We start from the raw sequence: 288358 nt of genomic DNA on the forward strand, positions 1-288358 counted from the left end.
CGTCGCAAAATATGATTCTATTTCACATAATAATGCTATTTAAGACTTTTTTTCACCTGTCGTACGCACTTTATTGAATCATAAATGACAGCCCTACAAGGGTCTCGTTCCCCAACAAAGTTGGGAATAAAATGTACGAGGTATTCCTTTGTATAGTCAGTGCTGTGTATTTTTCCATCAGGCTTCAGCTATTCTTTTCCCTTAGGTCAGCAAATGAGCGGGTCCACTGAGTTATTCATGTCCAAGGGGTTGTTGATGGCCGACCCGCTCCACAAATCTTATTGGTCGAATCAGGCCGTGGAGAAAGCTACTTTGTCTGAGACCTGCCATGACGCACGGGTTGAGCTGGGAACTCAGGTAAGAGAGTGCGTGCCGTTTTGCCTTTGCATGAGGTCTTCCGCATTCATGTGCATTGTGCAGTTTGCTTACTCACGCACCTGTTCACCTCTGCCGAGTTCCCGCCAGGTGTCACGGCAGACTCTCGACCCCTAATGTACAGTAATTATACATAATTAGCGTCATTTCGTGACCTGGCTAACAGCTGGAAGGTATTGACACAGTGTGTGGTTTAGAGTGCACAGTGGGTCACACATGTTGTAACGGTCATTAAAGGGTCCCACGTTTTGTCATTTCTCACATGGCCTAACAACTACTGATAAAGTTATTTTTAGGGGGAAGAACATTAGGAAAAGTTCTATTTTGGTCCCCCCGTGCTGGAACATCATTGTTATTTGCTTTTCCTGCTTAGCCTATTTCTGCACCTGTATTCCTACTCCTTAACCCTGCATAAAATCTGTACAGTGGTACCTTTACTTACGAAATTAATTGGTTATGGACTGTGTTGTTTTGCAGCCCTTTTAATTTTTGTCAGTCTGTTGTACGGAGGCCTTAAATAGACATCGACAGAAAAAAAAATAATTTAAGCAATCTAGTGTGCCAAGTTAGCCAATTGTTGCATTGTTGCAATTGGCTAACTTGCACAGCAAACGTCCGCTATCTTGAATTCAATATACTGCTAATTTTTACAACAATTGGCTAACTTACATAGCAAAAGTCCGCTAGCTTAAATTCAATATAATGCTAATATTTACAACAATTTGCTAACTTGCATAGCAAAGGTCCGCTAGCTTAAATGCTATATACTGCTAATGTTTACAACAATTGGCTAACTTGCATAGCAAAAGTCCGCTAGCTTAAATGCAATACAATACTAATGTCACCAGATAGTTTCTTGTGCGCACCAGAAAACCAGAAACTATCTGGTAAATATTAGCATCATATACCATTTGAGCTAGCATTAGCTTAGTGTGCACAAAAAGATAGACAAAGAAAATATAATACTGTATATTAATTCCAAATATCGATACTTTTGCTTAGGGATCGATACCCAAAACTTAACGCGCTGGATCGAAATATCGATATTTTGGTATCGATCCGCCCATCATTAACGCACAGGCACTAGGGAAACTAACTTTAATCAGATTACTGGCTTGGAAAAATGAACGCGTTAGATGACTCGTTACTGAAGAAAGTAATCAGATTAAACGCGTTACTGACAACACTGAAAATAATGAAATAAATAAATGAAATTTCTGTCTCCGTGGCGACCTTCACGTCAAAGAGTTCCGGCAAGAAATTCTAGCCACTTTCATCCCTGTTGACCACCACAATGTGTTTTTTATTTATTTCTTTTAGTGTTTCTGAATGCTAAAGAGTTGCACTTTTGAACTAACAGTATTCCTTTCAAGCTTTTTATCTGAGATTTTTCTACATGATAAAATGTCTGAGTGAGTGCTCGTCCGAGACTGGGGATTCCATACTTTTTGCTAGCCGTTGTACATTTCGAGAAATATGTGCCACCTAAAGGGCATGGAAATAAAGATGGCTTCTCCTGCCCTCCATTAATCCCACTGTCTTTACAAGAATAGTCTTCGAACATAGGCAGTTTAAGCACAAATAACACAATCCTAACCGTGGAAAATTGTACTGAACGTCAAATTGCAGTGCTTTGTATTATTGGTCTAATTAGCCAACAGTTTGAATTGAACCTGTTTCCAGGAAAAAAAATAGGCTGTTTTCACTTTTTACCGGAATTCACCCAAGTGGTATGTGCTTGATCAAAACAAAAACATTTTCGTCACATCATTCACCGTCGCGACCTCAAATTATCAGCACTAGTGCTAACAAAATGAAAATGATAAATGTGCATCACAACCAGAGGTGGGTAGGTTTGCCAAAGGTTTTACTCAAGTAAGACTAGAGTAGCGTTACTTCAATGGGGCTGTGAGTGCTTTGTGATGTTGAGGCGTTCAGTTGCACCCGTTGCTCGGTTGGGAAAGAAACTAGAGTGCCAGAGGTCAAGTCTCCAATCATAAAGCAGCTACATAAAAAATAAAATAAAATAAAATAAAAATAAAAAAGATTTTAAAAAGCAAAGTTGCTAGGATGATTAACTTGATGATTAACTTCGATTCAACTCCAATGAAAATTTAAAATGTCTCCTGTGGATGTGAATATGACAAGTTCACTGATTGGCTCATTTTGCTGTCAATCAAAAAGGGATTCAGTCTCAGACAGATTAGAGCTGATGGATTAACTCGAGTAATTAAATCAAATTTTGCTACTTCGAGTATTTGTTTATTTAGAGTGCCGTTGTAATGGTTTGTTTTGAAAGTGTTTGCATTTATTTTGTTTTATTAATTTCAGTGGATACACTGCCCTCTTTTGGTAACAGTGACTCATTTACTCTCATTTACAACTCATTTAACATGGCTGAATCCAGCCACTCCCTGTTAAGACCAACATAAGTAGGTTTTTGTTTGAGTTACTATGTTTGTTTATGCATTCCTAATTAATTCAGAAGTATATATCGCCGTTCTTTAATGTGTGAACGGTTTGATAAAGGCATTGTGTAAAAAAAAAAAAGAAGCATTTTATAGCATTTACAGTGGTATGAAAAAGTATGAACATTTGAAATTTCTCACATTTCTGCATAAAATCACCATCAAATGCAATCTAATCTTTGTCAAAATCAAACAGATGAAAAAACTGTCTGCTTTAACTAAAAACACCTAAACATTTGTATGTTTTCATATTTTAATGAGGATAGCATGCAAACAATAAGAGAAGGAGCAATTGAAAGCAACTTTTACCAAACAATTTAAGTCAGGTGTGTGCCCAATCACTAATGAGTGGTTTAAAGCTGTCCTGCCCACTATAAAACTCACACCTGGTAAGAAATGTCATGATGAGAAGCATTGTCTGATGTGCATCATGGCTCGGTCAAAAGAGCTGTCTGAAGACCTGCAATCAAGGACTGTTGATTTGTATAAAGCTGGGAAAGGATACAAAACCATCTCTAAAAGTCAATCGACAGTCAAAGAATTTTTCTACAAATGGAGGGTTTGGCACTGTTGCTTCTTTCCCAAAGAGTGGCCATCCACCAAAGATGACGCCAAGAGTTCAGCGCAGAATACTCAGAGAGGTAAAAAAGAACCCAAGAGTATCTGCTAAAGACTTACTGAAATCACTGGCACAGTCCAAAATCTCTGTGCACACATCAACTATATGGAAAATTATGATCAAGAATGGTGTTCATGGGAGGACTCCACAGAGGAAGCCACTGCTTTCTAAAAAAAAAAAAAAAAAAAAAACATTGTTGCTTGTTTAATGTTCGCAAAAAGACACTCGGACACCCCACATAAGTTTTGGCAAATTTTTTGTGGACTGATGTAATCAAAGTTGGATTGTTTTGGAGTAACACGCAATGTCATGCGTAGAGGAAAAATGGAACAGCTCACCAACATCCCCTCATCCCCACCGTGAAGCATGTTGGAAGGAGCATCATGATTTGGGGCTGTTTTGCTCACTCAGGGCCTGGACAACTTGCAACCATTAATGGAAGAATGAATTCAAAAATTTGTCAGGATGTTTTGCAGGAAACCCTGAGGACGTCTGTCAGATAGTTGAAGCTAAAAAGAGGAGGGATGCTGCAACAAGACAACGATCCATAACACAGAAGTAAATCAACTTCAGAATGGTTTCAGAAGAAAAAAAAAACACGTTCTGGAGTGGCCAAGTCAAAGTCCAGACGTGAACCCACTGAGATGCTGTCACATGACCTACAGACAGCGATTCATGCCAGACATTCCAGGAATCTGACTGAATTACAGCGGTTTTGCAGAGAAGAATGGGCCAACATTAGTCCTGATCGATGTCCCAGACTGATCTGCAGCTACAGGGACCGTCTGTTCGAAGTTATTCCTGCCAAAGGCGGTGCACAAAATATTACATGTGATGGTTCACTTATTTATTTTCCCCCCTTCTCTTATTGTTTGAATAGTATCCTCATTAAAATATGAAAACCTATAAATAATTGGGTGGTTTTAGTTAAAGCAGACACTGTTTTTTTCATCTGTGTGATTTTGACAAAGATCAGATAACATTTCATGGTGATTTTATGCAGATATGTGAGAAATTCCTGAAGGTTCAGATACATTTTCATACTAATGTAAACTAGCGGACTTCCGCTATGGAAGTTAACACCACACAATTGAACAGGCCGGTGTGATCGTGGGACTTCCGACTGCAAGCTTTTGTGTGGTCATGTGACTGTATCTCTTTGTTCTCATATCGACATTACCTTTAAGTGCAGTTTTATGTTGCAAATTTGCATAAAAAGTAGCAGGACTGATGCAGATTGTAGATTTTGTCCAAGAGTGATGATATGAAAACATTTCCCTACTGACCTTTACCGAGTTTCTGTTTGTGCTTAGCAAAGACTATTAGATAAGATTGAGGCAATATCGCTTTATGGGGAGGCTTCTATCATCAAGGTACAACGTTGAAAAGTCTGGCTGTGAACAGCAGGATGTCAGGTCTCCTTTCTGTCGACTAATTGCCTTGACAGCTACTGAGAGCTTACAGCAGTGTTACGACAGACTACTAGAGGTCGACCGATATAGGATTTTCAAATGCCGATACTAATATCTAAAAAAGATTTCAGCCGATTGAGGGTATCCAAAGCCAATTAGATATTTCAGGCCGATATACTTTTTTTGAAAGCATGTAGATTATAAAGGCAATTTTGTAAAAATGTGCTTCAACAGCTTCATATTTATAATGACCTGAAACTTGAAGGATTCATTTGGTCTAGTGCTACCAAACCAACGAACACAGCACTTCTTTGTATGATTATACACACTCAAGAACAGTACATGCTCACCATACTAAAGCTAATGCTAACACGACAAGTTACATTTAGAGTGAAAGAATCACTCAATAAACACCTTAAAAGGCTAAAGCAACATTGCATATTCTCTCATGCAAGAGTCTTATATCTTAAATCTTACAATATTTCCAACCCAGGCAAGCTTGAAACATCCTGGAGCAGCCTGCTGCAGGGTCCTTCGGGGGTCCTACTTTTGGTTAGAGGAGGCCAGTTTCGCACACAGATGCCGAAGTCAGTATGCATCTTGCCTAATGCAATCAAATGGAGTTGTTTTCCACAGAAAGTGCTGACAGTTAGTTTTGCCTCAGATAATCATGGACTTTTAACTGCCAACCAGCAAGACTCATGACCTAATAACCAAACGTTCCAGACACACCTCCTTATCTGTACCTACAGCATATAAGCAACGCCGAGCAATCTGTCTGGCGTGCATTTCTCTACACAGCTTTTGTTCTGTCATTGAATGCACCCAGAAATTGATGATCGCTTGCTTCCAGTCTTTCATTTAGCAATCCAGTCTAGCCGTCTCACCTGAATTGAAAATGAACACGCGGAGGTCCTGAAAGACTGCCTCCAACAATGCCAAAACAAAATCCTTTTTTTAATCGGCTTACTTTTTTTTGTTAATCGGCCAATGGCCGATGTTGGAAGAAAGTCCATATATCTGCCCGATATATCTGTCGACCTCTACAGACTACCAACAGAAAATGTATATTTTGTCCATAGACTTCATAATATTTTGAGGGGGCGCGGGGCCTATTAATAGGGGGCCTATCGCCGTCAAAGCTGACCGAGTGGAAACACAAAGAGCTTCTTCCGTTGAAAATTCTTGAGAATAAATGCTTAAATCTCTGAATTTTTTATAAATATGGACGTAAAACCATCTCGATTCCTGGTTGAAAGCAAAAAAACCAACTGGCGTAAATACGTAAATATGTCGAATGTGTTGCTGTCAGGGAAACGCGGGCAGGCAGGTGGTGTGAACCCAAATGCAGGGAAACAAAAGCAGCCAGGCAGGTGGCGGTGATCTCAAAAAACTTGTAATAGTAACTAACACAAACACAAAGTACAACCAAAAGCACTGGGGATCAAAAAGGCAAGGTTCAAACAAAACTTACTTTATCAGAGGGACTACTACACGAGGGCTTGGACAGGACTTCGACAATGACATTGACAATGACGCAACAAGGAGTGAAAAGAAAATGGGAGGTTATATACACATGTAGACAAGGGGTAACGAGACAACGAGGAACAGCTGGGTAACACAGGAGGATGCAGATTGGGGGATACACTAGGAGCAGGTACAACAGGTGAAATCAATGGGCAATCACAGGGACAAGTCACACTAGGAGAAAACCAACACAAAACCTAACAGCTGTGGTGCCGTTTCATCACCATAAAGAGCTTTTTACGTTGAAAATTCTTGTGAATAAATGCTTAAATCCCTGAATGTCTCATAGATATGGACATAAAACAGTCTGTATTCCTTGTTAAAAGAGCATAGAACCGGGCAGTTAGCATTTATTTTACGTAAATACGTCGAATTTGCTGCTAGTCTTTCAGCCACTGTGGCGCCGACTTATCACCACAAAGAGCTTTTACGTTGAAAATTCTTGTGAATAAATGCGTAAATTCCTGAAATCTTTATAGATATGGACGTAAAACAGTCTTGATTCTTTGTTAAAAGAGCAAAGAACCAGGCGGTTAGCTTTTATTTCACGTAAATTTGTCGACTGTGCTGCTAATCTTTAAGCCACTGTCGCGCCGCATCATCACCACAAAGAGCTTTTTACGTTGAAAATTCTTGTAAATAAATGCTTAAATCCCTGAATTCTTTATAGATATTAAAGGGGAAAAGATATCGTCATCGCACACACCATATAATTGTCTGCATTAGTCTAACACATATATAGTCTAACACATACATATGGTACAGGTTGGCACCGTCTAACTGTTTGCATTACTCTAACACACGTAATATAATTAATCAGGAAATAGTATCATTTTCATATTTACGGTAGGACTACACTACTAATATAAAATAAATACCACACCATAGTTTAATGAGAAGAAATAGAAGAGATACACAATGCCGTCTTATCACAAGATTGACGCACCAACTCGTGCAATCAGCTCTCCCAGCAAACTCCAAGGACAAAGCGCTTTGTCCTAAAACAAGTACAAGCAGCCTGGACAGCAAAGTTGATAGCGGGCGTCCCAATCCGCGCGCGATCCTAAGCCGCCCAAAACCGACCACCAAGGGGAAGACCCAAAAGCAACGCCCAGACCCACCTTCGGACACGCCTTCGACATGACCCGCGTCAGCAAAGACTTTAAAAAGACTGGACACTGAGATAACACAGATTTTTTTCTGCTCGGAAACATGTAGCCTTGTTTTGGATCCAGAATTGTCCCTCCGTCGTCTGTTTTTGCCTTGTTTTTACCATTGTCGACGAATAAATTGTCAACCTGTTTTCGGTGAGTGTTCTTCAAGCTTTTGAAAGATGGAGTCAGTACAAAGGGTTAAAATAAGAGGACGCGCGAGATTCGGCCTTCCCGGCTGGCGCACGCGGGGCAGCGTCAGCCGAGCGGCACTTGTTTTGGTTGGTGCTGTCCCCGGGTGCGTCTGGGCCAGGGGGGCGAATTTCAACAATATGAAGGTAAAACAGTCTCGATTCCTGGTTAAAAGCAAAAAAACGGGCAGTTAGCCTTTATTTTACGTAAATATTGCGAATTATGACGCCAATGCTTGAGTGATTTATTTCTCCCATTGATTTTTTCACATTTCAAAATGCATGCATGGTACGAAAAATATAATATTTACCTTGAATCCTCGAACAAATCACTCCTGAGACGATTCTTCCTGTTTGTCTGCGGTACAGCTTTTTCAACCTAAATCCGGCGTTGGATCGCTGCATGTGTTTGAGAATAAATGCGACCGACTTGGAGTGTGAGACGGCCCCCTACTTGAAGGCGTGGCGCAGTGTCTGGGAAATGTGTCCCGTCAATGTCATTATGAAGTCTATGTTTTGTCATATATAGGAACAATATTGTGTAGGTTTTACCTTGTTTTGTGCTTGTGGACAAGTGACAGACTTTAAGATTTGGTCAATGTTTATCTGAGGTATTATTTGCTAGTCTCAAAATGTCATGATCATCATCACGAAGGCTTTGCAGCTTGACCCCTACTGCATGACTGTGCACGACACCAGATCATTATCTGTATTTTCACGTCTGGCTGATTAATAGAACAGTAGGAATGACCGTGGCGGCCAATGAGGACTGATGAGTCACGCTGAGTCGGGACCGGGTAATCATTATGTGCAGCAGATGTAAACAAAAACAAGAGGAAGTCAAGTCGGTGTCTGCGCATATGATTTACTCAGGCCAATCTTGAGTAATAATAACACAGTAGTACCTCTACTTATGAACGTCTCTACATACAGAAGTTTAAAGAGCATACGAGATGAGAAAAAAAGTCTTAAATAGCATTATTATGTGAATTAGAATCATATTTTGAGACGATTCCACTATATACAACAATTTGGCAAAGCGCAGATGACGAGAAATTAGTCTTTTAATTTGCCGTTTTGCCCCTGCCTGTCATTATAGCGCTCCAGCGTCCCTAACAGGTTGATAATGTAAGCAGGGTCACGGTTTCATCTGATTTAGAATTCAGCCCATTGAGGGGGAAGATTCAGAGCGAGCAAAATGCGACGAAGAGAGCCGCAAAATGTCACTGTTTCTGTCTCTTTACTTCAATATTTTTACAGGATATTCTTTTTATCCAAGTATTTTCCCAATTGCAAAATAAATGGCATGGTCATGACAAATAACAGTCTTGTGCTAAATGGAATATGAAATCATAAAAATGCACTTATTCAGGACGACATGGCAAAATTACTCCATAATCGTCAAAACTGTCGACTTCACCTTTACTGTTGTACCTCCCGAACGATATTTTATGACACCTAAATCGGACATATGTCATTTCCCTTCTCCGGCTTCGGAGAATATAAACAAACCAAGAGGCGTGACAGCTAGCCGACATGCTAACCTGAACCGAGTGATGTTTCAAAGTCTTCGAAGCGGAAAATCACACATAACTAGGGATGGGAATCGAAATCCGATTCCAATTCGGAACCGGTTCCGAGTGTTTCGAGGCCTCGACATCACAATGAAAAAGCCTTAACGATCCCTTTAACAATCCCTAAAGACGCGTATTGCGTCGTGACGTGTCTTGTTGTCCAGACGCATCAAACAAGCATGGCGGCAAGAACCACTCGCTCCAAAGTTTGGCTACACTTCACCAGGAAAAAGGGTGAAAATGAAAGGTTACGATTAAAGATGCACCGATACCGATACTAGTATCGGCAGGGGGCGCCGATCCGGCCCGAAATGGTGGTATCGGTATCGGCGAGTACCAACAAAGACGGCGCCGATACCATTTACCGGTCCATTATTATAACATTTGACCACAGCCTTTTTCTCCTCCTGGCGCTCACTACACTCTGTCTCTGTGTTGTGTGATGACACGTGAACACCAAGCAGCTATCGCTATTGGCCTGCTCCAGACCAATGAGAGCGGGCCAATAGCCACTCCTGACCAATCAAAAGGGGGCTTTTTCATATGGACGAAAAACAAACCAGGATATATAGCGGCGCCGCGGCGGTCGGGAATATTTCCAAATAGAAATCCCGTCGATTAAAATCAATGGCTGCATGCAAGATTTGCGGCCTGAAAGTTTGGAGATGTGGAGTTAAATCGGCCAGTTTCAATACCTCGAACTTGATAAAACATTTGAAGACGAAACGTGAACGAACACAACGAGTTTGAGCCTGCAAGAGCAGGACTGCTATCCAGAGGAAGAAGGCCGCTGGACCGGAGCAACAATCTCTGGTCAGTTCACTTCGTCCACTTTACTTTTATTGTCTTTTACTGAAAGAAATGCCGCAGTAATTTGGGAAGTGTTTCCAAAGTATTGTTGCCACCTTTCAGAAATAGAAATAAGGGACTCCCACCTCCCGAAAAAACAGGAGAGACGGGATGCTGTGGTCAATTATTATTACTTAGAATTGTTAGCGTCCGCAAATGCGGAAACAAGGTTGAACCTCGAAGCAGACAACAAGCGGGGGATACATAAAAGGGTTTAATGATTGCAAACAAAAAATAACACGCGATCGCGGGACAGTAGAAATAACAAAAGGAGTCCGTGACAGCAGGTCGATGGACAAACGAAGACGATAGGCAGCGGTTACAAACGAGAGCAGCACACTAACAGAAAAACCCAATGCAGGGGCATAACAAGCAAATGTAGCGAGATTATTGTGCCAGATGTCAAATAGCGATCAGCAAGGCAAATATCTCGGCAGCCTTCTCTGAGATCACCCGTGCTTAAATGCTGGGTTGATGAGCCTGCATTGGATTCAAGTCCCATGCCCCCACGCCCAGCAACAAAACACAATCTAACCAGCAGCAGAATGTGACAATAAGTCATGAAAGTTGCACTGTTTGGACTTTGAGAGGTTTAAAAAAGTTTATTCAGTTCATTCAGAGTTTATTATTATGAATTTATTTTTACTTTCTTACTGTTGGGCTAGTATTATACATGTTTTATTAATTTCACAAATTTAGCACTATTTTGGCCTTTGAGAGCGGAAGGTTTATTCAACTATTGTCTACTAGGGTTTAGTGTACTTTTTCCTATTTTGCAAAGGTAAGCAACCGCCTGACAAAGCCTTGATAGCACATCCACTTGATTTCACATCCAATTATGTAGCTCTTTGGAAAAAAAAAAAAAAATTAAGAAAAAAAAAAAAAAAATATATATATATATATATATATATATATATATATATATATATATATATATATATATATATATATATATATAATCGGGGTGGTATCGGTATGGTATCGGTATCGGCCGATACTGCACAGACAGGTATCGGTATCGGGGCCAAAAAAGGGTATCGGTGCAACACTAGTTACGATAGTTTAGCACGAGCATTGCCGCCGTAAACATAACAATGACAGCACGTAGGTTCGAACGCTCGAAAGTGTGTCTTCACTTCACGAGGAAAAATTACAACAAAGCGACTTGCAGTCATTGCGAGATGGGAATAACTGCATCGGGAGGGAATAGACTGCACTGTCCTCACCGAGACACTCAGGCGCAGTCCTGGCTATACAGCTAGCTAAACTCCCAAATGACGATGCAGAAGACATTGGTATATTTTGCTGACTTTAGTCAACCATCACTTGAAACTAAAAATAGAAATGAAACAAATCAATTTCGTCCCCAATAACAAACAGGTTTGCATCAACGTAAATCAGCGATGATTAGCTGCTAACACAGTAATAACAACAGTTAGCATGCGTTCGCTAGCATTAGCACATCGTTTAAACCACTACACAACTGGATTTAAATGTCCGATCGCGAGTGGAAACACACAACAACAACACAGAAGATGATACATACAGGCGTTGGCTCTGTAGATATTTTACAGACATTAACAAAGAACATAGGCTCGTGGCAGTGTTTCCTTTTCTCACTAACTCGCTCACTCGCTTGGATGCGGCATTTCTTCTTCTTCGCGTGCAAGCGCGCTCTTTTTCGCGTGAGGAAGCGCAAGGGCGCCACCACTTGAGCGTGAAAGCACCATAAAAACTAAAAGGCATGCATGTCAATATACTGGTAAATAAAAACAGGGGTTCCCAAACTACGGCCCGCGGCTCCATATTTGGTCCCGCCCCCTGAACAATTCCAGAGAGCATTTTGAATTATTTTTTGTTTTTTTTCTCCATCAGTGGTGTTGTTTATTTCCTGGGCTTTTTTCAGTGAATAACTCAGAGAGGGTTATTTGGTTATTATCTATTTAATTAATAGTGCTATTATTATTTATTATTATTATTATATTATATTATATTATTATTTTTATTTTATTCACTTTTGTTCCGTGAAGAATCCACAGAGGGTTATTTGATTGTGGCTCTCTGAAAAACAATAATTTTTTTACATTTACGCTATCGTCACACTTTTTCTGTTACAAACTGACCCCGGCCTCTCATCAGAGAAGGGAAAAGTTATTTGGCCCTCACAGGAAAAAGTTTGGGGACATTGCCAAAGGCAGAACAACGACCTATATGCCAAAATATACCAATATTTTTTATTTCTATTAGAAAAATGTTTCAGTAAAATGTTACACATTCTGGTGCATTTGCCACTTATTGCCGCAGTTAACATTGAGGCTTTGGGCCTCTTTTGACCTCGTTGTGAGTTTGTAAGGTTGTGACTTCTGATTAAACAAACATGATGCCAAGCAAAATGTTTGTTCTTCTTTTTCCCGAAATTAGAATCGATAAGAGAATCGATAAAGAATCGAATCGTTAAGCAATATCGATAATGGAATCGAAATCGTAAAAATCGGATCAATTCCCATCCCTACACATAACTAGCCCGGATTATTTGACATGACGACTGGGTTGTCGATTGTCTTCGCGGATCGGCAAACCGTCTAGCGGAGAGCAATTTACAGCTCGTTCCCCAGAGGAGGGCGGCTGCAGTTGTTGTGCAGCTAACGTGCAGCTAATGTGCATGAGGAAAGCTTTTTACATGCCTATCAATGATCGAACGTAAGTAGTCCTTTATTTAAAGAAAGTTTGTAGTGTTTACTTTGTAATCGCTGTATTAATATTTGACATAATACAAAACAAGACGTTTACTCACTTCCTCGTAAGTCCAATGGTCCCACAGCTTGGCCAATATCCACGGTGAATGGAAACCTTTTGAAACTCCAAAAAGGCACAAGCCTCTCCCTCATAAAGCAAGATTTTTCTGCAGCCGTTTGGCTGGCGTGATGCGAAAAATAAACGTATTAATACGCAAAATCAGCTGAATCTTTAGTCCTCATACACAACAGTACTGCTGTATAGTGAAGAGGACTCCTTCTCTTGTACACGTCACAGCGCCGTCCTCCTCAATGCAAGACCGAAGGCGGAAGTCACTCGTTTTCATGGCGCGGGATTCAAAAAACTAAATAAATATAGCGATGGCTTCCACACACATCCAAGCGGTCCATATCATTCAGGAGCATAAAATACCGCGTGTATTATGAAATAAACATGCTTTTCCGTGTCACATGCACTTTAAGGTTACGACACGCCTCAACGGGAAAATATTGCCTCTTGTTATGAAAGAAATTTCAGGATACGAAAGGCAAAAATACAGTATGGCTGGTGTCAAGTTCAAACTCAAATCCTTAGGCTCACATTTATCAATATAACTATAATATTACATATTATATTAAAACAGACTTCATAATGATATTGACGGGCCGCGGGGCTGATTAAAAGGGGGCCTGCATTGTTGGCGTGACCCTCAAAGCTGACCGAGTGGAATCACAAAGAGCTTTTTTCGCTTAAAATACTTGTGAATAAATGCTTAAATCCTTGAATTCTTTATAGATATGGACGTAAAACAGTCTCGATTCTTGGTTAAAAGCAACAACAACAAAAAAAACGTGCAGTTAGCATTTACAGTGCCCTCCATAATTATTGGCACCCCTGCTTAAGATGTGTTTTTTAGCTTCTAATATATATATATTTTAAAAATAATATAGGACCTTAATGGAAAAAAGAAAAATCCAACCTCCAATACAAGTGCATTTATTCAGTGGGGAAAAAAATCCCACATAAAGAAATAATTATTTAAAAGACTTATGTCTGAATTTTGGGGGGCTTGGAACGATTTACGGCATTTATAGGAAAACGCGTCTCTACTTCCAGAATTTTCAAGTAACGAAACTATTTCCAGAACCAATTAATTTCGAAAGTAAATGTACCACTGTAATAATAATAATAATAATAAAATAAGACAAAATACAGTGGGGCAAATAAGTATTTAGTCAACCACTAATTGTGCAAGTTCTCCCACTTGAAAATATTAGAGAGGCCTGTAATTGTCAACATGGGTAAACTTCAACCATAAGAGACAGAATGTGGAGAAAAAGAAAAAAAAACAGAAAATCACATTGTTTGATTTTTAAAGAATTTATTTGCAAATCATGGTGGAAATTTGGTCAATACCAAAAATTCATCTCAATACTTTGTCATGTACCCTTTGTTGGCAATAACGGAGGCCAAACGTTTTCTGCAACTCTTCACAAGCTTTTCACACACTGTTGCCGGTATTTTGGCCCATTCCTCCATGCAGATCTCCTCTGGAGCAGTGATGTTTTGGGGATGTCGTTGGGCAACACGGACTTTCAACTCCCTCCGCAGATTTTCTATGGGGTTGAAACCTGGAGACTGGCTAGGCCACTCCAGGACCTTGAAATGCTTCTTACGAAGCCACTCCTTTGTTGCCCTGGCTGTGTGTTTGGGATCATTGTCATGCTGAAAGACCCAGCCACGTCTCATCTTCATTGCCCTTGCTGATGGAAGGAGATTTTCACTCAAAATCTCTCGATACATGGCCCCATTCATTCTTTCCTTTACACAGATCAGTCGTCCTGGTCCCTTTGCAGAAAAACAGCCCCAAAGCATGATGTTTCCACTCCCATGCTTCACAGTGGGTATGGTGCAATTCAGTATTCTTTTCCCCCCAAACAAGAGAACCTATGTTTCTACCAAAAAGTTCTATTTTGGTTTCATCTGACCATAACACATTCTCCCAGTCCTCTTCTGGATCATCCGAATGCTCCCTAGCGAACCGCAAACAGGCCTGGACGTGTATTGGCTTCAGCAGGGGGACACGTCTGGCAGTGCAGGATTTGAGTCCCTGGCGGCACATTGTGTTACTGATAGTAGCCTTTGTTATTGTGGTCCCAGCTCTCTGTAGGTCATTCACTAGGTCCCCCGGTGTGGTTCTGGGATTTTCGCTCCCCGTTCTTGTTATCATTTTGACGCCAAGGGGTGAGGAGGGAGTTGAAAGTCCGTGTTGCCCAAAACATCACTGCTCCAGAGGAGATCTGCATGGAGGAATGGGCCAAAATACCAGCAACAGTGTGTGAAAAGCTTGTGAAGAGTTACAGAAAACGTTTGGCCAACAAAGGGTACATAACAAAGTATTGAGATTAACTTTTGGTATAGACCAAATAGTTATTTTCCACCACGATTTGCAATTAAATTCTTTAAAAATCAAACAATATGATTTTCTGGGTTTTTTTCCACATTCTGTCTCTCATGGTTGAGGTTTACCCATGTTGACAATTACAGGCCTCTCTAATATTTTCAAGTGGGAGAACTTGCACAATTAGTGGTTGAATAAAAACTTATTTGCCCCACTGTATATGCAAAGCCTCAGGCTTGTACCAAAAAGTGCATGCTGTTGTGCCAGGTTGACGCCACACAGATCACGTACCTGGTTGGGTGGTTATGTAACACTGGCTTCCCAGGGTGCAATCGAGGTTTTAATATTTGACATTCAAGGTCTGCATATCGGTGTGTGGGATTCAAACATCTCATGATGCACCTTTCATTTTGTTCCCTGGCTTCCTTTTTAATCTCAGCATGGTGCTGCCAGAGTTGCGTAATTAATAATGATTTGGGCGGCAGGTGACGAAACATCAGACGCACTTCGTTTTTCATTTTATCACTTTCGCAAACCATACACTCCTGTTTAGATGAGCATTTTAACACCACTTTTTAGTGTGCCGGCTCAGGTCTAAATTAAAGACCATGCTGACTCTTTCACGAGAAGGAATGGCACAATGAATAGAATCGATGTATTAAAACATGGCACACAAACTCTTAATGATTATACGTCAATCACAGCACCTCCGTCGCGGCCAATGAAGCGTACCAACTCTCTCAATAACAGAGAGGTGTCCCAACAACTAGCACAAACGGAGCACGATTGAATGGCACCGCTTTAGGCCCATTTTGCAGTAAATTGTGGGCTGCGACATGTCCAGTGGCGCCACCAGGGGGTGGCCTGGGGTGGCCATGGCCACCCCTATAAATTGGTTGGCCACCCCGCTTGCCAGTATATCGTTAGATTGTTGAAGCATCAGTTATGCATTTCATCCCAAATGAATGCATTTATTTTGTTTTGTTAAATATAGGGCTGTCAAATTTATCGCCTTAACAGGCGGTAATTTTTTATTATTTTTTTATTTATCACGTGAAAATATTTATCGCAATTAATGCTTTCGCAGTACGACTCATTCACGCATTGCCGCAAACAGCCTACAATGGCACCATTTTACTTCTATACAGAGATAATTGGCAAAAGCTTTGTCATCTCTCCCACAGCAACTATGAATATTGTAGGAAGCGACGTGGGGAAGAATGACATGAGTTGATCTTTTTCTTAACACCCTGTAGTGTACGCAACGCAGAGAAGATATAGCATTTGCAGCCACCACACAGTCATGGTTGCACCACACCCATCATGCATTTGGGCAGAACAGTTAAGTCGCTACAGTATCAATTACTGAAAGCTCAACAAATACACTAGATGGCAATATTTAGTCACAATATACTAACTCACATTTATCCTTTAAGAATTACAAGTCTTTCTATCCGAGGATCCCTTTAACAGAAAGAATGTTAATAATGTTAATGCCATCTTGTGGATTTATTGTTATAATAAACAAATAAAGTACGTATGTACAGTATGTTAAATGTATATATCCGTCTTGTCTGAGCTTTCCATTCCAAATATAATTTACAGAAAAATGTGGCATATTTTAGAGATGGTTTGAATTGCGATTCACTACGATTAATTAATTTTTAAGCTGTGATTAACTCGATTAAAAATGTTAATCGTTTGAGAGCCCTAGTTAAATGTACACCTTATGCCTAATATATACATAACACAATAAAACAGAATTGTAGTGGAACTCAAAATGTTGACTGGACAGTTATGGACTATGCACATTAAATCATTAGTAACATCAAATATTACACAATACACCAAAGTATATCAGCAGCCGTGTCCTTAAGTCTTTCTGATAGTTCTCCCCTGACCTTTTTACTGCAATAATACAATGGAAATCTGAAATTATGGCTTTTAGTTTTGGCCACCCCAAGATTTTAAGTGGCCCCATCTGGCCACCCCTATGAAAAATTTCTGGTGGCGCCACTGGACATGTCATCACTCGAAATTAATACCTCAAAAGCGATAGCAACACAAACGAAAATGTTTACAGCACAAACGATTGACACCAATTTTAGCCATTTTTAATCAAAATGGGAGGCTGGTTGATCTCAGATTGACCTATAGCAGTACTTCTCAAATAGTGGGGTGCGCCCCCTTATGATTTGTCATCCAAGACTCTGGGTGCGTTCAAGTTTGAGAATAGCGCACGTACTTCTGACTCCAAGCTGTTTGTCCCTGCTCATTCAATTCGGCTACGTTCATAATACAGGTCTTAATGCACAAATCCGATTTTTTTGTCATATCCGTTTTTTTGGCGTGCCCGTTCTGACTGCTTTTGTCCATTGAGACCATTCATGTATTACGCATGTGCTCTAATTCGCAGTCCGAAATGTGCCGGTGCGCAGAAGCATCAAAACAAATGACAAGTCATCCGTCATTCCAGGGATATCATATTTTGCTTTTCAAAAGGAGGAGACAAATAACAGACATAAATAATCCCCCGTTTAGTTTATATGGATCGATAGCATGCACGCACTGTCCGTACATGTCACACACACACATACGGGCAGTTTGCCCCGACTCTCCAAGACGGGCTGCAGCCAGACCCCTCTCCCGACTCTCGGCCGTGTAGGAAATGTTGAAATATAGCTCACATAGAGCAGAGAGAAAACCGATCATTCTCATGCTCATCCTCAACCCATTTTTATTTTTTTATGACTGTTGTCAAGCCCGGCCCTTCCCCAAAAGCCGTGTTCTCTGCAAGCTGGTGCTAATAACGCACTGCTGAAATCGGATTTGGGACACTGGACGGTACAGACCGCCGCGACAGTCTGGAAAAATGTGGCCCAGATCGGATTTGAACCACATACAAAAATGACCCAGATCGGATTTGAAATGGTCCACTTCTATGCGACTTGTCCCGTTCAGACCGTCAAGTTAATGCCTGACTCGAGTTGGAAAAACACGAAAAAATTGGATTCGTGCATTAAGACCTGTAGAATGAACTTAGCCTTAGACAATGCTCTCCAAAGCTTCCTAACGTTTCCGTGTTTGCTACACCTGAATGCTAGTTCGGACATTTTTCCGAGTAAGGCCAACGACGTCATGCATCAAGAGAGACAATAGCTAATTAATATGCTCACTCGCCATCCTGTGGTCTGGGGTGTGAATTGCAACCTGTCAAAATGACGGATGGACTTCAGTTTTTTCCGTCACTGTTTTAAAAAAAACGGTCAACGACGGAAAATATTCAGTTAACGCGACCCCTGGCGCGTAGTATTTTTGAACCAAGAAAAAGCACACAGAAAAGAGATATGAAGAGCTGTGCGCCGTTTTCGAAAGCCGTTTTCCGGCCGGACTCACGCAGCGACCCACTGTTTTCTCCGGTTCACACGTATCCGCCCGAGAAGTGCCATTTTCGGCTTGGGATCGTCACGACGACCGCCCTCACCTACGGTTCCTCCTCGGCCGCCGAGAATGCGCTTTTTTCGGGCCGTTTGCCTTTTGGCTTTGACTTTTAATACAGTGGGAGATGAGGAAACATCACTGTTTACTGTGTCTATAAATGATTATACCCCAATCTCATTGATAAGTGATTGTTTTTCATTGAAAACGTACCGAATATTGCCAACAATCGTCCCGTTTTGTCAGTGTTATATCAGTAAACCAGTGAGCACTGTTAGCATGCTCAGTGCAAAATAACCCCACACCATTGCAAAGGTAGTGATTCTGTGAGCAGCAAAAATAAAAACTGTCCTTTGTCCAAAGACACTCTTTTTTTCTTCTATTCAGTTTTGTTTTTTCGGTCAAATTTTTTGGCATATTGTCCTCATGAGTTAATGTTTGTAATCTATTTGAATTTGTTATTATTTACTGATTTTATTACATTTTATTTTTCAGTATCAAATGGTCAAAAATGTACCTCGAGTGTATTTTTACAGTTTGGACGTGACTTTTTTTTTTTTTTTTTTTTTTTTTTAATTCAGGCAAATTGATGCACGTTAAGTCATTTCTGTTACAAACAAAACAATGTTAAATAAGTTATACTTTATTATTTGTTTTTTTTCCCTTTAATAGAAAAAAATCACACAATGTTAGGCAGAGGCGTACTTATAATTGTATTTTTATGGACAAAAATTTTTATAGTGGCGGCAGAGAGTTTGGGGAGGCGCGAAACATTTACGTCTTTCTTGGGGGGGCGTAATAGAAAATAATTGAGAAGCACTGACCTATAGTATAAGTTTCTGAACAAAATATGGGCGGCGCCATCTTTGACATTTTCTGCTACCGACTTCCGGTTTAGACAGAACAACATGAAGTGCAGTTGAAGTAAACAGCGTGTAGACAAAGTTAAAACAGCAAAATCACGGAATCTCCAAAAATGGATTCAGCACGATGTAGATGAGGCTTTGTTGTCTCAAGGAAATACTACAAGGTATTTTTCATCTGGTTAGATTATAAATATGGTATTATGAGCTCATCACACACGTACATATAAATACAGTGTATCACAAAATTGAGTACACCCCTCGCATTTCTGCAGATATTTAAGTATATCTTTTCATGGGACAACACTGACAAAATGACACTTTGACACAATGAAAAGTAGTCTTTGTGCAGCTTATATAATACAGTTAATTTCTTTTCCCCTCAAAATAACTCAAAATATAGCCATTGATATCTAAACCCCTGGCAACAAAAGTGAGTACACCCCTTTGAAAAAACATACATCCCTAAATGTCCAAATTGAGTACTGCTTGTCATTTTCCGTCCAAAATGTCATGTGACTCGTTACAGGAGTGCTGTCAGCATTGCTGCAGAGGTTGAAGAGGTGGGGGGGTCAATCTGTTAGTGCTCAGACCATACACCGTACTCTACATCAAATCGGTGTGCATGGCTGTCACCCCAGGAGGAAGCCTTTCCTGAAGACGGTACAAAAGAAAGCCCGCCCGTCTCATCAGACCATAGGACATGGTTCCATTAATCCATGTGCTTTACTTGGTCTCATCTGACCAAAGAACACGGTCCCAGTTGAAGCCTGGGAGAGCCTGGGAGACCAAGATTGAGCTTTTTGGCAACAAACACTCTAAGGCTACGTTCATACTACAGGTCTTAATGCACGAATCCGATTTTTTCGTGTTTTTCCGACTCGAGTGAGGCATTAACTTGACGGTCTGAACGTGACAAGTCGCATAGAACTGGACCATTTCAAATCCGATCTGGGTCACTTTCTTATGTGGTTCAAATCCGATCTGGGCCACATTTTTCCAGACTGTCGCGGCGGTCTGTACTGTCCACTCTCCCAAATCGGATTTCATGCAGCAATTACGTCATCAAATAGCGAGAGAGACGCTTACCGTAGCGTTGCCGCTGTGCGTTATTAGCGCCTAGCTTGCAGTGAACACGGCTTTTGGGGAAGGACTGGGCTTGACAACAGTCATAAAAAATAAAAATGGGTTGAGGATAAGCCTGAGAATGCTCAGTTTTCTCTCTGCTCCAAGTGAGCAATATTTCAACATTGCCTACACGGCCGAGGTCGGGGCAAATTCCCCGTATGTGTGCGTGACGTGCACGGACCGTGCGTGCATGCTATCGATCCATATAAACTTTGAATATAAGCCTAAACGGGGATTATTTATGTCTGTTATTTGTGTCCTCCTTTTGAAAAGCAAAATATGATATCCCTGGAATGATGGATGACATGTGTCATTTGTTTTGATGCTTCTGCGCATGTGGGTCGTCTTGCTCAGCGCGTGTCGGACTGCGAATTAGTGCGCATGCGTAATACTTGAATGGTCTCAATGGACAAAGGCAGTTTGAATGGGCACGCCAAAAACAGGCATGAAAATCTCTCACCTTTCGGCGAAATTCGCCGTTTTGAAGTCAAAAAGGATGACCTACGTGAATTGTGTAGAGAAAAATTTTTAAGGGGGGGGGGGGGGGGGGGGGTCGTTTGTAGGCATGTGCCAGTTACCTTCACGGATTACCATGCTATGAAAACGTCGCGGTTACAAAACCACTCAAATTTTCCGTCATACAGTACTACGTATTCGTTATTTTTCATGTGTCGAAAATGCAGCCAGAATTAGCTTGGCGCGGCAGCGCTTACCCCTCCCCTGTTTGATGCTGCGTGTGTCAGTGACGCTATTCCAGCAAACCCAAAAACAAGCACTCCAAACGCAAGGCGTAAATTCTTCAATTTATTGATCTCTCAAATCGTGGTAACTGAAATATACCAAATGAATACATTTAAAACGTTGTACACTCGTATTTTTCCACATGTGAGTAGCTTCAACAGTTTAGCTTCATGAAAAAGTTCGTCAAAAACAAAACATTTTCCTTTCAAATTCAATACACAAAGTTACTAAAAACTTACAAAGACGAATGATAGGCAAGGCTTAGCTATGACAGCAACTTCATTGAGGTTAATCACAGCCGCTGAGAGAGAAACAAGTTTGTATGCGGGGAGGAAAAAAAAAAAAAAGAGCGTCAAAGATCGCTAATTGCGAGAGATGATCTTGTACTAAGCACAAATTCACATTCGCTGGAGGAGGTAAAGTATCACTCCCAATTGTTTTTAGATGAATGCATTTGCCAGCATATTGAATTTAGTGAGTAATGGTTTTCGTTTTCATATTTTGTGGTATGACAAAGTTACTGCCGTTCGTTGCAGCTTGCGTTGAACACTGCTGGAGCGTCCGGTGAAAAAATAGCTCCCGTTAAGGTAGCGTCAAGCTTGTGTATTTAACGGTAATATAAAAGCAGTGTTGTCAATAACGCGGTATCGTAATGCGTAACTAATCTGATTACTTTCTTTCAGTAAAGAACAATCTAACGCGTTCATTTTTCTAAATCAGTAATCTGAGTAAAATTACTTTCCTTGATGCCTGTGAGTTACTATTTTGTTATTGCCCCATAATGTGTGTAGAATGAAGAATACTGTAGTCATGGGAGTGACATCACATGTCACATTTTTTAATCGGGGATGGAACAAAAAGGGTCTCGTGTATTACCATGATGCGTGAGCGCTGGGAGTTTGCGGCCAAAACAACATAGCCTTGCTACATCACCAGGATGCAATGAAATAGGCAGGAGATATACTACAAACGCCTGCATTTGCACACTGGAAACACAGCCGTTACTTCACATTTTTGTCCAGTAAAGATAACAAAAATATCCCCGTGCGCTGCAGACTTTGCGCTGGCTCAAAAAGACTGTCCACCGCTATAAGCATCCAATTCAAGCACCACTTGGAATTACAGCACAACAGGTTACACGACAGCCAGGGCTTTTTGATACTGCTCGTGCTCAATCCTCGGTTCAAGCTCAGTTGTTGTTGAGGGTTTTGAAAGCTTAGGTTTAAAGAAATTCTAAATATCCATCTTGCCTCCTCAGCTGTAGTTTTGGCTAAGCAATGCAAACGGCTGTCTCTCAGGTTCTATAGTCACATGATCTGTTCGAAAAATAATTTGGACCCATTATGAAATACTTTGAAGGATTCCTGTTCATTTTATTCATTTGTTTTGTTTGTTTTATTGCTCTAAAACTTTTATAGACAACATTTTAAGGGCCATATTCAATGGTCTTTATTTTAAAGGGGAAGTTCAGAATTTTTTACATTACACTGTAAAATATTAAAAGTTGACTTTACTAAAAAAATATATGCAAACTTGCTGCCTTAAAAAAATTAATTTATGTTGACTTAGATGAATTAGATTTGATTAACTTAATTATTGTGAGTTGGCAGTACTCAAATTAACTTAAAACATTTGGATTATAGTCACTTGTTTTTATTGAGTTGGCAGTACTCAAACTAACTAAAATAACTGGATTACAGTAACTTGTTTATTTTGAGTGTACAGTACTCCCATCATATTCAGGTCAACTTAATTTTCTTGACCTAAAAGAATTCCACAATAGAAATTACATCTGCACATACTAATTTCATTAAAAACACATTATCTAACAGTAATGACCCCCAAAACACAATAAATGGAGAACACTCATTGGATTAATTCAATGGAATTAAAATTTACTTTAAAATGCTCAAAAGTGCATTTAATGAGAGACACAGGCTCCTGGCAGGCTGAACGGTGTTTGGTTAATGCTCAGTATCAATGAACAATCAGTGGATTAATTATAAACCTACTTTTGCAAACATTTTGCACCTCATACAAAGTATAAGTACCTAAAATAACCTTTTGCTACAGAAATTACTGAATAATACCTGAACTGCATCAATGTCCACTCCTATCCTGTAATTTCCAAAGACTAACAGGCGAGATCCTATTATCATAATTTCAGGACATTAACTCAGCATTGAAGACATGGCGTCAAACTAGTTTCCCATTACAACATGAGCTTGAGCTCTGGTAAAGCTAACAGTTCTGATTTCTCCAACAATATTAGTGATCAAAACTGGAACTACAATCAACATTGTGCCATGGTTTAAACTGTGCAGCAGTGATAAAATAAACATAAAAATACAGAACTCCTTTTAAAACACACAACTCAGTTCAAATTCAAATTTCACTTTAACACCTGATACAGTAAACAAGATACTTTGTTTTTTTCACATCACTAAAAGAGTAAATGCAAAACGTGTACTGGAGTTATACACCTGAGAAACCTAAAATCTTACCAAGAATATGTGTCATATTTTTATTCAAATTCTAATTTCATATTAAGCTTTTTCCTCAAAAAAAAAAAAAAAGTAAAAGTAAAAGTAAAAGTAATTTCTATTCAAAAATATTTCATTAGTATATATATATTTTTTTTTCAATCAAAGAAAAAGTCATGTCAATCAAAAAAATTTGTTTGAATGCAAAAATAAATTTGTAAGTCAAAAAATATGTTTGAAAACTATTTTTCTTTGATTGAAAATTTTTTTAAAAATTTTCATTCTTTTTTTTTTTTTTTTTTTTGAAACAACTTTTGTGATTGATTTAATTCTGCGTTTGGACCACATTTTGGCTAGGACATTTGTGTCTTTATTATTCAATCCAAAAATAAGTTGCTTCAAACAAAAAATGTATATTTTCAAAATAAAATCACTTCAATTAAAAAAAACAAAAAAAAACAATTGTAGAAAAAAAGGTTTGAATGTGAAAAAATATTTGAGACAAATGGGTAAAGAAGTCTGCTTCTGAGCAGGGCTCCACAAAGTTGCACAACTGATGGTCAAATGCAGTTTCTCCACTTTTGCCTGCATCTTTTTGAGAGTGCCATGTCGATAGGTGTACTTTGAGTGCATCAAAAGATTTAAATGTGCAGAGGCAGTCCTTATGAAGACATGGGAGTTGGGATGTCCGAGTGTGGTATCCATGTTTTAAGCGGTAATGCTTAAGCAAGTAGGCTCTTTTCAGCAGAAAATGTGCAGTACTTGCAAGTCCACTGCATTAGAGAATACTGCTTTGGTTGACCTGAAAAGACATGATAATTTCAGCATTGAGAACTTGTTAGAAAAAAAAAAAGTTAAATTTTTTCTTAACAGTCACAAATTAAAATGTCCAATTATTTTTAACCACAAATTAAAATCTGCAATAAATTATTTTAATATTCACAAACTAAAATGTTTAACAATGAGTTATTGATTATTTTTGAACATTCAAATTGAGATGTACAATTAATTTCTTAATCCATCTGTAAAAACATTAATGCATGTTTGTTATCCCAACCCATGAAACAAATACAAATATTAAATGATTCATTGATCAGTGTATGAAACATACCTGTAATTGCTGAGACTGAGGTATGTGTGGACTTTTGACCATTTGCTTCAGCCTGATTGGGGGATGGTGAAAAAGAACACAAAATTAAGGCAACAATGTCAAAATATAGGCACATAAATGACCAACCTTAAACACACCAGGTTGTTATGGCGTCGAGTGTGATCTCTGCACTCTTTCTATCTGTATTCCTATATTAGGTTAGACCAAAGTTAAAGTGGTGAAATAACAGGGGGAAATGTGATCTAGTCCTCTGATTTTTGCGATTAATGCATTTTAAAACAATTTCAAATTATCAGTGCAGTTTGATCAAACATGGAGGGGGGGCACTGCACATGAAGAAAAGCAAATGGAAGGGCAGATGACAAACACTCTAAAGCAGGGGTCCCCAAACCTTTTCCTGTGAAGGCCACATGACTTTTCCCTTCTCTGATGAGGGGCCGGGTCAGTTTGTAACAGAAAAAGTGTGACGATTGCAGCAGTGCCTAAATGTAAAAAAATTATTGTTTTTCAGAAAGCCATAATTGAATAACCCTTTCTGAATTCTTCTTGGAACAAAATAAAATAAAAATAATTATAACATAATATAATATCATATAATAATGAATAATAATAACACAATTAATTAAATAGATAATAACCAAATAACCCTGTCTGGGTTCTTCACAGAAAAAAGCCAGGAAATAATAACACTATTTTCAGGGGGCCGGACCAATTGTGGAGGCGGGCCGTATCCGGCCGGCCCGCGGGCCGTAGTTTGGGGACCCCTGCTCCAACGCAAGAACCGATTACGTTGGCGCACATAAGGTCTGACTGTGCATTTAGCTCTTACCTGAGCCGAAATAGACAGGCTGAAGCTGACTTAATTCTAGCACTAACTCTGTAAATAAATCACTTTATCGACATTTCTAACATTTTTACGCGAGAAAGTAGCCGTTTAGATCCACAACGTGCAAATTCGGCGCTACTCAAGCTAGCCGTAGTGATTAAGGCACTTCCTGTTAGTTTCACAAAATAAAAGACCCGCTAACGATAGAATTAGTGTTTTTATTTTTAAAACAGGAAGCGAACCTCCCCTCGGTCTAGCTAACTTAAAACCGCTCGGTAACTGTTTTAAATCGGTTTTAAAAACCTCTCCCATCGCCTAAAAACGTTACGAGCCCCGTCTGTCAAGAATTCAAAACGCCGGCCGGCATAAAATGGGAGTCTACCATAAACTGTAGTCTACATTTGTTTCTGAAAATGATGAGGTTACTGTCACGGTCATATAGCATGCTTGCTAGCGGTGATATTTGATGTAATTGACACTTCTCCTCCCTGGCAGCACACAGGCTACTACACTACAACAAGACAAATCGACGGTTTACAAAAGAGTAAAATATGTTCTTACCAAATCAGTGTGCTGAGGACAAGTAAACCCACAATGGCGAAAATAACTGAGAAAGGTGTTGGAAAGAGCGCGAAAGTGGGCAGGGCAGATCTGCGCATGTCTGATAGAACGCCCAAAGGACACTGGGTACAAGAAATTATTTTTTCTAATTTGACTTAACTGGGATATATCAAGTTAAGCAAGTTCTCCAACCCCAAATTACTACTTACTTATTTAAAAGTAGTGTTCACAACAGGTTGATGAAAATTGAGTTTAGTTCATGTAAGAGCCATATTCCTGATTTGTCTTATTATCTGTAATTTTACTCCTCGCCACTAGAGGCTGTCAATCGCGTCTTTCCACTGACCTCGAATCAGCCCAGGTATGTTTAAAATGACAGCTAATCATGTCACAGGTGTTGGCAGTTAGGAGGGCAAACAGTTTTTGACTGTGGCTTAGTAGCAGCATGCAGGAAGGAATGTACTCATTTTGGTTGTTTGTTGTAAATACGTTTTGAGTCTTTTGGTTTGTTACTTTTATTTGGACAAAGTGCTTTTGAGTTAACTTATTAAACGCCACCAGAATAAACTAGTTGAACTGAGAAATGGACTCGCTGGTGTTTGCTTCGCGTCTCCAACTGCATTGAGCGCACGTCATCACTACAATCCCCTAACTATCATCCAGTACTAGACTGAGAACAGGGATCAGTCAGTACATTTAAGGTCAAAAACTTGCTTTTTTGATGTGGACACCGATCGTTAATTGGGACAACGATCATCAAGAGGACGCGGAGCTGCACGCAGCGTGTAGATTTTTACCAGCTCGTTTGGGAGCAGCGGATGTCAGCTGGGCAGCGTTTGACATCGCCGATTGCTGACTGGAGCCGTACGGGAGCTTCCTACGAGACCAGCGGCGGATCATCATCGCGAAGGAGCACCATTCATCAAGCCGGCCAACGCTCGATTGGGGTATGTGGAGACCAGCGCTTATTTGAATGGCCATTTTAATTTGTGTGCACACATTCGCATAAATCCAATGCATTGGTGACGTCACGAACTCGCGATCGTCTAAAAACTTTGCGTCGAGACGAGTTGCACAACACTTCTTTGCGGGCTAATTAAAAGCTATCTAAACATTCGTGGTCATAATGGCCGAAGAGGAAAAAGGAAAGCTTCGTCATGAGACCGAACTTACTGAAGGTGCGGGTGTACGGGAAAAGCGTGTGATTAAAATTACACCGAAGGTTTTAATGGAAAAAATAAGTAGCTTAGAAAAACAAAGGAAGTCTGGGTTTGTTAAACTGTCAAAAGTAAAGGAAAATATTGCAAAATTGATGTGCGATAAAAGGCACGTAAATGAGGTTGAAAATGAATTTAACACGTTTAATGAGTTGTGTGACAATATACAAATGGTTCATACATCTATATTAGGGTTGCTACCTGCTGACGAGGCAGGCAAACATGATATATGGTACCAAGCCAAAATGTTGAATGTTAATGATTTTATTGAGTATACAAATCAGTGGTTAGCTGACAATAGGACTGGTTCAGTGCGTGATTACCATGGTGTTGGTTATGAAATGGGAACACAACGTGGGCAAACACAAACGGTACAAATTGGAAATGAAATGGGACCAACAGAAACACAAAGCACTGTGGACAATGGCAATGAAAATAAAGTTGCGGATGTCAAGGATGAAGAGGAGGAAAATCAAATAAAACCACAAGACAGCATTTCAAATGTGCAGTCACAGCACCATGGCTCAAGCCGTCGATCATCAAGTGGCAGATCATCGAGCAGCAGATCCTCCACTTCTTCAGCTAGGCTCAGGGCAGAGGCAGAACAAGCTGCTCTCTTGGCTCGAGCTGCTGTTTTAAGGGACCAGCATGCGTTAGAGGAGCAAGAGCTTGCAGTGAAGAGAGCATTAGAGGAGCAGGAGCTTGCATTGAGGAGAAAAAGGGAGCAGCTTCAGCTGGAGGCTGAAATCGCTGCAACCTCGGCTAAGCTAGCGGTGCTTCAGGAAGGGAGCAGCGTCCATTCAAGGCGATCTGATGGAATGGCTTCCTACATTAAAAAGGGGGCTAGACCTAAGATCGACCTCGCCTCCCTCAATCCAGAGGCTGCGACATATGTGCCTCCACCACCGCAGCAGCAAGCTTTTCTACCTCTACAAAGAGATGTGTCATCAATGGTCATGCCCACAACCATATCCAACTCAAGGAAACCACAAGTTGATCCTTCAACATTGTATCCCACCTATTCTCAATCACAGGCAAAGCCAATTGTCAGTCAAGCCTCTCAAACACTTCAATTAAAACCAAATGCAACCTTCACTCAAGGAATTCCATCACAGCAAGGCCAACACTTGTTTCAACCCCTACAAGAACAAAATCCAACAATAGGCCTCTACAGTCTGCTGCAGCAACAAAATGACATAACGGCTCACCTTGTGCAAATGCAAACAGCACAACTACTCCCACGAAGAGAAATTCCAACTTACGATGGTGATCCTCTACAATACAACTCATTCATCAGGGCATTCGAGCACTGTGTTGAAGCAAAGACCACCTGCAAAGGAGACTGTTTATACTACCTCGAACAATTCACCAAAGGGCAGCCAAGGGATATTGTTCGCAGTTGCCTGCACATGACTGCAGATAGAGGATTCGCTCTGGCCAAAACATTACTCAAAGAACATTTTGGAAATGAATACAGGATAACCGCAGCCTACATGGAGAAGGTCACAGTATGGCCAAGTATCAAGCCGGAAGACCCCAAAGCACTCCAAGCATATGGACTTTTTCTCCGTGAATGTTCCAATGCTATGGCTGATCTTCAGCACTTGGAAGAACTTAACATGCCGACAAATATAAAACTTTTGGTCCAAAAACTTCCTTACAAACTGAGAGACAAGTGGAGAACAAAGGCATGTGAAATACTGGAGAAAACAAACAGGAGAGCACAATTTACAGATTTAGTCAAATTCGTCGAGCAACAGGTCAGAATAATTTCTGATCCAGTTTTTGGAGACATACAAGATACATCACCTGCCATCAAAGGGGTTACAAAGGCAATTAAGTTACCGTTGAAACCACAATTGAAAAGCAGTTTTTCTACACAGGTGGTCATTGATGAACAAACCCAACCAGGTGATGACCAAAAGGAAAAGGCACAGAACAAAGGGACTTCTAATATAACTACTTCCACATCCTGCCTGTATTGTAGCACGGGTGGTCATGTGTTGGCGCAATGTTTTAAGTTGGGAAAAAAGACCCACGGGGAGAAATTGGACTTTCTAAAGGAGAAAGGTCTTTGTTTTAGTTGTTTAACCACAGGACACTTGAGCAAGAGCTGTGATAGGCGCATCACTTGCAACAAGTGCAACCGAATGCATCCCAGCATACTGCATATAGAACAAAAGGAAATGGTGAATCATAATGATGGTCAACAAAGCACAAGTGAACAACCAAATACTTCTGACAGTTGTACAATATCCTCCACATGTGGTCTTACAGGGGCCGGAGACTGCAATAAAATTCTTCCAATTTTGCCTGTTAAAGTGAAGTGCTCAAAAGGGAACAAGGTGGTTAAAACCTATGCCTTTCTGGACCCAGGGAGTACAGGAACCTTCTGCACCAGGAGCCTCATTGAAAAGCTGAACACCAAAGGACGGAAAGCTAAAATCAAAATCCGCACCTTGGGGCATTACAACATAGTGGAAAGTTCTCTGGTTGATGGTCTTGAGATTTCAGGAATTTCTCCTGAGCAATTTTATTCGCTTCCCACAGTTTGCACCCATGATCAGATGCCAGTTTCGATCACCAACATAATCAGTGAGAGGGAGCTGAGAAAATGGCCTTATTTAAATAACGTAAAGATTCCCTACCTAAATGCCTCTGTTGACTTGTTGATTGGCACAAATGCATCCAAGTTGTTAGAACCCTGGGATGTGATTAACAGTCGTGAAGATGGACCCTACGCGATTAGAACCCTATTGGGGTGGGTGATAAATGGTCCGTTATGGGGCAGTAGCGACTGTGAACAAGAGCATCCTTCAGTTTACGCCAACACAATTTCACATCATGCCATATACCATCCAGGGAAAGGAAAATTGAAAAGGTCTGCTAAAAGGTGGCGGAAAAAGCAAGAGCTTCCAGAGGGAGAGGGGGTCCATGTGGGGATGGTCAATAGAAAATGCCAGGACAAGCGGGAGCTGATCAGGGCTCAGCCGGAGAACCAGAGGGAATGGGTGGTGAAGAAGTCTACAGTCCAAGCCGAATGGTTCAAGAGCACTGGCTCTGCCCCCTGCATGATGTCGCTGTCGCCTCTTTGCATTCCCCAGAAGTTGGGCAAGCTACCAGGTGCTTTTACCCGGCGCCGGAGCTCGCACTACGGCAGCGGTCGGAAGGATGGGCCGCTCTCAGCTCAGGGCTTTGTGAGGACGCTTCCTGGCCGCATCCATCCCCAAGAAGCCAATACCATCCCCCTCTCCTCTGAGTCCCAGGAACTTCACAATGGACGTGGTGTCGGGCAACAAGCCAACACCGCAAATGACTGCGAGCGGCCTATGCCGTGCGACAGAATGCAAACTTGTCGTGCTGTCAGTCCATGTCTTATGGATCCAGTGAAGATGGAGCATCCGGATGACATGAAAATGCTGGTCTTCAGAGGTGGTACCAGATGGAAAATCAACAGGACAGATGAAAAGAAAAGGGGCATCCAATCAGGAAATTTAATTGAGAATTCACCAGGCATAAAAGTCCGCCAGGTTTCTCTGGACGCCTCCCCTACCAGAAGGAAACAAAGGTTCTCCTGACATTTCTCCTCCGATGAAGCAACGCCACAAACCTTCTGACTTGCCACCACAGGCAGCAGTTGAAGTCTGAAAAGGAGCAAAACACTCCCTCTACTGAACGAATGTTTGACAACCTGTCAAATAGGAGAAAGCATGGAACTGGGACAGAAATTACAGGAAGCTCAAATACATCCCGCAACGCTCAGTTTCGAGACGAGCGTTAAAATATGTTCAAAAATAAACACCGTTTGGTGGTCTATGATCATGGTATGACTACAATATGGGATTGGGAGCAATCAATCTTTTTTTTTTTTTTTGTGCATGTGTATATCTATGGCTCATTTTGAATGGTAATGTAATTGCTTTAAAAGGAGCAATTAGGGGCCGGTGTGTAAGAGCCATATTCCTGATTTGTCTTATTATCTGTAATTTTACTCCTCGCCACTAGAGGCTGTCAATCGCGTCTTTCCACTGACCTCGAATCAGCCCAGGTATGTTTAAAATGACAGCTAATCATGTCACAGGTGTTGGCAGTTAGGAGGGCAAACAGTTTTTGACTGTGGCTTAGTAGCAGCATGCAGGAAGGAATGTACTCATTTTGGTTGTTTGTTGTAAATACGTTTTGAGTCTTTTGGTTTGTTACTTTTATTTGGACAAAGTGCTTTTGAGTTAACTTATTAAACGCCACCAGAATAAACTAGTTGAACTGAGAAATGGACTCGCTGGTGTTTGCTTCGCGTCTCCAACTGCATTGAGCGCACGTCATCACTACAATCCCCTAACTATCATCCAGTACTAGACTGAGAACAGGGATCAGTCAGTACAGTTCACTTATCACATTTAATTAATTTGAATGTTAGCATTTACAGTGTAGGCTTAATCTTTGAGTTAGCCGGGGTTTAATTAGTCGTTGGAAATGATTTGAACAAATTCTGTGCAGTTTGACAGTTATTTGTTAGTTTCAGGGCTCCGGAGTGGCTAAGCTAGCGTGAGTCAATGGTGGTTGAAATCAACTCCTTCAACTAATTAAACCCCCGTTAACTCGAATATTAAGCCTTATGTGAAAAATTAAAATGGTCAAATTCGCCACATGTAGGACGTTTTGCCGACGGCGGACATTTTGTGCAGAACGCCGGAACATATTTCCTCCACACCTTTCTCACCTTTTTAACCCCTGACCCATTTTCATGCCTGCAAAAAAACAGATATGACAAAAAATCGAATTCGTGCCTGCAGTATGAACGTAGCCTAAGTGGGTCTGACGTGCCACGAAAGATGCGCATGCTGAAAAGCACCTCATACCCACTGTGAAGTATGGGGGTGGGTCAGTGATGCTCTGGGGCTGTTTCGCTTCCAAAGGCCCTGGGAACCTTGTTAGGGTGCATGACGTCATGACTGCTTTGAAATACCAGGACATTTTAAATCAAAATCTGTTGCTGGGTGAGCTGAAGAGGGGAGTACAGAGGAGAGGACCCAGGTCTCTTGATGATTTAGAGAGATTCTGCAAAGAGGAATGGCTGAAGGTCCTCTTTCGGTTTCGGACATTTTAATGGTCCTTCGAGCCGGATTGCAACATATGCAGAGTTCCCAAAGGCTGAGTCGACATCCAGTCAAGTCGGTGCAGAGCCTCGGTTTCATGGTTACATGGTATTTTGAAAGCACTTGTATTGAAGGTTGGATTTTTCTCTTTTTTCCATTAAGGTCCCATATTACTTGAAAAAAAAAATATTAGACGCTAAAAAACACATCTTTTTCAGGGGTGCCAATAATTATGGAGGGCACTGTAAATCCATCTACATACACACACATAGCTTCCTCAATTTCCTTTCAGGGCCGAATCCGTTGCTCGGGCCAACCCAAATTAAAAAAAAGGTCACAGGAGGGGTAGGTTTAGAACAATCTTGGAAACTGTATTATGTAGTCTTGTATTGCGTTGTATAATTCCCTCCCATTCGCCTTGCAAGTTTCACAAAAAGAGTATCTTCTCTCCTTATTTTGGTTAATATTAATAAATGTCAGCCTAAGAATTTGTGTTTGAACTTGACATTTTAATGGTGCTTCGAACCGGATTGCAACATATGCAGAATTCCCAAAGGCTGAGTCGACATCCAGTCAAGTCGGTGCACAGCCTCGGTTTCATGGTTACATGGTATTTTGAAAGCACTTGTATTGAAGGTTTGTTTTTTTAATCTTTTTTTCCATTAAGGTCCCATATTATTTGAATAAAAACAAATATTAGTAGCTAAAAAACACATCTTTTTCAGGGGTGCCAATAATTATGGAGGGCACTGTCAATCCATCTACATACACACACATGGCTTCCTCAAATTCCTTTCAGGGCCGAACACCCATCCGTTGCTCAGGCCAACCCAAGTTAAAAAAAAGGTCACAGGAGACGTAGGTTTAGAACAATCTTGGAAACTGTATTATGTAGTCTTGTATTGCGTTGTATAATTCCCTCCCATTTGCCTTGCAAGTTTCACAAAAAGAGTATCTTCTCTCCTTATTTTGGCTAATATTAATAAATGTCAGCCTAAGAATTTGTGTTTGAACTTGACATTTTAATGGTCCTTCGAACCGGATTGCAACATATGCAGAATTCCCAAAGGCTGAGTCGACATCCAGTCAAGTCAGTGCACAGCCTCGGTTTCATGGTTACATGGTATTTTGAAAGAACTTGTATTGAAGGTTGGATTTTTCTCTTTTTTTCCATTAAGGTCCCATATTATTTGAATTTTAAAAAATTATTAGAAGCTAAAAAAAAAACATATCTTAACCAGGGGTGCCAATATTTATGGAATGCACTGTTTTTGATCTTTCCAGAGTCACTAACTTCTGAAGCGCTGCATGCGTCAATCATCTTTAACTTGTTAAACAGTTGCTGTGGCAACTCATTGTGTGTAAGTGAGCAGCTCCCAGCAGATTTGATTTGATTTCTCTCAGTGAAGCATTTAATAAAGCCAAGCATTTTTCTACCAGTACTTTATTCTTGTTTAAAAATAATTTGGTGGGACAGTAACATGTTTAAAACCTATCGTAATTATTAAAATTGAAGTGCTTAAAAAAGACATTTATTAAGATATATGCACATAATTTTTTAAATTATACTTTGGGGGAAAAAGTGAAAAAACATGTATATTATACAGTATATCTCTTTTGAATGCTAACTCTAAATAAATTGAACACACATAAAAAAATAAAAATAAATTTTCAAAAATCGGGGAGGGACAACTTTGTGGTTTTTCACTTATGGCGGCTTCCGGCTTCCCACCCCACATGAGATCTCATCATCATAATTTTTGGCCCACGTACCAGAATGAGATTGACACCCCTCCTCTAACTTGTTGTGGCTAAGTGTTTACCCACGTATTTTAATGTGGGTAACATCAAAGCAATCACGCCCCTCAGATTCAGATGTGACTCTGGCCTGAACCTCGCTGAAACAGGTCATCGACATAAAACGGCAAACGCACGAGTGTCACCCGACTTATGCGTCGCTGATAGAACACGTTCAATGAAATTCACGTCACGTAATTTCAACCTCTGGCCTCGACGTCACGAATCCAGATCGACATCAGCTTGCCTGTCAGCGGCGGTAGCAAGCATCAAAACATGCGTGTGGCCAGGCAAAACAGCTGGAGATCTGCCAGACTCGAGTGTATTGGAAAGTGCGGGGACCCGAGCCTCATTCAACAGATTGGCCTTGCTTGACACGCGACTCCCGCCACACTGTTCGCATCAGATGGCCTCTCATGCAACCACACAAACACATTTATCAACATGCAGATATTATCTCTCTGAATGAGTAAGAGTGGAAGCCAACAGTCAGTTGTTGTTGTACTGTTGCTGGTTACAGCTGCCTGGAACTGAGCAGTGGCTGTCACGCTTGCCTTTATTGCATTTGGGTTGTATTACATCACCCAAAACAATGATCAAATTTCAAGTCTTTATTAACTCATTCACTACCATCAATAGCGATTAGAGTTGAAACGAATACTCGAGCAACTCGAGTTTAATAACTGATCCGAGTAATTTTATTCACCTCGAGTATTCGTTTATTTTGACAGCTCTAAGCATCACGTTTTGCTCGGACTACTTTTATTGCGGGACAACGCGCTGATGTTACGTGCGTAGAGGACGAAGCAAAAAAACAACAACAAAACTTACTGCAGCAGACAGCCGCTACACATGACGCCGACGTTGCTAAATACTTCCCCGCACGATGCTAGTTGGTAGCAGGTAGCGTCTGATGCGTCTCATAGAGATCACATGTATGGTGAACCAGATGCGAAATGACAGACTCGGCAGCGTTAGTAAACCGCCGCCATCTTAAAGCAGTAGAGCGCTAAGCACTAATAAAGAGCGCTATGTGCTAATAAATAAGATTAACGTTACTGTCACAAGCTCACATAACGTTAGCCCTGCGGAGGGCTAGGTTTCTATTAATTATGACCACTGTCGATGCGTGGCTAACGTGTCTTACATACAGGCTTTAACATAACATAGCGTTGTGGAGTGATGAGGGTGTAAAATAAAAACTCAATAATGCTAACTGTCAATTTTAGCTCAGTAGTCATTGCTGGATAAAACACCAAGTAGCACTGGTCCCTAATGTGCTCCAATACAGCCTGTATCATACATTTATTTTGAGCCCAGACGCGGCCCAGTCTGTCATTGCGCATCTAGTTCAACATACATGTGATCTCGATGAGACTTATCAGACGCTACCTGTACCAACGTAGCATCGTGCGGGCTAGTATTTAGCAACGTCGGCGTCGTTTGTGGCGGCTGTCGGCTGCAGTAAGTTTTTTTTTTTTTCCCCCTTCTTCCTCTCTGCACGTGACAGCGCGTTGCCCCACATTAAAAGTAGTCCGAGCAAAACATGATGCTTAGAGCTGTCAAAATAAACGATTACTCGAGGTGTATAAAATTAATCGGATCAGTTTTGTGTTGCTCGAGTACTCGTTTCAGCTCTAATCGAGTCAAACCTGCGCAACAAAGAGTTCCGTTCCGGAGCACAACATTCCCCACATTAGTTCCTAGGACGAATTATGTACAGAGGATGTCGGGTCACTACAACTGCCCCGATACTCACCCATTCCAGTCCTCTAGAAGGCGGTAACACACTTTGCTGAAACTTTCAGAGTCAGCAAAAATCTTGTTGTCTGCTAGTTGTGGTGGTTACAAAAGGAAAGGAACATATTGCATCAATGGATCTTATTTGTTTTACAGTATTTCATCAATTATATAATGAAACAGCTTGCACCTCCCTCCACATGTAAATACACACATAATCACAGGCCTGTAACTACGTCAGGAAAGCGAATCCCTTCGTATTCACGCACACTGCACGCATATGTTGTTGGCAACTATTAATTAGACTTGACACAAATTCAGAATGTGTCACTGCTTACGTGTCTTTTCAACTCGCACGTGTGTGTCATCGTTGCGTATGAAAATCTGTTTTTACATCTGCTGCTTTTCGCGCCACGTTCCTGTTTCATCTCTAGAACTGTAAATGAGACTGATAGCACCAAGTGATATTAAAAACCTCCAAAGGTCCTTTTGGCTGCTATGGCAGCTGCGTCATCCTCCTTTGTCATGTGTTTTTAATTCATTTCAGTCCACAGCTTTTTACCAGTGTTTTCAAGTCAATGGCGTCCTTCACATTATGCATCTCTTTCACCGTGAAAGTGACTTTCAGACTTTTGGCCAATTAGTTGTCACCTCAAATCCATTGGTGAGATGAAACCTGACTGATATACAGTGCCTTGCAAAAGTATTCGGCCCCCTTGAACCTTGCAACCTTTCGCCTCATTTCAGGCTTCAAACATAAAGATATAAAATGTTGATTTTTTTTTGTCAAGAATCAACAACAAGTGGGACACAATCGTGAAGTGGAACAAAATGTATTGGATAATTTCAACTTTTTTAACAAATAAAAAACTGAAAAGTGGGGCGTGCAATATTATTTGGCCCCCTTGCGTTAATACTTTGCAGCGCCACCTTTTGCTCCAATTACAGCTGCAAGTCGCTTGGGGTATGTTTCTATCGGTTTTGCACATCGAGAGACTGACATTCTTGCCCATTCTTCCTTGCAAAACAGCTCGAGCTCAGTGAGGTTGGATGGAGAGTGTTTGTGAACAGCAGTCTTCAGCTCTTTCCACAGATTCTCGATTGGATTCAGGTCTGGACTTTGACTTGGCCATTCTAACACCTGGATACGTTTGTTTTTGAACCATTCTATTGTAGATTTGGCTTTATGTTTTGGCTCATTGTCCTGTTGGAAGACAAATCTCCGTCCCAGTCTCAGGTCTTGTGCAGATACCAACAGGTTTTCTTCCAGAATGTTCCTGTATTTGGCTGCATCCATCTTCCCCTCGATTTTAACCATCTTCCCTGTCCCTGCTGAAGAAAGGCAGGCCCAAACCATGATGCTGCCACCACCATGTTTGACAGTGGGGATGGTGTGTTCAGGGTGATGAGCTGTGTTGCTTTTACGCCAAACATATCATTTTGCATTGTGGCCAAAAAGTTCAATTTTGGTCTCATCTGACCAGAGCACCTTCTTCCACATGTTTGGTGTGTCTCCCAGGTGGCTTGTGGCAAACTTTAAACGAGACTTTTTATGGATATCTTTGAGAAATGGCTTTCTCTTGCCACTCTTCCATAAAGGCCAGATTTGTGCAGTGTACGACTGATTGTTGTCCTATGGACAGACTCTCCCACCTTAGCTGTAGATCTCTGCAGTTCATCCAGAGTGATCATGGGCCTCTTGGCTGCATCTCTGATCAGTTTTCTCCTTGTTTGAGAAGAAAGTTTGGAAGGACGGCCGGGTCTTGGTAGATTTGCAGTGGTCTGATGCTCCTTCCATTTCAATATGATGGCTTGCACAGTGCTCCTTTAGATGTTTAAAGCTTGGGAAATCTTTTTGTATCCAAATCCGGCTTTAAATTTCTCCACAACAGTATCTCGGACCTGCCTGGTGTGTTCCTTGGTTTTCATAATGCTCTCTGCACTTTAAACAGAACCCTGAGACTATCACAGAGCAGGTGCATTTATACGGAGACTTGATTACACACAGTTGGATTCTATTTATCATCATCGGTCATTTAGGACAACATTGGATCATTCAGAGATCCTCACTGAACTTCTGGAGTGAGTTTGCTGCACTGAAAGTAAAGGGGCCGAATAGTATTGCACTCCCCACTTTTCAGTTTTTTATTTGTTAAAAAAAGTTTAAATTATCCAATAAATTTTCTTCCACTTCACGATTGTGTCCCACTTGTTGTTGATTCTTGACAAAAAATTAAAATTTTATATCTTTATGTTTGAAGCCTGAAATGTGGCGAAAGGTTGCAAGATTCAAGGGGGCCGAATACTTTTGCAAGGTACTGTATATATATTTTTTATTAAATTGTTTTCTAATTGTATTTAACGTTACAGACATAATATATTACACTTATCCAGAGTCTTTAGGCTTAAGGTAGGGTTATTAAATTTATCCCATTAACGGCGGTATTTAATTTTTTAAAAAATGTATCACGCTAAAATATTTAATGCAATTAATGGGTGCGCTGCACGACCCACTCATGCATTGTTGCGCTCCATCTGTAATGCCGCCGTTTTGCCTATATAAAGAGCTAAAAGGCAGCATAAAATGAGTAGAGTGAATTATGGCAGTCTTTGGAACCTTATTTTAATTGGCTAAAGCCTTACAATTCCTCCCACTCTGATTAGACATATCATGGGAAGAAATGGGGGGAAGCAGGTAGCAACTGATCTTTTTCTTTACACCTTAAGTTATATCCTATCGCAGAGAAGGTATATGAATTGGTAGCACTACGAACAGTCGTGGTTTCACTTGTCATGGTTCCACTTCCCATCATGCATTGGGCATGGCCTTCAGTATCATTTACTGAAAGCTCAACAAATACACTAGATTGCAATATTTAGTCACAATATACAAAGTCACAAGTCTTTCTATCCGTGGATCCCTCTCATAGAAAGAATGTTAATAATGTAAATGCCATGTTGAGGATTTATTGTCATAATAAACAAATACAGTACTTATGTACTGTATGTTGAATGTATATATTTGTGCGAGTTTTATTAATTTTTTTCTTAATGCATTGCCAAAATGTATATGATCGGGAAAAATTATCGGGAATGATTGGAATCGGATCGGGAAATATCGGGATCGGCAGATACTCAAACTAAAACGATCGGGATCGGATCGGGAGCAAAAAAAATGTTCGGAACAACCCTACTTTTAAGAACTACAAGTCTTTCTATCCGTGGATGCCTTTAACGGAATGAATGTTAATAATGTTAATGCCATCTTGTGGATTTATTGTTATAATAAACAAATACAGTACTTATGTACAGTTTGTTGAATGTTTTTGTCCGTCTTGTGTCTTATCTTTCCATTCCAACAATAATTTACAGAAAAATAAGGCATATTTTAGAGATGGTTTGAATTGCGATTAATTACGATTAATTAATTTAATCGTTTGACAGCCCGAGTAAAAACCCGTTCCTTTTCACCCAATTCCGATCCTCTGAAAAATGGCGTGATTTGAGATCACGTGATTGGATCGGGACATCCCTAGTTAAGACATGATTGGTATTGGTTCCAAAATTTCCAAACTCTCTGTTTGTGCGTATAAATTTTGTTCATTTTAAATAAATTGCTATGAGAACGGCATAGCGATGTTTTCCAAGCTTATGGGTCCATGTGGACAAACACAGCAGATTAATGAGACATAATGTGATGTTGACCGTGGCCTGGGTGGGCTCGTAGCAGAGGCGTGTTTACTCTGCTCCAAGGCCGTGTTAGTATGTCGGTGCATGTGTTGAGAGCTTGTTTTTTTCCTCCCTCACTTTCAAGATGTGCTAGGATAATAGCGCTGACCCTCCATTGGTTTTCAGGTGAGAAATGCCCTTCAAATTCAAGAGATTTCTATGAAAATGTTCTTTTATTTCTCACTCGAATAGCAAGACCTTCAACAGTCGGATTGTACTGCCGTGCCGGTCACGCACTTCCTCGGCACATTGGAACAGATTATTGCTATTCGTTTTATCCATCCATGTCCTGCAGAGGCGTTTGCACTCAGACTGAAAGGAAAGATCATCTTCCCCCAAAATGTCAAAAAATATGTGATCAAATTTATGCTGTTTTGTGTACATATCATTGACTAAATGTGAGCTACAAAGTAGGGTTGTTCCGATCATTTTTTTTTGCTCCCGATTAAATTCCAATCGATAATTTTTCCCGATCATATACATTTTGGCAATGCATTAAGAAAAAAATGAATAAAACTCGGACGAATATATACATTCAACATACAGTACATAAGTACTGTATTTGTTTATTATGACAATAAATCCTCAACATGGCATTTACATTATTAACATTCTTTCTGTGAGAGGGATCCACAGATAGAAAGACGTGTAATTCTTAAAGGATAAATGTGACTTTGTATATTGTGACTAAATATTGCCATCTAGTGTAATTGTTGAGCTTTCAGTAAATCATACTGTAGTCATTTAACTGTTCTGCCCAAATGCATTATGGGAAGTGCAACCATGACTGTGAGTAGTGGTACCAATTGATATATCTTCTCTGGGTTGGGAAATAACATAGGGTGTTAAGAAAAAGAACAACTACTACTTTTCTTCCCCACATTGCTTTCCACGATATTTCTAATCGTAGGGAGAGGCATTGTAAGGCTTTAGCCAATTAAAAAAAGGCTCCAAAGGCTGCCAAAATTCACTCTACTCATTTTACGCTGCCTTTTAGCTCTATACAGTGCCTTGCAAAAGTATTCGGCCCCCTTGAATCTTGCAACCTTTCGCCACATTCCAGGCTTCAAACATAAAGATATGAAATTTAGTTTTTTTGTCAAGAATCAACAACAAGTGGGACACAATCGTGAAGTGGAACAACATTTATTGGATACTTTAAACTTTTTTAACAAATAAAAAACTGAAAAGTGGGGCGTGCAATATTATTCGGCCCCTTTACTTTCAGTGCAGCAAACTCACTCCAGAAGTTCAGTGAGTATCTCTGAATGATCCAATGTTGTCCTAAATGACCGATGATGATGAATAGAATCCACCGGTGTGTAATCAAGTCTCCGTATAAATGCACCTGCTCTATGATAGTCTCAGGGTTCTGTTTAAAGTGCAGAGAGCATTATGAAAACCAAGGAACACACCAGGCAGGTCCGAGATACTGTTGTGGAGAAGTTTAAAGCCGGATTTGGATACAAAAAGATTTCCCAAGCTTTAAACATCTCAAGGAGCACTGTGCAAGCCATCATATTGAAATGGAAGGAGCATCAGACCACTGCAAATCTACCAAGACCCGGCCGTCCTTCCAAACTTTCTTCTCAAACAAGGAGAAAACTGATCAGAGATGCAGCCAAGAGGCCCATGATCACTCTGGATGAACTGCAGAGATCTACAGCTGAGGTGGGAGAGTCTGTCCATAGGACAACAATCAGTCGTACACTGCACAAATCTGGCCTTTATGGAAGAGTGGCAAGAAGAAAGCCATTTCTCAAAGATATCCATAAAAAGTTTCGTTTAAAGTTTGCCACAAGCCACCTGGGAGACACACCAAACATGTGGAAGAAGGTGCTCTGGTCAGATGAAACCAAAATTGAACTTTTTGCCCACAATGCAAAACGATATGTTTGGCGTAAAAGCAACACAGCTCATCACCCTGAACACACCATCCCCACTGTCAAACATGGTGGTGGCAGCATCATGGTTTGGGCCTGCTTTTCTTCAGCAGGGACAGTGAAGATGGTTAAAATTGACGGGAAGATGGATGCAGCCAAATACAGGAACATTCTGGAAGAAAACCTGTTGGTATCTGCACAAGACCTGAGACTGGGACGGAGATTTATCTTCCAACAGGACAATGATCCAAAACATAAAGCCAAATCTACAATGGAATGGTTCAAAAATAAACGTATCCAGGTGTTAGAATGGCCAAGTCAAAGTCCAGACCTGAATCCAATCGAGAATCTGTGGAAAGAGCTGAAGACTGCTGTTCACAAACACTCTCCATCCAACCTCACTGAGCTCGAGCTGTTTTGCAAGGAAGAATGGGCAAGAATGTCAGTCTCTCGATGTGCAAAACTGATAGAAACATACCCCAAGCGACTTGCAGCTGTAATTGGAGCAAAAGGTGGCGCTACAAAGTATTAACGCAAGGGGGCCGAATAATATTGCACGCCCCACTTTTCAGTTTTTTATTTGTTAAAAAAGTTTAAATTATCCAATAGATTTTGTTCCACTTCACGATTGTGTCCCACTTGTTGTTGATTCTTGACAAAAAATTAAAATTTTATATCTTTATGTTTGAAGCCTGATATGTGGCAAAAGGTTGCAAGGTTCAAGGGGGCCGAATACTTTTGCGAGGCACTGTATATAGGTAAAACGGCGCCATTACAGATTGAACGCGACAATGCATGAGTGGGTAGTGCAGCGCATGCGGTAATTGCGTTAAAAATTGTAACGTGATAAATGTAAAAAATATTATTTCTCGCCGTTATCGGATAAATTTGATAACCCTACCTTAAGCTTAAACTAAAGACTCTGGAAGAGTGTAACACACTATGTCCGTAACGTTAAATACAATTAGAAAACGATTTAATTAAAATATATATATATATTAAAAAAAGGCACGTCCGATATTTTTTTGCCGATTCCGATACTTTGACATTGACGTGATCGGACCCGATCGATCAGCATCTCTACTACAAAGCGCTCAAATTTTGTTCAGAATTAGCTTCTTATCACTTGTTATGACGCGACTTGATTTTTTAGCACTAACACTGCTGGCCAAAAGTATTGGCACCCCTGCAATTCTGTCAGGTAATGCTCGATTTTTCTTCCATAAATGATTGCAATTACAAAAGCTTAATATCTTCATTTGTTAATATTTGTTAATATATCTTCATTCATAATGTCTTCATGCTTAACTTCTATCATTTCTTTTGCTTGCAATGATAAAACACAAAAGAGAATGAAAAAAAATTAAATCATTATCATTTCACACAAAACTCCAAAAATGGGCCGGACAAAAGTATTGGCACCCTCAGCCTTATACTTGGTAGCACAACCTTTAGACAAAATAACAGTGAGCAAACACTTCCGGTATCCATCGATGAGTTTCTTACAATGCTCTGCTGGAATTTTAGACCATTGTTCTTTGGCCAACTGATCCAGGTCTCTGAGATTTGAAGGGTGCCATTTTCAGATCTCTCCACAGGTCTTCTACGTGATTCAGGTCTGGACTCATTGCTGGCCACTTTAGAAGTCTCCAGGGCTTTCTCTCAAACCATGTTCTAGTGCTTTTTAAATGTGTTTTGGGTCATTGTCCTGTTGGAAGACCCATGACCACTGAGGGAGACCCATTTTTCTCACACTGGGCCCTGCATTATGCTGCAAAATGTGTTGGTAGACTTCAGACTTCATAATACCATTCACACATTCAAGCAGTCCAGTGCCAGAAAGAGCAAAGCAACCCTAAAACATCAGGGAACCTCTGCCACGTTTGAGTGTTGGGACCGTGTTCTTTTCTTTGAAGATCTGTTGTTGTTTTTCCGGTAAACTCTTATGTTGATGTCTTTTCCCAAAAAGCTTTACTTTTGTGTCATCTGACCAGAGAACATTCTTCCAAAATGTTTTTGGCTTTCTCAGGTAAGTTTTGGCAAACTCCAGCCCGGCTTTTTTATGTCTCTGGGTCAGAAGTGGGGTCTTGTTGGATATCTCTTGTACCCTCGGGCTGCAGGACCGCTTGAACTTGCTTGGATATTAGTCGAGGTTCTTTATCCACCATCCGCACAACCTTTCATTGAAATCTGAATGAATGTGAATTTCGAAGTTTTAACTCAAGAGTTAGCCATGTTCAATGGGGTATTGGCAGGTGCACTAGCCTTAGCATGGATAAACCGGAGTCGTAGATCCACCATCACCCTAAGATACACAACACGGTTGACACTATTATTGGAACGAGTGCGGGGTAACATTAATCTGAATAACATGGCATGGTGATGGTAATGTAGGTGATAGTTAAACACCTCCTGGTATATTTAAATGTTTTTCTTGATTGAATTAGAGTATGGATTTTCTCTATCTGATAAAAAGAAATGTCTTCAATAGCTAACAAAGGATTAACATGTGTTTTGTATACTTCTTGTAATGTGATTAGAAAAAAAAACAGGGGAAATGGTCATGTGTAGCTTTTATATTTTGTGGTAATTAATGGTAAACTACTGCCATTTAGTGGCTGTTTTTTAAACTTTCACTGCCAATTGCAAGATTTTCCCAAGCACTTTACAGTTATGCTGACCAACTTGACAATCACCAGTTAAGGTGACCAACTTGACAATCACCAACCTACCACCTTGACTAGGTCCTCTTAAAAGGGAAACCTGTTGTATTGCAAATGTAATTTCTGAAGTTACATTACAAAAATAGTGTAAAATCCATTTTATCCTGGGAAAACAAATCTGAAAGACCTTATATTTAAATGTGTTTTAATTGTATCTTCAGTAAATGTGCATTCTTTTATCAAACACACTTAGTAATTGACGTTAAATTTGATGTTCAGTGCTTTATTTTTTGAAAATGATTCAATATTGTCTAAATAATGAGTGCGAGAAAAGTATTAATTTTCAGTTGAAATGGCATTAAAAAGGTCTTAAAAGTCTTGAATTTAGATTTATCAATCCTGGGGGGACCCTGTAAAACGAAAACATTAAGAGGGGTTTTGATATCAAATTACTGTAACGCGTACTAACATTGATTATTATTCATTATGATATGAATAACAACTACATGTCTTTCTATCCGTGGTTCCCTTTAACTCACAACTTTGCTTGTGACTGATAACGCAGCATGTGCGTCCACTGGAGGCAATAGAGCGACTATATTAGAAAGCAGCGGCAGCGGACAGCCTACGCGATGGTTACACAAACCCATCGCACTGAGGCAAGAACAGCCGGGCTTAAGTACACCTATCTGATTTCATCCCTCGGAGCCTGCAGAGGGCCAAAAAAGGTCAGGGTGCTTAGTACGTTGTGCTTCAAGGTAAATACCGCTGCGCACAACTGTGTTTGACTTGCATAAATGTATATTTAAGTGTGTGGAAACAGTGTCGATCTAACAAATAATGGGAAAAAAAAAGGAACCCCCAAGCATCAAGACAATCTGCTAAAATCAATAGTATTTACTAGGGCTGTCAAACGATTAAAATTTTTAATCGAGTTAATTACAGCTTAAAAATTAATTAATCGTAATTAATGGCAATTCAAACCATCTAAAAAATATGCCATATTTTTCTGTAAATTATTGCTGGAATGGAAAGATAAGACACACGACGGATATATACATTCAACATACGTTACATAAGTACTGTATTTGTTTATTATAACAATAAATCAACAAGATGGCATTAACATTATTAACATTCTCTTAAAGCGATCCATGGATAGAAAGACTTGTAGTTCTTAAAAGATAAATGTTACCACAAGTTATAGACATTTTATATTAAAACCCCTCTTAATGTTTTCGTTTTATCAAAATTTGTAAAATTTTCAATCAAAAAATAAACTAGAAGCTCGCCATTGTTGATGTCACCCTAAGATACACAACACGGTTGACACTATGCTCACTCATGGTGTAACACATAAAATTAGTTGGACCCAGACGCCAGCAGTGGGCGCCAAACACCAAAAAACAAGTAACAAGCGAACATTAAACTGTACTGTCATTTTAATCTGTTTGAGCGGGGCATGTGCGTTAATTGCGTCAAATATTTTAACGTGATTAATTTTAAAAATGCATTAACCCCCCGTTAACGCGATAATTTTGACAGCCCTAGTATTTACTGTATGTCATAGACTTCATCATACAGTGCCTTGCAAAAGTATTCGGCCCCCTTGAACCTTGCAACCTTTCGCCACATTTCAGGCTTCAAACATAAAGATATAAAATTTTAATTTTTTGTCAAGAATCAACAACAAGTGGGACACAATCGTGAAGTGGAACAAAATTTATTGGATAATTTAAACTTTTTTAACAAATAAAAAACTGAAAAGTGGGGCGTGCAATATTATTCGGCCCCCTTGCGTTAATACTTTGTAGCGCCACCTTTTGCTCCAATTACAGCTGCAAGTCGCTTGGGGTATATTTCTATCAGTTTTGCACATCAAGAGACTGACATTCTTGCCCATTCTTCCTTGCAAAACAGCTCGAGCTCAGTGAGGTTGGATGGAGAGTGTTTGTGAACAGCAGTCTTCAGCTCTTTCCACAGATTCTCAATTGGATTCAGGTCTGGACTTTGACTTGGCCATTCTAACACCTGGATACGTTTATTTTTGAACCACTCCATTGTAAATTTGGCTTTATGTTTTGGCTCATTGTCCTGTTGGAAGATAAATCTCCGTCCCAGTCTCAGGTCTTGTGCAGATACCAACAGGTTTTCTTCCAGAATGTTCCTGTATTTGGCTGCATCCATCTTCCCGTCAATTTTAACCATCTTCCCTGTCCCTGCTGAAGAAAAGCAGGCCCAAACCATGATGCTGCCACCACCATGTTTGACAGTGGGGATGGTGTGTTCAGGGTGATGAGCTGTGTTGCTTTTACGCCAAACATATCGTTTTGCATTGTGGCCAAAAAGTTCAATTTTGGTTTCATCTGACCAGAGCACCTTCTTCCACATGTTTGGTGTGTCTCCCAGGTGGTTTGTGGCAAACTTTAAACGAGACTTTTTATGGATATCTTTGAGAAATGGCTTTCTTCTTGCCACTCTTCCATAAAGGCCAGATTTGTGCAGTGTACGACTGATTGTTGTCCTATGGACAGACTCTCTCACCTCAGCTGTAGATCTCTGCAGTTCATCCAGAGTGATCATGGGCCTCTTGGCTGCATCTCTGATCAGTTTTCTCCTTGTTTGAGAAGAAAGTTTGGAAGGACGGCCGGGTCTTGGTAGATTTGCAGTGGTCTGATGCTCCTTCCATTTCAATATGATGGCTTGCACAGTGCTCCTTGAGATGTTTAAAGCTTGGGAAATCTTTTTGTATCCAAATCCGGCTTTAAACTTCTCCACAACAGTATCTCGGACCTGCCTGGTGTGTTCCTTGGTTTTCATAATGCTCTCTGCACTTTAAACACAACCCTGAGACTATCACAGAGCAGGTGCATTTATACGGAGACTTGATTACACACATTTGGATTCTATTTATCATCATCGGTCATTTAGGACAACATTGGATCATTCAGAGATCCTCACTGAACTTCTGGAGTGAGTTTGCTGCACTGAAAGTAAAGGGGCCGAATAATATTGCACGCCCCAATTTTCTGTTTTTTATTTGTTAAAAAAGTTTAAATTATCCAATAAATGTTGTTCCACTTCACGATTGTGTCCCACTTGTTGTTGATTCTTGACAAAAAAAAATAAATTTCATATCTTTATGTTTGAAGCCTGAAATGTGGCGAAAGGTTGCAAGATTCAAGGGGGCCGAATACTTTTGCAAGGCACTGTATATTGACGTGACACATTCCCCATTCACTGCGTCACGCCTTCCTGAAGGGGGCCGTCCCACACTAGGCTTCATTTATTAGCAGTCGGTCACACGCAGCGATCTAACGCCGGATTTAGGTTGAAAAAGTACGAAAGCCGTACTGCATACAAACAGGACTGATGTCTCAGGAGTGATTTGTTCAAGAATTCAAGGTAATTATTATATTTTTTGTATTTAATGCTGGGAGGCATGACAGTGTTGACATCTGGTGGCAAGGAAGTGAGAGGTAACTGAGCAGTCATAGACTTCATAATGATATTGACGGGTCGCTCCGTCACTGCACCACGCCTTCAAGTAGGGGGCCTGCCCACATACGGAGGAGTTATTCTAAAACACTCTCGGGCAGTGATCTAACGCCGGATTTAGGTTGAAAAAGTACGAAAGCTGTACTGCATACAAAAAAGATGGATGTTCTTCAGGAGTGATTTGTTCGAGGATTCAAGGTAATTATTATATTTTTTGTACGATGCATGCATTTTGAGATGTTGTGAAAATAATCAATGAGAGAAATTAGTCGTTACGACATTGGCGTCATAGTTCGCAATATTTACGTAAAATCAATGCTAACATCACCTTTTTTTTTTTTTTTTTTGCTTTTAACCAAGAATCGAGACTGTTTTACGTCCATATCTATGAAGAATTCAGGGATTTAAGCATTTATTAACAATAATTTTCACCGGAAAAGCTCTGTTTACATCAGGCGGCCGCTAGCTACTAGCACTAACAGACTAGCATTGTACAAATAAACGCTAACTGCATGTTTTTTTTTTTTTTTTTACTTTTAACCAAGAATCAAGATTGGTTTACTTCGATATCTATGAAGAATTCAGGGATTTAAGCATTTATTAACAATAATTTTCAGGCGGCCGCTAGCTACTAGCACTAACAGACTAGCATTGTACAAATAAACGCTAACTGCATGTTTTTTTTTTTTTTTTTTTTACTTTTAACCAAGAATCAAGACTGTTTTACTTCCATATCTATAAAGAATTTGGGGATTTAAGCATTTATTCACAAGAATTTTCACTGGAAAAGCTCTGTTTACATCAGGCGGCTGCTAGCTACTTTCACTAACAGTCTAGCATTGTACTTTTACATATTTACGTACAATAAACGCTTTGCAGCCAATTGATTCAAGGCACCATGATGGTTAATTTGCTCTCTGGCGCTACCATGTGGTCATGAAATCCAAGAGGCGAACAGTGTTAGCAGTTCAAAGAATTTGTATAAGAAAATGATAAGAACGTGCTTGTGTGAACAAAATGTATGAAAACAAGTGCTATAAGGATAATTTGCTATTGTTATTTAAAAACAGTAGATTTTCCACAGTGTTTTGGCAAACAAAATATTAAAATATATATAGACTATACATATGAATAAATGAAAAAAAATATATATATATATTGTTATTAGCGCTGCAGCTATCAATTATTTTAGTAGTTAATTAATCGATGAACTAATTAGTTCAAATAATCGAGTAATCGGATAAGGAACACAAAAAAATTACAAAGTACAACAAAAGAACAATCAGCTAACTTACATAACAAAAGTCCGCTAGCTTAAATGCTATAAAATGCTAACGTTTTTTTGTTTTGTTTTTTACAATGCTCTTAAAAAATGGTTCAAACACATATTCCCACAAAAAATATACTAATAACCTAAATTACGAATGCATAAAAATAAAAAAAAACATTAGCTTAAACAAAAACTTATAAAAACTTAGCTTATGTTAGTTTTAACAGGGAGCAGCTGGATTCAGGCATGTGAAATGAGTTATGTCAAATTAACTGTTGCCACTAGAGGGCAGTGTCCCAAATCCCAAATAAATAAAACAAGGCAAACACTTTCAAAACAAACCCTTACAACGCCACTTTAATAAAACGAATACTCGAAGCAGCAAAATTTAATTCGAATATTTTTTTCCTAATCGAATTACTCGAGTAATCGATTAATCGTAGTAGCACTAATTGTTATACCAAGTCACCCAACTTAGAGATTTTCTAAAAATGAGCTGTTTTACCAGTGACCACATAGTAACATTGGCATATTACTAAAACCTAATCATTTAATACCAGGGAACCCTGTTCAAATGGACTTGATGTCTGCTGCTGTCAATGGCAGTGAATTGTACAGCATCCATAAAATCCATCTTATTGGAGTGACAATTCTGATGTTATTTATTGACAACAAAACAAAAGCTCACGCCGAAATAAAATGTCACGAGGGGCACGTACATTTCTCTGAAGGTGTTGCGACAAAACTAGCGACACCTGCAACACGTGGCTTGAGCACGGACTCACACGTCGAAATGAGGAATTAAAAGTTGTCGAGTGGCAACAATAATGGCAGCCTGCTTGGGCATGTACCACAGTATTCAATATTGTCACCTATGCACCCCATATTCAGTCAAGCAGTTACTCACAATGTTACTCACTACTTGAGTATTCTTTTCACCAAAGACTTATTATAAACATGTATTTAAGTACATTTTTGGATGACTATTTTTACTCTTACTTAAAAAATATTATTTTGAAGTAATGCTACTCTTATGTGAGTAAAATTTTTGGCTACTCTACACACCTCTGGACAATGCATCAGGAGCAATTAGGGGTTCAGTTTCTCACTCAAAGATACAGTGGGGCAAAAAAGTACTTAGTCAGCCACCAATTGTGGCAGGTTTTCCCACTTAAAAAGATGACAGAGGCCTGTAATTTTCTTCATAGGTGTACCTCAACGATGAGAGACAAAATGAGAAAAAAAAAAAATCAGAAAATCAATTTGTCTGATTTTTAAAGAATTTATTTGCAAATTATGGTGTAAAATAAGTATTTGGTCACTTCCAAACAAGCAGGATTTCTGGCTCTTACAGAGCTGTAACTTCTTTGAAGGGATCCTCTGTTTTTAAGACAAGTAATTCTTAAAAGATACATGTTAGTATGGGTTATAATAATTTGACATTAAAACCCCTCTTAAAGTTTTTGTTTTAAGAAAGTTTGTAAAATTATTTTGAGTGATAGGTCGCCGTTCTTGTTACGTCGCAGTGCGTGACGTCACTGGTCCCGTTGCCGAAATTCCAGCGTGTCACTCATTAGCTTTCTCAACATGTCGTCAGTTCTACCCTTCCTATTTGAACCAGATCTGAAAATTGAAGAGCAGGACAGCACTGTCGGTCGTTCACAAGACGAGCTTCAGGGAAAAATGCGTGCAGCAAATACCTGATAAGACAAAAGTTGGGCAAAACTGGTGATGCGAGACAGTCCTGTTGGGAAGTCCGGTTGGGAGCGAGAGTGTATGCTGTCCGGTTTTATTAGTAGATATTCAAGGTAAGCATATTGCGTTTTCAAACTTATCTCAATATAATTATGTAGATTGTTAGCATCCAGAGCTGTCGTGTGCTTACTGTACAGGCCAAAGAGCACACCTTGTGTAATCCATGTCTTGTACATTGTAACGCGTGGTAGCTAGGATACGTGTACCAAAAAGGGGAGAAGCTTCCACTTATGCACGTTTATTCACAAAAAAATAATATCTCCACCTTGACCAGTCTTCACACGGGAGCTCAGCAGTACGCAAACACGCGTTCCCTGACGAACTCCCAACATTGTTGTAAGGTCCACGTCAGAGTCACTGTCGTCACTGTAACGTGCCATAGTGCTTTAATTATTTAGTATGATTTGGGGAAAACTCCCACGAAGAATAGTCAACAAAAAAGATAGCAATAGTAATCCAAATCCGCGTTTTTTACTCACTCGAAGATCCAGGAATTAGTCCGATACCATGGCAATGTCGCAGCCGCGATTAGGCCGTCGATTCCACAAAATAGACTGATCCGAAAAGCCGCTGTGGGACCGACGAATAAAAAAAATGGACAGATCCGAAACCAATATTGCAGACGCGGTGGGACCGTCGGATCCAGAAAATAGACGGATCCCTTACTTGACTGAGGATCCAGGAAAAATGTTTGGGCGCTAGTTGTAAAGCGTGGTGGGTAGGATATGTGCATACAGGGACCAAAAAGGGGGAGAAGCTTCCGCTTATGCACATTTATTCACTAAAAATAATAATTCCACCTTGACCACTCACTTTGTTTCCATTTGACTGGAAATTGCATCCAAAAGCAGCACATCGTGGCATTTTACTTCGAGTTTAGGCAGCAATAAGCAATTGTTAAACACGAAAGATGCCAATGACGTCATCACTGCGAGCCTGCAAACCATGGCGCCAACTAACGGTCAAAATATGGACTAAATATTATAAATTATTGCCATTGATTTAACATTTTATGTGTTTCTAACAACATATTTTAGTACAAGAGAACAATTGTGGTTTATTAGAGCCTACATGTATTTAAGTTAGAGGATCACTTTAAGAGGCTCCTCTGTCCTTCACTCGTTACCTCTATTAATGGCACGTGTTTGAACTTATTCTCTGTACAAAAGACAACTGTCCGCAACCTCAAACAGTCACACTCCAACCTCACCGTTGCCAAGACCGAAGAGCTGTTAAAGGACATACCAGAAACAAAATTCTAGACCTGAATCTTGCTGGGAAGACTTCATCTGCAAAAGGTAAGCAATTTGGTGTGACGAAATCAACTGTGGGAGCAATTATTAGAAAATGGAAAACATGCAAGACCACTAATCATCTGCCTTGATCTGGCACTCCCCGCAAAATGTCACCCTGTGGGGTCAAAATAATCCCAAGAACAGTGAGCAAAAATCACAGAATCACACAGGGGGAGCTCGTGAATGACCTGGGGAGAGCTGGGACCAAAGTAATAAAGGCTACTTTCAATACCACACTCTGACACCAGGAGCTCAAATCCTGCAGTGCCAGATGTGTCCCCCTGCTTAAGCCAGTACACGTCCAGGCCCATCTGAAGATTGCTAGAGAGCATTTGGATGATCCAGAAGAGGACTGGGAGAATGTCATATAGTCAGATGAAACAAAAAATTAAACTTTTTGGCAACCCCTTGTGTTTGAAAGGTGAAAGAATGCTGAATTGTATCCATACCTACGATGATGCATGGTGGTGGAAACATCATGCTTTACCACATTTTTTCTGCAAAAGGACCAGGACACCTGATTCGTGTAAAGGAAAGGATAAATGGGACCATGTATTGTGAGATTTTGAGCCGCTGGGAGGGGTAAAGACACACCCCACACCACATGTACAGTGGGGCAAATAAGTATTTATCAACCACTAATTGTGCAAGTTCTCCCACTTGAAAATATTACAGAGGCCTGTAATTGTCAACCTGGGTAAACCTCAACCATGAGACACAGAATGTGGAGAGAGAAAAAAAAAAACTGAAAATCACATTGTTTGATTTTTAATGAATTTATTTGCAAATCATGGTGGAAAATAAGTATTTGGTTTTACCAAAAGTTCATCTCAATACTTTGTTATGTACCCTTTGTTGGAGGCCAAACGTTTTCTGTAACTCTTCACAAGCTTTTCACACACTGTTGCTGGTATTTTGGCCCATTCCTCCATGCAAATCTCCTCTAGAGCAGTGATGTTTTGGGGCTGTCCTTGGGCAACACGGACTTTCAACTCCCTCCTCACCCCATGGTGTCAAAATGATAACAAGAACGGGGAGCAAAAATCCCAGAACCACACGGGGGTACCCAGTGAATGACCTATGGAGAGCTGGGACAACAGTAACAAAGGCTACTATCAGTAACACAATGCGCCGCCAGGGACTCAAATCCTGCACTGCCAGACGTGTCCCCCTGCTGAAGAAAGTACACGTCCAGGCCTTTCTGCGGTTCGCTAGAGAGCATTTGGATGATCCAGAAGAGGACTGGGAGAATGTGTTATGGTCAGATGAATCCAAAATAGAACTTTTTGGTAGAAACCCAGGTTCTCTTGCTTGGAGGAAAAAGAATACTGAATTGCACTATACCCACTGTGAAGCATGGGGGTGGAAACATCATGCTTTGGGGCTGTTTTTCTGCAAAGGGACTAGGACGACTGATCTGTGTAAAGCAGGGGTGTCCAAACTTTTTGCAAAGGGGGCCAGATTTGGTGTGGTAAAAATGTGGGGGGCCGACCTTGGCTGACGTCCTTTACGTAGAACAATATATCTAAGCAAATTTTATCTCTCAACTAGCCTTTGTGGTGTTCTCTTTCGACTCTAGGGCTCTTGCAAAATACTGCTGCTGTGAAGTCAAACTACCTTCAGTTTCTCGCTGCGTATCTTCCCTGTAATCTTGTCGTACATGTCAATGTATCTTGTTTGGTAATATCGCCTCACATTGAACTATTTAAAAACAGCGACTGTCTCTTTGCAAATGAGGCAGACACAGTTGTTGCGTATTTTAGTGAAGAAATAGTCCAATTTCCATCTATCCTTGAAGCGCTGGCCGTCGCAGTGAACTTTCCTTTTTTGTTGATTGTCGCCATTTTAGAAAATTGGAAGTAAAGGGTCACACTGGGTAATGTTCCTTAGAGTGGTGCTGCCTTTTAGTGGGTAAATGAGGAGCAGCATTTAGTGTGTAAGCTACTTCATACGTATGCTGGTAGCAGTACTGTTGACCAATTTATTAAGTCTGTGTACGGGCCAGACGTTATTGATTTTATGACAGGCTGGGGGCCGGATGAAATTTGACTACGGGCCACATTTGGCCCCCCGGCCGCACTTTGGACATATCTGGTGTAAAAGAAAGAATGAATGGGGCCATGTATCGATAGATTTTGAGTGAAAATCTCCTTCCATCAGCAAAGGCATTGAAGATGAGACGTGGCTGGGTCTTTCACAATGACAATGATCCCAAACACACAGCCAGGGCAACAAAGGAGTGGCTTCGAAAGAAGCATTTCAAGGTCCTGGAGTGGCCTAGCCGGTCTCCAGGTCTCAACCCCATAGAAAATCTGCGGAGGGATTCGAAAGTCCTTGTTGCCCAAGGTCAGCCCCAAAACATCACTGCTCTAGAGGAGATCTGCATGGGGGAATGGGCCAAAATACCAGCAACAGTGTGTGAAAAGCTTGTGAAGAGTTACAGCAAACATTTGGCCTCCGTTATTGCCAACAAAGTGTACATAACAAAGCGTTGAGATGAACTTTTGGTATTGACCAAATACTTATTTTCCACCATGATTTGCTTTAAAAATCAAACAATGTGATTTTCTGGGGGGTTTTCCACATTTTGTCTCTCATGTTTGAGCTTTAACCATGTTGACAATTACAGGCCTCTTAAATATTTTCAAGTGGGAGAAGTTGCACAATTAGTGGTTGACTAAATACTTATTTGCCCCACTGTAACTATATAATTATAAAGCAGTTTCTGCTCTTGCATCCCTCTTTAAAAGAAACTGCTGTATTTTAAGCCAAAAGAACTGTTGTATTTGATAGAAAAATATGTCTATATGCTGCCATAGCAGATTCATGACACATTAAGTCCCCAAACTATTTTTCATTTGTCCGTTTTACCCTGGAAACCCCTGTTTATAGACGTCGCGCAACTGCTTTTGCTTAAACTTACCCATAAAACGAAGGTACGTACCGTAATTTTCGCACTATAAGGCGCACCTGATTATAAGCCGCCACCCCCCAAATGTGACAGGAAAACGGCATTTGTTCACAGATAAGCCGCACTGGACTATAAGCCGCAGCTGTCCTCACTGTATTATGGGATATTTACACCAAAAGATAATAACCGGTAACACTTCATTAGATAGCGGCATCGTACGACGGTCAGAAGATCAAATGAACCACCATGAAGCTTTGAACCAATTGTTTGCAAAGCTTCATTGCTTCAAGAAGCTTCATTTGGCCATCACTGCTCCCTTGGGAGACAGTCAATCTTTTATGCCACCTGCTGTCAACACTGTTGTTGTCCAACATGCCTCCTAGCATGCATTGCAGCGCAACCGATGTAAATAACAGTTAAATACTTTCTTAAATGTTCTGTACTAATTATTTTTCAATCACTGTTCCTGTTGTTTAATCAATTGCTAGTTACGGTATTTGGTAACACTTTGTTTGACAGTGGCGCCATAAGACTGTCATGAGACAATTAGATATAATTATGACATGACACTGTCATGAGCATCAACAAATGCTTATAAGAGATATCATTTAGTTTTATCTGGCAAATTATCTCACTTTGAATGGATTTAAAAGATCCAAGCTGGACATAAATGGAGTTGGTAACATAATTTGCTGGATGACACTTAATGACATCTGTCATAAGCATTCAGTAATGCCCATGATAGTCTCATGTCATAACTATGACGGTGTTATGACAGTCTTATGATGCCGTTGTCAAATAAAGTGTTACCAAATACCATAACAAGCAATTAATGAAACTGGAACAGTAAATGCATAAATAATTAGTACAGAACATGAATTTTGATTGTTACTTACATCTGTAGTGCTGCAATGCATAGTAGGAGGCATGTGTTGCCAATTAACCGAAATCTACAAATAAGCCGCACTGGACTATAAGACGCAGGATTAAAAATGAACGAAAAAAGTAGCGGTTTATAGTCCGGAAATTACGGTAATTATATTTATTATTCGAATTGTCTGACATGTTTAGTTTAGAATCATTATTGATGTCTAATATTTAGTTTATAACAAAAAAAAAAAGAAAAAAAACGACTTTAAAAAATGATTCACTCGCATATTCTAAACTTATTAAAAAATTACGTCACAATGAAAAAAATGGTGTCTGTAAAAAAGTCACGGATATTTACCTCATAACTCGTTTAATGGTATTTTTTTTGTTACTGTCGCATTTTCTCCGATATTTTAGATGATAAATAATCGATCCAAACAAATAAAATTTAAAAATAAAAATCTTTAAAAGGGTAAATACAGTGCCCTCCATAATTATTAGATTTATAATAATTATGTGTTTTTTAGCTTCTAATATTTTTTTTTTCTCTAAATAATATGGGACCTTAATTGAAAAACGAAAAGTCCAACCTTCAATACAAGTGCATTTATTCAGTGGGGGAAAAATCCCACATAAAGAAATAATTATTTAACATCAAACAATTATTAGCACCCCTGGTGTAAATACTTTGTACAACCCCCTTTTGCCAACAAAACAACACCTAATCTTCTCCTATAATGTTTCACAAGATGGGCAAAGACAGAAAGAGGGCTCTTCAGCCATTCCTTTATGCAAATTCTCTCTAAATCATCCAGAGACCTGGGTCATCTCCTCTGTATTCTCCTCTTCAGCTCACCCCACAGGTTTTCAATGGGGTTGAGGTCTGGGGACTGAGATGGCCATAGGAGGAGCTTGATTTTGTGTTTGGTGAACCATTTCTGTGTAGATTTGGCCATATGTTTAGGGTCATTGTCTTGCTGAAAGACCCAGTGACGACCCATCTTCAGCTTTTGGGCAAAGGGCAACAGATGTTGATTTAAAATGTCCTGGTATTTCAAAGCATTCATGATGCCATGCACCCTAACAAGGTTCCCAGGGCCTTTGGAAGCAAAACAGCCCCACAGCATCACAGACCCGTCTCCACACCTCGGCAGTGCCACAGACTGATTGCCGCCATCCCACGCCGCATTGAAGCAGTCATTTCTGCCAAAGGATTCCCGACCAAGTATTGAGTGCATAGCTGATATAATTAATTGAAAGTTGACTTTTTTTGTAGTAAAAAAACACCTTTTTTTGTATTGGTTGGATGGAATATGCAAATTTCTGGATTTTTTGTTTTTTCTTGACTTTTTTTTGTCAAAATCGTCAATATTAAAACTAGAGATGTCCCGATCGAACGATCGGGATGCCGATCGATCGGGTCCGATCACGTCATTTTCAAAGTATCGGAATCGGCAAAAAAATATCGGCCATGCGCTTTTTTAATATATACAGTATATATTTAATGTTATAGACATAACATGTTACACTCATCCAGAGTCTTTAGTTTAGGCTTAAGCAGGGCAGGCCCAGCCTATACGCAGACTATGCAGCTGCTTAGGGCCCCTGACCACTAGGGGGCCCCCGATCTGGCAATTGTTTAATTTATATTCTGTTTTGTTTACTACAGTTTGCTTTATTTTACTTTTGTCAGTTTTGATACTTGATTACAAGCTTAAAAAAATTAAAAGTTCTTCCTTAACTTCTTTCTTTCCTCTTTTAGAAAAAGGTTTAGCGCTATCTACTGTAAGTACTTACAATCATTTGGGGTGAGAAGTTTGAAGTATGCAGTGCAACAAAATCTGATTAATATACAAAATATGGACGTATGGGTTGGATTGCATGTATGGGTTTCACAGTACACTGTGACAAAATGGTGGGCCAAAAATATGGGCCCCTTTGCATTGTTTTGCTTAGGGCCTCCAAATGGCCTGGGCCGGCCCTGGGCTTAAGGTAGGGTTATCAAATTTGTCCTGGTAATGGCGGAAATGAATTTATTAAAAAATGTGTCACGTTAAAATATTCAACGCAATTAATGTATGCGCTGCACGACCGTCTCACTCATTGTCGCGCTCAATCTGTAATGACGCTGTTTTACCTATATAGAGAGATAAAAGGCAGCGCAAAATGAGTAGAAATTGGCTAAAGCCTTGCAATCCCTCTCCCTATGATTAGAAAGCAAGGTGGCAATTGATCTTTGTCTGAACACCTAAAGTTATTTCCCAACGCAGAGAAGATATATAAATTGGTAGCATGATGCACAGTCATGGTTCCACTTCCCATCATGCATTTGGGATGGCCACAGTATCATTTACTGAAAGCTCAACAAATACACCAGATGGCAATATTTAGTCACAATATACAAAGTCACAAGTCTTTCTATCCCTGGATCCCTCTCACAGAAAGAATGTTAACCCTTGAGAGTCGAAGGAAGCGCCGGCGCGTCCTCAGCGCACGTCGTCTTTGAAGCGCCCTCACGTTTTAATTACGTCACCCACATGCCGTTGGTTGGTCTCGTTTTAAAGTGCGGAAGTTGCCGTTTACTCTCGTTATTATTTTAAGTCAATCGACCAACTAAAACGTGAGATATTGTCATTTAAGTTTTATAGTTTTATTGTCCTCTCAAAAAAACATTAAAACGCTGCATGGATCATTTAAGTCTATATTTCCATCATTTCTTGTCCTTTTTCAAAACGGAAGCTCCATGAAAAAAACACAAATCAAACGAACCCTTTCGAAGTCACAGTGGAAGCACAAAATGCGTTTTTTTTTTTCTAATAAATATAACTGCCATGCGAGGTTCGACCGAACGAGAGGAAGGAGTGTTCTGAAGCAGCGAGGTGGCGAGCGACGGCCGTTTGGATGAGCGAGCGACTTTGTGTGACTTTGAGAATGAACGGAAAACTAAATTTAGCGCAAGCAATTGTGCTTTTTGATCAACTTGAGGAAGAGGATGGTCCAAATTCGTCATCATCGTCTTCTTCGGAAGAGTCCTCTAGTGAAAATAGTGACGGATTTGAACACGTGGGTGACGCCATCGACGAGCAGAGGTAAGCCAACTCACTTTTTTTTTTTAATGCTGAAAAAGTTTCTTTTGAAAGTTTCTTCTGATATTGCAAGACAAAGTTAATTTTGATGCAATATAAGTGTGTGTTTATGTATATAATAATAAAATGTGCATATCAGACCAAAATCGTACGTGCACTGTGTGTATCCCAGGCAGGAATTTATAATTTGTGGTGTTCTTCTTTCTATATGAAGATTAGGGATGTAGCACATATTCAGCTATGATATTCTTTCTATTGTCATACATATAGATTTCCATTATTATTTATTGCTGTATATATTTTTATTTTATACTTTATTATTTTCATAAATACTGACTTTTTTTTCATGTACATTTATAGTGACAATGAAAAATCTACATTCACTGCCCGAATGGAAAGAGGACGAGGGAGAAGGGGTCATCACGGTAGAGCAATGAAATGTCAGCGGAGGAGAGGCTGGAGAAGTCAGCGCGGCAGAAGCCGATCACCACTGGCTCAGCCTGCACCTGTGCCATGGAGCACAGAACAAGACCCAGACACTGCCCCACAGTGCAGCCGGTTCACACCCCGGAGACCACCAGGACCTCAGGTGAATCGTGACCATGCATACACCCCAAAAGAACTTTTTGACCTGTTCTTCACCTCATCGACAATGATGAATATGTGCAAACACACAAACCAGTATGGCAGAGTCCGAAAAGAGATTGGGAAAAAGTTTATGTGGACAGACACTACAGTGGAGGAGCTTGAAACATTTATTGGACTCCTCTTGTACATGTCTTTGGTTTCACTTCCAATTGTGCAAGATTATTGGAAGGCAAGGAATTCCAGGCCGAAACTGCTTTTTGGAGTGGCATGCCTGAAAAAAAATTAACTTGTTTATTGTAAATATTTTTGAAAATACTTTTTTTCCCAATGTTATTTTTTTTTTCCCCACAATCAGTCTTCTCAATTTGTGTATATAAATGTGTGTTCAAGAAGCTTGATTGCGTGTACATAGTTTTCATCAGGTGATGGGCCGCAATACCTAAACTCATAAAGAGATGGCCTCTAAACACTTTTTGTGTTAGATGGTATATATTTTTTCACTGTTCTTCACTGTTTGGTCTGCTGTATATAACCTGTTTTGACGAGAGCATGTATCAAGGCAAAAAACGCCTATGGCTATACCTGTTGTTTATGTTGAATTGTCAAATATAAGACTATTTATTCTAAATTTTTTTGGTTGAATGTTCATCCTAACATGTTGAATAAATATTACAAAGTTTCAAAATGGTTCGTTACGCATGTTTGGTTGTCAATTGGACATCCATCCATCCATCCATCCATCCATCCATTATCTTCCGCTTAGTCCGGGGTCGGGTCGCGGGGGCAGCAGCTTTAGCAGGGAAGCCCAGACTTCCCTCTCCCCAGCCACTTCAGCCAGCTCCTCCGGCAGGATTCCAAGGCGTTCCCAGGCCAGCCGAGCGACATAGTCTCTCCAGCGTGTCCTGGGTCGACCCCGGGGCCTCCTGCCGGTGGGGTATGCCCGGAACACCTCTCCAGGGAGGCGTCCAGGAGGCATCCGAACCAGATGCCCGAGCCACCTCAACTGGCTCCTCTCAACGCGGAGGAGTAGCGGCTCGACACCAAGCCCCTCCCGGATGACTGAGCTTCTCACCCTATCTCTAAGGGAGAGCCCGGACACCCTGCGGAGGAAACTCATTTCGGCCGCTTGTATCCGGGATCTTGTTCTTTCGGTCACGACCCACAGCTCGTGACCATAGGTGAGGGTAGGAACGTAGATCGACCGGTAAATCGAGAGCTTCGCCTTTTGGCTCAGCTCCTTCTTCACCACAACGGACCGGTGCAGAGTCCGCATCACTGCAGACGCTGCACCGATCCGCCTGTCAATCTCAATTGGACATCAATATTAAAAATTTTGACAAAACGATTTTGGAATTTTTGGTCTTTTTGGGCCCAAAATGATGATTTATATTTGGTCAGTGAAGGAAACAACAGTTTGGACATGAAGTTCAAGGTGTCACAAAAAAAGGGACCAAACCAGGCCATCGTAAACAATTCTTTCTTTGAAATATAAAGGCAACTTCAAAGGCATGCAAAATCAGACAAAATAGGCCCAGACCTTAAAGGGTTAATAATGTAAATGCCATCTTGAGGATTTATTGTCATAATAAACAAATACAGTACTTATGTATTGTATGTTGAATGTATACAGTGCCTTGCAAAAGTATTCGCCCCCCTTGAATCTTGCAACCTTTCGCCACATTTCAGGCTTCAAACATAAAGATATGAAATTTAATTTTTTTTGTCAAGAATCAACAACAAGTGGGACACAATCGTGAAATGGAACAACATTTATTGGATAATTTAAACTTTTTTAACAAATAAAAAACTGAAAAGTGGGGCGTGCAATATTATTCGGCCCCTTTACTTTCAGTGCAGCAAACTCACTCCAGAAGTTCAGTGAGGATCTCTGAATGATCCAATGTTGTCCTAAATGACCGATGATGATAAATAGAATCCACCTGTGTGTAATCAAGTCTCCGTATAAATGCACCTGCTCTGTGATAGTCTCAGGGTTCTGTTTAAAGTGCAGAGAGCATTATGAAAACCAAAGAACACACCAGGCAGGTCCGAGATACTGTTGTGGAGAAGTTTAAAGCCGGATTTGGATACAAAAAGATTTCCCAAGCTTTAAACATCTCAAGGAGCACTGTGCAAGTCATCATATTGAAATTGAAGGAGCATCAGACCACTGCAAATCTACCAAGACCCGGCCGTTCTTCCAAACTTTCTTCTCAAACAAGGAGAAAACTGATCAGAGATGCAGCCAAGAGGCCCATGATCACTCTGGATGAACTGCAGAGATCTACAGCTGAGGTGGGAGAGTCTGTCCATAGGACAACAATCAGTCGTACACTGCACAAATCTGGCCTTTATGGAAGAGTGGCAAGAAGAAAGCCATTTCTCAAAGATATCCATGAAAAGTCTCGTTTAAAGTTTGCCACAAGCCACCTCGGAGACACACCAAACATGTGGAAGAAGGTGCTCTGGTCAGATGAAACCAAAATTGAACTTTTTGGCCACAATGAAAAACGATATGTTTGGTGTAAAAGCAACACAGCTCATCACCCTGAACACACCATCCCCACTGTCAAACATGGTGGTGGCAGCATCATGGTTTGGGCCTGCTTTTCTTCAGCAGGGACAGGGAAGATGGTTAAAATTGACGGGAAGATGGATGCAGCCAAATACAGGAACATTCTGGAAGAAAACCTGTTGGTGTCTGCACAAGACCTGAGACTGGGACGGAGATTTATCTTCCAACAGGACAATGATCCGAAATATAAAGCCAAATCTACAATGGAATGGTTCAAAAAGTCCAGACCTGAATCCAATGGAGAATCTGTGGAAAGAGCTGAAGACTGCTGTTCACAAACACTCTCCATCCAACCTCACTGAGCTCGAGCTGTTTTGCAAGGAAGAATGGGCAAGAATGTCAGTCTCTCGATGTGCAAAACTGATAGAAACATACCCCAAGAGACTTGCAGCTGTAATTGGAGCAAAAGGTGGCGCTACAAAGTATTAACGCAAGGGGGCCGAATAATATTGCATGCCCCACTTTTCAGTTTTTTATTTGTTAAAAAAGTTTCAATTATCCAATAAATTTTGTTCCACTTCACGATTGTGTCCCACTTGTTGATTCTTGACAAAAAATTAAAATTTTATATCTTTATGTTTGAAGCCTGAAATGTGGCGAAAGGTTGCAAGGTTCAAGGGGGCCGAATACTTTTGCAAGGCACTGTATATTCGTCCGAGTTTTATTCATTTCTTAATGCATTGCCAAAATGTATATGATTGGGAAAAATTATCGGGAATGATTGGAATTGAATCGGGAGCAAAAAAAACAATCGGAACAACCCTAATTAAAACAATAAAAGGCTTGAACTACTTCAGTTGTGTGTAATGAATCCAAAATATATGAAAGTCTGATGTTTATCAGTACATTACAGAAAATAATAAACTTAATCACAATATGCTAATTTTTTTAGAAGGACTAGTATATACTACCTGTTGCCATTCATACAACAGAAAAACTTGATACATATCAGCTTTGTATTCAATTAAATGGGCCCACATTTCACACACGAGATGACCATTATTTCACTTTTTTTGCGTGTGTGTGCCATTTTTAGCTTTTTTGTTCATTTTCTGAAGAAAACAAAAATGGCACAGTATGTTCTCCAGCTGCAAAACTGAACGACCAGAGTACAAACGCAGTTTCTTTTGATCCACTGGTCGCTGGTTGTTGTATTTCGAAGGTTTTGCGCCCCCTTCTGTTGTAGCCTTATACTCCAGCAAAGAATAAGTGCAGTGTAAAATATTGAATGAGTCTACACGAGAATTACACGAGGACTGTAGACAGTCACATGTGTGTTGGTTTTCTTTTTTTTCTTTTTTTTCTTTTTTTTTTTTTTTAAAATTTTGATACATGATTTTAATGTAGAGACCTGAGTCATTTTCAGCCTTTACGTTGCGAGGACTGATGTCACTCACACGCACACACAAATCCAGCATAGTAGCAATTATCGGAGGGTCTGTCTGTTCCATCTGTCTTGGAAGGGAGCGGGGTCGGGGGAGGCGTGACGCACACGGGAGGCGCGGCCATCTCCCCGTATAAAGTGGCCTCCCTGGACCACTCGTGGCATCAGTGACAGCTTCGGTTTGCGTCTCACTCGTAGCACCGCACACGCACTCGCCCAAAGTGGATTTTTCATCTCGCACCCACCATGATCAAGAAGATGAACCCATCCGAGAAAGAGTTGAACATCCCGGCCAAGAACTGCCGCAGGATGGTCATCCTGGGCTCCACCAAAGTGGGCAAGACGGCCATCATCTCCCGCTTTTTGAACGCCCGCGTGGACGAACAGTACACGCCGACCATCGAGGACTTTCACAGGAAGTTCTACAGCATCCGCGGTAGCATTTACCAGTTGGACATTTTGGACACGTCGGGGAATCATCCTTTCCCCGCTATGAGGAGGCTCTCTATTCTAACAGGTGAGGATTTGGCATTTTACGTTTATAAAGTGGACATGATATGCAAAATTGACTTTCTCTGCATGCAATGTAGTGTGTTTTTAATGAAATTCAATGCAATTTAGTTTATTAATCATCTCCTAATTGTATTTAAATTCAAGGTTATGCAAGAAATGTGCATACAAGGAATCATTATATTTCAAATGAAGTTAAGGCAACGCATTTTAAGGAGAAACTTGCCATATTAAGTGAAACACATTGCGGTGTATTGAGAATAAAGTGTGGAGAAGTGTAATTTTCAGATAAAATAGAAATCATAGTTTCATTTTTTTCCAAAAAATGAGGGGAATAATCATTTGTAATGTTATGAGGGAGAAATTTGTTCCAAAAGGGAGGAAAAACAAATAATCAAATATTATTACGACAACAAAGTAGCATTATTGCAAGATTTTTTCTTTTAATATTGTGAGGAACAAAATTTTAATAAGAATATTTCTTTTTTTTCTTTTTTTTAAGCAATATGCAACATTATAAGCAGAAAATGTCATTTTCACATGCAAGACTAAAGATGAATCATTTATTATGAGGGGGAAAGTGTTTAAAAAAATAATGTCCATTCAGATTTTCATTTACCAATAAACATGTCATCCTAATACAATACCAAAAAAAAAAGTTCACCCATTCATCAACATCACTCAGTAGAATTTCCAAATCATCATCATTCATTCACATATCAAAAAATGACTTCAGTCTCCAGCATAGAAAATTCAAGTCAGTTTAATTTGTATATTTTATAATGCAGTTTAGTCACTCTTGGTTTAAAGTCAAAGTCCTACTTGTTTACTCAATTATTAACCATCCCATTCCTCTTTTTTTGTCTCTGGTAGGCGACGTATTCATTCTGGTCTTCAGCCTGGACAACCGAGACTCCTTCCAGGAGGTGCAGCGCCTCAAGCGTCAGATCTACGAAACCAAGTCGTGCCTGAGGAACAAGACCAAGGAGAGCGACGAAGTGCCGCTGGTCATCTGCGGCAACAAATGCGACCGCGAGTTCCACCGCGAGGTGCAGGAGGACGAGATCCAGCGGCTGCTGGGCGGCGAGGACGGCCGCCGCTGCGCCTACTTCGAGATCTCGGCCAAGAAAAACACCAACGTGGACCGCATGTTCCACACGCTCTTCGCCGCCGCCAAGCTGCCGGACGAGATGAGCCCCGACCGCCACTGCAAGGTGTCGCTGCAGTCCTCCGAGCTGCTACGCCGAAAGTCCTTCCGCGCCAAGAAGTGCAAGGACGCCTACGGCATCGTGGCGCCGTTCGCGCGCAGGCCTAGCGTCCACAGTGACTTGATGTACATCAAGGAGAAGGCCGTGGGAGGAGCTCAGGCCAAGGAGAAAGGCTGCGTCATTTGCTGACCCTGTTCAGAAAGAAAAGACTTTGGGACTAAGCGAGCGAGGCCTCCGCTACCTTTGTTTACAGACTTGAATATACAAGCTTGAATGTACTGAACGAACAAATCTGAATGTGTATTTATTTTGTCTGTCCACTTTTGCATCAAATAAATAACTTGGTACTTTCATAATCTTGCCTCCCTTTTATAGTTGCCATTTTGTTTTTGGCGTTACGCTTTAACACTCAGGCCAAAGAAACACGAAAATTATTGAACGAATATTCATCCACCGTAGCTTAGCGCTAACACACAATGTAAAACGCCATACACTGGCTTCTGAGATAGCATCAACAAAGTCACACAACCAAAGGTCACAAAAATGGTCAACTCTAATGCTGCATTTGAGGAAGGTGGGAAGTTGGACTTATCCAATTTCAAAGTATCGGAATCGGCAAAAAAATATCGGCCATGCCTTTTTTTTTTATATATATATATGTTTTTAATTAAATCGTTTTCTAATTGTATTTAACGTTACAAACATAATATGTTACACTCATCCAGAGTCTTTAGTTTAGGCTTAAGGTAGAATTATCAAATTTATCCCGATAACGGCAGTAATTACATTTTTTAAAAATGTATCACGTTAAAATATTTAACGCAATTCATGCATGCGCTGCACGACCCACTCACTCATTGTCGCGCTCAATCTGTAATGGCGCCGTTTTACCTATATAGAGAGATAAAAGGCAGCGTATAATGAGTAGAGTGAATTTTGGCAGCCTTTTGAGCTTTATTTTATTTGGCTAAAGCCTTACAATTAGAGTTGTTCCGATCATGTTTTTTTGCTCCCGATCCGATCTCGATCGTTTTAGTTTGAGTATCTGTCGATCCCGATATTTCCCGATCCGATTGCTTTTTTTTTTCTGCTCCCAATTCAATTCCAATCATTCCCGATAATTTTTCCCGATCATATACATTTTGGCAATGCATTAAGACAAAAAATGAATAAAACTTGGACGAATATATACATTCAACATACAGTACATAAGTACTGTATTTGTTTATTATGACAATAAATTCTCAAGATTGCATTTACATTATTAACATTCTTCTGTGAGACGGATCCACAGATAGAAAGACGTGTAATTCTTAAAGGATGAATGTGACTTTGTATATTGTGACTAAATATTGCCATCTAGTGTATTTGTTGAGCTGTCAGTAAATTATACTGTAGCCATTTAACTGTTCTGCCCAAATGCATGATGGGAAGTGCAACCATGACTGTGAATAGTGGCACCAATTGATATATCTTCTCTGCGTTGGGAAATAACATAGGGTCTTAAGAAAAAGATCAAGTACTACATTTCTTCCCCACATTACTTCCCACGATAATTCTATTTGTTGAGAGAGGGATTTTAATTTAGACTTTAGCCAGCTAAAAAAATGCTCCAAAATTCACTCTACTCATTTGACGCTGCCTTTTAGCTCTATATATAGGTAAAACGGCACCATTATAGATTGAACGCGACAATGCGTAAGTGGGTCTTGAAGCGTATCTGTTAATTGCGTAAATTACCGCCATTAACGCGATAAATTTGATAGCCCTACTTTAAGCCAAGACTAAAGACTCTGGATGAGTGTAAGAGATTTTGTCTGTAACGTTAAATACAATTAGAAAATGATTTAATAAAAAAATATACATATATATATATATATATATATATATATATATATATATATATATATATATATATATATATATATTGAAAAAGGCATGCCCGATATTTTTTTGCCGATTCCGATACTTTGAAAATGACGTGATCGGCATCGATCGATCGGGACATCTTTAGCTAGTGTTTTTTTAATGCATTCGTAATTTAGTTTTAAGGTATATTTAGCCAATTTTTGTGGGAACATGTGTCTGAACCATTTGTTAAGAGCACTGCAAAAAAAAAAAAAAAATGTTAGTATTTTATAGCATTTAAGCTAGCGGACTTTTGCTATGTAAGTTAGACAATTGTTATCTTGTTGTATATAGATCCTTATTCATACCGTTTGAGGCTCGGCTCAGGTATTTTAATTTTTTTATGTTTATCCGATCACTCATTATTCAAACTAACTAGTTCATCAATTAATCGACTACTAATATAATCGATAGCTGCAGTCCTAGATGTATTTATAGTAGAACTGAAACGAATACTCGAGTAACTCGTTGCCAGCTCTAAGCATCACGTTTTGCCCGGACTACTTTTAATGCGGGACGACGCGCTGACGTAACGTGCGAAGAGGAAGAAGCAATTAACAAAAAAAAACAACAAAAAAAACTTACCGCAGCTGACAGCCGCTACAAAATACGCCGACGTTGCTAAAAACTACGCCCGCAGGATGCTAGTGTGGTAGCAGGTAATGTCCGATGCGTCTCATAGATATCGCATGCATTTAGGACTAGATGCGAAATGACAGACTCAGCCGCGTATGGGCAGCGTTAGTAAACAGCTGCCATCTTTAAGCATTAGCCTTCTCATCGCTAATATATATAACGTTACTGTCACTCGCTCACGTAACGTTAGCCCTTCGGAAGGCTAGGTTTCTAATGATTATGACCACTGTCGATGCGTGGCTAACGCGTCTTACATACAGGCTTTATTTAATCTGTAAAAACACAGCGCTGTAGAGTGATGAGGGTGTAAAATTCAAACATAATAAAGCTAACTGTCAGTTTTAGCTCAGTAGTCATTGCTGAATAAAACCCCAAGTAGCACTGGTCCCTAATGTGCTCCAATACAGCAGGTATCATACATCTACTTTGAACACTGCAAAAACTCAAAATCCTGTCAGTACTTACAATTTAGACTAACTTAAAACTTAACTAGAACTTAAAAATAGCTTGACACAAATGGAAATTAAATTGAAACACGTGGGGAAAACACGCAGCTTTCAAGCGATGTGTGTTATCAAGCGTAATTACATTTTTAGGTATGAAATATGTTTTGTTTTGTTTTTATAAGATTTAGAAGTTTTTTGAGTGAAAGCAGTCAATTTTTTTTTCTAGTCACATCTTAGATTCAATTGTTGGCTGTTTTCAACAATGTAGATCGAAAATAAAGACATTGATTGACTGAAAATGGTTCAATATTGGATTAAATGTCTTTTTTTCCTCAAGTATATTTATAATTGCTCTTTACCTAAAAAAAAATGTTTTATCCGATTACTCGATTAATCGATAGAATTTTCAGTCGATTACTCGATTGCTAAAATATTCGATAGCTGCAGCCCTAATTTATATTCCCAAAAAAATTTTAAATCAATTTATCACCTGGGCCTAGTGTGCGCTGAAATTTTGACACCCTCCCCCCAGGGTAGTTTGACAAAAGCCAATCATATCTGTTTTCGGAACAAAAAAAATCATACATTTCAACCAGAATAAAATAATAATAATGATGTGTTGTTGTTTTTTTACAGCATGTTTAGCCTTGTCTGATCTCTGTCGGAAAAAAAATCAAGACTGTTGTTGCTTAACATGATTTTATTGCAAAATATGCTACTGAAATGTAAATGCTAAACAGTATATACAAAATTACACAGGTCGTTGAAATTTACCTGGCAAAAACCCGTAGTCGGGCTTTATTACAGTCCATTTGTCATCCTCCATCGTGGAAAAAAAATGTCTCGTTGGCCACTTTAGCCGTTAGCCTTTAGCTCATAATGCAAACCAAGTGTCCCGGGCCACTCGCATGTCTGTTATTTTTCCAGTCAGATTAGTCCTCTATTTCTGTCTTCATGATGCTTTGGGTACATCGAACATACACAGGCTCTTGTATTTCTGCAGCAACTGGTTCTTGGTGCGGACCTGCTCCCGCAGCGTCGCCAGCTGCTGCTGCTGCTCCACTGGGCTGCTTTCGATTCCGGGCATGGTGGAGATCTGCTCCCGGGCTTCTTGGATCTTGGCTTTCAGCTTGCTAAGCTCCTGGTGCACGTCCTGGCTCTCTTTGTCCATGCTGAAAACACAACAGAAGCTGATGGTTTAATTCTTGTTAGCCTAGTTGAGTGTTAGCTGTGGCTAGCAAATCAACACCGAATGTTGTTTTAAGAGGAAAACAGAGTTTACGACACGGTAAGACTTTTCGTTTAACTTACCACTTGATAATGTCGTGAACCAAAGGCAGAAGAGAGCAGTCTTCGTCCTCTTTTGCCTGCTTTGGCTGGGGTACCGCCATCATTGTTTTCTGGTTTGTCGTCGCAGAGAGCCTACGTCATGCATGCTTTGTTTGCGCTCCCTGATGACGTCAACTTTTTTTCTTTTTGTAATGTTAGCTTCAGAGCAATATTGCTTGAATCATACGTCGGCGGTTTTGGAAAACAAGAAAAACATATTTGTCTGAAACAAATTAGCCTTTTTTATTGATATTGTTTTGGTTTCTAAAAAATGTGATTGACCAGGGTTATAAACAGAAAAACAGCATTATGTAGAATTGAAAGAAGCATAAAGTTAGGCAGATATCACAATTTGGCCCCTAAAAAAAGATTTAGGCGGTTATATATTTCTTGAACCTAACAAAATACAAACCCTTGACGATGATACAAACAGATGATACATCACAATGAAGTTATAAAATTTAAACACAAATCATGAGAGATCTTCAGAGTGCTTTACAACACAGAAAAATTATAGTTCATAATATATAAAAAGCGGGAAAATATGACACAATAAAATTGAGGGGAAAAAAAGAATGTGTCATGCTAAAAGTCATTACGAAAAATAAAATAAAACATAAAATCAGAACACATTAGTTTCTCAAGTCCCCCCCAAAAAATTCAGGACGACAGTGATCCCTCCTTTTTCGCGGTTAATGGGGACCAGAACCACATATATATACTCCGCGTCATTTAGTAGTAGTAGGTCGGAGTCAGCACATGCAGCAAAGATTTAAGCCGGATTTTTAAAAAAGGTACGAAATCTGTACCGCATACAAACAGGAAGGATTGTCTCGGGAGTGATTTGTTCGAAGATTCAAGGTAATTATTGTAGTTTTCGTACCATTCATGCATTTTGAAACGTTGTGGAAAAAATATTTCCGCAATATTTACGTAAAATAACCGCCAACTGCCCGTTTTTTTGCTTTTAACCAAGAATCGAGACTGTTTTACGTCCATAAAGAATTCAGTGATTTAAGCATTTAGTCGCAAGAATTTTCAACTGATAAAGCTCTTTCTTTAAACGTGGAGGGGGCTAATTTTCGTAATTGACTAGCCTCATAGTTCTCAATATTTACGCAAAATAAATTCTACCTGCACGTTTTTTTGCTTTTAACTTATGAATCAAGAATGTTTTACCTCCATATCTATACAGAATTCAGGGATTTAAGCATTTATTGATGTCAAGTTCAAAAATAGATCCTTAGGTAGACATTCGTAAAATTACCCAAAAATAAGGAGAGAAGACACTCGGTTTTCTTGGCCAAGGAGAGCAAAAGAGTGACCAGACAGAGAAATGCTGGATTACGCTGTATGGTCACCAAAATTGATCTAAAGAAAAACCCTCCATGCTATTTTTATTTAGGGGTTTGTCCGAACACAGAAAGGGTGTTGCCCTGAGGGAGGGGAGAGCAAGCTGGAGAAACCCATGTGAATTTGGTTGGATATGTGTGAGCATGTAGGTGGAACTAAGTAAGTACACGTATGTAAGCAAAGGCTCATGTAAACAATGGTCAAAATGACCCAGACACTTCAGTTATGCAACGCTGCGGCCATGGAAGATGTCCTCGGATGGAAAATTGTCCTTGAAAGTCTAGACGAAAGTCTAGACGTAAGACGCTGAAAATGTCCTAGAAGGTCTAGTTACGCAATGTTGCAGCCATGAAGCAAGGCAGTTGTCATCCCGACCCTCTTTACTCTTTGTAACACTTAAACATTATACTACACCCTAGTATAGCAAGCAATAATCATTTACTGGTTATATCAATAAGAAAAATACGTATTATGCATGTATTAGGTATGTATGAGCACAACCAGATATTCAATCACTCAAGCAAATATTCAATCAATACTCGATAATTAACTCAACAATTGACAATAATTTTCAATAGAAAAAGCTCTGTTTTGGTACGCCGGGGGCTAATTTTCGTAACTGACTAGCCTCATAGTTCGCAATATTTACGCAAAATAAATGCTACCTGCATGGTTTGTTTGCTTTTAACCAAGAATTGAGACTGTTTTACGTCCATATCTATATAGAATTCAGTGATTTAAGCATTTATTCACATGAATTTTCAACAGAAAAAGCTCACTGTTTTGCTACGGCAGCCATGTTGGATTTTGTATCTCTAAATTTTATTTTAGACATTTCCGCGTCCATATTAAAAAACAATCAGCTTTTACGTGTTTTATTTTATGTAACATTTCAATCTAATAACTTTCAGTTAAACACCATGGTCCTGCACCAACCTCTACGCCGACGGCAACAAGCAGCTCTTCGTCTACTTTGACCCCGTGCACCTTTGGAAGAACATCCAAAGCAGCTTCCACAACAACGGTTGCATGGTGCTGCCTAGGTGTCCTGGGGCTGAACTTTATATGGCTAAGGTAGGTGCCTTTTTCAGTTTTAGGTCGGTAGCAGCTTTGGTTTTGAAAATATTTGTATTAGAAGTTTTTTAACATAGGCCCCCTACGGAGCGAGACGCGCCCCGTTTCCCATTAACTGATAGTGACGTCTATGTGTTGACAACCTTCATTGCCTTATGAAGGGTTAAGTTAAACTCTAAAGTTGACTCTTTTATGATGCAGACAAATGTCTGGAAGTCATTTCAAATTACAAGAATAGGAACAAAGGTGGAACCGATATTATCACTTAAGGGATCGTGTCCATTGAACATGTCGTGTGTTTGCCGAATGACCACGCATACTACATTATAGAATAGGCTCTATTTATCCAATCTAGCTAACACACGCATTAGGTTTGTTTTCTTGAATTGGATTTGCTCTACTGACCTTCAAAGGCATACTGACCTATATTTTGGCATTACTATTCACTCACCTGCCAGATAGGGGGAAGACACCCCTCATGTGTAGTGATGTTAATTAAACATAATGCTGCTAAGCCCGCTCCAGGTAACACATACAGAACACATATATGTAGAACATGTTCTTTGATGATGACCCACATTAGAGTTTGTAGGCCATAATTGTAATATGGTGGTCTCCTTGCATTTATAACCCAGTGAAAAGTGGGTCAACATCCAACTGTACCCCGTCAGGCTCTACTCAAATATGCGGTTTTGTATTTTGAAGAAATTGACACGTGCCGACAGTAAAGGCCGCGGAATATCCGGTTGGGTCGCCTTGCATTCATTAATGTCACGATGACCCGGGGAGGACAGAACTACATAAACCGTCAATCATTTTCATTCTGTTCTCTTTCAGTTTGAGCCCTAATTTCTGAATGGTTTTGGTGTCATAGTTTTGAGACCGTGTGACATATCAGATGAAATTAACCCTTTAACACCTAAGCCTATTTTGGCCGAATTTGCATGCATTTGATGTTGCCTTTATATTTCAAAGAAAAAATTGTTTACAATGGCCAAATTGGGTTCCTTTTTTCAGGACACCTTGAACTTCATGTCTAAACTGTTGTTTTCTTCACTGACCAATTATAATCCACATTTTGGACCCAAAAAGACAAAAAAAATCCCAAAATCTTTTTTCAAAATTTGTAATGTTGACGTCCCATTGACAACCAAACATGCTCGACCAACCGTTTTGAAGCTTGATAATATTTATTCAACTTGTTAGGATAAACATTCAATAGAAAAAAATAAGATTGAATAGTTTTATGTTTGACAATTCAACACAAACAGCAGGTATGGTCATAGGCGTTTTTGGCCTTTACACATACTATGGTCAAAACAGGCTATATAGTGTGCAAAATAGTGAGAAAAAAAATGTATATATATCATCTAACACAAAAAGGGTTTGAAAGATATCTCTTTGTGAAGTTAGGTGTTGTACCCATCACCTTATCAAAAGTATATACGTACATGCAATCAAGCTTCTGGCACACACATCTACATAAAAATTGAAAAGATTATAGTGAAGGAAAAATATATATAACATTGAAAAAAAGTATTTTAAAAAATATTGACAAGTAGTTAAATTTCTTGGATTTTTCAGGCATGCGACCCAATAAAGGTTTTTTTTTTTTTTTTTTTTTTTGCGCACTCAATAAAGCTTCTTCTTGAACAGGTCACGGAGCTGCGTCACACACAACGTCACACAGCCTACTCAGAGCGCCGTTTGCGCTCTGCTGTCACTTCTACTCGCCGAGACGCCGATTCATCAGAGGAAAACGACAAATACGACTCATCTTCTTCCTTGAGTTAATGAAATAATGCATTAGCTTGTGCTAAATGTAGTTTTAGATTCATTCTGCACGTTTCAAAGTCGCTCGCTCAAACCAACCAGGGTTGTGCATTTTTCGGCACGACACCGGCCGCTGCTTGCTTCGCATGCCTCCCTTTCAATAGTTGGCGCCTCGCTCGGAAATATATTAAAAATGATCACATTCGGTTCGTCCTTCCTGACATCACAACGACTCTTGGAATAAGTAGTCTTTTGTGCTGCTTTCGCTTTTGAAAAAGGACAAGAAATGATGACAATATGGAGATGGATACATGGTCCATGCAGCGTTTTAATGCATATTTATGAGTGCAATAAAACTATAAAACTCAAATGACATTATCTCCCGTTTTTCTCGGCCGATTGACTTCAAATAAAAACTAGTGTGGACATCAACTTCCGCACTTTCAAACGAGACCAACCAGCAGCACGTGGGTGATGCAGTTACAGCGTGACGAAGCTTCAAAGACGATATGCGTAAACGCGTCGCTGCCGACACGTTCGGCGTTAAAGGGTTAAAGATCGGGATGCCGATCGATCACGTCATTTTCAAAGTATCGGAATCAGCAAAAAAATATCGGACATGCCTTTTTTTAATATATATATAATCTATATTTTTTATTTAAATAGTTTTCAAATTGTATTTAACGTTACAGACAGTCTTGCACTCATCCAGAGTTGTTTTGGCTTAAAGTAGGGCTATCAAATTTATTGCGTTAACAGCGGTAATTAATTTTTTAAAATTAATCATGTTAAATAATTAACGCATGCGCTGCACGACGCACTCACGCATTGTCGCGTTCAATTTATAGATGCCGTTTTACCTATAGATAGCGCTAAAAGGCAGCATATAATGAGTAGAGAGAATTTTGACAGCCTTTGGAGCCATTTTTTATGTGGCTAAAGCCTTACAATACCTCTCTCAGCAACTAAAAATAACGTGGGAGGCAATGTGGGGAAGAAAGGTAATAGTTGATCATTTTCTTAACACCCTATGTCCTTTCCCAACGCAGAGAAGATATATGAATTGGTGCCCCTACGCACAGTCATGGTTACACTTCCCATCATGCATTTGGGCAGAAGTTAAATGGCTGCAGTATCATTTACTGAAAGCTCAACAAATACACTAGATGGCAATATTTAGTCACAATATACAAAGTCACATTTATCATTTAAGAATTACAAGTCTTTCTATCCGTGGATTCCTCTCACAGAAAGAAAATAATGTAAATGCCATGTTGAGGATTTATTGTCATAATAAACAAATACAGTACTTATGTACTGTATGTTGAATGTATATATTCGTCCGAGTTTTATTCATTTTTTTCTTAATGCATTGCCAAAATGTATATGATCGGGAAAAATTATCGGGAATGATTGGAATTGAATCGGGAGCAAAAAAAAAAAAGCAATCCGATCGGGAAATATTGGGATCGGCAGATACTCAAACTAAAACGATCGGGATCGGGTCGGGAGCAAAAAAACATGATCGAAACAACCCTAGCTGAAATGCCTGTGCAATAAACAAACAAACAAAAAAACAATAAGTTAGAAATTTGATCGACATCAACAATTAAAGCTGTACAATAAATTCCAAAGAACAGTAGCGGAACAAGTATGAATAGGCCCGCGTGCAATAAGTATAAACGGGCCCCCCAAGGTGAACCTCCAACGGGTGTGAGTCCTAGTGGATAATTATTCCTGGGCCCCTCCAAACCTTCGCAAGTTAATCATCCAATGCGTGGGGTGGGGGCGGTGAAAGTGGAAAATTTTCACATTTCACATCGTTGCACATAATCATTCTTTGTTCTCATAACTGTGTGTTTATCTACGGTATTGCTTGCATACAAGGACTTCTTCTTCCATTGTTTTATCTAGGTAGGGGCTGGCACTAGGCTGCCTTGTTTTTTTCCACTGTTTGTGTAGACGGCATACAGTGTATCACAAAAGTGAGTACACCCCTCGCATTTCTGCAGATATTTAAGTTTATCTTTTCGTGGGACAACACTGACAAAATGACACTTTGACACAATGAAAAGTAGTCTGTGTGCAGGTTATATAATAGAGTTCATTTATTTTCCCCTCAAAATATAGCCATTAATATCTAAACCCCTGGCAACAAAAGTGAGTACACCCCTTTGAAAAAACGTACATCCCTAAATGTTCAAATTGAGTACTGCTTGTCATTTTCCCTCCAAAATGTCATGTGACTTGTTACAGGAGTGCTGTCAGCATTTCTGCAGAGATTGAAGAGGTGGTGGTGGTGGGGGGGTCAGCCTGTTAGTGCTCAAACCATACGCCACACTCTACATTAAATTGGTGTGCATGGCTGTCATCCCAGGAGGAAGCCTCCTCTGAAGACGGTACACAAGAAAGCCCGCAAACAGTTTGCTGAAGACATGTCAACAAAGCACATGGATTACTGGAATGCTGTCCCATGGCTTTCTTGTGTACCGTCTTGTGTACCGTCTTCAGAAGAGGCTTCCTCCTGGGGTGACAGCCATGCACACCAATTTGATGTAGCGTACAGTGTATGGTCTGAGGCAAGGCAAGGCAAGGCAAATTTATTTATATAGCACAATTCAACACAAGGCAATTCAAAGTGCTTTACATCACATGAAGATCATAAAAATCACATCACTAACATGCTGATCCCCCACCTCTTCAATCTCTGCAGCAATGCTGACAGCACTGCTGTAACGAGTCACATGACATTTTGGAGGGAAAATGACAAGCAGTACTCAATTGGACATTTAGGGATGTACGTAGTTTCTATGCGGTGTACTCACTTTTGTTGCCAGGGGTTTACATATTAATGGCTATATTTTGAGTTATTTTGAGGGGAAAATAAATTAACTCTATTATATAAGCTGCACACAGACTACTTTTCATTGTGTCATTGTCTCATTTTGTCAGTGTTGTCCCATGAAAAGATATACTTAAATATCTGCAGAAATGGGATGTACTCACTTTTGTGATACACTGTATCTATCTTAGGTGATTATTGCTTTCTTTTTGCTCCTGAATTGTGGGTTGTCATCCCCTGTTCATTAAGAGAATAAAAGAACCTGTAAAAAGAAAAAAAACAATTACTTTTTTTCCCCTTCAAGTAAACGCCGACAAAAACTAGGCGAAATTAGTCTGCGTTTTCGTCAACAAAAACTTGACGAAGACACATTTTGAAATGACTAATATGACTAATGACTAAGAAGTATTATCGTCCAAAAGACTACGACTGAGAGGAAAATTAAAAGGGCTGCAAAAAACAATGCTGTAAGACAACAAAACCCAACGCCAAAGTTTAGCGCTATAGTGCCATATGTCCATACCCGGAGATCAAGCAGGGTGTCCAAAAATGTCATTGCATGTAATTGACTTTCCAGTATATGAATTAAAATTAAGACTTTGCCAGTAAAATGTTGTCTAAAAAGTTGTAAAGCAATAAAACAACAAAAATGAATGAAATTAACAAAAAAATATTTTTATAATGGGTCAAAATTAATTTTCGAACAGATAATGTGACTTGCACCTTAGAGACGGTCATTTGCTTTGCTTAGCCAAAACCACCTGAGGACAGAAGAAATAACATCGACATTTTTTTCAAACTAAGCTTTCAAAAGCGACAACAACTACCGAGCTAGAACCAAGGATTGAAGATGCGGACCATGAAACGCCGGAGAGCACCGCCAAAATGGTGAGCGGAGTTTCAGTTTGTCCCACTAATTGTACAACAGAGCCTGCGACGGCCCCTGGCTGTTTAATTGTTATTTTTTGAGACTCTTCCAGTCAGCCGATCGTCTCCTCCACCAGCTGGCTGCTTCCCCTCCCACGGTGACGAAAGCTGATTGACGCCCGACGGACTGACGACGTCGACGCCGCTGATTGGCCAAGAAAAAGGTGCCAAGCTTCATAAACCTGCCGCTGTCAACGCTCTATGAGGTCACATTTGACAGCATTCTGCCGTGGTCCTCCTCGCCAGCTGTTTGCTCGCCATTCACTCTCGTTTGCATTTGATGGCTACTTTGATACACTCCCGCTTTTTTGGTGAGGTCTTTTGTGTTTATTCGTTATTGGATCGTTTTTGTCCACCACTGTAAATAAGAGCACTGAAGCAAGTACGGGTAAGTCGCCATTTCTGTTCAACCCATTTTCTCCTGTTTTGTATAGAGTTGAAGTTAGGTTAGAAGCTGTCTTTTCTTTGTTCCTTTTACATGATCAGGGTTTAGTTACCTTTGCTTAGCCAAAACCACAACTTTGATTGTTGTAAATAAATTTCTGTCCACTTGTGAATTTGTGTGGCTCATTTTATGTTGCTCCCTTCGCAAGCCGTCCTTGGGACGTAACAGAGCCACAACCAGGTATACCACATTCAATGGACGACATCCTTTGCAAAAAGCATAGCTGTCCTAAGCAGCCTGATTTAGAATTCCCCTAAAAATGATGGGAAACAAAAAAAAATGCTCATTTTCAATGTATGATTATAAATGTTCCTAGCTGAAATATTCAGTCAAAAAGGATGCCTGCCGCCATTTTCAACTTCACCACGGTGAGGATTCGTTTCAAAAGGGTGTGAGTGATTGGAAAAACTTGGCATTAAATTTGATATCTCCGCAGAAGGCAAAATTCGGTGTTTACTTCACAGAAAAATGCGCGCGCTCGCACACGCTCGCACACTCCTACACACATAGCTGGGATGCCTGTATTCACGAGCATGGGCTAAGCTACTAACCGAGCATATATCTTGTAAGTTAATTTTATTGCTGACACCGCGTTTCGGGGTCATCAGCATGTTTTGCCCCCCCACCCCTGCCACAACAGTCAAACTCCACCTGTGCATATGTCCATGCTTATCTTGATGAATAGGATCTTTTTTTAAGCAAATATAATAGTCTCATAATAGGACTCAATTTGCAGAGGAAGAATACAACATCCGTGTGTGGTTCTGTTCTCAGTTATACTTTTAGTTTCTCCTATTTTGTGTGAGAAATGGGACGTTTGAGGTTACTATTCCTCATTATCTGACAAATTATGTCTGAATGCAAGGACCCATGGGCTCGCATCTCAGTTGTAATGTCGAGGTAGTCACCCATGTAACAAGTTTGTTCATTATACACGGGTCATTCAAGTTTAACGTGAGGATCCACACCTAATCATCCCCATTTGTCTCTATTTATGCAGCCACTACATCATGACAACGAGGTCTTGGTAATAGAGATTTTGCACGGCTCATTTCAGCGCGGGGCACTACATATTCTTATCACCTATGACAAATGGCCACTAGATGGCAGACTTGAATTAAGTTTTAACCAAGAACGTAAGGACGTTATGTTCACGTTAGAATATTGTGGATGTTACAAACGTATTAACGTGATGTATTAACATGTGTCATGCTACTTATCTATTTAAATATGATATGACAGTAATGAGACTTAAATTATGGTGACAAGTTTTAAATATTTAATGGTTTTTAAAATGTATATTTCCAATTCCCTTGTAAATATATTTGTATTTTCTGTTTCTTTATTATTCTTAAATGGTTGTTATTAATTATCATCATCAAAATAGCTACACAAATGTAAGGCAACTCTCGTCCGGCGCGACGCGGAAATCGAAACGAGCGTATCCAAAACACTCGTCGAGTTTAGCGTAGTGACGTCATCCTTTGTTTTGGCCAATCACGGCGCGCGTCGGCCGGGGCATTGTGAAGCAGTGAGTTGACGCGTTAGCAGCCAGGCTAAAGTGGAGAAAGAAAGCTAACTAGCCGTGAGAGTGGAAGTGGCGTTGGCTTAAAAAAAAAAAAAAATTAAAAAAAAAAACGCTCATGGAAAATTAAGTTGTCAACACAGCAGCGGCTATTCCACTCCGAGAGGACTCGGTGACAATGTTTCTACGGTGCTAACGTGCGAAACGGAGCTTGTCAAATGCCAGAGGAGAGCGTTTTTGGATACTACATCGCTTGTCCCGTTTCCAAGCGGAAACCATTTCTGGACAGGATAGTTTGGGGGGTGGGGGGGCACCGAGAGCTAGCTGGCTAGCCCAAGCGAATCATTCCCGGAGACTTATTGACGCTGTCACCCGGCAGACTCCGACACGAATGTTTTGTCTGTCATGAGTCCGGCCGGGTGCTCCCATGTGAACGGTTATAAGGTGGACAACTGGAAGCAAAATCTCCGCGTCATCTACCAATGCTTTGTTTGGAGTAGCACTGCTGAAACCAGGAGACGGAAGGTAAACAACAACAACGGAAATCATGTTTGCACCCTTTTCTGTCATTTCCTGTGAAGTTACCGTGACACAAAGGGGGTGCGAAATGATGCGCCGCCACTACGAAAGAATCAGTGCACTATTATGTTGTTGAGGTCACTTAGCTGCAAGGCTATAAACTCCCAGGGCCAGTGGCTGAACATTAACATATCAAATGGAGCTCATTGTGTTGTTCGCGCATGCAAAAGAGACAATGCAGCGGCGGTCACAACGTGTATCCGTCCGGCCACTCACTTTCCCTCCATTTATTTGCTGCCTATGAATGATGTTTTTATGCCTTGAGTTGTACCTGTGCTGCGTTTTAAGTGTCACACGTTTGTATTTTGTTGTGATAAAATAGGTGCTTCAGGGTGATGCAGGATGGACGGAGCTGGTGAGTTGATGCTTTATCCTCCTCTTCCTCCAACTCATCCTCTTTTCCTATCCTTCTCTTCCCCTCGCTTTTTGGTATCTTAAATGACTACAGAGTTGGATTGCTTGCTCTCTCATTCCTACTTGTGTGCCTCTGGGTATTTATCATGTGTAGTAATCATCACGAAACTAACACATGTACTACAAGCCCTAGCAAAAAGTATGGAATCACCAGTCTGGGACGAGCACTCACTCAGACATTTTATCGTGAAGAACAAACTTGGATAAAAAGCTTGAAAAAATAATGAATTAGTTCAAAAGTGCAACTCTTTAGCAATCAGAAATACTAAAAGAAATGAATAAAAAACATTGTGGTGGTCAGTACATGTTACTTTTATAGAGCAAGTGCAGGGGAAAATATATGGAATCACTCCATTCTGAGGAAAAAAAATATGGAATCACGAGAAACAAAGAAATAACAATCAAAACTAGGGTTGTTCCGATCATGTTTTTTTGCTCCCGATCCGATCCCGATCGTTTTAGTTTGAGTATCTGCATATCCCGATATTTCCCGATCCGATTGCTTTTTTTTTTTTTGCTCCCGATTCAATTCCAATCATTCCCGATAATTTTTCCCGATCATATACATTTTGGCAATGCTTTAAGAAAAAAATGAATAAAACTCGGACGAATATGTACATTCAACATTCAGTACATAAGTACTGTATTTGTTTATTATGACAATAAATCCTCAAGATGGCATTTACATTATTAACATTCTTTCTGTGAGAGTGATCCACGGATAGAAAGACTTGTGACTTTGTATATTGTGACTAAATATTGCCATCTAGTGTATTTGTTGAGCTTTCAGTAAATGATACTGAAGGCCATGCCCGATGCATGATGGAAAGTGGAACCATGACAAGTGAAACCACGACTGTGCGTAGTGCTACCAATTCATATAGCTTCTCTGCGATGGGATATAATTCAAGGTGTTAAGAAAAAGATCAATTGTTACCTTGCTTCCCCACATTGCTTCTCATGATATTTCTAATCGTAGGGAGAGGGATTGTACGGCTTTAGCCAATTAAAATAAGGATCTAAAGGCTGCCAAAATTCACTCTACTCAATTTACGCTGCCTTTTAGCTCTCTATATTAGCAAAACGGCGCCATTACAGATGGAGCGCGACAATGCGTGAGTGGGTCGAGCAGCAAGTGGGACGTGCAGCGCATGCGTTAATTGCGTTAAATATTTTAACGTGATACATTTTTTTAAAAATTAATTACCGCCGTTACTGGGATAAATGCAGCCCCATATCACCAAGGACTGAGGGAATTTTGATGTTTTCTTCAGTCACTCATCTTTGTAAATCTCACTGGAACAGCACCAAACCAAAGTTCCAGCATCATCACCTTGTCAAGAATCAAGAATCTGCATTGGACAAGGTGTCAAGAGTCAAGAATCTGCATTAACTAAATACTAGAGATGTGTTTTGATTGTTATTTCTTTGTTTGTTTCTCATGATTCCATATTTTTTTCCTCAGAATGGAGATTTACTGACCACCACAATGTTTTTTATTCATTTCTTTTAGTGTTTATGAATGCTAAAGAGTTGCACTTTTGAAGTACAGTGGGGCAAATAAGTATTTAGTCAACCACAATTTTGCAAGTTTTCCTACTTGAAAAGATTAGAGAGGCCTGTAATTGTCAACATAGGTAAACCTCAACCATGAGAGACAGAATGTGGAAAAAAACCCAGAAAATCACATTGTTTGATTTTTGAAGAATTTATTTCCAAGTTAGAGTGGAAAATAAGTATTTGGTCACCTACAAACAAGCAAGATTTCTGGCTGTCAAAGAGGTCTAACTTCTTCTAACGAGGCTCCACTCGCTACCTGTATTAATGGCACCTGTTTTAACTCATTATCATAATAAAAGACACCTGTCCACAAATTCAGTCAGTCACACTCCAAACTCCACTATGGCCAAGACCAAAGAGCTGTCGAAGGACACCAGAGACAAAATTGGAGACCTGCGCCAGGCTGGGAAGACTGAATCCACAATAGGTAAAACGCTTGGTGTAAAGAAATTAACTGTGGGAGCAATTATTAGAAAATGGAAGACATACAAGACCACTGATAATCCCCCTCGATCTGGGCCTACATGCAAGATCTCTCCCCGTGGCGTCAAAATGATAACAAGAATGGTGAGCAAAAATCCCAGAACCACACGGGGGGACCAAGTGAATGACCTACAGAGAGCTGGGACCACAGTAATTAAGGCTACTATCAGTAACACAATGCGCCGCCTGGGACTCAAATCCTGCACTGCCAGACGTGTCCCCATGCTGAAGAAAGTACACGTCCAGGCCCGTCTGCAGTTCTCTAGAGAGCATTTGGATGATTCAGAAGAGGACTGGGAGAATGTGTTATGGTCAGATGAAACCAAAATAGAACTTTTTAGTAGAAACACAGGTTCTCTTGTTCGGAGGAGAAAGAAAACTGAATTGCATCTGAAGAACACCATACCCACTGTGAAGCATGTGGGTGTAAACATCAGGCTTTGGGGCTCTTTTTCTGCAAAGGGACCAAGACGACTGATCTGTGTAAGGGAAAGAATGAATGGGGTCATGTATCGAGAGATTTTGAGTGAAAATCTCCTTCCGTCAGCAAGGGCATTGAAGATGAGACGTGGCTGGGTCTTTCAGCATGACAATGATCTCAAACACAAAGCCAGGGCAACAAAGGAGTGGCTTCGTAAGAAGCATTTCAAGGTCCTGGAGTGGCCTAGCCTGTCTCCAGATCAACAACAACAATCAAAAGAGATTTGGCACAGAATCGATGAAGAATTCTCATCAAGTCCATGCCTCAGACACTGCTAGCTGTCTTAAAAGCCAGAGGTGGTGCTACTAAATACTAGAGATGTGTTTCATTGTTATTTCTTTGTTTCTTTCTCATGATTCCATGTTTTGTTTTCCTCAGAATGGAGTGATTCCATATATATTTCCCTGCACTTGCTCTATAAAGTAACATTTACTGACCACCACAATGTTTTTTATTCATTTCTTTTAGTGTTTTTGAATGCTAAAGAGTTGCACTTTTGAAATAATTATTTTTTCCAAGCTTTTTATCATAGTTCTACATGATAAAATGTCTGAGTGAGTGCTCATCCGAGACTGGTGATTCCATACTTTTTTGCTAGGTGTTGTACATATGCAAGGTACTTCAACTTATGTGATCTAATGTCGGAGGCAAGAGTCAGCGTGTACTAATACAGGTAGTCCCCGATTTACGAACGAGTTCCGTTCCTGCGCTGGTGATGTAACCCAGATTTCCGCGTAAGTCGGAACTAATCCTTGAAATACCTCAAAACACACTCTAAATAAAAAAAAAAAAAAAAAACTATCCGAAATAGGTATGTGTTAGTATGATATTCTGATGGTATGATAACCTTAAGCCAAAATATCACGATATCACGGTTTTGCAATTACAGGGTGCAGTTCACCTGCGGCCTGGACAAATGCTGTACAGTTATCAAAGCTTTCCCCAGATACAAAATAACATGGATCAACTTAACTAGGTCCTTAATGGACTGTCATTGACTGTGATAGAAACAAAACAAACCATTACAATGCCACTCCAATTAAACGAATCTTCAAAGCAGCAATATTTGACTCAAAGCTTTTTTCTAATCGAATTTCTCGAGTTAATTGATTAATCGTTGCAGCACTAGTATGTTTTGAAAGTGTTGCATTTAGTTGTATGGATTTGAGGGGATACACTGGCCTCTAGTGACAACAGTGAATATGCCATAACTTGGCGAACATGGCTGAATCCAGCTGCTCCCTGTTAAGACCAACATAATGTGTTTTTGTTTGCGCCAATATTTTTGTTTATGCATTCTTTATTTACTTTTGAAATACAGTATTAACATAACCTGACTTTTAATTATTCAGTTGGTTTCAGAAATGGCTCATATGAAAGCTAAGACCCTCCCAAATAATGTTGAATGTACAAAAATATACTTGTTTCACTGAAAAAAAGATTTATCATTTAATGAAGACATAAAGGTCAAATTTTGGCCAAAAGTCCGCCAGCTTAAATGCTATAAAATGCTAACTTTTTTTTTAGCAATGCTCTTAATAAATGGTTCAGACACATTTTCCCACAAAAAAACAGCTGAATATACCTATAAACTAAATTACGAATGCATTTAAAAAAACAGCTCAAACAAACACTTTTGTTGGTCTTAACTTGGAGCAGCTGCATTCACCCATGTGAAACGAGGCAGAAAAGAGGGCGGTGTATCCACCCAAATCAATAAAACTAAATCCAAACACTTCAAAATAAACCATTACAACGCCACTTTAAGTAAACAAATACTCGAAGCAGCAAAATTTAATTCGAATCTTTTTTTCTAATCGATTACTCGAGTTAATCGATTAATCGTTTCACCACTAATGTAGTCCTTCAAGCCCATGGAAGTCATACAAAATATTACATTTGGATCTCACAGCACCACTACTTAATTCGCTTATGTTATGTAACATGTTTTGCATTTGAATGTTTTCCGAAATTTCCAAGTTCGCGGTGAATCAGTAACAGGCACACTTTTGCAAAATAGACAATGTTGATTAGAAAATGCAGAATAAATGAGATTTATTGATTACAATCCCACAAGAGCAAGCAAACAAGTATCAACAAATGTCAACGATGACGCTAGATTTGAGTTTGTCAACCCCTGAATCCCCGCGTTACCATTACAGCAAAACGAAACGTCCCTTAGCAATGAAAATCGCTTACCGTGACAAATGAGCGGGGAGCCAACACATTCCGGTAAGGCGGCGAAGGAACAAAGCCAGGCGATCCGTACGTGACCCGCTGACGGACTTCACGGGTCGCCCGGAAATGTCCGGTTTTTGTAGGGACGCGCCCCGCGGAGGCAGAGAGGCCAACCTCCGTCTCCGAGCGGCGCGGCCCTACCCAATGACAAACATTAAAGCTACTTTTGGTTCAGCCCCCTTGAAAAAGGCCTTTTCACATGGGACAAATGAGCTGTGCTGCAACAGATGCAACAAATGGTAAATATTATGGGTGCAAAACAAGTCATCTCGTGAAATTCCCTTCTAGCTATGGGATACTGTGGTGCAAAACAAGTTATCTCGTGAGATTCACTACCCAAGCGCGTCTCCTAACTATGAGAACAAGGTGAAAAACAATAGAAGTTGTTCACAGACATAAAAACAATAGAAGTTGTTACAATCTATGTCACAGAAGCAATCATACATCACAAAAGCATATTGTAATATTTTCCCCCATCATTCCGCCCTTTGACCCGGATTGAATTTATCATAAGGCATAATGTGCTAATTCACTTCTGGTCACATATTTTCTCCATCACACCGCCCTTTGACCCGGATTGAATATTTTCTCCATCATTGAAGTACATTTTTTGTTCAATTTTCACACTACTTTCTGTAAGCCACAGAACTTTTGTCTTGCCAAAATTTGACCTTTATGTCTTCATTAAATAATAAATCTTTTTTCCGTGAAACAAGTATATTATTGTAAATTCAACATCATTTGGGAGGGTCTTAGCTTTCATAAGAACCATTTCTGAAACCAATTGAATAATTAAAATTCAGGTTATTAGCATTTGTTTCTACAAAATTGATAAACGACAAGACTTTTGTCCAGGACTGTATCTTTATGTTGCCAACTGCACTGCTCCTCACATATTGTCCTTGACAGTCATAGCAACTGCACTGCAAGCAGTGGAGTCCAAGACGCAGTCACTCCCCGCCTTGCTGACTGTTGACGACTTTGTTAGTCATGCACAAGGCAGTACAACAGAAGTGTTGTATGTCTTTGTACTCTCATTAATCCTGATTTGTTGTTTTTCTGGTGTTCCTTTTCAACATCCACTCATTTGTGTTGTCTGTCTCAGCAGCGAAGCTCTCCACCTCAAAGTCAAATAATTTCCCAGGCTGCATTGTCAAATAGGTAGAAAAGCTGTCACCTGTTCTGCCTGCACAATCGCTAACTCCCTCGGGGTGAAATCGAATGTCGGAACAAATGCCAGGTTGGACTGCGGCCCACTGTGGGATTTTAATATTGCCTCATATCGCCTCGTTTACCTTGACATGCTTTTCCATGCTCGGTAAACTGAGAAATATAGTAGCCATAACATCAGCGTAATGCTCGTTTCATGTTCGCGATTCATGGTCCACACGTTCTTTTTAACTGGTGAGTTCTTCCCTCGCCGAGCTCCATTACCTCGGTCGTATTAATAATGTATACATATTGTGAATGGAGATGCCGGTGGAGCGTTAGCATGAATATTCACAAGGTCATGGTTATTTATCGAGCATGTGCTCTCGCATACGACGTATAGAGAGCTATAGAAGGAAATATAGGAGTGCCATGCACTTGTAAAAACAGAATATTCTAGCATGTAGCCATTGCATGCAGCCGTGACAGAGATTTCACTGTCAACAAGATGAAAGGACTTCCAAGTTTTGTGAATGCTCCATTTTTGCTAGTTTTTAATGAATTGATTATCACAAGAGCCTAAAAAAAACTCCCGCTGGTTCCTAAATCGATCCAATTTTAATGACGGAACTTCATTGTGACTCTCCCTTGTATCAGTTTTCACTGAGGAAAACTTACTGACAAGATGCAGATTTTTTTTCATCTTTTGTGCTCATTTTTATGTAATATGTGACCTCTGGTTCCCACATAATATTGAGTGTTTTTGCCTGGGTTTCCTCCTTCACTACCCAGTTATCCATTAGAACATGGTTAAACGGTAATAAGCCTGATTCACAATGATGTCACTCAACGTCCGGGTTAGCAATAGGAGTGTACAGTGGGGCAAATAAGTATTTAGTCAACCACCAATTGTGCAAGTTCTCCTACTTGAAAAGATTAGAGAGGCCTGCAGTTGTCAACATGGGTAAACCTCAACCATGAGAGACAGAATATGGAAAAAAAAAAAACAGAAAATCACGTTGTTTGAATTTTTAAGAATTGATTTTCAAATTAGAGTGGAAAATAAGTATTTGGTCACCTACAAACAAGCAAGATTTCTGGCTGTCAAAGAGGTCTAACTTCTCACGAGGCTCCACTCGTTACCTGTATTAATGGCACCTGTTTTAACTCATTATCGGTATAAAAGACACCTGTCCACATCCTCAGTCAGTCACACTCCAAACTCCACTATGGCCAAGACCAAAGAGCTGTTGAAGGACACCGGAGACAAAATTGTAGACCTGCACCAGGCTGGGAAGACTGAATCTGCAATTGGTAAAACGCTTGGTGTAAAGAAATCAACTGTGGGAGCAATTATTAGAAACTGGAAGACATACAAGACCACTGATAATCTCCCTCGATCTGGAGCTTCATGCAAGATCTCACCCCGTGGCGTCAAAATGATAACAAGAACGGTGAGCAAAAATCCCAGAACCACACGGGGGGACCTAGTGAATGATCTACAGAGACCTGGGACCACAGAAACAAAGGCTACTATCAGGAACACAATGATTCAAATCCTGCACTGCCAGACATGTCCCCCTGCTGAAGAAAGTACACATCCAGGCTCGTCTGCGGTTCGCTACAGAGCATTTGGATGATCCAGAAGAGGACTGGGAGAATGTGTTATGGTCAGATGAAACTAAAATAGAACTTTTTGGTAGAAACACAGATTCTCGTGTTTGGAGGAGAAAGAATACTGAATTGCATCCGAAGAACACCATACCCACTGTGAAGCATGGGGGTGGAAACATCATGCTTTGGGGCTGTTTTTCTGCAAAGGGACTAGGACGACTGATCTGTGTAATGGAAAGAATGAAAAGGCCATGTATCGAGAGATTTTGAGTGAAAATCTCCATCAGCAAGGGCATTAAAGTGCCTTTGACACGAAAAAGCATGTTTATTTCATAATACACGCGTTATTTTATGCTTCTGAATGATATGGACCGCTTGGATGTGTGTGGAAGCGATCGCTATATTTATTTAGTTTTTTTAATCCCGCGCCAGGAAAATGAGTGACTTACGGCTTCGGTCTTGCATTGAGGAGGAGGGCGCTGTGACGTGTACGGTAGAAGACGTCCTCTTCACGCTACAGTGTGCTGTTGTGTATGAGGACGAAGGATTCAGCTGATTTTGCGGATTAATACGTTTATTTTTCGCATCACGCCAGCCAAACGGCTGCAGAAAAATTATTCTGTATGAGGGAGAGGCGTATGCTCCTTTTTGGAGTTTCAAAAGGTTCCCATTCACCGTGGATATTGACTGTGGGACCATTGGACTTACGAGGAAGTGAGTAAACATCTTGTTTTGTATTATGTCAAATACGAATACAGCGATTACAAAGTAAACACTACAAACTTCCTTTAAATGAAGGACTACTTACGTTTGATCATTGATAGGCATGTAAAAAGCTGTCCTAATGCATTAGCAGCAGCACGTTAGCTGCTCAACAACTCCAGCCACCCTCCTCCGGGGAACGAACTGTAAATTGCTCTCCGCCGGGCGGTTTGCCGATCCGCTAAGACATTCGACAACCGGGTCGTCATGTCAAATAATCCAGGATAGCTATGTGTGATTTTCCGCTTTGAAGACTTTGAAACATCACTCGGTTCGGGTTAGCATGTCGGCTAGCTGTCACGCCTTCTGGTTTGTTTACATTCTCCGAAGCCGGGGAAGGGAAATGACATATGTCCGATTTAGGTGTCATAAAATATCGTTCGGGAGGTGCGACAGTAAAGGTGAAGTCGACAGTTTTGACCATTATGGAGTCATTTTGCCATGTCGTCCTGAATAAATGCATTTTTATTATTTCATATTCCATTCAGCACAAGACTGTTATTTGTCATGACCATGCCATTTATTTTGCAATTGGGGGAAATACTTGGATAAAAAGAGTATCCTGTAAAAATATTGAAGTAAAGAGACAGAAACAATGACATTTTGCCGCTCTCTTCGTCGCGTTTTCCTCGTTGTGAATAGTTCCCCCTCAACGGGCTGACTGGTCCTTCTCAAGCCATTTATATAGCTATTGGGGAAAAATACTTGGGTAAAAAGAATATCCTGTAAAAATATTGGAGTAGAGAGACTGAAACAATGACATTTTGCGGCTTTCTTCGTCGCGTTTTCTTCGTTCTGAATCATTTCCCCTCAATGGGGTGAATAGTAAAATCGATGAGCCAAGTCTACCGCTGACGTCATCCACCTGTTGGGGACGCTAAAGCCCTATAATGGTAGGCGTTAGAGCTGGGAATCTTTGGGCACCTAACGATTCGATTACGATTACGATTCAGAGGCTACGATTCGATTATAAAACGATTATTGATGCATCCCCCTTCTTTTTTTTTTTTTTTTTTTTTTTTTAAATAAAGTTTTGTACATTAGTTCCAAAATTGTTCAAAAATACTCTCAGGCTAAACCAAACTACTATTTCAGTATCAAGTTAACATATAGCAGTAAACAAATATACAAAAATAACATTAAATAAAAAAAACTCCAGTCCCCATTCTGTATCAGCAGCTTTAAACTACATTCAATTAATTTAATGTTGTGAATCAACCGTTAAAGTTGTTAAAATTGCTCCCGTTATTCCATAATTTCCCTTTTGTCTACTTTTGACATGTGAAAGTTTTAAAACTATTTTAAAGATAGATTCAAGTCAATATTTTACCGATTTAGGAGTATTTTAGATAAAAAGTTAATTAGGTTTGCTTGGAAGGTTCGCTACAACAGCATTGCAGGGAAGTTTACTGCTTTAAGATGGCGGCCGTTTACTAACGCCCGTATCTAGCTTTTTGCAGATGTGCTGCTACCGCTACCGAGTCTATAATCCATCTAGTCCCATAAAAATGATATCTACCGTAACATTATGTAGCTTAGCTGTACTTGTAGCAGCTTTTCGGCAGCAGGCAGGTATGTTGTTGTGTGTTTTTATCTCGTGGAATGAGTTGAGCTAGAGCCGTGAGTTGAGCGTTGGCATTACCCGAGGGGCCGGTTAATGAGAAGCATAATGTTTAGCTACTCCCGCTCCGTTCCGTCCCGAAGCCCGCGCGGCGCGCTGAGTGTGTTGTACTTCCACTTTACTTGGCATATTTCAATAATCGGAATTTGGATGTTTGTGAATCGTTCTCGAATCTTCCACGGCCGAATCGCGAATAATCTAAGAATCGGAAATTTTGCACACCTCTAGTAGGCGTGGCTAACCGGCAGATTAAAAGACTCATTTCTCGTCATCCGTGCTTTGCTAAATTGTTGTATATAGTCGAATCGTCTCAAAATATGATTCTAATTCACATAATAATGCCATTTTAGACTTTTTTTCTCGTGTCATATGCTCTTTAAAGATGAGACGTGGCTGGGTCTTTCAGCATGACGATAATCCCAGACACACAGCCAGGGCAACAAAGGAGTGACTTCGTAAGAAGCATTTCAAGGTCCTGGAGTGGCCTAGCCAGTCTCTAGATCACAACCCCATAGAAAATCTTTGGAGGGAGTTTAAAGTCCGTGTTGCCCAACGACAGCCCCAAAACATCACTGCTCTAGAGGAGTTCTGCTTGGAGGAATGGGCCAAAATACCAGCAACAGTGTGTGAAAAGCTTGTGAAGAGTTACAGAAAACGTTTGTCCTCCGTTATGGCCCAAAAAAATAGTACATAACAAAGTATTGAGATGAACTTTTGGTACTGACCAAATACTTATTTTCCACCATAATTGGCAAATAAATTCTTTAAAAATCAAACAATGTTCTGTTTTTTTTCCATAATGTGTCTCTCGTGGTTGAGGTTTATCCATTTTGACAATTACTGGCCTCTCTAATATTTTCAAGTGGGAGAACTTGTACAATTAGTAGTTGACTAAATACTTATTTACCCCACTGTATGTATGTGCAGTATTTCTTCAATGGTCATTGTGCTCACTGCTCTATAATCCATTAAAAGTTATTTAAATTTGAAATAAATAAGCTGATAAAAAAAAAAGATTGTCATCAGGCAATTGTGCCCACCGTTGACTGATGGTCTGATCCCAGACTTGAGTAAGTACCTGAGTACTTGAGTAAAAATTTTTTGCTACTCTACCCACCTCCGGTCCTTATATACTCAATGGAGTTTCACAGAGCGATACACTCCTACCACCAAACTCGGAAGAGGGGATGACGTCATGTGAATTACCCCCATTTTGACTCGGCAAGCTCAACAGCAACACTCATCTTTTTTTCTGATTTGATGTGAGCCTGATAAGCTGAGCTGTTTGTATTTCCCGTTTCCTTTCATCCCACTGCCTTACAGATATAACACATACTGGGTTTGGTCATGTAGGACTTTGGTCTCTGGCCCTTATCCAACCCTTTTTCTTTCAACTAATGTTATGTGTAGCTATAGCATCAGGAGTAAAGTGACTTGGACTTCTGCTCTGGACGGTTTTATAATTGAGTGGTACCTCAACATACGATGACCTTGACATACGATCCTTTCGTCATCTGACATAAAATTTAACTTTTCATTTGTCTCGACATATGACGACATGCTTGACATACGATGATTTACAACAGTGTCACAAAGATTTTTAAGATGGAATATGTATACGATCCTGATGGTCATCCTCTGACCTCTGTTCGCCTGTATTTATTAGCTAAGGTGACACTTATTATTACTGTAACATCGGTAAGGAAGTTGCCAGCTTTTTTAATCATTTACTTCAGAACTTGTGTAACACAACACATCTACTGTCCGTCGTAGCCAACGCTAACAACAACAGAACATGAATAATGAAAGTAAAAACTCTTCCGCGCATCTCTCACTCTCTCGTCAGTCTGTTCAGGAACAGCATGCAAAACACAACAACCACTTTAGAACTCGATTTGTTAGATTATTAATTTTGAAATGTGTATTTCTAGTCTATTTGTTTTGCTATGTGTACCGTATTGGCCCGAATATAAGACGGCCCTGATTATAAGACGACCCCTCTTTTTCAAGACTCAAGTTTAAAAAAAGACTTGGAACACCAAATTGATTATCATACAGAAAATAATTACTGTACATCCGAAACAAATGATTATAACAATATATTTGAGAGAAAAAGTATGTTTTTTTGCCTCGTTTAAATCTTAATATCTGAACATTTAAATATGTAAACTAGAGCTGCAACGATTAATCGATTAACTCGAGTATTCGATTAGAAAAAAGATTCGAATTAAATTTTGCTGCTTTGAGTATTTGTTTAGTTAAAGTGGCGTTGTAATGGTTTGTTTTGAAAGTGTTTGCACTTAGTTTTATTGACTTAGGTGGATACACTGCCCTCTAGTCTGCTTCATTTCACGGGGCTGAATCCAGCTGCTCCCTGTTAAGACCAACATAAGCTAAGTTTTTGTTTGAGCTAATGTTTTTTTAAGGCATTCGTAATTTAGTTCATAGGTATATTTGGCCGTTTTTTTTTTGGGGGGGGGGGATATGTGTCTGGACCATTTGTTAAGAGCATTGTAAAAAAAAACAAAAAAAAAAACAAAACGTATTATAGCATTTAAGCTAGCGGACTTTAGCGAATTGTTCTTTTGTTGTACATAGATCCTCATTTATTTATTTTTCTGACTGAGGCTCAGCTCAGGTATTTTTATTTTTTTATGTTCCTTATCCGATTACTCGATTATTCGAACTACTTCATCGATTAATCGACTACTAAAATAATTTTAATAATTAAAATTGCAATAACTGCAGTAACCATCAAAGTGAAGTCTAACTGTAACTGTAGTCTTGAAACAAATATGAATAAGGAAAAACATTGCAATAAAAAATTGCAAACTGGTTAAACTTGAGAGAAACTGAGATCTGTCATGACAGATTATCGCTTTAATGATATCTGGTGAAGGGCTGGGCGATTTGGCCTTAAGTACGTATCACGATAAATTGAGCGGATTTACCTCGATAACGATAAATGACAGCTTTAACAGTACACTTCAGACAACTTATTGGTAATGGCTGCTGTGACATAATTATTCAACACAAGTGTTTATGTCAAGGTTTCAGGTTTTTTTTTCCAGAGCATTTTTTAATACATGCAACCCCCACACAGACACAACCAGATTAAAGCTGTATTGCTCTGATGCCAATGAAACATTTAAGATTTTATGATGGCAGAATAAAGCAAACACATACAGAAAAATAGCTGTGGCCATTAAACTGTTTTATATATATATAAGCTTCACTGTTGGATTATATCAATCAATCAATCAACTTTATTTGTATAGCACTTTTAAAAAATCCGCCAAGGAGTCCAAAGTGCTTTACATACCATAAAACAGCAAAATAAGTTAACTGTCAAAGATAAAACAAACACATAAAAATAAAATAAACAGTCATTCCACATTAAAAGCTGAAGAATAATAAAATGTTTTAAGGCGTGATTTAAAATCCGTAAATGAAGGGGCCTGTCTAATAGTAAGTGGTAATTGGTTCCACAGCCTGGGCGCCATCACGGCAAATGCACTGTTTATATACTTTATTATTATTATATTATTATTATAACTATACTAGGTTATACTTTATGCTGAGTGCTTTATCATCATGAAAGATTTCAGAGAAAATCACAGAGATACCAAATAATGCAACATAATGATTGCTACATGAAGTCCGTGCCCAGTCCACTCATTAATTTCAGCCGTTTCAACAAGGTTAGAGCCGCTACCCGACTCCATCACATTCATTTGTACCGTTAGCCGCTAGCGTTAGCCTGTGGATTGGCTACCAGAAGAAAGCACTGAAAGCATCCTCTCCTGAAATCGTGAGAACCAGGGAGGACAGCGGGTGAAAGCCCGTCTGGAACCCGCCAAGTGTATACTTAATGTTGGGTGACGGTTTGGCGAAGCTCCCTTAAGCCCGACTCCATCATGTTTACTTGTAGCGTTAGCCGCTAGCGTTAGGCTACCAGGCTTCTGTTTGTTTGGCTTCCTGAAAACCACGTGACTCCATACGTAAGCACACTGACTGCTTTCTTAAAGGGGAATGAACATAGCCGAACAACACAGTGTCAAAGCGGGATGAAAAGACTATTTTTTCTTGTTTTATTAAATTACCGAATTTACCGACATGGTCAAAATTATGTCGGTCATCGTGAAGAATTTTGGTAACGGTAAATTTTCGGTTTACCGCCCTGCTCTAATCTGGCGCCATCTAGCGTCGTGAATGAGTATAATGTCTAGACCGCGAATATAAGACGACCCCCTCTTTTTCAGTCTTATTTCAATGCAAAAAACAGTCTTATATTCGGGCCAATACAGTAATCCCTATTTGTAATTGCACCTGCAGTATATATTAAGGATTTAACGTAGGTTTTTGGGCTGTGGAACGTAATAATCCAATTATGAGGTATCCTTATGGAAAAATTCCACTCGACATACCACCATTTCGACTTAGAATCTAGGTCCTGGAACGAATTAAATTCGTATGTAGAGGTACCACTGTATTTCTGCCTTTGATGGATTAATTATTTAGCATGTGGAAAAATTCAGAAATAGTTCTATTTACGCGCTCATGCAGCCAATAACTTTGGAGGACCTTTGAACGAGAGAGAAGATTTGAAGAAGCTGAGAGTGAAAGCCGTTTCTGCCTCATAAAAGAGAGTCCTTTGATTGATTCTGTCCTTCACCTCCCACCCACCGGTCCACATTTCTTCCTGGCCTCTCCTCCAGCTGCTACTACTCATTTGACGGGCCAGCAGACGCCGCACTCCGAGCACGCATGCTGCTTGTGGCCCAAGTCGCCCATCGCGCGTTCCTTTTGTACCGCCATCTGGCTAATGACCTGTCAATCTTTCTCAAGGGTCCGGCCAATACCAAAAAAACCCAAGAGGCAATCAATCTCCCTTCGCACGGACGCTCAATTATTCTCTTTTGTTCAAATCTGGGATCCCAGGTGCCATCTATGGTTGGGAAATGGGTCTTTGTCCTTGTGAAAATCACAAAATGTGAGAATTAAGTGTTAGGCAATGGATTGATGCAGGTCTGCTCGCGAATGAAATGACCAGGCTAAAGATGAAACCTGATTAAAGAGAGTGAGTCTTTGGTGAAAACTGGACGGAGTCATAAGTTCCTATGATGCTGACGATATACCGGTCTTTGTTGGAAATCGAATGATGGTCACAAGTAGAGGTGGGAACTTCACAATATGATACTATTTTTACAAGGCTCACGATAATGATGATCTCACAATATGGCGATACAACAATTGCTCAGGAAATAATTCTAGCATATTGTACAAAACAACTAATAAACAGAAAAACAAGGTCTGAATTGGAATGAATTTATCACTCCCGTGTGAAGTGAGAGGGTGGCATCCCGTCCACTTCAAATGGATTGGACGTCTATGGCCGTCAGTGGCAGCCAATGCTAGACACCACCGCCTGGTGGTTTGTTGGGTCCGATGGCAGGGGAAGATGCTGGTAAGACCTGGCAGGCCCAAACGTATTGTGAGGGTCTGCTGGGAACGTCTGGCAGAATCCACTGTCAGAAAGACCTTCAACAACCACCTCCGGGAGAACTTCTCCATTGTCCCTGGGGATGTGGGGGACATTGAGTCCGAGTGGGCCATGTTCCGCACCTCCATTGTTGAGGCGGCCGATTGGAGCTGTGGCCGTAAGGTGGTTGGTGCCTGCCGTGGCAACAATCCCTGAACCCGCTGGTGTAAGGTATGCCGTCAAGCTGAAGAAGGCCTACCGGGCCTTTCTGGCCTGTGGGACTTCGGAGACAGCTGACAGGTACCGGCTGGCCAAGTGGACTGCAGCTTCGGCGGTCGCTGAGGCAAAAACTCAGATATGGGAGGAGTTTGGCGAGGACATGGAAAACGGGAAATTCTGGTCCACCATCGGACGTCTGAGGAGAGGAAAGCAGTGCACCATCAACACTGGGGGGTACTGCTGACCTCGACTTGGAACATCATGAGTCGGTGGGGAGAATATTTCGAAGATCTCCCCAATTCCACTGACACGCCTTCCTTTGAGGAAGCAGAGTCTGGGAACTCCAAGCTGGGCTCTCCTATCTCTGGGGTCGAAGTCACTGAGGTGGTTGGAACGCTTCTCGGTGGCAAGGCCGGGGGTTGATGAGATCCGCCCGGAGTTCCTAAAGGCTCTGGATGTTGTGGGGCTGTTGTGGCTGACACGAGTCACACGACCTGACCCCGGATTAAGCGGCAAATGATGGATGGAAATGTCGCGGGGGCAGAAGCTTCAGCAGGGATTCCCAGACTTCCCTCTCCCCAGCCACCTCAACCAGCTCCTCCTGTGGGATCTCAGGCCGTTCCCAAGCCAGCCGAGAGACATAGTCTCTCCAGCGTGTCCTGGGTCATCTCCGGGGCCTCCTGCCAGCGGGACATTCCCCAGGGAAGCGTCCAGGAGGCATCCGACCAGATGCCTGAGCCACATCAGCTGGCTCCTCTCAATGCGGAGGAGTCCTCGCTCGACCCTAAGAATACTCCCTCTTGGAGTGAGTTTAACAAGATCTTGCCACAACCAGCGTGACTGTTGGCATCATGTTGCTGAAATGGCAATTCTGTGCAAAACCTGTTATTAAGGTCATGTTCAACTTGTCTGTCTGCCTCATCTGCCTTGCTTGCCTACCTACTTGTGGAGGTTATTGTGTTGTTTTCTGCAGCATTAATCAGCTTGAATTACGTTCATTTGGGCTTGTGCTCTTGTATGGTGAGGTTTTCTTCTTTACGAGGCGGTTGGACCTGTTTCTTAGAGGGTTTTCCTGGGTGTTGTTGTTTTTTGAATAGCCACATTCTTACTTCCGACTTTTGGGTCAAAGATTGGATTCCCCTAAATTTAGTCATATTTAATTGCACAGTTAAGACTATGGAGCTTTTGAATAAATTGACAGAAAAACCTTGAAATAACTGCAGCCGACTAAAATCAATTTCAGTTAGTACGTTGTAATACACGTGTATTTTGCATGCATCTCTGCCATTATTTCAGTATGTGTTATAGATGCATGTGAAAAATTATGCGCTAGCTGAATACAGTGTGAGTCACTGCTCTCATATATCCGCGGTCTGCACTGTATTGACTTTATCCTCCCCTCCCCGGTCTGTTCTTTGCGGCAGAAGAAGTGTGCGCTATTGATACAGACCTTTGTCCGCATCTTTTATAGTTGTTGTCATCCAATCGCCTCTAGCCGGCTCTCATTGCAAACATGAATGCATTTGAAGAAATGCGGAAATTCACAAGGTCTACAGTTAGATATGAAGTATGCGGCTGGCTTGATCCCTTGACCTAACTATTCATCCTGGTAATTACCGGCCTACATCTGCTCTTCAATCAGCCGGCAGTGTTTTTTTTCACTGTGCTGTGGTCATCGCTTTGGACACTGGCCAAAGAGCGCATGAAAGAGCGCGCTCCAGATGGAAGATGCGGTCCAGCAGCTTGCAAACATGAGCCCCCGCTACCTGGCTGACGCTTGTTACAGTCATTTGAGCCACTGGCTGATCAATAGCTTCTCTAATAGAACATTAAAAGCCCAGGGTAGCGCGCGGCTCACGGCTGCTGATATTGAGGAGTTACATCGCCTGGGAACTGTGAGAGTAAATCAACCCGAGTGAGGGACCAGGAACATGAAATGAAAGCCTGTCTGTTCATTGAGAATTTAAAATGTCGCGCTTTTAGCACAGGTGACGCAGCCATTGCCATCACCTTTACGCAGTTCCTCAGTGAAAAAAGCGACTGGAACATGGTGAACCCAACACAACTGGACAACTTGGTAGAAAAGTGAAGCTAAAGTTGCTGATGTGTACTGAGAATTGTGTTGTTTTTGGGAGCCCTTTTAATTTTCTTCTTAGTTTTTGGAAGAAAATAGTCATACTTTAGTCATTTCATTTTCGTAAATGAAAATTCAGCCTAATTTCGTCTAACTTTAGTCGCCGATTACTCGAAATGCCTTCATCTGTCAAATTCTAAATAAAGGTTTCCAACAATTTTGAATGAACATTGACAGACAAGCGCAAATTGTAGTGTCTACAAGGACAACGACAACTTTGTGATGATAATACGCACTAAGCAGGAAAACAATACATTTAAAAAAAAAAAAAAAAACAATAATACCCACCTGGAACCCACGGACTTTATGTAAAAAAAGTGGTCTGAGAGTTTATGATGACGCTCACCATGCTGAATGCTAATGCTAAAGCTAACGCAATTAGTTACATTTAGTATTTGAAAATCACTCCGCACAGACCTTTAAAGGCTAAAGCAACATTGCACATTGCGTATTCTTTCTTGCAAAGAAAAGAAAACAAATCCAACCATATGTATAAAAACATACAAGCATGTGTGTGTGTGTGCAGCACATCACATGAGTGACACGACCGAAACATAGCTAAGATGCAGGCTAACTACATACAATAAGAAAATTACACACATTGTGAACATATGACAGAAACTATGGCACATTTTCGCATTGTTGTCTTCTCGTCAGACAACAACTGCCAATTGTCTCATTGTGTTTTAGTCTCCCAAGACACGTTTTTAGCTGGTTATTGTCCCGTCATCGTCATGAAAAAAATGATCGTTGACGAAAACAACAATGACTGAGAATTAATAGATTTTCATTTTCATTCAACGGAACGATAAAGTGACCGTTTACTGGTCAGTTGAATTGAATCTTGTTTTTATCATTAACCTTTTAAACATTTAATTTACATTCTCTTCGCTGTTTTTCCTACACCCGAAAGCTACCCATGCGTAAGCGTCATCCTTTCCTTCCCAAACCAGTCACAGCCAGTTGGCTATCTACCTTTTCAATAGAATATACAGAGCTTAGTGTCTGCTAGCTGGAATACCCTCTGTACTGCATTGTCATCACTATTGAGCCCACCAAGGCTCAGTCAACGCACTAACTGGTGTGAGTTTTATGCCGCATTCTGCCAGTTCATCTGGAAACGCACCCACTTACTGGACTCTCTGTCCACTGTCATTATAGATATGCATAGGACTGTTTTTCACACCTAACCACTTGTGCAGAATTTCCAATTTCCAATCCGCCCACTTGCATAGATCAGCCGTTCCAACGCACGGGTATTTTTGTTTCAAGCATGTTGGTGTCAGTCCATGTCTTTCTTTAAGCAATTTAAGATAATCTGCTTGTTCACCCTGTTGGTTTTTAATCTTCACGGGAATGAGAGCCTGCCCTCAGTGGAGGAGTTCAAGTATCTTGGGGTCCTGTTCTGGGGTGAGGGTAGGAGAGAGCGAGAGATCGACAGGCGGATTGGTGCAGCGTCTGCTGTGATGCGAACGCTGTACAGGTCCGTTGTGGTGAAGAAGGAGCTGAGCCAAAAGACGAAGCTCTTGATTTACCAGTTTATAAATGTTACTACCCTCACCTATGGTCACAAGCTGTGAGTCGTGACCGAAAGAACAAGATCCCGGATACAATCGGCTGAAATGAGTTTCCTCCGCAGGGTGTCCAGGCTCTTCTTAAGAGATAGGGTGAGAAGCTCGGTCATCCGGGAGGGACTCAGGTTCAAGCCGTGATTCCTCACTACATTTAATTCGAATGCCTCCTGGACACCTCCCTGTGGAGGTGTTCTGGGCATGTACCAATGGTGGGAGGCCCCGGGGACGACCCAGGACACGCTGGAGAGACTATGTCTCTCAGCTGGCTTGGGAACGCCTTGGGATGCCGCCGCTGGAGGTGGTTGAAGTGGCTGGGGAGATGGAAGTCTGGGCTTCCCTGCTAAAGCTGCTGCCTCCATGACCCGACCCTGGATTAAGTGGTAGATAATGGATTGATGGATGGATGGATGGATGGATAGATATTTTCTCTATCTCCTTCTTTGGTGTTAAAGTATTGCTTTTTAACTCGATAAAGTGATCGACTACTTTTTGTAAGTGAAAAAGTAGTGCTGTCAAGCGAATACATTTTTTTAAATCATGTTTAATTGTCGATAGTTAACATGTAATTCATCACAATTTTTTTGTGTGTGTGTGTGTGAATGTGTTTCAAATAAACAAGATAGTATACTTTACTAAAATAGAAGTAGACCAATGTGTTTACTAGAGGTGGGAATCTTTGGGCACCTAATGATTCGATTACGATTCAGAGGCAACGATTCGATTATAAATCGATTATTGATGACACCCACAGATCCCCCAAGCTATTCGCTGCTTTCAATGTTTCGTACATTAGTTACAAAAATTGTACAAAAAGCCTCTCAGGCTTAAATAAACAACTATTTCAATATCAAATTAACAATTCAAAGCAGTAAATAAAATACTCAAGTCCCCATTCTGTATCAGCAGCTTTAAACTACATTCAATTAATTTAATTGTGAATCAACCGTTAAATTTGTTAAAATTGCTCTCGTTATTCCATAATTTCCCCTCTGTCTTCTTTAGACATGTGAAAGTTTAAAACTGTTTTAAAGATAGATTCAAGTCAAGATTTTGCCGATTTAGGAGTATTTTAGATAAAAAGTTAATTAGGTTCGCTACAAAGAGCCTTCCAGAGAAGTCTCCTGCTTTAAGATGGCGGCCGTTTACTAACGCCGGCAAGTCTGTCATTTTGCATCTAGTTTTCAATACATGTGCTGCTAACTTCATTGAGAATCTCATTTTGCATCTAGTTCTATATACATATGATATCTATTACCCACCGTTGCATGATGTGGACGTAGTTTGTAGCGGCTCTCGGCAGCAGTCAGGTATTGTTGTATTTTCATCTAGCGGCATGAGTTGAGCCAGAGCCGTGAGTTGAGCATTGTCATTACCCGGGTAATGACAAGCATGAAGTTTACTCTCGGGACGCAATGTGGTCCATTCCTCATTGCGTCCCGAAGACCGCGCTGTCTGTGTTTTAGTTCCGCTTTACATGACATATTTCAATAATCGGAATTTGGATGTTTGTGAATCGTCCTCGAATCTTGCACGGCCGAATCGCGAATAATCTAAGAATCGGAAATTTCGCACACCTCTAGTGTTTACCTTATGCAAATAAAACAAATTCACAAATTTTACTTTTAAGCCTCATAAGAAACAAGCGTCTCTTCATCTGGGCAGTGGGTTGCGGGGCTCCCGATCCTGCGCAGCCCCTTACCGGCGTCTTGTCAGTCTCCTGCTTAAGGCCGAGTTATACTTCCGCGTCAGACCTACAGCGTCAAGGATGAATCGAGTTACGACCCTACGCCGTAGGCTTACGCGCGCCTCTCGAATTTTCTAACCTTCGCGTCACCTAGACGTGTATGACGTGATGAAAACGGACTGTGATTGGTCCGCTCAGACTGTTGTTTCCGGTTTACCGCGAAAACACCGCCATTGTAGAATAGAATCAAACATTATTTTCTACACGCAAAAATGCACCAAGCCGACGGGAGTATCATCGAAGAGCAAGTCTCGTCAAGACATTATTATTGTGATTGCCAAATGGCAAGGTCGGCGATTGGAAAAAAAAAAAAAAATGGAAGAACCACCGAGACGTGGGTGTTCGGAATCGAGTGGCCACACGAAGCGGTGACCCAGTCGGCCAAAAACTGCCAACTTTTTATCACTTTATGTCGTATTTTTGGTTGGTGTACTTCATCATTTACTGTGTATGTTTCAAGTATATGAAGAATAAAGCACAGATTTGGTGTCAAAAGAGTTGTTTTGATCTTTAATTTTCAATAACAAACAGTTCACACACACAATACATCATCACTGATTGAGAGTGCCTCGGTGCTTTTTATGATAACGTTAAAATCAAGCCTCCCAACGCAGTTTGGGAAGTTCCCTAGACGCCAGAAATCTGCTATGGCTTCCCACTGGCTGGTTGTAGGACACGGCAAACAAATCAGGCTGGAGGGCTTTGCAGACCTTGAACACAGTGCTCGACGCCAGTTTGAAGCTAGCCGCCACAGCTAGCTCTCTCTACCCGAGTCTAAAACTCTCTGTGCGGCATCAAAAGTCGGCCTGACCGCCTCGAAACCGTCTTCTGCGTCGCCTGCCCGTCAACATTTGTATGTTCCATATTTATTCATTGTTGATGAGCAGAATATTTACTTTCAAGAGTTCCATCTTGCATTGTTTATTTTTTTCTCTGACTAGCGGAAGTAAACAAGCATGCCCCAAAACCGTACAAACATAACGCCACATCCCTCTAGTGGCTTGGCGGTGAATTACAGAGCAACGCGTTCCCTCACCGCAGAACTATCGAATGTTGATGACGCCGTAGTCGCTACGCCGTCATCGCAACGCGGGAGTATAACTCAGGCTTTACGCATTCCTCTCTCTTTTCTACCCGGGCATCCTCCTTGGGCATGGATTGCTGGCTGGGTGCCAGCAGTTTGGCGGGGTTTTGCCCCCTCCGGGTAGGGATCCTGTCCTGCCCTTGGCCTAGTGGGCCGTGGCAGTCCCGCTGTGTGCTGCGTCGGTTGGGGGGTCGCGGTGGTGGCTGGGTGTCCGGGTGGGCGCTCAGTGGTGGGACGAGGAGCGGTGGCGCATCCCCTTTTCCCTTCCCCGAGGGCTGTTAATGGGGGTGCGGGTGGTCTGGGGGACCGCCCTGGTTCCTGGTGGGATGCGCTCGCTCGACCCTCCCGATTGGATGGGGCGGTGCCAGGGTCCTGGGGCCCTTTTTCTGCAGGACTGTCACACAGTGGATTCACGCATGACTGGATGCAATTAGACACACTTAGGTGGAGAGATTGTCAGTAGTGGTGTGCGAAATTTCCGATTCTTAGATTATTCGCGATTCGGCCGTGGAAGATTTGAGAACGATTCACAAACATCCAAATTCCGATTATTGAAATATGCCAAGTAAAGCGGAAGTAAAACACACTCAGCGCGCCGTGTGGTCTTCGGGACGCAATGAGGAATGGAGCGAGAGTAGCTAAACATCATGCTTGTCATTACCCGGCCCCTCGGGTAATGCCAATGCTCAACTCACAGCTCTAGCTCAACTCATGCCACGAGATAAAAAACACAACAACATACCTGACTGCTGCAGACAGCTGCTACAAAGTACGTCCACATAATGGTACGGTAGATATCATATTTATATAGGACTAGATGCAAAATAGACTCGGTGGCGTTAGCAGCATATGTGCAAAAAGCTATATGCGGGCGTTAGTAATCGGCCGCCAGCTTAAGGCAGTAGACTTCCCTGCAAGGCTGTTTTAGTGAACATTCCAAGCGAACCCTAATTAACTTTTTATCTAAAATACTCCTAAATCGGTAAAATATTGACTTGAATCTATCTTTAAAATAATTTTAAAACTTTCACATGTCGAAAGTAGACAAAAGGGAAATAATGGAATAACGGGAGCAATTTTAACAACTTTAACTGTTGATTCACAGCATTAAATTAATTGAATGTGTAGTTATTTATTTAAGCGTGCGAGGCTTCTTTATTTTTTTTTATTATTTATTTTTTTTTTTTACAGTTTTTGTAACTAATGTACAAACATGAAAAGCAGATAATAGCTGGGGGGGGGGGGGGTGTCATCAATAATCGATTTATAATCGAATCATAGCCTCTGAATTGTAATCGAATCATTAGGTGCCCAAAGATTCCCACCTCTAATTGTTGGTGCCAGGATTAGCGGTCAGGTAGCATAGAATAGGATGTCAACGTATCCACACTTACATGTAATTCACACCTCGCTTTTCTGATTTGTGTGCACTCCACCCCGCCTAATCACCTCCCCGTTAACTTACCTCCCCTCCTCTTTATCCTCGGTTATCAGGCCCCCCCACGATGTCCACAGGTAAATATAATTAGCTAACGACAGCACCAATATGTTCATCGGTAGTATCGGCGTGTAAAAATATATTTCTTGCTGTTGTTCGTTATTCCCCTCTTCTGTCTGCTTCCCTAATTTCTGTCCCCCCCATAATCCCTTCCCGTTCGCCGTTTTCTCCTCATAAATAAAACCTCATGAACAACCACAATGGGAGGATATCAGACTCCCATGTGATACATTAAAGTGATCCTCTAACTTAAATACATGTAGGCTCTAATAAAATATGTTGTCAGAAACACATAAAATGTTAAATTAATGGCAATATTTTATAATATTTAGTCCATATTTTGACCGTTAGTTGGCGTCATGGTTTGCGGGCCGGCAGTGATGGCGTCATTGGGATCTTTCCAAATGTGTAGCATGTTCAACAATTGCTTATTGCTGCCTAAACTCGCGAAGTAAATTGCCACGATGTGCTGCTTTTGGATGCAATTTCCAGTCAAATAGAAACAAGGGGAGTGAAGTGAGTGGCCAAGGTGGAATTATTATTTTTAGGGAATAAATTTGCATTAGTGGAAGCTTCTCCCCCTTTTTGGTCCCTGCATGCACGTATCCTACCCACCACGCGTTACAACTGGCGCCCGAACATTTTTCCTGGATCCTCAGTCGAGTAAGGGATCCGTCTATTTTCTGGATCCAACGGTCCCACTGCGTCTGCAATATTGGTTTCGGATCTGTCGATTTTTTTTGATTCGTCGGTCCCACAGCGCTTTTCGGATCAGTCTGTTTTGTGGAATCGATGGCCTGATCGCGGCTGCGACATTGCCATGGGATCGGTCTCATTCCTGGATCTTCGAGTGAGTAAAAAAACAGGGATTTGGATTACTATTGCTATCTTTTTTGTTGACTATTCATCGTGGGAGTTTTCCCCAAATCATACTAAATAATTAAAGCACTATGGCACGCTACAGTGACGGCAGTGACTCTGACGTGGACCTTACAACAATGTTGGAGTTCATCAGGAAACGCGTGTTTGCGTACTGCTGAGCTCCCGAGTGAAGAGTGGTCAAGGTGGAAATATTTTTTGTGAATAAATATGCCTAAGTGGAAGCTTCTCCCCTTTTTGGTACTTTTATACACGTATCCTAGCTACCATGCCTTACAATGTACAAGACCTGGATTACACAAGGTGTGCTCTTTTGCCTGTACTGTACATAATGCACATGACAGCTCTGGATGCAAACAATCCACATAATTATATTGGGATAAGTTTGAAAACGCAATATGCTTACCTTGAATATCTGCTAATAAAACCGGAGTTCCAAACAGCATACACTCTCGCTCCCAACCGGAGTTCCAAACAGCATACACTCTCGCATCACCAGTTTTGCCCAACTTTTGTCTTATCAGGTATTTGCTGCACGCATTTTTCCCTGAAACTCGTCTTGTGAACGACCGACAGTGCTGTCCTGCTCTTCACTTTTCAGATCTGGTTCAAATAGGAAGGGTAGAACTGACGACATGTTGGGAAAGCTAACGAGTGACACGCTGGAATTTCGGCTACGGGACCGGTGACGTCAAGCACTGCGATGTAACAAGAATGGCGACCTATCACTTAAAATAATTTTACAAACTTTATTAAAACAAAAACATTAAGAGGGGTTTTAATACCAAATTATTATAGCTCATAGTATAATTTATCTTTTAAGAATTACTTGTCTTAAAAAGAGAGGATCCCTTTGAAACTGTTCAGACCATAAGGACACTCAGTTGGACTGGTTTAAAAAAAAAAAAAAAAAAAAAAGAAATGAAACAAGCGCCTGGTGGTCCGAAGGTGTATTTCCATCAAACTGCGGGGTGTGTGAAGGGCCATAATTAATTGCGTGTGAAAAATAATTTACAGCGTCAAAGGGAATTTGAGTTAACAGCATTATTAACCTGTTAAATTGACAGCTTTTTGAAAAAACAACCCTATAAAGATCTGGCACAAATTTTGGGTCATAAAGGTTTCAAATTCAAAAACCCTGCTATTGTTGTTTATTTGTCTTCGTGTTCTTTTTCAGCCTTCAATCTTGATTTTTACGGTGCTTCAACCTGGTTGAGGGAAGTGAAACCAACTTCCATATTAACAGCCGTCGACGTCGGCATGCTGTGGCTCAGTTCTCCTGTCAAACCATAGCAAAATGCAGACAATACAGCACGGGGTTGTCGAGTTCGTGTCCATTAGCTTTTTCTGTGTTGCGGGGGAGTGTGCGTCTGTGTTATGATCTAGTTTCTTTCACACAGCCCACCAGAAACTGAAACCTTGTAAAAGTCTGCTGCCACGCACGCCCTCCTTCCTCCATCGCTGCTGTTATTGTTCCGAATTCTCTTCCTCAAACGAGAATACACCTGGAGCTCTTACAGTAGATGCCCCAGATTTGGCATAATGGCCTTTTGTTTACCCGGCATTTGCTAAAACGCGGTGTATTTATGGGAGCACGTTTGTTTTACAGGCGTCATCATACAAATATAGCTCCGATTTCACTGGAAGAACGGAAAACACATTGTATAGGTAGTCCCCGGGTTAGGACGTACCCGACTTTCTCGATTTCGACTTTTCGACACATTAGTCTCGTCCGCCATTCTGTCTAATATCGTGTTTTTCCCCAATTCAAAGGAATTGGACGTCTACAAGTGATTAAGTCACAGCAGAAGGATGAAAATAGCTTGTTTTTCTGTTTATTACCGTAATTTTCGGACTATAGACGCACTTGACTATAAGCCGCCACCCGCCAAATTTGACACGAAAACTGCATTTATTCATAGATAAGCCATACTGGAAAGCAGCAGTTGTCCTAACTGTATCATGGGATATTTACACCAAAAGATATGAACTCATACACTCCCAGTCATTTTCACCGGTGCAACCCCCTTCGCTCCCGGCCGTTTTACTGGATTTTGACTGATTTTGCAAGGCCCACAGAAAATTCTGTTCTATTGGTATATAAACATGGAACCCACCAAAAGAAAAATTACTCTCTTCTTTCAGCGGAAAAGTTAGTTCATATCTTTTTCCATTCTTTAGAAATCAGCATTAGAAAATTAGAAAATAGTAGTTTGAGCAATTTTCCAATTTCTGATGAAAAAACAGAAATTGAGCTTTTTTTAAACGCATACATTTCAAACATAACTTTGACTTTAACACAGCTATTTTTTGCTTTTGTGACATCCCAAACATCTGAATAATGTTTTCCTTCGACAAAATAACATAAACAACAAGACAAATAGAGCTTTGATAGCAAAGTAACAATTTATTTACACATAACTAAACTATTGAACTGAGAGATGACGCTGTTGTGGCTGCGACAGCCGGGGTAAACTTTTCCCTCATCGCCGCCTGTCTCATCAAGATGGATTTTTTTTAGTCTTTCTTTTGTGGTGACCATTGCCTCGTGGCGGAGTTTGCCTGGGAAACTTCTGTGGGGCATGTTGTGTGCCAGGGGGGGGACTGGTTTGGCCGTGCGCGTTTCCGGCTGAGTCGCGGGACACTGTAGGGTGCGGGGCACGTGAGCGGCCGAGCAAGGCGGCGCGGGCTCTGCTCAGCGAGCAGCATGTACTAAACGGCATCGTCCGCTGCACTGGTGGTCCCGGTCGTTCTGTTTGGTCGCCAGCGCCTGGCATCCCGTGCGTCCTCCTGGTTGTTCTGCTTGGTCGTCCGCCGCCTGGTATCCTGGACGTCCTCCTGGTCGTCTTACTTGGTCGTTCGTCGCCTGGCGTCCCGGACGTTCTCCCGGTCATCCTGCTCGAACTTCCCGCGCCTGGCGTCCTGGACGTCCATTCGGTCATCTTCCGCCGGCGCCCTGGCTGTGCAGCCCGGCCGTTCGTTCCGTTGAATTGGGTTGCAGGTCTTACCAAATGCGCTACTGCCCTCCAGTGGCCAGTTTTATTGCTTTAAAATGGATTTTCAGCATTGTGCTTTGGAGTTGCATCAGATCCTAGAGATGTCTCTTGTGAAAAAAAACGTAAAAGACGTATAAATATGTCTTTGGGACATTAAAACAATTAAAAATAGAACGTATTTATACGTTTTTGGGAGCAAATGAGTTAATTGGTAACACTTAATTTCACAGCAGCATCATAAGACTGTCATAAGACCAAATGAACCCATGACGCTTTGAACCAATTAACTGGAAAGCTTCATTGCTTCAAGAAGCTTCATTTGGCCATCACTGCTCCCTTGGGGGGGACAGTCAACCTCTGCTGCCACCTGCTGTCAACACTGTTGTCGTCCAACATGCCTCCTAGCTAGCATTGCAGTGCTACAGATGTGAATTACAATCAAAATTCATTTTCTGAGCTAAAAAGTTCTTCAATTACTGTTCTAGTTGTTTCATTAATTGCTAGTTATGGTATTTGGTTACGCTTTATTTGACAGTGGCACCATAAGACTGTCATAAGACCATCATAACTTTGACATGACACTGCCATGAATGCTTATGACAGATGTCATTTCCTGTCATCTGGCAAATTATCTCACTTTTGAATAGATGTAAAAGAACCAAAAAATAGAGTTAATGACATAATTTGCCAGATGACACTAAACGACAACCGTCATAAGCATTCATTAATGCCCATTATAGTGTCACTTTATCTCTCTTATGACACCGCTGTCAAATAAAGTGTTACCTACTAACCCAAATAAATCAACAAACAAGCAAACCAAACTTGACTATATGCCGCAGGATGCAAAATGAGGGAAAAAAGTAGCGGCTTATAGTCCGAAAATTATGGTAGTTGTTTTGTTGAATATCCTATAATGAGTTCCTGACCCATTGCCATATCCTACGTCAGCACACATCAGACAAATTGCGTTCCGTTTTGTGGTCGGTCCTGCCTGTGATCTCGCAAACTGCAGTGGCTCAAGACCTGAGTCCACTGGTGCCTGCCAAGCATTAAATCCCATCTTGCCTCACTTGTGCAAGAGAGTTCAGAGAGGAAATATGTTGCCATTGGGCCGCATCGGGTTTTGCGCCAGGGTAATCTTGGGCTGTCTCCGGACGAGCGGTGTGCTGAAGAATACGACTTCAAATTCACATGGCAGGCTGTTCCGCTGCTCTCGCTTGAATTTTTTCCCCCTGTAGAGAGTCCCCTCACATTTGGCCTAACTGAAATCCCTCTCTTTCTCCCATGTATCTGTCTCCTTTTCCTCAGGCCAAGTCCTGTATCTGTCACATGTGCGGTGCCCACCTGAACAGACTGCATTCTTGTCTGTACTGTGTTTTTTTCGGCTGCTTTAGCAAGAAACACATCCACGAGCACGCCAAAAGCAAGAGGCACAATTTAGGTAAGGACTTCACTTCATACATGTATTAATGGGTGGATTGATTTTATGCTTCGTATGTTGTTATTCATTAGAATGGAACATTCATATACTGCAAAAGTAAAAGCTAGATTGAGGCTTTGGTGGCATTTCAGTTTATCTAATCATCAGTTTCTCCAGATCAGATCTGTAGACAATTGGACTGGAGTCACAAATTTGATGACTCGCAACCCGGACTTGAAGAAAAAAAAAAAACAGACTCGGACTTGACTCGCTTGAATTGGGATGGTCCAAGACTGGAGACCCGACTCGACTTGTTAGCCAATAACTCGAGACTCGACTTGTGAGACAATGACTCAAGACTTGACAAGCTGATTCAAAACACTTGGATTGTAGATTTGTTTTGGGTCTCTTTGGCTGCTCTCACCACACCCTCACAGAACATCATGGCAATCAAAAATTAATCAATTTCCCGGCAGACTATACTGCATAGTTTTTTTTCTACATTGACTTACTTTGACAGTAAGGTTTCCCTCAAAGATAAACCTGAGTGCTCAGTGGGTGGGCTAGGAAACAGTGGTGAAGGCCTTGACTAACCTGTGGCCCGACTTGACACCCTTTTGACTTAACATGACTCGTCTTTACAGCATTGTGACTCGAATCGGCTTGATTCGACCTGAACTAGAGATTCAGCTTGACTCCACTCAGCTTGACTCGACCTGATTTTGAGAATAGACTCGACCTGACTTCAAGACTAGACTTGGCCTGACCTCGAGACTCTACTTGACCTGACCTCGAGACTAAACTCGATTCGACCTGACCTCGAGACTCGACTCGGCTGTACGAGTCCCAACCAGACCTTGAGACTCGCCTCGACTCGACCTGACCTCGAGACTCAACTTGACCTGAGGTAGACTCAACTTGAACTGACCTCGAAAACTCGACTTGACCTGACCTCGAGACTCAACTTGTCCTGACCTCGAGACTCGACTCGACCTGACCTTGAGACTCGACTCGACTCGACCTGATCTCGATACTCGACTCTGCTTGACTCTACCAGACCTCAAGACTCAATTCGTCTCGCTCGACCTGACCTCGAGACTCGACTTGGCTCGACCTGGCCTTGAAACTCGACTCTACTTGACCTCGAGACTCTACTTGACCTGACCTCGAGACTAAACTCGACTCGATTTGACCTCGAGACTCGATTCGGCTGGACGAGACCCAACCAAACCTTGAGACTCAGCTCGACTCTATCTGACCCCGAGACTCAGCTCGACTCAACCTGACCCCGAGACTCAACTTGACCTGAGGTAGACTCAACTTGACCTGACTTCGAGACTAGACTCGACCTGACCTTGAGACTCGACTCGACTCAACTTGACCTGAGGTAGACTCAACTTGACCTGACTTCGAGACTAGACTCAACCTTACCTTGAGACTAGACTCAACCTGACCTCGAGACTCGACTCGACCTGACCGACTCAATCTGTCCTCGAGACTCGACTCAGCTCGACTTGACCTGACCTCAAGACTCGACTTGACCTGACCTCAAGACTCGACTTGACCTGACCTCAAGACTCGACTTGACCTGACCTCAAGACTCGACTTGACCTGACCTCGAGACTCGACTCGACCTGACTTCGAGACTCAACTGGACCTGACTTCGAGACTCGACTCGACTCGACCTGATCGACCTCTCGACTCGACCTGATCAACCTGATCTCGATACTCGACTCGGCTTGACTCTACCTGACCTCAAGACTCAATTCGTCTCGCTCGACCTGACCTCGAAACTCGACTCCACCTGACCTCGAGACTAAACTCGACTCGACCTGACCTCGAGACTCGACTCGGCTGGATGAGACCCAACCAGACCTCGAGACTTGGCTCGACTTGACCTAACCCCGAGACTCAACTTAACCTGAGGTAGACTCAACTTGACCTGACTTCGAGACTAGACTCAACCTTACTTAGACTAGACTCAACCTTACCTTGAGACTAGACTCGATCTGACCTTGAGACTCGACTCGACTCAACTTGACCTCGAGACTCGACTCGACCTGACCTCGAGACTCGACTCGACCTGACCCCGAGACCTGACTTGACCTGACCTTGAGACTCTGCTCGACTCGACTCGACCTGACCTCGAGACTCGACTTGACCTGACCTCAAGACTCGACTTGACCTGACCTCGAAACTCGACCTGACCTCAAGACTCGACCTGACCTGACCTCAAGACTCGACTTGACCTGACCTCGAGACTCAACTCAACCTGACTTCGAGACTCAACTGGACCTGACTTCGAGACTCGACTCGACTCGACCTGATCGACCTGATCTCGATACTCGACTCGGCTTGACACTTCCTGACCTCAAGACTCAATTCGTCTCGCTCGACCTGACCTCGAGACTCGACTCGGCTCGACCTGACCTTGAAACTCGACTCTACCTGACCTCGAGACGCAATTTGGCTTGACTCCACCTGACCTCGAGACTCTGCTCGACTCGACCTGACCTCAAGACTCGACTAGGCTCGACTCGATCTGACCTTAAGACTCGGCTCGGCTTGGCTCAACTTGCCCACAAAAGGTAAGACTCAGGACTTACTCGTAACTCGGATCGTATTGACTCACGTAATTGTCTCCAGATCTGAGCCCCCAAAATTTTGGGTAATGACAGTCCCATAAACCTGCTTAGGTGAGCCTGTATCAAATGTACTCTCGGGCTGTATTTGGCCCTCGGGCTAATGCTTTCCCACCCTTGAATAACAGTGTTATTCTGTGTTACTGGAATATGAGCCCCTCTCCAACAACAGCTTGCCTACCATTTCAATTTGAACTCCATAACTGATAAAACTGCAATTAGACCTACGACTTATTGTGATTTCCAGACATTTTCACATCCAAAAAGTCCACACTAGAATACAGGACATTCTCCAGTGGAACAACCATATCATGCAACATCATACATTAGCTCATTTTCCCCAGTGTGGACAATGCCAAAAATGTAAAGATTGCTGTCGACTAAAAATAGGTCGTCATGGCAACAGAGCTAGAGAGGTATTGTTTGAGAATGGAGGAGGCTGGTCGTCAGCGGCTGCAAACAGGTGCCGAGAATTCTGTTTCCGTCCTCGGCGGTGATTGTCAAGACGGGAAAGATCGGGCCTAGTGGGAAATCCAGGCCAAGGGACGGCGCTCGTTTCCACGTCCGACTGCCAAGTAAAGCCCATTGTGTTGCCGTGTTGTAATTATGGCGCAATCTCTCTCTTTCTCTCCCTCCTGTTTCTAGCTATAGACTTATTGTACGGCGGAATATATTGTTTTGTGTGTCAAGACTACATATACGACAAAGATATGGAACAGATTGCCAAAGAGGAACAGAGGAAAGCCTGGAAATTACAAGGTATAGCCATGGTTGCTTACACAATTTGTGATTTGTTGTCATGCTAACATTAAAGAAGTCAGGTAATTAAAGACTGGTATGACCCCCCTCCCCATTTCTTTTCAAATGATAACTTTATCATATCAAATGTTGATTTTTGTCTCATGCAACTGATAAAAGAAAGCTCTATTGTATTATCACTTAAAAAAAAGAAACCTTTCACCCTTTATAGTGCAAGTGACTTTTTTTCTTCATATAATAAAAATACTTAACCTCATAAAGAGTGGTGTCCGCATACATGCACATCATAAATTGGGTTGTTTTTCAACCTTTTCTGAGTCATGGTACGTTTTTACGTTGGAAAAAAATCTCACCGCACACCACAAACCAAAAATCGTCCATCATTACTTTCTGTACAGTATATCAAATTATAAAATAATGCCTCGGCATTTATACTTGCTGACTGTGAAACATGAGCCTGTTTAGATGAACACAAAGCAGATAACCTGGCGGGAATCTTCTTCAACAGCTCTGAGTCGCTCTCTGCTTTTATTTTTCTATACCGGTTAGGCTTGAAAAGCTCAGAATTATCAGATGGGGGACTTTGGCAATGTCTTTAACCACGTCAGGGCCGCGTATCTTGCTTACAATGGCTTTACAGGCAGGTACAGTGGGGCAAATAAGTATTTAGTCAACCACCAATTGTGTAAATTCTCCTACTTGAAAAGATTAGAGAGGCTTGTAATTGTCAGCATAGCTAAACCTCAACCATGAGAGACAGAAAACCCCAGAAAATCACATTGTTTGATTTTTAAAGAATTTATTTCCAAATTACAGTGGAAATTAAGTATTTGGTCACCTACAAACAAGCAAGATTTCTGGCTGTCAAGGAGGTCTAACTTTTAACTCATTATCGGTATAAAAGACACCTGTCCACAACCTCAGTCAGTCACACTCTAAACTCCACTATGGCCAAGACCAAAGAGCTGTGGAAGTACACTAAAGACAAAATTGTAGACCTGCACCAGCCTGGGAAGACTGAATCTGCTATAGGTAAATGCTTGGTGTAAAGAAATCAACTGTGGGAGCAATTATTAGAAAATAAAAGACGTACAAGACCACTGATAATCTCCCTCGATCTAGGGTTCCATGCAAGATCTCACCCCGTGGCATCAAAAATGATAACAAGAACGGTGAGCAAAAATCCCAGAACCACACGGGGGGACCTAATGAATGACCTACAGAGAGCTGGGACCACAGTAACAAAGGCGACTATCAGTACCACAATGCGCCGCCAGGGACTCATCCTGCACTGCCAGACGTGTCCCCCTGCTGAAGAAAGTACACGTCCAGGCCCGTCTGCGGTTCGCTATAGAGCATTAGGATGATCCAGAAGAGGACTGGTACAATGTGTTATGGTCAGATGAAACCAAAATGGAACTTTTTGGTAGAAACACAGGTTCTCGCGTTTGGAGGAGAAAGAATACTGAATTGCATCTGAAGAACACCATACCCACCCTGAAGCATGGGGGTGGAAACATCATGCTTTGGGGCTGTTTTTCTGCAAAGGGACCAGGACGACTGATCTGTGTAAAGGAAAGAATGAATGGGGCCATGTATCGAGATATTTTGAGTGAAAATCTACTTCCATCAGAATGGGCATTGAAGATGAGACGCTACTGGGTCTTTCAGCATGACAATGATCCCAAACACACAGCCAGGGTAACAAAGGAGTGGCTTCGTAAGAAGCATTTCAAGGTCCTGGAGTGGCCTAGCCAGTCTCCAGATCTCAACCCCATAGAAAATCTGTGGAGGGAGTTGAATGTCCGTGTTGCCCAACGACAGCCCCAAAACATCACTGCTCTAGAGGAGATTTGCATGGAGGAATGGGTAAAAATACCAGCAACAGTGTGTGAAAAGCTTGTGAAAAACGTTTGGCCTCCGTTATTGCCAACAAAGGGTACATAACAAAGTATTAAGATGAACTTTTGGTATCGACCAAATACTTATTTTCCACCATGATTTGCAAATAAATTCTTTAAAAATCAAACAATGTGATTTTCTGTGTTTTTTTTTTTACCACATTCTGTCTCCCATGTTTGAGGTTTACCCATGTTGACAATTACAGGCCTCTCTAATATTTTCAAGTGGGAGAACTTGCACAATTACTGGTTGACTAAATACTTATTTGCCCCACTGTATTATTAATGTTTCTGCCACTGTGTGGGACTTTTTGGCTTTAGCATCCAGTTCAGCTACAAGGTAACTAGCTTTAAGTGAACGAAAGTTCATTCGCTGCCACCCTCCCAGTTCAAATGGATTGGACGTCTACTAGTGATAAACTCATTTCAAATCACAGCAGAAGCTTGTTTTTCTGTTGATTAGTTGTTTGTAGAACATCCTCAAATGATTTCCTGACCAATGTATCAATAATCATTGTATCGCCATATCCTCAGATCATCGTTGTCGTGAGCTTTTTATCGCAAATCGTATCGTATCGTGAGGTAACAACAGGTTCCCACCCCTATTAAATACATTACAAAACTCTTTGCTTTCTCCTTCCACAGGAATAGGTGAGAAATACACCACGTGGGAGCCCACCAAGCGAGAGCTGGAGTTATTACGACACAATCCAAAGCGGAGAAAAATCACTATGAACTGTACCATAGGTGGGCAGTGTTTAAACGTCTCTTAATTATATTGTTCGCATTTACGCGCGTGGTGGTACTGAATGCACTGCAAAGCTATTAAAAGCTTACTACCACCCCCGAAAAATATACCCCAACACCTACTCCTTTGGATTCTCCCCAAAACCTGGCTGCGTCTCACCTGCTCTATTGGCGGGCGCGAGAAGACAGCAGCTCCGTAAACGAATCCATTCACAGCTTTGGCTCGTCCTCCAGGGTTCCCACAGTTCATCTGGCAAACCCGCCCCATCAGTACCGTAGCGCATTCTTCCAAAAGAACCATTCCCTCCTCGTAGCTAGGCCGTCGAGATAAATGCCGCGTGATGGATGGCGTGCTTAATTCGAAGGATCTAAATTGTGCGTGTGGCTTGTTTTGTCTCACACCCCCGCTTTTGTGTCCCGGCAGGTTTACGAGGGTTAATAAATCTGGGCAACACGTGTTTCATGAACTGCATCGTGCAAGCCCTCACGCACACGCCGCTGCTGCGGGACTTCTTCCTCTCTGACAGGCACAAGTGCGAGATGCAATCCAACTCTTGTCTGGTGTGCGAGATGTCGCAGCTTTTTCAGGAGGTAGGACAACGCCCGGATATTACACCTTACCAGTGTTGTCACAGATTACCTGAGAAAGTAATTTAATTACTGATTACACCTCAAAAAAGTAATCTAGTTACTTTACTGAACTTAATTACCAGAGTAACTAAGTTACTTTAAAAGTCATTTATCAGTTACTTTTTACCATTGTTTCTCCCTTTACTAACGCCCGCATCTAGCTTTCTGTACATGTGCTGCTAACGCCACCGAGTCTGTTATTTTGCATCTAGTCCCATATAAATATGATATCTACCGTACCATTATGTGGATGTAGTTTGTACAGTGCCTTGCAAAAGTATTCGGCCCCCTTGAACCTTGCAACCTTTCGCCACATTTCAGGCTTCAAACATAAAGATATAAAATTTTAATTTTTTGTCAAGAATCAACAACAACTGGGACACAATCGTGAAGTGGAACAAAATTTATTGGATAATTTAAACTTTTTTAACAAATAAAAAACTGAAAAGTGGGGCGTGCAATATTATTCGGCCCCCTTGAGTTAATACTTTGTAGCGCCACCTTTTGCTCCAATTACAACTGCAAGTCGCTTGGGGTATGTTTCTATCAGTTTTGCACATCGAGAGACTGACATTCTTGCCCATTCTTCCTTGCAAAACAGCTCGAGCTCAGTGAGGTTGGATGGAGAGTGTTTGTGAACAGCAGTCTTCAGCTCTTTCCACAGATTCTTGATTGGATTCAGGTCTGGACTTTGACTTGGCCATTCTAACACCTGGATACGTTTATTTTTTAACCATTCCATTGTAGATTTGGCTTTACTTTTTGGATCATTGTCCTGTTGGAAGATAACTCTCCGTCCCAGTCTCAGGTCTTGGGCAGATACCAACAGGTTTTCTTCCAGAATGTTCCTGTATTTGGCTGCATCCATCTTCCCGTCAATTTTAACCATCTTCCCTGTCCCTACTGAAGAAAAGCAGGCCCAAACCATGATGCTGCCACCACCATGTTTGACAGTGGGGATGGTGTGTTCAGGGAAATGAGCTGTGTTGCTTTTACGCCAAACATATCGTTTTGCATTGTGGCCAAAAAGTTCAATTTTGGCTTGCACAGTGCCCCTTGAGATGTTTAAAGCTTGGGAAATCTTTTTGTATCCAAATCCGGCTTTAAACTTCTCCACAACAGTATCTCGGACCTGCCTGGTGTGTTCCTTGGTTTTCATAATGCTCTCTGCACTTTAAACAGAACCCTGAGACTATCACAGAGCAGGTGCATTTATACGGAGAATTGATTACACACAGGTGGATTCTATTTATCATCATCGGTCATTTAGGACAGCATTGGATCATTCAGAGATCCTCACTGAACTTCTGGAGTGCGTTTTCTGCACTGAAAGTAAAGGGGCCGAATAATATTGCACGCCCCACTTTTCAGTTTTTTATTTGTTAAAAAAGTTTAAAATATCCAATAAATGTTGTTCCACTTCACGATTGTGTCCCACTTGCTGTTGATTCTTGACAAAAAAATTAAATTTCATATCTTTATGTTTGAAGCCTGAAATGTGGCGAAAGGTTGCAAGATTCAAGGGGGCCGAATACTTTTGCAAGGCACTGTAGCAGCTGTCGGCAGCAGTCAGGTATGTTGAGTTGAGCTAGAGCCGTGAGTTGAGCATTGTCATTACCCGGCCCCTCGGGTAACAAGCATGATGTTTAGCTTCTCTCGCTCCGTTCGTCATTGCGTCCCGAAGACCTCGCGGCGCACTGAGTGTGTTTTACTTCCGCTTTACTTGACATATTTCAATAATCAGAATTTGGATGTTTGTGAATCGTTCTCGAATCTTCCACGGGCGAATCGTGAATAATCTAAGAATCGGAAATTTCGCAAACCTCTAGTCACCACCTGTTATGTGTGCCATGACATGATTTTTCAAAGGGTGAAAATTCTTTTGTCCGGCCCATTTTTGGAGTTTTGTGTAAAATGATATAAATAGATGATGATGATTTAATTTTTTTAACCCATTCTCTTTTGTGTTTTTTTTTTTTTTATTGCAAGCAAAATAAATGAAGATATTACTACAAAAGCATTTGTAATTGCAATCATTTTCAGGGAGAAATTGAGCATTATCTGACAGAATTGCAGGAGTGCCAATAATTTTGGCCTGCAGTTTATTGTAGCATCTATAAGGACAACATACAAAGTTGTGAACAGCCATTCCGTATTTTTTCGTTTCTTATCCTGAAATTACATTCTTAACAAGCGGCAATAGTTTCCTATTGAGGCGTGTCTTAACCTGAAAATGCTGTATGTAGAGACTTTCTTAAGTAGAGGTACCTTTGTATCTCAATATCTCCAAAAATGATAGCAGCACAAACGAAGCATAAACAATTTACCCCATTTTTAGCCATTTATAATCAAAAGGGGCAGCTTGTTGACCCCAGGTAACCTATAAATGAATTATATTTATCTTAAAAAGGGTAGCAACACAAACGAAACTTTTTACAGCACAAACGTAGCACAAACGATTGACATCATTTTTATATAAAATTGCATCTTATGGCGGGCCAACTTCAGGGAGCTGCAACTGCAATATTTCAACTTACAAGTCACAATTTCTCACCGTTACGTAATCGCTGCCTGTTTCGCTCCCACACTGCCTCCTCATTTTTTTTCTCGCTGCACTGTATATACGGCCTCACAGATGGCAAGTGTCGCTAGAATGATTTGAGTCATCACTCGCTCCTCTTCCTCAGCTCGCACACACATAAGCAATCCCCTGCCCGGTCTCACTCGGCTGAGCCGTAATCGCTCACCGCCCTCGTCATCGCCCGGGGCGTGCGGCGGACACTGATTGAGTATTTAGCTGCGCCTGTGTGACAGAAAATACACGCTCATTCACACCTTTAATAAATACAGTAGAGTAGAACCTCTAAAGTCAAAACTGTGCCAAAAGTCAACTAAAACTTGGTCACATGAGAAAGCAGCAAATGCTGTCTTAACATCCATGTGATAATTTCTTTCTTCCTCCTCCGCAGTTTTACTCGGGCCACCGTTCGCCTCACATTCCTTTCCGGTTGCTGCATCTGGTGTGGACGCACGCACGTCACCTCGCCGGCTACGAGCAGCAGGACGCCCACGAGTTCCTCATCGCCGCGCTGGATGTTCTACATCGGCACTGCAAAGGAGACACCCTGAGTAAGCTTGGCCTTCTCACTTTGGTAGCGAGGTGGTCTCTCATTGGACAATTTTACCTGGGTGTATTGGTTTGTTTGTGCTAATAAGTTACTTGTAAAGTGAAGCTACTTTGGTGCAGAAATTGGCAAGTTTTGTTCTTTTGCTAGGCTGGGTACTTAAAGTCCCTGACAAAAGTCTTGTCGCTTATCCATTTTGTAGAAACAATTGCTAATAACCTGACTTTTTTTATCCAATTGGTTTCAGAAATGGCTCATATGAAAGCTAAGACCCTCCCAAATGACGATGAATGTACACAAATATATTTGTTTCACTGAAAAAAGATTTATCATTTAATGAAGACATAAAGGTCAAATTTTTGCAAGACACGTTTTGTCACCGACAGAAAGTAGTGTGAAAATTGAACAAAAAATGTACTTTAAATATAAAAATATTGTCCATAACATAAGCTAATTAGGTAGTGGTGCTGTGAGATCCAAATTTAATATTTTGTATGACTTCCATGGGCTTGAAGGACTGCATCCATGCGGTTTGTTAAGGATTCATACCAGTCATCAGGAACATCAAAGAAAGCAGTCTTGCATGCCTCCCAGAGTTCATCAATATTCTTGGGTTTCGTCTTCCATGCTTCCTCTTTCATCCCACCCCAGACATGCTCAATGATGTTCACGTCTGGTGACTGGGCTGGCCAGTCCTGGAAGATCTTGATCTTGAGGTAGAGATTGAAGTATGCGATGGAGCCACCATCCTGCTACAGAATTTGTCCCTTTTTATGGTTGGGAATGTAAGAGGCAGCTAAGATTTGTTGATATTTCACCCTGCAGACCATGATTTTGCCACCACCAAACTTCACTGTTTTCTGAGTGAATCTGAGATCCATGCGGGCTCCAGTAGGTCTCCTGCAATGTGTGTGGCGACTTTGGTGTAATTCAATGGAACATTCATCTGAAAATGGTCTGGGGTTACATCCAGTATGGGGGTGTGCGAGAGATCTGCAGGGTGGAAGGCAACATCAATGGTCTGAAATATCAACAAATCTTATCTGCCTCTTAAATTCCTAACCATAAATAGGGACAAATTCTGCAGCAGGATGGTACTCCATCGCATACTTCAATGATCTCTACCTCAAAGTTCCTCAAGGCAAAGAAGATCAGGACCCTACAGGACTGGCCAGCCCAGTCGCCAGACATGAACAGGATGAAAGAGGAAGCATGGAAAACGAAACCCAATAATGTTGATGAACTCTGGGAGGCATGCAAGACTGGTTTCTTTGATGTTCCTGATGACTTCATCAATAAATTGTATGAATCCTTGCCGAACCGCATGGATGCAGTCCTTCAAGCCCATGGAAGTCATACAAAATATTAAATTTGGATCTCACAGCACCAGTACTTAATTCGCTTATGTTATGTAACATTTTTTAGGGCTGTCAAACGATTAAAATTTTTAATCGAGTTAGTTACAGCTTAAAAATTAATTAATCGTAATTAATCGTAATTAATCGCAATACAAACCATCTATAAAATATGCCATATTTTTCTGTAAGTTATTGTTGGAATGGAAAGATAAGACACAAGATGGATATATACATTCAACATACTGTACATAAGTACTGTATTTGTTTATTATAACAATAAATCAACAAGATGGCATTAACATTAACATTCTGTTAAAGCGATCCATAGATAGAAAGACTTGTAGTTCTTAAAAGATAAATGTTAGTAAAAGTTATAGAAATTTTATATTAAAACCCCTCTTAATGCTTTCGTTTTAATAAAATTTGTAAAATTTTCAATCAAAAAATAAACTAGTAACTCGCCATTGTTCATGGTGCGGAAACCCATAAAATCAGTCGCACCCAAGCGCCAGCAGAGGGCGACAAAACTCCAAAAAACACAAGTAACAAGTTGGCATTGCACTGTGCTGTCATTTTAATCTGTTTGAGCGGGGCATGTGCGTTAATTGTGTCAAATATTTTAACGTGATTAATTAAAAAAATTAATTACCGCCCCTTAACGCGATAATCTTGACAGCCCTAATGTTTTTGTATTTGAAGTACTTTTTTTATTTTTCAATTTTCACACTACTCTCTGTAGGCGACAAAATTTTGTCTTGCCAAAATTTGACCTTTATGTCTTCAATAAATGATAAATCTTTTTTCAGTGAAACAAATATTTTTGTACATTCAACATCATTTGGGAGGGTCTTAGCTTTCATATGAACCATTTCTGAAACCAATTGAATACTTAAAAGTCAGGTTATTAGCAATTGTTTCTACAAAATGGATAAGCGACAAGACTTTTGTCAGGGACTGTATTAGAGGTTGACTGACATGGGATTTTCAAATGCCGTTGCTGATACCGATATCGAAAAAATTTGTCAGGCGATTGCCGACATAGAAACCCAATTTTGTCAGCTGATTTGATCCAAAATGTACAGGAAATGACACTAGAGATACCTCAAAATGTAAAACCTTACTTAAAATGACAAGGAACTGACCCAAAATAAGATCTGTGGCTTCCACTGACAATGATAGATGTTCAGTTAACTTAAAACCGGGCGGACTAGCTATGAATACTTATATTTCAGTGCGATTGAGAGTGCTAGATTTCCAATCCGTTTGAACTGGGTATGATTGAATAAATGAATGTTCATTCAATGTCCATTTGACTTAAACTCTGAGCACTACTACAACCCCTAGCAAAAAGTATGGAATCACCAGTCTTGGACGAGTACTCACTCAGACATTTTATCCTATAGATCAAACTCGGATAAAAAGCTTGAAAAAAATAATGAATTAGTTCGAAAGTGCAACTCTTTAGCATTCAGAAACACTAAAAGAAATAAATAAAAACCATTGTGGTGGACAGTAAATATTACTTTTAAAGAGCAAGTGCAGGGAAATATAAATGTAATCACTCCATTCTGAGGAAAAAATATGGAATCATGAGAAACAAAGAAAGAAATAGCAATCAAAACACATCTCTAGTATTTAGTAGCACCACCTCTGGCTTTTATGACAGCTTGCAGTCTCTGAGGCATGGACTTGATGAGTATTCTTCATCAATTTGGTGACAACTCTCTTCGATTGCTGTTGCTATCATCCTTGCAGGTCGGAGCCTTGCTGTGGACCATTTTTTTTCAATTTCCGCCACAGGTTTTCAATAGGGTTGAGATCTGGGCTATTTGCAGGCCAGGACATTGACCTGACATTGACATCACCTTGTCCAATGCAGATTCTTGACTCTTGACACCTTGTCCGATGCAGATTCTTGACTCTTGACACCTTGTCCGATGCAGATTCTTGACTCTTGACACATTGTCCGATGCAGATTCTTGACTCTTGACAAGGTGATGATGCTGGAACTTTGGTTTGGTGCTGTTCCAGTGAGATTTACAAAGATGACTGCCTAACAAAAACATGAAAATTCCCTCAGTCCTTGATGATATGGGGCTGCATGTCAGGCAAAGGCACTGGGGAGATGGCTGTGGTTAAATCTTCAATAAATGCACAAGTTTACTTTGAAATTTTAGACAGCTTTCTTATCCCTTCAATCGAAAATATGTTTGTCATTTCCCAAGATGACAATGCATCATGCCAGAGAGCTAAAACAGTTAAAGCATTCCTTGGAGAAAGACTCATCCAGTCAATGTCATGGCCTGCCAATAGTCCAGATCTCAACCCTATTGAAAACCTGTGAGTAACCATACTTTTTGCTTGGGGTTGTAGCAACACGTGTAGCACTGCCATGAGAAAAACCTTCAGTAAATGCGTTTAATGTATTATTAACTCACTTGCTGTCTTTGACGGCTCTAAGAACGAGCCGTTACCACAATTACCATTTAGAACACTTCAATTAACCATAGATAACATTGTGAGGAGTGTCAGATGTTGCCCGTAACTTGACGGCAAGAGTGATCACGAGGCCATCGGTGGTGTGTAGAGGTGTGTCATCCGCAATTAAACCTCGCGCTTCTCTGTGCTCGGCAGGAGACAACGACAACGGGAAGAAGGCCAGCAATCCCAACCACTGTAACTGCATCATTGACCAAATTTTCACCGGGGGACTCCAGTCAGACGTTACCTGTCAGGTTTGCCAGTAAGTCACATCACCGCGCGAGGGCACGTCCCTTTAGAGTGGCAGTGGGCGAGAAGCCGATAAGGAACGGAAGGGAAGGGGGTGGTTGTCTAGACAGCGGCGCAACTCAAGCTTGGTGGCCTCCCTCCGAGCTGTTGTGTCACATTAACACCAGCATGCCACACTGAACTGCAAAGCACCTGCATTGGCTAAGTAAGCTGCACACTAGTGCAATGTGACTCACTTCTGGGCAACTAGTGGAGCCTTATTTCTTTATAAACCCAATGACTTCCTGATTGTAGTTATGTAAGAGAATGTTTTTCTCTTGGAATAGCACCAATTCAGTTCCATGTTATATACAAGATCAACGGCCACCTGCTGGAACTTCTTTGTATGAAATCACCATGACTCATCCTTCAGTCAACTGTCATCATGAACATTACTGCAATCCGTTTCTGTTCACTGAAGCAGGGTGAACACTTGTAGAAACAATTTTGACAAGATTCCGCCAAAAATGACAAGTCTGTAAAAATGCTGAGTCAGAATAATCGATTGTGTTGTTTTACCATGAATTTATTTTTCCTGGAAGATTTTAGAGGTGTTTGAAGTGCTCATGGGAAGTTTGACCAAGATGGGCACCATTTATCATGTTGATATGGTGTACCAAAGTACAGGCACTTTACAAGCAGACCCACGCAATGGACAAACACTCAACACAATCATTTGTACGTGTGTCGTGATTTGTCAAAATCACTGCATAGATGACCACACAAACAAGTAGGGGTGTGAGAAAATATCAAATTGTGATGTATCGTGATACTTTTTATCCCAAAAGCTTATCAAAGAATGTATACAATATAATAACAAGAAATCGATATCAACAAATGTTCCAATAGAAGAGTATCTCCGTTAATTGAATGGCTGCCTTTGACGGCGCTACATGCCCAAGCGGGTAAATGGACCACAGCGTTCGTAGCTAGTATTTCCGATTTTTGGAGAATCGTCCAGCTGCGGGCCGCAGTCCCAAGCCAGCCGCAGCCGCTGCTCTCAACAACCAGTCATATTAAGTAGAGATGTCCCGATCGATCGGCACCGATCACGTCATTTTCAAAGTATCGGAAAAGGCAAAAAAATATTGGCCATGCCTTTTTTTAATATAGATTTATATTTTTATAATTAAATCGTTTTCTAATTGTATTTAACGTAACAGTCATGATATGTTTCGCTCTTCCCGAGTCTTTAGTTTAGGCTTAAGGTAGGGTTATCGAATTTATCCTAATAACAGCGTAATTTTTTAAATTTTTTATATGTATCACGTTAAAATATTTAACGCAATTTAGGCATGCGCTGCACGACCCACTCACGCATTGTTGCGCTCACTCTGTACTGGTGCCGTTTTACCTATATAGAGTGATAAAAGGCAGCGTAAAATGAGGAGAGTGAATTTTGGCAGCCTTTGGAGCCTTTTTTTTAATTGGCTAAAACCTTACAATCCCTCTCCCTACGATTAGATATATCATGGGAAGCAATGTGGGGAAGCAAGGTAGCAATTAATCCATATCTTAACAACTTATGTTATTTGCCAACGCAGAGAAGATAGATCAATTGATAGCACTACGCACAGTCATGGTTCCACTTCCCATCATGCATTTGGGCATGACTACAGTATCATTTACTGAAAGCTCAACAAATACACTAGATGGCAATATTTAGTCACAATATACAAAGTCACAAGTCTTTCTATCCGTGGATCCCTCTCACAGGATGTTAATAATGTAAATGCCATCTTGAGGATTTATTGTCATAATAAACAAATACAGTACTTATGTACTGTATGTTGAATGTATATATTTGTCCGAGTTTTATTCATTTTTTTCTTAATGCATTGCCAAAATGTATATGATCGGGAAAAATTATCGGGAATGATTGGAATTGAATCGGGAGCAAAAAAAAAGCAATCGGATCTGAAATATCGGGATCGGCAGATACTCAAACTAAAACGATCGGGATCGGATCGGGAGCAAAAAAACATGATCGGAACAACCCTAATATTAAGGCTTTGTCATTCAGAACAACACCCACTGCTTTCAACGACCAATCAGATCAAACGTTCGTCATCCACCAACTGCGCCTCCTGGTTTCAATGAACCTAACCGTTATATTTAATAGATATATATAATTATATATAATTACAGTGGGGCAAATAAGTATTTAGTCAACCACTAATTGTGGAAGTTCTCCCACTTGAAAATATTACAGAGGCCTGATCAGACAGCTCACTCGTCCTGGTCCCTTTGCAGAAAAACAGCCCCAAAGCATGATGTTTTCACCCCCATGCTTCACAGTGGGTATGGTGTTCTTCGGATTCAATTCAGTATTCTTTCTCCTCCAAAGACGAGAACCTGTGTTTCTACCAAAAAGTTGTATTTTGGTTTCATCTGACCATAACACATTCTCCCAGTCCTCTTCTGGATCATCCAAATGCTCTCTAGCGAACCGTAGACTGGCCTGGACGTGTACTGGCTTCAGCAGGGGGACAAGTCTGGCAGTGCAGGATTTGAGTCCCTGGCGGCGCATTGTGTTACTGATAGTAGCCTTTGTTACTGTGGTCCCAGCTCTCTGTAGGTAATTCACTAGGCCCTCCTGTGTGGTTCTGGGATGCTCACCGTTCTTGTTATCATTTTGACGCCACGGGTTGAGATCTTGCATGGAGCCCCAGATCGAGGGGGATTATCAGTGGTCTTGTATGTCTTCCATTTTCTAATAATTGCTCCCACAGTTGATTTCTTTACATCAAGCGTTTTACCTATTGCAGATTCAGTCTTCCCAGCCTTTTGCAGGTTTACAATTTTGTCTCTGGTGTCCTTCGACAGCTCTTTGGTCTTGGCCATAGTGGATTTTGGAGTGGGACTGACTGATATTGTGGACAGGTGTCTTTTATACCGATAATGAGTTAAAACAGTTTATAGGTTTGTAGGTGACCAAATACTTAATTTCCACTCTAATTTGGAAATAAATTCTTTAAAAATCAAGCAATGTGATTTTCTGTTGTTTTTTTTCCACATTCTGTCTATCATGGTTGAGGTTTACACATGTTAACAATTACAGGCCTCTCTAATCTTTTCAAGTAGGAGAACTTGCACAATTGGTGGTTGACTAAATACTTATTTGCCCCACTGTATATATAATATTATAATTAACAGATATGTTGATTATGGGGTATTAATTAAGAACCTGATTATCCACGATTCACTCTTAACTTAACGAGAGGGGTTTGAGCCCTAAACTAAACTAGTCTCCCATATGAATACAAAAGTATCTATTTTTTTAGCCCTAAACTTAATCCATGCGTAGACTTCATAATGATATTGACTGGTCAGATTCGACCTTAACTGCGCCACACCTTCAAGTAGGGGACAATCCAACAATCCGCTTCAGTTATTCGCAGTCGGTTGCAGCGACACATGCAGCGATCCAACGCCGGATTTAGGTTAAAAAAGTGCGAAAGCTGTACCGGATAAAAACAGGAAGGATTGTCTCAGGAGTGATTTGTTGGAGGATTCAAGATAATTATTATATTTTTCGTTTTTTCACAATCATTTTGAATGTAAAAAACTTTGTTGTAAGTCTGCCGCCACATTGTCTAACAGACTAGCATCATTCTTGGACATATTTACGTAAAATAAATGCTAACTGTCCGTTTTTTTTGCTCTTTTAACAAAGAATCGAGACCGTCTTACTTTCATATCTATAAAGAATTCAGGGATTTTAGCATTTATTCACAAGAATTTTCACCGGAAAAGCTCTGTTTACATGTGGCGGCCGCTACATTGACTAACAGACTATCATTATTCTTAGACATGTTTACGTAAAATAAATGCTAACTGCCCGTTTTATTGCTCTTTTAACAAAAGTTCAAATCTATAAAGCATTCGGGGATTAAGCACTTATTCACAAGAATTTTCACAGGAAAAGTTGTGTTTACATCTGGTGGCTGTTATATTGACTAACAGACTTGCATCGTACTTCGACATATTTACAGTACGTAAAGCAAATGCTAACTGCACGTTTTTTTTCTTTTAACCAAGAATCGAGCCTGTTTTACGTCCATATCTATAAAGAATTCAGGGATTTAAGCATTTATTCACATGAATTTTCAACGCAAGAAACTCTTTGTTGTACTAAGGGGGCCACCACAGTGACTTAAAGACTACCAGCACATTTGACATATTCACTTAAAATAAATGCTAACTGCCCGTTTTGTTTTTTCTGCTCTTAACCAAGAATCGAGACTGTTTTACGTCCATATCTATAAAGAATCCAGGGATTTAAGCATTTATTCACAAGAATTTTCACCAGAAAAATCTGTTTACATATGGCGGCCGAGCCATACGAGCATCGTACTTCGACATATTTACGTAAAATACAGGGTGTCCCCTGCCTACTGCCCGTAATTAGGTAGGATAGGCTCCGGCACCTCCGCGACCCTCGTGAGGAATAAGCGGCATGGAAGATGGATGAATGAATAAATGGTAATTGCACTTTTTTTTTAATTTGCTTTTAACAAAGAATTGAGACTGTTTTGCATCCGTATCTTAAAAGAATTCAGGGATTTAAGCATTTATTCACAAGAATTTTCCACTAAAAAAGCTCTTTGTGATTCCACTTGGTCAGCTTTGACGGCCACGCCAACAATGCAGGCCCCCTATTTATCGGCCCTGTGTCCTGTCAATATCATTATGAAGTCTATGATCCACGTCAGACGAGAGTCTGCTCCTCAGTCATAAGGCCACAGTCCAGCCAGACCCAACGCTGCCACCAGAGGGCGTTGTATCCTACGTCATTAAACAAAAGACAATACTTTTGGATTTTGTTGGCTTTTTTGGGGTACTTAAAGGGTTAATTCCGACTTACGTGGAAATGCAGTTTACGTTGCTAGCGTTCCACTACAAAAGAATTGTCTACTGGTGATAAACTCAATTCTATTCACGTTCAAAAAATACTCTACACTACAGGATAAGCAGTCTTTTTTTCAAGACATCAGTTTTTCCAGCATGAACACATGAAACAAAGGCCGCGTATAGTTGAAGCTCACGTTATTACTGCTTATGTCATCATCCTTTCATCATAACTGGTATTGTGTTACAAAGCTCCATCCACACAAAATACATAAGCCCGTCTCCTTCTGGGATGCTAATAATTCCTGTCTGTGTTTGTCTTTCATCTGCACCTATACAGCGGGGTTTCCACGACGATAGATCCTTTCTGGGACATTAGTTTGGACCTGCCTGGATCGTCCACGCCCTTCTGGCCCCTCAGTCCAGGAGGTGACAGCGGCACGGTCAACGGGGAAAGCCACCTATCAGGGTCCACCACGCTCACAGACTGCCTGCGCAGGTAGACATATATTTTTATCCTCAGTGAAAAAAGCTTATTGATCTTGCTGTACAAACTTTAATTTAGTTCCAGAACCCGGATGCAAAACTATAGTGCTGCAAAAATTAATCGATTAAATTTTGCTGCTTCGAGGATTCGTTTAATAAGGAGTGATGTAATGGTTTGTTTTGAAAGTGTTTAGTTTTATTGATTTAGTTAGATACACTGCCTTCTCGTGGCAACAGTGTATATGATATAACTTGTCTAATATGGCTGAATTCAGCTGCTCCCCGTTAAGACCAACATAAGGGATGTTTTTGTTTGAGCTAATATGATTGTTTATGCATTCGTAATTTAGTTCAGAGGTATATTTAGTAGTCTTTTGTAGGAATATGTGTGTGAACGATTTGTTAAGAGCTTTGAAAAAAATAGCTTTATCATTTATCATTTTACAACATTTAAGCTAGCGGACTAGTCAATTGTTGTTTTGTCGTACTTAAATGCGCATTTATTCATTATTTTCTACTGTGTGAGGCTAAACTCAGGTATTTTCCATTTAGATTTAAATGGATTTAATGCTCTTATGTACAGAGCCCTTTAAGGGACATCGATAGATATAAAATATATTTAAGCAATCTGGGGCACACCAGAAACTATCTGGTAGACATCAACATTATATAGCATTTAAACTAGCGGACTTCTACTATGCAAGTTAGCCAATTGTTGTAAACATTAGCATTATATAGCATTTAAGCTAGCGGACTTCTGCTATGCAAGTTAGCCAACTGTTGTACACATTAGCATTATATTGCATTTAAAGTATCAGTGTTTTGCTATACAAGTTAGCCAATTGTTGTACACATTAGCATTATATTGCATTTAAGGTAACGGACGTTTGCTCAGCAAGTTAGCCAATTGTTGTAAACATAAGCGTTACATAGCATTTAAGCTAGTGGACTTTTGCTATGCAAGTTAGCCAATTGTTGTAAGCATTAGCATTATATTGCATTTAAGCTATCAGCATTTTGATAAGCAAGTTACCTACTTGTTGTACACATTAGCATTATATTACATTTAAGCTAGTGGACTTTGCCATGCAAGTTAGCCAATTGTTGTAAATATTAGCATTATATCGCATTTAAGCTAGTGGACTTTTGCTATGTAATTTACACAATTGTTGTAAACATTCGCATGATATCGCATTTAAGCTAGGGGAATTTTGCTATGCAAGTTAGCCAGTTGTTGTAAACATAAGCATTATATAGCATTTAAACTATCAGCGTTTTGCTATACAAGTTAGCCAATTGTTGGCTAATTGGCTAACTTGCATAGCAAGTGCCCGCTAGCTTAAAAGCTATATATTGCTAATGTTTACAACAATTGGCTAACTTGCTTAGCACAAATGCTATGTAATGCTAATGTTTACAATAGCGCTGCAGCTATCGATTATTTTAGTAGTCGATTAATCGATGAAGTAGTTCGAATAATCGAGTAATCGAATAAGGAACATGAAAAATTGAAATACCTGAGCTGAGCCTCAAATGGTATAAAAAGTAAATGAGGATCTATGTACAACAAAAGAACATTTGGCTAATTTACATAGCAAAAGTCTGGTAGCTTAAATGCTATAAGATGCTTTTTTTTTTTTTTTTTTTTACAATGCTCTTAACAAATGGTTCAGACTCATACTCCCACAAAAAATGGCCAAATATACCTATAAACTAAATTACATATGCATTAAAAAGCATTAGCCCAAACAAAAACTTAGCTTACGTTGGTCTTAACAGGAAGCAGTTGGATTCAGCCATGTAAATGAGGCAGACCAGAGGGCCGTGTAGCCACCCTAATCAATAACTTTCAAAATAAACCATTACAACGCCACTTTAATCAAATGAATACTCGAAGCAACAAAATTTAATTTGAATATTTTTTTTCAAATCGAATACTCGAGTTAATCGATTAATCGTTGCAGCACTAGTTTACAACAATTGCCTAACTTGCTTTGCAAAAGTACGCTAGTTTAAATGCTATATAATGCTAATGTGTACAACAATTACAACAATGTTTACCAGATAGTTTCTGGCGCGCACTAGAAACAATCTGGTGCACATGAAAAACAATCCGGTGCGCACCAGATTGCTTAAATTTATTTTATTTCTGTCGATGTCAGTAGCGGCTCCGTAATCTATTACCTAAATAATCGATAGCTGCAGCCCTATTTTAATTTGCAACATTTCAAAAAATTATTACAATTACAATGCAGTATTGTGCTATTTTAAGCGTCCCCTTGTTATTTGTCAGAGCTTATCACTTCCTCGTCCATTCTTTTCTTTCCTCTCCTCTTCTCCTTATCTTATTTGCGAGCCTAATTCTTTTTTTTTCTCTCTCGTACCCTCTCCAAGCGTCATCTCCTTTCGCGTTACCTTTTTTTTTTTTTCCCCTCCCCTCCGCTGCGGCTCTTCACACACCCCCTTAGCCGCTGCAGCAAAGTCTATTAAAGCTACAGGGCCGGTTGCCGTGGTGATAGAGGCGTTGGCAACACCGGCGAGGCTGAGTAGCTTTCGGTTGTACGGACATGCAACGCAATGCAATGCGATGCAAGAGGGATGGAAAAACAGTCCTAAGGCCCTTTTCTATGACTTTTCCACAGGTTTACGCGACCCGAGCATCTAGGAAGTAGTGCCAAAATCAAGTGTGGCAGTTGCCATAGTTACCAGGAGTCCACCAAACAGCTGACCATGAAGAAGCTGCCCATTGTAGCGTGTTTCCATCTCAAAGTGAGTCTGGACGCTGACGTTGAAAAATGCTTAGCATCATTTTGCCGCTCCCGCAAATGGACCCATTTGTCTGGTCCTGGAATAGCTTGGACTTTAACCACTGGCGCGGCGCTCTCTCGCCGGCCATGTTTTATTTATTCAAGTGTCGGACGCTCATAATATATTCATGTAAGTCAAACAAACTAAGAATAAAAGATGGGTCTTTAAAATAAAAAAGGCTTATTTTCATTAATTTAAATGCCAGATGTTAAGCCTCTGAGTGTCAAATTAAATTTTAGTGACAGCTAAATAAAAAAAAGCTCTTAAAATATGAATATGTGGATTTATTAGGTGATTAGCATTTAGCCTGCATTGAGAGGGTTGAAATAAGCTGTGGTGTTATATCGATGTGATAAAAATTCAGCATGTTTTTTTTAAATGTGTGTGTGTGTGTGTGTGTGTCCCCACTCCCCTCCCCCCACTTTCTCTGCCTTGCCCCCACCCCCCCAAACCCTGTGTTCTCATCCTCACTCTCTGGCCATCCCCAGCGGTTCGAGCATTCTGCCAAACTGCGGCGGAAGATCACTACGTACGTTTCCTTCCCTCTGGAACTGGACATGACACCCTTCATGGCATCCAGGTAGGGGGTGGGGAACAGGCAAAACGGCACGTACTCCGTGCCTGTTATTGCTTGCCTCAATGTAACACGAACAATTGTTCGCTTCTATGCACTCTCCTGCCATTGCATTTGCTCTGAAAGAGCCTAAATATTGTACATTCATCAAAACATATGATCGCTATCTATCCAAAAGAAACAACTAAAAGGCTAACTTATTAGCTGTCATTGATGGCAATAGACGTCCAGTTTAGTTTAACTGGGAGGGGAGCGAATGATCGAACAGCCCTAAAAAAATTCACCCTATTTTGCCAGTGGCGTTGCTACGATTTCTTGGTGCTCCAAGCAAGAAATCCCTCTGCCCCCCTTCCACCTGTGCACACAACAAAAATGTGTTTTTTTTTTTCAAACATAAATGCACAATTGATACTGTGAGTATACTATGTGCAAGGTAAAAGATATAAAGATATACACTCACCGGCCACTTTATTAGGTACACCATGCTAGTAACGGGTTGGACCCCCTTTTGCCTTCAGAACTGCCTCAATTCTTCGTGGCATAGATTCAACAAGGTGCTGTTCCACCACATCCCAAAGATGCTCAATTGGATTGAGATCTGGTGACTGTTGAGGTCTTTTTAGTACAGTGAACTCACTGTCATGTTCAAGAAACCAGTCTGAGATGATTCCAGCTTTATGACATGGCGCATTATCCTGCTGAAAGTAGCCATCAGAAGTTGGGTACATTATGGTCATAAAGGGATGGACATGGTCAGCAACAATACTCAGGTAGGCTGTGGCGTTCCAATGATGTTCAATTGGTACCAAGGGGTCCAAAGAGTTCCAAGAAAATATTCCCTACACCATTACACCACCACCACCAGCCTGAACCGTTGATACAAGGCAGGATGGATCCATGCTTTCACGTTGTTGACACCAAATTCTGACCCTACCATCCGAATGTCGCAGCAGAAATAGAGACTTATCAGACCAGGCAAGGTTTTTCCAATCTTCTCTTGTCCAATTTCGATGAGCTTGTGCAAATTGTAGCCTCAGTTTCCTGTTCGTAGCTGAAAGGAGTGGCACCCGGCGTGGTCTTCTGCTGCTGTAGCCCATCTGCCTCAAAGTTGGACGTACTGCGCAATCAGAGATGCTCTTCTGCCTACTTTGGTTGTAACGGGTGGTTATTTGAGTCACTGTTGCCTTTCCATCAGCTCGAACCAGTCTGGCCATTCTCCTCTGACCTCTGGCATCAACAAGGCATTGCCGCCCACAGAACTGCCGCTCACTGGATATTTTTTCTTTTTCGGACCATTCTCTGTCAACCCTAGAGATGGTTGTGCGTGAAAATCCCAGTTGATCAGCAGTTTCTGAAACACTCAGACCAGCCCTTCTGGCACCAACAACCATGCCACGTTCAAAGTCACTCAAATCACCTTTCTTCCCCATACTGATGCTCGGTTTAAACTGCGGGAGATTGTCTTAAACCATGTCTACATGCCTAAATGCACTGAGTTGCCGCCATGTGATTGGCTGATTAGAAATTAAGTGTTAACGAGCAGTTGGACAGGTGTACCTAATAAAGTGGCCGGTGAGTGTATATTTTAACTATACGACTATTATATTAGTCTTTGAAAACAGGTATTCATTTTACGACATTAAATCACAAAAATATCAATTATCTATAAATGTAATGATCATGTTTTTATCGAATTTAACCCATTTTTGTCACAATTGACCCAGTTATCAGCTGTTTCTATTCTATTCTTCATAAGGAGAATACCCATATGAATATGAATGCTCATGTGTACGAGTGTCAGTGGAGCATGCAGCAGAATGCAGCCCCACCCTGCATGGAGCAGTCCATTCATCTCTTGTGACACGTGACAAAAAATAAATAAATTGCTGCGTCAAATATTGGACAACGGCGCCACCTTGTGGATATTTTGCAATACTGCTGCTGCATGGTTTTCAGGGATTCATAGCCTGCCTTTCATCTCTTCCACAGTAAAGAGAGCAGAATGAATGGGCAGTATCAACAAACAGTGGACGTCTTAAATAATGACAATAAGTAAGTATACTTATTTGTTTCTTTGCCAAGATGCATTTAACAAGTGTAGTCATAGACAGGGGCGGACTGGGACTAAAAAGCAGCCCTGGAGTTTGACTCAGCCCAGCCCACAAGAATCGCTGTATACAGACCCTCTAGGGGGGTCCGGGGGCATGAAGCCCGGGAGAATTTTAAAAAATATTTTATTGTAAAATGCATCAATTTCGTTCACTTTGAGAGAAAAATGAGGAAAATGTGTCTAGACCAGACATGTCCAAAGTCAGGCCCGGGGGCCAGATGTGGCCCATGGACAAATTTCACCCGGCCCCCAGCCTCTGTCATAAAATCAATAACGTCTGGCCCACACACGGACTTAAAAAATTGGTCAGCAACACTGCTACCAGCAGATGAAGTAGCTTACACACTAAATGCTGCTCCTCATTTACCCGCTATAAGGCTGCGGCACTCCACACAACATTACCCCGTGTGACCCTTTACTCCCAATTTTCTAAAATGGCGACAATCAACAAAAAAAAAGAAAGTTGATTGCGATGGCCGACGCTTCAAGGATAGGTGGAAATTGGACCATTTCTTCTCTAAAATACGCAACAACTGTGTCTGCCTCATTTGCAAAGAGACCGTCGCTGCTTTTAAAGAATTCAATGTGAGGCAATATTACCAAACAAGATAGGCTGACATGTATGACAAGATTACAGGGAAGATACATAGCGATAAACTGGAGCAACTTGAAGCTAGTTTAATTTCACAGCAGCAGTATTTCGCAAGAGCCCGAGAGTCGAAAGAGTAAGCCACAAAGGCTGGTTGCGAGATTGTTGAAATGATTAATTTTAGAAAAATAATAAAGCAAATGTGACACACACAATGGCTTGCTAAAATTTGCTTAAATATATTGTTCTACTTAAAGGACGTCAGCCAAGGTCGGCCCCCCACATTTTTAACACACCAAATCTGACCCCCTTTGCAAAAAGTCTGGACACCCCAGGTCTAGACTGTGACTGTCTGACTTGGGGCGCTCAAAGTACTGCAGGGATGAACTGTAGTTGGATTCATCTTCTGCCCTAGCTCTATAATCAACCTGAATAAACAAATAAAAGAATTTCTTTTTCAAAGCAAGTTTTATGTATCCAATTGATTATAATAACACCTATCCCGTGTCTATAAAATGACTTCATTGTTTATGCCATAATTAATCTTGCCACACAAATAATAAATTCCAATGAAAATACAATAAACATTTCAAGACAAATCCTGTAACCTTCATTGGAAAGTATTAACCAGAAAACAAAACGATGTATAAATGATTAAAAATATATCAATTCAACTACCTAAACTTGAAAGTAAAACAATTCATTTTATTAATATTTTGTTATATTTCTTCTGAATTAATATTGCTGCTGCGTGTGCATACGTTGTTTTACAGCTAAAATGTTTGCCAATTGCTAATATACCTAGCAAGTAACCCTCTCCATCTCAACCCTTCGTGGGCCACAACAAGTCTTTCAGCCAGGTGCATTGCTGCCACCTGTCGGATTCGATGCGAACTGTAGATAATCACAGAGTAGAGAGGGGATAAAAACAGCGTAGTATGTATGGCGGCCGCCGGCCGTCCAGAGCACCGGCCGTTCTGTGATCCTCCAGAAGCTACAGATTACCAGTCCGCCCCTGGTCATAGATAATGTACCAAGCATGTGCCGGTATGAGATTCTGACGATATGATATGAGCTTTCTCGGGACTTAATAACGAACATGTTAGACTTAGCAGAACACGTTGACACAGAAAATTTGGACCCTGAGCACGTGGCTTACAAAATGCTGCAGTTTATCGCGCGAGAGAAATTATTTCATGCAGTCTAAGGGGAACAAAAGTGCAAGAATGAAATAAAATAAAAAGTGAAATGAATTAATGTTGAAATAAATAACTAAATAAACATTGAAATAAATACATGTTGAAATGAATAAATATATATTGGAATAAATGAATTTACGTTGAAATAAATGTTGAAATAATTAAATAAAAATAGAAATAATAAATATAAATCAAAATAAACATAACTTGAAATTGAAATGAACAAATATTGAAATGTTGAACTCAATAAATAAAATTTTTCATACAAGTTGACATAAATAAATAGGAATAAATAAGTGTTGAAATAAATGAAGATGAAAATGAATGTTTAAATAAAAAATAAACAAATATATATGGAATAAATATATTACAATAAATAAATGTTGAAATAAATAAAAATGGCAATGTTGAAATTAAATAAAAATTGAAATAAATACATGTTGAAATAAATATACATTTGAATAAATAAATGTTGAATTCAATCAATAAAAATGGAAATGTTGAAACAAATAAAAATAGAACTAAATGTTGAAATTAAAAATTTAAATAAACATGAATTGAAATTAAAATGTTCAAATAAACACATGTTAAAATCAATAAATAAATATAAAATTTAAATAAATACATGTCAATATATATTGGAATTAATAAATGATGAAATAAATAAAAATGGCAATGTTGAAATTAAATAAAAATTGAAATAAACAAATTAAAATTGAAATAAAAAAATAAAAAATGAAAGAAATATTTTAATAAAGAATGTTGAATTCAATCAATAAAAATGGAAATGTTGAAACAAATAAAAATGGAAATAAATGTTGAAATTAAATAAAAATTTAAATTAACAAGAATTGAAATTGAAATGTTCAAATAAACACATGTTGAAATCAATAAATAAATAAAAATTTAAATAAATACATGTTGAAATAAATCAATATATATTGGAATAAATAAATGTTCAAATAAACACATGTTGAAATCAATCAATAAATAAAAATTGAAATAAATACAAGTTGAAATAAGTCAATATATATTGGAATCAATAAATAATGAAATAAAATAAAAAAATGGAAACAAATGTTTAATAATAAATATATAATATTTTTTTTTAAATGAATATCAATTAAAAATAAAAAATGAAATTGAAATAAATACTGAAATAGAAGCATTTTAATGATGCATTTAATAATTTATTTAGTTGTGCATTTATTTAATTTTTGCACTCCTGGTCCTCCATGCTTGACGTCCAATCCAGTCAAAATGAATTGGATGTCTAGCGCCGCCAATGGAAGCCAGTGACCTAACGTAGACACTATAATAAAAGAAGACTTTTAATAGCAACCTGTTGGTGCCTTTTTTTTTTTTTTTTTTTTTTCTTGGTGGGAGCATATCGGTAACCTTTTGGGCTCCAAAGTACCTCGGTATACCCCCTTTTCGATATATAGTCACACTCCTAGTGGGGACCATTTCAAAACTTCATTGTGCATTATAACAAATATTTGCAGCGACTAGTGACATCACAGTGGGCTGACAGCATTTCAACACAGGTGGTGATTACTTAGAAAAAGTTGTCATTTTATGTCCAGGTATTCCTTGTTCGCGGTGGTCAACCACCAAGGCACGTTAGAGAGCGGTCACTACACCAGCTTCATCCGCCAGCACAAGGACCAGTGGTTCAAATGCGACGACGCCATCATCACCAAGGCCAGCATTAAGGATGTACTTGATAGCGAAGGGTGAGAAGGCACCACGCAAACATCAACTCAAGCTACTCTTACCATACATTTTAGTCACAAACTTGTTGAAATGATTAAAGAACAGCGGTTATGCAATTGATATAAGAACATCGGTAACACTTCATTTTACAGTAGTTTGACAAGACTGTCACAAGACAATTATACTGATGACATGACACTGTCATGAGCATTAATGATAATTATAACAGTGTCCTGTCATACTTATGACACCACTGTCAAACGAAGTGTTGCCAAATTGTCTCAGTTCAGTGGGGAATATAATAACATAGTCCTTTTTCAAATTCTGTAAAAATTTGATTAAAAATATATATTTTATTCACAATACGAAAGCACAAAGCTGCCAGTGTTGGTGAAACGTTTCTACCTGGGCTTTCTCATTTTATCGTATTCACGTCTCGTTTCAACTTACTGCTGACCTCGTTTTAACGTACCGTGATCGCTCGCTACTTGGCACGTCAAACTTCACACCATCAGTCCATCGCGTTTTTTCCCCCTTCAATTAGAAAATGATAAATAAGTGCAGTATTTTATAGAGCCGAAACTCGAACTTAACCCTTTAAGTACCTCTAAATACAAAATACAGAGGGGCAAATAAGTATTTAGTCAACCACTAATTGTGCAAGTTCTCCCACTTGAAAATATTAGAGGCCTGTAATTGTCAACATGGGTAAACCTCAACCATGAGAGAAAGAATGTTGGGAAAAAAACCCGAAAATCACTTAGTTTGATTTTTAAAGAATTCATTTCCAAATCATGGTGGAAAATAAATATTTGGTCAATACCAAAAGTTCATCTCAATACTTTGTTATGTAACCTTTGTTGGCAATTACGGAGGCCAAATGTTTTCTGTAACTCGTCACAAGATTTTCACACACTGTTGCTGGTATTTTGGCCCATTCCTCAATGCAGATCTCCTCTAGAGCGGTGATGTTTTGGGGCTGTCTTTGGGCAACACGGACTTTCAACTCCCTCCACAGATTTTCTATGGGGTTGAGATCTGGAGACTGGCTAGGCCACTCCAGGACCTTGAACTGCTTCTTATGAAGCCACTCCTTTGTCGCCCTGGCTGTGTGTTTGGGATCATTGTCATGCTGAAAGACCCAGCCACGTCTCATCTTCAATGCCCTTGCTTGATGGAAGGAGATTTTCACTCAAAATCTCTCGATATATGGCCCCATTCATTCTTTCCTTTACACAGATCAGTCGTCCTGGTCCCTTTGCAGAAAAACAGCCCCAAAGCATGATGTTTCCACCCCCATGCTTCACAGTGGGTTTGGTGTTCTTCGGATGCAATTCAGTATTCTTTCTCCTCCAAAAAAGAGAACCTGTGTTTCTACCAAAAAGTTCTGTTTTGGTTTCATCTGACCATAACACATTCTCCCAGTCCTCTTCTGGATCATCCAAATGCTCTCTAGCGAACTGCAGACGGGCCTGGACGTTTACTGGTTTACACGTCTGGCAGTACAGGATTTGAGTCCCTGGCGGCGCATTGTGTTACTGATAATAGCCTTTGTTACTGTGGTCCCAGCTCTGTGTAGGTCATTCACTCGGTCCCACCGTGTGGTTCTGGGATTTTTGCTCACCGTTCTTGTTATCATTTTGACGCCACGGGGTGAGATCTTGCATGGAGCCCCAGATCGAGGGAGATTATCAGTGGTCTTGTATGTCTTCCATTTTCTTATAATTGCTCCCACAGATGATTTCTTTACACCAAGCGTTTTACTTATTGCAGATTCAGTCTTCCCAGCCTGGTGCAGGTCTACAATTTTGTCTCTGGTGTCCTTCGACAGCTCTTTGGTCTGGTTTGGTTTGGAGTTTGACTGACTGAGGTTGTGGACAGGTGTCTTTTATACCGATAATGAGTTAAGACAGGTGCCATTAATACAGGTAACGAGTGGAGCCTCGTTAGAAAAAGTTAGACCTCTTTGACAGCCAGAAATCTTGCTTGTTTGTAGGTGAACAAATACGTATGTTCCACTCTAATTTGGAAATAAATTCTTTAAAAATCAAACAATGTGATTTTCTGTTTTTTTTTCCACATTCTCTCTCTCATGGTTGAGGTTTACACATGTTGACAATTACATGCCTAATATTTTCAAGTGGGAGAACTTGCACAGTTGGTGGCTGACTAAATACTTATTTGCCCCACTGTATGTTAAAACATTTAAACGAGAAAGCCCTGGTAGAAATGTTTCACTAACACTGGCAGCTTTGCGTTTCCATAATTTAAAGAATTTCATATGTGTTGTAATAAAACAGTGTTTACCCATGTACCGAAAGACAAAACACTTATTCGAAAATGTTTTCCAGCACATTTGTGCATATTTACAGCTGCTGTTTTCTTTCTCGAACCCTTTTTTTCCTAGGTATCTCTTATTCTACCATAAGCAGTTCCTGGAGTATGAGTAGTTGTCGTTCCCTCCTACTTCTCCACCACTGACCACGAAGAACCACTGTTGGACAGTTGGCAACACACACACACATGCACACAAGCCTACCTGAACTACCTGAGTGACTATTTAAAAAAATTCAACAGGCTGCACCTCCAAATGTGGAGGACAAAAAAAAAAGACAGTGTATGGCGTCATGCAACCTTTCAAAAAAAAAAAAAAAGCACTGAGCTACTTCTTGGCATCTACTTGACAAAACGAATGAAGAGGAAGAGGAGACGTCTCTGGGCACATCTTAGTACAGTATTCTGCCCCTTCCCCTCCCACCCCCAAAAAAAGAACTTTTCTCCTAAGGTGCTCTCGTCTCATCTGACCAAGCATTTAACTCTGAAGGCCACCATTATGCATCATGGGAAAGCAGCAAAAAAAACAACAACCTGTATTAAGAACTTTGCAAGAGCTATTTTATGGCTATTATATGGATCTATTTTTTATTTTGATTATTATTTTTTCTTTTTTTACCGGAAGAGCCCAGAGACATTTGCCCACCGGGCCTGTTGCTAAGGCCAGTGTTACCATGGAAACGCTTTGGACCGTCAGTGTGCTCCCTCGTTGTTTTCAAATCTGCTTGATGGCAGAGACTTTATTTTCTTTTTTTAAGCACTCATGGACATATTTTCTTTGGTTACTACTTTTCTTTATTGGTATTATTATTTTTTTTAAAGTTAATATTCAATACACAAGTCATATGTCCTGCGCTGTTCCTGTAACTGGAAATGTCTTTGGACGTATATGCTACTTTTATTCTTGTGGAATTGTTGGTTATATGATGGTGGTGATGATGGTGCTGATTAAAAGGACGTTCACCTTTTTTTTTTTTTTTTTTGTAATTGCAGTTAATGGACCAAAATGTGGCTTTTAACAGTCACGTGACCGTGATGCGGACTTCTAACGACTCCTTAGTGGAAGCCCATCGTGGTTAATGTTGTGTACCGTGGCCCTATAAAGCAAAGTGCATTGCTCATTCTCGCCCCGAGTCTCACCAGGTGATAACTTCACCAACGTGTCGCAGTGCAGAGCAGCAAATATTGCGCTTCACATGAAGCGCCTACGCGAGGGTAGGTACAGGGCTGTAATGATGGATTATACCTTTAAAACAACATTTCAGATAAGGCCCAAAGCAATATTCAAATATAATAAAGTGAATTAATAATGATATCCACGCGGGATTGTAGTGACACCCACTGGCCTTATCAAGAAACGCAAGGGGAAAAAAATCAAGACATCCCATTTATTATTCTACATTTCACTCGCACAGTTTTTTGTACGGTAAAGTGATGCACATTTTGCTGCTTGTAATCAGCCTTTTTTTTTTTTTTATTTACATTTTAGAAAACTGCGTTTCTATTAACCCTTTATTTGACAATGGGTTCATAAGACGGTCATTAGACAATCATTATAACATGACACTCATGAGCATCAATGAATGCTTATGACAGATGTCATGAAGTGTCATCCAGCAAATTATGTCAATTTAAAAAAGTATGGAATCACCAGTCTTGCACGAGCACTCACTCAGATATTTTATCATGTAGAACAAACTCAGATAAAAAGCTTGAAAAAATAATGAATTTGTTCAAAAGTCTGTCATAAGACCATCATAACTTTGACATGACACTACCATGAATGCTTATGACAGATGTTGTTTCGTGTCATCCGGCAAATTATCTCACTTTTGAATAGATGTAAAAGATCCAAGCTGGACATAATTGGAGTTACACAATTTGCCGGATGACACTAAATGACAACTAGGGGTGTGACAAAATATCGAAATGGTGACATATCGTGAAACTTTGTATCCCAAAAGGTTATCGATATGCTCCTGCCAAGAATCGAGATATCGTTTTAAAAAGGGGTCAATGTTTAAAAAAAAAAAAAAAATTAAAAAAAAAAAAAGGAACCAACAAGTTGTTATCAAAATCTTCCACCATACTACAACCCATAGCAAAAAGTATGCAATCACCAGTCTCGGACGAGCACTCACGCAGACATTTTATCATGTAGAACAAACTCAGATAAAAAGCTTGACAAAAAAATAGTTAAAAAGTGCAACTCTTTAGCATTCAGAAACACGAAAAGAAATGAATAAAACAATATTGTGGTGGTCAGTAAATGTTACTTTTATGGGGCATGTGCAGGGAAATATATATGTAATCACTCCATTCTGTGGAAAAAATATGGAATCATGAGAAACAAACAAAGAAATAACAATCAAAACACATCTCTAGTATTTAGTAGCACCACCTCTGGCTTTTATGACAGCTTGCAGTCTCTGAGGCATGGACTTGATGAGTATTCTTCATCAATTTGGTGCCAACTATCTTTGATTGCAGTTGCCAGATCATCCTTGCAGGTCGGAGCCTTGCTGTGGACCTTTTTTTTTTTTTTTCAATTTCCACAACAGGTTTTCAATAGGGTTGAGTTCTGGGCTATTTGCAGGCCATGACATTGACTGGATGAGTCTCCAAAGAATGCTTAAACAGTTTTATCTCTGTGGCATGATGCATTGTCATCTTGGAAAATGACAAACATATTTTCAATTGAAGGGATAAGAAAGCTGTCTAAAATTTCAATGTAAACTTGTGCATTTATTGAAGATTCAACCACAGCCATCTCCCCACTGCCTTTGCCTGACATGCAGCCCCATATCATCAAGGACTGAGGGAATTTTGATGTTTTCTTTTGGCAGTCATCTTTGTAAATCTCAATGGAACGGCACCAAACCAAAGTTCCAGCATCATCCATCATCACCAGATAATGCTTTTAATGCAATCTTCACAAGCCAAAATACATGTTATTGCAGGCATAAAAAATTGTTTCTTTGTTTTACACCTCTTAAAATGTATTCTACAAAGCATTATGTGTTCGTAATCTGATTATTCAAACGAATTGATAGATTATTTGATAACCTAAATAATCGCTAGCTGCAGCTCTACAAATATAAGTGATCGGGACATCTCTCTTAATGAATCTATATGACAGATGTCATGAAGTGCCATCCGGCAAATTTTGTCACTAACCCTATATACAGTGCCCTCCATAATTATTGGATTTATAATAATGTGTTTTTTAGCTTCTAATATTTTTTTTCTAAATAATATGGGACTTTAATGGAAAAAAGAGAAAAATCCAACCTTCAATACAAGTGCATTTATTCAGTGGGGGAAAAAAATCCCACATAAAGAAATAATTATTTGACATCAAATAATGTGTGTCACAATTATTAGCACCCCTGGTGTTAATACTTTGTACAACCCCCTTTTGCCAACAAAACAAGGTCTGGGGACTGAGATGGCCATGGGAGGAGCTTGATTTTGTGTCTGGTGAACCATTTCTGTGTAGATTTGGCCATATGTTTAGGGTCATTGTCTTGATGAAAGACCCAGTGACGACCCATCTTCAGCTTTCGGGCAGAGGGCAACAGATTTTGATTTAAAATATCCTGGTATTTCAAAGCATTCATGATGCCATGCACCCTAACAAGGTTCCCAGGGCCTTTGGAAGCGAAACAGCCCCACAGCATCACTGACCCACCCCCATACTTCACAGTGGGTATGAGGTGCTTTTCAGCATGCGCATCTTTTGTGGCACGCCAGACCCACTTTTAGAGTGTTTGTTGCCAAAAAGCTCAATCTTGGTCTCATCTGACCAAAGCACACGGTCCAAGTTGAAGCCCAAATACCGCTTGGCGAACTCCTGACATTTGCGTTTATGATTGTGAGTGAGGAAAGGTTTTCTTCGTGTATGCCTCCCAAACAGCTTGTTGGCGTGTAGACAGCACCTCATACCCACTGTCCAGTATGGGGGTCGGTCAGTGATGCTATGGGGCAGTTTCGCTTCCAAAGGCCCTGGGAACCTTGTTAGGGTGCATGGCATCATGAATGCTTTGAAATACCAGGACATTTGAAATCAAAATCTGTTGCCCTCTGCCCGAAAGCTGAAGATGGGTCGTCACTGGGTCTTTCAGCAAGACAATGACCCTAAACATATGGCCAAATCTACACAGAAATGGTTCACCAGACACAAAATCAAGCTCCTCCCATGGCCATCTCAGTCCCCAGACCTCAACCCCATTGAAAACCTGTGGGGTGAGCTGAAGAGGAGAGTACAGAGGAGAGGACCCAGGTCTCTGGATGATTTAGACAGATCCTGCAAAGAGGAATGGCTGAAGATTCCTCTTTCAGTCTTTTCCCATCTTGTGAAACATTATTGGAGAAGATTAGGTGCTGTTTTGTTGGCAAAAGGGGGTTGTACAAAGTATTTACACCAGGGGTGCTAATAATTGTGACACACATTATTTGATGTCAAATAATTATTTCTGTATGTGGGATTTTTTCCCCACTGAATAAATGCACCTGTATTGAAGGTTGGATTTTTCTCTTTTTTTCCATTAAGGTCCCATATTATTTAGGGGAAAAAAATTAGAAGCTGAAACACACATAATTATTACAAATCCAATAATTATGGAGGGCACTGTATGTCCAGTCCAGATCATTTACATCCATTTAAAACGACCTAATTTGCCGGACGACACTTGATGAAAGTGTTATGTCATAATTATCACGGTCTTATAACACTGCTGTCAAATAAAGTGTTTCCAACAGTTTCAATTTAGTAGAACCTAGGTTCACCCTGGTGCAAAATCCTCTACTTTGCGTAAAATGAGCACATGTTGAAGAAGGAACAACAAATGGGTGTCTTAAAATGCACCGTAAGCATTTCAGGTAAGAAGTGGAGGGGACAAAAATTTGATTAGTCATCCCACACTGCGTTCTTGCATTATGAGGTAAATGAATTATTCAGGAGGACCAACCACTGTGGTCACTGTTGCTATGGAAATATAAAAAACTCCATTGTGCCTTCTTAGCAATAAGATGCACTTGTATACTACATATCGTACAATTTGATTTGTCATTTTTGTGTGCTGTCAAGTAATACTCATACTAGAGATGTCCCGATCGAACGGGTACGATCACGTCATTTTCAAAGTATCGGAATCGGCAAAAAAATATCGGCCATGCCTATTTTTAATATATATATATTTTAATTAAATTGTTTTCTAATTGTATTTAACGTTACAGACATAATAAGTTACACTCATCCAGTCTTTAATTTAGGCTTAAGGTAGGGTTATCAAATTTATCCCGATACCGGCGGCAATTATTTTATTAAAAAATGTGTCACGTTTAAATATTTAACACTATTAATATATGCGCTGCACGACCCTCTCACTCATTGTCGCGCTCAATCTGTAATGACTAGTGTTGTATCGGTCACGAACGATTCGGTCTTTTTGAACGAATTGTTTGGGTGAACGAGACTGAACTAATCACCATCTGCACTGATTCGTTCTATGAAGTTAGGGCTTGTTCGCTGCGTGGGAGGGCGTTGCGCAAGCGGCAGCGTCTTCTGACATCACACACGACCAATCAGACGCCAGCCTCATCGCGGGCAGGGGAGGGAGCGGAAACAGAATCAGGGCGTCTGTCACTCACTTCCACGTGTAGCCAATAAGCAGCCAGCGTGCACGCAAGGGGGCAAGACTGAGTTATGTCACTTCCCGTTCAGTGACTCGGTCCTCCGGTTCCTGACCTAGCTTGTTGCTAACTTGACTTTCCAGTAATGCGGTGAACGAGTCAAAAAATGGAAGGAAATGACTTTGTCACATATTTGTTAATGTGGAGCCTATCAAATGCTGCTCAAACAGACAAAACACCACACAAATCTAGCGAGCATGGTTTAGTGTACTACTTTTCTCAACAAACTCGGGACTACCTATGACTGACAACATACTATCAAATTTACAGTAGTTAAAACACTGGTAGCTAAAAATACATTAAAAAAAAAAAAACGGGTAGCTACGAGGCAAGCAAAAGTGAGCTGCGGTCGCGTGACGGCACTCATGGCAGTTAAGGGGACAGAGAACTGTCACTATATGGAGGCTTCGTGGCAGCGATATTTACCTCATATGCGCACAGAAAAAATATTTAGTATTATCACCATTATACTGATTTGCAATGAAACTGTATATACATGTCAATTTTTTTCCGACTGTTTTTTTTTTCGTGTCAGAGCGTGTCGGGTGTTGGTTGATTTGACAAATTATGTCCATCCGTCCATCATGTGCTACTCAAAAACAACGCACGCGGACACGGGAGATGTCGCAATATGTCTACATTTTTCTTAACAGACTAATGAGAGTAGAAAGGCAACATCGTAAAGAGCAAAGAATTATTTCTCGTCAGCATTTGACGATCTGAGATGAGGGGGCGACAGGGGAGCTGACCGGATTATTTTATTTGTTAATACCAGTGCAAAAATTCAATACGATCATCTTAATACTGATTTGCAATTAAACTGTCGAATATCAAAATGTAGTATTGTTTTTATTTCAGAGCAGCACATTTGACAACTAGCTATTTACACTTCAGTTTTAACAATAGTGACCTAAAATAATAGTGATGAGCATAAAAACAAAAATACAACAGAGCGAGAGGTAAATATGATGTGTTGGTCGTTCCATAGTTAGAAATTAAACTTTCGATTTATTTTTATTTTCGTGACAGCAAGCATGCTGCGTTGGCTGGTAGCGGCAGCATTGTATATGTGATCAAGAACATGCTAAAGAAAGTCTGTGCGCCCCCGACCCCAACCCTCCCCACAAAAGGAAAATGTTTAACCGTGTCCTAAATCGAAATGCAAGTTGAACGAACCGGAATGGATTCGTTTATTCAAGTGAACGACAGATCCCGTCACTAGTAATGACGCCGTTTTACCTAAATAGACAGATAAAAGGCAGCACAAAATGAGTAGAGTGAAATTTGGCAGCCTTTGGAACCTTTCTTCAATTGGCTAAATCTAGCAATCCCTCTCCCTATGATTAGAATTATTATGGGAAGCAATGTGGGGAAGCAAGTTGGCAATTGATCCTTGTCTTAACACCTTAAATTATATCCCAAAGCAGAGAAGATATATCCATTGGTAGCACGACGCACAGTCATGGTTTTACTTCCCATCCTGGTTCCACTTCCCATCATGCATTGGGGCATGACTGCAGAATCATTTACTAAAAGCTCAACAAATACACTAGATGGCAATATTTAGTCACAATATACAGTCACAAGTCTTTCTATCCGAGGATCCCTCTCACAGAAAGAATGTTAATAATGTAAATGCCATCTTGAAGATTTATTCTCATAATAAACAAATACAGTACTTATGTACTGTATGTTGAATGTATATATTCGTCCGAGTTTTATTCATTTTTTTCTCAATGCATTGCCAAAATGTATATGATCGGGAAAAATTATCGGGAATGATTGGAATTGAATCGGGAGCAAGAAAAAGCAATCGGATCGGGAAATATCGGGATCGGCAGATACTCAAACTAAAACGATCGGGATCGGATCGGGAGCAAAAAAACATGATTGGAACAACCCTAACTCATACATACTAAAAATACAGAAGGGAAAAAAATCAAGTGGTGTAGTAAGAATGATAAATACTACTTGTCGAGTCAAAAATTGAACGCTCCCCCGATGGAACCCAGAAAGGGTCAAAATTAAATAAAAACAACATTTTGAAATAAATACACTTTGATAAATAACAAATTGTGTAATATGGACAGAAGTTGTATTTATTACATATGTTTATGCATTATGAAAGATTTATGTCAGAATTGTGGGGGGCTTGGAACGGATTAGGGCATTTACTCGGAAAACGCGTCTCTACTTACAGAATTTTCAAGTTACGAAAATTCTTCCAGAACCCATTAATTTCCTAAGTAGAGGTACCACTGTATTTAAGTTATGTAGCCCTTCTCAAATTTATGTTTGGCAAATTAGTACACAATTTGGGGCAAAAACAGAAGAAATACAGTACAAAAACTTCAATAATTATTAACACTGATTGAAAATCATGCAGGTCATGCTAACACAAAGGTTATTCCAGTAAGTACATGCTTAATGAAATGATGTCCCTCTCTAACATAAATATATACAGTATATGTGTATGTACAGTGGTATGAAAAAGTATCCGAACCTTTTGAAATTTCTCATATTTCTGCATAAAATCACCATCAAATGTGAGCTGATCTTTTTCAAAATCACACAGATGAAAAAACTGTCTGCTTTAACTCAAACCAAACAAACATTTATGGGTTTTCATATTTTAATGATGATAGCATGTGAACAATGACAGAAGGGGGAACAATAAGTTAGTGAACTATCACATTTAATATGTTGTGCCCTCCTTTGGCAGCAATAACTTCAACCAGACGCTTCCTGTTGCTGCAGATAAGTCTGGCACATTGATCAGGACTAATCTTGGCCCATTCTCTACAAAACTGCTGTAGTTCAGTCAGATTCCTGGGATGTCTGGCATGAATCGTTGTCTTTGAGTCATGCCACAGCATCTCAATGGGGTTCAAGTCTGGACTTTGACTTGGCCACTCTAACGTGTATTTTGTTCTTCTGAAACCATTCTGATGTTGATTTACTTCTGTGTTTTGGATCATTGTCTTGTTGCAGCATCCCTCCTCTTTTTAGCTTAAACTGTCTGACAGACGGCCTCAGGTTTACCTGCAAAACATCCTGACAACTTTTTGAATTCATTCTTCCATTAATGGTTGCAAGTTGTCCAGGCCCTGAGTGAGCAAAACAGCCCCAAATCATGATGCTCCCTCCACCATGCTTCACGGCGAGGTAAGGTGTTGATTATGGTGAGCTGTTACATTTTTCCTCCACACATGACATTGTGTGTTACTACCAAACAATTCAATTTTGGCTTCATCAGTCCACAAAATATTTTGCCAAAACTTCTGTGGAGTGTCCAATTGCCTTTTTGCGAACATTAAATGAGCAACAATGTTTTTTTTTTTGACAGTATTGGCTTCCTCCGTGGAGTCCTCCAATGAACATAGTTTTACATACAGTTGATGTGTGCACAGAGATATTGGACTGTGCCAGTGATTTTTTGTAAGTCTTTTGCAGACATTCTAGGGTTCTTTTTTACCTCTTAGAGCATTCTGCGCTGAACTCTTAGCCTCATGTTTGGTGAACGGCCACTCTTTGGCAGAGAAGCAGCAGTACCAAACTCTTTTCATTTGTAGACAACTTCTCTAACTGTCGATTGATGAACATCCATACTTTTAGAGATGGTTTTGTATCCTTTCTCAGCTTTATACAAATCAACAATCCTTGCTCGCAGGTCTTTAGACAGCTTTTTTGACTGAGCCATGATGCATATCAGACACTGCGTCTCATCAAGACTAACCAGGTGAGTGTTTTATACTGGGCAGGTCAGCTTTAAACTACTCATCAGTAATTGGGATAAAACCCGACTTAAAATGTGTGGTAAAAATTGGTTTCAACTGCTCTTTAAGTCTCCTTAGGCAGAGGGTTCACTTACTTATTTTTCCCCCTTCTGTCATTGTTTGAATCCTATCCTCATTAAAATATGAAAACCTATAAATGTTTGGTTGTCTTCGTTAAAGCAGACACTATTTTCATCTATTTTCATCTGTGTGATTTTAACAAAAATCTGATCACATTTGATGGAGATTTTATGCAGAGATGCGACAAATTCCAAAAGGTTCAGATAATTTTTCACGCCACTGTATATGTGTGTCTTTTGATATACAATTCTGGAAAAATATAGATCCCGCTATTATGAATTGAAAAAGCAACTCCCAAATACAAACATTGTACTTTACGACATTCATTCATCAAATGTCAAAACCTCTCTGATTCCTAGATATACCGTATTTTTCGGACGATAAGTCGCACCTGAGTATAAGTCGCATCAGCCAAAAAATGTGCAATGAAAAGGAAAAAAAACATGCAAGTCCCACCAGGATATAACCCCTAATTCAAGAGTTATAATACAATACATACAATATACAATATATGTATACAATATAACAATAATGCAGGGGCAAAAACATTTCTCAAGTAAAAGTAAAAAAATACTTTCTTTAAAATTTATAAGTACAAAGTAAAAGTATTTTCTCCCGATGTAAAACTGTGGTGTGTATATATATATATATATATATATATATATATATATATATATATATATATATATATATATATATATACATGTGTGTATATATATATATATATATATATGTATATATGTATACATATATGTATATATATATATATATATTAGGGCTGTCAAACGATTAAAATTTTTAATCAAGTTAATTACAGCTTATAAATTAATTAATCGTAATTAATCGCAATTAATCGCAATTCAAACCATCTATAAAATATGCCATATTTTTCTGTAAATTATATATATATTCTGTAAAATAAATTGTTGGAATGGAAAGATAAGACAAAAGATGGATATATACAGTACATTCAACATACGGTACAAAAGGACTGTAGTGGGCATCGCACTCTACTGTCATTTAAACTTGTCTATGCTGTCCTCACTCCGAAGCGTCTACTTTTTCCAAAGCTAGACAGTTAGTGAACGACGCCTTAATAATTAGACTTCTTCTTTTTCATCTGATTTATTAATAAAATGGCCTCAAACCATTGTCCTCTTTAGACCGTCGTAAAACTACAAAAAAAAAGTACACAAGCATTGCATTAGCAACAACGTTAGCTTAGCACGCTATACAGGTTCACTAAACATAAACAAAAAGCGTCTCATAAAAAAAATATAACATTTCGCTTACTAACATAATATGTACATTCTTTACAACAACCATACTTACGGACAAATCTTGTCCAAGGATCGTATAAGCACAACATTATCAGCCCGAGACGTCGTGCAGCCATAATGAACTGGTAAGAAAACAATAAACCATGTCGCAAAGCGACCACAAGAGTTCGCTGTTGGTCAGCACAAAAAGTCTTGCTGTAAAACTTACCAAAAGGCAGAATACTTTCTGAGCGGGACATGTGCGTTAATTGCGTCAAATATTTTAACGTGATTAATTTAAAAAATTAATTACCGCGCGTTAACGCGATAATTTTGACAGCCCTAATATATATATATATATATATATATATATATTTATTTATTATTATTTTTTTTTTTATTATTAAATTTATTAGGATCATGGAAGCTTCCACTTGGGGAAAATATATACATACAGTATATCCTGTATATACATAATATAATAAAAATATACAGTACTGTATATATATATATGTTATATTTTAAATATGTATCATATTTTAAATATATATTATATAACTAACTGACCAGAATGAAAAAAAAAACTAATAAAATTGACTGCACTGTAAACAGAAGTTTAAACTAAAAAAAAAACTCCCAATATTATCTTAAAGGTGCATTGCAAGCAACTATTAGGTGCATACCGCCACCTACTGTACAAGAGTATGCAACACCCATTTGAAGGCACGCTGCTCTCACTGTTGTTTTTTTAATTGTCAGTATCTTGCTCATCTGCCTAGTCTTGCTTGTACTCGTGTTGCTCCCTCTAGTGCTCAATAACGGTATAGTTTTACAGGGCTTATTGATTGCGCTTAAAATATATACCTTATATAAAATATATATGAATCACATTTTGCGTCGGGAGAAAATACTTTACTTTTTACTTTTGCTGTCAAATTTATCGCGTTAACGGGCAGTAATTAATTTTTAAAATTAATCCCGTAAAAATATTCGACGCAATTAACGCATGCACGGAATTACCCGTTCATGCGTTGCTTCAAACAGTTTACAACGACGCCGTTTTAGCATATTATGAGCGAAAAGTCAGAGAAATCCAAGTGGAGACAGGCCTTCATTGCACCGTGCCTTTTATTGGCTTAAGCTTTGGCAACTCTTTCACAACAAATATAAGTATTGTGGCGAACGACGTGGGGAAGAATGACAGGGGACGTTCTCAACATGCTTAATTGAACACATCATATACTGTATACCATTTGCAGCCACCACTGACAGTCATGGTTGCCCAACTTCCCATCATACATTTTGAGACTCAAATATTTGCATTTGAACACTTAATTTTCAATTTAAAAAGTTTGATTTTAGCAATCCTTTTTGTGTTTGGGCCATGTTATGGGTAGGACTTTTGTGTCTAAATCATTCAATCCCCCAAAAAATATTTTCAAACAAAGAAAAAAATCATTTGAAAAATAAAATTGCCCTCTCCTATTTTTTTTTTTTTGTAAATAATATGCAAAGCAAATGACCGCCTATGGTGCTAGTCACATGATCTGTTCGAAAAATAATTTTGACCCATTATTAACATCTTTTTTGGTTCATTTCATTCATTTTTGTTGTTTGCTTTAATGCTTTACAAACTTTATACACTCACCGGTCACTTTATTAGGTGCACCTGTCCAACTGCTCGTTAACACTTAATTTCTAATCAGCCAATCACATGGCGGCAATTCAGTGCATTTAGGCATGTAGACATGGTTTAAGACAATTTGAACGTGGCATGGTTGTTGGTGCCAGAAGGGCTGGTCTGAGTATATCAGAAACTACCGATCTACTGGGATTTTCACGCACAACCATCTCTAGGGTTTACAGAGAATGGTCCGAAAAAGAAAAAATATCCAGTGAGTGGCAGTTCTGTGGGCGGAAATGCCTTCTTGATGCCAGAGGTCAGAGGAGAATGGCCAGACTAGTTGGAGCTGATAGAAAGGCAACAGTGACTCAAATAACCACCCGTTACAACCAAGGTAGGCAGAAGAGCATCTCTGAACGTACAGTACGTCGAACTTTGAGGCAGATGGGCTACAGCGGCAGAAGACCACGCCGGGTGCCACTCCTTTCAGCTAAGAACAGGAAACTGAGGCTACAATTTGCACAAGCTCATCGAAATTGGACAATAGAAGATTGGAAAACCGTTGCCTGGCCTAATGAGCCTCGATTTCTGCTGCAACATTCGGATGGTAGGGTCAGAATTTGGCGTCAACAACATGAAAGCATGGATCCATCCTGCCTTGTATCAACGGTTCAGGCTGGTGGTGGTGTGGGGAATATTTTCTTGGCACTCTTTGGGCCCCTTGGTACCAACTTAGCATCGTTGGAACGCCACACCCTACCTAAGTATTGTTGCTGACCATGTCCATCCCTTTATGACCACAATGTACCCAACTTTCAGCAGGATAATGCGCCATGTCAAGCTGGAATCATCTCTGACTGGTTTATTGAACATGACAATGAGTTCACTGTACTCAAATGGCCTCCACAGCCAGCAGATCTCAATCCAAGAGCATCTTTGGGATGTGGTGGAACGGGAGATTCGCATCGTGGATGTGCAGCCGACAAATCTGCACCAACTGTGTGATGCGATCATGTCAATATGGACCGAACTCTCTGAGGAATGCTTCCAGCACCTTGTTGAATCTATGTCACGAAGAATTGAAGCAGTTCTGAAGGCAAAAGGGGCCAACCCTTTACTAGCAAGGTGTACCTAATAAAGTGGCCGGTGAGTGTATATATATATATATGTATATATATACTGTATATAGGAAAGTCAATTAAATGCAATGACACTTTTTGGCCACCAGGGGGCCTGACACCCCTCCTTAAACTCTGCTTATGACAGGACGCTAACATTACATAACGTATAAATAACAAACTGAGAACAGTATGTTAACATAGCTAATAAACGTTATTCAGCTAATTACAGCATAAAAAACATGCTAACAGGTTTATAACCGCACCCCGGCAAAAAAAGGCGATTTATAGTCCGAAAATATGGTATATTTTTGTAGTTTTTTTTCTCCATAATGTAATAATCAGGATTTTATTCTACAAAAATACATTTGTGTATGTTTTTTAATCCCTGCTAAAACCTTTCAGCCTGAAGAAAAACTGAATTTTAACAAGCACTGTATCACAAAATAGACTCTAATTCCACACAATATAATTTAGTCACATGCTGTTCTGTTCCTCCACAATGTTGCACATTTCTTCCATCCGCTTACATCACACACACTGCACAACAGGATAAATACCATCAAAGTACAATAATTAGCAAGCAAGAAAATGAAAGTGCATTGAAGACGACATTTCCATTTTTCGGTCCCTGCATGTTCCATCTGTAGTGGGAGGTTGGACTTTGAAATTGAGTTTTCGAGTCATATTTACACAAAACTATGGTAACGTGATCCATGCAAATAATCCAGTAGCTCCGAGGAAGTATCTTCCTCTGTGTGTGTATAATTCACTTGAGGTATCATTTTCTAATGTCAATACGCTGAGGAAAACCATCCAGACTTCATTTATAGCACAGAGCAAATATTTGCATGGGGAGTTAGTCCGAGTAGAATCAATCTGCTTCCCCCGATACATCTTGTAGTCCCAGTTATGTTCCAAATGATAAATATCATCATGGATCTCGCGCCGTATCCTGAAAAGTCATTTTGTTGCGAGAGCTCGTATAATGCGACACGGTTGGTTGTTGGTAGTGTAGTCGAGTAAAGTAAGGGCGTATTCACACCAAAAAGTTCATTGTGCGCACCTTTTGGGCTGGTGTGAATACAAACAGGCGAACACTGGTGCGGAACAAAGAAACGGTCCGAGACCTCGCCGGACAGGTGGTCTCGGTTCGCTTCCAAGCGGACGATAGTGCGGTTGGCTATAGGTGTGAAAGTGACCGCACCGTGGTCCGGACCATAGCTGAGACCATATGGCGGAAAACATAGACAAGACTGAAAATGCAGTTTCTGCTCTTGCACTTCTCTTTAAAAGAAACGGCTGTATTTTAAGCCAAAAGAACTGTTGTGTTTGATAGAACAATATGTCTATACAGTGGGGCAAATAAGTATTTAGTCAACCACGAATTGTGCAAATTCTCCCACTTGAAAATATTAGACAGGCCTGTAATTGCCAACATGGGTAAACCTCAACCATGAGAGACAGAATGTGGGAAAAAAACAGAAAATCACATTGTTTGATTTTTAATTAATTTATTTACAAATTAGAGTGGAAAATAAGTATTTGGTCACCAACAAAAAAAGCAAGATTTCTGGCTGTCAAAGAGGTCGAACTTCTAACGAGGTCTAACGAGGCTCCACTCGTTACCTGTATTAATGGTTGAGGTGTGCAAAATTTCCGATTCTTAGATTATTCGCGATTCGGCAGTGGAAGATTCGAGAACAATTCACAAACATCCAAATTCCGATTATTGAAATATGCGAAGTAAAGCGGAAGTACACAACACTCAGCGCGCCGCGCGGTCTTCGGGACGGTGCGAGAGTAGCTAAACATCATGCTTCTCATTACCTGGCCCCTCGGGTAATGCCAATGCTCAACTCACGGCTCTAGCTCAATTCATGCAACGAGATAAAAAAAAAAAAAAACACAACAACATACCTGACTGCTGCCGAAAAGCTGCTACAAAGTACATTCATATAATGTTATGGTAGATATCATTTATATAGGACTAGATGCAATATAGATGTGGTAGTGTTAGCAGCACATCTACAAAAAGCTAGATGCGGGCGGTAGTAAACGGCCGCCATCTTAAAGCAGTACACTTCCCTGCAAGGCTGTTGTAGCGAACCTTCAAGCAAACCTAATTAACTTTTTATCTAAAATACTCCTAAATCGGTAAAATGTTGACTTGAATCTATCTTTAAAATAGTTTTAAAACTTTCACATGTCGAAAGTAGACAAAAAGGAGATTATGGAATAACGGGAGCAATTTTAACAAATTTAACGGTTGATTCACAACATTAAATTAATTGAATGTAGTTTAAAGCTGCTGATACAGAATGGGGACTGGAGTTTGTTATTTAATGTTATTTTTGTATATTTGTTTACTGCTATATGTTAACTTGATACTGAAATAGTAGTGTGGTTTAGCCTGAGAGTATTTTTGAACAATTTTGGAACTAATGTACAAAACATTAAAAAAAAAAAAAAAAAAAAAAAAAGAAAGAAAAAGAAAAAAGAAAAAAAAAAGGAGGGGGGTGCATCAAGAATCATTTTATAATCGAATCGGAGCCTCTGAATCATAATCGTAATCGAATCGTTAGGTGCCCAAAGATTCCCAGCTCTAATTAATGGCACCTGTTTTAACTCATTATCGGTATAAAAGACATTTGTCCACAACCTCAGTCAGTCACACTCCAAACTCCACTATGGCCAACACCAAAGAGCTGTCGAAGGACACCAGAGACAAAATTGTAGACCTGCACCAGGCTGGGAAGACTGAATCTGCAATAGGTAAAACGCTAGGTGTAAAGAAATCAACAGGCTCCATGCAAGATCTCACCCCGTGGCGTCAAAATGATAACAAGAATGGTGAGCAAAAATCCCAGAACCACACGGGGGGACCTAGTGAATGACCTACAGAGAGCTGGGACCACAGTAACAAAGGCTAATATCAGTAACACAATGCGCCGCCAGAGACTCAAATCCTGCATTGCCGGACTTGTCCCCCTGCTGAAGAAAGTACACGTCCAGGCTCGTCTGCGGTTCACTAGAGAGCATTTGGATGGTCCAGAAGAGGACTTGGAGGATGTGTTATGGTCAGATGAAACCAAAATACAACTTTTTGGTAGAAACACAGGTTCTTGTGTTTGGAGGAGAAAGAATACTGAATTGCATCTGAAGAACACCTTACCCACTGCGAAGCATGGGGGTGGAAACATCATGCTATGGGGCTGTTTTTCTGCAAAGGGACCAGGAAGACTGATCTGTGTAAAGGAAAGAATGAATAGGGCCACATATCGAGAGATTATGAGTGAAAATCTCCTTCCATCAGCAACGGCGTTGAAGATGAGACATGGCTGAGTCTTTCAGCATGACAATGATCCCAAACACACAGCCAACGTAAGAAGCATTTCAAGGTCCTGGAGTGGCCTAGCCAGTCTCCAGATCTCACCCCCATGGAAAGTCTGTGACAGAAGTTGAAAGTCCGTGTTGCCCAACGACAGCCCCAAAACATCACTGCTCTAGAGATCTGCATGGAGGAATGGGCCAAAATACCAGCAACAGTGTGTGAAAAGCTTGTGAAGAGTTACAGAAAACGTTTGGGCTCCGTTATTGCCGACAAAGGGTACATAACAAAGTATTGAGATGAACTTTTGGTATTGACCAAATACTTATTTTCCATCATGATTTGCAAATAAATTCTTTAAAAATCAAACAATGTGATTTTCTGGGGGGTTTTCCACATTCTGTCTTTCATAGTTGAGGTTTACCCATGTTGACAATTACAGGCCTCTCTAATATTTTCAAGTGGAAGAACTTGCACAATTAGTGGTTGACTAAATACTTATTTGCCCCACTGTATATCTCTCTAACAATATGTCATGGTGCATTAAGCCCCCAAAGTATTTTTAATTTGTCCGTTTTGCCCTGAAAACCCCCGTTTACAGACGTCGCGCAACCACTTTTGTTTCAACCCAGCCAAAAAAACGAAGGTAATTATATTTATTATTCAAAATGTCTGTCATTTTTAGCTTAGAATCATTAATTGATGTCTAATATTTCATAAAAAAAAAAAAAAAACTGATTTACTCACATATTTTAAACTTTTAAACAAAAAATGGTGTTTGTAAAAAAGCCAGATATCTACCTCTATCTTAGCTTAGTTGTATTTTTATTGTTACTGTCGCATTTTTTCCGATATGTCAGATGATAAATAATCGATCCAAACAAAGAAAAATTGGAAAAAATGTTTAAAAGGGTAAATATATGAAAAAGAAAATCTCAAACACCCCTTGATGTCTGCGGTTTCTGCATCGCGACCCTTGTTACATTACCATGTTTCACCCATAAAATCCCCCAAAAATCCGACTGTGGCCATTCACATACAGTGGGGCAAATAAGTATTTAGTCAACCACTAATTGTGCAAATTCTCCCACTTGAAAATATTAGAGATGCCTGTAAATGTTCACCTTGAAGGCAATATGCTTATTGGCCCAAATCCGATATTGAAAAACAGATACCGATATTATCCGACATCATTTAAAAAATACTTTTACCGATAATATCGGACAACTCTAGTTGATTGGTTAGCATCACAGTCTGTTGTGAGCATTACATTGACTAATATGAATAGGGTTTCAGCGTGGAATATCTTCTGTCCTTGTCAAATGAACGTGGCATCAAAGGCCTCTGATGCTCCAAATTTCCCGCAAACGCTTGGAATTAGATAAAACGAATGAGCTCATTTGCAGTTCTCTGGAGCTCCGTGATTGTTTACTCCCTTATTTTACCGTGTTGCCCAACCCAGAGCGTTTTGTCCAATAATTGACCGTTTTTGCACATGGATAGGTTTGTTCTCAAATCCTCGCTTGCTCAAATTGCAAAGTGAAAAGGGAACTGCATATGGTGCGGAGCAAAGAAAGTGAATTACGGCCTTTCCTTGTGTAAATACTGGTGTAAATAAGCCTTATCAACTCACGTAGTGGTCTACAGCAGGGGTCCCCAACGACGGGGCCGCGGACCAGTACCGGTCTGTAGCGCATTTGGTACTGGGCCGCGCAGAAATAATAAATAATTTATTAACAACTGCATTCTGGCCGATTGACTTTGGCCTGTGCCGCTTAACGCACCAATATCCCTGTCTACTCTAGATATACATCAACAGGATAGGAGGTCGTCATAGAAATGCATTGATTGGACTGTTAGCAGTACATCTTGTTTTGTACAGCTATGTGCGCTTGGCCTCGATAATGCCATATGACGTAGGTCGTCGCCCATTACATTTGTTCCCCAAAATAATTATCCCCCACACTGGAATGACTGAAAAACAGACGTCTTTGGACAGATTTTTTATGGGGAAAAGGGAACCTGACGAGCCAGAAGATGAGCCTACAACCTTGAAGAAAACAAAATGTATGCTACTTCCCAATCACTAAAGACCCACGAACTGCGAAGGAGCGGATTCTTGACCCGTCTGTGCAATAGGAATATCAGCTCGTCGAGATCGCAAATCACGGCGACCTGAAACGTACATTTGAGACAACAACTCGACCGAGGTTCTGGATTAAAGTCATTTCGGAATATCCTGACATTGCTAGGAGAGCACTGAAAACTGTGCTACAATTTCCAACATTGTATCTTTGTGAAGCGGGCTTCTCTCACTCTCCTATCTCGGGACCATCTCGTCTCAACGAGACAGAACACCTGTCCGTGAAAAAAAGACCCAAATCACACCGGTTGGGGACCCCTGGTCTACAGGTCACCATTGAGCAAGGTGTCTGCGAGGTTAGGCATCACGCATCTGGCACCAAGCCTTGGTGCTTTGTTTCAAAAGAGCAAAAATATCAACAGCAAGCAGAATCATGCTAAACAAGTAGTACGTCCGGATCAGATACTGGTTTGCATGACGCTATTCAACAGAGTCTCCTTAAGGTTGGCCATCTTCCCGGGCTTGCCCCGTCAGCTGCCGCAGAGCTCTGCCTACTTCCTGGTAGTTGTCTTTTGCCATTGTAGCAAACCTTCAAAAGTGAGTAGATCAAAGCGGATCAGATACTGGTCTGCAGGTCGCCATTAAGCAAAGTACTTTGCGTCTCGGTGGGGTCTGCCATCATGCGGGACTTGTCCTGGCGGCTGTCGCTGCGCTCCACGTCGTCCAGCCCGCCCACCTTCTTGAGACACAGAACGTTCTGGAAGCTCTTCTTGAAGTTCTCCGACAGGAAGGCGTAGAGGATAGGGTTGGCACAGCTGTTGGCGTAGCCCAGCACCACCACGAAGGCGAAGGTGCTGCGCAGCACCGGCGTGGTGCTGAGCGTCCCCGTCACCGAGGTGACGTTGAAGACGTAGAATGGCAGCCAGCACAGGACGAAAACGGCCACCACCACAGACACCATTCGGGTCACCTTCCTCTCCGAGCGGCGGCGCTTGGACGAAGAGCTGACTCGAATGCCCGTTGACTTGACCTTGATAATGATGAGCAGGTAGCACAGGCAGATAACTAGGAGTGGCAGGAAGAAGCCCAGGATGAAGGTGTAAAACATGAAGGCGGTGTAGTAGGCCTCTTGAGGCTCGGGCCATACGATGGTACAGAAGCAACCGTCGTGTTTGGTGATGACGCCGCTGTAGATGACGATGGGCAGGTTGACCAGGAGCGAAACTCCCCACACTGCCACATTGATGGTCTTAGCCACGCGGGGCTTGCGCCACTTGGTGGAGCGGATGGGGTGCACCACAGCCAGGTAGCGGTCCACGCTCATTACCGTCAGGCAGAAGATGGAGGTGAACTGATTGAGGGAATCCACAGTCATCACCACGCGGCACAAAACCGGACCGAAGGGCCAGTGGACGAGTGCCAGCTGAATTGCGATGAAAGGTAGTCCCAGCATGAAAAGTACATCGGCCACCGCCAGGTTGAGGATGTAAATGTTGGTGACGGTCTTCATCTTGGCGTAGCGCAGGATGACGTAGATGACCAAAGCGTTCCCGCACAGGCCCATGGCGCACACCAAGAAGTACATGCAAGTGATGACCACGGTGCTGGTACCGTTGAAGCTCTGGTCTGTGTCGTTCATCTGCTGTTCTGATTCGTTCAGCGGCAGGAAGCAGTCGTCCATGATCTGCTCCGACATGTTCGGGAGACTTGATGGGAAGATCCAGGAATCCATGATGGCGATCACTTGGAATTACAACTTTCTACCTGCAATGTAAAAATACAATCTGTCAATACCCAGACAACATTTGAATGAATTTAATTTTTTCTATCTGCGGCAGTAATCAGAATCAGAAGAATTACTCTGTTTCTTGCTCCTGTTGACATGCAGTTATTTGTTGTTGGGTATATTTCATTGTTCTTTTTATTTTTTTTATGGGGAGACAGAAAGGAACATTGAAAAGGGGAGAGAAACAGAAGAGAAGAACAAACAACAACAAGAAATATATTCAACGCCTGCACTAACAAACAATATAGCAGTGCAATCGTTAGCTAATTGTATTTCTGATTGACCACATGTGGGGGGGGGGGGCGAGGAGAAAAAGGAGGGGGGGTGAAAGAGATGTGATTAGGTGGAGAGGAGCATACACAAATCACTAATGTGAGGTTTAGAACCCAGTATTATGCGAATCACTTGTAAGTGTGGATATGTTGACATCCTATTATATGCTGCCTGATCGCTAGTCCTGGCACCGATAGTTTTTTTGCTTGAGTGGTCTTATTGCACCCAGTCATGCGTGAATCGCATCCAAAGTGTGGTAGACCTGTGGGCAAGTGGGAAAGCTGTGCTGGGACCGCCCCAGGGCCACTGTGCCTCCCCAGCCAATCGGGTGGGGGGAAGGGAGTCAGCACATCACCCCCTCCTGCAGCTCTGGCAAATGGTGTTATATAGCGCTTTTCCACCTTTCAAGGTGCTCAAAGCGCTTTACACTATCTCGCCATCTACCTACTGGTGACGCAGCAAAGGCCACCGCCATTCCCCTGGGACCCTGGACCATCCGCGCCCCCATTAATCGGCTTTCAGGGAAGTGATGAGGGGATGCGCCAACGCCCCTCATAACCGACCGGCCCACCAGCCACCGCCGCAACCCCCCAACCGACACGGCTCACTGAGGAACCCCCACGGCCCTCTAGGCCAGAATCCTCATCCGGAGGCGGCGACACCCCGCCGACCCACTGGCACTCAACCGGTGCCAGGGCCCAAGGAGGATACCCAGGTAGAAAAGAGAGGAAAGCGGTAGCAGGAGAGTGTCGAGAACCTCGGGAGCCAGCCATACAGAAAAAAGTGGGACCCACCTACCGCCCTATTACTGCAGCTGCCAGGTCACCGACTAGCAGCCATTACTCAGCACTAGGATGGGACTGTGCTGTGAGGGTAGTTCAGTGTATGCATTAAAATAGGAGAGCCAGGCTGAGGTCAGGGGGACCGCCGCATGGAAGTTCTTCCCAGTTGCACATCCCACCGCCCCTCGTCGTAGCTCCCCTATTGGAGTATAATGTATGTGGTGAGTTTAAAAAGGTGCGGGAATGGCTTTGCGTTGCAACTCTCTCCGACGACCTAAATGAGTGTGTAGGTGCAGAAGGTAAAAGGTATATAAAGTGCAAAAAGAAGGGTTCATGAGTGAACACTAAAAAGGCCCTGGGTCACTTGGCCCAGTGAACTTTGGGTCAAGTCATGCACGGCATTTCTGGTGTTAAGATGAAGAATCCAGCAGGCGGGGCCCCGCCACAAGAACTACTTACCACAGGGCGAGAGAAACACCAGAGCCCCGACCACCCCCCGTCCCAGACCGCCCCCAGGCACCCACCCCGCATCCCCGAATGGGTGCCACACCACAGGCCGGCAACCAGGGTACAACCACCCCCCCAGCAGGGGACAACAAGCCCCAACACAGATCCCACAAACCCCAGGAGGGTCGCCGATTACCCCGCCAATAGAAGGGCAGCGGCGACTGCCTCAGGCCCAAAGAGGTGGCCGGAGCCGAAGACAGGGCCAAGGTGCAACCCTCCCATGCACCAAACCCCTGAGCCGGGAATGCTGCGTGGTATGGTATCGGAGAGCACCTCCCCGGCACCCAGTGCAAGGTGACGGGGTCCACGCTGGACCTATCCGGGAGAGCACTTTTGGTTGGGCCAGTGTCCTCGCAGGTGATTTGTCGATCAATAAATCCACTGCTGATTGGTTGTAGTGCCAGGTGACGGCAACAGAAATCGAACAAAATTCCCATGTTAAACTAATTTCTAATGTCAAAGCTGATAGAGAATAAAATATAGACTCGTAAGTTTGTAGATTTATGCATTTAGTATGAAAGTATTTATCCGTTAAACATTGAAAATGAGAAGAAACCTTTTCATGTCAATTAACAGTGTGCGCTCCTAGCTCATTAACTCCCAGCCATTTTCACCGGAGCAAGGCCCTTCGCAGTTTTACTGGATTTTGACTGATTTTGCAAGGCCCACAGAAAATTCTGTTCTATTGCTATATATATAAACATGGAACCCACCTAAAGAAAGATTACTCTCTTTTTATCAGCAGGAAAAAAAAGTTCATATCTTTTTCCATTCTTTAGAAATCAGCATTAGAAAATAGCTTTGTTGGAGCAATTTTCCAATTTCTGATGAAAAAACAGAAATTGAGCTTTTTGTGAAAGCATACATTTCAAAAATAACTTTGACTTTAACACAGCTATTTTTTGCTTTGGTTACATCCCAAACATCTGAATAATGTTTTCCTTTTACAAAATAACTAATACAACAAGACAAATAGAACTTTTGATAGCAAAGTAACAATTTATTCACACATAACTAACTGAGAGATGCCGCTGTTGTTGCTGCGACAGCCACGTAAACTTTTCCCTCACCGCCGCCTGTCTCATAAAGACGGATTTTTTTGAGTCTCTGCGGGGTCTGATCGGCGAGCAGCACGGACTCAACACTGGTGTTCCCGGTCGTTCTGCTCGGTCGTTCAGCGCCTTGCATCCCGGGCATTGAATCGGGTTGTGGGTCTTACCAAATGCGCTACTGCCCTCCAGTAGCCAGCTTTATTGCTTTAAAATAGATTTTCAGCTTTGTGCTTTGGAGCTCAGTTGAATCTGAACCCAGAGATGTCTCTTATGAAGAAAAAAAAACATAAAAAACAACAAACAAACAAATTGGGCTGGAGGGCTTTGCAGAGCTTGAACGCAGTGCTCGACGCCAGTTTGAAGCTAGACACCACAGCTTGCTGTCTCCACCCAAGTCTAAAACTCTCTGTGCGGCATCAAAAGTCGGCCAGACCGCCTCGAAACCGTCTTCTGCGTCGCCTGCTCCTCAACATTTGAATGTTCAATATTTATTCAGTGTTGATGAGCAGAATATTTACTTTCAAGAGTTCTATCTTGCATTATTTATTTTTTCTCCCTTAAACTAGACTAGCGGAAGTCAACAAGCATGCCCCAAAACCGTACAAACATAACGCCACATCCCTCTAGTGCAGAGGTGGGCAAACCGGTCCTCGAGGGCCGCAGTGGGTCCTGGTCTTATTCAGCACAGACAGTTTAGCCAATGAGGTATCAGTGGAAAATAGAAGCACCTGACTGCAATCTACTGATTGCACTTGTAAGAAATTGGATTGGTGAAAGGCTGTCCTCATGATGGATATGAACAAAAACCCGCATCCACTGCGGCCCTTTGTGGAATAGTTTGCCCACCCCTGCTCTAGTGGCTTGGCGGTGAATTACAGAGCAACGCGTTCCCTAACCGCAGAACTATCGAATGTCGAATGACGCCGTAGTCGCTGCGCCGTCACCGCAACGCGGGAGTATAACTCAGGCTTAACAAAGATTAACAGTCTTTCTGTGGTTCCTGTTCCAGTATACAACTCCAAATCGTCAAATTAGTGCTCTGTATTGGCTACAAAATGTCGATTTAAAACAGAAACAGCGCTCTCTGGAGGGGATTGTAGTTGATATTTTCCGTCATATTAGTGTGGATGGTTCCCGTGAGGATTCGTCTAAGAATTTGAGTGGGATACCACAGGTATCTCCTCTCCGTGAATGACAAGATGCACGACACAGTGGCTCTCAAACGAATGGGCGCCGTTCCCTACCCGAGACTGATTTTATGTTCATATACGACGAGGTTTGGGCCTGCCTGGGGAAATCACTTGTTACAATCTCCTAGATTCAATAGAACCACTGGGGAGGATACGCTCTCTCTAAATGATCCTTGCTTGACAGCTCAGGTCTGTGCAGGCACATTTTTCTACTGGGGTGGGGTTAGGGGGGCCGTTATTAGTGGGTGAGCGCGGATGTAAATGAGCCAAAGTTAATTGAATGAGGGAGATGAGCTCTGGCATCATTGTATTGCCAATAAGGGCTGTGCAATCACTTTGAATTGCACTTTGGGGGGGGTGGGGGTCTTATAATGGTCCATAGTGATTATGTAAGATAACCATTTTCATACATAGTGGGAAAAATGTGATTGTATTAACTGGACCAACACAATTGTACAATCATTAGGAATTAAAACCATATGAGTAGAAAAAAAAGATACTACAAAAATACATATTTATACTAGGGCTGTCAAACGATTAAATTTTTTAATCGAGTTAATTCCAGCTTAAACATTAATTAATCGTAATTAATCGCAATTCAAACCATCTATAAAACATGCCATATTTTTCTGTAAATTATTGTTGGAATGGAAAGATAAGACACAAGATGGATGTATACATTCAACATACGGTACATAAGTACTGTATTTTTTTATTATAACACTAAATCAACAAGATGGCATTAACATTATTAACATTCTGTTAAAGCGATCCATGGATAGAAAGACTTGTAGTTCTTAAAAGATAAATGTTAGTACAAATTGTAGAAATTTTATATTAAAACTAGGGCTGTCAAACGATTAAAATTTTTAATCGAGTTAATTACAGCTTAAAAAGTAATTAATCGTAATCAATCGCAATTCAAACCATTTATAAAATATGCCATATTTTCTGTAAGTTATTGTTGGAATGAAAAGATAAGACACAAGACGGATACATACATTCAACATACGGTACATAAGTACTGTATTTGTTTATTATAACAATAAATCAACAAAATGGCATTAACATTATTAACATTCTCTTAAAGCGATCCATGGATAGGAAAACTTGTAGTTCTTAAAAGATAAATGTTAGTACAAGTTATAGAAATTTTACATTAAAACCCCTCTAAATGTTTTCGTTTTATTAAAATTTGTAACATTTTCAATCAAAAAAATAAACTAGTTGCTCGCCATTGTTACCATGCTCACTCCCCAAACCCATAAAATCATTTGGACCCAAGCGCCAGCAGAGGGCGCCAAATAACAAAAAATAAGTAACAAGTGGAAATTACTTGCCGAAAATTCGATGTGCCTCGTTTAATGTCATTGGGCTGCCATTTATGGCTATAAACGTCCAATACATTTGAACTGGAAGGGTTGGCAGTGAGAGCCTCTGATAAAATCTTATTAAAAATACAGCACTTTTTGGGAGAAAAGTTAGGATTTCAATATGTATATTAGGGCTGCAGCTATCGATTATTTTAGTAGTAGATTAATCAATGAACTAGTTAGTTCGAATAATTGAGTAATCGGATAAGGAAGATAACATAACAGATTAACAAAAACATAGCTTATGTTGGTCTTAACAGGCAGCAGATGGATTCAGCCATGTGAATGAGGCAGACTAGAGGGCAGTGTATCCACCCAAATCAATAAAATTAAAGGCAAACACTTTCAAAATAAACCATTACAACGCCACTTTAATTAAACGAATACTCGAAGCAGCAAAATTGAATTCGAATATTTTTTTTTCAAATCAAATACTCGAGTTAATCAATTATTCGTTACCACTCACCAAATTTGACACGAAAACGTCATTTGTTCATAATTAAGCCGCACGGGACTATAAGCCGCAGTTGTCCTCACTGTATTATGGGATATTCACAACAAAAGATATTAACCGGTATCCCTTTATTTGATAGCAGCAACATAAGACCAAATGAACCACCATGAAGCTTTGACCCAATTGGCTGCAAAGCTTCAAGAAGTTTCATTGGGCCATTACGGCTCCCTTGGGAGAAACAGTCAACCTCTGCTGCCACCTGCTGTCAACACACTTGTCATCCAACATGCCTCCTAGCATGCATTGCAGCGCAACAGATGAAAATAACAATCAAAAATCATGTTCTGTGCGAATTATTTCACCAGTTACTGTTCCAGTTGTTTCATTAATTGTTTGCTATGGTATTTGGTGACACATTTTTGGAGAAAAATCAGGTTTTCAATCATTATATACCATAATTTTCTGACTAAGGCGCGCCTGACTATAAGCCACCACCCACCAAATTTGACACGAAAACGACATTTGTTCATAGATAAGCCGAACTGGACTATAACCCGCTGCTGTCCTCATGTATTATGGGATATTCACACCAAAAGATATTAACCAGTAACACTTTGACAGCAGCATCATAAGACTGTTATAAAACCAAATGAACTACCATGAAGTTTTGACTGCAAAGCTTAATTGCTTCAAGAGGCTTCGTTTGGCCATCACTGCTCCCTTGGGGGAGACAGTCAACCTCTACTTCCTCCTGCTGTCAACAATGTTGTCATCCAACATGCCTCCTAGCATGCATTGCAGGACTACAAATGTAAATAACAATCAAAATTCATGTTCTGTGCTAATTAGGTCTTCAGTTACTGTTCCAGTTGTTTCGTTAATTGCTAGTTATGGTATTTGGTAACATTTTTTGGAGACTAAGCCGCCACCCACCAAATCTGACACGAAAACGACATTTGTCCATAAGTAAGCTAAACTGAACTATAAGCCGCAGCTGTCCTCACTGTATTATGGGATATTTACACCAAAAGATATTAACCTGTAACACTTTATTTGACAGCGGCATCATAAGACTGTCATAAGACCAAATAAACCACCATGAAGCTTCATTTGGCTATCACTGCTCCATGGGGGAAACAGTCAACCTCTGCTGCCACCTGCTGTCAACACTATTGTCGTACAACATGCCTCCTAGCATCCATTGCAGAGCCACAGATGAAAATAACAATCAAAATTCATGTTCTGTGTTAATTATTTCTTCAGTTACTGTCCCAATTGTTTCATTAATTGGTAGTTATGGTATTTGGTAACACACTTTTGGAGAAAAGTTGTTTTCAATAATTATATACTGTAATTTACGGACTATAAGGCGCACCTGACTATAAGCCGCCACCCACCAAATTTGACACGAAAACGATATTTATTCATAGATAAGCTACACTGGACTATGAGCCGCAGCTGTCCTCACTGTATTATGGGATATTCACACCAAAAGATATTAACCAGTAACACTTTATTTGACAGTGGTATTATAAGACCGTCATAAGACTAAATGAACCATCATGAAGCTTCGACCCAATTGGCTGCAAAGCTTCAAGAAGCTTCATTTGGCCATCATTGCTCCCTTGGAAGAGACAGTCAACCTCTGCTGCCACCTGCTGTCAACACTCTTGTCATCCAACATGCCTCCTACCATGCATTGCAGCACTTCAGATGAAAATAACAATCAAAATTCATGTTCTGTGCTAATTATTTCTTCAGTTACTGTTCCAGTTGTTTCATTAATTGCTACTTATGGTATTTGGTAACATGCTTTTGGAGAAAAGTTATGTTTTCAATAATTATATACTGTAATTTAAGGCGCACCTGACTATAAGCCGCCACCTACCAAATTTGAAAATAAACGACATCTGTTCATAAATAAGCTGCACTGGAATATAAGCCGCAGTTGTCCTCACTGTTTTATGGGCCAAATGAACCACCATGAAGCTTTAAACCAATTGGCTGCAAAGCTTAATTGCTTCAAGAGGCTTTATTTGGCCATCACTGCTCCCTTGGGGGAGACAGTCAACCTCTGCTTCCTCCTGCTGTCATCACTGTTGTCATCCAACATGCCTCCTAGCATGCATTGACACACAACAGATGTAAATAAGAATCAAAATTCATGTTCTGTGCTAACTATTTCTTCAGTTACTGTTTCAATTGTTTCATTAATTGCTAGTTATGGTATTTGGTAACACTTTATTTGACAGTGGTGCCATAAGACTGTCATAAGACAATCATAATTATGACATTACACTGTCATAAGCATTAGTGCATGTTTATAAGTGTCATCTAGTGTCATCGGGCAAATTATCTCCCTTTTGAATGTCCAAGCTGGGCAGTTAGTCATTGACATAATTTTCCAGATGACATTTAATGACTTCCGTCATAAGCATTCAGTAATGCCTATGGTAGTGTCATGTCACAGTTATGACGGTTTTATGACAGTCTTATGATGCCACTGTCAAATGAAGCGTTACCTATTGACAAAAAAATTTCAACAAATAAGCCACACCAGACTATATGCCGCAACTGTCTTCACTGTATTATGGGATATTTACACCAAATGATATTAACCTGTAACACTTTATTTGACAGCGGCATCATAAGACTGTCATGAGACCAAATGAACCACCATGAAGCTTTGACTGCAAAGCTTTATTGCTTCAAGAGGCTTCATTTGGCCATCACTGCTCCCTTGGCGGAAACAGTCAACCTCTGTTGCCACCTGCTGTCAACACTATTGTCGTAGAACATGCCTCCTAGCATGCATTGCAGCGCTACATATGAAAATAACAATCAAAATTCATATTCTGTGCTAACTAGTTCTTCAGATACTGTTCTAATTGTTTCATTAATTGCTAGTTATGGTATTTGGTAACACTTTATTTGACAGCAGGGCCATAAGATTGTCATAAGACAATTATAATTATGACATTACACTGTCATAAGCATTAATACATGCTTATAACATGTAATTTAGTGTCATCCGGCAAATTATCTCACTTTTGAATGGATGTAAAAGATCCAAGCTGGACATAAAGTGAGTTAGTGACATAATTTGGCAGATGACACTTAATGACATCCGTCATGAGCATTAATGCATGCTTATAACATGTAATTAAGTGTCATCCGGCAAATTATCTCACTTTTGAATGGATGTAAAAGATCCAAGCTGGACTTAAGTGAGTTAGTGACATAATTAAATCGCAGATGACACTTAATGACATCCGTCATAAGCATTCAGTAATGCCTACGGTAGTGTCATGTCACAATTATGACGCTTTAATGACAGTCTTATGATGCCACTGTCAAATGAAGCGTTGCCTATTGATAAAAAAATTTCAACAAATAAGCCACACCGGACTATAAACCGCAGGATTCAAAGTGAGGTAAAAAAGTAGCGTCTTGTCGTCCGAAAATTACGGTATGTATATTCTTACTGGCCGTTTTTTTTTTTTTTTTTTTAAATTGAGTAGATTTAAAAAGTATACACTTCCTTTCGGGCCAAAAAAATCTATACACATACACTCATTTACATATCACCATACTGTTACAAATACTGTACATACATCTATATCTTTATTTCTTTATTCACTAATGTACATATCTTGATAAAGTAGACATAGCATTGATTTAAGATTTATTTAAGGAACTGCTGCACAAATCCAACTTCACAGTAAGCCTACATTTAGGGTCATTACTTCAACATAACACTAACAATTCCAAATATTAAGCACAGATATAAGAAGAATGCAAGGAAAATCCCTGTTCCAAAATGATGACAATGCACTATTCCCTAAAGATGTCTTACCTGAGTGAAAAAACATCACTTTGAGGAAGAACTAGTCCTCGATGATCGAGTGTTTGCGTTGTCCTGGTGAAAAACTCATTTGTGTGAGGATGCATAAAAAAGACAATGATGCGCACGCCTCTCTCGCGCACTCACAAGTGAATCCAGCTAGAGAGCGCGGAGACATTTAAGGATGCGCATGCACGGGATGGGAGAGAGAGCGTGCACGTGTGAGCGCAGGAGGTGCCCTCATTTATCCATATCCACCCGTAACACACCTGTTAATAATAAAAAAGGTAATTAAATTTTGATTAAATAGTGGATTGCATCTCCCATAATAATTGGATTACTGCATCGTTCTTCATCTATCTATGTCAGTGATGTATAGTGACTGGCAGAACAATGAAAGATGTATTTTAATCTGTGCTCATAATTCATACCTGTTGTTTCTCATCAAATTGATGCAAATGTCATTAAGTCTCCGGGTAACGAATTCCGTTCCTAGGTTGGCGATGTAGCCCGAATTTACACGTAAATTAGAATTAACCAGAAAGTAACCCCAAATAACTATCCGAAAATATTGTACAGTGGTACCTCTACATACGAAGTTAATTTGTTCCAGGACCTTATTTGTAAGTCGAAATGGTTGTATGTCGAGCAGGATTTTCTCATAGGAATACATTATAATTCCATTAATTCGTTCTACAGCCCAAAAACCTACATTAAATCCTTAAAAAATACTGCTGGTACTATTACAAATGGCAATTACACATAGCAAAACAAATAAATTATAAATAAAAATCGGAATAATAATAATAATAGTAACAATAATTCCTGTAATAGTGTAACAAATCGGGTTCTAATGTGGCGGACGTTTTTTGCTGTACCTGAACGCACCGCGGGGCTGTCGTGCCAGAGACAGAGCGGTGAGCTTGAGAGTTTCACTTTCACTTTCAATGTTTTCTTGAGAACACAGTCAATTGCAGCAGACAGTAGGCGTTTTGTGTCGAATAAGTTGTGAAATAAATGATAAAAACGTGGCGAAGCCTGTGATTTCTTTGGCGATGTTACTACAATAATTAGGCTCGAGCGTTTACGTCACAGCAGCACGGGATCGTGCGAGATTTGCGACAACACAGCCATTGCGGAAGCACGTCTGCATCACGGGACATTTAAACTTAACGGCAAATACAATTGAACTACGAGTGCCAAAGATGTAAAAATTTAGGGGAAACTTGCCAGTTCGATACAGAGACAAACTTGTTACCACGGCGAAGGACAGAAATGTGAGCAATTTTAAGGATGTGAACAATGTTGACCCTCACGAGCAAGCCGAACACAAATGGAATAAAGATGTCGACAAGCTTCCACCACTACGCGAAATGGACATCATGCTGTATTTAGTGTTTGGTGTATGTTACTACACTCATCAGCAATTCCGAAACTACAAACCGCTACAAAGCTACGAACAGTTTTGGTGCGGATGGGTGCAGGATCTGCACAAATCAAGTCAGAAACCTTGGCGTAATTATTGACTCAGACCTAAAATTTGATAGCCATCTAAAGTCCGTCACTAAATCCGCTTATTACCACCTAAAAAATATAACCAGAATTAAGGGCCTTCTGACTCAACAAGACATGGAAAAACTTATGCATGCATTCATTTTCAGCAGATTGGACTACTGCAACGGTATATTTGCAGGTCTTGATAAAAAATCAGTCAGGAAGCTGCAGCTAGTACAGAATGCTGCAGCCAGAGTCCTCACAAATACAAGGAAGCTGGACCACATTACACCAGTTTTGAAATCGCTACACTGGCTTCCAGTGAGTCAAAGGATAGACTATAAAATACTACTGCTCGTCTACAAAACACTTAATGGCCTTGGACCAAAATACATGCTTGACTTGTTAGATTCCTATGAGACATCTAGACCCCTAAGGTCGTCTGGAACGGGTCTTCTGCATGTTCCAAGAACAAGAACCAAGCAGGGTGAGGCAGCATTTAGTTATTATGCTCCTCACCTCTGGAACAAGTTACCCGAACGTCTGAAGTATGCTCAAACTGTTAGCTACTTTAAATCAGGGCTAAAAACGCTTTTGTTTGGCACTGCATATCCATAACTGTCTATATATTTCAACCTACCTGCCTTCTATTCCTCTTGTGCTTATCTCCATTGCTGATTTCAATGATTATTATTAGTAGTAGTTTTTGCTTTATTTTTATTTTTGTTTTATTTTTATTTATTTATTTTTATTCTGTGATTAAATGCGATCATTTGTCTTGGTTTTTACGTTGTGTTGATTTAAATGTGATTTTTATGGTCTTCATGTGATGTAAAGCACTTTGAATTGCCTCGTGTTGAATTGTGCTATATAAATACATTTGCCTTGCCTTGCCTTGCCTTGCCTTGCACATTATGACCATAGCAAACGGCAACACCATCTTTCTAGCAAAGGTAGGCATTGTGTGTTTACATTAGTCTGTGACCACGGATGTACACATTTTTTGTTGCAGAAAATGTAGCCTGTGTACAAATTCTTTGCCACTCTCTCACGTCAAAATATTACAGCTTTTTCATTTAGCAACGACAGGAATGATGTCTTATGAAGACAATGCACATGTATGCATGCTAGTTGTTTAGCTGTAGCTATAGCTAGCAACAGGCCGACTTAGGGCGTAAAGTTACTGAAATTTGCGTAAACAAACGAAATTAACTTACCGGAGTGGATGTGCATAGAGCAAACTCAGTGTGTAACTGGAGAATCAAACGTTATGCCCTTCCTTCTGATCGAGGCCACCCATGCCATTCTTCGACGTTTGGTAAGTTCAGATATGACCTTTCCCTCGCCTTTCTCCATGTAGGGATCCGGAAGAAACTCAGTGGTGTTCCGTCGAGCTGTACATTCTCCTTTCTATTCAATCGGTTGTTGCAATTCTTTACCGCACAATAATTTCCAACCATTTTTAAAGAGCGACCTGTGTTGAAATGCCTCATTGTTTATGTTTCTCGCTTCCATAATGGCGATAGCGGCGGAAACCTCGCGAGTGCCACGTCATACGCTCGAGCCTAATAACTGTCAGCTTAACTTATAAAGACTGGCGAACGGTGGTCGGAGGAGGACCGTGGAGATGTATTCTTGAGCCAGTTCACGGATGCGCACCCCACACTCACATTTTTCTCTAATTTGCAACTCCATTTAAAAGGTAAGCGTCACCTTTTTCCTTGTTTTACCATGTGTACCAACCTTTTTGAAACCTTTTGTGTTGATTTCTCACACAAGAAAATTTGCCGTGCGTTCGTCGTATTTCGAGCGTGTCGTCGGATGTAGAAACAAATGGCGAGTCAAATTTTATGTCTGATGTCGATAAGTGTCAAAAGCGATCGTATGTCGAGTTACCACTGTATTTTGTTTAATGATGGATGATACACTGCCCTCTGGTGGCAGCGTTGGGTCTGGCTGGACTGTCACTGTAAATGAATGGCTTCTGGTTTTTCAAATGTAAATAAACCAATCTATTGTGATAAAACAACAAAATTGCAATAACTGCATTAACCATCAAAGTGAGGTCTAACTGTAACTGTAGTCTTGAAACAAATCTGAATAAGGAAAAACATTGCAATAAAATAATGCTGGCAAAAACTGGTTAAACTTGAGAGTAACTGAGATGACAGAACATTACTCCTTTCAGTTCAAGTTCAGCATTCGCTTAATTGATATCTGGCGCCATCTAGCGTCGTGAATGGGTATAATGTCTAGACCCCGGATATAAGACGACTCCAACTTTTTCAGTCTTATTTCAATGCAAAAAACACCGTCTTATATTCAGGCCAATACGGTAAGTTTACAGCTATAATTTGTGGGGTTACGTGTGAGCGATTTGCTATGAGAATTGTAAATACGTTCGTAGCATTTAAGCTAGCGGACTTTGGTTAGGTTAATTAGGCTTATTTCATCTACTAAATTTACATATTGGTCAGACTACAGTGGTACGAAAAAGTATCTGAACCTTTTGGAATTTCTCACATTTCTGCATAAAATCACCATAAAATGTCATCTGATCTTTGTCAAAATCACACAGATGAAAAAAACGTCTGCTTTAACTAAAACCACCCAAACATTTATAGGTTTTTATATTTTAATGAGAATTGTATGTACAGGTAGAGCTGAAACGAATACTCGAGCAACTCGAGTAACTCGAGTTTAAAAACTGATCCGAGTAATTTATTCACCTCGAGTGATCATTTAATTTTGCCAGCTCTAAGCATCACGTTTTGCCCGGACTACTTTTATTGCGGGACAATGCGCTGACGTCACGTGCGTAGAGGAAGAAGCAATAAAAAAGTACCTTACTGCAGCCGACAGCCGTTACAAACTGCGCCGACGTTGCTAAAAACTACACCCGCATGTTGCTACGGTGGCAGCAGCCTAGCAGATAGCTTCTGATGCGTGTCATAAATATCACATGCACGTAGAACTAGATGCGAAATGACCGACTTGGTGGCGTCAATAAAACAGCCGCCATCTTAAAGCAATACACTTCTTGGCGCTCATAAATAAGATTAACGTTACTTTCACTCGCTCACGTAACGTTATCCCTGCGGAGGGCTAGTTTTCTATTCATTATGACCACTGTCGATGCGTGGCTAACTCTTACAAACAGCCTTTATTTAATCTGTGAAAACAGCGCTGTAGAGTGATTAGGGTGTAAAATAAATCATAATAATACTAACTGTCAATTTCAGCTCAATAGTCATTGCTGGATAAAACACCAAGTAGCACTGGTGCCTAATGTGCTCCAATACAGCACAGCATTTATTTTGAACACTGCAACACCTCAAAATCCTATCAGGACTTACAGTTCAGACTAACTTAAAACTTAACTAGAACTTATAGCTTGACACAAGTGGAAATTCAATTGAAACACGTAGGAAAAACACCTAACTTTTAAGTCATGTGTGTTATCGAGTGTAATGACATTTTTAGGTAAGACATATATATATAGTTTTTTTTAATAAGATCTAAAAGTTTTTGGAGTGAAAGCAGTGAATTAGTCTTTTTTTTTTGTGTCCCATTTGAGATGCAATTGTTGGCTGTTTTCAACAATGTACATCGAAAATAAAGACATTGATTGACTGAAAATGGTTCAATATTACATGAAATGTATTGTTTTTCTCATCTATACGTATAATTGCTTTTTACCAAAAAAAAAATGTTTTATCCGATTACTTGATTAATCGATAGAATTTTCAGTCGATTACTCGATTACTAAAATATTCTACAGGTGCAGCCTGACCAGCAACAGAATGTGACAAAATTATGCTAGTCGTCATTAGGTTTGCCACCTTTCAGAAACAGAAATAAGGGACGCCTCCTTCGCGCCCAAAGCCTTACGGGCGAAAAAAAGCGGGATCCCCAAAACTCATAAAATGCATAGAAATGTACCTATTTTTAGATGAGAAAACTGTATTGTGCACTATGTGGGCATGGCAGTTTCCTTGCAGCAGATTGTTTTGTTTTTTTCAACAGGTTAGCGAAAACGAAGTTGTGAATATCGTTATTAACATTTGTGTTGTCGGCACTGAATCCCGTCACGTGATCCATTGACAAGCCAAATTTCTTTAGGGAATGTTCCAGGAGAGCTACAATTCCAGCAGCTGACTCGTCTGCATTCTCTGTGAAGTCTAGCATTTTGTTGGTGAGCCCAGACTCTGGACTGAAATACTCGACAGCAAGGCAAAACATCTTCCTGCTCAATTTATTCGAGGCACCGGTCTGTATGGACCCAGGACTTGTTTCAACAGTGCCTCTTGCTTTGTTCTCCCCAAAGTCATTCTCTTCACCATTTTCGAATCACATCAAAATCTTCTGATTAAGCCTGTGTCCACATTCAGCACTGTTGTAGCTCTGACTGGCCACGTTTTACTGTGTGGTATACCTGTGTCACCTCAGCTGAGGTGACACAGGTAAATAGTATCTATGCACAGTAGGACTATTTATTCGGTGTTTATTTGCTGTTACTCTATAAGGAATAATTCCAAATGAGGAGCATTAGTTAGCGTAAAAAAATAAGATGTTCTTTATGGGTGCATAAATTCATTCCATATTGATTGATAATAAATGCATGTTTCAAAAAAAAAAAAAAAATACATAAATCGACATTCCTGAAAATAATCAACCATAGTAGCAACTGAAATAGCCTAGCTATGCTCCTATCAATGCAAGATGTATGAAGGTAAATATAAATATAGCCGATATGTTATCCATATACAAGAGCATAATGCCATACCAAATCAAGCTCAGGGGATGTTTCAGGTCAGGGGTCGTGTTAACCGAATATTTTCCGTCGTTGACGGTTTTTTTAAAACGGTGACGGAAAAAACTGAAGTCCATCCGTCATTTTGACAGGTTGCAATTCACACCCCAGACCACAGGGGGGCGAGTGAGCATATTAATTAGCTATTGTCTCTCTTGATGCATGACGTCGTTTGCCTTACTCGGAAAAATGTCAAGGCAATTGAGTGTTTGCCTGGCACGGCCAGACTGTTCTCCCTGTATTTTTTAAACACTGAGAGAAAAGTCTGGGACACAGCCTCTCGAGTAGGTACAAAATCAATCGACAAATCAGATTTGTTTATTTGCGTGACGTTTTCTTAACGAGCAACGTCACTCTTGCGCGCCGAAAGTCGTCTCTACAACAACACGGATGGCGGGAGAGCCGAGAATATGTTCCAATCCGCGGTAAATTCAGTTTTAAATGAGCTAAAACACATCGACACGAGACATTGACAACAGTCTGTCTCGCGCTAGCCATGGTGAATAAACTCCGTTCTCCTCGTATGTTTACTTCCGCGCGCAAGTCCCTCGTCCTGCCCTCGTCGCTTTGCTAACGGCACGTCTGCCCGTCGCTGATTGGTGCACTCCGCTGTCTGTTTGCCTCTTGTTAAGCTTGTTCGGACAGAATATTAATTAAAAATGAATGAAAACTAAATACTATTGAATATGTCATTATTATCATTTTAAAAATGTAAGTGACGGGTAAAAATAGATTATGACCGGATTTTTATGACACTGTCAGTCAAAATGACAGACAACGAAAAAGTCTAGCGCAACCTCTGTTTCAGGTACATAGAATTGTGATGAAGGCTCTTCTGGGATCTTATATTCCGTTTGTGGAGGTCCTCTGCAGCATGCTGTTTTACACCTCCGTGAGACACAGCAAAAACTTTCCTGCCTGCCTTGCAGTCCGCTTTATAATCATCATCAGTGACTCTATCGAGCAATGGGTTACCCTCTTCCCACTCCAGTCCTTTTTTTGGAGACGTTTCCCCTTTTGAGGATGAGGTTGGGGTGTCCTGAGCTTCTGCTATTGAAGACATCTTTGTTTTGAAAACGTGAGGGGCGGTGCACTGAGCAGAGCGAGGTAACTAGGCAACGAACCCGGAAGTGGAGCGCATTGCAGGGCAGACAGCAGCGGGCAGGCAGATAACTATCTTGCTGTCTTTAATATCTCCTGCCCTTTTTGTTCATTATTGTTGGCTCAATGGTCACTCATGAGCGCAGGTGTGTGTTTGTGTGTGACAGACGTGCATGGGCTGGCGCACCGCCATCCGCCCCTCCCCGCCGCCGGAGCCGCTGGTTGCGCAGGGGTCGCCCCATGGGACAATTGTGAAATACGGAATAAACTGCGTTCCGTATTGACGCAACTTTTAATTCCCAATTACGGAACAATTCCGTATTTCAAGCCTAGTCGTCATACTAGCTTCGCTTGCTAGCTAGCACAGCTACAGTTGTGGTCAAAAGTTTACATACACTTGTGAAGAACATAATGTCATGGCTCTCTTGAGTTTCCAGTTATTTCCACAACTCTGATTTTTCTCTGATAGAGTGATTGGAACAGATACTTCTTTGTCACAAAAAACATTCATGAAGTTTGGTTCTTTTATGACTTTATTATGGGTGAACAGAAAAAAGTGATCAAATCTGCTGGGTCAAAAATATACATACAGCAGCGCTAATATTTGGTAACATGTCCCTTGGCCATTTTCACTTCAATTAGGCGCTTTTGGTAGCCATCCACAAGCTTTAGGCAAGCTTCTGGTTGAATCTTTGACCACTCCTCTTGACAGAATTGGTGCAGTTCAGTTAAATTTGATGGCTTTCTGAATTGGACTTGTTTCTTCAGCATTGTCCACAAGTTCAAGTCAGGACTTTGGGAAGGCCATTCGAAAACCTTAATTCGAGCCTGATTTAGCCATTCCATTACCACTTTTGATGTGTGTTTGGGGTCATTGTCCTGTTGGAACACCCAACTGCGCCCAACACCCAATCTTCGGGCTGATGACGTTAGGTTATCTTGAAGAATTTGAAGGTAATCCTCCTTCTTCATTATCCCATTTACTCTCTGTAAAGCACCAGTTCCATTGGCAGCAAAACAGCCCCACAGCATAATACTACCACCACTGTGCTTGATGGTAGGCATGGTGTACTTGGGGTTAAAGGCCTCACCTTTTCTCCTCCAAACATATTGCTGGGCATTGTGGCCAAACAGCTCGATTTTTGTTTTGTCTGACCACAGAACTTTCCTCCAGATGGTCTTATCTTTGTCCATGTGATCAGCAGCAAACTTCAGTCGAGCCTTAAGGTGCCGCTTTTTGAGCAAGGGCTTCCTTCTTGCACGACAGCCTCTCAGTCCTTGGAGATGCAAAACACGCTTGACTGTGGACACTGACACCTGTGTTCCAGCAGCTTCTAATTCTTGGCAGATCTGCTTTTTGGTGATTCTCGGTTGAATCTTCACCCTCCTGACCAATTTTCTCTCAGCAGCAGGTGATAGCTTGCGTTTTCTTCCTGATCGTGGCAGTGACAAAACAGTGCCATGCACTTTATACTTACAAACAATTGTTTGCACTGTTGCTCTTGGGACCTGCAGCTGCTTTGAAATGGCTCCAAGTGACTTTCCTGACTTGTTCAAGTCAATGATTTGCTTTTTCAGATCCATGTATGTATATTTTTGACCCAGCAGATTTGATCACTTTTTCTGTTAACCCATAATGAAGTCATAAAAGAACCAAACTTCATGAATGTTTTTTGTGACAAAGAAGTATCTGTTCCAATCACTCTATCAGAGAAAAATCAAGAGTTGTAGATATAACTGGAAACTCAAGAGAGCCATGACATTATGTTCTTCACAAGTGTATGTAAACTTTTGACCACAACTGTACAGTATTCTCCCAGTCCAGCCCAACTGCGTCATCACCCCCAGCGTGCATTGCGCACGTAAAACATGGTGCCTTCTGTAGGTCAAAACATGTAATAAATATTAGATTTTTAAAGCAATGGCAATAATATGTGTTTCCAATAATATATTTTGGTAAAAGAGAACGATTGTGGCTTAAAAAATGGTCCACAGCAAGGCTCCGACCTGCAAGGATTATCTGGCAACTGCAATCAAAGAGAGTTGGCACCAAATTGATGACGAATACTCATCAAGTCCATGCCTCAGAGACAGCAAGCTGTCATAAAAGCCAGAGGTGGTGCTACTACATTCTAGAGATGTGTTTTGATTGTTATTCTTTGTTCGTTTCTCATGATTCCATAATTTTTCCCTCAGAATGGAGTGATTCCATATACGTTTCCCTGCACTTGCTCTATAAAAGTAACATTTACTGACCACCACAATGTTGTTTTATTCATTTCTTTTAGTGTTTCTGAATGCTAAAGAGTTGCACTTTTTAACTAATTCATTATTTTTTCAAGTTTTTTATCTGAGTTTGTTCTCCATAATAAAATGTCTGAGTGAGTGCTCGTTCGAGACTGGTGATTCCATACTTTTTGCTAGGGGTCGTAGGCGCTTCTCACTTTGTCTCTAAGGGAGAGCCCCGACACCCCCTGAAGAAAACTCATTTCGGCTGCTTCTATCTGGAATCTTGTTCTTTCAGTCACGACCCACAGCTTTTGAACACAGGTGAGGATAGGAATGTAGATCGACCAGTAAATAGAGAGCTTCGCCTTTCGGCTCAGCTCCCTCTTCACCATGACTGCAATCCACTGTTCCGTGGCCAGGACGAAAACCAAAATGCTTCAATTTAAATTGATTTTTGCTCGTAAGTAAAAGCAAACAAAACAAAAACCATAGACTTCATAATGATATTGATGGGACACGGGGTGCAGGGCTGATTAATAAGGGGCCTATCTCCATCAAAACCGACCGAGTGGAAACACAAAGAGCTTTTTACAGTACATTGAAAATTCTTGTGAATAAATGCTTAAATCCCTGAATTCTTTATAGGTGTGGACGTAAAACAGTCTCGATTCGTGGTTAAAAGCAAAAAACAGGCAGTTAACATTTATTTTATGTAAATATGTCAAATTTGCTGCTAGTCTTTGAGCCACTGTGGCAGCGCCTTATCACAGCAAAGCTTTTTACATTGAAATTTTTGGGAATAAATGCTTAAATCCCAGAATTCTTAATAGACGTGGACGTAAAACAGTCTCGATTCTAGGTTAAAAGCAAAAAAACGTGCAGTTGGCATTATTTTATGTACATATGTTGAATTACGATGTTAGTCTGTCAATATGGCGGCCTCTACATGTAAACAGATCTTTTCCGGTGAAAATTCTTGTGAATAAATGCTTAAATCGCTGAATTCTTTATAGATGTGGACGTAAAACAGTCTCGATTCTTGGTTAAAAGCAAAAAAACGGGCAGTTAGCATTTATTTTACGTAAATATGTCAAATGTGCTGCTAGTCCTTAAGCCACTGTGGCACCGCCTTATCACAACAAAGCTTTTTACGTTGAAATTCTTGGGAATAAATGCTTAAATCCCTGAATTCTTTATAGATGTGGACGTAAAAGTCTCGATTCTTGGTCAAAAGCAAAAAAACGTGCAGTTAGCATTTATTTTATGTAAATAAGTTGAATTACGATGCTAGTCTGTCAATGTGGCGGCTTCCATATGCAAACAGATCTTTTCCGGTGAAAATTCTTGTGAATAAATGCTTAAATCGCTGAATTCTTTATAGATATGAACGTAAAACAGTCTCGATTCTTGGTTAAAAGCAAAAACAACGTGCAGTTAGCATTTACTTTACGTTGATATGTCGAAATACAATGCTAGTCTGTCAGTGCCGCGGCCGCCATATGTAAACAGAGCTTTTCCGGTGAAAATTCTCGTGACTGAATGCTAAAATCCTTGAATTCTTTATAGAGATGGACGTAAAACAGTCTCGATTCTTGGTTAAAAGCAAAAAAAAAACTAAAAAAAAGAACGTGCCGTTGCCATATATTGTACGTAAATATGTCAAATGTGCTGCTAGTCTTTAAACCACTGTGGCACCGCCTTATCACAACAAAGCTTTTTACGTTGAAATTTTTGGGAATAAATGCTTAAATCCCTGAATTCTTTATAGATATGGACGTAAAACAGTCTCGATTATTGGTTAAAAGCAAAAAAACGCGCAGTTAGCATTTATTTTATGTAAATATGTCGAAATACGATGTTAGTCTGTCAATGTGGCGCCCTCCATATGTAAACAGATCTTTTCCGGTGAAAATTCTTGTGAATAAATGCTTAAATCCCTGAATTCTTTGTAGATATGGACGTAAAACAGTCTCAAAAAAAAAAAAAAAAAAAAACAGGCAGTTAGCATTTATTTTACGTAAATATGCTCCGCGACCCTCGTGAGGAAAAGCGGCATGGAAAATGAATGAATGTCAAATGTGCTGCTAGTCCTTAATCCACTGTGGCACCGCCTTATCACAACAAAGCTTTTTAAATTGAAATTTTTGGGAATAAAGGCTTAAATCCCTGAATTCTTTATAGATGTGGACGTAAAACAGTCTCGATTCTTTATTAAAAGCAAAAAAACGTGCAGTTAGCATTTATTTAATCTAAATATGTCGAATTACGATGCTAGTCTGTCAATGTGGCGGCCTCCATATGTAAACAGATCTTTTCCGGTGAAAATTCTTGTGAATAAATGCTTAAATCCCTGAAGTGTTTATAGATATGGACGTAAAACAGTCTCGATTCTTAGATAAAAGCAAAAAAAAAAAAAAAAAACGTGCAGTTAGCATTTATTTAACGTAAATATGTCGAAATACGATGCTAGTCTGTCAATGTGGCCGCTTCCATATGTAAACAGATCTTTTTGGGTGAAAATTCTTGTGAATAAATGCTTAAATCCCTGAATTCTTTATAGATGTGGATGTAAAACAGTCTTGATTCTTTATTAAAAGCAAAAAACCTGCAGTTAGCATTTATTTAATGTAAATATGTCGAATTACGATGCTAGTCTGTCAATGTGGCGGCCTCCATATGTAAACAGATCTTTTCTGGTGAAAATTCTTGTGAATAAATGCTTAAATCCCTGAAGTGTTTATAGATATGGACGTAAAACAGTCTCGATTCTTAGATAAAAGCGAAAAAAAAAACAAAAAAAAAAACGTGCAGTTAGCATTTACTTAACGTAAATATGTCGAAATACGATGCTAGTCTGTCAATGTGGCGGCTTCCATACATAAACAGATCTTTTCGGGTGAAAATTCTTGTGAATAAATGCTTAAATCCCTGAATTCTTTATAGATATTTACGTAAAACAGTGTCGATTCTTGGTTAAAAGCAAAAAAAAAAAAAAATGTGTGGTAGTCTGTCAATGTGGCGGCCACCATATGTAAACAGAGATTTTCCGTTGAAAATTCTTGTGAATAAATGGATAAATCCCTGAATTTTTTATAGATATGAATGTAAAACAGTTTCGATTCTTGGTTAAAAGCAAAAACAACGTGCAGTAAGCATTTATTTTACGTTAATATGTCGAAATACAATGCTAGTCTGTCAATGCCGCGGCCGCCATATGTAAACAGAGCTTTTCCGGTGAAAATTCTTGTGACTGAATCCTTAAATCCCTGAATTGTTTATAGATACAGTATGGATGTAAAACAGTCTCGATTCTTGGTTAAAAGCAAAAAAAAAAAAAAAAAAAAACATGCCGTTGCCATTTATTTTACGTAAATATGTCAAATGCGCTACTAGTCTTTAAGCCACTGTGGCGCCACCTTATTACAACAAAGAGCTTTTTACGTTGAAATCTTTGGGAATAAATGCTTAATTCCCTGAATTCTTTCTAGATATGGTCGTAAAACAGTTTTGATTTTTGGTTAAACGCAAAAAAAAATGGGCAGTTACCATTTGTTGTATGTAAATATGTCGAATGTTTTGCTAGTTTTTAAGCCACTGGGTTCCACTGTATCACAACAAAGAGCTTTTCACGTTGAATTTTTTGGGACTAAATGCGTTAATCCCTGTCTTCTTTATAGATATGGTCGTAAAACAGTCTTAATTCTTGGTTAAACACAACAAAAAAAGGGCAGTTAGCATTTACTTTACGTAAATATGTCGAAAGTGCTACTAGATTTTAAGATACTGTGGCGTCGCCTTATCACAACAAAGAGCTTTTTACGTTGAAATGTTTGGGGAAAAAATGCTTAAATCCCTGAATCCTTTATTGATATGGACGTAAAACAGTCTTGAATCTTCGTTAAACGCAAAAGAACAACAACAACAACAACAAAAAATTGGTCAGCATTTATTTGACGTTAATATGTCGAATTATGATGCCAATGCTATAGCGGTTAATTTCTCCCATTTATTTTTCTCACGTTTCGAAATGCATGCATGGTACGGAAAATATAATAATTACCTTGAATCCTTGAACAAATCACTCCCGAGACAATCCTTCGTGTTTGTATGCGGTACAGCTCTCGTACTTTTTCAACCTAAATCCGGCGTTGCACCGCTGCATGTGCTGAATAACTGCAACCGACTTCCACCGACTGAAGCGGAGTGTAGGACGGCCCCCTACTTGAAGACGTGGCGCAGTTTCTGGCGAATGTGACCTGTCAATATCATTACGAAGTCTATGCAAAAACATAAATAATAGCTCGTCTCTCGAAAAACCTGTAAGTCGGGTAACTTTTTAAGTTGTTTTCTTGTTGAAGTTGATTTAAATTGCATGAGCAAATGTCATTTTACCGTACAGCTTCGGTTGCACTACTTCAGATATTAAGTCGATACTAATGTGATTAAAATCAGACTCGTTGCTCGTGAGTTATGATGGTGCTATTTTTTCATCATTTATAAGGACACAGTGCTTTGCAGTCATCTATATTGGCTGTCAGTGAACAGCTCATGCACTCAATTTACGCAGAACCTACACATTAGACGACAAGAGCATCGATATAGGCTGGGTCAAGTAGCTGCTCGCTCGAGTGGAGTGATGCTATTTCCAGGACGGGAGAGAAAAATATTCACAGGGTTCACTTCAGTACTATTTTTCATGCGTCTTGGCTACCATTGATAGTGATAGACGTCCGATTCATTAGGACTGGGAGGGTTAGCGGCGAAGAGTTTTCATTCACCGGCCTGACCTGAGCGGGGTGTCAAAGTCAGCCTTTTTTTTTTTTTTTTTTTTTGGCTAAACGCCAAATTCTTTAAATGACTATTCACTCCCTGATCCAAAGTTCAGTCTTTTTCATATCTGGCATCTTTAATAATAATAATAATAATAATAATAATACATTTTATTTCTAGAGCGCTTTTCAAACACACAAAGACGCTTCATAAGAGACATGGAATCACAGTACGATAAAAAGGTATTAAAAGGATAAAAAATTAAAAGCACAATAAAAAGAAGTACAAATATGACAGCTAGGGGTTATGGTGGGTAAGAAAGAGTGAACAGGTGTGTTTTCAGTCTAGATTTGAAAAGTGATAGAGTAGATATGCTGCGGAGATCAGGAGGTAGGGAGTTCCAGAGCTGGGGGGCGCAATGACTAAAAGCTCTGGAACCGAAGGTGGAGAGGCGGACACGGGGGACGGAGAGGGGAGGAATAGTGGTAGAGCGAAGTGAACGGGTTGGATTGTTTAGATGGAGAAGATCGCAAAGGTAAGGAGGGGCCAGGGCATGGAGTATTTTGAAGGTGATGATGAGGATTTTGTAATTGATTCTTTGTTTGACGGGAAGCCAGTGAAGTTGACGGAGGATGGGGGTAATGTGGTGTGTTGCGGGGGTTTGTGTGATGAGGTGTGCTGCTGAGTTCTGGAGGAGCTGTAGTTTCTGGAGGGACTTGTTAGATCTTTAAGAGGTATCCCAGCCTGAACACGACTGCATTGAAATATTACCTATTAGGCCTGGCACCCCCTGCTGGCAACAGGAAACACCCGTTTTTTTAAGAGACAAGCTCCTCCAAGGGAAACAAAAATTGTTCAGGTCCCTGATGAAAAATCAAGGGCGTAGGTTTGCATAGGAACGGTAGGGACAAAACACTACCGACTTTACAGAATGCTCAAATTGTCCCCACCAACTTTTAAGCAACCTAATTTGCATTATAAAATGTGTTCAATTATATAGGTCATTTAGATTGTCTTCCCATAAGTTGTAACGAATTGACCCTACCATCATCAAATGAATTATTTTCATTATATTCAGACTTATTTTTACCTCTTTTTCACTTGCTGAATGTGCCAGTCCAAAGGCACGTTCGATTGGCTGATGACTTGACCCACCCCCGACACACACATACGCTTACACTCACACAGCCAGAAATACATGTCGACAACATGCTGCCTCCTTCGAAGAGGAGGGATATTAAAAGTATTTTTTCGACCAGCAGCAGCCACTGTAAGTAATTTAAAAAGATGCCAATGTTGTGTAGGTGGGAAACACACCACTAATTTTGCGACTGAAAGTCCGACCTGCATTAGAGTTAGCATAACATAAAACTTAGTGAACTTGCTAAACTGCAAAACCTGGGTAGGAAGCCGCTATTTTTCCTCAAACGCATGTTTGATTGGCTGACTTGACCACCATTTTTTTCTTGATCTAGGTGAAAAATGACCGACTTTTAGATGTATGGGCCGAATAAGAACAAATGGTAATACATACTAAAAGTAAGTGGAAGAGTCTGATGCATTTATCCGTTAACTAGCCTTTAAAACTCAAAACAAAATGAAAAAAAATATTCGACTAGATTTAGGAAAAATGATCAGATTAAGACATTATACAGTAAAATTTGCAGTTTGAAAGTTAGTACAAGTCAATACGGATTTATGTAGCATTAATCATTTAGCCTATCAATTAATTAAGTTATTTTTGTTGAGAAATGTAGCCCTGACTGCCATTCACCCAATTAGTTTGGTCTTATTAATATCCTGTCCCCAGCAAAAAGTGTACATGCAGCTTATGCTGTTATATCGTCCCTACCATTATTGAGACCAAACCTACGACCTGGGTTGAAACAGAGGGGTCCAAACAGTAAAGTGAAATTGACCGTCGCCATTTTGTCTCATCACAAATTTTGAACAGTCATAACTTGGCATACATGCAACATATCTGCACCGAACTTCCCGTGTTTGATGAGAGTTTTTCCCTGAAAGGTTTTGTTGGGGTCATTTGCATCAACCCTACAGTGCCAACTAGTGGCAATGGAAAGTCACTCATTTTACTGATACATATCCAGTTCCTTTCTGGTTGGTCACTGTAGTTACAAGACCTTTTGTTAACTCATTTGCTCCCAAAAACATATAAATATGTTCTATTTAGGGCCCGAGCACTAGACGTGCGAAGGCCCTATTGTTTTGCAAAGGATTATTATTATTATTATTATTATTATTATTATTATTAGGGCCCGAGCACTAAGCGTGCGAAGGCCCTATTGTTTTGCAAAGGATTATTATTATTATTATTATTATTATTATTAGGGCCCGAGCACTAAGCGTGCGAAGGCCCTATTGTTTTGCAAAGGATTATTTTTTTTATTTTTTTTTTTATTTTTCAGGGCAAATGAAAACGGCCAATTTGGAGGCCTGAACATGCACGAAAAGTCACCAAAATTTGCACATACGTCCGGAAAATTGTAAATTTCGATAATTTTGCAACGTTGCAAAAAAATATAACAAAATGGCTCAGTGGCGCCCCCTTGAAATTTTAAAATTGGCCTATAACATTAGGTTTTGTCAGCGTAGAGCAATGAAATTTGGGGGGTCTATACCTTGTCTAAAACTGCTCCAAAAAAGCATTTACACCCATATTCCAAACCCAACAGGAAATCGGTTATTTTGAATCAAATATGAAATTTTTATCGATTTACAGGGTGCACATTTGAGACCTTTTCGCCAAGGGAGTTAGTTGGATCATATTCAAAATTGGTGAGACTGTTCAGGAGACATATGAAATCTTAAGTTTTGAAAATGGTGCGTTTTCATTCACGGGTCTGACCTGGGCGTGGTGCCAAAGTCGGCCATTTTTTCGGCAAAATGACAAATTCAGTAAATGACTAATAGTTCCTTGACACAACGTTCAATCTTTTTCATATTTGGCATGTATGTGTGGTATCCCACCCTTAACACGAGTGCATTGAAATATTACCCGTTAGGTCTAGCGCCCCCTAGTGAGAACAGGAAATGCCTTTTTTTACGAGACAGTTTCCTCCTCCAAGGGAAAAAAATCTGTTGACCCCAAACCTGCATCAGGGGAGCCTTAAGACCTGTGTTCAGGTGTCTGATGAAAAATATTGAGGTTTCGTTGAGGCGGAGGGGTCCAAACAGGAAAGTGAAAATGAACGTCAACAATTTGTCACGCAAAAAACTTTGAACAGTCATAACTCGGCAGATATACAACATATCTGCGCCAAACTTCCCGTGTTTGTTGAGAGTCATACCCTGAAGGTTCTTGTAGGGGTCATTTGCATCAACTCTACAGTGCCAACTAGTGGCGACAGAAAGAAGTTTTAAAAAAGGCCTTTCCTATTGGGTTTTTTCAACATAGAGCGAGGAAATTTGGGGAGTAGATACCTTATGCAAAACTGCTCCAAAAAGTCTCTTGCACCCGTATTCCAAATCCAACAGGAAATCGGGTATTTTGGATCGAATGTGAAATTTTCATGGGTTCACAGTAGGAGTTTACATTTGGAGGCTTGAATATGCACAAAAACTCGTAAAAATTTGCATATACATGCGGCTTTGGATAACGTTCGATAATCTTGTAATGTTACGAAAAAATGTAACAAAATGCCTCAGTGGCGCCCCCTTGAATTTTTCAAAAAGGCGTTTCCTATTAGGTTTTTTTAACATAGAGTGATGAAATTTGGGGAGTCGATACCTTGTGCAAAACTGCTCCAAAAAGTCTCTTGCACCCATATTCCAAATCCAACAGGAAATCGGGTATTTTGGATCGAATGTGAAATTTTTATCGGTTCACAGTAGGAGTTTACATTTGGAGGCTTGAACATGCACGAAAACTCACAAAAATTTGGTCATACATGTGGCTTTGCATAACGTTCAATAATCTTGCAACGTTACGAAAACATGTAACAAAATGGCTCAGTGGCGCCCCCTTGAAATTTTCAAAAAGGCCTCTCCATTTAGGTTTTTTCAACGTAGAGGGATGAAATTCGGAGAGTCGATACCTTGTACAAAACTGCTCCAAAAAGTCTCTTGCATGCATATTCCAAACCCAACAGGAAATCGGGTATTTTGGATTGAATGTGAAATTTTTATGGATTTACAGTGTGCACATTTTACACCTTGGCACCTAGGGAATTAGTTTGATCATTCTCAAAATTGGCGAGACTGTTCATGAGGCATATGAAATCTTAAGTTATCAAAATGGTGTGTTTTCATTATCGGGCCTGACCTGGGCGGGGTGCCAAAGTCGGCCATTTTTTCGCCAAAACACCGAATTCGGAAAATGACTGATAACTCCCTCATACAACGTTCAATCTATTTTAAATCTGGCGTGTGTGTGAGGTATACCAGCCTGAGCAGGACTGGATTGAAAATTTACCATTTGTGCTTGGCGCCTCCTAGTGGGAACAGGAAATGCCCTTTTTTTACGGGACACACTCCTCCTCTAAAGGGAAAAAATCAATCTACCTCAAAGCTGCATAAGGGAAGCCTTAAGACCTGTCTTCAGGTGCCTGATGAAAAATATTGAAGTTTTGTTTGAATATTGAAGCGGAGAAGTCCAAACAGGAAAGTGAAAATGACTGTCAACAATTTTTCTCTCCAAAAACTTTGAACAGTCATAACTCGGCAGATATACAACATATCTGCGCCAAACTTCCCGTGCTTGTTGAGAGTCATACCCTGAAGGGCCTTGTAGGGGTCATTTGCATCAACCCTACAGCGCCAACTAGTGGCAATAGAAAGTCACTCGTTTTTCCAATACATGTCCAGTTCTTTTCAGGTTGGTCATTGTAGTTTCAAGACCTATTAAAATACTTATTTACGGCCCATGTCCGCGTGTCTCTGTCTGTTGCCGTGACGACCCTTTATTCGCCATTTAAAGGAAATACTTTTTTTCAGAGACTCAGGCAGCTTATAGAGCCACAATATTTGGCACACTTGGTCGAATTGGCCCAGTTAGAATATTAATTTTGGTTTTGAATAAGGGCTTGGCTGCACAGCTCAGTAGTGCCTCCTTTTTTGTAGTACTCTCTCCAATAGTTTTTTTTTTTATCTGTTAGGTGTGTGAATGTAAAGAGGCGACTTTCGAGCTTGTTAGGTTCTAATGAGATGATTAGAGAGGAGGATCTGCCACCAACCTGACCTGCACACAGTCCGAGTTGCGTGACGTCCGAGTTGCGCTAGATTGCGAGGGCCCGTTCAGTCCTGCTTGCAGGCCTAGTTATTATTATTATTATTATTCTTTTTTCAGGGCAAATGAAAATGGCCAATTTGGAGGCCTGAACATGCACGAAAAGTCACCAAAATTTGCACAAACGTGCGGCTTTGCGTAAATTTCGATAATCTTGTGTCGTTTTGAAAACATGTCAAAAAATGGCTCAGTGGCGCCCCCTTGACCCTTAAAATTTTCAAAAAGGCCTCTCCTCTCAGGTTTTCAACGTAGAGCAATGAAATTTGGGGAGTAGATACCTTATGCCTAACTGTTCAAAAAAGCCTCTTGCACCCATATTCCAAATCCAACAGGAAATCGGATATTTTGGATCAAATGTGAAATTTTTATCGGTTCACAGTTTGAGTTTACATTTGGAGGCCTGAACATGCACGAAAACTCACCAAAATTTGCACATACATGCAACTTTGCGTAAATTTTGATAATCTACAAAAAATTTTAACAAATTGGCTCAGTGGCGCCCCCTTGAAATTTTCAAAAAGGCCTTTCCTATTAGGTTTTTTCAACGTAGAACGATGAAATTTGGCGAGTCGATACATTGTGCAAAACTGCTCCAAAAAGTCTCTTGCACCCATATTCCAAACCCAACTGGAAGCCAGAAATTTTGGATCAAATGTGAAATTTTATCGATTTACATTTGAGACCTTGTCGCTGAAGAAAATAGTTGGATCGTCTTCAAAATTGGTCAGACTATTCAGGAGACATATGAGATCTTAAGTTTTCAAAATGGTGAGTTTTCACTCAAGGGTCTGACCTGGGCGTGGTCCCAAAGTCGGCCATTTTTGGGCAAAATACCAAATTCAGAAAATGATTAAAAACTCCGTGATACAACGTTCAATCTTTTTCATTTCTAGCATGTATATGAGATATCCCAGCCTGAACACGACTGCATTGAAATATTACCCATTAGGCCTGGCGCCCCCTAGTGGGAACAGGAAATGGCCTTCTTTACGAGACAGGCTCCTCCTCCAAGGGAAAAAAATCTATTGACCTCAAACCTGTTTCAGGGGAGCCTCAAGACATGTGTTCAGGTCCCTGATGAAAAATATTGAGGTTTCGTTGAAGCGGAGAGGTCCAAACTGGAAGTGAAAATGACCGTCAACAATTTGTCTCGCCAAAAATTTTGAACAGTCATAACTCGGCAGATATGCAACATATCTGCGCCAAACTTTCCGTGTTTGTTGAGAGTCATACCCTGAAGGTTCTTGTAGGGGTCATTTGCATCAACTCTACAGTGCCAACTAGTGGCGACAGAAAGAAGTTTTAAAAAAGGCCTTTCCTATTGGGTTTTTTCAACATAGAGCAAGGAAATTTGGGGAGTAGATACCTTATGCAAAACTGCTCCAAAAAGTCTCTTGCACCCATATTCCAAATCCAACAGGAAATCGGGTATTTTGGGTCGAATGTGAAATTTTCATGGGTTCACAGTAAGAGTTTACATTTGGAGGCTTGAATATGCATAAAAACTCACCAAAATTTGCACATACATGCGGCTTTGGATAACGTTCGATAATCTTGCAACGTTACGAAACAATTTAACAAAATGGCTCAGTGGCGCCCCCTTGAAATTTTCAAAAAGGCCTCTCCATTTAGGTTTTTCTAACATAGAGTGATGAAATTTGGAGAGTCAAAACTTTGTGCAAAACTGCTCCAAAAAGTCTCTTGCACACACATTCCAAATCCTACAGGAAATCGGGTATTTTGGATTGAATGTGAACTTTTTATCGATTTACAGTGTGCACATTTTACACCTTGGCACCTAGGGAATTAGTTTGATCATTCTCAAAATTGGTGAGACTGTTCATGAGGCATATGAAATCTTAAGTTATAAAAATGGTGTGTTTTCATTCACGGGCCTGACCTGGGCGGGGCGCCAAATTCTTCCATTTTTTCGGCAAAACACCGAATTCGGAAAATGACTGATAACTCCCTCATACAACGTTCAATCTATTTTAAATCTGGCATGTGTGTGAGGTATACCAGCCTGAGCAGGACTGGATTGAAAATTTACCATTTGTGCCTGGCGCCTCCTAGTGGGAACAGGAAATGCCCTTTTTTACGGGACACACTCCTCCTCTAAAGGGAAAAAATCAATCTACTTCAAACCTGCATAAGGGAAACCTTAAGACCTGTCTTCAGGTGCCTGATGAAAAATATTGAAGTTTCGTTGAAGCGGAGGGGTCCAAACAGGAAAGTGAAAATGACTGTCAACAATTTTTCTCTCCAAAAACTTTGAACAGTCATAACTCGGCAGATATACAAGATATCTGCGCCAAACTTCCCGTGCTTGTTGAGAGTCATACCCTGAAGGGCCTTGTAGGGGTCATTTGCATCAACCCTACAGCGCCAACTAGTGGCGATATAAAGTCACTCGTTTTTCCAAAACATGTCCAGTTCTTTTCATGTTGGTCATTGTAGTTTCAAGACCTATTAAAATACTTTTTTACGGCCCATGTCCACGTGTCTCTGTCTGTTGCCGTGACGACCCTTTGTTCGCCATTTAAAGGAAATATTTTTTTTCAGAGACTCAGGGAGCTTATAGAGCCACAATAGTTGGCACACTTGGTCGAATTGGCCCAGTTAGAAGATTAATTTAGGTTTTGAATAAGGGCTTGGCTGCACAGCTCAGTAGTGGCTCCTTTTTTGTAGTACTCTCTCCAATAGGGGTTTTTATCTCTTGGGTGTGGGAATGTAAATAGGCGACTTTCGAGCATGTTAGGTTCTAATGAGATGATTAGAGAGGAGGATCTGCCACCACCCTGACCTGCACACAGTCCGAGTTGCGTGACGTCCGAGTTGCGCTAGATTGCGAGGGCCCGTTCAGTCCTGCTTGCAGGCCTAGTTAGGGCCCGAGCACTAAGCGTGCGAAGGCCCTATTGTTTTGCAAAGGATTATTTTTATTTTTTTTATTATTTTTTTTTTTCAGGGCAAATGAAAACGGCCAATTTGGAGGCCTGAACATGCACGAAAAGTCACCAAAATTTGCACATACGTCCGGAAAATTGTAAATTTCGATAATTTTGCAACGTTGCAAAAAAATATAACAAAATGGCTCAGTGGCGCCCCCTTGAAATTTTAAAATTGGCCTATAACATTAGGGTCTTTCAGCGTAGAGCAATGAAATTTGGGGGGTCTATACCTTGTCCAAAACCGCTCCAAAAAAGCATTTACACCCATATTCCAAACCCAACAGGAAATCGGTTATTTTGGGTCAAATATGAAATTTTTGTCGATTTACAGGGTGCACATTTGAGACCTTTTCGCCGAGGGAGTTGGTTGGATCATCTTGAAAATTGGTGAGACTATTCAGGAGACATATGAAATCTTAAGTTTTGAAAATGGTGCGTTTTCATTCACGGGTCTGACCTGGGCGTGGTGCCAAAGTCGGCCATTTTTTCGGCAAAATGACAAATTCAGTAAATGACTAATAGTTCCTTGACACAACGTTCAATCTTTTTCATATTTGGCATGTATGTGTGGTATCCCACCCTTAACACGAGTGCATTGAAATATTACCCATTAGGTCTAGCGCCCCCTAGTGAGAACAGGAAATGCCTTTTTTTACGAGACAGGTTCCTCCTCCAAGGGAAAAAAATCTGTTGACCTCAAACCTGCATCAGGGGAGCCTTAAGACCTGTGTTCAGGTGCCTGATGAAAAATATTGAGGTTTCGTTGAGGCGGAGGGGTCCAAACAGGAAAGTGAAAATGAACGTAAACAATTTGTCACGCAAAAAGCTTTGAACAGTCATAACTCGGCAGATATGCAACATATCTGCGCCAAACTTCCCGTGTTTGTTGAGAGTCATACCCTGAAGGTTCTTGTAGGGGTCATTTGCATCAACTCTACAGTGCCAACTAGTGGCGACAGAAAGAAGTTTTAAAAAAGGCCTTTCCTATTGGGTTTTTTCAACATAGAGCAAGGAAATTTGGGGAGTAGATACCTTATGCAAAACTGCTCCAAAAAGTCTCTTGCACCCATATTCCAAATCCAACAGGAAATCGGGTATTTTGGATCGAATGTGAAATTTTCATGGGTTCACAGTAGGAGTTTACATTTGGAGGCTTGAATATGCACAAAAACTCGTAAAAATTTGCACATACATACGGCTTTGGATAACGTTCAATAATCTTGCAATGTTACGAAAAAATGTAACAAAATGCCTCAGTGGCGCCCCCTTGAATTTTTCAAAAAGGTGTTTCCTATTAGGTTTTTTTAACATAGAGTGATGAAATTTGGGGAGTCGATACCTTGTGCAAAACTGCTCCAAAAAGTCTCTTACACCCGTATTCCAAATCCAACAGGAAATCGGGTATTTTGGATCGAATGTGAAATTTTTATCGGTTCACAGTAGGAGTTTACATTTGGAGGCTTGAACATGCACGAAAACTCACAAAAATTTGGACATACATGTGGCTTTGGATAACGTTCAATAATCTTGCAACGTTACAAAAACATGTAACAAAATGGCTCAGTGGCGCCCCCTTGAAATTTTCAAAAAGGCCTCTCCATTTAGGTTTTTTCAACGTAGAGGGATGAAATTCGGAGAGTCGATACCTTGTACAAAACTGCTCCAAAAAGTCTCTTGCATGCGTATTCCAAACCCAACAGGAAATCAGGTATTTTGGATTGAATGTGAACTTTTTATCGATTTACAGTGTGCACATTTTACACCTTGGCACCTAGGGAATTAGTTTGATCATTCTCAAAATTGGCGAGACTGTTCATGAGGCATATGAAATCTTAAGTTATCAAAATGGTGTGTTTTCATTCACGGGCCTGACCTGGGCGTGGTCCCAAAGTCGGCCATTTTTGGGCAAAATACCAAATTCAGAAAATGATTAAAAACTCAGTGATACAACGTTCAATCTTTTTCATTTCTAGCATGTATATGAGATATCCCAGCCTGAACACGACTGCATTGAAATATTACCCATTAGGCCTGGCGCCCCCTAGTGGGAACAGGAAATGGCCTTCTTTACGAGACAGGCTCCTCCTCCAAGGGAAAAAAATCTATTGACCTCAAACCTGTTTCAGGGGAGCCTCAAGACATGTGTTCAGGTCCCTGATGAAAAATATTGAGGTTCGTTGAAGCGGAGAGGTCCAAACTGGAAGTGAAAATGACCGTCAACAATTTGTCTCGCCAAAAATTTTGAACAGTCATAACTCGGCAGATATGCAACATATCTGCGCCAAACTTTCCGTGTTTGTTGAGAGTCATACCCTGAAGGTTCTTGTAGGGGTCATTTGCATCAACTCTACAGTGCCAACTAGTGGCGACAGAAAGAAGTTTTAAAAAAGGCCTTTCCTATTGGGTTTTTTCAACATAGAGCAAGGAAATTTGGGGAGTAGATACCTTATGCAAAACTGCTCCAAAAAGTCTCTTGCACCCATATTCCAAATCCAACAGGAAATCGGGTATTTTGGATCGAATGTGAAATTTTCATGGGTTCACAGTAAGAGTTTACATTTGGAGGCTTGAATATGCATAAAAACTCACCAAAATTTGCACATACATGCGGCTTTGGATAACGTTCGATAATCTTGCAACGTTACGAAACAATTTAACAAAATGGCTCAGTGGCGCCCCCTTGAAATTTTCAAAAAGGCCTCTCCATTTAGGTTTTTCTAACATAGAGTGATGAAATTTGGAGAGTCAAAACTTTGTGCAAAACTGCTCCAAAAAGTCTCTTGCACACACATTCCAAATCCTACAGGAAATCGGGTATTTTGGATTGAATGTGAACTTTTTATCGATTTACAGTGTGCACATTTTACACCTTGGCACCTAGGGAATTAGTTTGATCATTCTCAAAATTGGCGAGACTGTTCATGAGGCATATGAAATCTTAAGTTATAAAAATGGTGTGTTTTCATTCACGGGCCTGACCTGGGCGGGGCGCCAAATTCTTCCATTTTTTCGCCAAAACACCGAATTCGGAAAATGACTGATAACTCCCTCATACAACGTTCAATCTATTTTAAATCTGGCATGTGTGTGAGGTATACCAGCCTGAGCAGGACTGGATTGAAAATTTACCATTTGTGCCTGGCGCCTCCTAGTGGGAACAGGAAATGCCCTTTTTTACGGGACACACTCCTCCTCTAAAGGGAAAAAATCAATCTACCTCAAACCTGCATAAGGGAAACCTTAAGACCTGTCTTCAGGTGCCTGATGAAAAATATTGAAGTTTCGTTGAAGCGGAGGGGTCCAAACAGGAAAGTGAAAATGACTGTCAACAATTTTTCTCTCCAAAAACTTTGAACAGTCATAACTCGGCAGATATACAAGATATCTGCGCCAAACTTCCCGTGCTTGTTGAGAGTCATACCCTGAAGGGCCTTGTAGGGGTCATTTGCATCAACCCTACAGCGCCAACTAGTGGCGATAGAAAGTCACTCGTTTTTCCAAAACATGTCCAGTTCTTTTCATGTTGGTCATTGTAGTTTCAAGACCTATTAAAATACTTTTTTACGGCCCATGTCCACGTGTCTCTGTCTGTTGCCGTGACGACCCTTTGTTCGCCATTTAAAGGAAATATTTTTTTTTCAGAGACTCAGGGAGCTTATAGAGCCACAATAGTTGGCACACTTGGTCGAATTGGCCCAGTTAGAAGATTAATTTGGTTTTGAATAAGGGCTTGGCTGCACAGCTCAGTAGTGGCTCCTTTTTTGTAGTACTCTCTCCAATAGGGGTTTTTATCTCTTGGGTGTGGGAATGTAAAGAGGCGACTTTCGAGCTTGTTAGGTTCTAATGAGATGATTAGAGAGGAGGATCTGCCACCACCCTGACCTGCACACAGTCCGAGTTGCATGACGTCCGAGTTGCGCTAGATTGCGAGGGCCCGTTCAGTCCTGCTTGCAGGCCTAGTTATTATTATTAGGGCCCGAGCACTAAGCGTGCGAAGGCCCTATTGTTTTGCAAAGGATTATTTTTTTTTTTATTTTTTTTTTTTTTTTTTTTTTTCAGGGCAAATGAAAACGGCCAATTTGGAGGCCTGAACATGCACGAAAAGTCACCAAAATTTGCACATACGTCCGGAAAATTGTAAATTTCGATAATTTTGCAACGTTGCAAAAAAATATAACAAAATGGCTCAGTGGCGCCCCCTTGAAATTTTAAAATTGGCCTATAACATTAGGGTCTGTCAGCGTAGAGCAATGAAATTTGGGGGGTCTATACCTTGTCCAAAACCGCTCCAAAAAAGCATTTACACGCATATTCCAAACCCAACAGGAAATCGGTTATTTTGGATCAAATATGAAATTTTTATCGATTTACAGGGTGCACATTTGAGACCTTTTCGCCGAGGGAGTTAGTTGGATCATCTTCAAAATTGGTGAGACTGTTTAGGAGACATATGAAATCTTAAGTTTTGAAAATGGTGCGTTTTCATTCACGGGTCTGACCTGGGCGTGGTGCCAAAGTCGACCATTTTTTCGGCAAAATGACAAATTCAGTAAATGACTTATAGTTCCTTGACACAACGTTCAATCTTTTTCATATTTGGCATGTATGTGTGGTATCCCACCCTTAACACGAGTGCATTGAAATATTACCCATTAGGTCTAGCGCCCCCTAGTGAGAACAGGAAATGCCTTTTTTTACGAGACAGGTTCCTCCTCCAAGGGAAAAAAATCTGTTGACCTCAAACCTGCATCAGGGGAGCCTTAAGACCTGTGTTCAGGTGCCTGATGAAAAATATTGAGGTTTCGTTGAGGCGGAGGGGTCCAAACAGGAAAGTGAAAATGAACGTCAACAATTTGTCACGCAAAAAACTTTGAACAGTCATAACTCGGCAGATATACAACATATCTGCGCCAAACTTCCCGTGTTTGTTGAGAGTCATACCCTGAAGGTTCTTGTAGGGGTCATTTGCATCAACTCTACAGTGCCAACTAGTGGCGACAGAAAGAAGTTTTAAAAAAGGCCTTTCCTATTGGGTTTTTTCAACATAGAGCAAGGAAATTTGGGGAGTAGATACCTTATGCAAAACTGATCCAAAAAGTCTCTTGCACCCATATTCCAAATCCAACAGGAAATCGGGTATTTTGGATCGAATGTGAAATTTTCATGGGTTCACAGTAGGAGTTTACATTTGGAGGCTTGAATATGCACAAAAACTTGTACAAATTTGCACATACATGCGGCTTTAGATAACGTTCGATAATCTTGCAATGTTACGAAAAAATGTAGCAAAATGCCTCAGTGGCGCCCCCTTGAATTTTTCAAAAAGGCGTTTCCTATTAGGTTTTTTTAACAGAGAGTGATGAAATTTGGGGAGTCGATACCTTGTGCAAAACTGCTCCAAAAAGTCTCTTGCACCCGTATTCCAAATCCAACAGGAAATCGGGTATTTTGGATCGAATGTGAAATTTTTATCGGTTCACAGTAGGAGTTTACATTTGGAGGCTTGAACATGCACGAAAACTCACAAAAATTTGGACATACATGTGGCTTTGCATAACGTTCAATAATCTTGCAACGTTACGAAAACATGTAACAAAATGGCTCAGTGGCGCCCCCTTGAAATTTTCAAAAAGGCCTCTCCATTTAGGTTTTTTCAACGTAGAGGGATGAAATTCGGAGAGTCGATACCTTGTACAAAACTGCTCCAAAAAGTCTCTTGCATGCATATTCCAAACCCAACAGGAAATCGGGTATTTTGGATTGAATGTGAAATTTTTATCGATTTACAGTGTGCACATTTTACACCTTGGCACCTAGGGAATTAGTTTGATCATTCTCAAAATTGGCGAGACTGTTCATGAGGCATATGAAATCTTAAGTTATCAAAATGGTGTGTTTTCATTCACGGGCCTGACCTGGGCGGGGTGCCAAAGTCGGCCATTTTTTCGGCAAAATGACAAATTCAGTAAATGACTAATAGTTCCTTCACACAACGTTCCATCTTTTTCATATCTGGCATGTATGTGCGACATCCCACCCTTAACACGAGTGCATTGAAATATTACCCATTAGGCCTAGCGCCCCCTAGTGAGAACAGGAAATGCCTTTTTTTACGAGACAGGTTCCTCCTCCAAGGAAAAAAAATCTGTTGACCTCAAACCTGCATAAGGGAAGGCTTAAGACCTGTCTTCAGGTGCCTGATGAAAAATATTGAAGTTTCGTTGAAGCGGAGGGGTCCAAACAGGAAAGTGAAAATGACTGTCAACAATTTTTCTCTCCAAAAACTTTGAACAGTCATAACTCAGCAGATATACAACATATCTGCGCCAAACTTCCCGTGCTTGTTGAGAGTCATACCCTGAAGGGCCTTGTAGAGATCATTTGCATCAACCCTACAGCGCCAACTAGTGGCAATAGAAAGTCACTCGTTTTTCCAATACATGTCCAGTTCTTTTCAGGTTGGTCATTGTAATTTGAAGACCTATTGTAATACTTATTTACAGCCCATGTCCACGTGTCTCTGTCTGTTGCCGTGACGACCCTTTATTCGCCATTTAAAGGAAATATTTTTTTTCAAAGACTCAGGCAGCTTATATAGCCACAATATTTGGCACACTTCGTCGAATTGGCCCAGTTAGAAGATTAATTTTGGTTTTGAATAAGGGCTTGGCTGCACAGCTCAGTAGTGGCTCCTTTTTTGTAGTACTCTCTCCAATAGGGGTTTTTATCTCTTGGGTGTGGGAATGTAAATAGGCGACTTTCGAGCATGTTATGTTCTAATGAGATGATTAGAGAGGAGCATCTGCCAACACCCTGACCTGCACACAGTCCGAGTTGCGTGACGTCCGAGTTGCGCTAGATTGCGAGGGCCCGTTCAGTCCTGCTTGCAGGCCTAGTTATTATTATTCTTTTTTCAGGGCAAATGAAAATGGCCAATTTGGAGGCCTGAACATGCACGAAAAGTCACCAAAATTTGCACATACGTGCGGCTTTGCGTAAAATTCGATAATCTTGTGTCGTTTTGAAAAAATGTCAAAAAATGGCTCAGTGGCGCCCCCTTGACCCTTAAAATTTTCAAAAAGGCCTCTCCTCTCAGGTTTTCAACGTAGAGCAATGAAATTTGGGGAGTAGATACCTTATGCCTAACTGTTCAAAAAAGCCTCTTGCACCCATATTCCAAATCCAACAGGAAATCGGATATTTTGGATCAAATGTGAAATTTTTATCGGTTCACAGTTGGAGTTTACATTTGGAGGCCTGAACATGCACGAAAACTCACCAAAATTTGCACATACATGCAACTTTGCGTAAATTTTGATAATCTACAAAAAAATTTAACAAAATGGCTCAGTGGCGCCCCCTTGAAATTTTCAAAAAGGCCTTTCCTATTAGGTTTTTTCAACGTAGAACGATGAAATTTGGCGAGTCGATACATTGTGCAAAACTGCTCCAAAAAGTCTCTTGCACCCATATTCCAAACCCAACAGGAAGCCGGAAATTTTGGATCAAATGTGAAATTTTATCGATTTACATTTGAGACCTTGTCGCTGAAGAAAATAGTTGGATCGTCTTCAAAATTGGTCAGACTATTCAGGAGACATATGAGATCTTAAGTTTTCAAAATGGTGAGTTTTCACTCAAGGGTCTGACCTGGGCGTGGTCCCAAAGTCGGCCATTTTTGGGCAAAATACCAAATTCAGAAAATGATTAAAAACTCCGTGATACAACGTTCAATCTTTTTCATTTCTAGCATGTATATGAGATATCCCAGCCTGAACACGACTGCATTGAAATATTACCCATTAGGCCTGGCGCCCCCTAGTGGGAACAGGAAATGGCCTTCTTTACGAGACAGGCTCCTCCTCCAAGGGAAAAAAATCTATTGACCTCAAACCTGTTTCAGGGGAGCCTCAAGACATGTGTTCAGGTCCCTGATGAAAAATATTGAGGTTTCGTTGAAGCGGAGAGGTCCAAACTGGAAGTGAAAATGACCGTCAACAATTTGTCTCGCCAAAAATTTTGAACAGTCATAACTCGGCAGATATGCAACATATCTGCGCCAAACTTTCCGTGTTTGTTGAGAGTCATACCCTGAAGGTTCTTGTAGGGGTCATTTGCATCAACTCTACAGTGCCAACTAGTGGCGACAGAAAGAAGTTTTAAAAAAGGCCTTTCCTATTGGGTTTTTTCAACATAGAGCAAGGAAATTTGGGGAGTAGATACCTTATGCAAAACTGCTCCAAAAAGTCTCTTGCACCCATATTCCAAATCCAACAGGAAATCGGGTATTTTGGATCGAATGTGAAATTTTCATGGGTTCACAGTAAGAGTTTACATTTGGAGGCTTGAATATGCATAAAAACTCACCAAAATTTGCACATACATGCGGCTTTGGATAACGTTCGATAATCTTGCAACGTTACGAAACAATTTAAGAAAATGGCTCAGTGGCGCCCCCTTGAAATTTTCAAAAAGGCCTCTCCATTTAGGTTTTTCTAACATAGAGTGATGAAATTTGGAGAGTCAAAACTTTGTGCAAAACTGCTCCAAAAAGTCTCTTGCACACACATTCCAAATCCTACAGGAAATCGGGTATTTTGGATTGAATGTGAACTTTTTATCGATTTACAGTGTGCACATTTTACACCTTGGCACCTAGGGAATTAGTTTGATCATTCTCAAAATTGGTGAGACTGTTCATGAGGCATATGAAATCTTAAGTTATAAAAATGGTGTGTTTTCATTCACGGGCCTGACCTGGGCGGGGCGCCAAATTCTTCCATTTTTTCGGCAAAACACCGAATTCGGAAAATGACTGATAACTCCCTCATACAACGTTCAATCTATTTTAAATCTGGCATGTGTGTGAGGTATACCAGCCTGAGCAGGACTGGATTGAAAATTTACCATTTGTGCCTGGCGCCTCCTAGTGGGAACAGGAAATGCCCTTTTTTACGGGACACACTCCTCCTCTAAAGGGAAAAAATCAATCTACCTCAAACCTGCATAAGGGAAACCTTAAGACCTGTCTTCAGGTGCCTGATGAAAAATATTGAAGTTTCGTTGAAGCGGAGGGGTCCAAACAGGAAAGTGAAAATGACTGTCAACAATTTTTCTCTCCAAAAACTTTGAACAGTCATAACTCGGCAGATATACAAGATATCTGCGCCAAACTTCCCGTGCTTGTTGAGAGTCATACCCTGAAGGGCCTTGTAGGGGTCATTTGCATCAACCCTACAGCGCCAACTAGTGGCGATAGAAAGTCACTCGTTTTTCCAAAACATGTCCAGTTCTTTTCATGTTGGTCATTGTAGTTTCAAGACCTATTAAAATACTTTTTTACGGCCCATGTCCACGTGTCTCTGTCTGTTGCCGTGACGACCCTTTGTTCGACATTTAAAGGAAATATTTTTTTTCAGAGACTCAGGGAGCTTATAGAGCCACAATAGTTGGCACACTTGGTCGAATTGGCCCAGTTAGAAGATTAATTTTGGTTTTGAATAAGGGCTTGGCTGCACAGCTCAGTAGTGGCTCCTTTTTTGTAGTACTCTCTCCAATAGGGGTTTTTATCTCTTGGGTGTGGGAATGTAAATAGGCGACTTTCGAGCATGTTAGGTTCAAATGAGATGATTAGAGAGGAGGATCTGCCACCACCCTGACCTGCACACAGTCCGAGTTGCGTGACGTCCGAGTTGCGCTAGATTGCGAGGGCCCGTTCAGTCCTGCTTGCAGGCCTAGTTTTAATTGTTTCAGTGTCCCAAAAACATATTTATACGTCTTTTATGTTTTTTTTTTTTCATAAGAGACATCTCTGAGTTCTTATTCAACTGAGCTCCAAAGCACAAAGCTGAAAATCTATTTTAAAGCAATAAAACTGGCTACTGGAGGGCAGCAGCGCATTTGGTAAGACCCGCAACCTGATTCAACGGAACAAATGGCCGGGTCACGTGGTCGGGGCGCCGGCGGAAGACGACCGAATGGACGACCAGGAGGACGTCCAGGACGCCAGGTGCGGGAAGTCCGAGCAGGACGACTGGAAGGACGCACGGGACGCCAGGCGACGAACGACCAAGTGCGATAACCAGGAGGACGTCCAGGATGCCAAGTGCTGGACGACCGAGCAGAACGACCGGGAGGACGCCCGGGATGCCAGGCGCTGGACGACCGAGCAGAACGACCGGGACCACCAGTCCAGCGGATGAAGCCGTTGAGTCCATGCTGCTCGTCGAGCAGAGCCCGCCCGCCTTGCTCGGCCGCTCACGTCCCCCGCAACCCTCCAGTGTCCCGCGACTCAGCCGGAAACGCGTACGGCCAAACCAGTTCCCCCCCAGGAACACAACATGCCCTACAAAAGTTCCCCAGGCAAATTCTGCCACGAGGCTGTAGTCACCACAAGCAAAAGACTCAAAAAAATCCATCTTGATGAGACAGGCGGCGATGAGGGAAAAGTTTACCCCGGCTGTCGCGGCCACAACAGCGTCATCTCTCAGTTCAATAGTTTAGTTATGTGTAAATAAATTGTTACTTTGCTATCAAAAGTCTTGTTGTCTTGTCTTGTCTTGTTGTTTATGTTATTTTGTAGAAGGAAAACATTATTCAGATGTTTGGGATGTCACAAAAGCAAAAAATAGCTGTGTTAAAGTCAAAGTTATGTTTGAAATGTATGCTTTTACAAAAAGCTCCATTTCTCTGTTTTTTCATCAGAAATTGGAAAATTGCTCAAACTAAGCTATTTTCTAATGCTGATTTCTAAAGAATGGAAAAGGATATGAACTATCTTTTTTTTCCTGCTGAGAGTCTAATCTTTCTTTTAGTGGGTTCCATGTTTATATAGCAATAGAACAGAATTTTCTGTGGGGCTTGCAAAATCAGTCAAAATCCAGTAAAACGGCTGGGAGCGAAGAGGGTTGTACCGGTGAAAATGGCTGGGAGTGAATGAGTTGATTGGAAGTAGATTTCTTCAGGGACTCAGGCAGCTTATAGAGCCACGAAATATGGCACACTTGGTTGAATTGGCCCAATTAAAAGATTCATTTTGATAGGAATATGGGCGTGGATGCACAGCTCAGTAGCGCCTCCTTTTTGTAGGACCCTCTTCAATAAGGGTTTTTTCACTTAGGTGTGTTAATGTATTTCTCATCTCAGGATATACAAAATCATCTCATGTCAGCCATGTCCATAACACAAAAAGGTTCCACACAAAAAAGAGGCCGTTTTTGAGAACATGTTAGTTTCTCATGAAATATATTGTATTAATAAATACATTTATAAATTCAAAGAATGTTAATAAAAAACTATTTTTCAGGCTATAAACCACTACTTTTTTTGCCAGCTTTGAATCCTGCGACTTATTTATGGATTTTTACAGGCTTTTATTAGAACAATGATAAACAATAGATTTGGCCCTCATTAACATTCTTAAATTGATTTTTTTTTTTTTTTTTTTAAATCATAGCATTCAAGGGTGCCCAGCGAACATCCAGCAATCTCCAGGATGAAGGTGTCACTGGCGAGAAGCAAAAAGCCATTTTCACGCGGCTTAAAGGGTGATTATTCATTCGGTTTGAGCGACGCAACTGATGCGATCGCTGCTCGTTCCAGCTAAATAAAAAAATCCACTTAAGTGAGGCCACTGAGTCCTTCCTAATCTCTCTCCGGCTTAGAAGTCATTAAAGCCAGTCCAGACATGGGATAACTCACTGATCTTCATTCCGATTCCAACGCTGGCCATCAAGTCAAATGAAACTGTTGTCACTCAATGCTACAAAGTAGTAAGATTGAAATACACCTTTGCAGGCGCTGGGTGTGGCGGAGGCTTGGGGTGGCCCCCGAGTAGGATTTCCATTTTTCTGCAGGGTTATCACGCGTCTCATTGGGTTCACGAATGACTGGGTGCAATTAGACACACTCAGGTAGAGAGATTGTCTTTACCAGGATTAGTTACTAGGTAGCATAGAATAGGATGTCAACATATCCACACTTATTGGTGATTTACATAATACTGGGTTTCCCACCTCAAATTGCTGAATTGTGTACACTCCACCCCACCTAATCACGTCTCCTTTTGACTCAGCTTCCCTCCTCTTTCTCCTCGCTGATCAAGCCCCCTACACGGCGTCCATGAGTTAATATAATTAGCTAACGATAGCATCACTATGCTCATTGGTAGTGAAAAAGAAAGTCAATTTTTTAATGCTTTTACAAGGGTCTTTCATTCTCTGAACGCACAGGAGATGATGACACAGAATTCAGGTACTAAAAGAAATAATCACCTAAGATAAATACAGGAATTCCCTGGGTTACGACGTACTTGACTCACGCAATTTCGACTTATCGATGCCGGAGTCTCGTCCGCCATTTCATTTCCAGTGGGGCGGCCAAAGTTCCCTCCCGGATCGGCTCCTTGTACCAGGTACCAGGGACGTGCTCCCTGGTGTCATACCGCGCACCCCTCCTGGCCCGGGGGTGGGTTGGGGGGGTGGCGCCTCCGTCCCCTTGGTCTGTGTCCGGTCCTGTCCGCCTCTTCGGACAGCCGCGGCTGGCGTTGCCCTCCTATCGGTCGGGTCGTCGGTGGGGCCTCTTGGGGCCTTGGGTGGTGCTTGCTGTCCCTTGGGGTGGATATATGGATATATCCCCTGGTCTCCGGCGCCTGGCGTAGCGCCTGTTTGGGGTGTGGGGTGGGTGCTCCGGTGGCGGGGGGAGGGGCGGGCTGATGCGGATGTGCCGGGGATGGTCTGGGACGGGGTTGGTCGAGGCCCTGGTGCTTCTCTCGCCCTGCGACCGGTGGCTCTGGCGGACAGGGCCACGCCTGTGTCTTAATTCACGCACTCCTCACTTTGCTCTGTAAATATCTTTCACCCTGGCACCTACATACTCATTCATTCCTCCAAGGAGAGTTGGGACGGGGCTATACAGTCCCGGCCCGGCTCCCCTCTGATTTTAATGCATCACACACCAAGGTTGTGGGATGGATGGGACCTGTTGGGGTGGGGGTGCTCACGGTTACCTCCTCACAGCAGGCCCAGCCATTCCCGCACCTTTTTTAACGCACCACACACATCATACTCCACAAGGGGAGCACCAGCAAAGGGCGGTGGGACGGGCGGCTGGGTAGAAATTCCATGCAGGCCCACTGCTCCAAGCCGAGCTCTCCTGTTTTAATGCATACATTGCACTACCCTTCCCACACAATCCCATCACGGTGCTGGGTAATGGGTGCCAGCCAGGGACCTGGCAGCAACAGTAGTAGGGTGGTAGGTGGGTCCCACACTTTCTCACCACAGCAGCATGGCTCCCAGGGCGTGGCCTCCCCACTGCGTGGGCTGCCGTCCGCGGGAGTGGGGGGAGGTTGGGGCTCCGATCGCGCGTCGCCCCACGGCAGCTCCTCGGCATTCTCCTGCTTCCACCTTCCCCTCTCTTCTCTGCCTGGACGCCGTAGTATCAGCTGGGTGTCGTCTGCTCCGGCGGGGGACCCTGCCCTGGTCTTGGTGGGCCCTTCTGGGGGCCCGTGGCATGCTGTGCCAGTTGGGGGGCTGTGGCTCTTGGGCAGGGTGGGCGGATTGGGGTGGGCATGGGGTTGGTGGTACGTCCCCTCTTCCCATCCCTGAAGGCCAGTTGATGGGGGTGCGGGTGGCCCAGGGGACCACCCTGGATCTTGGGGGGAATGGCTCCTTTCTCTGGGCTGCGGGAGGAGGGATGGGCTGCGCTTAACCACCACGCCTCCGCCCGCCCTCCCTTCCCAGGCTGGCTGGGTGGGAGCCGTGGCCCTGGGTTGGCGCTCTGCTCGTCTGCGTGGCTGTCACGTGTTTGATGGGTTTCGCGCGCGGCTGGATGTGATTGGACATGCTCGGGTGGGGGGGTTCCGGTGCTGGGATTGGCAATGGGGCGGCATAGGGTCGGATGCCGACGGGCTTACACTCACAAGGCATTCGCATGATTACTGGTTTCTAGATCACAGAGGTAATTTGTGTACACTCCACCCCTCCCAATCACTTAGTTTCTTTGCGCGGTCAACAGGCCTCCCACATGGTGTCATCCGGAAATACATCTAGCTGACAATAGCACCAACATATTCATAGTTAGTGTAGGCGTTCAATGTATTTCTTGTTGTTGTTTGTGTTTTTTTGTCTTTCTTTTGTCGTGTTTCTTTTCTTTTCTTCTGTTCCCCCATAACCCCTTCCTGTTCGCTGCTTTGTCATTATAAACGAGGTATGTTGAATGATCACAATGGGAGTATGTCATACTCTCAATGTGAAACATTAAAACTAGGGTTGTTCCGATCATGTTTTTTTGCTCCCGATCCGATCATTTTAGTTTGAGTATCTGCCGATCCCGATATTTCCCGGTCCGATTGCTTTTTTTTTTTTGCTCCCGATTCAATTCCAATCATTCCTGATAATTTTTCCCGATCATATACATTTTGGCAATGCATTAAGAAAAAAATGAATAAAACTCGGACGAACATATGCATTCAACATACAGTACATAAGTACTGTATTTGTTTATTATGACAATAAATCCTCAAGATGGCATTTACATTATTAATTAACATTCTTTCTGCGAGAGGGATCCACGGATAGAAAGACTTGTAATTCTTAAAGGATAAATGTGACTTTGTATATTGTGACTAAATATTGCCATCCAGTGTATTTGTTGAGCTTTCAGTAAATGATACTGTAGCCATGCCCAAATGCATGATGGGAAGTGTAACCATGGCTGTGCTTAGTGCTACCAATTGATAGATCTTCTCTGCATTGGGAAATAAATAGGGTGTTAAGAAAAAGATCAATTACTACCTTGCTTTCCCAAATTGCTTCCCACGATACTTCTAATCATGGGGAGAGGGATTGTAAGGCTTTAGCCATTTAAAACAAGGCTCCAAAGGCTGCCAAAATTCACTCTACTCATTTAATGTTGCCTTTTAGCTCTCTATATAGGTAAAACGGCGCCATTACAGATTGAGCGTGACAATGCGTGAGTAGGTCGTGCAGCGCATTCATTAATTGCGTTAAATATTAAATATAAATATAATATATAATATATTTATAATATATAAATATAACGTGATACATTATTTAAAAAAATTAATTACCGCCATTATCGGGATAAATTTGATAACCCTACCTTAAGCCTAAACTAAAGACTCTGGATAAGTGCAACATCTTATGTCTGTAACGTTAAATACAATTAGAAAACGATTTAATTAAAAAATATATATATATTAAAAAAGGAAGGTCCAATAATTTTTTGCTGATTCCGATACTTGGAAAATGACGTGATCGGACCCGATCGATCGGGATGCCGATTGATCGGGACATCTTTAATTAAAAATGTTCAGACCATCCGGACACTTAGACTTCCATTCTCCGTGTCAAACAGCTGAACAGGGCAGTTTAAAAATACATTTAAAATAAATAAATAAAAAATAGAAGTAAAACTTCAGTAAATATCAGTTAAAGAAGAACTCTTGTGTCTCCACTTGAGAACAAGCCGGCATACTAATAATGTACCTCTTTCCCTAGCCACCAGCGTTGATGGTAAGTGCAGTATCTTATTTTTTCTAAATTAATATGATGTATCAAACTATATCAAACTCCCATGCGATGCATTAAAACTGTTCAGACCGGAAGGGCACTCCGATTCGTGTAGGCATACAACTTTTCCTCATGTCTGTTTATGTATGTGTTATGTTACAATATGGATCCAAACACAGACTTTGAAATTAGAAGTATTTATTACAAAAACGAGAACAAAGGGAGCACGCCAAAGTAACGCGAGTAAGAAAATACAACAGAGAGTACGCTAAGTAACGCGGGTAAGAAAATACAACTGAGAGAGCACGCTAGAAAACGCGAGTAAGAAAATACAACTGAGAGAGCACGCCAAAATGGCGTGAATATAACAGTACAAAATTTCAATTACAAAATCCCAATAAAACACAAAAGTAAATGAGATCAAACCAGAACACGATCGAAGAATGTCGGGAAGCACCAAGGGTGACGATGAGCACACAGCGGTAAGCAAAGCAGGTAACAAGCAAATGCAATAGTCCGACACTCGCAGACGGTGACAGGAGTCCTTAAATAATGAGCGCTCCAAATGTGCCACAGGTGTGCAGCACAGCCCCGCCCATCCAGCTGCATAATGTGCTGGAAAGGAAAGAAAAGAACTGAGAAGGCACATAAACATGACAGAACCCCCCCCTCAACGGACGCCCCCTGGCGGACCACCTGGTTTCAACGGATGGAGGGAGTGGAAATCCCGCAGAAGTGACGGGTCGAGAATCCAGGAGCGGGGTACCCAGGAACGTTCCTCAGGGCCGTAACCTTCCCAGTCGACCAGGTACTGCACCCCCCTACCCCTCTTCCTGGAATCGAGAATGACACGCACCGTGTACACTGGTCCACCGTCGACTATGCGAGGAGCAGGAGGAGGCACTGGCGGAGGGTTCAGAGGACAGGTGGAGACAGGCTTGAGCAGCGAGACGTGGAAAACGGGGTGAATCTTCATCGAGCTGGGAAGCTTCAGCCTGACTGCGACAGGGTTCACCACAGAGTCCACCGCGAAAGGGCCCACGAATCTAGGGCCTAGCTTCTTAGAAGTCCCAGCAAGGCGTAAATCCCGCGCCGACAGCCAGACCATCTGGCCCGGACGATAAGCTGGAGCGGGTCTCCTATGGCGATCAGCAATCAGACGGTTGCGGGCTGCCGTGCGAACAAGTGCCGCCCTAGTGTCTCTCCAGACCCTATGGGCTCTCCGCAGGTGCACCTGGACAGATGGCACAACGACCTCGGCCTCCTGAGAAGGGAATAGCGGCGGCTGGAACCCATATGCGGTCATGAAAGGTGACCTCCCGGTGGCTGAGCAAACGAGGGTGTTGTGAGCGTACTCCACCCAAGGGAGGTGTGAAGACCAGGAAGCTGGGTGCAGGTGACAGACACAACGGAGGGCGGCCTCCAGCTCCTGGTTGACCCGTTCCGTCTGCCCGTTGGACTGAGGGTGGTAACCAGAAGACAAACTTGACGTGGCCCCCAAGGCCTTGCAGAACGCTGCCCAAACCCGGGAGACAAACTGGGGGCCCCTGTCGGAGACGAGGTCACACGGGATGCCATGAGTCCGAAACACGTGCGTTACCAGCAAGTCAGCGGTTTCCAGAGCCGAAGGCAACTTTGGGAGAGCGACGAAGTGTACCATCTTGGAGAATCTGTCCACCACTGTCAAGATGACGGAATGACCCCTGGAGCGTGGAAGGCCAGTGATGAAGTCAAGTGCAACATGGGACCAAGGGCGAGATGGAACAGGCAAGGGACGCAAGAGTCCTGCTGGAGCACGGTGGACTGCCTTGCCCCGAGCGCAGACGGAGCAAGCAGAAACATAGTCCATGACGTCCTTTCGCATACCTGGCCACCAAAATTTTTGGGAAAGTAGGAAGAATGTGCGGGACACACCCGGGTGGCAGGCGAACTTTGAAGCGTGACTCCACTTCAGCACTGCTGCACGCTGAGCAACCGGAACAAATAGCCTGCCAGCAGGACAGCCCCCAGGCACCTTAACGCCTTGCAGGGCCTCTTCCACAAGCCGTTCGACCTCCCAGCGTAGCGCGCCGACTATCAGGTTTCCAGGAACAACAGGCTCCTCCGAAGGCTCCTCCCCCGCTGGCTCATGAAGCCTTGAAAGTGCATCGGGCTTCCCGTTTCTTGAACCTGGACGGTAAGTGATCACGTAGTTGAATCGCGTCAGGAGTAATGCCCAACGGGCCTGGCGTGAGTTGAGACGCTTGGCGGCCCGAAGGTATTGCAGGTTCTTGTGGTCGGTAAGTATTTGGAACGGTACCTCTGTGCCCTCCAACCAGTGCCTCCATTCCTGCAAAGCCTGGACTATAGCGAGCAGCTCCCTGTTGCCCACATCGTAATTCGCCTCGGCAGGGGTGAGGCGGCGGGAGTAGAAGGCACAGGGGTGCAGTTTCTGGTCGACTGAAGACCTCTGGGACAGGATTGCCCCCACTCCGGAACTCGACGCGTCAACCTCGACCACAAAAGGAAGATCTGGGTCAGCATGGACAAGGACGGGAGAGCTCGTGAATGACCGTTTAAGACTTACGAATGCGGCCTCTGCCACTGGAGACCACACAAAGGGGCGTTTGTTAGAGGTCAGCCTGGTTAGGGGCTCAGCCCTCATACTATAATTTTGGATAAAACGCCTATAAAAATTGGCAAACCCAAGGAATCTTTGTAATTGCTTACGTGAAGTGGGAGTCGGCCATTCTGCTACTGCCTTAATTTTAGCTGGGTCAGGTCGTAGCTGCCCTTTTTCCACAATAAAACCAAGAAATTGGATTGACCCTTGGTGGAACTCACACTTTTCAGCTTTGACAAACAGTTTATTTTCTAGTAGTCTTTGCAGAACCATGCGGACATGTTGGTGATGTTCCTGCAGGCTTCTAGAAAATATCAGAATGTCATCTAAATAAACAAAACAGAACACATTTAGCATGTCACGCAATATATCATTTATGAGGCTCTGAAAAACAGCAGGTGCGTTAGTTAGGCCGAAAGGCATGACCAGGTACTCGAAATGCCCGAGCGGGGTTTTGAAAGCGGTTTTCCACTCGTCTCCCTCACGAATCCTGACTAAGTGGTAAGCGCTGCGCAAGTCTAATTTGGTGAATACTGTGGCTGATTTCAACGGAGCAAAAGCCGAATCCAACAACGGCAGCGGATATTTATTTTTGATAGTGATCACGTTGAGACCCCGATAGTCGATACACGGCCTAAGACCCCCATCTTTTTTGCCGACGAAGAAAAACCCCGCCCCCAAAGGAGAAGATGACGGGCGAATAAGGCCAGCAGCCAAGGAAGAGGAGATGTATTCCCTCATTGCCTCTTGTTCCGGTTTAGAGACCTGGTATAATCTAGAGCTAGGCAACGCGGCATTAGGCAATAATTCAATTGCACAGTCGTACGGACGGTGCGGTGGCAGGGTCTTGGCACGCTCTTCGCTAAAAACGTGCTGGAGGTCATGATATTCGGCCGGAACATTCTCCAAATTGACCGGCTCGATGGCCGTCTGCGTTTGACCAGGAAGTAAACATGCAGAACGTAAGCAGTGCGCATAACAAAATGTGCTCCACGTCACTACTTGTGTCTTGGCCCAATCAATATTAGGGTTATGTACTTTTAACCAGGGGAGCCCAAGTACAACTGGAGCCGATTTGCACGGCATCACTAAAAAACTACGGATCTCAAAATGATTACCGGAAAGCTTTGTTTTGAGCGGAGGCGTAATAAATCTCACGTCCGCCAGGGGTCGCCCATCGAGATCTAAAACCTTTTTAGGCCGAGCTAGTTTTATCAACGGACATTTAAGAGCGTCAACAACACTTCGGTCTATAAAGCAGTCATCCGCCCCCGAATCAACTAAAGCAGTAAACCTAAAATTAATCCCACTATATGACACCTCTCCCGGCAGTTGCAGTCTCAAATCACCTCGAGGGTGTATTGGTTCATTTAATTTGTCGCGAGGCAACTCGTTCGATGGACTGCGGTCATGCCCGAATCTCGTTCCCCCTCGGGTGAGGGGAGCCCCAGCAGCCGAAGATCCGAGGCGACCTGAAGGGATCGCGTCACAGGCGGCGACATGGTGCCCCGGCAAGCCGCAGTACAGACACAAACCCGTTGTCATCCGTCTCCGTCTCTCCGCTGCAGAAAGACGACCGCCACCGAGTCGCATAGGCTCCACTCCTGTCGAGCCTGGACCCCGCGTCGGCGTGGAGACAAATGACCGCTCGACGAAGCCATCTGCACGGTCCGCTGTCGGGCCGCCCCGCGGCGAAGGCCAACGACGTCCCCGAGTCTCCATGGCTCGTTCCCTCTCGCGCTCCTTCAGACGATTGTCCAAAAGCACGGACAGAGAAATCAGGTCCTCCAGACCCGATGAATCATCCCGGGCCGCCAACTCATCTTTGACAGCAGGCGACAGCCCCCGCCGAAAAATACCACACAGAGCCGCTTCGCCATAACCGCACTCCGCGGCCAAAATGCGGAACTGAATGGAGTAGTCCGCCACAGACAGATCGCCTTGAAAAAAATCCAACAGGCGGCTGCCTGCCTCCTTGCCTTTAACCGGATGGTCAAAAACCCTCATAAACTCAGTCTTAAAAGTCTCGTATGACTGACGGATCGTGGGTGTAGAGTTGCTTACCGCCATGGCCCACGTAGCAGCTTTACCGGCGAGGAGACTCATGGCATATGCTACACGGGAGCTATCACTCGCAAATGTGTATGGCTGTTGGTCAAAAACAAGGGAGCACTGGTGCAAAAATTGTCGGCAAGCACCGGGTTCTCCCTCATATCGATGGGGGTGTGGCAACACCGGCTCCCGAAAGGACGCCGGCGGGCACATCGAAGAGGGAGGGAGCTGATCGGGCGCCACCGCAGCGTCAACTACGCCACAAGACTGTGAAGGTGACGTCATCTTTTCTACACGTGTAATTAGCGAGCCGATCGCGTTTGCTAGTTCACGCAGTGACTGTTCGTGCTGGCTGATCACGTGACCGTGACAGGCGATTACACGGCGAGTACTTTCAGAATCTGTGGGATCCATGGTCGGACTATTCTGTTATGTTACAATATGGATCCAAACACAGACTTTGAAATTAGAAGTATTTATTACAAAAACGAGAACAAAGGGAGCACGCCAAAGTAACGCGAGTAAGAAAATACAACAGAGAGTACGCTAAGTAACGCGGGTAAGAAAATACAACTGAGAGAGCACGCTAGAAAACGCGGGTCAGAAAATACAACTGAGAGAGCACGCTAGAAAACGCGAGTAAGAAAATACAACTGAGAGAGCACGCCAAAATGGCGTGAATATAACAGTACAAAATTTCAATTACAAAATCCCAATAAAACACAAAAGTAAATGAGATCAAACCAGAACACGATCGAAGAATGTCGGGAAGCACCAAGGGTGACGATGAGCACACAGCGGTAAGCAAAGCAGGTAACAAGCAAATGCAATAGTCCGACACTCGCAGACGGTGACAGGAGTCCTTAAATAATGAGCGCTCCAAATGTGCCACAGGTGTGCAGCACAGCCCCGCCCATCCAGCTGCATAATGTGCTGGAAAGGAAAGAAAAGAACTGAGAAGGCACATAAACATGACAGTATGACACGCTTCAATTGAATTGATTTGGAATGCCTGGAGAGGACCGCATGTTAAATTTTTACAGTGTTTGCTAATTAGCTTTCTAAGGACGCAGGCGTGATTAGCACCTCGAGGGCACCGAACGCTGATTAAACATGGCGGCCAGGACAAATTGAAAAACACTTTGTCGCCTAAAGCCGTTGTTAGAACAGGTGGAGAACACTGCAACACCTTGCACTTTTGAAGTGACTGGAGAAATTCATCATCGATGTTCCTATCCCTTAAAAATGCACCTTGGGTTGCTATTTTTTGAGCGTGTCTTGTTTGGAGATGAGTGTTATCTCACTCCCTGCATCAGCTGTTGTCCTCAAATTGAATTTTTGCCCTAGCCAACAGTTTGAGGAAAAACACAAAGGAGAAAATTGAAGTCAACAAAAAGTGTTTGTCTGTAGCCAACACATTTTTCACCCCCTTAGTCTTTTCTTTGTCATTTTTAAAAACTGAAATGTGTGTTACATAAAATGCATCTGGTTGCCAAGATAACGCCGGGTCGAGCCAAGGAAAGCTCCAAGCGACAAGATTGTGTCCACTCACTGCTCATTTACTTTGGATGAAAACACTGCACATCTTATCTTTTTCCACTCTGATAATCAAAATAAATCATGTCAGTTGATAATATAGTAGTAGTATTTGATTTGAACAGCTTATTCGCATTTTCTAGTAATTCCTTTGACAGTTTGTTAGCTACTATTATTAACTTCCATTACTAATTAATTTTAGAATTTTATAAAAGGGGTGGGAACCCCTGGGTACCTCACGATACGATATGATTTGAGATAAAAGGCTCATGATAACGATAATTAATCGTTTCTAGGTTATTCTACTACAGTTTTTCCGCACTATAAGGCGCACCTAAAAGCCTTCAGTTTTCTCAAAAACTGACAGTGCGATTTATAATCCGATGCGCCACATATATGGATCAATATTGGTTAATCATGGCATGAAATTCCCTTTAGCACAACTCCACCTAGTGGATGCATAACGCAACACAAACCAATACAAAATAAATAGCATTGATATTATAGTTTAAGAAAAAACAAGCAGAATATATTTGATGAACAGTTAGACTTGAAATGATTAGAATTTGCAGCGCCAAGACAACGGGCAGATTAGGGCAGAACAGATACAGGATTTCAGGCCTTCTGACCATGGAAGCCCACGCATCATGCTGCTGACTGAGCAAGATTGACACTGACAAGCAGGTGATATGCAAAACATCTACAAGCCGATGTCTGCACCACCAAATCCAGCAATCGACTCTTCTGGACAGTCCAGAACAAATGACGGGACATCTTGTCTTGCTACAAGGAAAGTCTGATAACGAGGAACCCGCAACTGAAAAGTTGACACTCAGCACTCAAGTGGTGCTGAGGTGGCAAAATCTTCAACTCTCATTGCCTTGACAACAGTAATGCCTGAAACGCTCCTGCCCAGTCCACACACAGAATAATCCTAAACAATGCCCAAACACACCCTTCTTCACGACCAGAGGCCGCCTCACCGCAGCCTTTAAAAGACTGAATGTCTAACTAATCGTTGCCATTTTTTCTCGGGAATCTTTTGTTGACTTGTGATATGGTGACCCAGGATCCTGTGTGCCTCCTCGCCTGGGTCTCTCTCTGCTGTATGATTGCTGCCGACTTAGAATAAATTGTCAACTTTTGTTTGGAAGCCTCTTTCCAGCTTTTAAAATGCAGTCAGTACAAGGGTCGTTGGAATTGCGCTAGCGGGGTTCCGGCGGTTCGGCTGGTGTGATTCCAGCAATCTGGCTAAAAGGTCAGATTCCTTCACATGACAAATGAAATCTTAAATCACATTATTATTGGAATTAATATCATATATTGAGAAAATTAATTGAGAAAATAGAAATGCCTCCTTAATTCTGGAGTTTAGCTCCTCCTGTCATTGTGCCTCCATCTTGGTAATGATGTCACAGAATGAGCGATTTCAGTGGATTTAGCATTGAGCCCAATGGAGGAGGAAGTGTTTTTAAGCGCTTCTCGTTCAAGTGTTGATCTTTCAAGTGATATTGGTCATCCAGAGGGAGCCTGTGGCATACAGCCATTTTTGGTTTGAGCCATATTTGGAGGAGAAGGAAAATTCAGAACGAGAAAAAGGTGACAGAGACAACAAATGTGAAACTGATGAATAGAGTAGACTGCATGGGCAACACAAAATGTCATCATTTTTTTAATCTCACTACTCCAATATTTTTACAGGATATTCTTTGTATCTAATTTTTTTTCAATCAATCAATCAATCAATCAATCAATCAATCAATCAATCAATCAATCAATCAATCAATCAATCAATCAATCAATCAATCAATCAATCAATCAATCAAATTTAAAAATGGTAAATGGACTGTACTTATATAGCGCATTTATCTGCATGGTTACCATCCCCAAAGCGCTTTACATTAGCACACATTTACCCATTCACGCACACATTCACACACCAATGGGGCTGCTGCCATGCAAGGCGCTGTCAACTCATAGGAGGCAAATCAGGGTTTAATGCCTTGCCCAAGGGCACTTCGACAGTGGGCAGTCGTAGCCGGGAATCGAACCACAAACCCTTCGGTCCAAGGACAACTCTAGCTACCAACTGCTATATCCCTTTACAAAAACCAGAAAGGCCCTCAAAGTTGCCTGGCACGGCCAGACTGTTCTCCCTGTGTTTTTCAAACACTGAGGGTATAGTCTGGGACCCAGCCCATTAACGGCCTCTCGAGCAAGTACAAAATCAATCGACGAATTCAGATTCGTTTATTTGCGTGACGTGTTCTTCACGAGCAACGTCACTCTTCCGCGTCGGAAGTCGTCTCCACAATAACACAGAACGGGAGAGCCGAGAATATGTTCCAATCCACGGTAAAATCAGTTTTAAATTACCAAAAACACATCGACACATGTAATTGACAACAGTCTGTCTCGTGCTAGCCATGTTGAATAAACTCCGCTCTACTTGTATGTTTACTTCCGCGCACAAGTCCCTCGTCCCGCCCGTTGCTGATTGGTCCACTCCGCTGTCTGTTTGCTGTGGCTTGCTCCGCCCTGGAAATTTTATCCGCTTAATAGTGGCCAGACTCAATAGCTGGAACAGCGGTGAGTCTGGAGTACCAGGCTACCCTCAAAGTGCTTTACAACTAAGACAAACATGGTTCATGATAGAGTAAAGGACGGAAAGTACTATACTATGACAATTTCCCCGATTGCTATATAAATTGGATGGTCATGACAAATAACAGTCTTGTGCCAAATGGAATATGAAACATTATAAATGCATTAATTCAGTACGACAGTGCTAAATTACTGAATAATGGTCAAAACTGACGACTTCTTAAACCTCCCGAACGGTATTTTATGCCACCGGAGTTAGTCCGGCTTATGTCATTTCCCTGCCCTGGCTTCGGAGATGGACGAAAAAGCGTAAACAAAAGAAGAGGCTTGGCTACATACTAACTCGAATCGAGCGGCTCTTCAAAGTCTCTTCCTCGCTTTCTGAACACGAAAAAAATCACACAAAACTGCCCCAACTCTTGTCACACACGGCCGCGGGAGTGATTGCCTTCATCAATCGGCCAGCCCCTGGCGGCGAGCAAGTGTTGGCTCATCGTTTCCCTGCCGCGGCCCTGGCAGGCAGTCCCGTCGGACTCCGGGCATAATCAGCGGGGGTACGGTGCTTGTCGCTGGGGACACAGCAGGGAAATGATCGCCAAAAATGGCGCATTCTCGGTGGACAAACCAGCCGACGTCTGAGGGCGTGGCTGCCGAGCCCAAGCCGAGGATAACGCTCTCTAGGCGGGCAAGCAAGTAAGGCCGAAGGGGGTGGAAGTCTTGACACAATCGAGAGAGACTGGAGACGAGTTCGGGACTTCCCGATCCTAAGCCAAAGATAGCGATCTCAAGGCTGGCATGCGAGCAGAGCTGAGGGGGGTGGAAGTCTCGACACAATTGAGAACCGGTGACGAGGGCGCCTGGCTTCACCGGCCAGAGACCGGCGGCTTGTCACATACCATGTTCACCGGCCGACGGATGTGGGCACTCCCGCCTTCTCGTGGGACGGACGAGACGTCCAATCCAGTTAAAATGAATTGGATATCTTGCGCCGTCAATTGGCAGCTAACATAGACACTATTCTAATAGAAGATTTTGGTAGCAACCTCTTCGTTTCTTTTTTTTTTTTTTTTTTTTTTTTGGTAAAGAGTGACACCTTTTTAAATTATATATCGATTGTTGGCGGGAGCGTATAGATAACCTTTCCCGATCGGCATCTTGATCGATCGGGTCCGATCACGTCATTTTCAAAGTATCGGAATCGGCAAAAAATATTGGCCATGCGTTTTTTTAATATATATATTTTTTAATTAAATCGTTTTTTTAATTGTATTTAACGTTACAAACATAATATGTTACACTCATCCAGAGTCTTTAGTTTAGGCTTAAGGTAGGGTTATCAAATTTATCCCGAAAACGGCGGTAATTAATTTTTTTTCAAAATGTATCACGTAAATATATTTAACGCAATTAAAGCATGCGCTGCACGACCCACTCATGCATTGTCGTGCTCAATCCGTAATGGCGCCGTTTTACCTATCTAGAGAGATAAAAGGCAACGTAAAATAAGTAGAGTGAATTTTGGCAGCCTTTGGAGCCTTGATTTTTAATTGGCTAAAGCCTTACAATCCCTCTCCCTATGATTAGAAATATCATGGGAAGCAATGTGGGGAAGCAAGGTAGCAATTGATCTTTTTCTTAACACCTTAAGTTATTTCCCAACGCAGAGAAGATATATCAATTGGTTGCACTACGCACAGTCATGGTTCCACTTCCCATCATGCATTGGGGCATGGCTACAGTATCATTTACTGAAAGCTCAACAAATACACTAGATGGCAATATTTAGTCACAATATACAAAGTCACAAGTCTTTCTATCCGTGGATCCCTCTCACAGAAAGAATGTTAATAATGTAAATGCCATCTTGAGGATTTATTGTCATAATAAACAAATACAGTACTTATGTACTGTATGTTGAATGTATATAGTTGTCCGAGTTTTATTCATTTTTTTCTTAATGCATTGCCAAAATGTATATGATCGGGAAAAATTATCGGGAATGATTGGAATTGAATCGGGAGCAAAAAAAAGCACTCGGATCGGGAAATATCGGGATGGGCAGATACTCAAACTAAAACGATCGGATCGGGAGCAAAAAAACATGATCAGAACAACCCTAGTTATTATTGTAACTTGTACTATTTAAGTGCATTGACCTCAACAATTTCATCTCATCACTTTTGCTGTTATGACTGACATGTTATTGTGGCGTGTTAATAAGCAACAGATTGTATTATAGTGCGCGGTGCACCACAATGGCTATAAAAGCACAGCGTCTCGCTGCAAAGGTTTACACTCGTGTCCATTTTAATAAGCTCCATGAAGCATGGCCTGCTGGAAGTCTCCATTTTCTCTGCTTTGTGTTGCCTTGACTCCCTCTGACAAAAGGCAGCATGAGGATCGGCGCGGACAATGTCCATCTCCCCTGATGTGCCAAGTCATTTTTATATATATGTTTTTTGTTGCTTAAATGTCACGACATCGATCTTTTAACTGCCTGGACAATGGTACAATTGAATAGTGTGCACATTGCTTTCCTACACCAGATGCTAACCTGTGTTTTTGTTTGGACAAAAAAACTAAACAAACAGTGCTATTGTTTTATTTGAATTTTTAGAAATTGAGTTAACGTCCATCTACCGCCTAATCTGGGGTCGGGTCGCGGGGGCAGCAACTTTAGCCCACCCACTTTAACCACCTCCTCCGGCGGTATCCCGAGATGTTCCCAGGCCAGCCAAGAGACATAGTCTCACCAGGATGTCCTGGGTCGTCCCCAGGGCCTCCCGCCAGTGGGATCAGACCAGTGCGCTCCATAAGGCGAACTAGGCAAATGCCTAGGGGCGCCCCAGCATCCAAATGGGCGTCAAAAAAAAGTTCAAATAATATTTGATGATAGTAGTATTCAAACAATTATACAAAACAAAAGAACAACAAAACATATCATAATAAGTCTTTAAATAATAATGAAATCATTTTTCTTGTGTGCAATCTGCCCTTTTCACTGTTTCCTGTGATGCGGTAATTTCACCACGGACCCTAGTCTCACTCACCACCTAGCAGACCAGCGAGCTACCTACTTTAAGCCTCCACAGTTGAGGGATGTTACGGTGCCGAGTGAACATCTAGAAAAGACAAAAGCACTCCGGGTCGCATTTAGAGAGAAGAAAAACAAAGAAGAGGAGCATCAACATGAAGAAAACAGAGGTTTGTTGTGATGAAAAAAGTTTTTTCAATAGCATAAGCATGTATGCTTAGCGCAACTGCAAGCTAGCGGTTATTTACATTGAGTTTATATTAAGGCTGTCAAAATTATCGCGTAACGGACGGTAATTAATTTTTTTAATTAATCACGCTAAAATATTTGACGCCATTAACGCAAATTTTTTAAAAAAACGAAAACATTAAGAGGGGTTTTAATTAGGGCTGTCAAACGATTAAAATTTTTAATCGAGTTAATTACAGCTTAAAAATTAATTAATCGTAATTAATCACAATTAATCGCAATTCAAACCATCTATAAAATATGCCATATTTTTCTGTAAATTATTGTTGGAATGGAAAGATAAGACACAAGATGGATATATACATTTAACATACGGGACATAGCGACTGTATTTGTTTATTATAACAGTAAATCAACAAGATGGCATTAACATTATTAACATTCTGTTAAAGCGATCCATGGATAGAAAGACTTGTAGTTCTTAAAAGATAAATGTTAGTACAAGTTATAGAAATTTTATATTAAAACCCCTCTTAATGTTTTCGTTTTAATAAAATTTGTAAAAAATTTTAATCAAAAAATAAACTAGTAGCCCGCCATTGTTGATGTCAATAATTACTTACACAATGCTCATGGGTGCTGAAGCCTATAAAATCAGTCGCACCCAAGCGCCAGCAGAGGGCGGCAAAACTCCATAAAACACAATTAACATGTGGGCATTTCACTGTACTGTCATTTAAATCTGTCTGAGCGGGGCATGTGCGTTAATTGCGTCAAATATTTTAACGTGATTAATTAAAAAAATTAATTACCACCCGTTAACACGATAACTTTGACAGCCCTAGTTTTAATATAGAATTTCTATAACTTGTACTAACATTTATCTTTTAAGAACTACAAGTCTTTCTATCCATGGATCGCTTTAACAGAATGTTAATAATATTAATGCCATCTTGTTGATTTATTGTTATAATAAACAAATACAGTACTTACTGCATGTACCGTATGTTGAATGTATATATCTATCTTGTGTCTTATCTTTCCATTCCAACAATAATTTACAGAAAAATATGGCATATTTTATAGATGGTTTGAATTGCGATTAATTGCGATTCATTACGATTAATTAATTTTTAAGCTGTAATTAACTCGATTAAAAATTTTAATCGTTTGACACCCCTAATTTTTACATTTCAGTACTGGTCACCTATTGTATTGGTACATTGCATTTGGAAAGATGGCGCCTCCTTTGTGTAGTTGATGGTATGATAGCTGCAAATGATGCACTAATCAACTGACACATATCAGGTGTGTTTAAATGGAAGTGGGAGGATAGACTTGTTTTTTGGACACAGACGGGGTAGCCACAGTTTTTTGACCACATTTAAATCAACTTAGAAGACTTACAACCACTGACCACATAAAACAACTCAAGTCACTTGCAATAAGTAATTCCTCACCAATATTTCGATTGTGAACCCGCTTGGAAATGCCTGGATCACAATAAGCAACAACCGGATCATCATCAGAAGGTGTGTCTAAAATTTTATACCCCGTTTCGGCCGGCTACTCGGTCATCGAAAGCCTGTATGTACACCCTGGATAAAAACTTTTAACTTTGAAAACGTCTGCTTCGTTTCAGGTTTTCCTTACAGAGCAATTCAATTGAGTCTGTCACTTTGAAACAATTTGCGAGATTCATTGGAACATACAGCAGTTAGTATATATGAAATGGAAGACAGAGGACTGTCTAATGTTTCCTTTGCAGAAAACAATATGAAAGCTATTATCAAATAAGGACAGATGCAGTGGAGCAAGCAGGGAATATTACAAAGCGCAAGGCCTGCGGCTGCTGCTGCTTTCTGGTGTCAATAGAGCAGTCAGACTTTCTTAATGAACGCTGAATATTTAACAAAGCCGGGGCGTATTTATTTACTACGGCAGCCACATGCTATCGAGTACGTAATGGCGCATTTGTAAACATTCCGAGTCTTGAAATATAAATGAGGTGGGATTGAACCAGACAACAGATGATTAAGGCCTATTGCTACCGATTGCTGGCTAGGGTGTTTACTGGCCATTTCATCCAAACAGGTCTAAATAGGAATCTCACTTATTCATGTTTTACTACTCCAAAACCTCACCAATCTAGGGACTTTTTTATTTTTTTATTTTTTTAGAATTTTAGACAGCCAGTGGATAGGCTCGAAAGGTCACTCACTGTGTTCTTCTTGTCGTTTTTTTTCACCTTCTCCTTATACTGCGGTACCTCAAGATACAAAATTAATGGCTTTTGAGTTTTTTCATATAATTTGAATGAAGTAAATCACCTAATTTGCTTTACTGAAACACCACATTAAAATCAACTGTATTTGTCAGATACTGTATAAATCGCAATGGACTACAACACTGTACCAGTAAAAGCCTGTAAAAATCCATAAATAAGTCGCAGGATTCAAAGCTGGCAAAAAAAAGTGGTTTATAGTCCGAAGATTAGTTTTTAATAACATTCTTTGAATTTATAAATGTATTTATTCCTAAAATATAATATTTCATGAGAAAGTAAGTAACATGTTCTCGAAACCCGCCTCTATCTTTGTGTGCAATCTTTTTGTGATGTGGACATGGCTGACATGAGATAATTTTGTATATCCTGAGATGAGAAATGCATTTACACACCTTGGTGAAAAAAAACCCTAATTGAAGAGGGTCCTACAAAAAGGAGGCGCTACTGAGCTGTGCATCCACGCCCATATTCCTATTAAAATGAATCTTGTAATTGGGCCAATTCGACCAAGTGTTCCAAATTTCATGGCTCTATAAGCTGCCTACGTCCCTGAAGAAATCTACTTCCTATTAGCTCATTCAGTCCCAGCCGTTTTCACCGGTGCAACCCCCTTCGCTCCCGGCCGTTTTACTGGATTTTGACTGATTTTGCAAGGCCCACAGAAAATTCTCTTCTATTGCTATATAAACATAAAATCCACCAAAAAAAAGATTAGACTCTCAGAAGCAATAAAAAGTTTGTTCATATCCTTTTCCATTCTTTACAAATCAGCATTAGGAAATAGCTTAGTTTGAGTAATTTTCCAATTTCTGATGAAAAAAGAGAAATTGAGTTTTTTGTAAAAGCATACATTTCAAACATAACTTTGACTTTAACACAGCTATTTTTTGCTTTAGTTACATCCCAAGCATCTGAATAATGTTTTCCTTCTACAAAATAACATAAACAAGACAAATTGAGCTTTTGATGCAAAGTAACAATTTATTTACACATAACTGACAGATGACACTGTTGTGGCCGTGACAGCCGGGTAAACTTTTCCCTCATCGCCGCCTGTCTCATAAAGATGGATTTCTTTGAGTCTCTGTGGGCTCTGCTCGGTGAGCAGCACGGACTCAACAGCATCGTCCGCTGCGCTGGTGGGTCCTGGTCGTTCTGCTCGGTCGTCCAGCGCCTGGCATACCAGGCGTCTTCTAGGTTGTTCTGCTCGGTCGTCTGCCACCTGGCATCCTGGACGCCATTCGGTCGTCTTCTGCCGGCGCCCTGGCCGTGCGGCCCGGCCATTCGTTGCCGTTGAATCGGGTTGCGGGTCTTACCAAATGTGCTACTGCCCTCCAGTGGCCAGTTTTGTTGCTTTAAAAAAGATTTTCAGCTTTGTGCTTTGGAGCTAAATTGAATCAGAACCCAGAGATGTCTCTTGTAAAAAAAACAAAAAACAAAAAAACGTCAAAGACGTGTAAATACATCTTTGGGACACTGCAACAATTAAAAATAGAACATATTGACACGTTTTTGGGAGCAAATGATTCAAAAGATAAATATTAGTACGAGTTCTAATAATTTGTTTATAAAACCCCTCTTATTGTTTTCATTTTAATAAAATTTGTAAATTTATTTTAACTAGTAGGTCGCCATTGTTGTTGACATAGCAGGGCGGTGACGTCACATGGGTAGGCTGAAGGACTTCCACAGTGTCACTCTTTAACTACATAGACATGTTGTCAGTTCTGCCCTTCCAATTAGAACCCAAGTGGAACATTAAAGATATTAACAGCAAAAGCAAAATGAACAGGAAAGACGGGATGAGATGAGTAGCGTTCATGCGTCAAATTCGCTAGTGACAGCACTCTCCTGCTGTAGTGATGGAGCAGGAAAGTGTTTGATGTCAAAAACTGTTTGCAGATCTTCACAGGAAACTATTGTGTGATGCACCTCCATGAGATAAACCTCCTCAGCCCTGAAGACAACATACTCACCCACTCAAAGCAATGGCGTCCATGCGTTGTTTTTTTTTATTTGCTTAAAAAGTCACAAAAACGTGAAAATCAAATATAAATTAAAAATATTTTTAGAAAGTAAATTAAAGCTGCTGTTTTAGCCCGTTTTCACTTGAAGTCAATCGACCAAGTAAAACGGGAGATAATGTCATTTGAATTTGAGTTTTATTGCCCTCATCAAGAAACATTAAAACGCTGTGTGGACTATAACTGTATGTCCATATTTCCATTATTCATTCTCCTTTTTAAAAACTGAAAGCACCACGAAAAACTACAATCCCAGGAGCCATTGTGAATTCATAAAGGACAGACGTAATTTTAACATTTTTACTAAATTGCTGTTCCTGTGTGACGTAATGTGTGATGTAGCCCTGTGTCCTGTTCAAAGAGAAACTGAGTGGCATGACTGAAAATGGTGAACTGAGATAATGTTGTTCTGGAACTTTGTTCTTCTTCTTCTCATTAAACATCTTATTCTCCGCGTTTTTTTGGCACGCCGCACATCCCAAACCGTTTGACTGATGGACACCGTTCAAGTATCGTCACGACTGGAATTTTCGCACGACACAGGGACTTTTTCAAACGACCTGAAATTTTTTTCGTTCGCACGTTAATGCCGATCTTGTCCTACTTGTCCTACAATTTTTTCCCACGGAAATTTGCCAAAAACTTTCCCATTCATTTTTAATGGGATGCCATGTGCAAATTTCCCATTTACTTCTTATGGATTTCCAATGAATTTTACAATGCATTGATGCCATTTACGGCCATGTATGTCGACTCTATTGATGTCAATGTACTTGGATTCCATTGATGCATATGTGAGTCGATGCCATTGACGGCCATGGATGTCCAAATTTTTTCCCATCCATTTTCAATGGAAAAAAAAAAAAAACCAAGATCCCCAAATCACAAGGAAATGACCTGATATCAATAAGACGTGTCCCCCAATTGTCTCTAATTCCATTGACGCATGACATTGATGGCCATAGACGTCCAAATTTCCCTTTCATTTCGGATGGCATTTACTTTGTTTAATGCCATTGACGGCCATGTTTGTCCATTCTATTGATGCCAATGTGATGCTATTGATGGCAATAGACATCCAAATATTTTCCTATTCATTTTTAATGGCAAAAAATACAATGTTGCCAAATCAACAGGAAATGACCAGCTATCAATAGGTCCCCCAAATGTCCCAAAATGACCTGATATGACCAGGACACGTCCCCCAGATGTCCCAAATGACCTGATATGACCGGGACACGCCCCCCAAAGGTCCCCAAATGACCTGATATGACAACGACATGCCCCCCGAATACCCTGCTATGACCAGGACACGCCCCCAAATGTCCTGATATGACTAGGACACGCCCCGCAAATGTCCCCAAAAGACCTGATATGACCAGGATTCGCCCCCCAAATGTCCTGATATGACCAGGAGACGCCCCCAAATGTCCTGATATGACTAGGACACACCCCCAAATGTCCCAAAATGACTTGACATTAACAGGACACGCCCCACAAATGTCCCCAAATGACCTGATATACCCAGGACACGTCCCCAAATGACCTGATATGACCAGGACACGTGCCCCCAAATGTCCCCAAAAGACCTGATATGACAACGACATGCCCCCCAAATGACCTGCTATGACCAGGACACTCCCCCCAAATGTCCTGATATGACTAGGACACGCCCCCCCCAATGTCCCCAAATGACCTGATATGACCAGGACACGCTCCCCAAATGTCCTTAAATGACCTGATATGACCAGGAAACGCCCCCTAAATATCCCCAAATGACCTGATATGACCAGGACACACCTCCAAATGTCCCCAAATCAACAGAAAGTGATCTAACATGACCAGGAAATGTCCCAGAAATGTACCCAAATCAGCAGGAACTGGCCTGATATGGCCGCCGAAATGACCATAAACCAACCTGGGCGGGGTTAAGATCTGTATCTCCACACAGCAGGGTAATTTCTCCAGAAATTGCAGTCTCTATAGTTTCATTGTATTATGCATGAATCCACCATTCTCCTTCACTCCTTACCATTCCGCAACTATTTCAGCAGGCAAAGATAGTCTAGAGCGTCGCCATGGCAATGCAACATGAAGCACCTATGTTTTTTTTTTTTTTTATAAACATACATAGACACACACACACACACACAAAAAAACAAGCATCACACAGGGGAGCGTCTATATAATGGAGCTGACAGAGTCGCTGCCGATCCGTGACCCAGTGCAGCTAATCAGAGTGGAGGTGTCAAGTGTCGCATGGCGGCTCTCGATGGGTCCTCAAGATGCTGCCGAGATGGGAATTTTGCTTTAAAAACACAAATTAGGATGCGCCGACTTTTAAGCACTCGTAGTCACGGTGACTGTTAGAGTGCGAAACAAATCTCTAATTGAGAACACGAGCCACTGTATCATTAAAACATAGGGTGGGCCATGCATGTGCGTGCACTCAATCCATCTCTTATTACCATTTCTGTCATCATAAACTTTTCGTTCGGTTTCTTGTAAATCATAGTGCCAATAAAACACTTCATGTTCAAGTGTGTTATGAAATTAATGCTAATATAGATACACTACCGGCTAAAAGTATTGGCACCCCTGCAATTCTGTCAGATAATGCTCAATTTCTCCCAGAAAATGATTGCAATTACAAATGCTTTGGAAGTTGCTTGCAATGAAGAAACCCAAAAGAGAAAGAAAAAAAAAAAATTATCATTATCATTTTACACAAAACTCGCAGGGTGGTGACGTCACATGGCCATGTTGACCGTACCTCCACAGTGTCACTCTTTAACCAGGTAAGCTAGTGATTTAAATACGCCACAAGGTGTCAATGGAGAGTTTGAACTAATAAGAGATCAAGCCAATGAGTGTGTTTTGCCCCTTGACTGACGCTGTAGTTTTCCTTTTATTCCCTGGTACGGGTCCATTGTGCTTATGTTCAATTGTATGTTGAGAAGCAAAGACACCTAAATAATGGCTGATAATGGGCCGGACAAACGTATTGGCACCCTCAGCCTAATACTTGGTAGCACAACCTTTAGACAAAATAACTGCGAACAACCGCTTCTAGTATCCATCAATGAGTTTCTTACAATGCTCTGCTGGAATTTTAGACCATTCTTCTTTGGCCAACTGCTCCAGGTTTGAGATTTGAAGGGTGCCTTCTCCAAACTGCCATTTTCAGATCTCTCCGTTGGTGTTCTATGGGTGTTCTATGGTGTTCTCAAACCATTTTCTAGTGCTTTTTGAAGTCTGTTTTGGGTCATTGTCCTGCTTCAAGACCCAGCTTTCTCACATTGGGCCCTACATTATGTTGCAAAATTTGTTGATAGTCTTCAGACTTCATAATGCCATGCACACGGTCAAGCAGTCCAGTGCCAGAGGCAGAAAAGCAACCCCAAAACATCAGGGAACCTCCGCCATGTTTGACTGTGGGGACAGTGTTCTTTTCTTTGAAGGCCTCATTTTTTCCCCCTGTAAACTCTATGTTGATGCCTTTTCCCAAAACGTTCTACCTTCGTCCCATCTGACCAGAGAACATTCTTCTAAAACGTTTATGGCTTTCTCAGGTAAGTTTTGGCAAACTCCAGCCTGGCTTTTTATGTCGCTGGGTCAGAAGTGGGGTCTACCTTGGTATCCTACCATAGTGTCTAGGGGTGAGACAAAATATCGAAATGGTAATACAGTGCCTTCAATAATTATTGGCACCCCTGGTTAAGATGTGTTTTTTAGCTTCTAATATTTTTTTAATTCAAATAATATGGGACCTTAATGGAAAAAAGGACAAAAATCCAACCTTCAACACAAGTGCATTTATTCAGTGGGGAAAAAATCCCACATAAAGAAATAATTATTTGACATCAAATAATGTGTGTCACAATTATTAGCACCCCTGGTGTTAATACTTTGTACAACCCCCTTTTGCCAACAAAACGGCACCTAATCTTCTCCTATAATGTTTCACAAGATGGGAAAAGACAAAGAGGGATCTTCAGCCATTCCTCTTTGCGGAATCTCTCTAAATCATCCAGAGACCTGGGTTCTCTCCTCTGTACTCTTCTCTTCAGCTCACCCCACAGGTTTTCAATGGGGTTGAGGTCTGGGGACTGAGATGGCCATGGAAGTAGCTTGCTTTTGTGTCTGGTGAACCATTTCTGTGTAGATTTGGCCATATGTTTAGGGTCATTGTCTTGCTAAAAGACCCAGTGACGACCCATCTTCAGCTTTCGGGCAAAGGTCCCAGGCTTCAACTGGGACCGTGTGCTTTGGTCAGATGAGACCAAGATTGAGCTTTTTGGAACCAAACACTCTAAGTGGGTCTGGCGTGCCACGAAAGATGCGTATGCTGAAAAGCACCTCATACCCACTGTGAAGTATGGGGGTGGGTCAGTGATACTGTGGGGCTGTTTCGCTTCCAAAGGCCCTAGGAACCTTATTAGGGTGCATGGCATCATGAATGCTTTGAAATACCAGGACATTTTAAATCAAAATCTGTTGCCCTCTGCCCGAAAGCTGAAGATGGGTCGTCACTGGGTCTTTCAGCAAGACAATGACCCTAAACATATGGCCAAATCTACACAGAAATGGTTCACCATACACAAAATCAAGCTCCTCCCATGGCCATCTCAGTCCCCAGACCTTGTTCTGTTGGCAAAAGGGGGTTGTACAAAGTATTTACACCTACACCAGGGGTGCTAATAATTGTGACACACATTATTTGATGTCAAATAATTATTTCTTTATGTGGGATTTTTTTCCCCACTGAATAAATGCACTTGTATTGAAGGTTGGATTTTTCTCTTTTTTTTCCCATTAAGGTCCCATATTATTTGAATTTTAAAAAAATTATTAGAAGCTAAAAAACACATCTTAACCAGGGGTGCCAATAATTATGGAGGGCACTGTATATAATGATACTTTGTATCACAAAAGGTTATCGATATGCTCCCGCCAAGCATCGAGATATCGTTTTAAAAAGGTGTGAATGTAAAAAAAAATGAATAAATGAAAATAAAAGGGAACCAACAAGTTGCTACCAAAATCTTCCACCATAATAGTGTCTCAGTTACCTCTAAGGCTGCATTGACGGTGCACGACGCCAAATCCATTTAGTCTGGGAACGTTCGTTCGTTCATTCGAAATCAGAGTATTTACAGTCATTCTGTTCGATTTTCAGGGCATTTACGGGTAATTTCCTGTTGAGTTTGAGTCACTGCCTATTCATTTGGGGGATTCCCAGGTCACTTCCTGTTCTATAACTCAAAATAAACAGGAAGTGACCCGTAATATACCCCAAAATCAATTGGAAGTAACTGCTAATCCACAGGTAAATGACCTTAAATAGCCCAAAATTACCTCATCGCCTGGCATTGGCTGCCACTGACGGCCATAGACGTTCAATCTGTTTGAAGTAGGAGGGATGGCAGCGAATGAACATTCGTTCATTCGCTGCCATCCCTCCCATTTCAAATGGATTGGACGTCTACTAGTGATAAACTCATTCAAATTCACAGCAGAAGCTTGTTTTTCTGTTTATTAGTTCTTTGTAGAATATCCTAGAATGATTTCCTGACCAATGTGTTGATAATCGTTGTATCGCCGTATCGTATTGTGAGGTACCAAGAGGTTCCCACTCCTAAAAGAGTCGCTTTTCATCCAGACGCCGACGGATAGTACGGGTTGACACTGTTGTACCCTCTGAGTGTGAGACAGCTTGAACTTGTTTGGATGTTAGTCGAGGTTCTATATCCACCATCAGCACAATCTTTTGTTGAAATCTCTCGTCAATTTGTGTTTTCCGTCCACATCTAGGGAAGTTAGCCACAGTGCCATGGGCTTTACACTTATTGATGACAATGCGCAGAGTAGAAACATTCAGGTCTTTGGAGATGGACTTGTAGCCTTGAGATTGCCCATGCTTCCTCACAATTTTGCTTCTCAAGTCGTCAGACAGTTCTTTGGTCTTCTTCTTCTCCATGCTCAATGTGGTACACACAAGACACAGGACAGAGGTTGCGTCAACTTTAATCCATTTTAACTGGCTGCAAGTGTGATTTAGTTATCACCACCACCTGTTATGTGCCACAGGTAAATAACAGGTGTTGTTAATGACGCAAATTAGAGAAGCATCACATGATTATTCAAAGGGTGCCAATACTTTTGTCCAGCCCATTTTTGGAGTTTTGTGTAAAATGATACTATTTATTTTTCTTGCGCATTCTCTTTTGTGTTTTTTCATTGCCAGCAAAATAATTGAAGCATTGGTAATTTTCTGGGAGCATTATCTGACAATTGCAGGAGTGCCAATACTATTGGTCAGCAGTGTACATACAGTATGTGTTGTCCTCATTATAAGGCTTTTCATTTTTTGCGGCTCCAGACAACAAGCGAACTGGAGTATATAAAAAATGCACAGGGGAAAATTAAACCGCGAAAGGGACCCCAAGTCACACAGGTGTACTATCGCTCTCACTTTTGTGACTTTTTCGACTGTCAAATTGTCGCCACTTCCAGGAGAGTGAGACTCACAAAATAGCCGCTCTAAGAGGCACCGCCTGTCTTGGCTAGTCACTTTCACACGGTACATTCAGCAACAGAATTGAAACACAATTGCCACTTTAGAACCTGATTCTGTGTATCAAAGCAACTGCTTAGCGCTGCACAACAACATTTGGCCATGGATAATCGTCTGTCATCTTGCCATTGTTGATTTTAAATAGTGTCCACGCTGTACTTCCACTTAGACTTATTGCCTAAGCATCCTGATTTGGAATTCCCCTCAAGAATGATGGAAATAAAAAAAACGCTCATCGTCAACTTATTATTTTAAATATTCTTGCACGTTAATTTTATTGCTGTCAATGCGTTTTAGGGTCATCAACAAGTTGTGCCCCTCCTGCCCCAAAAGTCAAACTCCGCCTTTGAGGTGAGAGAATCACAGCTCCACACTGTGACGCTGCATATCAGTGTTGTCAGTAACGCGTTACTGTAATCTGATTACTTTCTTCAGTAACGAGTAATCTAACGCGTTCATTTTTCCAAGCCAGTAATCCGATTAAAGTTTCCCTAGTACCTGTGCGTTACTATTTTGTTTTTGCCTCATAATGTATGTAGACTGAAGAATACTGTTGTCATGTACGAAGAGCATTTCTCATCGGGAAAAAAAAAAAAAAAAAAACGGGTCACGTGTATTACGATGCTGTTTGAGGCTGTCTGCCACGGCGGTCAACAACATAGCATTCTGACGAGGCAGTGAGGCTAACAGTGAAAGGCAGGATATATATGAAAGGCAAATGGATGCCTTTGCTCACTGGAAATACAGCCATTACTTCACATTTCTGTCCAGTAAAATTGACAAAAATATCTAAATAATGACTGTCGGTCGCTAAATCAACAAAGAAGCACTTGGAATTACAGTACGATGCGACAAAACTCGAAACAGCCTACAGGTGACAAGACAGCACTTCTACAGTTTGTAACCAGCCATTATGCACATTTTATTGTCAGTGTTTGTAACCATAGGCGGAGTTTTACTTTTGTGGGGCTGGGGGTAAAGCATGCTGATGACAAACATTAGTCAAAAGTTTGGACACACCTAAACATTTTTACGTTTTATATATTTTCACTACTATTGTAAATCCTCTCTGAATACATCAAAACTATGAACGAACATGTGGAATGGCCCAAAAAAGTGGAATAACTGAAAACAGGTTTTATATTCTACGTTCTTCAAAGTATCCACCTTTGAGGTGTTGCCAAACTTTTGGCCAATACTGTATATATACATATATATAAAACTGTTGAAGCTCAGTTGTTGTTGGTTGCGTTTGAAAGCTTAGGTTTACAGAAATTCTAAATATCCATCTTGCCTCCACAGGTGTAGTTTTGGCTTAGCAAAAGCTAGTGTCTTAGGTGCTAGTCAAATGATCTGCTCGAAAAATGATTTTGACCCATTATGAAATAACGTTGTAGGATTCTTGTTCATTTCATTAATTTTTGTTGTTTGTTTTATTGCTAAACAACTTTTATAGACAATATTTTAACAACTAGGTCTTTATTTTAAAGGGGAAGTTCAAAATTTTTGACATTAGGCTTTATCTTGGAGTTAGCGGGGGTTTATTTAGTCGTTGAGAGTTGACTTGAACAAATTCCGTGCAGTTTGTCAGTTATTTGTTAGTTTCAGGCAGCAATAAGCAATTGTTGAACACACTACACATTTGGAAAGATGCCATTGACGTCATCACTGCGAGCCCGCAAACCATAGCGCCAACTAACGGTCAAAATATGGACTAAATATTATAAAATATTGCCATTGATTTACCATTTTATGTGTTTCTAACAACATGTTTTAGTACAAGAGAACAATTGTGGTTTATTAGAGCCTACATGTATTTAAATCAGAGGATCACTTTAAGATCGAGGATCCGTTTAAGGCATAGGTGTCCAAACCTGTCCTCAAGGGCCGCTGTGGGTTCTGGTTTTTGTTCCTACCAATCGAGCACAGGCAGTTTAACCAATGAAGTTTGTGCTAAAACAAGCAGCACCTAACTGCAATCAACTGATTACACTTGTGAGATACCAAATTGGTGAAAGGTTGTCCTCATGATGAGTTTGAACAAAAACCCGCACCCACTGCAGCCCTATGTGGAATAGTTTGGACACCACTGGTTTAAGGAGTCTTTGGCATTCATTGAGTGAAAATAACTGAAACATAAGTCAATGTAGTAAGCTTTCAAGAAAAACCTCACGTGCCGTGCCGGTTGGGGGCTGTGGGCCGGGTGGGCGGACGGGGGTGGGCGTAGGGTTGGTGGTGCGTCCCCTCTTGCCATCCCTGAAGGCCGGTTGATGGGTGCACGGGTCGCCCAGGGGACCACCCTGGATCCGGGGGAGGCTACGATGGCTCCTTTGCTGGTCTGCGGGCAGAGGGATGGGTCCCTCTTCCCCGGGCTGGCTGGGTGGGGTCCGTGGCCCTGGGTTGGCGCCCGCGTGGCATCTCCCCTCGTCTACGTGGCTGTCGTGTACTTAGTGGGGCTCGCGTGCGGCTGGATGTGATTGGGCGCGCTCGGGTGGGGGAACCCAGTGCCGGGATTGGCGATGGGGCGGCGAAGGGTCGGTTGCCAACAGGCTTACACTCACAAGGGATTCACGTGATTACTGGGTTCTAGATCACAGAGCTGATTTGTGTAAACTCTACCCCTCCCAATCACTTAGCTTATAGACTCCCCCAGCCCTCTCTCCTTTTTTCCCTGGTCAACAGGCCCCCCCACATGGTGTCAACCGGAAATACATCTAGCTGACGATAGCACCAAAATATTCATAGTTAGTGTAGGCGTTCAATGTATTTCTTGTTATTGTTCGTTTCTTTTCTTTCTTTTCTTGTGTTTCTTTTCTTCTGTGCCCCCATAACCCTTCCTGTTCACTGCTTTGTCATAATAAACGAGATACGTTGAATGATCACAATGGGAGTATGTCATACTCCCACTTTGCTGGTCTGCAAGTGGAGGGATGGGCTGCGCTGCCCCTCTACCCCGGGCTAGCTGGGTGGGGGCCGTCTCCCTGGGTTGGCGCCGGCGTGGCATCTCCCCTTGTCTACGTGGCTGTCGCATACTTGGTGGGGCTCGCATGCGGCTGGATGTGATTGGGCGCGCTCGGGTGGGGGAAGCCAGTGCCGGGATTGGCGATGGGGCGGCGTAGGGTCGGTCGCCAACGGGCTTACACTCACAAGGGATTCACGCGATTACTGGGTTCTAGATCACAGAGCTGATTTGTGTACACTCTACCCCTTTCAATCACTTGTCTTATAGACTCGCCCACCCCACTCCCCTTCTTTCCCTGGTCAACAGGTCCCCCACATGGTGTCAACCTGAAATACATCTAGCTGATTATATCACCAACATATTCATAGTTAGGCGTTCAATGTATTTCTTGTTGTTTGTGTTTTTCTTCTCTTGTGTTTCTTTTCATCTGTTCCCCCACAACCCCTTCCTGTTCGCTGCTTTGTCAGAATAAAGGAGGTATGTTGAATGATCACAGTGGGAATATGTCATACTCTCAATGTGAAACATTAAAACTGCTCTGACCAACCAGACTTCCATTCTCCATGTCAAACAGCTGAATAGGACAGGTTGAAAAGGAAAAAAAAAAAAACGGATCTAAATTGCTTTCAACGCTTCAAGACTCTGAACCTATCTAATCAAGTGACTGAGTGAACTGCCGCTGAAACGCGTGCCGTGCCATTAACATGTACGTCAGCGAGGGCCTCTCGGGACCGCTTGCGGTCGGCGAGCTCCCCGCACACGCTTCTCTCTAAATGTAAATTGTGCGGTGCAGGTGACGGGCACGACGAGGTCGTCAGAACGCCTCTCCCTAAGAAATACGATGTAATGACATGAGTGTGTTTCTTTGAAAGCTTGAAAGGGTGCGCCGGCGACGGAAAATAATGCATTGTTGTCTTGCTTAGATTTGTGCTTGGAATTTCGATTGCTTTTTTGTTTTCTCTGTCAAGAGCTGTATATGTTGGATTTATAGTTTTATAACAGGTTGAACCACTATGATGGAGTGGGGCAAATAAGTACCACTTGAAAAGATTAGAGAGGCCTGTAATTGTCAATATGGGTAAACCTCAACCATGAGAGACAGAATGTGGGGAAAAAAGCCAGAAAATCACATTGTTTGATTTTTAAAGAATTTATTTGCTAATCATGGTGGAAAATAAGTATTTGGTCATTACCAAAAGTTCATCTCAATACTTTGTTATGTACCATTTGTTGGCAATATAGGAGACCAAACGTTTTCTGTAACTCTTCACAAACTTTTCACACACTGTTGCTGGTATTTTGGCCTATTCCTCCATGCAGATCTCCTCTAGAGCAGTGATGTTTTGGGGCTGTTGTTGAGCAACACACTTTTCACTCCCTCCACAGATTTTCCACAGATGGGGTTGAGATCTGGAGACTGGGTAGGCCACTCCAGAACCTTGAAATGCTTCTTACGAAGCCACTCCTTTGTTGCCCTGGCTGTGTGTTTGTGATCATTGTCATGCTGAAAGACCCTGCCACGTCTCATCTTCAATGCCCTTGCTGATGGAAGGAGATTTTCACTCAAAATGTCTCGATACATGGCCCCATTCATTCTTTCCTTTACACAGATCAGTGGTCCTGGTTCCTTTGCAGAAAAACAGCCCCAAAGCATGATATTTCCACCCCCATGCTTCACAGTGGGTGTGGTGTTCTTCGGATGCAATTCAGTATTCTTTCTCCTCCAAACACGAGAACCTGTGTTTCTACCAAAAAGTTCTATTTTGGTTTCATCTGACCATAACACATTCTGCCAGTCCTCTTTTGGATCAACCAAATGCTCTCTATCAAACTGCAGATGGGCCTGGGCGTGTACTGGCTTCAGCAGAGGGACATGTCTGGAAGTGCGGGATTTGAGTCCCTGGCGGCGCATTGTGTTACTGATAGTAGCCTTTGTTACTGTGGTGCCAGCTCTCAAGTGGAACCTCGTTAGAAGAAGTACAGGCCTCTCTAATCTTTTCAAGTAGAAGAACTTGCACAATTGGTGGTTGACTAAATATTTATTTGCCCCACTGTATACCCCCATATATAATAAATGCTTCATTGTTTATTACATACGACTGCTTAAAGTGATTATATTTAACCTTTAATAGGACCAATGACATTTTTTTTCTTTAAATATCATTAATTATTATTCCATAAATACATTGTTGATTTTTAGCGATGCTGGTGGACAAAAGCAGTAGTGTATTGCCTTAAGGAAGACTGCGTTTAACAATACTGTGAGATCATCGTTATCGTAAGCCTTGTAATGCAATCGTATCGTGAGGTACCCCCTATTTAAAACAGTCCCAATTTCTGTCACTCGACATCCCTTAACTTCCCAATTGTTCAGACTATTGCTCAAATGTTGTTTAGAAAAAGGCCCCAAAATGTTTTCTCGCCTTTCTGGCAGTTCCTTCTCCGGTCTCCGGTTTGCTTAGCGACTAAATGAGACACACAGGTTTTTCTACTCAAGTGAAATCATCAAGCGGCTTCCACCACCAAATGAGAAATCTCACTTGTGCACCTGTTGTCCTCACACAAGCAATTGCTTTGTTGGCTCCAGCTCTTGGCGTGCTTTTTGCTGTTTACTTTTGGGAAGCCTCCGTTTTATTTCATTTTTTTACATGCAGGAATGTGAATTTGTTGTTTTAATTCATTTGCTTCTAACCAATTATCATTCGCTGCCAACGCTTCCAATTCTACAAAGGTCTATTAGGGCCAAATACAGAAAAAAAAAAGGAGTACGAAATTGAAGGCATATTGTAACTCTGTGGGAAAATAAAGTTGCATTATAAAATAGGGGCAATGTTGCTAAATAAGCAGCTACGCACTTTACGTACATGTACCTTAGCTGGCAGCTCTGTTGTAGCTTGAGTATAAATGCTTCTATTGATTATGATTTGATGTAGATAAGCCAAAAGATAAAGGCTATCCTTATTTTCAATGAAGATTTTACAATATAGACTCAGGAGATGCACAATATTATTCACTATTACACCACTTAAGTAAAACTACGTAAAGCTACGATGTTTTTTAGTTGTAAAACATATATATTAGGGCTGTCAAACGATTAAAATTTTTAATCGAGTTAATTACAACTTAAAAATTAATTAATCGTAATTAATCGCAATTAATCGCAATTCAAACCATCTATAAAATATGCCATATTTTTCTGTAAATTATTGTTGGAATGGAAAGATAAGACACAAGATAGATATACATATTCAGCATGCGGTACATAAGGACTGTATTTGTTTATTATAACAATAAATCAACAAGATGGCATTAACATTATTAACATTCTGTTAAAGCAATCCCTGGATAGAAAGACTTGTAGTTCTTAAAAGAAAAATTTTGGTGTTGGTGTTATAGTACAAGTTATAGAAATGTTATTTTAAAACCCCTCTTAATGTTTTCGTTTTAATAAAATTTGTAAAATTTTCAATCAAAAAATAAACTAGTTATTAATAAACCATTGTTGATGTCAATAATTACTTACACAATGCTCATGGGTGCTGAAGCCTATAAAATCAGTCGCACCCAAGCGCCAGCAGAGGGCAGCAAAACTCCACAAAACACAATTAACAAGTGGGGATTTCACTGTACTGTCATTTAAATCTGTCTGAGCGGGGCATGTGTGTTAATTGCGTCAAATATTCTAACGTGATTAATTTAAAAAAAAATAATTACCGCCTGTTGAGGCGATAATTTTGACAGCCCTCATATATATATATATATATATATATATATATATATATTTTATGTGTGTGTGTGTTAAAACCTGTTCAGCTGTTTGACACTTGCCACGTTTACATAGAGCCAAATATCCCAATTACAATAGGAATATTTGTTCAAACCGAATAAATGTGTTCCATATAAACACCTCATTCGGAATGAACAGGCCCAAACCGAATGGAATTTCATTCCGATTCACAGGGGTGGAATATTCCTTTTCTCAAACCGATTAGAAGTAAAATTATATCATGTAAACAGGGAAGCGGAATGGTGTCTGGTTGCGTTCTTTCTGCGCATGCTCCGTACTGACGTGGTGACGTCACTCGGTGACGTAAGTAACGTCACTTGCAACATGGCTTCCAAGCACACGCACAGCGCACCCACACAACTTTTTAAATGAACGGCGTATCATTCTGAAGTTTTGTTTCCACTCGAAAAGTTAAAACAGCAGCTGATCTGACGATCGATCTCCATGTTTTGCAACGTGACGCTTTGTTTTGATTAATCTGCGCATGTCAGACGGCAGTTGTCAAACGTCCTTTCGGAATAAAGGCAGTCACATGTAAACGCTGGATCGGAATAGATGAAGTGACATGTAAACAGCTGATGTGAAATTTCCATTCGGAATGATTTGAATCGGTATGAATAAAAGTCAGCATGTAAACGTGGCTACTGAGAATGGAAGTCTAAGTGTCTGGTTGGTCAGAAGTTTTAATGTTTCACATTGAGAGTATGACATACTCCCATTGTGATCATTCAACATACCTCATTTATTATGACAAAGCAGCAAACAGGAAGGGGTTATGAGGGAACATAAGAAAAGAAACACAAGAAAAGAAAGAAAAGAAATACAGTGAACGCCTCCATTAACTATGAATATAGTTATAATAGCTAGATGTATTTCCGGTTGACACCATGTGGGGGGCCTGTTGACCAGGGATAGAAGGGGGGGTCTACAGGATAAGTGATTGGGAAGGGTGGAGTGTACACAAATCAGCTCTGTGATCTAGAAACCTGTAATCGTGTGAATCCCCTGTGAGTGTAAGCCCGTCGGCAACCGACCCTACGCTGCCCCATCGCCAATCCTGGCTCCGGGCCCCCCCCCACCCGAGCGCGCCCAATCACATCCAGCTGCGCGCGAGCCCCACCAAATACGCGACAGCCACGCAGACGAGCGGAGACGCCGTGTGTGCACCACCCCAGGGCCACGGCCCCCAACCAGCCGGGGGCAGCCCCACCCCACCACATGCCCAATGGGACGCACGAATGACTAGATGCAACCAGACAAGCCACAAGCTGAAAACCCTGGCACCAGGACCAGCGACGGGACAGCACAGGGCAGGACGCCAACAAACTCCACCCAGCACGTGTGAAGCTGACAGAAGAAGAGATTTATCAAACACCCTTAGATGTGTGTCAAGGACCAGTGAAGTGTATTATTTCAACATAGTTCTTTAATTGTTCTGAATCTCGTAATTTATATATAGAGTGACCCAGAAAAATGCATACATTCCCCAGCAGCTGGCAACCAAATTGTCTATGGGTTTCTTTGCAGATTAAACCCATTGACTGACTAAACTTTGAAGGACGAAAATTATTGATAAAATGCTACTGGGAGAGTGAAAATGCAGTTCAGGTGTAAATATGTCAAGTTATCAGCTGATAAAGGATGCATACAACTTCCCGGGATACCCCGCATATATCAGTTTATGTATACATTTTTATTACTGTTGTGGCATTCAAAACCGATTGTGTCGTCAAATTAGTAGTACGAGAAAAAAAGGCAAATTAATAGTTCAAGAATAAGTCGTATTACGTAAGGCGAATGTAGCTGAGCAGTTACGCACTTTACGTAGCGACCACGACACTCTTCTGATAGCAATAGTATGATTTTATTGTCGTAATCCTTTTATTTTTTTATTTGTCCCTTATACTCTGTCGTACGTTTGAAAAGGATGGGACGTCTATCGCCATCAGTGGCACTAAAACATAATCCGCTTCAGTGACCCCTCCTTCTTAAAATCTATACTCTACCACCATCCTGTCACGAAAGAGCTCACCGAGAGGCTTTTGCACAAGGTTGAAGAGCAGTTGGCTGGCGCTGAATCTTTCTCACCTCGGTTATTCTCTCCCTCGTCGTCAGGCCGTCTGCCTCTCAGTAGAGACCATACTGCATGTACCCGAGGCAGAACAAGTGCAAGCAGACAGTTTGAAACGATAATATATTCATGTTAACTGTATTTCTCGGACTATAGGTTGCATCATTCCCCCATCCCCAAAAATGGAGGATAAACGTATCCCGTATTTTTCCGACTACAGGTGAACGAGTCCATTCCTACGCTGGCGACATAACCCGAATTTCTGCGTAAATCTGAAATACCCCAAAATAACTATCCAAAAAGTCCTAAAATATTGTATTTTGTTTAATGATGGAGGATAGACTGCCCTCTGGTGGCAGCGTAGGGTCTGTCTGTCTAAACGCCAACAAGCTGTTTGGGAGGCATGCACAGAGAAAACCTTTCCTCACTCACAATCATAAACTCAAACGTCTGGAGTTCGCCAAGCGGTATTGGGGCTTCAACTGGGACCGTGTGCTATGGTCAGATGAGACCAAGATTAGGCTTTTTGGCAACAAACACTCTAAGTGGGTCTGGCGTGCCACGAAAGATGAAAAGCACCTCATACTCACTGTGAAGTATGGGGGTGGGGTCAGTGATGATGTGGGGCTGTTTCGCTTCCAAAGGCCCTGGGAACCTTGTTAGGGTGCATGACATCATGAATGCTTTGAAATACCAGGACATTTTAACCCTTTAATGCCAGCCATATGAAGCAATTATCAGAGAATCCCAAAATTTGAAAAATAAGGGCCTAATGAAACCTTTTTTTTCCAAATTTGTAAAAAGAAAAGTCAAAATGAATATGTGTAATAAGTGCTCAGATATCTATAACCCTTGCTAAATCCTGTTTGTTTTTCTCATGGAACCTGCAGATGCATGTGCTGACTTGCATCCATCATTTTTTTTTTCAAAAAGAAATGTCAAAATTCTGAATTAGTCTCAAAATCATGAAATTTTAGGTGTATCAAACGTGATACATTTGGCTATAGACCCTACTCACATGACGTCACAACCACGCCCCCGCGCCATATTGTCCGTCAACTCGTGCTGACGCATTACCGCTACGTAAATTCCTCCTATTATGGCGTGTTTTTCTGCTCGTTAACATTAATAATCAAAATGGTGAAGGCGTTTCTGGCGGTCGGTTGCAATAACAGAGAAGATAGACGGAGAGACTTGAAGTTCTACCGGATACCGAGAGACCCGGAGAGGAGAGCGAGATGGACTGCTGCAATTCGACGAGAAAACTGGGCTCCAAACGATTACCACAGATTATGTAGTAGTCATTTTATATCTGGTAAGATGCATTTAATATATATTTAGAGGGTTTTGGGCTGACAACCACAATTAAGATCATTGCTAGGCTAATCGCCGACAACATACACTCAGACGTTGTGAATGAACTACCTGAAAATATATAATTATAAGGGGATAATAAGACAGTTGTCATACAACTAATTTACAATTTCACTATTGAGGTCAAAAGCCAAAAAATAAATTCAACTAGGGACAATCTGGAGTAGTGCTATTGCTACTTCATATTTATTACATATTATACACTGCCAATGGGAAAACCCATTGACAGTGTATCAAATACTTGTTCTCCCCACTGTATTTGTATGTAGTGAGAGTGCTATCGCTAAACCATATAAACATTAAAAGCCCTAGCTCCATTGACAAATGACATGAAATACATATATATATATATACAGTGCCTTGCAAAAGTATTCGGCCCCCTTGAATCTTGCAACCCTTCGCCACATTTCAGGCTTCAAACATAAAGATATGAAATTTAATTTTTTTGTCAAGAATCAACAACAAGTGGGACACAATCGTGAAGTGGAACAACATTTATTGGATAATTTAAACTTTTTTAACAAATAAAAAACTGAAAAGTGGGGTGTGCAATATTATTCGGCCCCTTTACTTTCAGTGCAGCAAACTCACTCCAGAAGTTCAGTGAGGATCTCTGAATGATCCAATGTTGTCCTAAATGACCGATGATGATAAATAGAATCCACCTGTGTGTAATCAAGTCTCCGTATAAATGCACCTGCTCTGTGATAGTCTCAGGGTTCTGTTTAAAGTGCAGAGAGCATTATGAAAACCAAGGAACACACCAGGCAGGTCCGAGATGCTGTTGTGGAGAAGTTTAAAGCCGGATTTGGATACAAAAAGATTTCCCAAGCTTTAAACATCTCAAGGACCACGGTGCAAGCCATCATATTGAAATGGAAGGAGCATCAGACCACTGCAAATCTACCAAGACCCGGCCGTCCTTTCAAACTTTCTTCTCAAACAAGGAGAAAACTGATCAGAGATGCAGCCAAGAGGCCCATGATCACTCTGGATGAACTGCAGAGATCTACAGCTGAGGTGGGAGAGTCTGTCCATAGGACAACAATCAGTCGTACACTGCACAAATCTGGCCTTTATGGAAGAGTGGCAAGAAGAAAGCCATTTCTCAAAGATATCCATAAAAAGTCTCGTTTAAAGTTTGCCACAAGCCACCTGGGAGACACACCAAACATGTGGAAGAAGGTGCTCTGGTCAGATGAAACCAAAATTGAACTTTTTGGCCACAATGCAAAACGATATGTTTGGCGTAAAAGCAACACAGCTCATCACCCTGAACACACCATCCCCACTGTCAAACATTGTGGTGGCAGCATCATGGTTTGGGCCTGCTTTTCTTCAGCAGGGACAGGGAAGATGGTTAAAATTGACGGGAAGATGGATGCAGCCAAATACAGGAACATTCTGGAAGAAAACCTGTTGGTATCTGCACAAGACCTGAGACTGGGACGGAGATTTATCTTCCAACAGGACATAAAGCCAAATCTACAATGGAATGGTTCAAAAATAAACGTATCCAGGTGTTAGAATGGCCAAGTCAAAGTCCAGACTTGAATCCAATGGAGAATCTGTGGAAAGAGCTGAAGACTGCTGTTCACAAACACTCTCCATCCAACCTCACTGAGCTCGAGCTGTTTTGCAAGGAAGAATGGGCAAGAATGTCAGTCTCTCGATGTGCAAAACTGATAGAAACGTACCCCAAGCGACTTGCAGCTGTAATTGGAGCAAAAGGTGGCGCTACAAAGTATTAACGCAAGGGGGCCGAATAATATTGCACGCCCCACTTTTCAGTTTTTTATTTGTTAAAAAAAGTTTAAATTATCCAATAAATTTTGTTCCACTTCATGATTGTGTCCCACTTGTTGTTGATTCATGACAAAAAATTAAAATTTTATATCTTTATGTTTGAAGCCTGAAATGTGGCGAAAGGTTGCAAGGTTCAAGGGGGCTGAATACTTTTGCAAGGCACTGTAAATACACAATACTGAAGCTTTTCCACATAATGCCTTTTATGCAACGCATCCAATGAGTTTACAGCGTCAGATAACACCAGGGCTTCCATGAATTGCTCTATAAATTGCACGACTAATTGAAACCATTGAGAATAGGGCTTAAAAATGACGGACAATATGGCGGCCGGATACAGCGACACGTCATTTTGTGACGTAGGTGAGTAAGGTCTATATAGGGTTAAATCAAAACCTGTTGCCCTCTGCCCGAAAGCTGAAGATGGGTCGTCACTGGGTCTTTCAGCAAGACAATGACCCTAAACACACACTTCCGATTCCTGACTATTTCTATTCATTCATTGCCTTTCAAAGTCCGATATGAGTTCTTACCAAATGAGCTACTGCCCTCCAGTGGCCAATTTTATTGCTTTAAAATGGTCTCCTGACTCTTATAAGCACGTCTGACGCGGGGATTACGTACGGGTCGCTTGGCTTTGTTCCTTCGCCGCTTTGCCGGAGCGTTTGGCTCCCTGCTCATTTGTCAACGGTAAGCGATTTTCATGGTTAAGGAACAGTTTGTTGTGCTGTAACGGTAACACGGGGATTCTGGGATTGACAAACTAGATCTAACGTCATCGTTACCACTTGTTCTTGTTTTGATACTTGCTGCTCGCTCTTGTGGGATTGTAATCAATAAATCTAATTTATTCTGCATTTTCTAATCAATAAACATTGCCTATTGAGCAAAAGTGTGCTGGTTGCTGACTCAATGCAAACCCGGAAATTTCGGAAAACAAATGGATTTTGAGCATTGTGCTTTGGATCGAAGTAGCATCAGAACCTAGAGATAGCTCTTGTGAAAAAAAAAAAAACGTAAAAGACGAATAAATATGTTTTTGGGACACTGAAACAATTAAAAATAGAACGTATTTGTTTTGGGGAGCAAATGAGTTAAGTGCACCAGCCAAAAATACGACATAAAGCGATAAAAAAGCTGGCAGTTTTTGGCCGGCTGGGTCATCGCTTCGTGTGGCCATTCACTTCCGAACCCACACATACTTGTCTCGTTGGTCCTTTCATTATTTTTTATGCATTCGCTGACCTCTAGCCCCATATTTACAGCTTCCTTCCACCAATTGCTTGCCATTTGGCAATCTTTATAATAATACCTTGCAGAAACATTGGATAGGTTGTCGGACCTGCGGACCTCTTTGATGATCCACTCGTCGGCTTGGTCTGTTTTTGAGTGTAACGCAAGAATGTTTGTAAATGGCAGTGATTTCGCGCTGAACAGGAAACAATCTGAGCGGACAAATCAGTCCATTTGGCGGAGGGTCGTAAATCGGTTCTGTCTTGATAGCGTAGGTGTCCGCATGTTTTTTTTCATTTGTTTTGAGGTCTCATCTTGGAAAAGTCTGGAGCAATGTGATCTTTTTAAAAGAAGGCTTTCTATTTATCCTCAGTGAATAGAACAGTCACATCTACACACACCTCCACTCACAGCAAACATTATATGAGTGAATGGCAGTAGGTCAAAGGCGACGACTGCGCTGGCGGCAATTGGCCTCCTTTGTCAAGACTGATGGCTTTGACTGAATGATGGGCCATCATTTCCTTTGGTAAGAGAGATAGAAGAAAAGTAGAGGGAGGAAAGGAGACATTTGATGGGCGTAACTGGAACAGAAGCTTTCAAAAAAAGGGCTAGGTGCGTTTTAAAGGCCAAATGTGAAGTAAAGTTGGCAAACCATGTTTTTGAATTATATCAATGGCTAAACAATTATAAGCATATTTTCGGTTTTTTTTTTTTTTTTTTTTTAATGCAACCCTTCCAGATTCTTTGTTTAACCCATAGCAATGCCCTTGACAACGAAAATGCTTTTCTTCGACAATATTCGGAAATCTTCGGAATTGACGTCACACAGAGAACTGCGAGGGAAGTCCGCCATACACACAGTGTTGAGTTAATTATCGAGGGTTGATTGAATATTTGCTTGATTGATTGAATATTTGCTTGTGCTCATATATACCTAATACATACATCATACATATTGCCATATTTTTTCTTATTTGATATAACTAGTAAATGATTATTGCTTGCTATACTAGGCTGTAGTATAATGTTTAAGTGTTACAAAGTGTTAAAGAGGGTCGGGGTGACAACTGCCTTGCTTCATGGCCGCAACATTGCGTAACTAGACCTTCTAGGACATCTTTAGCATCTTACGTCTAGACTTTTGTCTAGACTTTCGAGGACAATTTTCCATTCGAGGACATCTTCCATGGCCGCAGCGTTGCATAACTGAAGTGTCTGGGTCATTCTGACCACTTTACCTAAGTGCCTTTGCTTACACACGTGTATTTAGTTAGTTCCACCTACATGCTCACACATATCCAACCAAAATCACATGGGTGTCTCCAGCTTGCTTTCCCCCTCCCTTTAGGGCGGCATCTTTCTGTGTTAGGACAAACCCCTAATAAAAGAAAGAGCAAGGAGTTTAGTTTAGATCAATTTTGGTGACTATACAGCGTAATCTAGCATTTCACCGTCTAGTCCCTCCTTGCTCTCCTTGGCCAAGAAAACAGTGTCTTCGCTCCTTATTTTTGGGCAATTTTACAAATGTCTACCTAAGGGTCTATTTTTGAACTTGACACACAGTATTGTTGCATTGCTTCTCGGTAAGATGCCACGGCGGTGTGTGGCGATGTATTGTTCTCAATCTAAAGAAAAGTTGTATGAGTGGCTGAAGGATAGCAGGGCCATGCCTAATGGACATCTTTTGTTTGCACTAAGCGAATGAATTTCACGCCATCATCGAGTCGTGTTCTATGCTACAAGGACTTCGAAGATGCCTGCTTCCTCAACCGGTCTGCTTATGATCAAGGATTTGCAAAAAAGTGTGATTTTTGGATAGATGACTGATGACTTTGTCAAAGCAGAGCTGCCAACTGTTGTGGAAAAGTGCTTGATTTGTAAATCATAATAATCATATGACAGAGCAGGGATGACGGCACTTTGACAGGTCCCGGAACATATTGTAATAGCCCGAATAGGGAAATAGAAAGGAGAGGAGTGAATGATGGCTTCCTTCACTTTATTGTGGCAACAGTTAAATAACAAAAAACAGAAAATTACAGCGGACTGCTGCAGCATGCGACCGCCAACTTTGCTCTCACGCCGCACTCTTCTCCTCACTTCCCGCTACGTCACCACTCTGCTGTCCGATGGCCACTTCACGGGCCACAAACAGTTACGGACATTACATTATGCAGAAAATGGTGCTGAAAACAAAACTCAAATGCCCACTTGCCATGCTGTGAGACTTTCCTTTTTTTTTTTTTTTTTTCTATGTGCTTTTCTGACTCGTTTTGAACCATCTTCCTTCTGCAACAGTCTTTTTGGCATGTTGAAATACCGTTTGATCTTGGCTGCTTGCTCCCAAGATGCCGCAAATTTCAAGTTTTTTTTTTTTTTAAACGTCAGGAGTGTGATTTGTTTCTCAGTGCACCATTATTATTTTATTTTATTTTATACTGTAATGTCGACTCGTAACTGCATGTAATATTCTGATATAATGTTTTTCGAGGTACCCTGAAGTGCACGCAACATTACTCTTGTTTTGGTCACGTGACGCGGGAGTGTGATAAGAGAAGCACAGGCGCTATTTATCGCTCAGCACAGCCTGCCGAGAGCCCCAAGCTGTGTTCGTACTGTTAGCTCCATGTGTTAATAAAGAAACAAAGTTGTCAGCACGTCGTGTGTTCGATACCTTTGTCAACAAAAAGCTCATAACAAGACACAATGCACGATCCGTTTAAGAGACGCTGTGACTGGAGAGCTGGGAGTAGTAGGAGGCGAGGGGGAGATGATGAGAGGCAAAACTTTGCGGTCGAATGTGGCGGCAGTCTGCTATTATTTTGTTTTCTTATTGTTGCCACAATAAAGTGGAGAAAGCCATCAACGACTCATCTCCTTCTTTCCCCCCAACATTTTTACATTATTATTTCATATGCACGAGAGCTGCCGGATCTGCCAAAATGAACATGAAGTCTTTTTTTTTTTTTTAAACAATGTCATCAGATAGACAGAAACATAAAATTATGTGCAAATGCCTGCATCTTCAAATCATGAAAATAATAACAGCCTATATTTTACCAATCTTGTAATCTCGATGGGTCTTGTCTCCATTCCATGTCAGGTAATCCAGGCACATTGTTTGCATCCTGATTAGCGTCTAGCTAATACATGTTAGGTCCAACATAAAATTCCAACCTCTTTTTCCTCCAACTGTTCAAAAACTTGTATCTCCTCCCTTGCGCTCAATCTATCGCTCATATCGCTGTTTGAATCATTGTTTGAAGGGCTTTGTATGGTGGCCGTATGGAGCGCTGCCATCGCTGTTCTCGGTGTGACGCGTCACTTCCGGGTTCGTCCCCTTTCAGGCTCGAACTTCGGAAACGCGATTATTTTGTCAAATATACTGTGCCTTGCAAAAGTATTCGGCCCCCTTGAACCTTGCAACCTTTCGCCACATTTCAGGCTTCAAACATAAAGATATAAAATTTTAATTTTTTGTCAAGAATCAACAACAAGTGGGACACAATCGTGAAGTGGAACAAAATTTATTGGATAATTTAAACTTTTTTAACAAATAAAAAACTGAAAAGTGGGGCGTGCAATATTATTCGGCCCCCTTGCGTTAATACTTTGTAGCGCCTCAAATTACAGCTGCAAGTCGCTTGGGGTATGTTTCTATCAGTTTTGCACATCGAGAGACTGACATTCTTGCCCATTCTTCCTTGCAAAACTGCTCGAGCTCAGTGAGGTTGGATGGAGAGTGTGAACAGCAGTCTTCAGCTCTTTCCACAGATTCTCGATTGGATTCAGGTCTGGACTTTGACTTGGCCATTCTAACACCTGGATACGTTTATTTTTGAACCATTCCATTGTAGATTTGGCTTTACGTTTTGGAGCATTGTCCTGTTGGAAGATAAATCTCCGTCCCAGTCTCAGGTCTTGTGCAGATACCAACAGGTTTTCTTCCAGAATGTTCCTGTATTTGGCTGCATCCATCTTCCCGTCAATTTTAACCATTTTCCCTGTCCCTGCTGAAGATAAGCAGGCCCAAACCATGATGCTGCCACCACCATGTTTGACAGTGGGGATGGTGTGTTCAGGGTGATGAGCTGTGTTGCTTTTACGCCAAACATATCGTTTTGCATTGTGGCCAAAAAGTTCAATTTTGGTTTCATCTGACCAGAGCACCTTCTTCCACATGTTTGGTGTGTCTCCCAGGTGGCTTGTGGCAAACTTTAAACGAGACTTTTTATGGATATCTTTGAGAAATGGCTTTCTTCTTGCCACTCTTCCATAAAGGCCAGATTTGTGCAGTGTACGACTGATTGTTGTCCTAAGGACAGACTCTCCCACCTCAGCTGTAGATCTCTGCAGTTCATCCAGAGTGATCATGGGCCTCTTGGCTGCATCTCTGATCAGTTTTCTCCTTGTTTGAGAAGAAAGTTTGGAAGGACGGCCGGGTCTTGGTAGATTTGCAGTGGTCTGATGCTCCTTCCATTTCAATATGATGGCTTGCACAGTGCTCCTTGAGATGTTTAAAGCTTGGGAAATCTTTTTGTATCCAAATCCGGCTTTAAACTTCTCCACAACAGTATCTCGGACCTGCCTGGTGTGTTCCTTGCTTTTCATAATGCTCTCTGCACTTTAAACAGAACCCTGAGACTATCACAGAGCAGGTGCATTTATACGGAGACTTGATTACACACAGGTGGATTCTATTTATCATCATCGGTCATTTAGGACAACATTGGATCATTCAGAGATCCTCACTGAACTTCTGGAGTGAGTTTGCTGCACTGAAAGTAAAGGGGCCGAATAATATTGCACGCCCCACTTTTCAGTTTTTTATTTGTTAAAAAAGTTTAAATTATCCAATAAATGTTGTTCCACTTCACGATTGTGTCCCACTTGTTGTTGATTCTTGACAAAAAAATTAAATTTCATATCTTTATGTTTGAAGCCTGAAATGTGGCGAAAGGTTGCAAGATTCAAGGGGGCCGAATACTTTTGCAAGGCACTGTACATCATATAAATTATTTTTTCATACTTTATTTGTTGGACAATGTTTAATTACTTTAATTGTGACCCTATTTGGCATGTTATGAAATTACTTCACATTTGGTCTTTAAGGCTGAAATGATGTTCAAATGACATTTTTTTTGGAGTGATTTCAAATTTTAAAAAATAGAGTGAGGTCAAACAAGCAGTCTAAGGAAAATTCATGAAAGAATGACACTAGTCGAACAGGCACAGATTTTTTTCTGGATCATAGGGGGAGTTCGACTTTTGGGGCGGGTGGGGGGTGGGCCAACATGTTGATGACCCCAAAACGCAGTGTCACCAATAAAATGAACCTACGAGAATATTTATAATAAGTTGAAAATGAGCGTTTTTTCTTTTCTGGCTTCAGTTAATTGTTTAAGTCGACATAACTCATAACTAATGTGTGTGCGTGTGTGTGCTCCTGCAGCCAGAGGATACAGTTTTTGACGGGGGTAACTACATTGGCAAGACACCAGAGGTGGCTCTGTTGTACAATTAGCGTCTTTAGGGGGGGAAATTGAAACTCTCCGCTCACCATTTTGACGGTGTTCTCTAGTGTTAATGGTCCACATTTTCATTCCTTGGTTCTAGCTCAGTAGCTTAGTTTTGAAAAAATAAAATAAAAATAAAAAACGTTTATCCATCTCGCCTCTTCAGTCCTCGGGTGGTTTTGGCTAAGCAAAGCAAATGACCGTCTAAGGTCCTAGTTACATAATCTGTTCAAAAAGTAATTTTGACCCATGATAGAAATATTTTTTTTTTGTTCATTTCATTATTTTTTGTTGTTTGTTTTATTGCTTTACAACTTATATAGAAAATATTTTACCAGGAAATTTTAATTTTATTTAAAATCATATAGGAGTCAATTACATGCAGTGACTTTTCGGCCACCGGGGGGGCTGGGCCCTCTGGCCCCCCCTTAAACTCTGCATATATTCTGGATATTGGGTCACTTGACTCACCCCACAGCCTTTATCTAAAAATCAATAGCAGCACAAACACAATTTTTTGTCAGCACAAACGAATGACATTTTTCTATAAATTTGCGTCTGATTGGAGGCCAACTTCTCGGACGTCTTTTTCGATATCATGGCAAATCACCTCCATTAAAGTTATTATCTACCCTATCATTTAGCCTGCAATTTCTGGAAGTAGAAAAAAAACATAAAAATATAAGTCGCAGGACCAGCCAATAGTGGTTTCTACTCCTATACTATAAGGCACCTTTGACAACGGTTTAACATCAAAACAAACAATTTGGGCCATCTTAATCAGTCGCAGTGGGAGACGTGATGTTTTCAAAACAAAATGGACGTTTGTATAAGCGCTGCAATCTGTTTGGAGCTTCAATTTCAAGGCCCCCTACTGTGCTGGTTCACAGCAATTCACTCCTACTTCATGTCATGGAAATAGACCACAACAGGTCTTTCTGGCAAGAAACAAACTAAATGTTTATGATGGCAATACAAAGTTTCTTACTTGATGTTTGTGAAGTTTGGTGTCGCTAGCTGATTTGTTACATTTATACATTTCCCTCGCAGAAGATACTCCTGGCATGAGCTAGACCACTAGTGCGTTTTTATGCTTTGACATTAAATTAAGCAGCCAGCCAGCCAGAAGTGCTGCATCCAGACGTGACTATTTTCACCGTCTCTGTGCCTGTTTGGGGTATTTTCACGCAAAGATGCTCTCGCTGACAAATTGCACAGGCAGGCTATGATACATATGTCGGTAGGGTGTACCATTTCAAGAGGCAGAATATTCTGGAGAAGGCCCAGGCTGTACAAACAGAAGAAGGAGTAGGCAAATCAACGCAAGCGGAAGATTTGTAATCACATTTATAAATACGGCAAATGGTTTCTCATTTGTTGCGCTCTAAAAACTTCCTCCAACAGCTCAAAATTGAAATTTTTTATTTATGGTATTTATGGTATGGAAATGTCCCCAAATCAACGAGAAGTGATCCATTATGAACAGAAGTAATCCTGAAATGCCACCATATCAATAGGAATATGCCCATAAAGTAACCCCGATATACCAACCATCACAGTAAAGCTACCATCGCAATTTCTCCATATATTGCATTTTCCAGTTACATGTATTATACCACGCTACTACATTTCCATTTTCATCCAATGGCGTGCCGCAAGCAACACATCACTTCTGCTCATTAATATTCATGACATTAGCTACTGTTGCTAAGTAGCCACCGTTTGTCCCTAATAGGAAATGAATGGAAATCGTGTACGAAGGGTATGTTTACAGAGCTAAACCGACCAATTCTCTCCGAAAATGATGTGCCTGGTGCCAAATTCACTGGCAAAGATGTGGAAGAACATAAAAATGTTCAGTTAAAGAGATGGCTTGAGTGTCGAAGGCTGAAAAAGACCAAAAAAACGAGCCGACCTAAGCATAGCTTTAGCTTTTTTATCGACGCAACTGACAATGACATTCTGCTGTTTCAACAAGCTATCCTTTACCATCAGCCCTGTCTTTCTTATATATCCTCTGGTTGTTCTACGTCTCTTACCATTCTTGGGGGTAATTTAGTTAGCTTTGTGTAGCGATCGCAAATGCTACTCAGCGACAGCCAACGAACACTTTAAATTTTTTCACTGATAACACATCTTAATTCTATAATTTATTTACATTTCCCCCTTACTGAAGTTGTTCTTTTATAAATATAACAGAAACATTAACATTGTAATTCTTTTCAGGTCATTCATTGTCAGACAAGCAGTACGGCACAACGTTACGCTAAAAAAATAAGTTAAAAATATAAAAATGGCTTACCTCTTTGTCCTCTGAAAGACCATGCCAACCCAACATAATGTTTACTGCATATGAAATGTGAACGGATTCACCGAGCTGGTGTTAAAGTCCGCGCAAGTTAATTCGGTCTTCACATTTTTTCCTCCCTAGTTTTTGGTTTCCGGCAACGTATGAAGAAAACATCCTTCATGTGTTGTAATGTCTAGAGTCTGTTCTACAAGTTCCAAAAAAGCAATGCGTGATCGGCATGTTCGTTTTTGAAAGATTACCGGAGAATAGTAGCACAAATTATGTTGTCTATGCGAGGGCGGGTCTATAATGTCCCACTTCGGTTTTACTTCCGCTTTACGATGCGACGTCACGGTCTAAAAATAGCCTGCATGCGGTACACCATTATTTTCTATCGCTTGATCCAGGGTCAGGTCACAAGTGCATTAGCTTTAGCTCCCTAGCTACTTCAACCAACTTCTCCAGTAAGATCCCAAGGCATTCCCAGGCCAGCCAAGATAGTCCTTTCAGCGTGTCCTGGGTCGTCTCCGGGGCCTCCCGCCGGTGGTACATGCCCAGAACAACTCTCCAGGGAGGTGTCCAGGAGGCATTCGAACCAGATGCAGGAGCCACCTCAGCTGCCTCCTCTCAACGCGGAGGAGTAGCAGCTCCACCCTGAGTCCCTCACTCTATCTCTAAGGGAGAGCCCGGCCACCCTACGGAGGGAACTCATTTCGGCTGCTTGCATCCGGGATCTTGTTTTGTTTTGGTCACAACCGACATCTCGTGACCCTTGGTGAGGTTAGGAACATATATCGACTGGTAAATCGGGAGCTTCACCTTTTCGCTCAGCTCCTTCTTCACCACAACGGACCAGTGCAGAGTCCGCATCACTGCAGACGCTGCACCGATCTGCCTGTCAATCTCCCGTTCCCTCCAGCCCTCACTTGTGAACAAGACCCCAAGATGTTTGAACTCCTCCACTTGGGGCAGGATCTCATCCCCGACCCGGAGAGGGCATGCCACCCTTTTCCAACTCAGAACTCGGACTTGGAGGTGCTGATCCTCATCCCGACTACGAACCGCTCCAGTGAGAAATGGAGGTCACGGCTTGATGAAGCCAGCAGCACCACATCATCTGCAAAAAACAAAGATGCAATGCTGATGTAAACAAACCGGACCCCTTCAAAAATTCAGCTGTGCCTAGAAATTCTGTCCATTAAAGTTATGAATAGAATTGGTGAAAAAGGGCAACATTGGCGGAGTCCAACCCTGACTGGAAACGGATCCGACTCACTGCTGCCAATGTAAACCAAACTCTGAAATCGGTCGTACAGGGACCGAACAGCCCTTACCTCAGTACCCGTACTCCCGTAGGACCTCCCACAGGACTCCCCGAGGGACACGGTCGAATGCCTTCTCCAAATCTACAAAACATATGTAGACCAATTGGGTGAACTCCCATGCACCCTCGATTGCCATTTTCTTTTCTTTTTTTTTCAAACCTGTCCTGTTCAGCTGTTTGACATGGAGTATGGAAGTCTTAGTGTCCTCTTGGTCTGAACAGTTTTAATGTTTCACATTGAGAGTATGACATACTCCCATTGTGATCATTCAACGCACCTCGTTTATTATGACAAAGCAGCGAACAGGAAGGGGTTATGGGGGCACAGAAAGGAAGAAACGCAAACAACAACAAATACATTACACGGCTACATTAACTATGAATATTTTGGTGCTATCGTCAGCCAGATGTATTTCCGGTTGACACCATGTGGGGGGCCTGTTGACCAGGGGAAAAAAGGAGAGGTAGTTGGGGGAGTCTATAAGCTAAGTGATTGGGAGGGGTGGAGTGTACACAGATCAGCTCTGTTATCTAGAAACCAGTAGTTGTGTGAATCCCTTGTGAGTGTAAGCCTGTCAGCAACCGACCCTATGCTGCCCAATTGCCAATCCAGGCACCGGGCCCCCCACCCTAGCGCGCCCCATCACATCCAGCCAAGCGTGAGCTTCAACAAACACGCGTCAGCCACACAGACGGGGGGAGAGGGGAGGGCGCCACCCCAGGACCACGGCCCCCACCCAGCCAGCCCGGAGAGGGCGGGCAGGCGGGCTGGGGGGAGCGCAGTCCATCCCTCCTCCCGCAGCCCAGCAAAGGAGCCATCATGACCCCCCCGGGATCCAGGGTAGTCCCCTGGGCCAACTGCGCCCCCATCAACCGGCCTTCAGAGATGGGAAGAGGGGACACACCACCAACCCCACGCCCATCCCCGTCCACCCACTCGGCCCACGAGCCACAGCCGCAGCCCCCCAACCGGCACGGACCGCCACGGGACCCCTAACTGCCCACCAAGCCAAGGGCAGGGCAGGGTCCCCTCGCCGGAGCAGGCAACACCCAGCCGATACACCGGCGTCCACCCAGAGGAGAGAGGGGAAGGCAGAAGCAGGAGCCGCTGCAGGGCGACGCGAGATCGGCGCCCCAACCTTCCCCCACTCCCGCAGCCGGCAGCCCAGGCAGAGGGGAGCCACGCCCCGGGAGCCATGCTGCCATGGGGAGAAAATGTAGGACCCACCTACCACCCTATTACTGTGTCTGCCAGGTCCCGGGCTGGCAGCCATTACCCACCACCATGATGGGTTTGTGTGGGGAGGGTAGTGCAATGTATGCATTAAAATAGGAGAGCTCAGCTTGGGGCAGTGGGACCGCTGCCTGGAATGTCTACCATTTCTACCATTGCCATTTTCATTTCTTCGTATATCCATCAGGCCGAAAAAAATTGCCGTTTTAGAGGGTCGACCTATTCCTAGATGGAGGACAAGTGGCAGTAAAACAGGCCAATATCCAGAGGTGAAACGATGTGCCGACAAAGAAGACGCATTTATGTCATTCATTCGTTCATGAAAACTGCTCCCCAAGTGTTTGAAGGAATTATAAATGACAGCTTTATGTTCCAAACACCCCAAGGATCAAGAAATGCGGTTGTCTGGGGGGCCGTTTTACCTTGGCTGACGTCACGTTGGCAGTCTTTAAAACCAATTAGTCGAGACCAAATCAATGCTACAACTCAAGGAGCGATGACGTTATTGAGTATTCATTGTTTTCGTCAGTCTTGACCATAATCTTATCATGGCGCGCTTGTTTTATGACGTTGATCTTAATACGCGGTCTTTGCTGTCTAAAGAAATTTGTCTCTCTCCGTCTCCTCGTTTAACTTCTTGCATTTTTATGCAGCAAAGCGCTTTTCTCATATCTGAATTGTTGTCTAGCAGAAAAGCTTGGCATTTGAACAGAGATGTGTTGACTTTTCCCATCTTCCGAAAAGTAAACAGAGCTCATGTTTGCCACATTTAATTACTGTGTGATTTTTACCTTTGAAAAATAAGATTCCCTTTTGATACCTTCCTGCGGGGCTCGACCTTTTTCTCAGAAAACAAACGTCATCAGTAATGTAAACCACGTCTGCGCGTGTGTACGTGTGAAAGCTTTGCAATTAGCTTGTATGCCAGGCGAGGAGAATGCAGACTATCACAACAAAAATTTGCTTATTAGTTTCTGATGAAAGAGACCACACGCTTGACTTACTCTTTTGTCTTTTGAACAGATTAAAACTATCCAGCCAAGTCATTGTCTAATTTTCATTCTGAATTTTCGAGTTTTCATGGCAAAATTCCATCAATTATCTTTATCTTTAATGCACTCATTTAACTCACTGGCTGCCATTGACGGCGCTAGACCGCCAATCCATTTTGACTGAAAGCAAGGGCGCCGTATAGGGGTGAAAAGTGATGTTGATTCTAAGGTAAATTAGAACATTAGGTAATTGTTTGCAAATTTAAATATTAATCATTATAATTTTAATAGGAATAAAACAAAGGGTTTCTTTTTCTTGTTTTGTTTTTGGCAAAAAGTAAACACCCAGAGAGCATATGTATTGCCAGCCACCCCCCCAACCCGCGTATTTTCATTAAATGGTTTGGTCCGCCCTTCCTTCGATCAGACCGGGAGCAGCATTGTGCATTTACACCTGTCAATGACTCGGAGTGCGAGGTACTGCAGAAATGTTTTCAAAACAAAATTGGGTTATCAAAAGAGGAAAAAAAAGAAAGCAAAACAGGAGAGGGGTAGAAAAGGCCAACGTGATGTGAGAAAGTACTTCACAAAGGAAGGTTGGTGTCTTGTGTCAGTGTAGTGCTGAGAATTAACCTGTTATCTTAGCTCACTCCAGCCCCATCTGGAACCTCGCGATGTCTACTACAAAGCTCCGAAGCGAGGTCCCAGCTCAGGTATCCTACAGACATTGAAAGTTGGTGTGGAAATTTTATTTTTTTTAAATCTGCTTGAATCCAGTTTGTCAAGAATTTATTGAATTTAGTTTGTCATCAAATGAATTTAGTTTGTTAACAAGGGACCTCGCTTCGGAGCTGTAGCCTATAGTGGAGATCGCGAGTTTCCAGATGAGGATAAGCCTACTCCATAATGAAATACTGTAATTGTTTGCCAGCTAGTGTTTGCTCAACTTTTAGCTTACATTTAATCAGTACAGCAGGCAAACCCTTAGCAAGCTCTTCATACTAAAACCATGGTATACTGTATACTTTAATGTATACTGTAGTATAGTTAAGTTTAAACAATACATTTATTTCAAGTCATTATGGTATTTGCTTTGAGAATATTTCTAATAACAATTTATTTAGATTGTAAAAGATGGCATTCAGTACTTTTTTTTATAGATGATATCAATCTATTCATTATTGCTCTATACGCTGTATATTTACATAAATATATTTTCATCTTAAATTAATGCAGAAAATGCACAAGTTAGTGTGTAAAGATTCACCAGAATGCAGGAAATTACGTAGTTGATACTTTAAATATGTGTGCGTCCGCCGGCACTGTTGGTGGGGCCCAAAGTGATATCTTTTCATTGGGCCCAAAATCCCTGGCAGCACCCCTGACTGAACGCTGCTAGCCCTCCCATGTTAAAATGGATTGGACGTCTAGTGCCGTCAATGGCACTGAAACAGAGCCAGTCCTCCCAGTTTAAATTAATTAAACAACGGGTGCTAAACCGGTCCAATGCTAGGGTAGCCGAAAATTTTACTCAAGTAAGAGTAGAGTTACGTCTAAATAATATTTCTCAAGTGAAGTAGTCATCCAAAAATATACTCAAGTAAAAAAAGTATCCGTTGAAAAGAATACTCAAGTAATGAGTGTTGGAATTTGAGCTTTTAGACAGATTGCTGGAATCGCGCTAGCGCAATTCCAACGACCGGAGCTGGCGCAACACCTACAGCCCAGCGAAACGGCCAAAGTCCGCGCGTTCACTTTAGTTTTAACCCCTTGTACCGATTCAATTTTAAAAGCCGGAAAAAGGCCTCGAAAACAAGTTGGCAATTTATTTCCAGTGGACAGCAATCAGACAGCAAGGCAAAAACAGCATACAGACCCAGACGAAGAGGAAGGCTGGATCCAGGGTCAACAATCAACAGGTAAACAGAAGATTACCGAGAAAAGACAGCGGCTAACTTAAGAATTCAGTCTTTTGAAAGAGTTTGTGAGGCGGGCTATTAGCCGGAAATAGGGTGTGTTTGGGTGTTGTGTAGGGTAATTGTCTGTCTGTTGTCAGGGCAACAAGAGTTGAGTATTTTTTTCCCCGCCTCAGCCCCACGTGAGAGCTGAGTGTCCAACGGGTTCCTCCGTTATCACATGTTCCTTGTGGGAGGACAGATGTCCTTCTATTGTTCTGGACTGACCATTGTTGGTTACCAAAAAAGCTGATGGTGGGATTTGGTGGTCCAGATGTGGGCTTGAAGATCTTGGCCATCTCCTGCATGTCTCGCCCAGTCAGCTGCATGACACGCAAGCTGGGTTTCCCAGTCAGCATGATTCCCAGACTAGCTTCCGTAGTCAGCAGGCATTTCCTGTAGTTGTTATCTCTCTTATCGGCCTGTTGCCTTGAAACTGCAAATTACAATCACTCCAAGTCCAACCACTCACACTTTAAATGTATTCTACTTGTTTTCTTAAAATAACTGTAAACTGATGGTTACCAGAAGAGCTGATGGTGGGATTTGGTGGTCCAGGCATGGGCTTGTAGATGTCTTGGCCATCACCTGCTTGTCTCGAGCCGTCAATATTAATCTCACTCAGTCAGGTGCATGACGCGCACGTTGGGCTTCAGTAGTCAGCAGGCATCTTGTATCTGTTATGCCCTTATCTGTCTGTTGTCTCAGTGCTGCAAATTCCAATCAGTCCAAGTCCAACTATTCATATTATCAAGTATATTCTACTTGCTTTGTTAAACTATGATTTAAATGATATTTATTCAATATTGGGTGTGTTAGAGAGTAACAAAGAGTCAAACTGTAAATACGGGTAAAGATACTATTTCATGAGTAACATTGTGAGTAACTGCTTACAATGTTTTTTTTTTCTCGGCACAACTTCTATATGGTACAGTACAACTTATTACATTACCATATTTTCCAAAAACACAAATAACATCCAATTCGGACTAGAACAACATGATGAAATATCACCTGTCCAAAGAGCACGAGTGCCCTCTAGTGGCAAAACATTGTTACCTCTGAATGGTATAATAGTCATGTGGTTATTATTGCGACGTCTTATCGGTGAAACTGACGCCACCTTTACATGAACAAGATCTTACGTACTAACACAAAAGCGGCGTTTAGAAGACCATTATGTGTAGGGAAAACTGCTTGCACACGGAAGTGCAAAAGTGCATGAAACCTCCAATTTGCCATTGTAGTATGCAGTCCCAATCCCAATGTGTAGGTGGAAGCGCAAAAAAAAAGAAAGCACGAGTCCTTCTGTGTCCTAACTTTTGAGGCTGACGGAGCGTACCAACTCTTTCAATAACAGATGGGTGTCCCAAAACTTTTTGCTTTTTCCTCTTTCGTCCTCGTCAAATAACAACATGGCAAACCTCTTCAGGCTGTAATTAGAGTAGTGAATAGTTGACTATAATGTTGAATAATGGGTTAGAGTTAGGCAGTCTACAAGGTTGCTAATTGAAGACGTTTTCACACACTGTCGGACTGTCCGCTTGCAAAATGTTGATTTAAACAAAATTGAGAAATTAAAAATTCATTAGAAAAAAAAATACTGATGATCATACTGTACGCTGCCAGCCTCTCCCAGTTAAAATGTATTGGACGCCTAACACCGTCAACGGCAGCCCGGAGTTCAATGAGTGCCCTCTAAAGTGTTAAAAATCCTTCATTTGGATAACATTAAGTTCCAAAAATAACACTCTAATCAACAAATTCAACAAAATAGGCCCAGATGGCACACAGAGAGTGAGTAAATTGAGATGACATCATTATTTCTCTATGCATACTTTTGCTGACTTATTTGGTGGTGTGCCATGACATCTTTTGAATGTAAAATAATGCACCTTAACTCAATCACGGTTGGAATACACTGCCATACCTGTACTGAATGTTCCGTACTGAAAAGCCACACTATGAATACCGTGACTGACATAATACGTTGACAACAGACAGTTTGGAATAAGTTGTTTGCTCGCTTGTGTGTTGGGCGAGTGGGTAAACTTTGTCATCTAAGGAATGCAACAACATGAGCCATGTCATTATTGTTAAAGTTGTCCGATAAAATTTGAAAATATAGGTTTTAGTTTTGTTACAGTACGGTATGTATGCTCGGTTATAAATTAATATACAAGCCTTCAGCCTTTGTGCATGGGCTGGTCACAGCTTAGCCAGTGTAGTTAATCTTACTTTAAAAAAGTAATTACAGTTACTTTTTGTAACTGTAATTTGTAATTGAGTTAGTAACTCAGTTACCTGAATGTAAGAGTAGTTAGTTACTTGGCAAAGTAACTGGTGTTACTTTTCAGGTCAAGATAGTGTTGTTCTGCAACTATATTGTTTTTATCAATCATCTTCTCCACGTTTTTTCGGCGCACCGCACAGCCCGAACCATTTGACCGATCGAGAGGGTTCAAGTATCGACACGACCAGAATTTTCACATGACAATGACCTGATATGACCAGGTCACGCCCCCCAAATGACCCCAAATTACCTGATATGACTAGGGCACGCCCCACCAAATGTCCCCAAATAACCTGATATGACCATGGCAAGCCCCCCAAATGTCCCCAAATGATCTGATATGACCATGGCAAGCCCCCCAAATGTCCCCAAATGACCTGATATGACCAGGACACGCCCCTCAAATGTCCCCAAATGACCTGATATGACCGGGACACGCCCCACAAATGACCATATATCACCAGGACACGCCCCACAAATGTCCCCAAATGACCTGATACGACAGGACACGCCCCTCAAATGTCCCCAAATGACCTGATAAGACCAGGTCACGCCCCACAAATGTACACAAATGACCTTATATGACCAGGACGCACCCCTCAATTGACCTGATATGACCAGGACACGGCCCACAAATGACCATATATCACCAGGACACGCCCCACAAATGTCCCCAAATGACCTGATACGACAGGACACGCCCCTCAAATGTCCCCAAATGACCTGATAAGACCAGGTCACGCCCCACAAATGTACACAAATGACCTTATATGACAGGACACGCCCCCCAAATGTCCCCAAACGACCTGATATGACCAGGACACGCCCCCTAAATGTCCCCAAATGACCCGATATGACCAGGACATGCCCCCCAGGACACGCTTGTCAAATGTCCCCAAATGACCTGATATGACCAGGACACGCCCCCCAAATGTCCCCAAATAACCCGATATTACCAGGCAACCCCCAGGACACGCCCCTCAAATGTCCCCAAATGACCTGCGACAAGTAATTAGTGTGAGCGGAGAATGGAGAAGTTTATTCAACATGGCTAGCGTGAGCCATGTTGACTGTTGTCAATGACTTGTTTTGATATGTTTTTGATAATTTAAAACCTGTTTTACCGCGGATTGGAACATATTCTCGACTCTCCCGTTCGCCATCTGTGATGTTGTAGACACGACTTTCGGCGCGCAAGAGTGACGTTACTCGTTAAGAACACGTCACGTAAATAAGCGAATCTGATTGGACGATTGATTTTGTACCTTGCTCGAGAGGCTGTTAATGGGCTGGGTCCCAGACTATTTCTCATTCATTCATTCATTCATTTTCCATGCCGCTTATTCCTCACGAGGGTCGCGGAGGTGCTGGAGCCTATCCCAGCTAACAACGGGGAGTAGGCAGGGGACACCCTGAACTGGTTGCCAGCCAATCGCAGACTATTTCTCACAGTATTTGAAAAATACAGGGAGAATAGTCTGGCTGTGCCAGGCAAGGACACGCCCCCCAAATGACCCGATATGACCAGGACACGCCCCCCAAATGTCCCCAAATGACCTGATATGACCAGGACACGCCCCTCAAATGTCCCCAAATGACCTGATATGACCAGGACACGCCCCTCAAATGTCCCCAAATGACCTGATATAACCAGGACACCCCCCACAAATGACCAAATATGACAAGGACACCCCCCCCAAATGCCCCCAAAACAACCTGGGCGGGGCTAAGATCTGTATTTCCACACAGGAAAGACTCCAGAAATTGCAGTTTCTAGTAATAATTGATATTCTGTGCGAAAGCCCAGAAAAATGCATCTTGGGGATTGTCATACCATTTGCATGTCCTATGTTTGCCATATAGGCTGTTCAGGGCTAACTAATGTAAACCTGATTTATTCTCGTTATTCATTTTATTTACCTGCAGACATTTTGGTTCATTTCAATTTATGTTATCTATTATTTGGGACATTATTATGGCACTTTCCCCAATAACTTTAGTTGATGTTGCTCACTTATTTTTCACAAAATGTTTCTTTTTTTTAGAAAGTTGTTACATTTATCATTGTTGAAACATCCTGTGGGGCGTCACTATACAATTAGCCATAATATGTTAAGTCCTTGACTGCATATATCGGTATCGAATTTTGGAGTTGTAGTAAATTGGTGAAAAAGTAATTATGGGACAACTTATTGTTATAGTAACACACGAAAACAAATGATTCTGTATCACTTTCAAGACAGCCGACTTCTTCCTTGCAGTGCAAATGACAGCTTTTGTTATGGTTGAGCCGCTCCAATGAACACGGACCCCCTTGGAAGAATTTTTACAAAGCTGCTTTGAAGTAAAACCAACACTCGATGACTCCAGCGTGTCGGTCCGTGAAAGAGGCTCTTGTCAGGCCTTATCTGTCATTGTTTGTCACAGATGATGTAGTGGCGGCGCAGCTTGTTCGCAAGTGTGTGATAGACGCTATCTGTATTTATGACTTTGGTGTCAGGGCTCAGACTGAGCCCTTTGACAAATGGACAAATAAAAGGCCGAGCTCCCCTTAGATAGCACTTCTGATGGTTAGATCTCATGATAAGCTTGGCAATATCCTTCAAGATTTGGCCCTATTGATTCCAGGGAGAAAAGATTTATTAGTATAACCAGCATGGTTCACTGATATCGTTTTGCCTCTATTGGATATCAGTCAAGCGTATCCTGAGAGTTCTTAACAATTTTTTTCCTTCTCTTTTCAAAGCATCAGAAGATATCGGCATCATCGTCGTAAGGTCGTACGGCTCGCCTGGGATCTCTCTTCAGCTGTCATTGTGAAGCCTGGTGAGGTTTAACACTTTATAGGGCACTAGGTAAGCAAATTGGTTGCCGATGACAGTGCCATCAATTGCACTGAAAGATGAGCGGTCACAGCGTCTATTGTTGTCTATGGCAGGCAATGAGTTAGATACTATGAAAAAAAATGCTTTGTTGGGCCATTTCTGTTTTTATTCATTTTAATCCTATTTAAAAAACATAATACATTTATTCATTAATATACAGTATATGTACCGTATTGGCCCGAATATAAGACGGCCCGGATTATACGACGACCCCATCTTTCTCAAGACTCAAATTTGAAAAAAGACTTTTTGAACACCAAATTAATTTTTTAATCTGAACATTTAAATATGTAAACTAAAGAGCAATCACATTCGTAAATGAACGGCTTCTGGTTTTTCAAATGTAAATAAACCAATCTATTGTGATAAAACAACAAAATTGCAATAACTGCATTAACCATCAAAGTGAAGTCTAACTGTAATTGTAGTCTTGAAAAAAATCTGAATAAGGAAAAACATTGCAATAAAAAAATGCAAACTGGTTAAACTTGAGAGTAGCTGAGATCTGTCAAGACAGAACATCGCTTTGATATCTGGCGCCATCTAGCGTCGTGAATGGGGAGAGTAGCTGAGATCTGTCATGACAGAAAATCGCTTCAATGATATCTGGCGCCATCTAGCGTCGTGAATGGGTATAATGTCTTGGCCGCGAATATACACTCACCGGCCACTTTATTATGTACACCATGCTAGTAACGAGTTGGACCCCCTTTTGCCTTCAGAACTGCCTTAATTATTCGTGGCATAGAGTCAACAAGGTGCTGGATGCATTCCTCAGAGTTTGGTCCATATTGACATGATGGCATCACACAGTTAGTGCAGATCTGTCGGCTGTACATCCATGATGCCAATCTCCCGTTCCATCATATCCCAAAAATGCTCTATTGGATTGAGATCTTGTGACTGTGGAGGCCATTTGAGTACAGTGAACTCATTGTCATGTTTAACACTAGAAAACCCAGCAGAGGCCGATTTGGCCTTTCCAAAGACAAACTCTCCTAATATTCCCTAGCAATGGCTGATTTGGCCTCTCCTCCGTTACTCATGTGAAAGTTTGTGTCAGTTCAAGTCAAGCTACATTTATTTAATTACATTTATTTTTGAAGTTTAACACTTTTTACACATTTTTTAATTCACTTCTCCTATACTCCACACACAACGACAAAAAGAATGGCCCAAATGTGTACATTGTTTTCAAGAAGAATAAAAAAGCGTTTTAAAACTGCAATTTGAGTGTAAAGCAGGAATTGTGTCTATAGTTTAGAAGGACTGAATCAGGGGCATGGAGTATGGATTGTGGTCATTGTGTCTGAAATTAATGTATGTTTAGTGGTTGCATTTCCATATGAACGACTGTTGTCTGTCCGACAACGACTTGCCAATTCAAAAGCACTTGGGTCATTTTTGCCACCTCTGGGTTTTCCTGGGGAGATGCCATATTGGCCATAGTTTGGGACTAGTAGGAGTACCAGAATTCTCTGGGACTTCTAGTGTTAAGAAACCAGTCTGAGATGATTCCAGCTTTATGACATGGCGCATTATCCTGCTGAAAGTAGCCATCAGAAGTTGGGTACATTGTGGTCATAAAGGGATGGACATGGTCAGCAACAATACTCAGGTAGGCTGTGGCGTTCCAACGATGCTCAATTGGTACCAAGGGGCCCAAAGAGTGCCAAGAAAATATTCCCCACACCATTACACCACCACCAGCAGCCTGAACTGTTGATACAAGGCAGGATGGATCCATGCTTTCATGTTGTTGACGCCAAATTCTGACCCCACCATCCGAATGTCCAGCAGTAATCGAGACTCATCAGACCAGGCAACGTTTTTCCAGTCTTCTATTGTCCAATTTCGATGAGCTTGTGCAAACTGTAGCCTCAGTTTCCTGTTCTTAGCTGGGAGGAGTGGCACCCGGCGTGGTCTTCTGCTGCTGTAGCCCATCTGCCTCAGAGTTCGACGTACTGTGCGTTCAGAGATGCTCTTCTGCCTACCTTGGTTGTAACGGGTGGTTATTTGAGTCACTGTTGCCTTTCTATCAGCTCCAACCAGTCTGGCCATTCTCCTCTGACCTCTGGCATCAACAAGGCATTTCCGCCCACAGAACTGCTGCTCACTGGATATTTTTTTCTTTTTCGGACCATTCTCTGTAAACCCTTGAGATGGTTGTGGGTGAAAATCCCAGTAGATCAGCAATTTCTGAAATACTCAGACCAGCCCTTCTGGCACCAACAACCATGCCACGTTCAAAGTCACTCAAATCACCTTTCTTCCCCATACTGATGCTCGGTTTGAACTGCAGGAGATTGTCTTAAACCATGTCTACATGCCTAAATGCACTGAGTTGCCGCCATGTGATTGGCTGATTAGAAATTAAGTGTTAACGAGCAGTTGGACAGGTGTACCTAATAAAGACGACTGCCTCTTTTTCAATCTTATTTCAATGCAAAAAAACACCGTCTTACATTCGGGCCAATACTATATATATATATATATATATATATATATATGTATACATATATATATTTATAAATAAACGTTTTTGGCTTTCTCAGGTAAGTTTTGGCCAACTCCAGAAGGCTTTTTTATGTCTCTGGGTCAGAAGTGGGGTCATGCTGGGTATCCCACCATAGAGTCCCTATTCATTCAGACGCCGACGGATAGTACGGTTTAACACTGTTGTACCCTCAGACTGCAGGACAGCTTTAACTTCTTTGGATGTTAGTCGAGGTTCTTTATCTACCATCCGCACAATCTTTTACTGAAATCTCTCGTCAACTTTTCTTTTCCCTCTACATCTATGGAGGTTAGCCACAGTGCCATGGGCTTTACACTTATTGATGACACTGTACACGGTAGACACAGGAACATTCAGGTCTTTGGAGATGGACTTGTAGCCTTGGGATTGCCCATGCTTCCTCTTAATTTTGCTTCTCAAGTCCTCAGACAGTTTTTTGGTCTTCTTTCTTTTCTCCATGGTCAATGTGGTACACACAGAACAGAGGTTGAGTCAACTTTAACCCATTTTAACTGGCTGCAAGATTGATATAGTTATAGCCACCACCTGTTATGTGCCACAGGTAAATAACATGTGCTGTTAATTACACAAATTAGAGAAGCACCACATGGTTTTTCAAAGGGTGCCAATACTTTTGTCTGGCCCATTTTTGGAGTTTTGTGTAAAAAGATAATGACTTCATTTTTTCCCCCCATTCTCTTTTGTGTTTTTTCATTGCAAACTTATTTTGCTTGCCAAGCATTTGTAATTGCAATCATTTTCTGGGAAAAATTGAGCATTATCTGACAGAGTTGCAAGGGTGCCAATAGTTTTGGCCATCAGTGTACGGTATGAATTTAGCCTTATCTACCAAATCTTAATATTGTGGCCTGCATGAGCCAAAATATGATGTGGAAGCCAGGCCGTTATGGCGTTCAAGTTTTCTTTCTTTCTCTTTTTAAATAAAGCTGTTCCCGAAAGACGCCCACCACTTTTTGGCTGTCAAAAGTTAAAAACGGAGAAACTTGTGTGATTAATAATTTACAAATGTAGATTAATTCAGAGGTGTTAATCCTCCTTGGTTGATGCAGAAGCCTTTGTGCGATTTATATCTTTGATTTGTATGACAATAATTGATTTTCACTCCGTTTCCTTTTTTTTTTTTTTTTTTTTTTTTTTTTTGTAGCAGGGCCTATTCCCTTTATCCCACCAATGTTCCTAATACATCACCTTTTATGTAACCCTTCAAAGAACACCGTTGGTGCAAACTTTGATCAGTCTTTGCATTGTGAAATCCTGGGAGGCATTGCCACCTATTGGAAACAATATAATAGCACATCTTGCTGCTCTTCAGCAGCATGTTTGCTCAAGATGTTAGTGTCTGATGTTAGACAAAGCCTTCCTTTGTCCAAGTGATTTATGGCACGTTTCCTCTCCAAGCCTTCTTCCTGTGGACTTGATCAAGACGCTCAAACACAAATTAGATTTATAATGGCAGAGATTGAGCTTGTTTTTACAATATGTATTTTTAACTTGAAACTGTAATTTCTGGAGAAATTGCGATGGGGCATTGATGTGGTAGATACATATCTATCAGGTCACTCCCTGTTGATTTGGCGACATGTCGTATTGCATGCCTGTCAATGGCATCGACTTACTTGGGCGTCAGTTGAATGTCAATGGCTGTGATGACAAGTTTTTGGTAAAAAATCATAGCCATACAGGCTTTTCTGCCGTTTAAAATTAATGGGAAATTTGGACATACATGGCCGTCAAGGGCATGGACATGCATGGCTGTCAATGGCATTAACTTGAGCGTCAGGTAAATGTCAGTGGGTTGTGATGATAAGTTTTTGGTCAAAAATTACAGCCACACAGGTTTTTCTGCCATTGAAAATGAATGGGAAATTTGGACGTACATGGCCGTCAAGAGCATGGACGTGCATGGCTGTCAATGGCATTGACATACTTGGGTGCCAGTTGAATGTCAATGGGCTGTGTTGATAAGTTTTTGGTCAAAAATTACAGCCACACGGGTTTTTCTGCCATTGAAAATAAATGGGAAAAATTGGACGGTCATGGCCGTCAACGGCATGGACTTGCATGGCTGTCAATGGTATTGACCTACTTGGGCACCAGTTGAATGTCAATGGGCTAAGATTATCGTTTTTTGGTCAAAAATCACAGCCACACAGGTTTTTCTGCCATTGAATGAATGGGAAATTTGGACGTACATCGCTGTCAGGGGCATGGACGTGCATGGCAATCAATGGCATTGACCTACTTGGGCACCAGTTGAATGTCAATGGGCTGTGATGATCGGTTTTTGGTCAAAAATCACAGCCACACAGGTTTTTCTGCCATTAAAAATGAATGGGAAATTTGGACGTACATGGCTGTCAACGGCATGGACGTGCATTGGTGTCAATGGCATTGACTTATTTTAAAACAGTTTTTGGCAAATTTTGGGGGAATGTATACAACTTTTATGCTCCTTGCCACCTGGGATTCTTTTAGGTGTAAATTATGCGATTTTGTTCAAAATAGTAGGATGAGATACATTTTTTTTTTTTTTTTTTACCTGCATTTACGGGCTATCGGAAAAATTTTTAGGGTCCTTTGAAAAATTGCCTGGGTCATGCGAAAATTCCAGTCATTTTTATATTTGAACAATGCCGGTCGGTCAAACAGTTTGGGCTGTGTGGCGCACCGAAGAAATGACATTCAAAAAAACAAAAAAGGAACTAGAAACTGCAATTTCTGGAGAAATTACTCCGGGTCTTTGCTATGTGGAGATACAGATCTTAGCCCCGCCCAATTTTGTTTGGGCACATTTCGGGGACAATAACAGGTCACTTCCAGTTGATTCGGGGACATGTCCAGGTCATATCAGGTCATTGGGGGGGGGGGGGGGGGGTACTGGTCATATAAGGTAATTGGATGTCCATGGCCGTCAATGGCATTGACTTACATTTGTGTCAATGGAATCCAAGTACATTGGCATTAATAGAATCAACAAACATAGCCATCAATGGCATTAAACAAAATAAATACCATTGAAAAAGAATGGGAAATTTGGACGTCTATGGCCGTCAATGGCATCGACATGCATATCAATTGAATTGATATACAGTGCCTTGCAAAAGTATTCGGCCCCCTTGAACCTTGCAACCTTTCACCACATTTCAGGCTTCAAACATAAAGATATAAAATTTTAATTTTTTGTCAAGAATCAACAACAAGTGGGACATAATCGTGAAGTGGAACAAAATTTATTGGATAATTTAAACTTTTTTAACAAATAAAAAACTGAAAAGTGGGGCGTGCAATATTATTCGGCCCCCTTGCGTTAATACTTTGTAGCGCCACCTTTTGCTCCAATTACAGCTGCAAGTCGCTTGGGGTATGTTTCTATCAGTTTTGCACATCGAGAGACTGACATTCTTGCCCATTCTTCCTTGCAAAACAGCTCGAGCTCAGTGAGGTTGGATGGAGAGTGTTTGTGAACAGCAGTCTTCAGCTCTTTCCACAGATTCTCGATTGGATTCAGGTCTGGACTTTGACTTGGCCATTCTAACACCTGGATACGTTAATTTTGAACCATTCCATTGGAGATTTGGCTTTATGTTTTGGATCATTGTCCTGTTGGAAGATAAATCTCCGTCCCAGTCTCAGGTCTTGTGCAGATACCAACAGGTTTTCTTCCAGAATGCTCCTGTATTTGGCTGCATCCATCTTCCCGTCAATTTTAACCATCTTCCCTGTCCCTGCTGAAGAAACGCAGGCCCAAACCATAATGATGCCACCACCATGTTTCACAGTGGGGATGGTGTGTTCAGGGTGATGAGCTGTGTTGCTTTTACGCCAAACATATCGTTTTGCATTGTGGCCAAAAAGTTCAATTTTGCTTTCATCTGACCAGAGCACCTTCTTCCACATGTTTGGTGTGTCTCCCAGGTGGCTTGTGGCAAACTTTAAACGAGACTTTTTATGGATATCTTTGAGAAATGGCTTTCTTCTTGCCACTCTTCCATAAAGGCCAGATTTGTGCAGTGTACGACTGATTGTTGTCCTATGGACAGACTCTCCCACCTCAGCTATAGATCTCTGCAGTTCATCCAGAGTGATCATGGGCCTCTTGGCTGCATCTCTGATCAGTTTTCTTCTTGTTTGAGAAGAAAGTTTGGAAGGACGGCCGGGTCTTGGTAGATTTGCAGTGGTCTGATGCTCCTTCCATTTCAATATGATGGCTTGCACAGTGCTCCTTGAGATGTTTGAAGCTTGGGAAATCTTTTTGTATCCAAATCCGGCTTTAAACTTCTCCACAACAGTATCTCGGACCTGCCTGGTGTGTTCCTTGGTTTTCATAATGCTCTCTGCACTTTAAACAGAACCCTGAGACTATCACAGAGCAGGTGCATTTATACGGAGACTTGATTACACACAGGTGGATTCTATTTATCATCATCGGTCATTTAGGACAACATTGGATCATTCAGAGATCCTCACTGAACTTCTGGAGTGAGTTTGCTGCACTGAAAGTAAAGGGGCCGAATAATATTGCGCGCCCCACTTTTCAGTTTTTTATTTGTTAAAAAAGTTTAAATGATCCAATAAATGTTGTTCCACTTCACGATTGTGTCCCACTTGTTGTTGATTCTTGACAAAAAAATTAAATTTCATATCTTTATGTTTGAAGCCTGAAATGTGGCGAAAGGTTGCAAGATTCAAGGGGGCCGAATACTTTTGCAAGGCACTGTACATGGCCGTCAATGGCATCAATGCACAATAAATTCTATTCGAAATTCCAATGGAAGTGAATGGGAAATTTGAACCAACGTTACATCAAAAATGAATGGGAAAGTTTTTGGCAAATTTCCGGGGAACCGTAAATTTTTGCCAAATTCTGTCTACAGCTTTTATGCCACTAACCATCCTGGAATTTTTTATGTCCGAATTATATGACTTGGTCAAAAATTGACTAGATACATTTTGAATTTTTTTTTTTTTTAATCGGTGAAAAATCGGCGTTTACAGGCGAACAGAAAATTTTTCAATGCCGTTTGAAAAATTCCCTGCGTCGTGTGAAAATTTCGGTGGTTTTGATATTCGAACGGTGCCGATCGGACAAACGGTTCGGGCTGTGCGGCGCGCCGAAGAAATCCTATTCAGAAAAAAAACAGAATAACTCTATCTGGGTCTTTTCCACAGACCCAGATAATTATACTATCTGGGCCTTTACCTAGCAAAACTCCATCTAATAATGCAGCAGTGTTAAAATGCAGAAAGCTCGAACAGCATCTGGAGCTGTTTTGACAGATTAGGTTGTGGGAATCCCAACCCCGTTTCTGCTTTTTGCACAAAACCAAGCAACGGGCCCAACAAAAGTCACACTATGCAGGGATGCTCGTCACCTGCGGAAATACGGTGATGTAGCTGATGCTGCGTTACACGGTTTTAGAAGTGACGGTTACGATGAAATGACTTTTGTGGCAGCGATCTTTCAATCTGTCCTCCAAGTCGTCTTCAGTGGCACTGAAATGTGAGGGCTAAGAAGTATGCTCTGCACATTTTTCACAAATCTCAAAGGAAAATCTCTAGTTTTTTCAGCTGTTCCCCTGACATCAGCTGTAAGCTATCCAGTCAAGTACAATAACACTCTATTACGAGCCCCCGAACGCCGAATATTTTTGCACAGTGATGACAGCTGTGTCTGTGCTGTTCTTGAGAGTGTTCAGTCTGAAAACATGAAATAACCAGTGGTGGATGAAGTACTCGCTTCTTTTGTACTTAACTCATTCACTCTCAGCCATTTTCACCGGTGAAACCCCCTTCGCTCCCGGCTGTTTTACTGGATTTTGACTGATTTTGCAAGGCCCACAGAAAGTTCTGTTCTATTGTTATATAAACACGGGACCCACCAAAACAAAGATTACTCTCTTCTTTTAGCAGGAAAAAAAAGTTGGTTCATATCGCTTTCCATTCTTTAGTTTGAGCAATTTCTGATGGAAAAAACAGAGAAATTGAGCTTTTTGTAAAAGTATTCATTTCTAACATAACTTTGACTTTAACACAGCTATTTTTTTTGTGACATCCCAAACATCTGAGTAATGTTTTTCTTCTACAAAATAACATAAACAACAAGACAAATAGAGCTTTTGCTAGCAAAGTAACAATTTATTTACACTTAACTAAACTATTGAACTGAGAGATGACGCTGCTGTGGCCGCGACAGCCGGGGTAAACTTTTCCTTCGTCGCCGCCTGTCTCATCAAGATAGATTTTTTTTTAGTCTTTCTTTTGTGGTGACCACTGCCTCGTGGCGGAGTCGCCTAGAGAACTTGTGTGGGGCATGTTGTGTTTCTAGGGGGGAACTGGTTTGGCCGTGCACCTTTCCTGCTGAGTCACGGGACACTGGAAGGTAGCGGGGGACCCGAGCAGCCGAGCACGACGGCGCGGGCTCTGCTCGGCGAGCAGCACGGACTCAACGGCATCGTCCGCTGCACTGGTGGTCCCGGTTGTCCTGCTTAGATTTCCCGCGTCTGGCGTCATAGTCGTCCATTCAGTCTTCTTCCGCTGGCGCCCCCGCCGTGCGGCCCAGCCGTTCATTCCGTCAAATTGGGTTGCGGGTCTTACCAAATGCGATACTGCCCTCCAGTGGCCAGTTTTATTGCTTTAAAATGGATTTTCAGCATTGTGCTTTGGAGCAAAGTTGCATCAGAACCTAGAGATGTCTCTTGTGAAAAAAAAACATTAAAGACATATAAATACGTCTTTGGGACACTGAAACAATTAGAAATAGAACGCATTTATAACTTTTTGGGAGCAAATGAGTTAAGTAAAAGTACAGATAGCGGGGCAAAAATTACTTTACTAATAGTACTAAGTATCTAAAAAAAAATGTAATGGACTAAAAGTACAAAAGTACTTGCATTTATATTCTTAAGTAAAAAGTGTAAGTATTTTCTCCCAATATGAAATAAATGTCAGTTACAAGTGAATGTGTATACAGTACTTTTGCATCCACAATATAACATTTCCTTAGTAGTAGTAGTTTTTGTTTCATATTTATTTATTTATTTTTATTCTATTTGTTATTAAATGCGATTTTTATGTATAATTTCCGATTTTGATGATCTTAAATGTGATTTTTATGATCTTCATGTGATGTAAAGCACTTTGAATTGCCTTGTGTTGAATTGTGCTACATAAATAAATTTGTCTTGCCTTGCCTTAAGTTCAAGAAGTCAATGGCGGATTGCAAACAACTATCAGGGGCATTCCTCCACCAGGTAAAGATAATTTCCACGTAAATCCGAATGAACCCTTTAAGTAAATCTCAAAATAACAATGGTAAAAGTCCAAAAGTATTGTATTTTCTTTCATGATGGAGGATACACTGCCCTCTGGTGGCAGCCTTGGTTCTGACTGGACTGTCGCTCTGTACACTGCTGGCCAAAAGTATTGGCACCCCTGCAATTCTGTCAGATTATGCTCAATTTCTCCCAGAAAATGATTGCAATTACAAATACTTTGGTCGTAATATGTTCATTTATTTTGCTTGCAATGAAAAATAACACAAAAGGGAATGGAAAAAAAAAATCATATTTTACACAACACTCAAAAAAGTGGGCTGGACAAAAGTATTAGCATCCTTTGAGAAAACATGTGATGCTTCTCTAATTTATGTAATTAACAGCACCTGTTACTTACCTGTGGCACATAACAGGTGGTGCCAATAACTAAGTCACACTTGCAGCCAGTTAAAATGGATTAAAGTTCACTCAACCTCTGTCCTGTGTCCTTGTGCATACCACATTGAGCATGGAGAAAAGAAAGAAGACCAAAGAACTGTCTGAGGACTTGAGAAGCAAAATTGTCAGGGAGCATGGGCTAAAAGTCCATCTCCATAGACCTGAATGTTCTTTGTTTACCGTGTGCAGAGTCATCATTAAGTGTAAAGCCCATGGCACTGTGGCTAACCTTCCTTAATGTGGACGGAAAAGAAAAACTGACTAGAATGGTGGATAAAGAACCTCGACCAACATCCAAACAAGTTCAAGTTGTCCTGCAGTCCGAAGGTAAAACAGTGTCAACCCGTACTATCCGTCAGCATCTGAATGAAAAGGGACTCTATGGTAGGATACCCAGGATACCCACTTCTGACCCAGAGACATAAAAAAGCCAGGATAGAGTTTGCCAAAACTTACCTGAGAAAGCCAAAAGCATTTTGGAAGAATGTTCTCTGGTCAGATGAGACAAAAGTAGAGCTTTTTGCCAAAAGGCATCAACATAGGGTTTCAAAGAAAACAACACGGTCCCCACAGTCAAACATGGCGGATGTTCCCTGATGTTTTGGGGTTGCTTTGCTAACTCTGGCACTGGAATGCATGACCGTGTGCATGGCCTTATGAAGTCTGAATACTACCAACAAATTTTGCAGCACAATGTAAGGCCCAGTGTGACAAAGCTGGGTCTCCCTCAGAGGTCATGGGTCTTTCAGCAGGACAATGACACAAAACACACTTCAAAAAGCAGTAAAAAATGGTTTGAGAGAAAGCACTGGAGACCTCTAAAGTAGCCAGCAATGAGAACACCTGTGGAGAGATTAGTTACATTTGCAGTTTGGAGAAGGCACCGTTCAAATCTGAGATCTGGAGCAGTTGGCCAAAGAAGAATGGTCTAAAATTCCAGCAGAGCATTGTAAGAAACTCATTGATGGATACCAGAAGCGGTTGTTCGCAGTTATTTTGTCTAAAGGTTGTGCTACCAAGTATCAGGCTGAGGGTGCCAATACTTTTGTCCGGCCCATTTTTGGAGTTTTTGTGTAAAACGATATTCATTTATTTTTTTATTCTGTTCTCTTTTGTGTTTTTTCATTGCAAGCAAAATAAATGAAGCTATTACTACCAAAGCATTTGTAATTGCAATCATTTTCTGGGAGAAATTGAGCATTATCTGACAGAATTGCAGGGTTGCCAATACTTTTGGCCACCAATGTATGACTGAAAAGCAGACTCAGACGTCTGACATGGATAAAGGATAGCTGCGCTCTGGTTTGGCCCGCATACGGCTGTAAGTTGTTTCAGCTAATATATGTTTTTATATGCATTTGTAAATAAGTTTACAGCTATAGTTTGTGGAGTTAGGTGTGAGCGATTCGCTCTGAGAATTGAAAATATGTTAGCATTCGTATAAGTTAGGATAGCGGACTTTTGTTCGGCAAATTAGGATAATTTAATCTACTAAATTGGCATATTGATCAGACTATGGACCAGACTAGATGGACACCACATTTGGACAACAATTGTTTTTTGTGTTATTTTTAAAATGCGTGTCGTTTTGAACATACACTAAGTGCACATACGTGTGTTACAGCTTCCCAAATTGTCAAAAGTGAAGGAAGTAAAAACCTTCAAAAAACACAATGTTACGTATGTTATGTTACTTTATTAATATGACGTGTTAGTTTAGTGAGGACAGAACGCATCATATTGATAAAGTAAAGTAAAACATAAGATACTGTAAGGTACAGTGGGGCAAATAAGTCTTTAGTCAACCATTAATAGTGCAAGTTCTCCTACTTGAAAATATTAGAGTGCCGTGTAATTGTCAACATGGCTAAACCTCAACCATGAGAGACAGAATGTGGAGAAAAAAAAACAGAAAATCAAAGTTTTTGATTTTTAAAGAATTTATTTGCAAATAATGGTGGAAAGTAAATATTTGGTCAATACCAAAAGTTCACCTCAATACTTGTTATGTACCCTTTGTTGGCAATAACGGAGGCCAAACGTTTCCGTGACTCTTTACGTTTTAAGTTTTTTCCTTTAAGTTTTTCACACACTGTCGCTGGTATATCGGCCCATTCCTCCATGCAGATCTCCTCTAGAGCAGTGATGTTTTGGTGCTGTCGTTGGGCAACACGGACTTTCAACTCCCTCCACAGATTTTCTATGGGGTTGAGATCTGGAGACTGGCTAGGCCACTCCAGGACCTTAAAATGCTTCTTACGAATCCACTCCTTTGTTGCCCTGGCTGTGTGTTCGGGATCATTGTTATGCTGAAAGACCCAGCCATGTCTCATCTTCAATGCCCTTGCTGATGGAAGGAGATTTTCACTCAAAATCTCTCGATACATGGCCCCATTCATTCTTTCCTTTACACAGATCAGTCGTCCTGGTCCCTTTGCAGAAAAACAGCCACAAAGCATGATGTTTCCACCCCCATGCTTCACAGTGGGTATGGTGTTCTTCGGATGCAATTCAGTATTCTTTGTCCTCCAAACACGAGAACCTGCATTTCTACCAAAAAGTTCTATTTTGGTTTCATCTGACCATAACACATTCTCCCAGTCCTCTTCTGGATCATCCAAATGCTCTCTAGCGAACCGCAGACGGGCCTGGACGTGTACTTTCTTCAGCAGGGGGACACGTCTGGCAGTGCAGGATTTGAGTCCCTGGCGGCGCATTGTGTTACTGATAGTAACCTTTGTTACTGTGGTCCCAGCTCTCTGTAGGTCATTTACTAGGTCCCCCCGTGTGGTTCTGGGATTTTTGCTCACCGTTCTTGTTATCATTTTGACGCCACGGGGTTCGATCTTGCATGGAGCCCCAGATCGAGGGAGATTATCAGTGGTCTTGTATGTCTTCCATTTTCTAATAACTGCTCCCATGGTTGATTTCTTTCCACCAAGCATTTTACCTATTGCAGATTCAGTCTTCCCAGCCTGGTGTCGCTCTACAATTTTGTTTCTGGTGTTCTTCGACAGCTCTTTTCATGTCTTGGCCATAGTGGAGTTTGGAGTGTGACTGACTGAGGTTGTGGACAGGTGTCTTTTATACCGATCATGAGTTAAAACAGGTGCCATTAATACAGATAACGAGTGGAGCCTCGTTAGACCTCGTTAGAAGAAGTTAGACCTCTTTGACAGCCAGAAATCTTGCTTGTTTGTAGGTGACCAAATACTTATTTTCCACTCTAATTTGGAAATAAATTCTTTAAAAATCAAACAATGTGATTTTGTTTTATTTTCCACATTCTGTCTCTCATGATTGAGGTTTACCCACGTTGACAATGACAGGCCTCTCTAATCTTTTCAAGTAGGAGAACTTGCACAATTGGTGGTTGACTAAATACTTATTTACCCCACTGTACAACAAGCCATAAGCTAATATTTCTACGCCAAAATAAAAAAAAACCACTGTTGACAAAATGGCGGACCAGACTGTAAGTAGGGACTATTACTAATGATAATGCTCACATAACAAATCCCGAGAATGTTAGTTTGGAGATATCTAATGGTCTACAGTATTAGCATAACTTTTGTGCTAAGCTGTGACCAGCCCTTGTACAGAGGCAGAAAGCATCTAGATTCACTTTAAAGGCAACATGCATATTGGCCCGAAACCAATAATGAAAAACCGATGTTGTTATTAATCGATATCGTTTTAAAATGCTATTATCAGCTCTAGTAAGTATCTTAAAATGACAAGTGATGCAATAGATGTCTAATTTACTTCAACTGCAAATGCATTGGCCGTCAATGGTGGCCAGTAGGTTAACTTATATGGCCAAAAAATTACCTGGTCTGTCTCAGATAAAATCTAATTGCCGTAAATTTGGTTTGACACCCCTACTTTAGATAAAACCACCATATAAAATAGCTTTTGATGCTAACTTGGGTTGTCTTCATCTGATATTTATCTTTTGTTTCATGATCCTAAACATTAAAGTGGGGAAACTGCACAAAAAATCTATTGAAAATGGCGTAAATTCTTCTCGAAAAGACCCAAATGACAAGGCGAGATTCGACATTCACGATTGCATACATCCCGATCCGTTGTCCGCTCAGACATCTCCGGAACAATTGTGTTTGTGTTACTTGAGTGCGGTCGCGCATGGCGTCGTCGTTACCGAAGGCGGCAAGAATGGAGTCTTTGTCGTGGCCGTCCTTTAAAGCCAGTCACACGGCCGACCTTGTGCCAAAGAGACCTGCTCGTTTATACCAGCGCATTCTTGGATCGTGCGGTCAGACCGCATAAGGTTGAAGGGGGCGGTGGCCGAGGGGTATTATTTTCCTTCCCGGTCTGCTTTCCTCATTCCATCTTCATTGGGAACCCAACAAATGGTGTAGATTTATGCGCATGTAGCTACATTTCACTTGTATAGAGAAGTCACAGAGGCCTTAAACCATTACGCTTTACATGCTTAAGTGGAATTCAACCATAAAATACAGCAAAACAAAGCGGCAAATGTTTCTCATTTGTGACTGAGCCAAGACACATATTTTACATGATAAAACCTTGTCGCACGCTACCAAAAAAAGTGACAAAAAGTATATACTGAAGTAAGTGCAATGGTCTTCAAATATTTGGGGAAAATATCTGCGTCAGAGATTTTTTTTCAAAAAGGCAAAATTTTACTTGCTGTGGTATGGAAGTGTTTTTAAAAAAAACTATTATATTTTTAAGTTTTTACATGAGAATTGTCATGCTTTCACATGATAGTATCACATTTTTACATAATACGATCGCATTTTTTTTTTGTTTATAATAGTATCATTTTCACATATCTATCACACTTTTTTTAACATGATAGCGCGTTTTTACATAATTATCACATTTTTACATTATACTATCACATTTTTACATGATAGTTGAAACGTTTTTACATGATGATCATCACATCTTTACATGATAATTATTACTTTTTTACATGATAAAATAACGTTTTAACATGATGATTATCACATTTTAAATAAGTGTATCACATTTTTACATGATAGTTAGGTAAAAACTTGTTAACTATCATGTAATAAGGTGATATTATCATAAAAACGTGATAGTATCATGTAAAAATGTGTTAACAATCATGTAAAAACGTGATAACTCATGTAAAAATGAAATAATAATGTAAAAATGGGATATCGTTTTTATGATAGTATCGCCTTATTACATGATAGTTAGCAAGTTTTTACCTAAATATCACATTTTACATGATAGTGATCACATTTTTACATGAGATCCCATTTTTGCATGATTATCATCACATTTTAACATGATAATTATGTTTTTGCATAATAGTAAATTGTTTTTACATGATAGTTAACACGTTTTTACATGATAATTATCATGTTTTTAGTAAGTATCACATTTTTACGTGATAGTTGTTTTTACCTAATTATCACATTTTTACATATATCCCATTTTTACATGATTATTTGATTTTTACATGAGTTATCACATTTTTACATGATTGTTAACGCACTTCTGCATGATACTATCACAGTAATATGATAGTATCACCTTATTATGATAGTTAGCAAATCTTTTCCCTAAATATCACATTTTTACATGATATTGATCACATTTTTACATGATATCCCATTATTAGATGATAATCATCACATTTTAACATGATAATTATCACGTTTTTACATCATAGTATTATCTTTTTACATGATAGTTAACACGTTTTTACATGATAATTATCAAATTGTTTAAATGAGAGTTAACATGTTTTTACATAATTATGGTTTTAGTTGATAGTTATCAAATGTTTACATGAGAAAATAATTTTTTATCATAATTATCATGTTTTTACATGATAGTTAACACATTTTCACCTAATTATCACATTTTTACATGATATTGATCACATTTTTACATGATATCCCATTATTAGATGATAATCATCACATTTTAACATAATTATCACGTTTTTACATCATAGTATTGTTTTTACATGATAGTTAACACGTTTTTACATGATAATTATCAAATTGTTTAAATGAGAGTTAACATGTTTTTACATAATTATGGTTTTAGTTGATAGTTATCAAATGTTTACATATCACGTTTTTACATGATACTTATCACATTTTTACATGAGAAAATAATGTTTTATCATAATTATCATGTTTTTACATGATAGTTACCACATTTTCACCTAATTATCACATTTTTACATGAGTGTTCACATTTTTTATATGAGATCCCATTTTTATACGATAATTCATTTTTACATGACAGTTAACACGATTTTACATAATCAAGTTTTACAATGTTACTATCACGTTTTTTTTGACATGTTAACACGTTTATACAGGAATACAAATTTTTACATGATAATTATTTCATTTTTACATGATAGTATACTGTTGTTACATGCTACTTATCATGTTTTTACATAATAGTATAATGTTTTTACATGATAGGATAACATTTTTACATAATAGTTATCACGTTGTTACATGATAATTATTCCATTTGTATATGATATCACTTTTTTACATGATTGTTAACACAATTTTACATGTTCATTATCACGTTTTTACATGATATTTTTCACGTTTTACATGATAGTTTTCACAAAATGATACTGAACTTTTTTAAATAGTGTAGCAGCAATACGCTTCTGTACTGTGGTGAAATGGATTGGAAAAAAATAATATTTCAGTGCTGGTTGGCATATTTTGCTTGTAGACCAGTATTATATGTGCTAACACTGGAAGATCATTTCATAGTTGGCCAAAAAGTGATGACTCTGCAAAAGAGGGCACTGTTTTGACCAACATAAATGACATCCTTTTAATGCTGTGATTTCAATGATGGTTTGACTTGCCAGCTTCTGTATGAATTCCACTTAACAAGTGACTCCAGTGCTATTATGATACTGGAGTGAAGTTTTTACACCCACAAATCTCCCCCACTATCTCCTCAGTCTTGCTTCATATTTATGCCAGAGCAGTAGACGCTGTCGTTCTGGTGAGCAACCCATTTTAGATGTGCTCAGCAGTTTTGCTCACTGTCTCTTTTTGGGAAGGTATACTGTATATTGGACTAATTGGGGGCAGGAGGTCAACAATGAAGAAATTGTGATAGTTTTCTTGATATTTCCAATTATAACCAAGAAGCATACTTTGCATGAAGCGCCAATGTGTCCTTTGCCATGTCTGCTGAGAGCGTCCATCCCTCCTTGTCTCATCCATCAAGCGGCACACTCAATGTGACTGAATTGATCTAATGTGCTGCAAGGCAGAAGGGAGCACTTAGACAGAGGGCTAACTGTAACTCAGCAGCACCCCCCTCATCTCTTCCCGTCCCCTCCCTCCTACTTTTTCCCCTCCATGTGAATAGTTTTTACTGTCTCTGCCTCGTCCGTTGCTTCCCACATTGTCTCGGCGGCTGACAAACAAACCATTCATGGGATAAGCAGACATCCCAAGAAACCCCATCGTGTGTTTATGAATTCTCTGGGCGGACCGGGCTGTTTGCGGTCGTGGCTATTGCTGCTTTTCCATGTTTTCAGCTCTCCTGTTGTCTCTCAGCTATTTTTCCAGACGTTTTCCCATTTGCCTCAATCTTGAGACCCTGACACAAGACATACAGTGAAAAAAATAAGTATTTGAACACCCTGCTATTTTCCAAGTTCTCCCACTTAGAAATCATGTTAACTATCATGTAAAAACGTGACACTGTTAAGTAAAAAGTGATAAGAATCATGTAAAAACTAGGGCTGTCCATCGATTAAAATTTTTAATCGAGTTAATTACAGCTTAAAAATAAATTTATCGTAATTAATCGCAATTCAAACCATCTATAAAATATGCCATATTTTTCTGTAAATATTGTTGGAATGGAAAGATAAGACACAAGACGGATATATACATTCAACATACGGTACGTAAGTACTGTATTAGTTTATTATAACAATAAATCAACAAGATGGCATTAACATTATTAACATTCTCTTAAAGCGATCCATGGATAGAAAGACTTGTAGTTCCTAAAAGATAAATGTTAGTGCAAGTTATAGAAATTTTATATTAAAACCCCTCTTAATGTTTTCATTTTATTAAAATTTGTAAAATTTTCAATCAAAAAATAAACTAGTAGCTCGCCATTGTTGATGTCAATAATTACACCATGCTCACTCATGGTACTAACCCATAAAATCAGTTGGACCCAAGCGCCAGCAGAGGGCGCCAAACACCAAAAAATAAGTAACAAGCGAACATTACACTGTACTGTCATTTTAGTCTGCATGTGCGTTAATTCCGTCAAATATTTTAACGTGATTAATTTAAAAACTGACCGCCCGTTAATGCGATAATTTTGACAGCCCTAGTAAAAACATTATACTATCATGTAAAAATGATTTGCTATCCTGTAAAAAAAAAAAGTGTTAACATGTAAAAAACAAGATAATATCATGTTAAAATGTGATGATTGTCATGTAAAAACGTGATAAATATCATGTAAAATGTGATATTGATCATGTAAAAATGTGTTATCATGTAAAGTGATATCATGTAAAAATTGTGATTAGAAACATATTATGTAAAAACATAAGTATCAAGTAAAAACGATATACTATTTCATGTAAAAATGAAATAATTATCAAGTAAAAATGTAAATATCCCGTCAAAAATGTGAACAGTATCATGACAAAATGATAATTAGGTAAAAACGTGATATTGATCATGTAAAAATGTGTTATCATGTAAATTGATATAATGTAAAAATTGAATAATTATCATGTGAAAACGTGATATGATGTAAAAACATAAGTATCAAGTAAAAACGATGTACTATATCATGTAAAAATGAAATAATTATCAAGTAAAAATGGGATATCACGTCAAAAATGTGAACAGTATCATGACAAAATGTGATAATTAGGTAAAAACGTGTTAACTATCATGTAAAAATGTGATAATTATGTTAAAATGTTATTTTATTGTGATTTTACGTAGTTTCTAAGGGGTGTACTCACTTTTGTTGCCAGGGGTTTAGATATTAATAATTATTAATTAATTAATATTAATATTTTTTGTGTTATTTTGAAAGGAAAATAAATTAACTCTTTTATAGAAGCTGCACACAGACGACTTTTCATTGTGTCAAAGTGCCATTTTGTCAGTGTTGTCCCATGAAAAGATATACAGTGGGCCAAATAAGTTTTTAGTCAACCACCAATTGTGCAAGTTCTCCTACTTGAAAAAGTTAGAGGGGCCTGTAATTGTCAACATGGGTAAACCTCAACCATGAGAGACAGAATGTGGGAAAAAAAAGAAAATCATATTGTTTGATTTTTAAAGAATTTATTTCCAAATTAGAGTGGAAAATAAGCATTTGGTCACCTACAAACAAGCAAGATTTCTGGCTGTCAAAGAGGTCTAACTTCTTTTAATGAGGTCTAACGAGGCTCCACTCGTTACCTGTATTAATGTCACCTGTTTTAACTCATTATCGGTATAAAAGACACCTGTCCACAACCTCAGTCGGTCACACTCCAAACTCCACTGTGGCCAAGACCAAAGAGCTGTCGAAGGACACCAGAGACAAAATTGTAAACCTGCACCGGGCTGGGAAGACTGAATTTGCAATAGGTAAAACGCTTGGTGTAAAGAAATCGACTGTGGGAGCAATTATTAGATGGATGACATACAAGATCACTGATAATCTCCCTCGTTCTGGGGCTCCATGAAAGATCTCACCCCGTGGCGTCAAAATGATAACAAGAACGGTGAGCAAAAATCCCAGAACCAAACGGTTCTAGTGAATGACCTACAGAGGGCTGGGACCACAGTAACAAAGGCTACTATCAGTAACACAATGCGCCACCAGGGACTCAAATCCTGCACTGCCAGACGTGTCCGCCTGCTGAAAAAAGTACACGTCCAGGCACGTCTGCGGTTCGCTAGGGAGCATTTGGATGATCCTGAAGAGGACTGGGAGAATGTGTTATGGTCAGATGACACCAAAATAGAACTTTTTGGTAGAAACGCAGGTTCTCATTTTTGAAGGAAAAAGAAAACTGAATTGCATCCGAAGAACACCATACCCACTGTGAAGCATGGGGGTGGAAACATCATGCTTTGGGGCTGTTTTTCTGCAAAGGGACCAGGACGACTGATCTGTGTAAAGGAAAGAATGAATGGGGCCATGTTTCGAGAGATTTTGAGTGAAAATCTCCTTCCATCAGCAAGGGCATTGAATATGAGACATGGCTGGGTCTTTCAGCATGACAAGGATCCCAAACACACAGCCAGGGAAACAAAGGAGTGGCTTCGTAAGAAGCATTTCAAGGTCCTGGAGTGGCCTAGCCAGTCTCCAGATCTCAAACCCCATAGAAAATCTGTGTCGGGAGTTGAAAGTCCATGTTGCCCAACGACAGCCTAAAAACATCACTGCTCTAGAGGAGATCTGCATGGAGGAATGGGCCAAAATAGCAGCAACAGTGTGTGAAAAGCTTGTGAAGAGTTACAGAAAACGTTTGGCCTACGTTATTGCTAACAAAGGGTACATAACAAGTATTGAGATGAACTTTTGGTATTGACCAAATAATTATTTTCCAACATGATTTGCAAATAAATTCTTTAAAAATCAAACAATGTGATTTTCTGTTTTTTTCCCCCCACATTCTGTCCCTCATGGTTGAGGTTTACCCATGTTGACAATCACAGGCCTCTCTAGTACTTTCAAGTGGGAGAACTTGCACAATTAGTGGTTGACTAAATACTTATTTGCCCCACTGACTTAAATATCTGCAGAAATCCGAGGGGTGTACTCACTTTTGTGATACATTATATAATGAAGCAGTCACTCGTAAATCTGTTTATGACATCACTGATGGTGAAGTGCTGTGCTCCGTTCCCAGCAACGGGCGTGACGCTCACCTCGGCGTCAACCCTTAGCAAGGCGAATGACCCAAACTTCCCAGGATGAGAACCTTCAGTCTAAATGTTATTCTTCAGAGTCCTCAAAGGATACATTGTGTAGGGATCCAGAAGGACATAGCAGGCAGTGAAAGAGGTTCTTTCTTGTTGTTTTTTGCTCCATTGGCCCCCTCCCAGTCTCTCTTCGGGGCAGCCTGTCTCTCTCCAACAACAGCTGCTTGCTGCCTTCGGAGGCCGAGCTCAAGCGGCGCGGTCCAGACATCTGTAGGGCCCGAACTTCGGCCGCCGAGAACTTTTTTTCCCTACTCCAAACATAGAAGTCTGCTAGGCACAAAAGCCGATATTCATCCCCCTTAAAGTCTTCTAACGGCTCGCTCCCTCCCTTTTCCAATTATTTTCCCATTCAAGCGAAATGGCAAAATAATTGAAGATCACGGCCGGCCGGCGGTTAACCCCAAGGACGGACAAAGGCCGCCGTTCTTAATCGAGGGAGACGTTCGGCGAGACGGAAGCGCGGTGACCGGGCTTTGACTTGCGCTTCCATCTAATTATGAGCGTCTTTAAAAAAATAAGCAGGAGCGTGGACGCGTTGGTGCGTCCCCCTCCCTCCCCATGTGAGTTTTACCTCCTCACCCTGAGAACGGGGCATTCCAACGCGGAGGACTTGGTGCCCTATGTTCACAAAGGGATCGACTGAGGGAGGCTAGAGCAGAACAGAGATCCTTTGTACGGAATGAATGCGGCCCGTGAGAAGTTTGGGAACGTCGCGGTTTGAGAAACATTTGAGTTTTATGAAGGCCCCGCCGGTCAGGAATTCGGTCACTTTCAACATCGCCGCTCAAGGTCGGCCGCGCGTCCTTCAGCTGGTTTTTCGGACTCAACGGCGTGGGAACTGCGACGCAAAATGCCTACAGCCGTGTTTCCGTTGTAGCTGTATGTAGCCAAGTGGCGAACTGTTTGGCAGCCAGTCAACAAACACCCAAACACCTATCCCGCTGTTTCTCTAGCTCAGGGGATCACGATAAGGCCTGTGTGGAGCGTTGCCGTCTTCGGTGAGGTCGTAACCACAGGAGTTGAATGATTGACACGGAATGAAATAGCTCACAGGTCCTGAAGGCTGATTTAATGTTTTCTTGATTTCTTACAAGAAAAGCTTGTTCAACAAAGTTGTAGGTCTACAAACACGTCCAGCATTTAAATTTGCCTAATTTTTTTTATCAAATAAATTGGCATTTATACACTGATAGCCAAAAGTATTGACACCCCTGCAATTCTGTCAGATAATGCTCAATTTCTCCCAGAAAATGATTGCAATTACAAATGCTTTGCTAGTAATATCTTAATTAATTTTGCTTACAATGAAAAAACACAAAACAGAATGGAAAAAAAATAAATCATGGTCATTTTACACAAAACTCCAAAAATGGGCCGGACAAAAGTATTGGCACCCTTTGAAAAATCATGTGATGCTTCTCTAATTTTTGTAATTAACAGCACCTGTTACTTACCTGTAGCAAATAACAGGTGGTGCCAATAATTAAATCACACTTGGAGCCAGTTAAAATGGATTAAAGTCGACTCAACCTCTGTCCTGTGTCCTTGTGTGTACCACATTGAGCATGGAGAAAAGAAAGAAGACCAAAGAACTGTCTGAGGACTTGAGAAGCAAAATTGTGAGGAAGCATGGGCAATTTCAAGGCTACAAGTCCATCTCCAAAAACCTGAATGTTCCTGTGTCTACCGTGCACAGTGTCATCAATAAGTGTAAAGCCAATGTAACTGTGGCTAACCTCCCTAGATGTGGACGAAAAAGAAAAATTGAAGAGAGATTTCAACGAAAAGACAAACAGGTTCAAGCTGTCCAATAGCCCGAGGGTACAACTGTGTCAACCCGTACTATCCATCGGCGTCTGAATGAAAAGGGACTCTGTGGTAGGATTCCCAGGAAGACCCCACTTCTGACCCAGAGACATAAAAAAAAGCCAGACTGGAGTTTGCCAAAACTTACCTGAGAAAGCCAACATGTTTTGGAAGAATGTTCTCTGGTCAGATGAGACAAAAGCACAGCTTTTTGGGAAAAGGCATCAAGGTAGAGTTTACAGAAATATAACTAGGCCTTCAAAGAAAAGAACATAGTTCCCACAGTCAAACATGGTTCCCTGATGTTTTGGGGTTGCTTTGCTGCCTCTGGCACTGGACTGCTTGACCGTGTGCATGGCATTATGGGGTCTGAAGACTACCAATAAATTGTGCAGCATAATATAGGGCCCAGTGTGAGAAAGCCCTCAGAGGTCATGGGTCTTCGAGCATGACCCAAAACACACATCAGAAAGCACTAGAAATGGTTTGGGAGAAAGCACTGGAGACATCTAAAGGGACCAGCTATGAGTCCAGACCTGAATCCCATAGAACACCTCTGGAGAGATCTGAAAATGGCAGTTTGGAGATGGTACCCTTCAAATCTCAGAGACCTGGGACTGTTTGCCACAGAAAATGTTCTAAAATCCCATCAGAGCATTGTAAGAAACTCATTGATGGATACAAGAAGCTGTTGTTTGGATTTATTTTGTCTAAAAGTTGTGCGGCCAAGTATTATGCTGAGGGTGCCAATACTTTTGTCCATCCAATTTTTGGAGTTTTGTGTAAAATGATAATAAATTAATTTCTAAAAATCATTCTCTTGTGTGTTTTTTCATTGCAAGCAAAATAAGATATTACTACTAAAGCATTTGTAGTTGCAATCATTTTCTGGGAGAAATTGAGCATTATCTGACAGAATTGCAGGGGTGCCAATACTTTTGGCCAGCAGTGTATAGTTTGACTATGCTCAATCCAGTGGTGTATGCTGATCTGTCAATGAGGGAAAATCGTAAAGCGTGTACGCCTGTGAGTGGCGGAAAACACAGACAAGACTGAAAAAGCAGTTTCTGCTCTTGCACTCCACTTTAAAAGAAACTCCAGTATTTTAAGCCAAAACAACTGTTGTGTTTGATAGAACCATATGTCTTTATGCTGCAATAGCAGATTCATGACGCATTAAGCCCCAGAACTATTTTCAATTTGTCCGTTTTACCCTGAAAACCCTCATTTACAACCGCTTTTGTTTCAACCCAGTCATAAAACGAAACGAAGGTAATTAACTATATTTATTATTCAAAATGTCTTTCATTTTTAGCTCAGAATCATTAATTGATGTCTAATATCACTGTCGTTCACTCGCATATTTAAAACATTTAAACAAATTACGTCAAAATGGAAAAAAATGGTGTCTGTAAAAAAAGTCAGATATTTACCTCATAACTATCGCTTCATTGTATTTTTTTGTTTGTTTTTGTTACTGTCACATTCCAAAGAAAAATTGGAAGAAAAAAAAGTTTAAAAGGGTAAATATGTATGTGAAAAATCTCGACCACTCCTCGATGTCTGCGATTTCTACATTGTATTGTATTGTATTGTATTGATTGATTGATTTCAGGTGTTTAGACAAAATAATCTACACAAAAATTATTATTTGACATAACAAAAACATCTGAAAAGGAGTGAGAAGAAGCATAGCTTATAAGGTCCCCACCCCTTCACATTCAAAATACAATGAATTTTATACATAAGACGTACCTCCATATAATTCAAAACTGTACATGCATATCAATACAACAAAATAAATCAATAAGTAAATAGACACAAAAAGATGAATACAAACTTCAAAAGCATCATTGCACAGGTTCACACATGTAACACTGAAATATTGACTGTTTAAACATTCTTTTAACTCTACATTCAGAGCATTCCATAGCCTTACTCCACAAACTGATATGCTGAAACCTCTCATTGTTGTTCTTAATCCTTTTAAAATTAAATGTCCTTCTT

At 40.9% G+C, this 288358-nt stretch overlaps 4 protein-coding genes across 7 annotated transcripts; 2 read left to right on the top strand and 2 right to left on the bottom strand.

Moving 5' to 3' along the window:
• The first annotated feature begins 63990 nt into the window (after positions 1-63990).
• LOC130904509 (dexamethasone-induced Ras-related protein 1-like) lies at positions 63991-65811 on the top strand. Of its 2 annotated transcripts, none has more exons than XM_057817298.1 (2): positions 63991-64328; positions 65195-65811. In XM_057817298.1, exons 1-2 carry the CDS (start codon positions 64058-64060, stop codon positions 65716-65718), a joined length of 795 nt encoding a protein of 264 aa, XP_057673281.1. In that variant the 5' UTR covers positions 63991-64057; the 3' UTR covers positions 65719-65811. The 2 variants fall into 2 exon arrangements, with proteins under 2 accessions (XP_057673281.1, XP_057673283.1); XM_057817300.1 differs by having other exon boundaries at positions 65269-65790.
• A 3398-nt stretch (positions 65812-69209) lies between these two features.
• Positions 69210-69964, bottom strand: med9 (mediator complex subunit 9). The gene is made up of 2 exons (XM_057817677.1): positions 69831-69964; positions 69210-69691 (listed from the first exon to the last, which is right to left on the bottom strand). The coding sequence occupies exons 1-2, from the start codon at positions 69911-69913 to the stop codon at positions 69472-69474; spliced, it is 303 nt and encodes a 100-aa protein (XP_057673660.1). The 5' UTR covers positions 69914-69964; the 3' UTR covers positions 69210-69471.
• A 9824-nt stretch (positions 69965-79788) lies between these two features.
• Positions 79789-143633, top strand: LOC130932117 (ubiquitin carboxyl-terminal hydrolase 22-like). 3 transcript variants are annotated; one of them, XM_057861526.1, is made up of 14 exons: positions 79789-80312; positions 80689-80721; positions 109610-109742; positions 113009-113122; positions 115669-115770; positions 116195-116361; positions 119370-119529; positions 123518-123626; positions 128844-129002; positions 131632-131758; positions 132286-132377; positions 134361-134423; positions 137856-138005; positions 140393-143629. In XM_057861526.1, the coding sequence occupies exons 1-14, from the start codon at positions 80193-80195 to the stop codon at positions 140433-140435; spliced, it is 1572 nt and encodes a 523-aa protein (XP_057717509.1). In that variant the 5' UTR covers positions 79789-80192; the 3' UTR covers positions 140436-143629. The 3 variants fall into 3 exon arrangements, with proteins under 3 accessions (XP_057717509.1, XP_057717511.1, XP_057717510.1); XM_057861528.1 differs by lacking the exon at positions 115669-115770 and having other exon boundaries at positions 140393-143633; XM_057861527.1 differs by lacking the exon at positions 80689-80721.
• Positions 143634-157951: 14318 nt separating this feature from the next.
• On the bottom strand, positions 157952-170685 carry LOC130904285 (somatostatin receptor type 2-like). Its single transcript, XM_057816949.1, has 2 exons — positions 170559-170685; positions 157952-161049 (listed from the first exon to the last, which is right to left on the bottom strand). The coding sequence occupies exon 2, from the start codon at positions 161015-161017 to the stop codon at positions 159902-159904; it is 1116 nt and encodes a 371-aa protein (XP_057672932.1). The 5' UTR covers positions 161018-161049; positions 170559-170685; the 3' UTR covers positions 157952-159901.
• Between the last annotated feature and the right edge of the window lie 117673 nt (positions 170686-288358).

The sequence above is a fragment of the Corythoichthys intestinalis genome, chromosome 16, assembly GCF_030265065.1.
Source record: "Corythoichthys intestinalis isolate RoL2023-P3 chromosome 16, ASM3026506v1, whole genome shotgun sequence".
Taxonomy (NCBI): domain Eukaryota; kingdom Metazoa; phylum Chordata; class Actinopteri; order Syngnathiformes; family Syngnathidae; genus Corythoichthys; species Corythoichthys intestinalis.

What these genes read in the sequence shown, in the direction of transcription:
- LOC130904509 (XM_057817298.1), top strand. Translation starts at nt 64,058, where the DNA reads ATGATCAAGAAGATGAACCCATCCGAGAAAGAGTTGAACATCCCGGCC. An exon ending in GAGGCTCTCTATTCTAACAG is followed by an intron (nt 64,329 to 65,194) that starts GTGAGGATTTGG and finishes TGTCTCTGGTAG; the next exon opens with GCGACGTATTCATTCTGGTC.
- med9 (XM_057817677.1), bottom strand. Translation starts at nt 69,913, where the DNA reads ATGATGGCGGTACCCCAGCCAAAGCAGGCAAAAGAGGACGAAGACTGC. An exon ending in GTTCACGACATTATCAAGTG is followed by an intron (nt 69,692 to 69,830) that starts GTAAGTTAAACG and finishes TTGTGTTTTCAG; the next exon opens with CATGGACAAAGAGAGCCAGG.
- LOC130932117 (XM_057861526.1), top strand. Translation starts at nt 80,193, where the DNA reads ATGAGTCCGGCCGGGTGCTCCCATGTGAACGGTTATAAGGTGGACAAC. An exon ending in CACTATGAACTGTACCATAG is followed by an intron (nt 115,771 to 116,194) that starts GTGGGCAGTGTT and finishes GTGTCCCGGCAG; the next exon opens with GTTTACGAGGGTTAATAAAT. An exon ending in CTCACAGACTGCCTGCGCAG is followed by an intron (nt 129,003 to 131,631) that starts GTAGACATATAT and finishes ACTTTTCCACAG; the next exon opens with GTTTACGCGACCCGAGCATC.
- LOC130904285 (XM_057816949.1), bottom strand. Translation starts at nt 161,017, where the DNA reads ATGGATTCCTGGATCTTCCCATCAAGTCTCCCGAACATGTCGGAGCAG.